General features: G+C 38.5%; 6 protein-coding genes, 1 long non-coding RNA gene and 2 other non-coding genes across 21 annotated transcripts in view; 3 read left to right on the top strand and 6 right to left on the bottom strand.

Annotated features, from left to right (window-relative positions):
* Positions 1–86571, bottom strand: part of MSH3 (mutS homolog 3) — a 138874-nt gene extending 52303 nt beyond the window's left edge. For 2 of the 3 annotated variants that reach the window (XM_036020474.1, XM_036020476.1), the window contains exons 1-15: positions 86247–86571; positions 84656–84788; positions 80695–80915; positions 77821–78036; positions 76118–76234; positions 75717–75834; positions 73488–73633; positions 69722–69888; positions 43042–43151; positions 40006–40120; positions 33213–33297; positions 29855–29964; positions 15984–16116; positions 3665–3852; positions 2819–2987 (exon numbers count right to left, since the gene is read on the bottom strand). In XM_036020474.1, the coding sequence (XP_035876367.1) occupies positions 2819–2987; positions 3665–3852; positions 15984–16116; positions 29855–29964; positions 33213–33297; positions 40006–40120; positions 43042–43151; positions 69722–69888; positions 73488–73633; positions 75717–75834; positions 76118–76234; positions 77821–78036; positions 80695–80915; positions 84656–84788; positions 86247–86450 (2232 nt within the window). In that variant the 5' untranslated portion in view covers positions 86451–86571. The remainder of the gene's footprint in view (positions 1–2818; positions 2988–3664; positions 3853–15983; positions 16117–29854; positions 29965–33212; positions 33298–40005; positions 40121–43041; positions 43152–69721; positions 69889–73487; positions 73634–75716; positions 75835–76117; positions 76235–77820; positions 78037–80694; positions 80916–84655; positions 84789–86246) is intronic. The other variant, XM_036020475.1, reaches the window with a different exon arrangement.
* Positions 86271–105427, top strand: DHFR (dihydrofolate reductase). Of its 3 annotated transcripts, none has more exons than XM_036020477.1 (6): positions 86271–86294; positions 87136–87185; positions 88856–88961; positions 96487–96613; positions 98597–98712; positions 105287–105427. In XM_036020477.1, exons 2-6 carry the CDS (start codon positions 87161–87163, stop codon positions 105363–105365), a joined length of 453 nt encoding a protein of 150 aa, XP_035876370.1. In that variant the 5' UTR covers positions 86271–86294; positions 87136–87160; the 3' UTR covers positions 105366–105427. The 3 variants fall into 3 exon arrangements, with proteins under 3 accessions (XP_035876370.1, XP_028369816.1, XP_035876371.1); XM_028514015.2 differs by lacking the exon at positions 86271–86294 and adding an exon at positions 86636–86784; XM_036020478.1 differs by lacking the exons at positions 86271–86294; positions 87136–87185 and adding an exon at positions 86645–86784.
* Positions 105428–128952: 23525 nt separating this feature from the next.
* On the bottom strand, positions 128953–130809 carry LOC118499475. Its single transcript, XR_004901962.1, has 2 exons — positions 129794–130809; positions 128953–129602 (listed from the first exon to the last, which is right to left on the bottom strand). It is a non-coding gene; the product is annotated as an uncharacterized LOC118499475 (long non-coding RNA).
* A 6327-nt stretch (positions 130810–137136) lies between these two features.
* On the top strand, positions 137137–151213 carry ANKRD34B (ankyrin repeat domain 34B). Of its 4 annotated transcripts, XM_036020469.1 has the most exons (4): positions 137137–137842; positions 138772–138907; positions 140703–140785; positions 148013–151213. In XM_036020469.1, exon 4 carries the CDS (start codon positions 148036–148038, stop codon positions 149566–149568), a length of 1533 nt encoding a protein of 510 aa, XP_035876362.1. In that variant the 5' UTR covers positions 137137–137842; positions 138772–138907; positions 140703–140785; positions 148013–148035; the 3' UTR covers positions 149569–151213. The 4 variants fall into 4 exon arrangements, with proteins under 4 accessions (XP_035876362.1, XP_028373510.1, XP_035876361.1 ...); XM_028517709.2 differs by lacking the exon at positions 140703–140785 and having other exon boundaries at positions 137138–137842; XM_036020468.1 differs by lacking the exon at positions 140703–140785 and having other exon boundaries at positions 137138–138325.
* FAM151B (family with sequence similarity 151 member B) lies at positions 147862–193455 on the bottom strand. Of its 4 annotated transcripts, none has more exons than XM_036020472.1 (6): positions 193288–193453; positions 186316–186441; positions 174749–174912; positions 170796–171015; positions 168528–168663; positions 147862–148136 (listed from the first exon to the last, which is right to left on the bottom strand). In XM_036020472.1, exons 1-6 carry the CDS (start codon positions 193310–193312, stop codon positions 148109–148111), a joined length of 699 nt encoding a protein of 232 aa, XP_035876365.1. In that variant the 5' UTR covers positions 193313–193453; the 3' UTR covers positions 147862–148108. The 4 variants fall into 4 exon arrangements, with proteins under 4 accessions (XP_035876365.1, XP_035876366.1, XP_028373516.1 ...); XM_036020473.1 differs by lacking the exon at positions 147862–148136 and adding an exon at positions 154480–155902; XM_028517715.2 differs by lacking the exon at positions 147862–148136 and adding an exon at positions 156529–156785 and having other exon boundaries at positions 193288–193451.
* LOC114513549 lies at positions 186906–187091 on the top strand. The gene has a single exon (XR_003685846.1). It is a non-coding gene; the product is annotated as a U2 spliceosomal RNA (small nuclear RNA).
* Positions 193456–201699: 8244 nt separating the features above from the next.
* ZFYVE16 (zinc finger FYVE-type containing 16) lies at positions 201700–249544 on the bottom strand. Of its 3 annotated transcripts, XM_028532341.2 has the most exons (19): positions 249344–249542; positions 246532–246639; positions 235397–235505; positions 232489–234758; positions 231119–231215; positions 228301–228462; positions 225919–226061; positions 223711–224089; positions 222361–222483; positions 221468–221623; positions 220708–220932; positions 217149–217231; positions 216304–216408; positions 215124–215271; positions 213003–213083; positions 208554–208716; positions 207586–207691; positions 206368–206535; positions 201700–204320 (listed from the first exon to the last, which is right to left on the bottom strand). In XM_028532341.2, exons 3-19 carry the CDS (start codon positions 235464–235466, stop codon positions 204159–204161), a joined length of 4641 nt encoding a protein of 1546 aa, XP_028388142.1. In that variant the 5' UTR covers positions 235467–235505; positions 246532–246639; positions 249344–249542; the 3' UTR covers positions 201700–204158. The 3 variants fall into 3 exon arrangements, with proteins under 3 accessions (XP_028388142.1, XP_028388150.1, XP_035876360.1); XM_028532349.2 differs by lacking the exon at positions 246532–246639 and having other exon boundaries at positions 202868–204320; positions 249344–249474; XM_036020467.1 differs by lacking the exons at positions 201700–204320; positions 206368–206535; positions 207586–207691; ... (10 more) ...; positions 228301–228462; positions 246532–246639 and having other exon boundaries at positions 231111–231215; positions 249344–249544.
* On the bottom strand, positions 206688–206807 carry LOC114514658. The gene has a single exon (XR_003686096.1). It is a non-coding gene; the product is annotated as a U6atac minor spliceosomal RNA (small nuclear RNA).
* A 15060-nt stretch (positions 249545–264604) lies between the features above and the next one.
* On the bottom strand, positions 264605–265605 carry LOC114492723 (small ubiquitin-related modifier 2-like). Its single transcript, XM_028507245.2, has 3 exons — positions 265552–265605; positions 264888–265097; positions 264605–264816 (listed from the first exon to the last, which is right to left on the bottom strand). Exons 1-3 carry the CDS (start codon positions 265603–265605, stop codon positions 264754–264756), a joined length of 327 nt encoding a protein of 108 aa, XP_028363046.1. The 3' UTR covers positions 264605–264753.
* Between the last annotated feature and the right edge of the window lie 22753 nt (positions 265606–288358).

The following is a 288358-nucleotide window of genomic DNA, read 5'->3' as shown; positions in this document are numbered from 1 at the left end:
ATATTTAATTCATTGGTAAGAGAGAATTCTCTATATACATAAAATATGACAAAGACTATCACAGAAGCAGTGAACTATGTAAAGCTATGTCAGTTTCTGCTTTCGTGATTTCCATATAAACAAATACTGTCAGAGTCAGACAATAAGGCACCACAGTCAATAAGGTTTGGTATCCTAATGAGTATATAAAAACTGAGAACAGCGGTGAAAAATGAATGTTGTCAAAAGTAATCCTGGCTTGACAGTTTGTCTACTTATCTATTTTAAGTGATAATAAGATCCATGTACCATGTGGGACTGCTATAAATAGGTTTATAAAAGTTATTAGAGAAGTTATGATATAGAAGTAAAACTTCAGACAGAAAAAAAAGGCATAAAATAGAAACACATGTCTATAAAATAGGGGCTTTCCTCCCTTCCCCCTTCACTTCTCAGAGGTAAACATATTTGATGAAGTTTGTATTTCAAAATCATCTGCTGATACTGTTAGTACAAATTTTTAACAGAATTTGATCATAACAATGCTGAATATTTAGAATTCATTTGGTATTCATTTAAATGAACAGAATCTCAAAAATGTTACAACAGTGCTTCTACATTAATTTGTACTATTAAAATTCTCAAGGTTTTTGAAAATCAACAGGGCTCCATCCTACTGTTAATAACTACGAAAATTCCTTACTTCAAATTCATCACTTTAACTTAGTAAATGTTAATTATAAGATAATTTACCTCCCTCCCTAAATTTTTGTAATCCAATCACTTCATCTCCATGCCTTTTCTTAAACTTCAGTGCTATGCTGATAAAGAATAACTAATTCAGTATCCTTTATGAATTCCTGATCATTTTTCCTTAAAAACTATCAACTGAATCAAGGCCTATCTTCTCAAAACTTAAGCTTTATTTTAGTTTAAATAGTATGAGCTCTAAAATATTTGTATTTTATCAAATAAAATCCATGACACTGATAACCACTTGAAGAAACATTTGTGAGCAGAGAGGAGTCATGACGTGGTAGAAACACTGGAGTCAGGCAGAACTGGGGTGGCCTGGGCTCCTGACCAGGGTAACATACCTACCCCAGTTTTCTTTCCAGCAAAACTGGAGTAGCCCCTCCTTGTGTTGTTGTGATGATTAAATTAGGTAATATATGCAAAGCACCCAGCACCATTCTAGACTTTAACAAGTGGTTGATAAATGGTAACTATATTACTATCATTATTATATGAGTAACATTTGTATAGTGCTTTGCGATTACAAAGCACATCCATGTACTTTGACACAACTGGCTTCCATGGCAGTCTCACATCAACGATGCCCTTCCACAGCCACACAGAATGTGGGTGCCAAACCTCAGCTTTCCCCACCATAATATCAGGCTATCACTTTTCTACTACATACCTCTTATTAATGTTACTAAGCAGTTTTGATCATCTCATTCCAATAAATAGGATAGTGGCACTAAGGTCACTTGTCACTCTGCAAGGTCATGATTGTATGGTGCAATCAAACCTACAATTAAATATTTGGTATTTGCCTACTAAGGGGGGAAAATGAAATATAAATACTGTCAAATAACTTCTCTGTTACACAGAGCTCCATGTGGAGCGCACTGTGAAATGTCTGCCTGAGCATAACATCTTAGTAAGTCCAGTCCAGAAGACAGGCTGACTTCATCAAAGGTCTATTAAATGGCATGAGATTAATAAATATAATTTACTACAGAGTTTCTTATTTCAAATAATCATATAAATCAATAATATGTTGGCTAAATATATAAGGTGACGTAAATGTCTAAAATTTGATTTGACAGCTGTTGCCCCCTAGACAAAAATCTATTTTTAAAATCTCAAATAAAATGTTCACTTTATAGAAATTATTCACAAATATCTTAATTTGCTATTTTAACAAAGAAGACTTTCTCAAATTCCTCCACTAGCACCTTTATCTTTCATTACACAAAGATCTGGAAGAGGCTTGCCTCAAGACTCAGAACAAGGCCAAAAGGAACAACTACACTTAAAAAGCATAGTTTTTTCATGGTTCTCATCCAGAATCAATACCAAACTTGAAACAGAGGTACAAATAACAAAAACATTCTAAACAGCACCACAATCTCATGAAGACTTACTAATGTAGGTTTTCACTATAGTTTTTGTTTTTGTTTTTTACTTTCTGTTTTTTGGCACCTAAACTCCTCACTGGAGAGGCTGCCTTGCCATTTAGTCACTGTGTGATATCATTTCATCATCTGCAATCAAGGGACCAAAGTAACTTCCCTCTCCTAGATTTGGGGTAAATTAATTCTATAAGTTACTATCGACAATAATCAAGCTTTCCTATAATATAATTTTTAAAATTGATTTGAGAGAGAGAGAAGGGGGAGTAGAGGAGTGGAGAGAGGTAGAAAGAGAGAGAGAGAGAGAGAAACTGATTTGTTGTTCCACTTATTTGTGCATTCATTGGTTGATTCTTGTACGTGCCCTGACCACAAATGAACACAACCAAACCTTGGCTTATTAAGACAATGCTCTAACCAACTGAGCTACCCAACCAGGGATCTAAAGTATAATGTCAACAGATAATATTAAAGGACATGTAATATTAAGTTGCATGACTTTACCAAGTTTATTTACCACAGTAAATAAACAAAATACTTATTAAAATAATTCTTATCGAAACAAGGTATTACAAATTTCTAAGGAATAAAACTGAAATATGAAAAAAAAAGTTTTCATCCTATCTTATTTTTATTTACATTTTAAAACAGCTTTTTTAACCAAGAAAAACTAGTGCAAATAAAAATTTTAGCATCACCTCCTGGCCTGATACTGTCACATATTGTGCAGAAGGATTTTTCAGTATTTTTCGTATTTCTTGCAGATGTATTTGGATCTTGTCAGTAACTCCTTGAATTTCATCCTTCCTCTTTTTTATTAAAGGAAAGTCAGAAAGGTCTTTAAATAACTCAGTTTTATCCCCAGTTCTAAAAAGAAAAAAAAATGAAATATATACATTGAAGTATGTAACTTATACCAGTTATTTTTCACAGCATAATGAAATTACAAAATGGAAAACTGCCACTAAATGTTTATGGATAAGTTTCTTAATTTCTTTGAAGACAGATATAATTACTCTAACGTTTTCATTTTGCAAGTTCATGATTCCAACGGTAAAATTAAAACTAAGGGATAAATTTAAATTTTTGTTGTTTGCCTATTCAGAAAATAAACTGAAACACAAATACTGTCAAATCCTCTTTTTTATATAGAGTTTTTTGGGGGATGAATTGTAAAATGACTACTTATTAAGGGAGAACTTTGCTTTTGCAGTTTCTAAATATAAGGCAGACCCTCCCTGGATTTCTAGCAAATGAGTACTGCTACTGCTTACTCTTTCTGGGCTTTGTATTTTCATCATCTGATACCTGAGCGAGTACTACATCGGCCCTAGGTGATGAACTGCCTAGATTTTAGACAGCGAAGTATCACTTCCAGCAGTAACACAGAGCCTTTAGTACCGAGGCACAACTCCAGTTCACATGCAACTCCTCCCACTAATTTCAGGGAAGCTTAAGAATCCACACATTAATGGCAAATGCATTAGACAAGCAAATTAAAACTTTCACTGCTAGAAAGAAAAAACTAAGAGTCTGCTACTTACTTGGCAGCTTGTTCATTAAGTATCTTAAAGTAATGCTCCACTGGACTAAGGAGCTCAGGAATTTCTAAAAGGAGTGTCTGGAGCAAGTCTGACTGCACATGGGAATTAACAGCAGGCATTAATGCTTGAAATTCTGACTTCAGGTGAGAAAGGGTTTTGACGATCAAGAAAAATTCTTTGGTGGAACACTGAAAATAGAAATATATTTTACCTAAATAGCATATAATACATGAAAATAAAAATCTAATTAGTGATCTATTTAAAGTTAAAATCAGAATAAAAGAAAATTTTAATTTACTCTATACATTAGTTAATTGAAATAAAGTATTATTTATACCTTCTAAAAGTTAAAGCAATAGTTTAACACTTTATAAAGTAGATTTTGAAGCTATAAAGAAAATAATTTGAGATGGGGATAGCAAAGCCAACACCTGTTCAGTATGTTTTCATTTTTAAATACATTGGCCACACAGCAAAAATGCAGAAACATGTCAAAGTATGAAGGATAATTCTGGGGAAAGATCTGCAAGATGTATGAGAGAATAAATGACAAAATTCCCCCAAGTATAATGAGTTCTTACAAATCTTACATGGAAAATATGAATAGTCCAAAAAATAATGGCTAACTGAATTGAATATGCATCTCATAAAAAAAGAATGTCCAACTAGCACATGATTAACCACACACATAATTAGGACAAGCACATTAAAACTAGGGGATAGCATTTTCACTTTTCAAAATGCCAAAAGTGTTAAAGCTTGATAATAACCAAGTCACACAGGGTGAAAAAAAAGACACTTTTATATACTATTCAGAGATAGCCTTTTTGAAAGACAACGTGGCATATCATCATGATAAAAAAAAGTACACATATTCCTTGACTAAGCAATTATACCTTTTTTTCATTTCACTGATTCTTTTTTTTAAAGATTTTATTTTATTTATTTTTAGAGAGGGAAGGGAGGGAGATAGAGAGAGGGAGAGAGAAACATCAATGTGCGGTTGCTGGGGGTTATGGCCTGTAACCCAGGCATGTACCCTGGCTGGGAATCGAACCTGCGACACTTTGGTTTGCAGCCCGCGCTCAATCCACTAAGCTACACCAGCCAGGGCAGCAATTATACTTTTAAGAATTAAACTAAAAATATACTAAAACAAGTAGTGAAAATATGTATATTTGAATATTTACAGTAAATTGTAATACAGTAATTTTACATTAATATTATATTAAAAAGATAAATAAGCCAGTATCCAGCATGAGATTTTAGAAAAAATACAATGTTTAAAACAGTTTTAAAAATTCAGACATGTACACAACTGATGTACAAATTGATATGGAACTCCATAATTTCAATATATATTAAATATACATAGTATATATATACCATATATGTTTACACAGTAAAATTCATTGTGATCTTTAAATAATATGCATTATTATAAAAATGTAAATAAAAACTTCCTGGAAGGCCACACCCGTGACTGCTCTGGGCAGTGGGTGTGCAGGGACAGCACAGGAAGAGCTCGCCCTGCTTCACACCCGTGTGCACTGCTGTGACCATCCACGTGAGCGTGAGCACTTTTTACACTGGAGCTGCTGAACAAGAGAGTGGGCTAAACATGTGCATCTCCTTTCACCCTATCTTGAAACTACAGTCAGACTGTTTAAAAAGGCATGGCACTATAAGAATAACTAGGAGAAAAGACAACAGCAACATCATCTGACAAGTTGTAAAGCAAAAAGGTAAGCGGTAACTGACTGAGAAGGCAACATATTTTAATCTTAAACTGGCCCTAAGGCAGGGGTGTGAAACTCATTTTCACTGGGGGCCACATCAGCTTTGTAGTTGCCTTCAAAGGGCCGAATATAATTTCAATTTCTTAACAGTTAAGAAGTAGTTACATTTATACAATGCTAAAATTATTTCACACCTTTGAAGGCAACCATGAGGCTGATGTGGCCCCCGGTGAAAACGAGTTTGACACCCCTGCCATAAGGGAAATTAGGACCCAACCTGAGTCACATCAAGAATCCTAAAATAGTCAGTAACTGGTGGCACAAATTACCTTTGGAAGTGAAAGTTGCGGGGAGGCAGGTAAAGACAAATTGGTTAAAGATGATTTAAGAAGCAATTAAATCCCTCCATCTCCTATCTCCCTCCATGCCCCTGAGCAACCACAACTCCCCCACCCCACAGAAGACTTGTTTTGTTTCTGGAGAAGGTAAAACACAGGCTATCCTGAATCAACCTCCAGCACCATGAAGGATGAGGGACGACCAATAGCAGAGGGTTAAAAGGAAGTTCGCAAACTGAATACTGAGATTCCCCGTTGTCCCCCTCTAGCTCCAGAAAACTGTTAGCTAGTCAGGAGGCTGACAGAGTCCCTGGGGAATCTCACAAACCTAAGAGGAAAATTCTAAAGATACCATCACAGTTCTCCCAATAAATGAGCCAGCTAGTTCACTCTATAGTCCACCGAATATTTTGCAAGTAACATTAAACTACAAAGGCCTTCCTACAGGCATTTTCATCCCCCACTCTTAAAAATGATCACACATCGGATGAAAAATTCTAATATGAAATACAAAGACCAAAACAATCAATCAATAAACCTGATGGGAGTAGAGCCTATGTAGATAAAACAAAGATTCTAAATAGTAATGATGATAGTAATAATACATTCAGTTAAACAGAATATTTCAAGCATGAAACAAAAACAGGATGCTGTGGGAAATAACAACATTAAGAGAAAAACAAGAAAAGATTCTGAAAAACTAAATTGTGACAGTAGAAATGAAAAACAACAAAAGAGACCGAAGATAAAGGTGATGAAATCTCCCTTAACCAAAGGTTAAATAAAAGTATAAAGAGAGGGAAAATACAGAAGAAAGGTAGATATTCAGTTCAGGAGATTTAATTAATTCAAATAATAGAACCCAGAAAGAAAGAAATAATCAATAAAATAATTCAGAAAAATTTCCCAGAACATCAGGATTTAAGTTGCCATATTGAAATGGCCCAATACAATGAATGAAAATACAGCCAAATCAAGACAAATCATCATGAACTTTTAGAACACTGGGAACAAAGAAAAAATCTTCCAATTTCCAGAGGGGTGGGAAAAAATAATAGAAAAAAAACTCACACAAAGAATCAAGAATCAGAATGACTTCATGCTGCGTAATGATAGTAGAAACTAGAAGACAATGGAGTAACAAACTTCAAAGGAAAACATTTGTTTAATTTTTATTGAATTTATCGGAGTGACATTGTTAATTATATAGGTTTCAGGTGTACAATTCTGTAACACATCATCTGTATACTGTATTGTGTGTTCACACCCCAAGTCAAGTCTCCTCCCATCAGCATTTATCCCTCCCATACCCTCTTCTACCTTCCCCACCTCCCTTTTCCTCTGCTAATCACCTGTTATCTAAGACGGGTTTTTGGTTTTTGCTTAATCACTTCACCTTTTTCACTCAGCCCCACAACCCCTTTCCCCTCTGACAACTAGCCATCTGTTCTCTATCTATAAGTCTGTTTCTATTCTGTTAGTTTATTTTATTAATAAGATTCCACATATGAGTGAGATCATATGGTATTTATCTTTCTCTGACTGGCTTATCTCACTTAGCATAATGTTCTCCAGATCCACCATGCTGTCACAAAGGGTAAGATTTTCTTCTTTTTTACAGCCAAGTAGTATTTCATTGTGTAAATGTACCATAGCTTAAAAAAAAAACAAAAAAAAATCACATCGATTTGTTGTTCCACTTTATTTATACATTCATTGGGTGATTCTTGTATGTACCCTGACCAGGGAATCAAACCTACAACCTTGACATATTGGGACCAAATGAGCTACCTGGCCAAAGCATAGTACAATTTTTCATCCACTCATCTACTGATGGGCACTTGGGCTGCTTCCAAATCTTGGCTATTGTAAATAACACTGCAATAAACAGAGGTGCTCATGTTCTTTCAAATCAGTGTTTTGGATTTCTTCAGATATGTCTCAATAAGCAGAATAGGTGGGTCATTAGGGCAGATCCATTTTTAACTTTTTGAGGTAACTCCATACTGTTTTCCACAATGGCTGCACCAGTCTGCATTCCCACCAACAGGGCACAAGGGTTCCCTATTCTCCACATCCTCACCAACACTTGTTTATTGATTTATTGATGATAACCATTCTGACAGGTGTGAGGTGGTATCTCCTTATGGTTTTAATTTGCATTTCTCTGAGGATGAGCAACACTGAGCATCTTTTCATTTGTCTATTGGCCATCTACATGTCCTCCTTGCAGTGGTGTCTATTCAGATCCTTTGACTGTTTTTTAATTGGATTTTTTTGTGTTGCATTTTATAAGTTCTTTATAAGTTTTGGATATTAACCCCTTATCAGATATATCATTGGCAATTACGTTTTCCCACTCACTGGACTGTCTTTTCATTTTGTTGATGGTTTCCTTTGCTGTGCAAAAGATTGGTTTTTTTAAAAAAGATTTTATTTATTTATTTTTAGAGAGGGGGAGGGAAGGAGAAAGAGGGAGAGAAACATCAGTGTGTGGTTGCCTCTCACGCACCCCCCACCAGGGACCTGGCCCACAACCCAGGCATGTACCCTGACTGGGAATCAAACTAATTAATGATCCTTTGACCTTTTTAGTTTGATGTAGTCCCATTCATTTTGTCATGTTGTGTCCCTTGCTAGAGGAGATATGAGAGAACAAATATTGCTGTGAGAAATGTGTGAGATTTTATTGCCTATGTTTTCTTCTAGGTTTTGAGTCTACATTTAAGTCTATAGTACATTTTGAGTTTATTCTTGTATATGGTGTAAGAAGGCAGTCTATTTTCTTTTTTTTTTTTGTGCATATATTTGTCCAATTTTCCCAACACCACTTGTTAAACAGACTGTCTTTACCCCATTATGTTTCTGACTCCAAAGGAAAATAATTTGTAGTCTAGAATATTATACCTAATCAAACTACCAAAAATGTGAAAATAGAAAATAAAAGACATTTCCAGATATAAATGTTTCAAAATATTTACTTTCAATACCCTTTCTCAGAATGCTTCCAGAGAACGTATTCCATCAAATAGAAGGAAGAAACCAAGAAGAAGACCTGAAATACAGAAAACTGAAGATTCGATTCAAGGGGAATAAAGGGAATCTAAGAAAGTAGTTGCATAACAGATAGGAAGGGCCACTGGTCCAGGCCGGGTCAGGTCAGAAGGCTCAAGAAAGTAAAATGAATAAAATATTTCATGAAAATAAGTATCTCCAGGTAAAAAAGATTTAGGGTTGAGTTAATGGTAAGTATACATAAGTAGTATATATGAAATGTTTTAATGCTAAGAACATACTTAGGAAAAGACAAGCATTAACTGTAAGGAATGAAGTAATTAATCAGAAGAATAAAGTTAGGATCAACTGGACTGGCTTTAACTAAACAAGGGTTTAAAGTGCATCACAAAGCACCTCTTCTCCAGAAAGGCCGCTGTGTGCTGGGGAAGAAGCATACAGGAAGCTGGACTGTTGGCATAAACGCTGAACCCAGATGCTTTTTGGTCAACAGTCATGCTTAATGATACATTCTAACAAAACAGAACTAAAAACAATTATTTTTGAATAATAATCTACATGAGATTATTGTAATTTAAAGCAAGAAGGGGGTGATTTTTCACGCTCAGATATGAAGTAAAGTTGAAGTTAGAAACAAAAGCAGATTGAAAACCAGCAGTGTTTTCCAATCCAGTCCTAAGTGCCCATGGAAGGTTGTGTTCAAGTTCCTTTCAATGGGTCTGCAAGAAGGGAGAGCATAAGGGTAAAGCAGCAGCTCCTGGAGCCTCTCCTGTTCAGCCCCATTTCCGGCAGCAAACTTACCCACGGAAGAGCCTCAGAATAGACCCACAAATGCACAAGCAGAGCGCTGCAGAGCCCAAGCTCCAAACTGAAAACCTGACTTCAGGCTTACATCAGTCTCGCTAAGAAACCAATCTCACCTACAAAAAAATCTGGAATCACTGTCCTTTCAACATTTACTAAGTGCTATTATTATCCTTTTAGTGTATTTGCCAACCTTAGCAGTTATGTGTCACTTTCTTACAAAAAAGTTTTTGAGTGAAGTTAATTGGTTCTTGCAACTAATGCTATTTTCTAAGATTTGAACTTTAAGTGCTATTAAAATAAGTGTTTATTTTATTTCAGGGTTAGCCCACTTGGGATCCTCTATTATTATCATCGTAAAAATACCTGTTTGTGCCTATTCCAAGGCACTTTCCACACAACCAGATGGCCCAGGCTTTCCACTTCCACAACATCCAAGCCGTGTTCCTTACCACTTTATGAATTTCACATAATTGGCACAGCCTGTACCCAGGATACCACTCACCATGTGGTGCATACAGCAGAAGATTATTTAGAGTAATCTAATGATAAAGAACAGACATGTGTTTGATGGTGGGTTCCAAGAACCAGTTAACTATCTAAAAAATTTGGCTTAAAGCTTTTAGACTTCCTAATGATTTAGTCTGTTGCCATATCAACTCTCATCTTCACTTTTCAAATCAATCTTTAGGCACACTAAACATTAAAACAGTAAACATTAAAACAGCAACAAGGAATAGCTTCTGAACAAGTCTTAAGTTCCTTTAATAAAGTGTGTTTTGAAACTCCAAAATGAATGTAGTCCCATTCATTTTGTCATGTTGTATCCCTTGCTAGAGGAGATATGAGAGAACAAATATATTGAGTCTGTCTCAATATGTTGGAAACTTTTAAAACGAATTAGATTCTATAGCATATGAGCTCACCTGTATTTGAAATCTAAAAACAATAAAACACAACTCACAGATACAGAGAAGAGACCGGTGGTTGTCAGTGGTGGGAGTGGGTGAAATAGGTGCAGGGGGTCAAAGGTAAACTTCTACTTGTAAAGTAAATAAGTCATGGGGTGTAATGTGCAGCATGGCACAACAGTCAATAGTACTGTATCATGCATTCAAAAGCTGCTGAGAGTAGATTTTAAAAGCTATCATAAAAGGGAACTCATGCACTGTTGGTAGGGCTATACATTGGTGAGGCACTATGGAAAAGAGTATGAACATTCCTCAAAAAAAATTAAAAAATACAACTACCCTATGACCCTGCAATTCTACATCTGGGTCTTTATCTTTAGAAAATGAAAACACTAATTCAAAAAGATTCCTGTACCCTTATGTTCATTGCAGCATTACTCACAACAGCCAAGATATGGAAGCAGCCTAGATGCCCATCGATACATGAATGGATAAAATAGATGTGACATGTATATACAATAGAATATTACTCAGCAATAAAAAAAGAATGAAATCTTGCATTTACAACAAAACGGATGGACCTACAGGGTTATTAGGCTAAATGAAATAAGTCAGAGAAAAACAAATACTATATGATTTCACTTATAGGTGGAACAAAACAAAAAGCAAATAACCCAACAAAACAAAATAAAAACAGACTCAGAAAAAGAGAGCAAAATGATAGCTGCCACAGAAGAGAGATGTGGGAAAATGGGTAAAAAGGGAAAAGGGGAAAATGAGTTACAAACTTGCAGTTATAAAATAAATAAGCTGTGGAGATGTAGAGCACAGCACAGGGAATACAGTCCATAATAACTACGTGGAGTGGCAGATGGTTACTAGACTTAAGTGTGCAGATCATATTGCAAGGTATATAGATATCCAATCACTCTACTGTATACAGACACTAATATACTACTGCATGTCAACCATACAATTTTAAGTTCTCACATAATGAAAAAAACTTAGTAACTGTGTGATGATGGATGTTAACTAGATTTATTATGGTAATCATTTCACAGTATATATTTATCAAATTATTATGCTGTACACCTTAAACTATTAATAATGTTATATGTTTAGATTAGATTAAAATTAGATTGTGACCTTTAACCAGAGTTTTTAAACTTTATAAATACATAAACCTTATGAAATATAAACATCTAACTTAGTTTAAAAAGAGACAACACTTCCAGTCAAGATGGCGGCATAGGTAAACATAGCTCGCCTCCTTGCACAACCTCGTCAAAATTACAACTAAACCATAGAACAACCATCATTCAGAACCATCACAAATCAAGCTGAATGGAAGTCCTACAACTACGGAATTAAAGAAGAAACCATATTAAGACTGGTAGGAGGTGTAGAGATGCGGAATGAGCTGGTTTTACACCCATCAGTGACAGATAAAAACCAGGAGGGATATCTCAGAAGCACGAAAGGGATCCCAGCTCCACACCAGGCCCACCAGCCCAGGCTTCAAGTGCCAGGAAGATAAGTCTCCATAATTTCTGGCTATACAAACCAGTGGGGGTTGAGGCTGTGGAAGACAGAGACTGCTGGAATCCCAGGCAATTCCTCTTAAAAGGCCCACATACACAAACTTACTTGGAATCACTCCCTCTGAGCTCCAGCGCAGGGGCAACAGATTGAAAGGCATCAAAGACATAGAGGAAGGAACTGAATTGTATGGCATCAGGGCAAGAGCTAGGGTACAGCTTTCTCCCAGACAGAAGTGCTGAAGAGTCCATTTTCCTTTTCTGGGCCCTCTCCCAACAGAGCCAGCAGACGGGCTCTGAGACTCTATCAACCTGGCTATCACTGTTTGCCCCTTCCTGGTGATTCCCTGAGGGCTGGCCCCACCCAATATTCAAGCCCACCCAAGCTGTTTCCAGTGGCTTTTCCATAGCAGTGGCTTGTCTTGGCCCATGCTTCAGATTTTCCTAAATTCTCTGAAATAAGCAGCATCTCTCATGAACTTGTCCCAGGCCTGGTACTAGCAGCAGCTTGGTCTCACCTGGGCACCTCCAAACCAAGCACAAGTAGCAGCTATCTGTAGATCACTTTGCAGCTTATGCTATGTGACCCTCAACCAAACTTAGGGGGTATCTGACCTTGGGCATCCATCAAGGCTCAATTAAACAGGAAGGTATACACAGCCCACATGGTGGGCGCATCTTGAGTAACCAGCTTGGGTGATACAGAAGGCTGTGCCACTGGATCCTACAAGACACCTACTATATTTGGCCACTCTACCAAGCCTGGGATATGTAGCTGTTCTACCTAGAACATAAAAATAAACACAAAGAGGTTGCCAAAAGAGGAGAAAAAGAAACATAATCCAAATAAAAGAACAGAACAAAACATCAGAAAAGGAACTAAAAATGGAGATAAGCAATCTATCAGATGCAGAGTTCAAAACACTGGTTAAAAGGATGCTCAAGGAACTTTATGACAACCTCAACAGCATAAAAAAGATCCAGTCAGAAACAAAGGATACACTAATTGAAATAAAGAACAATTTACAGGGAGTCAACAGTAGAGTGGATGAAGCCAAGAATCAAATCAGCAATTTGGAATATAAGGAAGCAAAAACTAACAATCAGAACAGCAAGAAGAAAAAAGAATCCAAAAAATTGAGGGTAGTGTGTGGAGCTCTGGGACAAGTCCACAATGTCCAACATTCGCCTCAAGGGGGTGCTGCAAAGAGAAGAGAGAGAACAAGAAAACCTATTTGAAAAAATAATGACAGAAAACTTTTCTAACTTGGTGAAGGAAATGGACATACAAGTCCAGAAAGTGCAGAAAGTCCCAAACAAGATGAACCCGAAGAGGCCTGCACCAAGGCACATCATAATTAAAATGCCAAAGGTTAGAGGAAAAAAGAAAATCTTAAAAGCAGTCAAAGCCATGCAGTGAGTGACCTACAAGGGAGCTCCCATAAGACTGTCAGCTGATTCAAAACACTCTGCAGGGTAGAAGGGACTGGCAAGAAATATTCAATGTGATGAAAAGCAAGGACTTACAACCAAGGCTACTTTATCCAGCAAAGCTATCATTTAGAATCAAAGGACAGATAAAGAGTTCCCTAGACATGAAAATGCTAATGGAGTTCATCATCACCAAACCAGTTTTATGTGAAATGTTAAAGGGCCTTCTTTGAGAAGATTAAAAATATAAACAATAAAATGGCAATAAATACATATCTATCAACAATGAAATCTAAAAAACAAAATAAATGAAAAAGCAGAACAGAAACAAAATCAGATACAGAATGTTTTGATGGTTGCAGCTGGGAGGGGGCTTGGGAGATGGGCAAAAGAGGTGAAGGGATTAGGCAGTAAAACGTGGTAGCTACCAAACGGTCCTGGGGATGTAAAGTGCAGCACAGGAAACAGAGCAGCCAAAGAACACATGTGCACGGTGCATGGGCACAGACAACGGTGTGGGGACGGCCTGAGGGAGTGGGGCGCAGGCTGCATGGAGGGGGCAAAGGGGAAAAATCTGAATAACTGTAATAGCATAAACAATAAAATATAATTTTTTAAGAAAGGGAGGCAACAAAGCATAACAGATCACAGCAGCATGGAATGATGCTGCCATGTTGATGCCACAGACACTTTAACTAGCTCTTTTGATCTGCAACTGATAATTTTTCCAGCTTGGCTCCTATTTTCTCTTGAGGAAAACAAACATCTCTGACATCAAGTAGTGAAGACAGGGTGCTTACAGATCTGTGGCTTGGTGAAGGGCAATATAACATGCACTGATTGTCAGGCACTGGACCAAGAATACAAAAAAACAAATGGTTTGACATCTCTGTAACGCCAAAAAAATCAATCATAAAACTAACTATCAGCAAAACAACAACCCAGTGCACCAAGTAATGGTACAACAGATGCCACTGACTGCACAACCAACTCACGCATTTTTTCCCTAAAGATTAGTATCCCCGATTCTGCCTTGTTCTTTGTTTTCAAATTTAGCTGGAACATACGAAACAGTTACATAAGTCCTCTTGGACATTCAAGTATCCTCAGAAGCATTACTTATGGTTCTAGTAAAACTTTGCAGGGAAAAAAGGCTTTAAAAAAATAAAGATGAATGAGAAATCAGTCACAATTAAAATTCCAGTATGTAAAAACCGCTCTACAGTGACATTATTAAATTGGCAAGGGTTTACACTGGGGCAAAAAATACAATTTTCTGATATAGGGACAACCAGGAAAAAATGTAAAGGCAATCAAACTACTACATCAAAAAATGACAGTGTCCAAAAGTGTAGCCACCAAAACCTCAGAGACCCTGGGTTAAATACCATATTTTGCTGTCAATAATGTGCATTTTTCTGCCCAAATTTCTGAGGGAAAAATAAGGATGTGCATTATTCATGGGTGGTACTAATTCCATATCTATCTAAATGTTTTTAATTCTTTTATTTATGCTTGTATGTTAACAGTATAACTCTAGAAGGCAATAATGATATTTGTTCAAAAATAAATGCTTAAATTCCTTTATAATGCAAAAGGTCTCTAAATATTAATTAATTAATTAATTAAAACAAGATTTTTATCCTGAAAGTATGGACCAAAAACATGGGTGTGCACTATACATAGGGGCACATTACACACGGCAAAATACGACACTAATTCTCTTACTAACAAGTTACTAAGCCTCCCCCAGCTGCAGTGCTTTAGCCAAAGTAATGCAAGCTGTTATGACTTATATACAAGCAGCAATATACATAATTTCTCATCAGTAAGAAAGTGATAAACATGGTATCTCCTCAATCTCTTCAAGTTCTTATAAGGAACAAAGGGTCCAATGTAGGTAACTGACTTCTCCAATAGGTATAACAAAAGTTTCTCAACAAATATAATGTAAATATAACTAATTAGTAATTCTTTTAAATTTGGGGATATTTTAAAATAAAGTAAATTATTTCCCCAAGTGTGAAAAACCTGCTCTGTCATATTCATGACTTAAACTGTAAAGTTTAAATGATGAAAATCAAAATAACTTTTAACTTACCTTCACTATTTAAAACTTGCTTGCATATTAAATCTACCACAAATATTATACAAAAAAGATTTTTCTTTTAAGTCAAATAAGAAGCTATTCTGAGGTCAAAATAATTGGTCATCTCTGGTCCAAAGAGACTAGTCTAAGTAAATTCCCTCTGTGGACGATGGTCTAAACATTAAGGTTGAAACATGACAATATTCTGACAGCAGGGCCTCTTGTGTTGCTGTAGTCAACCAAAGTTGGCAAGCTTTACATTTAGTAATGCAAAAATTGTAATAACCTTAATTTGTGCAATTAAAATTTCTGAGGATTCTCTCACGCTCTCTGCAACATTTTACAAAATACAACAATAATAAAGCTCTGAGATGCTTCCCTTTAATGTGTGGTGTCTTCACGGTGAGGAACATTACCAGTTTTAATAAATTTGATTTCTGTCCATCACACTTACCTTTTTGTGATAAATGCTACAGAGTCCTCTCTCTATGTCAGGCAATTTATGCAGATGATTTTCTATCTGACCAAACACACTGAATTCTGAATGCAGAACTTCAGATACAGCATCCAGCCGAGCATTTATTTCCCTATGGGAGCATGTAATAGCAATTATGAGATATGTTAGCAATTCAGAAAGTAGACACTTCCCACTTTAAAGCCCAGCACTGTGATGAACCACTTAGAAAAGCACAAAGAAAACTTCTCCTCCACACCTCTGGTCCTTTCCTGATCCTCATCACTGGAATAAAAAAGCAGGCACCACACAAGGAGAGTCATTAGGTGGGGCAGAGACTGGCTCATTGGGTTTTCCTCTTCTCCTGGGCAGACACAGAGACTACATTTCTCGGTCTCCCTGGAAGTTAGGTATGGCCAGGCACCCACGTTCTAGCCAATAAAATGTGGGTAGGAATGATTAAGCCACTGCTAGTCACGGCCTATGAAAACCTGTGTGTCCATGCTCTCCCCATCTGCCAGCTGGAGGTGGAGCCCAGGGCAATCTTGTTGACTCCATCAGCCTGGGCCCATGAATGGAGCAAAAAAAACCCTCCAATCCCACATCCACTGCCAACTGGACTTACATTAGAAACAAGTAAACATTTATTGTATTTAAACCCAATTGAGGATTTATGTGCTACAACTGCTTGTGTTACCTTAGCTACTGTGATAGGTCTATGATGGCAGCTAGATTTTCCTCTCTGACTGAAGTGACTGACCATCTCAGTCAAAAAACAATTCCTTCAGTTAACCAACTGCTTCGATAGAAGACTTGGTGGTGGTGGGTGAACCGATCAATTGCACCTGTGAAACGGGATCAGGCATGCAGAGCCTGAGCAAAGACTGGGAGCAACAACAGAAAATGCAGAGGACATGCATCAGGAGACACGGGACACCAGGCGTGCAGGATTTTATCAATGCCTACACGCTCAGTGATGGGTCGCCTGGGAAGAAATGGGGAGGCTCTGCCAACTTAAAATGGAAACCTGACTGGCCAACTGTGTCCTATATGCAATGCGGCCCACCTAGTTCCTACGAACACCAAAGGCCTACACTAGGTATGGCAGCCATATGTGGTATTGAAGGCCAGGGCAAGTACACCTCTCTAGTGGACAGCAGGCCATCAGGAAACGTTGTTTTGAATGAGTGAAGGAAGGAAGAAGCGAGCACATGAAAACGTGAACTTGACATGTGGGGGAAAGGGAGACATCAGCTCCTAAATACACATTTTTTTTTCAAAGTTCTGTTGATATCACACACATTCATGTGAAAGTGCAACACTTACATCAGAACCCTGCCTGGATGACCATGAAATTGAGTACTTTGCAATAACTGAGTACCTTTATCTTTATAACTATCCCATGAGGCCATGCCTGTTGATGATACAGAAACTAATTTTGGGTCTCACGTCTGCTCCATTTTTCTCTGGTTGTAAAGCAGGCATCTGGTTAGCATGACGCAGCAGAACATGCCAGAGCCGGTGGACACACAGACTGGCTCTTCCATTCTCACTGGGGTGGTCGGTTAAATCCATCCATCTCTATCCATCTCTCCTGCTATCACACCAAGTCTCAGTCAAAGATCACTTTTCAGAAAGACGACTGAAACAGCCTCCTAACTTTCCTCCCCCCATCCACAACTGTCCCTTTTTCCAATCCATTCTCCACACTGCACCCTGAGAGGCCTTCCTAGAGTCCAGCTCTGTTCATGTCATACTTCTGCTCTAAGCTCATCCATGACTTGCCAGTAATCTTAGGTCCGAATCCAGAATCCTTAACTGACCTACAGGAAAAATCGATCCCTGCCTATCATGTCTCACTTCAAAGCACCTGTCACTCTCTTCCTCTCATGCCCAGCTCCAGACAGACTGGGCTTCTTCCAATGTTTTGGTCACTCCAAATTCTCTAACCTCACAGCTTTCAAGTTTACTGCTCACTCGACTTTGAAGACTCTTCCTCTTTCCTGCAACCTCCAAGCTCCACTTTGTTTGGTTCGTCACCCTTCCTCTGAAAGGACCTTCAACTGCATTAACCCTCTGCCACCCCTTTTCATACCGCCCACTATTTGCTTTCCACAGTGAAAACCGTAATTGTGTCTGTTTCCTCACTGTCTTTTCCACTGGACTGGAAGTCAGTAAGAACAGGGACCGTATCTTCATCCCCACAGTTCTGGGATCACAACATGTGCCCAATAAAAAGCAGCTGAATTCAACTCAATTTGATTCAATTCCAAAGACTATATATAAAGTAAAGCATAATGAAGTAAAAAAAAATTAAATTTTCTTTGCATAGGATTGTTGTGATAAAATAAATCAATGTTTTACCCTAACTTTTAAGCAAAATGCTATACAAAGATAAAGTTTTATTTGAATAACTCCCGCATGAATAAATGAAAGATGACACCAAATGGAGAAGACTGGGATGATACTACAGATGGTATGAGGACCGTAAAACAATGCCATCTGGGAACGGATAGGAGAGTCTCCAAAGATAGCTGCTCTCTCAGAAATGATAAGGGTTGTCTGGGATATGAAAAGATAACAGCAAAAGAGGTTAATAAAAACCCAAATCATTTTTATGAAGTCCACCAGAACATTTTTTTTAATGGGCACACAACTATATTCTAGAAAGAGACTGAAAAGGTTGTGCTAAGTTGGTTTGCAATCTGGAAAAATACAAAGGTAGTGGCTTTTCTTTTAGCCTAGCGACACCACAGGCAAAAGCTTGTTCACTATGAATTATTTTGGATTTTACCCAGCCTTCATTTGTTACAGGGAGATAACAGCTCAGAGGTTAATAATTAAGGCTGAGAAGGCAGGTGACATCAGTTCAAATCCAGGCTATACCATTTACCAGTTGTTTAGCCTTGCTCTAGTTTCTCCATCTATAAATGAGAATGATAATGTCCCCTCATAGTATTGTTACAAGAATTCAATGAAATAATACATGTTAAGCACTTAGAACAGTGCCTACTACATGGTAACTATTTGAAACATGTTAACTGTTACCATTGCCATTTTTAAGGTGATCTTTATTGGCATACAAAATGTGTCTGGTAGATTCCACAACAAACAGCATGGGGGAGAGGAGAAATAGCACCCGAAATATAAGCCTAGAAATAAGTCCATGTGGACAAAACTTAAGACACTGATATACAGAAAGTTATTTTGTGTGAAGTGAACAACAAGGAAGGACTGTACAAGGAAAGCTAGAGCTGGGATCTCAAGTGCTAAACCTGACAGGGAGCAGGGACCTGAAGTACCACGCAGACACCGGTGAGTAGGCCACAGTGAGGGAGAGCGCCATGACCGTTGCAAGTGTCAAACTCGACAGGGAGAAGGTGGAAGGGTGTACGGCTCTATTTCCCACCACAGATCTCCCCTCACTGAGGCAGCCGTAATTCCACTTTCTCTCCTATGAGCAGACCAGAATGCAAAGAAATAAAAATGACTTCTAATCAAGTTTTTAAAATGAAACAGTCTGCATTAGTAGGAGTGAGAAGACTTTCCAAAGAGCTGTAAAACAGTATGTCAGACCACGAGAATAGAGAACGGTCACTTTGGTGCCATCGGTGAAAGAGATTTGGTGACAGTCAGCATAACAGGAAGTAGCACTGCAAGTGAGGAGATAGTCAAGATACTATTCTGAAGTGCCCTGTTCTACCATTGATCCTCAAACATGATACATTCCAAAGCTTCCTCAGTAAGTGGTGTTGGAAAACTGGGAGAGCCACATGAAAAAGAATGAAACGGGACTGCTATTTGACACCATACACAAAAAAAAACTCAAAATGGATTAAACACTTAAATATAAGAACCTAAAACAATAAAACACACAGAAGAAAACACAGGTACTAAACTTACAGGCTTTGGTCTCAGAGCAGGTTTTATTAATTTGACCCCAAAGGCAGGGAAGTAAAAGAAAAATAAGTGAATAGGACTGCATCATACCAAAAAGCTTTTGCACAGCAAGAGAAACCATCAACAAAACAAAGAGTCAACCAGCCAACTAGAAAAGATACCTGTAAATGATATTGCAATAAGGCACTAATATCCAAAATAAAAAGAAATCATAAAAGTCAACAAAAAATAAACAATACAATTTAAAAATGGGCAGAGGATACTTTTTCCAATAAGACATACAAATGGCCAATAGATATTTTAAAAGATGCTCAAATGCACTAGCTATAAAAGAAATGCAAATCAAAACCTCAATAAACTACCACCTCACACCTGTTAGAATGGCTATTATCAACAAGACAAGAAATAAGTGTTGGAGAGGCTGTGAAGAAAAAAGAACACTTGTACGCTGCTGGGGGGAATGTAACTGGTACAGCCAGTATGGAAAACAGTATAGAGGTTCCTCAAAAAATTAAGACTACAGTTACCATATGACCCAGCAATCCCTCCTCTGAGTATCTACTAGAAAAATTTGAAAACATGTATTCGTAATGATATATGCACCCCTATGTTCACTGCAGCATTGTTCATGGTGGCCAAGACATGGAAACAACCTAAGAGTCCTCCAGCGAATGACTGGAGAAAGGAGACATGGCACATACCTACAGTGGAATATGGTTCAAACATAAGAAAAGATTAAATATTGCCATTTGCAACATGGATGGATCTTGAGAATGTCATACATTATAAATGAATGAAAAGAAGACACCTGAGTCATTTCATTTCGCATGACAAGGACAATGAACTTAAGGTTCTGGGCATGACAAGGATTGTTTTTTACAACCAAAGCCCCAAGGACTGAATGTGGGCGTCCCTGGAGTCCTTCACATTTGAAGAAGCACTGGGTGATGACATTAGAATTTGTTGTGTGTGGCCGTCACTCAGAAACTCAGGGCATGACCTACAGCTATTGCCATTATCAAGACATGTGATGGAGTCTGTATCTGCTGGTTGCTATTCATAAAGATGTCTTTATAATTCTTATATAAGGTTTTGTAAGGGAAAAAAGTTAAAATACAAACTGCTGCCCTGAGTGGTGTAGCTCAGTGGATTCAGTGTGGGCTGCAAACCAAAGGGTCGCCAGTTCAATTCCCAGTCAGGACACATGCTTGGGTTGCAGGCCAGGTGCCCAGTGGGGCCCACGTGAGAGGCAACCACACATTGATATTTTTCCCCCTCTTTTTCTCCTTCTCTTCCCCTGTCTCTTAAAATAAAAACTGCTGAGGAAAGGTTGTTTTCTGTTGTTCTAATTTCTTCTGAAAGATTTTCTCATAAGACAACTTAAATAAAATGAATAAATTAAACTCAGATATTAACACACCAGTCATGCAACACGGCTAAACTAATGACCTAAACACATTTCTAGCAGAAATATGAACCATGAGCCCTCTCTTAGAGCCAGAGCATCATTACTCAGATCTACCTAGCTTCACCTTTCACATGCACGGTTCACTCAGTGAACAATCACTAAGTGAATACAAAGTACCAACTGCAGAAGCAGCTGAAGACGGAGGGTGAAGCGTGACAGCAGGAGCTAGAAAGGTGAGCAGGGACCTGGCCAGGTGAGTGCTGCAGACCACACAGGAGCTCTGGGTTCATCCTGAGGGCCACAGGAGCCAATGGCCAGCATTTGAAAGGACAAAATGCAGTGTTTGAAAGGACAAAGCAGCAGCAGGAAGACTGGTCAGATGGCTGTTTCTATAATCCAGGAGGATGATGTTAATAATCTGAACTTCAGTAGAGAATATAGGACTGAAAATAGCTCACAGTGTCAAGAGCTACTGAGAACACAGAATTATGAGGAGTGGTGTATGATAAGGGAAGCAGGGGGAGGAGTAACTTATGTGATGAGCTGCCCTCATAATAAGGATGAACCTACAGTGTGAATTGAGATCATCTGAATGCATTGAAACATGTCAAACACTGAACTTGAATTAGAATGGTCCCAGATGGGTAGTGCCACCAAGAATATGGCAGAAGCAAATAATCATCCTCTCTAGAAGAAAGCATCTTCATTCTAGCCCTCATATTATCCTTAAAAGTAAATTCCCAGTCCTCCCTGGTGTGGCTCAGCAGATTGAGCACCAGCCTGCGAACAAAAAGGTTGCCAGTTCAATTCCCAGACAGGGTACATGTCTCATGTGAAAGCCAGGTTCCCCGCTTGGGGGCATGCAAGAGGCAGCCAATCAATGTTTCTTTCACACAGCAATGTTTCTCTCCCTTTTTCTCCCTCTCGTCCCCTCTCTCTAAAAAAATAAATAAGTAAAATCGTTAAATGTATAGATATATAGGTATATATACATATCTATATGTATGTCCTACATAATATTATCAGTACACACAAAACATTAAGCATAATAAAAGAAACCAGACAGAATCAATAGAAAACAGGTAATAAAAACAGGCATACAAACTATCAAGTTTTGGTAATGGGGGTGGGTGCTGAATGATTAAAATTACTCAAGAAATAAAAGAGAATAAAACAAAAGGAAGCAAGTAAAGCACAGAACAGGTAGGGAAATTAGAAATAAACCAGTTATGTAATTTTCACTGCTTTACGGGTGATCTTTCTTTGCTCTCTGGTTCTTTGTAAGATTTTTTATCTCTGATTTAGTGTCATAGGATTTAGCAAAATGTGGATTTGTTTTCCATTGCATTTTGGGTTCACTGTGTTTCTAAACCTAAGGACTCATATCTCTCATGAACTATGAGAAATTCTCATCTTTTATTATTCTTTGAATATTATCTTTCTTCCTATTCTATTTTTTTTTTTTTACTGTAAAGCTGATGAGGATTATGTTAGGCCACCTAATTCTCGACTTGTCTTCCAATCTCATCTTTTAGCACAGTGTCTCTCTATGCCACACTCCAGGTAACTTAGAATATTCTCTCATGTTCCAGTTATTGCATCTATTCCTGTTTAACCCACTACTACTAAAAGCTGAATGTGGTTCTTTTTGAAAATTGAACTGACCTCTTTTGATCCAGTTTTGTTCTATGCTCATGTTTTTTTATTTTCTTTTGCATTTCTTTTAACATGGTGGTTTGATATTTATCTTTTAATTCCACTATCTGAAGGTCCTGCGATTCTAATGATTCTACTGGTCACAATTTCTGCTGACTCACACTCCTGGCCGCTCATTTCCCCTCCTCTTTTTGCAGCTAAGGTTTACAAGTTTATGGAAGCTTCTTCTTTAGGATTCCTCAGAGGCCTAGACTGAGCAAATCTGCATTTGCTTCCACCCTGAACCCTTAGGTACAATGGGACCATTTTAAGTAAATTTCACAACTTAGACCTTGCAAGACCACACAGATAATACATATTGAAATAGCAAACCTGAGTGAGGGTGGTTCTGAGATTAAGAATTTTTGGAAACTTTTCCCCTTCAAGACCTGACCAAGACAGACATATATCTCTTTGTTCCCTCTCTTTACTGAGATTATGATCCTTTGAGTGTCTCACATTACCATAGGCTCCCTAACTTAAACAGACACAAGACCTTGACTCCTGTTTCCCACAAGACTTTTAAAACCCAATCCTTTTGCCCTGGCTGGTGTGACTCAGTGAATTGAGTGCTGCCTGCAATACCAAAGGGTATTGGCTCGATTCCCAGTCAGGACACATGCCTTGGGTTGTGGGCCAGGTCCCAGAAGGAGGTGTGCCAGAGGCAACCACACAGTGATGTTTCTCTACTTCTTTTTCTCCCCTTCCCCTCTCTAAAAATAAATAAATAAAATCTTTAAAAATAAACAGTCCTTTTGAGTACCAACATCTTCAAAGGCCTAAGGGGTAACCGCAACACCAGCATCAACTCACTTACATTCACAGCTCCTTTTTCCATCTGTTCCCCGAGACTTTCTATCCATCCATCCATCCATCCATCCATCTATCTATCTATTTATTTATTTATTTATTTATTTATTTAAACAAGTTCAGCTATATGCTAAAAGGATGTTTGTTATGCTTTATGGAACATACCTAAGTATTTCATATATGGAAACATTTTTAAGACATTAAAGCCACAGAAAATGAAGTCCTCCGACAGCATTTTGAGTGGATACATTCTGAAAATCCCTACCCATAGGACATAAAGAGAGAAAGATAAAGCTGGAAGAGCCAAGAAGGAATATACATCTTCCTCCTTTTCTCCTGTATTTCTCCTCCTCAGTCCAAACAAAAGTTGCCATTTACTGCTGGCCATTCAAACCAGCCTAGACCTCACTGGAGGCCCTGATACTGTAGAACAAGCGAAGACCAGCTACAAGTTCCTGGACCTTGCAACCCAAGAGATGCTAGTTCACCCACATACAGTAACAGAGAAGACATCGGGGTGAGGGGCATTTAGGGGCACCTTTTTCTTGGCGGCAGCCGTTGCCTTCTGTTCTCACTCACGTTCACACAGCAAAGGCACAGGGTCAACATGAAGCAACCAGCTCTCAGCTATGTACCACCTACCACTCTTACTTCCCATTTAGGAGCAGCCCTGCGTCTCAGTGGACGGAGTAAACTCAGAGTCACCACAGGTGAGCACTGTGTTGACGGGCTCCTGGAGCATGGAAAACCACGGAGAATAATTAGGGCCTCCTAGCTAATTTCAAGAAGTTCCAGAGAGTTAAAAATGCTATTTAGTTTTCTTGTTATACATTAAATGTATAATGGAGGAAATACATGACTTTCTTTGTATCCTAGTCAGGGCTATGAATCAGAAATACAACCATTAATAGTATTCCAAACAGATGCTTACCAAAATAAAAGTTATTTAATTATTCAAGACAATTAACTATCATGAAAATGTACTTGGTGCTTTAGAAAATTACACAAGAGTATAGTCAATTGCCAAGGACGGATATCCTAACACCAACAATTTTCAGTTTCTTAATTTTAATTATTTAGGTGATTTAAATGCCAAGAATAAACTAAGTATCCTTAATTCTCTTAAGCTGTTTTCTAAAAATTTAATTTGAATTATAAAATATCTTTCATTTGCTCTAATTTTGGTCTTGAGTAACACAGTGAATAACAGGTTAAGTATTTCATTTTCGATACAAAAGTTTCCCATTTGCAACTTCACTTTACTAGGAGACTATGGTTTAACACAATTAGATTAGAAACTCCTTAAGAAAAGGTACATTCATTGTGTTGTCAATGAGGCTGAATGATACAAAATTTAAAATACCTATCTTATACTATTAAGGGAAAGAAACAAAGTCTAGAGCACTATGTATATTATGTCCCCTCTATGTAAAAGGAGAAGGAGGGGCCTATGTTGACATTTGCTCATTTGCTTTTTAAAACAAAAAGACTCTGGAAGGTTGCACAAGAAAATAATAACCATGATCATCCAGTGGGAACTCAGCAGATGTGGGAGAGGGCTAAAGAGGCAAACATTTCACTATGTATCTTTTCACATTTTTAAAATCTAGAATTATATGAACATAATACTGTGTGTTCAGAAGTTTCAAAATGTTAATATTTTAATGCTGAAAGGAAGTACAATGGAGATGGCAAGATATGCACACAGTCTGGAAATAGTTTGGAGGTAAAAGCTAAGGACCTGGTATTAGCCTGGATGTGGTTGTCAGAAAGGAAGTGTGCAGAACAAACACTAGGTTCCTGGCCTGTGCAAATTATTAGGTGGACCTGCTCATTCCTAGCACAGGGAAACCAAAAGGAAGAACAAGGTTGAATAGATTACATCTGAGATGTCTGTGATGCACTTATGTGCTTCTGAATCTAATTTGAATGTAGAAGCCTAGAGAGAAGAAGAGAGTAAGGACAAGAGCTACAAATTTGGGAATCCCTGACATTTTGATATTTACAGCCAGGGGAACAGATAAATTCATATGAGTAGGACAGGAGACAGTGAGAAGAAGAGAAAGGAGGATAAGGTAAGGAAGAAAGCTGAGCTGCTAAGGCTCAGGTCTCAAGACCTCCAACACTGAAAGGCTACATAGAGAATGAAAAGCTAGCAAAGGAAACTTAGAAGCAGCAGCCAGCAAACCAGGAAGGAAACAAAAATGAAGGTTCCACTTCAGAAAAACAAAAACAAAAAAGAACAGACTGTACAAAAGTCCAGGAATAAAGTACACCCCAGTGTGATGTAAAAGCTGTAAATAGTAAGCAGCAATACAACCAAATACACACGTTTAAAATAATCTGTGGGTAATGCAGAGTAGAAACAGAGAGGGGCAAGACCAGAGGCATGAAGATGCTTAGCTTCCTCAATTACAAAACCCTTTTCATGGAAAGACTTTGATCACACTGCCTTTCATAAAAGTGATTTTACAAAACTGCAAGATGACAGACTACTATAGCTTGCCAAAGATTCAAAATTGTCACTGTTAATCAAATGAACTCATCCATAAGAAGCGGAGAAACACCTCTCCGAGTCTGCTTCACGGTGAACACTCCACTGGTCCATGTGTGCCTGCAAACACGCGTGCACACACGCACCCACAGACAGCTGCATTTCCCAGAAACCCCGCTCTCTCGGAAGGAACTACTTCTGTCCGATCTGTTCTGCCCACTCAAACCGAACATTCCCTGAGGCAGAGACGCCCTAGCAAATGCAGGTCTGAAGCTTCTGAAAATAACAGTGACCAAGTCATCAGCAGCATGTGAGCTATAGCGGAAGCTGTGGCCACAGGCAGGATTCTAAGTAGTGCTAAAAGAAAGAGATGGACCCAGAACAGAACCCTGGTAACGTCAACATTTAAGGTGCAAGTAGAAGGGGTACCCATGAAAGAAACATACAACTACTTTTGTTTTGATAATTTAAAATACAGGGTCCGGCACAAATAACACCCCCGTTTTTTATTACAAAATCTTTTATTACAAAATCATCAACATGTAATTCTGTAACATAACATTATCACACTCAAGCAGGTTACATGACACTTTAGGTGAAATGTTCAAATTGATGTCCACCTCGTGCAAGACGTTCACACCTATACCCTATCCTACCAACCATACTCAAGCGAGCCTTACCTCTGCCAGGCCCTGCATAGAGCAAGTCGCTGCATCTTGAATACTTGTAGGATGACCAAATATGCCTTGGAAATTAATATTTGCCTAAAGTATCGTTTTAGAGACTCATCCCAGACTTTTCAAAGTTTCTTCCCCTTCCAATCAAGATTTATAAGCAGAATTTTTGTATTTTCAGGATTTTACCAAACTAATAAAATACGTATTGTGTGTATATAAAGGCTTGACAAGACCATATCAATCCAAACAAGCAGAAGAAATTCAAAGATGGAACCTCAAAAGAATGAATTCAATATAATTTATTTAATTGTAAAAGTCCTTAGGACTAATGGCTTTGCCAGTGTGGCAGTTATTTATGAGAACAAGATAGAGATGCCCTGGCCTGGTGGCTCAGTTGGTTGGAGCACAGTCTGTACATCAAAAGGCTGCAGGTTCGATGCCCAGTCAGGATGCACACCTAGATTATGGGTTCATTCCCTGGTCAAGGCGTGTACAGGAAGCAACCAATTGATACTTCTCTCTCACATCAATGTTTCTCTTTTTTTTCTCTTCCTTCCTCTCTCTCTAAGATCAATCAACATATTCTCAGGTCCCTTTTTAAAAAAAAAAGCAACAGCAGCAGCCAGAGAACTACACTGGAGAATCTTCTTACTTTCTTGCCTAAAATTAACAGAACTGATCAAAAGTGTTCATCACAACACATAAGAAAATGTAACCTATTTATAAAAACTTACGTGGCTTCAGTAAAGTAAAATCCAGTCTCAACAATCTATGTGAATTCTTGACTCAGTGAATAAGCATAGAGCAAAGCCATTTATACTTTCTAAAAGTCACTAGTAAATGCTGCACCAGGGAGGTCACTGTATAGAATAAAGGTGGTGGAAGTGAAAAAATCCTCTGAAACTTGAAACATTTGGTCCTGGATTTACAAATGGGATTGCCTGGGAGCTAAAATAGGCTAAAAATATAAAGAACTTAAGAACTTAAGGGTTTAAGAGAATTCACTGATGACTGACAAAAACTGGGCTCCTGGAGGACTGTGGAAGACCTGCTTTATATCGCTAAATTCCCTCGTCACCCATTATTCATTCTGTATTGTCACTCCAGGAGAATACCTGGCCCTACGCGAACATTTGGCCACCGAAGTCAGAGACAGGACATGAGCCTGCATGAATCAAACCACTGATGTGATCTGCATGGCACCTATGTTAGTTCAGTAGAATAAAAAGACATTAAATATAAAACTGATCCACTGACTAATCAGCTGAGAATTTTCTCAACTTCTCTGGAATAGGTTGCAAGTGTCGTTATGATTTAACTGGTATTCTTTTGAAGTCAATTTTAAAGGATTAGGAAGACAAAAGTTTTAAAACTATGACCCAAAATAAAAAAGGAATAGAAAGGGAAAGGTTTTGTGTTTGCTTTCAGCTACATAAGTGTTAGGCCAGTTTGAAGTTCACACTTGAAAGCATCGGTGTTCAATGTCTTCTCTCAGCCTTTCTGGTAAGGCAGGGTCCAAGGGCTATCAGGAGTGTCCAGCCTTTTGGTGTCTCTGCACCACACATTAATACATTGTGACATGTAATCACAAGAAAATCTCATAAGTTTTAGGTAAATTGATGATTTTGTGTTGGGCCACATTCACAGCCATCGTGGGCTGCATGTGCCTGAGGGCCGCAGGTTGGACACCCCCGGCATGATTCAGTCTCTCAAGAGCATACAACATGGTCTACTGAATTTATCTCAAATTAATCTTGGTTACAGAAAACAAATTTAACAATAGAAATAAAAATCTTTATTTACATGAGAACGTCTGCTCATGCATCTGTTTTTGATGACTATTTTAACCAAATAAATAAAATACTAAGAACTGCTGTGGACGCTTAGGTGGATGTCTTTCCATCCTCCAGAATGCAACCCCCCATAGGCTGCTGTGCCCACACTGTCTGCAGAAAGCCTTCTTGTCTGCTCATGCTCCACAAGGTGTCCTTATTTCATCTGAATACTGAACGAAAGTAGACACTTCCATTTTCAGAATTTCGTCTTTATCTAGTCAGCTTCCCCTGTTTGGAGGTCTTTATGGTCAAGAAGAAAAACCAAAATGACCCACTAAAAGCAGAAGTGATCTGGTAGTCGTCCTCATCAAAATAATTTCTTAAAGCTTATGACTACCATTAATAAGAATACATGCTATCCTTTTCTGATGACTATTTTCTAAGCGCAGCATAAAATGTGGCCAACAGTGAGGCTATTGTGCAGTTTAAAAGAGAAATGCACTAAAGCCCCTAGAATAGTGCTTGGTATGTAATAAAGTCACTCCTAGTTTACTCTTTCTACAGTCCTAAATGTCTTACTTACACCTGACCTCTCTTCCAGATTCCTACCAACAGTGATTTAGCTCAGGTCCTCAGAACCTCTCTGTAAACTTGGTAACTTGTCCCCCACCACCACTTTGTCCCCTCCTACACACAAGCCCAGCTCTGACCCCATCACTCCCATGCTCAGAATCACTGAATTATCGTCCTCTGCTGCCAACTCCTCAGCCGAGCCTTCACAGCCCTCTACCGAAGGCAGCAACCCATCTCTCCAGCCCCCTACCACCGTATAGTATTGATGACCCAAACTGTGTAACTCACTTTCCCCAACACACCCCCTGTCTTCCAATCTGCAAGCGTGCCCACTCATGGGAACAATGGAGAAATCCTCACAATATCAGATACAATATTGCCAGATAAAAATAAAATATTCCCCAATTTAAAATTATATTCTTTTAAGTCATGGTAACCTTGGTTTCAAGAAGGCCATATGCCTTTAATTTCATACCTTCATATAATTTCAGATTAAACACACACACACACACACACACACCCCCACAAGTTCCCTTTACCTTAATTTAAGGAGTGGCTGCGTCACCCATTTCTTTAACTTCCGTCTCCCAAATGAAGTTTTAGTATGGTCTAACACCCAAAATAAACTTCCTTTGGTTTTCATATCAGTCTAAGAAAGACCAGAAAACAAGTTTTAGTAACTAAACAATTATATTTGTACCAAAATTGCTAGTTGATCATGTGCCCCAATCATTCCATGTATCATACTTTTCAATGTTATTTATATACACCTAGCATAAAGTATGGCTCATAACAGGTGTTTATTTAATGTCTGATAAATGAATATGTGTGTATATTTATGTAACATGATACATACACACACACATATGAGGTCTGTCCGGAAAAAATCCAACCATTGTTAATAGAATGAGAACAGTTTGTGCTACATCGATATAACCTGGCAGCCAAGGAGAGTGGACTGGAATGCACAGGTGAACAATGATGACCTCACTGTACTAGTCAGTGGGGATGGCAGGTACCATTGAGTGAGCATGTGTGTCTGTCATATTCAAAATTAAATGAGCAAGGAGAGCAACGAATCCGCATCAAACTTTGTGTTAAGCTTGAACATTCCTCAACAGAAACTTTTCAGATGATTCAGAAGGCGACAGTTATGGGCAACTGGTGATTGGCAGCTTCATCACCAAAATGCATCTGCTTATGCATCATGTCCCATGCAGAGTTTTTCAACCAAACATCAAATCACCCCAGTGACTTAGCCCCGCTACAGCCCAGATTTGGCACCCTGCAACTTTTGGCTTTTCTCAAAACTAAGATCACTTCTGAAGGCAAAGAGGTTTCAAACAGTAGATGAGGTTCAGGAAAACAGAATGGGGCAGCTGATGGCAATTAGGAGAACTATGCAAGGTCCCAAGGTGCCTACTTTGAAGAGGACAGAGCCATCACTGTCCTATGTACAATGTTTCTTGTATCTTCTTCAATAAATGTCTCTACTTTTCATATTACATGGCTCAATACCTTCTAGACAGACCTCACATACATACATACACACACACACAAACATATATAAAGTATTGATGTTTTGCAAGGAAAGAGATAGTCTATGTGTCATTTTTGGTTAACTAAGAATAAATTATTCAGAAATCTCTTTTGAAATATACATTTGTCCTTAGCATCTTAAAAATATAGGCTTTTATGCCTTGGGAAATACAGTGAAGACAATCTAACTTTCCTTTGGCAATTCCATATCTCCCACTGCCTCAGAATCGCTGATCTAAAGACGGTGCTCTCGTGACCACACTGACCGAGCAGAAGGCACTGGAAACAGATGGGAACTTGCACCACCCTCAGGGAATTTACTCTGGGAGGGGCTTATTTTAGTCTACTTCATTAAATTCTTAGTAAAAGTATATTAAATCCTTAGTAAACGTTTATCTGTCTATACTTTGCTATTTGAAAGTTGAGTCATAAAAAAAATTACAATTAACTAGAGATGATGGTTTATTTTAACCAAGGTTTCATTGTATTACAAAAAGTCTATGAATAGATTAAATCTTGTTTGGAACATAAAATTGCAGTTTTCAACTGAGCAGTTTTTTAAAAACTTTTTCCCTTTCTTTCAAATCATCAAACAGGTACTTACAGAATACCTCCTCCTGTACTCAGCTGTATGGCTGGCAAAGGTATATTAAGACATGTTCCCACCCTGAGGGCACTTATATCCAAGTTCGGGAGAAGAGACTCATTATTAGGACACAATGCCACCTGGCAGAAATAAACTACAAAAGGTGTGACACAAGCTCCCCAGGCCTTAGGAGTTTAAACCAGAGCACACACGGCCTACAGTCACGGAGGCTCCCGAGGATGGAGCTGGACAGGCAGAGCCGATCAAAGAGGGTCCAGATCAGCAACAGCACCACCCTTTCTGAGACAAGAGCCAACTGGCCTGCCTGCAGGGAAGTCTTCCAGAAAGGGGACAGTGGAGGGAAATCGTGCTCCAATGATCTGGCATCACTGGAGAAGCAGGCTCAGGAAAGAGGGAGTGAGGGAGAGAGGGGGAGAGAGAGAGAGAGAAAGGGAGAGATACAGAAAGAGGCAGGGATAGGGAAAGAGACAGACATGAGATAGAGATGGAGACAGAGAGAGAAAGAGGAGGCAGACACAGGTCCTGTTACACCTCTGCTTTCCCTGACACCTCGTTACCTCTTTTCACTGCTTATCTGTAAGGGAGGCCAAAGCTGAGGTGCAAAGACACACAGATGTTCATTCTTAGCTTCTGTTTCGACAAGGGTCCAAGTCTTGGTACGGAAAGATTTTTAAGGGGTATTTTGATTACAGATGATTTTTGCCTTAGGAGTGTGATTTCAGAACTGACTGCACACAGTAGAGGGTGTGAACAGGGAGGATGTGGCGGAATCAGCAAAGCTTGGAATGACGGGGCTGCCTGCAAGCTCTGACTGAGCTCCTCTTCCTCCAAGAAGTGTCCCTTTCCTCCTGCCCCTTGTTTCCTATCGTGGAGGTGTGCACAGAACTGATGAGAAAGACTTGTGGGAAAGATTCTCACTTCTGGATAATGTCACTGAATAAAAGTAAGGTGGATTCTAGTGTACAGGGACAGCTTAAAAGAGGGAGAAACTAAGTAAGAGAAACTAATTCCAGGAGTCAGGAGAATAATGTCAGCATTTAATACAGTTCACGACAGTAATAAATATTTCTGAACAGCTTTAAACCATTTGACCCAGATGGTTCATTTTCTCTATTACTTACTCAAATGGCTTGAAACTGCTTTTTGTTTCTATGACTTTGTTATGATAACATGAATTTTATAATATAATATCACACATTACCAAGTGACAATTTAACAAGTGAAAGCAATAATTTCAATGACTCCATTATCTTCTTAATTCATTAATAAAGGGCAAATAAATAATGATGGAAGTTTGTAAAGGGAAATAACATGTATCTTACAATTGAATATCACAGTAACTTGCTTTATATGCTGTGTAATGAAATAAGACTGCAGACATTTCAAGAAAAAAGTATGTAGAAAAATATTACCAAGCAGACAAAAAAATCTACTTCATATTAATTTTCAAAGACGATGCTCTTCCAAAGAAATTTTTGACACAGAAATGACCTGGATGAGCATGTTACTTCAATCATTAAGAAGGGCAGCTCTACAGCTCCCCAAGTAACCCCACAGAAGCATTTCTTAAGTTGTGTTTCAATCTCCAAAAAGCAGGTACTACAATTATCAACTAACAGACAATAGGTAGAGTGGTCAGCTGAGGACACTATTGGTGTTTTCAACTGTACTCCTAAGAAGAAAGTGCTACCTTATTTCAAATTTTGTTTTCAAAACCATTTTGAATCAACTAGCCCTTATGTTTACCTGACCTGATTCTGTAGGATTTCAAGATTCCTTAACGTTGTCCCATTGATTGTCATAAATTCCATTTCACCTGACAATGGTTTAAAATTCCTGTAAAAGAACAAAACATGAGCCATGATGTAGGTGCATTAGAACTTTTAAAACCTAACTTAGGAACTAGAAATATTCCAGTAACACTGTGACAACAGTTAGCTCTTTGATAGAAACTCAACTGAAAAGGAGCAAAAAGAATATTCATTGGGACATTGTCTTCCACTGATTCTGGTGTCATTAAACAGACTGATGGCAAAACAAGGACAGATGCTCTCAAACCAAACACAAGAACAAGGAAAGAAAGTGTTACCAACAATGTTTTAACACATATTTCCAGAAACAGCACGAAACACAGTCTTTTATCATTGACAGAGCATGTGGTGGTGTGGTCTCTTCAGGAAACAATGATGCAATTGGTTAGAAAAAATATGTCAAGATGCTTAAAAATGTCCTTCTTATTCTTTAGCATGAGATCATCTTGATAAACCCTTTAACAGATTTTAATCAACATCCTGACATGTGCAACAAATGTTACTTACTCTATAATTAACAATGCATATTAATGAGGCTTTTTTAGTAGAGTAAAATGGAAAAAGCAGCAGAAATTATTTCCTTAAATTCAAAGAATTCACATTCTCCTTAAGTCCCCATAACTATCTCAAAGTAGACTGAAAGTGCAGTAAATTTCAAATAGACTTGAGCATTGAGTTGCAATATGATTAATAAATATATGCACAATGCCATGTTTGTACTTATTAGTCTTTCATGTTAAAAGCACACTAATTGTGCTTAAGCACGATTAAGCACAATTAATGCATTACTGACACAGGAATTCAATTTCCTTTATAAGCCAGTCAGTCCTTTGACTGTTCTATCAATAGCACTTATAAGCTTGATGCCTCAAAGGCAAGAAACGCAACATAATAGTCAGGTCACTAAACTATTTGGAGGGAAGCATGAGTGTCTCCATTATGAACCTAGCCACACTTTTCATGGATTTATTTAAATCATCTACTAAGATTTAAATAAAACCCAGTTTCCCAAACCAGTCATGGAAACAAGCCCTCATCCAGGAATCGAGAGCCTAAAATCAACATCAGAGCCTCCACTTCCAGGTGACTCCCCAGCTGAAGCTCCAGAGCCCTGAACAAGAAGTATCTTACTACACACTAGGAATGTTGCCTAGTAACTGAATACTGCCCTTTGGCAGTGTAATTTATCCATGACAAATCTGACCTAGCTTTCAAAGGATGATAACTTGTTAATGATTTTTAGAGGGAGGCAACTCCAACACTCATGGATACCAAGTGTATGCAGCCTTTTCTTTCCTGCTTATAGAAGTTAACTTAAGCCCTGGCTGGCGTAGCTCAGTGGATGGAGCGTGGGCTGGGAACCAAAGTGTCCCAAGTTCGATTCCCAGCCAGGGTACATGCCTGGGTTGCAGGCCATAACCCCCAGCAACCGCACATTGATGTTTCTTTCTCTCTCTATCTCTCTCCCTTCCCTCTCTAAAAATAATTAAATAAAATCTTAAAAAATAATAATAAAATAAATAAATATTTTTTTTAAAAAAAAGAAGTTAACTTAATTTGCCTTGCATTACAGCAATTAATGTCCTTGGACTGCCCTCATTAATAAACCTTCGCTCCGTAGAGGCAAGGGTTATTAATGTCATACATTCTGCAGCACCTGCAGGGCCTAGCAGAAAGTAGATGCTCAACAAATGCCTGTCATCTTCCTATAGGGAGCCCAGTGTGGGCTGCTTTTTTTTTTTTTTTTTTTGCTTAAAGATGTCTATTTTAAACACCCAAGTCAATACTAAAACATAAAACATTATATTCAGGAAGAAACAATTAGGCAGTGATTGGCTATGAAGCTGACAGGTATTCACACAGCCTCATGGTCAAACATCCAAACTGGAAGAGCTGAGAGTACAGACTCAGAGTTGGTGTCTAACCAGTTCCCCTGTGTTTGCATATAAGTCACTGACTTCCCCTGTTTCTGAAAGTTGAGTTCAACCTACACAAATAACACTTGAATACCTTAATCAGACAGGGACAATGGAGGGATGCTTAGCTGGCATGAGAGAAAGACTAATCCAGAACCCATAATCCAGCAGCCTTTCCTAAAAAACATCTTGGCAAGCTGCCTTTACCGCTCCTGAACATCAGAGGTATAAAATAAGTGTCATTTAAGATGTCTGGACTGTCCAGAAATACTCCTCAGGTGTCTTCACCCTCACAAGAACTTGTAAACCCAACAGCCCATACCCTGAAGAGTAGTGTTTTAGGCTTAGGATTCGAAAGCATTCCATTCCACCAATTATCTGAGGGTTTTGTCACCTAACACCCACTAAAAGTGAAATCTGGCTCCTATGCCTCCAATGAACCTGTGAAGTAAGGCACTGTCAGAAGATCAAGAAGACCCAGAATTAGAATTTCGAGATGCTTATAGAAGAGTTTTACATGACTGCTTTTGTGCCTGCTTGCTAAAAAGTGTCTGTCTTGGAGAATTTTGTTTGGACTAACATACAACCTGATAGAGGGAGGGTTGGAAAGGAGGCTTAGAGCTCTTACCTACATAAAAGTGCTGGGATTCCCAATACCTACAATATCAAAAAGAACCCTGTAAATGTGAACAACCAAACTGGCTTAAATTAGCTCTTTTTACTGAGCTCCATAGGTGTACATATACAGCACCACACACTGATAACAAGACACCTGTATCAGCAAAACGATCACGGCTCACTTTACGATAACACTCACTCTGCGGCAGTGGTCTGGAACCAGACCCACGACACGTGTGGGGTCTGCCCGGATAGGCTCTTTACCCATTTAGCAGCGTCAATGAGACGTGCGTATGATTTTTTGGTTTGTTTTACTTTGGTTTTTGTCATTACTGAACAAATCATCAAAACCTCAAAGTAGATGCTGGGGGAAGCAAAGAATTTCTTTAAACTAACATCTGCGTTGGTTTTAATGAAAGATCAACCACTGGACAATATTAAATTATACTGATCCCAATGGAACAATAATTACCAAGCAATTATAAGAACCAATTTTGCTGTTGGGTTTCCTAAATGATTAGTTGATATGTTCTGAAGTTGGGACTCTTCCATCCAAACAGAAAAAAATTTCCTTCTATCAGTCCTAGGTCCATTGGAAATCGTACACATTTTTGAAATCAGGGTTGAATTGGCCAGCATCCTTAGGTATTATGATCACTGATCTGAAATACTCACACAATTCTAAATTATTTATCCCTTTGGAAGAAGCAAAATTCATGTGCTTTAAAATGAACCTCATAAACAATGCCTGGCTGGAATTCACGCTGTGTGAACCTGAATAGAAATATTGTAAGTAACATGAGAAAATATTTAACTAATATTCAAGACAACAAAAATACAAAGGATGCTTTTGTTTCAAGTTTTAAAATGGGAGGAAATATACTTGCTACTAACTTGCCAGAGAAATTTATAATACTGTATCATTCCTAAACTACTTAAAAAAAAGAGAAAGAAAAACCATCTTTCTGAATTAGACAGAGACAGTAAAGGTACAGAACTTATCTGAAAGATCAACCCCTTTCAAAGACCCTATTTAAATTATTTAAAAATGGAAACAAAGACAAAAAAATCTATCATGTTGCACATAAAATCAACAGTGGAAAATATCTCTCTATGTAGTTTTCAGAGGTCCTATATTTACCATTTGCCTAATCTTTGGATGGTTAATTTAATTATTAATTTAATTTTACACAAGTATTATAAACTTTAATTATTATAAATTATATTATAAAAGTCCAGCTTTATTATAGATTCACTTTTACTTGAGTTATAATTAAACAAGGTGAATATCTTCCTAAACATTTCCAATATGCATATTACAGAGGAAAATAAAAAGAAAGATGTTTAACGGGTTCCAAAAAGCTCCCAGGTTCGGTGACTCCCTAGGAGGACACACAGAACTCAGCACACGTTCATGCAGCTCAGAGTTATTATGGTGATCGGGTATGAGGCAGAACCTGCCCTATCGAATGAAACCTCACATAATCCATCTTTAAGAACAATTCCTGAAATGGCATATTTTCCTGCAACAACCTTTGTAGGAGGAAAACTAGCACAAAGACCTTAAAAATATATGTCAAGATTTTTGTGAAATATGCAGCAACTTTTGTGAAATCATTTGCAAGACACAACTAATTTTTCTCCCAATCACACAGCTCCTGAATAAAATATAATCATACCTTTGTTGAACTTTTAAAGTAATACAACCAAATTTTAAAAACAGAAGGAGAGCATTCATGTTTCACAAAGTAATCACTTTGAGAGGCTACATTTTTTCCCCAAGATACAAGAACTGTGGAGTTGCACTTTAGGAATTATATTCAGAGTCAAATCACATGCTACCCATAAAACATCATCCCTCACATTTCATTTTTAAGCCCACAATAAATACATAAATAAATATAAATAAAGTACCAGTTTGATCACAATCTTCACTCATTAATCTTGGCTCCCAAGGACACTTTTGCAATTTCTAATCAAATTCATGCTCACAGGATAAATTCCTTCCTGTCCCCCCCGCCCCCCTCCACTCCTGGCCCCATTAACCCTACATGTACTGACTGCCTACTAGATGCTGGGCATGTGCTGGGTGATACCCAATGTGAGGGCCTAAAATCTGGACCTCTTTACACCTTTCTGCCTGGCTCTACAGAAGTGAGAGGAGGGGGTCGCCCAGCAGGCAGATTAGACACACACTAAGTCACCAGCAGGTCCCGTTCCCTGATCATTCTCCAACAATACCACCAAATATAAGTGCAGCCACACTCAATGTTTATTAAATCGGGTAATTTTAAAATAAGCTATTTTAATTTTGGTACAAATAAACATTTTATATTTTACTGTTTAGCATTACTTTTACTTTGAATTGCGTATGAGGACATAATAATGCTTTTAGATCCAAATTCATTTACTTCTAAACACATGAGAGCCTGATTTTAGAAAAAGTCAGTTTTCTCATTTCAATATGAGTACTTCATTCCTGGGTGGTGTAGGAATAGAAGCAAATATCCCCCCCAACGCCCCCCCCCAAAAAAAAAAACCCAAATCTCTTTTTTTGCTTTTACTTTTTAAAAATTTTTTAAATTACAGTTCACATTCAATATTACTTTTTATTAGTTTCAGGTGTACAGCATAGCGCTTAGATAATCATATACTTTACAAAGTGTCCCCCTGTGATATTTTCAGTACCCAAATGGTAATGGGCAAGCTACTAGCCACTAGGTCTACCTCACTCAGAGGCAGGACTATCATGAACAAGTTAAATGGTGGGTAGCTGGTCATCCTTCTTCTATGGGGATCCAACACAATCGACCATACAAGGCATCTCCCTCAACGCTTTCTATCATTGGATCTTAAAGTAGAATCAACGTTATGTGCGGTATAATGCCAGGCTGCTACCTTGTTTAATAAAACATTTCAGCCATACTAAAACAGATGCAAATTAATACAGTGCCCAGGTTAAAAAATAAACATCAAGCAGAACTTCTCTGTGTCATCTGCCCGACCCACCTTTATGGTTTCTCCTCCACCCCCATCTTCTAACTGGTTGTTGCTCATTGCCATGCATGTCTTTATACCTCCTCCATATACAGATGCATTCTTAGTAATATACACTACTGCCTCACGTGTTGCTACCTTCACATAATGATCTGTGCTCTGTGTCCTTGTGCAATTTGATTTTTGGATCAATATAATGCTAATGAAATTTTTTAATATTGACAAGTGTAATCCTAGTGCATTCATTTTCACTGCTGTATAACATGAATGTAACACAATGAACCCACTCTCCTGTTGATGGACATGTAGGCTGCTTTTAACCGGGACAAAACTACTTCCAGAGAAGTGATATTCTGTTTTATCCTTAATACCACATACTAGAACATACATCAAAAAAAAAAAAAAAGACATCACAAAAAGATTCCCAGTGGATCTTTCTTCCACTCTCTCCAACAACCTCCAACCAGCACCACCTCTTCGTTCCTCAGTTCACACTCAGCTGTTTTACTGAGGCAGCCCCCACCTGTCCACCCACCTGTGCAGAGCAGGAGTCACTTACTTATCCAGGATCAATATGAGGAGCTCATTCTTTACGGAGCCAAAGACAAGGGGTTGGTGAAGGTAGAATATATAGCAAAGCAAGAAAAATTATCTCCCTACCTCTTTTTATTCCACTGGTTTTTAAACTAGTATTTTCCTAGAATGTCACTTGCTAGCTTTTAATTCTCTGAGTCCGTAACGTTAATCACTCTTTTGAAAAGCTATCCATGTTAGAAACTGTCCACTTTGTCTCCAACGTTATGGACTAGAAAATAAGAACTCAAACCAAGAATCAGAAAGGCAGTGAAATTTTATGAATGCGTTTTAATACCACTTCTTAATTCTACTTCTTATTACTACTTGCCAATTAACTGTGCTTTAGAATAAATCATCATTTTGTAGTCAAAATTATACTATATTAAATAGCTGTCATAAATACAATGTGACAGAATTTTAAGGGTTCTAACAATATTTTTATATTAATTAATATTTTTAATATTCTACAGCAACAATACCACATAGTTCATACAATACTTGCTCTCGAATAGAGTATTCTATCAATAGCGAGTAAACCTCTCTGATTATACTACTTAACTAAATCCAAGAGATGTTGATAATATAAATAAGCCCACCCCTTTTCTTATTTTTGAGGAATCACTTACTTGGGTTTGGAAAGCACCTTTTCCAAGTTAAATTCTTTGAGGTATTTTATTATGGCAGCCAAAGAGCAAATCACAGGCTTCGCCAAGTTAATGATGCCGGAAAAACTTTGAGAACCTAAAAAACAGAATATATACCCTCATTAGAATTATTATTCATCATTATTAAGAACAAATGTTAAGTTAAATAAAATTTAGTTTATGGTTATTAAAACAACAGTTTAGACAGTATCTCCTAAAACTGCCTTCTGGAAAGATGCAGATGACTGTGAATACCCAGGGTGTGGGGAGAAGGACACTGTCTGGTGACGGAATCAGCCTTCGTATAAAGCGATAGAGCAACTTTTTCAAAATGTAAAAGGCTCATCTCCTTTGACCCAGACATACTTCAAAGTGCATGTCAAAGATGTATAAATAAGGAAGTGGGTTGAAAAACCTTTTGTAATACTAAAACACTGGAGAAAACCTAACTGAAGGGCAATAGAATAAGTTAAATAAACTGTGTTAAGTCCAGATTATTATTCACCTACTAATAAGAATGACTTTTTGCTATCTGTAGTGATACAAAAATTATCCACAATATATTGCCAAGTGAGGGAAAAGAAAGCTGTATCATTCTCAGCTCTCACCAGGGGTACTGCAACAGCTTTCCACTGGGTCTCTCAGCTTCATCCCTGTGCACTATAGGGTATTCTTAACAGAACAGCCCAAGGAATCCTTTAATCCTTTTTTAAAAGTACATCAAATCATTAGACTATGCTGCTTAGAAGTCCTCCAACATTCTCCAACTCACTGAGAGAAAAAGCACAAGTCCTTGCGTCTATAAGGCCCTACACGACTTGCCTTCCATCTCCTCTTTCCTGAGCTCCCCTCTTAATGTCCTCCCCCTTAGTTACTGTGTAACTAAGGCTCCTGAGTCACAGCACCCAGGCTCCTTGCTGCTCCTTAAACATCCGAGGCACTTAAGAAATGCAGTGCTTCCTGCTGTCTCTGCCCGCAGCCCTGCTCCTTCACATGGCCACCTGGCTTTCCCCCTCAACTCCTCAATCTTTGCTCACATCTCTGCTCTAGGGCCACCTTCTCAGGGAAGCTCCCTTCACCACCCTGTTTAAAAGCCCACCTCAGGGACTAAGGAGTACAAACTGGCACTTACAAAAGAGTCACAGGGATGTAAAGTACAGCTTAAAGAATACAGTCAATAAAACTGCAATAACTACACATATTGTCAGGAGAAGACTAGACTTATTGGAAGGATCGTGTCATAAGTTATATAAATGTCTAATCACTATGCTGTATACTCTCTTCCTTGCCTTACTTTCTTCATAGCACATATCAGCTTCAAACACACTAACTTATTTTATTGTACGATACGTCCCTCCACATTAAAATGTAAACTCCAAAGGGGCAGGAATTTTTGTCTGTTTTATTCCTTATTGCATGCACAATGCCTCACATAATTGGCATTCAATAAAAAGTAGTTGAAAGAATAAATTCAAGTTATATCCAACAAATATACACAATTATATATGTTTATGTACATATAAACACATGTTCATATATAGATAAACATGTGGAATTGTACATAAAAAAATTCATAAAGGTTTGAGGGGGGACTTTTACTTTTTTCTGTATACACAACTATGTTGTGACTTTTTTGCAATAGGCATTTATTACTTTTAGAAATAAAAAATATTATGAAATATCCTATACAAATCAGTAATGCAAAATATCTTATTAATTTCAACTATAACTTTGTATAAAAATAAGATGTAAATAAAGAGTTAAAACCCCTTCTTCTCTTGTGAGAATTTCGTCTTCTTTTAACTTTCCAGTCCCGTTTCCCAGGAAACCCGACGAAGATGAAATGTCAGTGAGTTATGAAGTAGCACAGCACATGGTACAAATGGCCTGAAACCAGTAAGTTGCACCTGAACTAGGAGAAACCATAAATACCTGATTCCAGAAATTTGGCCTTCCCTGATAGTGCACTCACTCTTTGAACTTGTCATGTCTTTTGTAGAAATTCCAGCAAGGAAAATGGGTTCCTCTGGAACATGGGGCTTCTGAACCAGACAGACCCTGCACCCGCCTACTGAGAGTCTCCTTTCTTTGCAGCTGAGCTGTCACTGGCAGAGGGGGACACTTGAGCACCAAGGGCTCTGTGAACTGCCACAAAAACCGCTAAGGACCACTCGCACTAAGAGGGGAACATGTGCCCTGACGGCAAGCCAGGTTGTCTGTCTGCTATCCTAAGTGACCTGACGCCAAGCATGGCTTATGGTAGTCTTATGACTCACTCTTGTCTTTCACGGAGCATAAGACGATGATGACCCCTCAGTGATAGTGTCACAGGCTGGTGTCATAAGTGGGTTACACGCTCAGACCCTCAATTCAATCTGGCCAACTCACCATGAGATTAAAAGGGAAGGGGAGAGAAATGCTAACAGGACACTGATGCCTGGGAGGGAGCTGCTCTGCCTGTGGTCCAATGGTGAAAGCTCTGCAGCCTGTGACAAGGGATAAAAATGGACCTGAACATCTGTGGGGCTGGCAGGCATGAGGGGTACAGACCAAAGCAAGCACTGATACCTGCTGGAAGAAATGAGAATTAGGCAAATAATGGTTACCTAACATATTAAGACCTTGTCTTTAATGTTCTGGTATTTAAATTCTGGTGATCAACCTTTTGAAATGCTACCCTTCATGAAGAGATATATCCAAATGTCCTATAAAATTACAAAGAAAATAATGGGTCATCTTTCAGGAGAAACAAGAAGAAAAGCTGGTCAGTCAGTATCTCCTTACACTCCGATGAATATGTCAAAAATATCAAATTACTAAGCGGTCATAACCACAAAGGAAGAACTATAGTGGTGTTTTTCATGAGTGCAAGAACAATAAACTCTTCCCTCTATTTCTTCCAGTTATGCATTGGTAACTATTTAATTTTTATTAAATTGAAAGTCAAGCTTGCACCTTTATCCAAACCTCCATTTGGTTAAATTTGAGGACTTACGCTAACACGTATATAATATTTACCATTGATGTCAACATCTTTTGCATAAAACTCTGTGACCACCTGGAAAGCATGGCTGTATTCAAAATACATGTTATCCATCCTTTCTACTCGAATTCTGTCATCCCGCACACTGAAAGAAAAAAAATGAAAATTTCAAAAATAATTCTCCATAATCTTGAACTGTCTGTATTTAGGCCTTGGCGTAACTGAAAAAAATAGTCATTCTTTATTCTCTCCGAAGTTAAAAAAAAATTTAGTTTCCCTATTGAAAAGTTCCATTTCACAAATTATAACTACTACTTTTACAAATGGTACTTTATACCACCTGGCACATTGTGAGTACTTTACATATATTATCATCAAGAAGTCACTAAAATTAAGGTCAATTATTTTAATAAATACAAAAGAGAGAAAAATGGGGAAGCATCACTGCAATTTAATTGCATCATTTGTTTAACTACTCCAGCACCAGGATCCGCCACCAGGGATTCTTTCCCGGAAGCAGGGGTGAAGTCCACGTCGGGTGCGCGTTTGCTCACTCCACTCACACCACGGCCGCCAGTCAAATACAGCCAATTCCCCTTAGGTCAGCTCTCACTCTTTATTTAAAATGGTTCAGTCATCTTTTTAAAATTTTACATAAATATATATAAAATGTGTTTTTTCTTGTGTATGAACATTCTCACGCACGTCATTGTTTTATAAAAATAGGATCACATTTTACAAACTTTTCTGCATCTTGTTTCCTTCACTAAGCAGTAACTCTTGGAAATCCCTCCACATAAAGTAACCTAACTACAGTTCATTTTTTAATAGCTGAAAAATACCTCTTCGTATGTAAAAGCCCTAACTTTTACATGCTATTACAACCATTTCTTTATTATCAGATAATCATTTCGTGTTAACATTCTGTCACATGTTGCTTTAAAACATATAAAAATAAAAATAAAACATTACAGATATATAACATCCCATTGTTAAGGAAAGCATAATTTATAAAGGACATATAGACAACAACAAGGAGGGGTGGAAATGGGGGAAGGAGGCAGGGAGGGCTGGGGTGCTGGGGAGGGGTGGAGGGAAAAGGCAGAAAATTGTACTTAACAATAAAAAAAGAAAACATGTTTTATTTATTAGTGTCTTTTATATCTAGCAATAATGTTCTATCACTTTTAACTGGTTGTACTCACTCTTAGATATACAAGGGTGGACAAAAGTAGGTTAATGATAATAATAGAACAATAATTAACAAATAAGTAATAATATAAGAATAAACTGTTTCATGTACTCACAGCTGTAAACCTGCTTTTTCCCATTCCTGTACCATAGATTAATACTACTGTAATGGAAACTTTTACTTATAGTTACTAAAGTATTACCATTGGTGTGTATGGGCCTATCAATTTTTATATGTAGCAACAGTGCTCAACACTAATTGAATTTTTGGCATCATTTGTTTAAAAAATTGTTTTGTCTCTCCTTTACAAATTCTATTCTTCATTTCTTTTCCCTTCCTCATTATACTGCTGGCTAGGACGTTCAGGGCTGTGTTGGACAAACGTAACACTAACAGGCATCCTTTGTCTTCTTACTGACACTAACAGGAATGCTTCTAAAGTTTCAACTCCTAAATACAATGTTTGCTGCAGGTTTTGGAATGACTTATTAGTCTAAGGTTTGGTAAGCTTCCCAGTTTTGGCAAAAAATAAAATTTTAGCATAAAGGATTACTGAATCTTACCTAATGTTCTGTCTACATGTGTTAAAATGATGATGTGGTTCCTCTCACTTAATTTCTTAACATATTCTTCATATTTTCTGATGCTGAACAATTCTTGCTTTCCCAGGATATAATATCCTTGTCATGATGTTCTGTGTTGCTCAAATAAAGTTATAAATTGATTTCTTCGTGTTTTAATTTTTTTCCAGGAAATCTGTGCTAGCATACTTAGCTCCAAAGGCTTTTTCTGTTCTACTACAAGACTAGGCAGACATAAGCAGATTCAAGAAGAAACCTAAGAGGGAGGATTTTCTCCCATCTGTGGTGCTGAGGAAGGATTTTTCCACCTTAATCCACTGGAGAGAGAGTGTGAGCCCAACTACTGCAAATCTCTTATCAATGTTTATCTTCCTGTAGACTCCCTTAATACCTGGATTTTACGAAGCCTACAGCAAAGTTATTATTTAGCAAACCAAGAAGCAATGAATGACCTTACATGTGCTCTACAGTGTTTTTGTACAAGTTCCAAGAGTGAACATAAGAGGCAGCTGGTAACTCAATTACTGTTCTAATTAACGTTTTGTTTGGTAAGTAGATAAGGATTTAGAAACCCATTAAATAAAAATGGATTTGTCAGTTATCCTTGAGGCTTTCGTGGCAGTATTACAATAGTGTTAAATTCATCATTCTGCAATTTGTACATTAAACATCCTCATGCAAAATTTTTTTCACAAACCAGCTGTAGTTAAAATCTCACATCTGTGTTTTCCTAGATTTCTCAAATTCAGTCAAGTTGGAACACTTGTATGCATAATGAGTCATATCCAACCAGATTTTTGTCAAACTAGATCTTAGTAAATTTCTACATTAAACACAGACTGTCCATGACTTGCGGCCAAGATGGAGGCTTAGGTAGATACACTTTGCCTCCTCACATAACCAAAAAAAAGACAACAACAAATTTAAAAACAAAATACAAACAGAACTGCCAAAAAATCAAACTGCATGGAAGGAAGTCCGACAACCAAGGAGTTAAAGAAGAAACATTCATCAAGGCTGATAGGAGGAGCAGAGATGGGCAGCCAGGGTGGAGAGGATACACATCAAGGCAGCTGCTGGAGGACCAGTGCTTCCACACTTGCATACGGACAAACTGGGAGGAACAACTGGGGAGCCAGGGACCCAGATTGACCATGCAACACAGGATTCCAGCTCAGGAAAAGAAAGCCTCAAAACCTCTGGCTATAAAAAGCTGTGGGGGTTGCAGGGACAAGAGAAACTCCCAGCCTTACAAGGAAGTTCATTGGAGAGACCCACAGGGTCCTAGAATGTACACAAACCCACCCACCAACCCAGGAATAAGCACCAGAAGGGCCCAATTTGCTTGTGGGTAGCAGGGGAAGTGACTGAAAGCCAGCAGAGACTTGAGCACGCAGCATTGTTCCCTCTTGGGCCCCTCCCCCACAGACAACACCTCAACACTGCGACGTAGGTTGCCCTACCCCAGCAAATACCTAAGGCTCCACTCCTTACTAAGCAAGAGGCATGATGAGACAAAGAAATACAGCCCAAAGGAAAGAACACATCAAAAGTCCAAAAAATAGAACCAAGCAATGAAGAAATAGCCAACCGATCAGATGCAGAGTTCAAAACACTGGTAATCAGGATGCTCACAGAAATGGCTGAGTATGGTCTCAAAATAGAGGACAAAGTGAAGGCTATGCAAAGTGAAATAAAGAATAATATATAGGAAACCAAGAGTGAAGGGAAGGAAACTAGAACTAAAATCAATAATTTGGAGAAGGAAGAAATAAAAATTCAATCAGAACAGAATGAAGAAACAAGAATTCAAAAAAATGAGGAGATGCTGAGGAACCTCTAGGACAACTTAAACATTCCAACATTCAAATCACAGGGGGGCCAGAAGGAGAACAACAGCAAGAAGTTGAAAATTTATTTGAAAAAATGAAGAAGAATTTCCCCAATCTGGCAAAGGAAATAGAATTCCAGGAAGTCCAGGAAGCTCAGAGATTCCCAAAGAAGTTGGACTCAAGGAAGCACACACCACAGCACATCCTAATTATACTACCCAAGATTAAAGATAAGGAGAGAAGTTTTAAAAGTAACAAAAGGAAAGTTATCTACAGAGGAGTTCCCATCAGACTATCAGCTGATTTCTCAAAAGAAACCTTGCAGACAAGAAGGTGCTGGAAAGAAGTACTCAAAGTCATGAAAGGCAAGGACCTACATCCAAGATGACTCTATCCAGCAAAGCTTTCATTTAGAATGGAAGGGCAGATAAAATGCTTCCCAGATAAGGTTAAGTTACAGGAGTTCATCATCACCAAGCCCTTATTACATGAAACATTAAAGGGACATTTCTTCTTTTTCTTAGATAAGAAAATGATCAAAAATATGAACAGTAAAACGACAACAAACTCACAACTATTAACAAATGACCTAAAAAACAAAAACAAAAACTAAGCAAACAACTAGAACAGATTCACAGAAATAGAGATCACAGGGAGAGTTAACAGCAGGAACAAGCAGGGAGAATGGGGTAAAAGGTACAGGGAATAAGAAGCATAAATGGTAGGTAAAAAATAGACAGGGGGAGGTTAAGAATAGTATAGGAAATGGAGAAGCTAAAGAACTTATATGCACAACCCACGAACATGTACTAAAGGGGGGGATTGTGGGAGGAGGAGGGGGTACATGGCGGAGGGGAATAAAGAGGAGGGAAAAACTGGGACATCTGTAATAGCACAATCAATAAAATATACTTAAAAAAACTAAAAAGCAAAAGTCAATTACAAAAAAAATATAACACAGAACTGTCCATTTGATTTCTTCAAACTGGAGTCTATAAAATATCCACATCAGAATCGTGCGCAACACACAATAAAAGCGCAGATTCCACGCTGCAAATGTGTTGAATCTGGACTCAGTAGGAAGCCAGGGGCTCGCAGGGGCGATTCCCAGGCGAACTGCGGACTGAAAACACTAGTCTACATCAACAATACTAGCAGCCACCCGAGGACAGAATACAAAGTAGAAATGTAAATCCTCTCCGATGATAGTGTATGTTTCGGCTGCTATATTACAGAGGCAGTAAATATGTTCTCATCAAAAAAAGATGACTTTTTAAAGTCATCTATGGATGCTCATGTACTGACCTGGTCTGCAATATTATGGACACACCTTCCGTTTCCCACCCTCTACAGAGGCTGTCTGCTCCTCCCTGCGCCACGGCGGCGACCCCTTTCTGGGACGGGGGGACTAATGTCAGGATGTGGGTTTCAGTCATTACATGAAGTATGCCAAGCCAGACTGTTTTAAAATAAGATTTCTAAGTTTTAAAAATTATTTTTATATGTAACATGCCTCTCTGTTGCCAAATAGATTGTTTTTGAAAATGAAATGGTGATAAAACTCTCAACACATGTGCAGCCCACACTAAAAAAATAAAGGTTGGGGGAAGGACTGCAGACCCAATAATATCTTTTAATGTCAACTTGATGGCTCTCTGGTGTTGAGTAACAGGCCACCTACAAAGATTGTGAACTAACATTCAACTGTGACCAAACAAATGGCAGCTTACCAATTTTATGATCTATGTCAACCTTAGAAATTGTAATTTTTATAGACAAAAAGAGCCTTGTTAAAGACTGACAATCTACTCTAGGAAAACTCACAAGGCCTCTTCTGACAGTATACTTACTGATAATAATAATACTGTTTGAGATCCAACCTTCCTGGATGAACGATTAATTCTCTCCTTTGAGGACGGACTGAAATAGAGGTTTAGATTGAATAAAAGAGACTATGTAACATAGTTCCAGTGTCTCTATTTTAGAATCAGTATGAAATTAGTCTTATCACTGATTATATTAGTGAACTCTCACTACTTTCTTAGAAGACTAAGGGCCTTATGTGAAATTATAATTATCGAAGACAACCATCAGAACAAAAGTATCAGAATAACACCATAAAAGTAGCAAGGAAAACAGACCACATAGTACAAGATTCTTTTTTCTTTTTTTAGATTTTATTTATGTATTTTTTTAGAGAGAGGGGAAGGGAGGGAGAAGGAGAGGGAGAGAAACATCAGTGTGGGGTTGTCTCTCATGCACCCCCTACTGGGGACCTGGCCCGCAACATAGGCATGTGCCCTGGCTAGGAATCAAACCATGACTGTTTGGTTCACAGTCCAGTGCTTAATCCACTGAGCCACACCAGCCAGGGCAGATTCTTCAAAAGATATGAAAATAGAAAATAAAATAAACTGATATGGGTATGCTAATATCAAATCTATCTGCCATATTGACAAATGTAAATTTGCTAAACTTGCCTATTAAAAGAAAATTAATCTCAGATTGGATTATAAAGGGGGGGGGACCTCTATACTGCAAATAGTAGCACTACTTAAATTCCTAAAGGTTAAAAATACAACAAAAGTTTGGCTGAAAAAGAACTGCTCAGGTGGATATAATAGGAAAAAGCAAATACATAAAAAGAAAACATGGGAAAAGATTTTATTATCAGGCAAGATAGAGTTGAGTACAAAAAGCATTGGCAAGACAAGGCCCCTTATGACAAACAGGGCACAATGGATGAAAAACTTTCACTGTCCTTTTAAAGTACTCTTAGATTTTTGAACCACTGGAATATAGTACTTAGTCAAAAATTAAAATCTTTCATTAAAAAGAGCAAGAGAAAGAAAAAGAAAGAATGGATTACAGGACTTGTGCAGGAGTTCTCAGGAGACACTGATCCACTTTCCTGTACTTGAACGCGGGAGGGAGGCTGAAGTCTGGGGAGGGAATGACTGGAGCCATCCTGCCACCTTGTGGAGCAAAAGAGGAAGACAAACCCAAGGAGGAGAGACAAAGAGCCCCGAAATCCAGCCATGCCTGCTACTAACCTACTTTCTAGCTTTTCACTTACCTGAGCCAGTATGTTCATCTTCACCTTTAAAACAGTCAACTAGAAACTATGGGGTTTTTAAAAAGAAAAAGGGGTCTTCTGATGCCCAAAGAAAGAAGTGGACATAATCACTTAGAGACATGGTAACCTCTACAGAAGTCCACGTGGCCAACAGTGAACTAAGGTGAGGAAAACCCAAAGTCGGATTTCAGAGAGTCAATCTGCTCCAAACCAAAGCAACAGGCAGTAAAAATACATGTCAGAGATTCTGGGGACCAGGAGGAAGCCCCTCCCAACCCTCTCCACTAAGCAGAGCTGAAAGGGGACCTTAGTCAAGTTACCACTACGGACGAGAAATTAAAAGCAAATTTAGGGCCAGGCCCCTGCAGAATTAAAATGAGCTGAGGTAAAGAAACACACCAGGACCTACCCCCAGAGGGCAGGCCTGTTGGGGAGCAACAGGAAAGACTGAGACTTTCTTCACTCAGTGAAGAATTCCTTCACTGTGTGAACTCCATGGGGCCTCGGGCAGGGCCCTAAAGCCCAGGAAGTAATCAAGAATAAATGACAATTGTGTTGTTCCAAAGCCTATGAGAGATGGGACCTATTATCTTAATATAAGAAGTCTGGCCTTGGCTGGGTAGCTCCACTGGTTAGAGTGTCTTCCCAATATGCCAAGGTTGTGGGTTTGATCCCAGGTCAGGGCACATACAAGAATCAACCAATGAAAGCATCAGCAAGTGGAACAACAAATCAATGTTTCTTTCTCTCCTTTGTTCTCTCTCCTTTCTACTCTCTCTCTTAGAGGGGGGAAAAAATCTGTACTAGGTAAATTCATGTCTTTCTAAACCTTTCTCCAGCTTTGATTTTCCACCTTTCTCCAGCTTTGATCCACCTTTCTAAAACTTTGATTTTACTTGTTTTTTCTACAGTAGTTATTACCCTTTTAAGGTTAAGCTCATCAAAAAAATTTCTAACCTGTCTTGCAAATCGGACAGAAAAATACTTCCATCTGCAAGGAGGTCAGGAATACTGAGAGCACTCAAACTTGGGAAACCAAAGGGAAAGCACAGAGGGCACAAAGCCCTAGGACCTGAACAGGACATCATGTCTGTCTGCAGCCATGGCCTGCCGGCTCTTCTTCCTTGACCCTGGAAATCTTCTCTAAGGTAGAGTTCCCTTGTGACAATATTTTAAAACTTCCATCTTCCATCCTTTTTAATGTTTCAGCCCATCACAATCCTGGTTCTTATTACCACCCATCTGCACATAACACACCCCTAGCTCTGTGTGCACATTCTTATTTAACAAGTGGGCCACGACTCACCTCCTCTAAGACACTTTCCCAGAAGAATGACCACATGCTGAGACAGCCTGTGCTTTCTGCTGGACATGTGGGACTGTGGTTTGTAAAGTAATACCTTCAGAATAAAGCTACTTTGTTTTAAGCACACATTTTTTTTGTCAGAAACCTTACTGCCAGAGACAGAAACACAAACTGTAATATGCATTATAAAGGAATGAAAATTTTATGAAATATTTACCAAACGTTAATGATGCTGTAAAACATTACTCCTTTTGATATCCAGAAGCAGAAGTGAGGGGAGGGAAGGGAGTTGTTGCTTCCTGTGTGTTTTTCCTGACAGACCGTGTAACGTAGTGGTTAACAGCATATGCTTCAGAGCCAGGAAGTTGGGCCAAATCCCAATTCTGCCACTTACTCGCTGTCTAACCCTAGACTCAGCTTCTCTGTACTTCAGTTTCCTCATCTATAAAGTCTGTGTCAAAAGAATAGCAGATCCCTCACAGGGCGTTGGTGAAGATTAAATTAGTCAATAATTACCAAAACCTCAGAACAGTGCCTAATATATATATATATAGCATTAGCTTTGCTGTTATTATTACTATTATTATTACTGCTACTGCAGAATGAGAGATGAGAGGAGTTGTGTGCTCAAAGGGCAAGAGACAAAGGGGCGAGAGCTTCAGAATGCAAGTAGCTGGGTGGGACGTGCACAGATAAAATGTCAGCAGTGATGAATCGTCTCAGCGGCCACCAAGGCACATCTCTAACAGCACCTTTTTTGCTCCAGGGTAACAGGACGAAGGTGGGGAAAAATCTAATGTGTGATTTCAGAAACCATAGTTCCTCCCCAAAATACCACCTCACCTACCTCTGATGCTTGAAATAACTTTAAATAGACACAAAGTATTTTCATTTCGTGAGCAGAAACAAAAGGAGTTACTCAATGATCACTTAATTAGTAGTCTTCAAAGATGAGAAAATATTTAGAAAAGCTAATACTACACAAAGGAAAAAAATGAACTTCAACCCCGACTCTCACACTTTGCCCCAAAATGAAATCAAAACATTTAACAGAGTTAAAAGTAAAAGCTCAAACTAATAAACTTCCAGAAGAAAACATGAAAGAAAATCTTCATGACCTTGAGGTAGGCAAAGATTTCTTAGAACATAAAAAAGCACTAACAGAAAAAGAAGAAACCAATAAATCTGACTTCCATCAAAACTAAAACCTTCTGTCCTTCCAAGGTCATCAAGAACATTAAAAGTCAAGCCACAGCGTGGAGGAAAATATTCACAATACATATATCTGACAGTGGATTTTTATTTAGAATCTAGAAGGAATTCTTACAGTTTAATAATCACATAAGCAACCCAATTTTTTTAAATGGGCAAAACAATATATAGGAACAACCAATAAGCACATGAAAATATCACTGGTTATCAGGAAAACCAAGTTAAAACCAAAACAACACACCACTTCACACTATAATGGCTAAATTTAAAAGACTGGCAATACCAAGAGTCAGCAAAGATGTGAGCAACTGCAACTCCCCTACCCTGCTGGTGGGAGCTTGTAATTGAGGCACTGCTTTTATCAAAGTTAGTTTGGCCCATTCTTACCCAGTTAAATATATACTTATCCATACAGCCCCCAAATTGACTCTTGTTTACCCAAAATAAAAACATATGTCCATAAAAAGACTAGTACACAAATGTTCTTAGCAACTTTACTGAAAATAGCCAAAAACCCAAATGTTCAGCAAGTGAATGGATGAACAAGTTTTGGTATACTCATAGAATGAGATTTTGCTGAACAACAGAAAGGAATAAAGTACAGATACACTCAGCAACAGGGATGAACTTCATAAGCACTACGCTGAAAGGAGCTGGCCCCTAAACAGTACCTACTATAATGATTCCATGTACATAAAATTCTAAAATAGTCAAAAATATCCTACAGTATGTCACCCTATAGTGAAAAACCAAATCACTATTTGCAAAGAGGCACAGGGAACTTTCTTGGAAGACAGACATGTTCTTCTTAATTGCAGGGGGGGGAGGGTTCATCAATGTATATATTTGTCAAAATTAATTAACTCATCCACAGATAATGTATAAATTTTACTGCATGTAAATCATACTTGATTAAAGTTTATAAAAAATAAAGCTTTGGATATTTGCCATATAATTTATACAATTACCCTAATACAAGGTAAATTTTTAAAAATAATTTATGCTTCCTGTAGATAATTTTTTTTTCAATTGTACAACCACAAAAGTATTACCTACCATTATATTTGCCTTTGAGGAAAAAAAAGAAAGAAACCCTAGTTTTCTGAGAATGCCAGAAACTTACATAATCCTGAAGACCCCAATCAGCATTAAAATATTCTCAGGTCAGTGGAAATGCATCTCAGACATTTTTCTCATGCATGATTAAAAGCATTTGCTTGGCAACAGACACAAAATCAAGACCATTTCACTCAAATCATGTGCCTTTTGAGTTCATTAACAAGCTCAGGCCTGCCTCAGACAACCTTAAAAAGACTACTTTTCCTAATGTTTTCTTCTGTGAATGCTAACTCTAATATTATCCTGAGAAAGAGCTGCTTCAAAAAAAAATCAACAAATTGACTAGCTTAAATTCACAGTACAATAAATTAAAAATAATACACCAGCTAACTGGTGTTTCCTCCACAATTCAAGTCAACAAATCTTCACTGTTCAAGTAGCATAAGGATGAATGAAAAAAAAAGAAGCTGAATGGTGTTGAAATGGGTTGAATTATGTCCTCCTAAAATTCATATGTGGAAGTCCCAACCCCCTGTATATTAGGATAAGGTCTTTAGAGAGGTAATCAAGTTAAAGTGGGGTGATTAGGGTGAGCCCTAGTCCAAGCTCACTGGTGTCCTTGAGGTGGAATTTGGACACATACACACAAAGAAGATGGTGGTTATCTATGAGTCAAGGAGAAAGGCCCTTCCCACACAGCCCACAGAAGGAACCAGCTTTGCTGACACCTTAACTTTGGACTTCTGGTGTCCACAACTATGAAACAATAAATACCTGTTTTTAAGCCACCCTATCTATGGTACTTTGTTACAGCAATCCTAGCAAACTAATGCACCATGTACTAAAACACTCAACAGCTATTTGGAGATGTTTATAAACAAATTACTAGAATATCAGGAGGATTGGGGAAAATGCTGAGATAGTATAATATCTGCCAATTTCAAGAGTGTAAACATTCTGATCATGGCTGATTTTATTTTTTGTCTTTTGTTTATTGTTATTCTGTTACAGTTGTCTCAGCTTTCCTTGTTTTGCCCTCCTCTGCCCAGCTCACACCCACTCCCACAGTCAATCCCCACACTATGTACATGTCCATGGGTCATTCACACTTGTTCTCTGACTAGTCCCTTCCCCTTCTTCCCACCATCATCCCCCTCAGCCCTCCCCTCTAATCACTGTCAGTCTGTTCCATGTTTCCATGCCTCTGGTTCTATTTTGCTCATTAGTTTACTTTGTTCATTCGATTCCTCTTATAAGTGAGATCATATGGTATTTGTCTTTCACCAACTGGCTTATTTAACTTGGCATAATATTCTCCAGTTCCATGTTGTGACAAAAGGTAGAAATTTCTTTATTCCTTTATTTACACAATGTAGTATTCCACTGTGTAAATGTACCACAATTTTTTGATCCATTCATTTGCTGACAGGCACTTAAGCTGTTTCCAGCACTTAGCTATTGTAAATAGCACTGCTATGAACCTCTAAGAACAAAAGCAGCAAGATCATACAGATTCCCTAAGCCACAAAGAGAATTCTGGAAGATGAAGATGCACTCACTAAGCACCTGGAGAACAGGCAGCACCAAACTTAAGTTTTCCACTTTCGAGGTTAGAAGAAAGACACCCAATAAACACCTCACATCACCACAGCCCCAGGGAACTATTAAATTTCAGCACTGTTTTCTACACTAAGCCAATATTTAACTTGGAATTGTAGTTTTCTAAAAGTCATTCTTCATATCTATGTGTTTGCAGAGCATTGTACTATATCAACACTTTGACAAAGGTAGTATTTTACTAAGATGATGGCAGGAGTGAATAAAGCACACATGTCCCTGAAGGAAAATCTATGCATTGTTAGTACAAAAGAAAAGATAAAGTGGAAGTAAACATGCAACCAGGAAGCAAGACAGCAGCTTCTCTCCTAGAAGCACGGGGGCTTAGAAATAATCTAAGGAAGCCCTTTTCTCTGCAGCACAGGGAAAGTGACAGCATGTGATGAGGCTAAGCTCTGTGTCTCTCTGTAGCAATAAGTAGGTGGGAAGGAGGCAGAATATGACAATCAACCTGCAGGCCAGGCTGTTCCCACTGTTCTCTGGCAAGTAGAAAAAATAGATTTTGTTCTGCATGGGTGGGCAATCTCTTGTCTTAATTTGATCACCCACAAGTAAACTTCACGATATGCGGGGGCTGACAGTTAAGAGTTACATAAAAGACTGTAAAGTATACTTACCTATATGGTAATTCATACATAAATGATACCCTGACTTACCAACTAGAAATTGCTCAGACTTAAAAGGGGCAATAACCACTTCATGAACTACTTTCAAATCTCCAACATTTCAGTCAAAACCAAAACTAGTATTTTAATTCCTATTTGCAACAAAAGTAATGTCTACTTACATAGTATTAAACACCTGTCAGTTTTCAGCTAGGGTAAAAAATGAGGCAGAAGAAACTGGACATCCAAGGAAGAGAGGCAGTGTCTGACCTAATTCCAGTAAATAGTCATTGATTAACAAAAAGTTCTTTAAAGCCACAATCCACCTTAAGAAAATTATTTTACATCATCACCCATACCAACACATATTGATAGTGCACTACTCTTCATTAACATCACAAATTACTATAAACTTAATGGTTTAAAACAACACACATGTATTATCTTACAGCTCTGTAGGTCAGAACTCCAACACGGGTCTCACCAGGCTAAACTCCAGGTGTCAGCCGGAGTGTGCTCCTTTCTACAGGCCCTCGGGGACAATCCGGTTCCCTGCCTTTCCCGCTGCTAGAGGCAGGCTATACTCCTCGGCTCGTGGCTCCTCTCTCCACTTTCAGAGGCAGTGTTGGTGGGTCTGACACCGCATCATTGCATCATTATGACCTCCTCTTCCTCCTTCTCATCTTTCATGTGTAAAAGACTCTTATGATTAATTAGACCCACCTGAATTAATCGGGGTACTCTCTTTATCTTAAAGTCACCTGAGTAGCAACTGTAATTCCTTTGCCATTTAACCTATTTACTTGCTCCAGGGACTAAGACATGGATATCTTTGGAGGGCCACCACTCTGCCTACTGGGCATATAGAGAGAAAGACAAATGATAGATTGACAGATACGCACACAAATACATGCTACTTGACCATCTGTGCCTGCTTCCTCATTTATAAAAATTTATAATTTATAAATTACATAGTAGTTGCTATATAATAATAGTAACCACTTCAAAGAGTTGATATGAAGACTACCTGAGTTAATATGTATAAACAGTCATAGACTATACCTGGTATATAGTAAGGGTTTCATTAACTATTTTTTTTTTTACAAATTCTCATTTCATCTTTGTTTAAATGTTTCCCTCATTATGGAATGTTTTCCCAACACCTGTCCAGTTACCTGTTACCTACCCCTCTAGGCTCTCCCTTAAACGAAGCGTCCCTACGTGGTATGAAAGCGCATTGTCTAACAGAATGGCTACAAATCTTGTGTGCCTACTGAGCATGTTGAACACAAGATGTCAGGCGGACTGAGTCCCCCAGTGGCCGGTTGTATTTCCACCTGTGTGTGATTCTGTGTGTGGAGGGGAGTGTCAGACAGAAAACAAGATATTACTCATTTATTTAAGTTTACATCTTAAAAACTCAAAGGAAACTGGAGACCTTGAAACTACTGACGCAAGAAAGTGAGCCAAGGGACCTACACTCTGTAGAAGCAAACAAAATCCAGAAAAATATGCCCCTTTTGAAGACTGCAGAGAAAAAATAATATTCAGGTGATAATTTTTCACAGGCCTCAGACACCTTGTTTATCAACTGGCAGTTTCAGATTTAAGTCCTTATGATCCATTTTGACCTTGCAGACCTTGAAGGAGTAGTTATCTTTTCAGCCCAGCAGGGGGATTCAGCCCTGTGGCAGTGGCTGCCTGTGAACCACAATGGGACCAGGCACCTTCAGGACTTCTAAGAGGAGCAGAGGTCACTGAACTCGGAAGAATTTATCTACAGATTTTATGTTGGAAACCACAGGGATCTCATCTGACTAGAGAAGGACATCTTCTTCCCCAAATTTTAAATCTACCATCTGGCACACCTCGTTGTTTACTTTGTGAATCGGGGAAACCTTGATCCATGTTCTCAGAAAATGCTCAGAGCGCTGCAGGGTTGTATAGAGACAACTCTGCTGGTAACTTTATTTTTCCGTATTTCACACCTTTCTCTAGCCGTTTCTGGGATGGCCTTGGTTCCCTGATAACCATGGAAATGGCCCTTAATTATTAACAGCCAGAATATGACCAATTCTTCATCTTTCCCTATGATTTTCTTATTGGATCATGAAAAGACATGGGTGAAGGACAAGTGACAAGAGTGTAGGTGAGTAAGGAAAATCCAGTGTGAAACCACTGCCTAATAAAGCCAAGTCTTTCAAATAACAGGAATCATACTTCACAGTGTTATTTGAGCAGTTGCCTGAGAGGCTCCAAGCACAATGGGAAAATCGAGTCCCTTTCGTAGGACCAACCAAAAGAGTTTACCTCTTCCTTTTACATCACTGCTTTCAGAGATAGCTTCTTTTAAATATTGAGTTACCCTTTGAACTCATAACTTTAAAAGATAGTTTTTAGCCCTGGTTGGGTGGCTCAATTGGTCAGAGTGCCATCCGTACACCAAAAATTGCAGGTTTGATTCCTGGTTAGGGCATATACCTAGGTGCAGGTTTTAACCCCAGTTGGGGAGTGTACGGGAGGCAACTGATCTCTCTCTCTCTCTCTCTCTCTCTCTCTCCCCCCCCCCCCCCCCAAAGCCAATAAGCATATCCTTGGGTGAAGATTTTTAAAAAAAGTTTCTATTAAATAGTGAGTAAATACAAAAGAAAATTTATGAACATATGTAATGTATGACAATTCATCATGTAACAAAAACCTGTGTACCACCTACCTATTTTAAGAATATGACTATTAATTTTAAAGATCCCTAGATATCTATAACCATTCTGTTTCCCTTTCTTTCTACCCACATGTAACAATTACGGTGAATTTTGTGTTTATAATTCTGTTGATTTTCTATAAGGTTTCAACTATTTAACTATGCATATTTTAGTTTTATATAAATATCTTATATATTCTATGACTTTTTGTCTACATATGATCCTGAGATTTAGCCATACAGTTATAATTGATTTTCTCTTCTGTGAGTTATTCCACTGCATGACTACATCCCAGTTTTTAATTCATTCTCTGCTGACAGAGTACAGATTGTTTGAAAGTTGATATCATAGTACTGTTATAAACAGTCTTATGTATTTTTACTGATGGTTATGCACAGGTTGCTCTAGGGCAAAGGCTAGAGGAAACAAGCTCCGAAGGCCGTATGATCTCTGTCACAACTACTCATCTCGGCCACCATAGCATGAAAGCCACTATGGACAATTGGTAAAACAATGGGCGAGGCTAGTTCCAGTGCAACTTTATTCACAAAGGCAGGGAATGGCAGGATTTAGCCAGGGTGCCCACTTCAGGCTACATATGAGGATTACGGTATCACTGAACATAAGGTATTGAGAGCATGCAAACATCTTCAACTTTACTAGACAATGTGCAATATTTCCCAAAGGTTTTCCTATTTATCCTCTTTACTAACATTTGAAATTGTCAGAATTTTAACTTTAGACCAATCTAGTAGATGAATATGAAATGGAATCTCATTTTGGTTTTAATTTATGTTTCCCTAATTAAGGTTGAGCTTTAAAAAAAAGTTCATTCCTCTTCTGTAAAATGCCTATTAAAGTCCTGTGCTGATTTTTTTAAACAATTAAGAGATGTTACAAGTGTTAAAAACACAATGAATTTTAAAAACTCAGTATACAAATTTTTTCATTTATATTTATTGATTTTTAGACAAGAAAGGGGGGAGGGAAGGAGGATGGGGAGAGGGAGAGGGGGAGAGGGAGACAGACAGACAGACAGACATTGATTTGTTGTTCCACTCACTGATGCATTCATTGGTTGCTTCTTGTATGTTCCCTGACCAGTAATCAAAGCCACAGCCTTGGTGTACTGGGACACTGTTCTATCCAACTGAGCTACCCAGCCAGGGCCAAAAACTCAGTATACAAAAAAATATGTATAAAAAATTTACATATAAAAGAGAATGTAAAATTACATGTTGAAATATTTTTGGTATGTTGAATTAAATAAAAAGTATTATTAAAATTAATTTCCTATCTTTTTATCTTTTTTAATCCTCATCTGAGGATATGTTTACTGATTTTAGACAAGAAAGGGGGGGGGGGAGAGAGAGAGGAAGGGAGGGGGAGAAAAACATTGATGTGAGAGAGAAACATCAATTGGTTGCCTCCAGTATGCTTCTAACCAGGGATCAAACCACAACCTAGGTATGTGCCCTGACCAAGGATGAAACCCACAACCCTTTGGTGTAAGACACGATGCTCCAACAAACTGAGCCACAAGACCAGGGCTCTTTTTACCTGTTTAATGTGGCCACCAGAAAATGTTAAATTACATACCTGACTCACAATTGTGGGTCACATTGCAGTTGTACTGAGTAGAGCTGCTCTAGACAGAATATTAATCTCTCCCTCTCCTGTACTCTCAGTATTTAGTTCACTTTTCTTTCACACATTATATCAATCTGCCTTGTATTGAAGTGATTTGTATATGTGCTGGCTCTCCAATAGATTGGTAGCCCTTAATGGGTAAAGCTCACAGATCTCTTCATCTCAACAAAATCCATGGTATTTGCACAATAAGTGCAATTACTCTGCTTGTGACGCTGAATGGAAAAGGAAACATTATTCAACTAATTTGTGACTTGTATACACCACTTGATTTATTATTAGCAGGAATGCCCAGAAGTCAATTTGTCACTCTTTAAAACAAGTTTTTCTTGGGTTAAAGATAGGATTAAGATGTAGAGCAAATGGAAAAACAAAGTTTCATAATACCTAGCTTATTAGATGCAATACACTCATCTATCTCAACTCCATACTATTCTATTCATTGTTTTAAAAGTGGTCCCTGCAACCCATAAAACTGTTTCATGATCCGCTAATGACTGGTGACCACATTTCAGAAAGCACTGCCTTGATGAGTCAGGTGCAGGCCCTCCTGGATAAACACAAAGCATCTTAAAGACGTCACGCAACAGCACTCCCCTGACCTCAATGGCTTCACCAGGTGAGGAGTTAATCCTGCGGCATGGCTGTGCTCCCACACAGCCAGCAGGGAAGGCATGCAGCTCCACTTACCATTACTTCTACCAGCCTTCCTATTAGTGCTGAGGGCAACAAATGGTGTGTTCAGGGTCCATTCCCCTAAGGTGAAGACTCCAGCTCAGCCTGGCCAAGAAGAGCTGGTCAGAGCTGAAGGTACAAAGCACAGGAAAGAGTACCAGGCAGTGAGGGAAAGAGTACCAGGAACTGGCCCAAGTTTTGAATTGCTCAGATGTGGGAAGCAAATGTGGAGAAATGTCGTTAACTCAGTACTATGTGTATTAAATCAAAAAAATATATTAAATCACATACTAGACAGGTATTTTTCTTAAAGAAAACAAGGGGAGAAGAAATAAGGGGAGGAGGAAGTATGAGAGGTGGGGGGGGGGGAAATAGCAGAGGGGAAAAACCATGCCAGGACTTCACACATTCTTATTGCTCTATGGATGAAGAGTGGGGCTAGTGGCTACAAAGAACCCACAAAAAAGGATGGGAGAGAGGAGAAATTCTTAGCCAGAAAACAAAAGGTAAGAGAATAATATCAGAGTAATCAAGAAAACTAATAGAAACTAGTAAGAAATCTCCCTTCAGCAGGACGTTTGACAAGAAGAAGTCGTTGAACAAAACTAATGCAGTAACACTGTAATAACAAAGTATGGTATCAGACAGGGACTAGGCTTCCTGGGGTGAGCATTTTATAAGTTATATAAATGTCTAATCACTATGTTGTACAGCTGAAATTAATATAACTATAATTTAAAAATTAAAAATATATTTAAAAAAAGAAAATATGAATGGATAAGCCTAAGTCCACAAATGTTCAGAGATAAGCAAGTTCAGAGGGGTTCTGAACCAAACTAGCCTCAAGTTTCTGATAGAAGGTGAACAGTGAAAGAAACTTCACTAGAAAGGAAGAAGAGTGAAAGGATTCTCTCTTTGAACTATGAAGAGGAAAAGGGAAAAAAATACATAATTGACAAGATCCTAAGGACAGAGGCTACCTATATTGAGATTTCAATTGAGGAAATTTTTTGTATTTTATTTTATTAGCTTATATCTTAATAATAGAAGGTAGACATACCAGCATCAGCTACGACTAGTGGGTTTTGGCACTTACTACCTCAGGATCTTTTAACTTTGGAATAAAAAGCTTTTTAACAGGACATTTCACACAATTCAATTTTCAACCCCAAATAAACAGGTATATTTACAAAAGTAGAAGTAGTAAAACAATTCTGGACTTCAGGCCAAGTTGGAAGCATAGGTAGATACACTTTGCCTCCTTATACAACTAAAAGGACAACAAATTTAAAAACAAAAATAATCAGAACTGTCAGAAAAATCAAACTGTATGGAAGTCTGACAACCAAGGAGTTAAAGAAGAAACATTCATCCACACTGGTAGGAGGGGTGGAGATGGGCAGCCAGGGTAGAGAGGATGATGAGCAGCAAGGCTGCATCTGGAAGACCAGTAGGGAGAGGCAGCAGCGGGTGGTCCCAATTTGTGCGTAGATAAACCAAGAGGAACAACTGGGGAGTGACACAGACCACGCAACCCAGGGTTCCAGCTTGGGGAAATAAAGCCTCAAAACTTCTGGCTATAAAAACCTGTGGAGATTGCAGTGGTGGGAGAAACTCCCAGCCTCACAGGAGAGTTCTCTGGAAAGACCCACCAGATCCTAGAATGTATACAAACCCACCCACCCAGGAATCAGCACCAGAAGGACCCAATTTGCTTGTGGATAGTGGAGGAAGTGACTGAAAGCTGGCCAAGAACCACGTAAGCAACATTGCTCCCTCTGGGATCTCTCCCCCACATACAGTGCCACAACACAGTGACTGGGTTGCCCCGCTCTGGCAAATACCTAAGGCTCCACACCTTACTATATAAGAAGTACACCAAAACAAAAAAACTATGGCCCAAACGGAAGAACACATTAAAATTCCAAAAACAGAACTAAGAAATGAAGAGATAGCCAACCTATTAGATGCAGACTTCAAAACACTGGTAATCAGGATGCTCACAGAAATGGCTAAGTATGGTCAGAAAACACAGGAAAAAGTGAAGGCTATGCAAAGTGAAATAAAGAAAAATATACAGGGAACCGAGAGTGAAGGGAAGGAAACTGGGACTTAAATCAACAATTTGGAGCATAAGGAAGAAACAAACACTCAACCAGAACAGAATGAAGAAACAAGATTTCAAAAAAATGAGACGAGGCTTCTGAACCTCAGGGACAACTTGAAATGTTCCAACATCCGAATCATACTGGTGCCAGAAGGAGAAGAGGAAGAGCAAAAAGTGGAAAACTTATTTCAAAACATAATGAAGGAGAACTTCCCCAATCTGGCAAAGGAAATAGACTTCCAGAAAGTCCAGGAAGCTCAGAGAGTCCTAAAGAAGATGGACCCAAGGAAGCACATACCAAGGCACATCATCATTACATTACCCAAGATTAAAGATAAGGAGAGAATCTTAAGGGCAGCAAGAAAAAAGGAGACAGTTACCTACAAAGGAGTTCCCATAAGACTCTCCCCTGGTTTCTCAAAAGAAACCTTGCAGGCAAGAAAGGGCTGGAAAGAAATATTCCAAGTCATGAAAGGCAAGGACCTACATCCAAGATTACTCTATCGAGCAGAGCTACCATTTAGAATGTGAGGGTAGATAAAGTACTTCCCAGATAAGGTCAAGCTAAAGGAGTTAATCATCACCAAGCCCTTATTATATGAAATGTTAAAGGGACTTATCTAAGAAAAAGAACATGATCAAAACTATGGAGAGTAAAATGACAACAAACAACAACTATCAACAACTGAACCTAAAAAAACAAAAACAGAAACAAGCTATGCAATCAACTAGAACAGGAACAAATTCACAGAAATGGAGATCAAATGGAGGGTTATCAGAGGGGAAGATGGAGGGGAGAATGGGGGAAAAGGTACAGAGAATAAGAAGTATAACTGGTAGGTACAAAATAGACAGAGGGAGGTTAAGCATAGTATAGGAAATGGAGAAACCAAAGAACTTATATGTACAACCCCTGGACATGAACTAAGGCCAGGGGGATGGTAGAGGAAGGGGGGGTGCAGGGCAGAGAGTGATAAAGGGAGAAAAAATGGGACAACTGTAATAGCATAATCAATAAAATATACTTAATAATAATAATAAAAACAATTCTGCACATCTTACACAACTGTTTCCCAATTTTCTGTTCAGGCTCGCCCTGCCTTGGGAGTGCTCTATAACAATCAGTAAGATCAGTCCTCCAGGCTCCTCAAATGCTGTTTCTTCCTGTTCCACTACTATCAATCAGCCATTGACGCTTTTCAAGGAGAGATCTTCCTGCAGAGTTACACTCAATGAAATGCACAAGGAGGCTCCTTATTTAGATAAGCCCTGTAGCAAATATTTTTGAAGAGTAACTATAAGCTATTAATTTATCATGTTTTAAAATCTGAATTTTCATATATACATTAGGATGCTTAAACAAACTAATTTAAAGTGGCATTATTTTTTTTAATTTTTGAAGAATAAAAACAATGAGGAAAATGAAAGCATATATAGTCTTCCCAAAAGAAGTGAGTCGGGTTAGCTAAGTTAGCTATGTCCGTACCATTTAAACATACACTTATCATCATATATATGTATGAATTTCCAGCTACTGAAATAATTTCTATGTTTATAAAACCCAAATCATTTTTCCTAAGAAAGACAAATAGAAAATAGCCATTATTCTCCCCATTCCAAAAGTCACTTGTTTAATCATTCTTTACCACGTAGTTATTAAGTACCTACTATACGCAGGCTACTACGATAGGTGCTGGGAACACAGAAGATCGTTGATACACCTCCTACCACCAGTCACCCCTTCTCAGTCTTTCTCACAGGACACGTTTTACCCAACCCTTCCTTAATATTGCTTTCTCTTCACTGCCTCACCTTTGATTCCCCTTCACTTTCACATTACATTACCTTTCTCTCCAATCCCCACATCTGTCCTGCCTCGGGCTACCACGCTCACTCTGGCAGAGCAGCCAACCAAACTAGTTTCTATTGGCCAAGAAAACCACCCTCTTGAGCACCTCCATCCACCTTGCTGTTATTCTTCAAGTCTCAGTTCTGGCATACTCTTTTAGGAAGTCTGGCCTGACTCCTCCAGGCAAAGGTTGATGTTCTAATGCTACCAGTTACTCCAGAAGACTTTAATAACCGGCACTTTCACTGTAATGATTTATTGCCATGACTACCACCCCCTCCTCCGTAAGAATCTGGGAGGTAGGGATCTTATTCATTTTTATATCTTCACCATGTAGTAATGATCTTGACGTATAGTATACACCCCATAAATGTTTTTAAGAATAAATGAATGAATGTATAATGATGGGGAACTCAGAAGATGTACCACTAACTTGAGAGTCTGCTGGAAACATCTATCAATACAGATATTTTTAGGGATAAAAAAATAATTAAAATTTACTGCTAGCTATTTAAATTAATAAAATAAATCTGAAGGAAGAATAAAATACCTTAATTCGAAAGGTGAGCTATTATGAAAAAAATGGAAAGTGACCCATCTTCAGGCCATTTCTCAGACTCAAATTCATCATTTGTATTTCTCTAAAACTCTGGTTTAGATTTATTTTTTCACTACAGCAATGGTCCCACTTATGCTGAATTTATCTCAAACACGCACACAGAATTGAAATGACAAGACAAAAGTGACATACGTTGCTCCTACAGCGTGTTCCAACCCATATCCCCAACTGAAGTCACTGCCCCCACCTTCAAAACGCTGCCACATCCATGAGCACATTATTACTACACCCTGTTGGTTTCTGTTAAATCAACCCACATTTGATCAACTTCATTCTTTCTACACCATACAAATTCACAAAATCACAGATCTGATTCACTAATTACATGTTTTTAGTACACCTTAAGTAACTATTTACATATGAAAGTAAAAAATGTTTATTTGTAAACTACTTAGAATTCTATCAGGTAAGTAAAACAGGTGTGACTCGGCTCTAGCGGTACGGCCCCCTGATGAACCGCCCTGCTCCAGGGCGTTCCTCTCTCAAACTGGGGCTCTGGACGTGACGTGCACCCTTCTGTGGGCTCGCTGCGTTCACCTGGTGTTGGTATTTCTTCAAGTGATTTTGACTTTTAACTTTAAAACAATTTTTTAAATAAGTCGGAAAGGAGAAACTTTATAAGAAGGTGGTATAACTTAATCAACATGAAAGCATTCTGATTAAACTGTAATAAAACTACTTACTACTAAATTCTAAAGCTACTTATTAAATTCCAAAACTACTTCTTAAAGTAGTTAAAAAGTTTTTACTTACAAAAATACTTCAACAGTAGTATTGGATATTTCAAAAAAGAAAACTAGAATTACCTGTAATATCACCTTAATGGTCTTTTTAAAGGGGGCCTTTGCTAGCATGGGTGGGGGGGCTGGACACCATTTTTTCTGTAATATTTCTCTATAAATATTCTCAAGACAAACAGAAAGGGTAACAATCAGGATAATAACACTGATTTCCTATGATTTAAGCTGAAATCTTATATACATATTTAAATAAATGAAGATAATTAACCTAAGAAAAATTGATAGCTTATCATTATTTAGAAATAAAGCATTTATCTTAGTACAATCTTTGAATAATAGTCATTCTAAATTACCATATGACACAAAGTAAATAAGTCTATACTTTGAGAAATAAAAATAAGTGAGAGCTTTCAGTAGCCTTTACACTGTAATGCACAGAATATACAAAATCCTTTAGAGACCTCTTGTGGTTGAAGTTAAGAATACCAGAGAAACCAAATACGTACTTTAAAATGTGTATTCTATAATCCCAAGCCATTCTTCTGCCTTTTCCCACACAGCTTTATTATTTCTTCAGTATTAGTAAGATATCAACCAATAACTGATAAAAAGTGCTATCTTTACATTCAAGTTTACAGTAAAAGAAAAATTGAAGATTTTAAGTCTGAGACATAAGAATCTACCTATCACTATTTAAAATGGACAAGAAAATACCAACAGAAACAAATTTTCTCCTAAAAAATTCAATGCTATCTTGTTTACTGATAGTAAAAATGGAACACAACTTTGGCAAGGGATGTTTTGCATACCTACTAATTAAAAACAACCCTATCCCAGCTGCTGATTTTCTTTTCTTTTTTTAATACGGCTGCAATTTTTATCTCAGGTTGATAAAAGCTAAATTTCATGGCTGCCAAAATGGACTCACTAGCATTTAGAGGGGAAATTAAAATAGGACCACACCTCGTACAGTAAAGCAAAATAAAGAAAAAGTGAATTAAAAGCTAAATGCTAAAATTAAATTAAATTTTTTTAAAAAATTAATTGACTAAAGTAAAATATAGATGATTATTAAAGTCTTTTCAGAATGCCAAGAGGTCTAAGCTTAAAAATAAAAGAATGCTACCATAAGCATGGAGGACTTAACTGGTCCAGTCTACTAAAAACACAAAGAAATAGTGAGTTAAAATAGAATCAAAAATCTTTCTTAAAGATAGTAAAAAAAAATAGAAGAAGAAAAAGAAATCCCCAAGAGCCAAACAATATGAGAACCAGCTGTAGATGGAAGAAGACACCATAAAGGCTATACACAGAGAGAACAGAAGGTCCAACATACTTGATTTCTTCTGATAAGAATTCCAGAAGAGAATTGGGGAGAGGTAATATTAAAAGAAATAATGGTGAAGGGGGAGTGAGAGAGGAGGGAAGGGGAACAAAAAAAGAACAGCTTCCACTATAGAGAGCTTTCTACACTATATTAATTTACTTAATCTTCACACAATCCTATAATGTAAGCACTCTTATTTCCCATATTTTAAAGAAAAGGATATCAAAGGACAACACAGTTGAGTAATTCAGCCAATATCACTAAGCGGAAGAGCCAATCCTCCAACCCAAAGCTCAGTGACAAGAACCCCCTACTGGACCACTGGACTGCAGAATCTCCACTACTCCATTCTGTGCATAAACAGATTAGTTTTAGACACTCCACAGAAATGGGACTTTTGACTTCGCTTAGTCTGATATGCAAACAAAACAAAAATTACATGTGGACACTAAACTCAGGAAAAATTACATACTCTCAATGATAATCAGAGAAACACAAATTAAAACAAGACAAAGGCAGAGGCAGCCATGGAATTTAGAAACCCTACACAGGGCACCCAAGCTGTCTTTGGTAGGCCAAATGGCTTTTACAACTCATGTAATGAATACACATTTAGGAATACCACCAGGCAATGCTGTCTGCCAGCCAAATAATTCAGTTTTGGCAATGTCTTTATGGAATGTTTAGATATTTTATTAAATTTTAACATTATTGTTTATAAAAATAAGTAGAAACCAGAAATGAAAGTGCTGATTCAAGTGATCGACTTTAGTCTCAATTACAGTTGACCCTGAACAACTAGGGTTTGAACTTCACAGGTCCCCTTATAAATAATTTCTTTTCAATAAATACAGTTGGCCTCCATATCTGTAGGTTTCACATTCACAGATTCAATCAACCGAGGGTCAAAAAGAGTATTTTCGATCCAAGGCTGAAATCTAAGGCCAAAGAGGGCCGACTATATGCATTATTCTGTACCATTTTATTTAAGGGGCTTGAGCATGTACAGTTCTTGGCAAATGCATGGGGTCCTGGAACCAACCATTTGCAGATACAAAAACTTAACCAACTTGTTAAGTTTTGGGGGAGTCAAAAGTAATACACAGATTTTCGACTGCACAGCAGGGGTCGGGGCATCAGTGCCCCCAGTCCCCTAGGTGTATTTCATGAGAACCCACTGAGATACTGGCAGATAAAACAATGTTCTCTAGGATTTGCTTCAAATAAATCATCCAAGGAAGAAAGGAGTAAGGGTGTGGATGAAGTGGGATTGGCTGAGTTGAGAAATGCTGAAGCTGCTAGTTTGATTCATGGAGGTTCACTACACTACTCTGCATAATTTTGTATATGTTTGAAATTTCCCATATATGGGAATTTTTAAGAAAAAAAAATAATAGGACAGAAAACTGATTTAAAACATAAACCCAAGTTCATAAACAAAAAAAAAGCGATGTACATACATGGAAATAATACATTAAAATATTTAACAGTAGCCCTGGCTGGAATAGCTCAGTGGATTGAGCTCGGGCTGCAAACCAAAGCATCGCAGGTTCGATTCCCAGTCAGGGCACATGCCTGGGTTGCAGGCCACGGCCCTCAGCAACCACACATTGATGTTTCTCTCTCTCTTTCTCCCTCCCTTCTCTCTCTAAAAAAATAAATAAAATAAAATCTTTAAAAAATATATTTAACAGTAATTATCTGTTGGGCTACAGTATTTTTATCTTAACTCCCAACTTTTCCTAAATAAACATGGATTAGTGTTATAATCAGAAAAATATATTATAAAGCATCTTTGAAAGACATTCAAGCCAAATAAAAAAGGCACATTCTTACCTCTAAGAACAAAGAAACATATGGAGCTTTACCTAATCAATTAGTCTGATTTTCTGACTGACTTGTCAACTGACTAACTGAAAATCTTTATGGGCTCTCCTGCTTAGTCTGAAGTCCAAATTCCTCAATATATGAAGCCCTGTGCACTGGAGCCCCAGCCAGCTCCAGGCTCTTCTCCCACCACACTCCTCCAGGTGGCAGTATAGAGTCTTCCCAAGCGGGCACCTTCACGCTGGTCACTGAACACGCCATGTTTTGTGAGTCTAGTTAGGTAGGTACACATCTGCCTCTCCTGTTTGACTATAAACTCTGCCAGGCATAGGCCCCAACCACATCTTCTTCCTCTGCAAGCCACAATGCCTAGCACGCTGCCTTATAAATAAAAGGTGTCGCCTTAGAGCTAATAAATAAAACTCATGGACAGAGTCACAAATTGAAACGTATAGCACAGATAATGTATTTTCAAAGTTATACAAACTTTCTAAGAAATGAACTCTAAGTTATCTCCAGAAACTGAAGATTAATGACCAAATAATATCATTAAACTCCTTTAACAATCAGTTTCTAAAGTCCTACTGATATTATAGGTAATTCTGTTTTTCTTTTTTTTTTTTTTTTTGACATTTCTACTACTACCACTGTTGAAATATTTTTAGAAGTAAAAAATTTTTAACAACTTTAAATCTGAGTTTCAGAATCTGCATTACTCTCCAGGGCTGTGCCAACATACCTGACAGCTGTGGCATGATGGATGAGCACCTCTGTTTGCTCTGACAGGCGTGCCGGAAGCAGCAGCTCCACCGGCTGCAGGCCCAGTATCCGAGTTTCTAGCTCCGAGCGCGAAGCAGAGTCCTGGAAACTATCAAACACGACCTCACCTGTGGCAGGCTGCACTCCCTGAAAACAATAAAATGTAATGTCACAGAAAACATATTTTTCCCAATTATAACCATGACACAGCATAAATAAGTATGGAAATACCAAAGATGACACACTTACTAGTATGTACTCCATTTCTAAAGAGTTTGAAATCTGCCTGCTTTCCAAGACTCTTAATGAGAAGTCAGATTCACCAATATGCAAACTATGCTAGATGGGATTGTACAGTAGTACCGAGTCCAAGTCCTCCTGATCTAACAAACCCAATGGAGTCACTGTGACAAGTTACCAAACCTCAGTTTCTTCCCCTCTAAATGGGACTAAAGCAGCCTACTTCCCTCTTACAGTTACTGAAAGGTTCAAGTCAGAAAACATAAATGCTTTGTAAACTATAAAGCACTGTACAAACAGTAGTTGTCATCACTAAAAATAATGAAGTGATACGTTCCTAGTAACCTGGCCAAAGTAGTAGTAAATTACTATTCAATTATATAAAATTAATAAATAAACAGTATAACATTTGGCCCTGGCCTATGTGGCTCAGTGGGTTGAATGTCATCCTGCAAACCAAAAGGTCACCAGTTCAATTCCCAGCCAGGGCACATGCTTGGGTTATGGGCCAGGTACCCAGTTGGCAGCATGCAAGAGGCAACCAATTGATATTTCTCTTGCACATCAATGTTTCTTTCCCTCTCTTTCTCCCTCCCTTCCCTTCGCTCTAAAAATAAATAAATAAAATCTTTTTTAAAGATTTAATCTTTTTTAAAAAGTATAACTTCTGAAAAGAAAATCAAATATAACCAACTCTGAATGCACCCCAGGTAGATTATCTATCCAGGGAATAACCATGATAACTAAAAGCCACCCCTTAACACCCCTAGCTAGTAACAGCAAAGATAAACTGGAAAAGATCATGGTTTAGAAGAGGTGAAAAAAGTTCTTAAGCAATTTACCCAAGGTCACAGGGCGATAAAGTAGCAGAGCCAAGAGTCATGTAGTCTGACTCCAAGGCCACACTCCTATCCACTACGAACACTTAATGCAGGGAACTAGTTACATACTGCATTAGCTCACAGCAGAAAATATAGCCAGTCCCTACACTCACATGTAGCTGAAGGAAAGTCAATTGATGCAGCCTCTTCTGAAAACAGTCTGGCATTTTCTAGGCAAGTTGAAAACATCCACACTCCATCACTCAGCAATTCCTGACCTAGGCATGTACTCTTGAGAAACTCAGATACATGTACAAAAAGGGTTTATAGCAGCATTATTTGTACCAAAACTGCAAAGAACCCACATGTACATCACCAAAATAATGAATAAACTGTAGAACATACAATGAAACACAACATAGTAACTGACAATGGAAGAACTACTACCGTAAAACAGGAAAATAAATCTTGTATACCACTAGTACTTTGTAAACAAAAGCAGCAAACCCCCCCCACAAATACATGCCATATGTTTACATTTGTTGATGGTTAAAGGTGGTAACGCTGAAACTAAAAGCAAGGAAATCACTGTCACACACACCTGGACCACGGCTGCCTCTGGAGCGAGGGGCCCTCCTGCAGGCAGGGTTGTAGTTCCGGACCTGGGAGCTCATCTCACATTACACTGTGATTATGCATTGTTTCATGCATTTTCCCCTCTTGAATATTTTATCATTTTTAAAAATTCTTCATTTTAGGTTTAAGCAACCTCCTGAATTCTAGCCCAAAGGGACTAAAGTACATGAGTATACATACGTAAGTTTATCTCCCAATCTACCAACCAAACATTTACAAAAGCCATTTATAGAAGTTCAAGTCACAAATGTGTCACACAAACACCCCTTTGCTTTTTTAAATCAGAGAAATGGTTTCTATTGCAACACCTGCAACGGTCTGTCACCCTGTGTGTGTGTGACCCTGAGAAACCCAAAGTCAGCCTGTATGCAACGGCACTGCCCAGACAGATGGCACAGGGCCTGACCACAGCGGCGCGACCACAGTAAAGCCTCTGACTTCAGATTGTCAACAACCGAGATGATGCCTAGGTGGTGACTGGGGAGCATGTGACACTCGTTACAACGAGAACAAATCCAGCAATGAGAGTACTGAGAATAAAGGCAGGAGAGTTCCACAGCAGCCGCACCGAGCTGCAGAAGCTGGGGCAAATTCTGAGTGCCTTGTCCAATAAAGAGTTGGATACAGGAGCCTGGAGCTCAGAAGACAGGTGCAGCCTGGGCCCAGAGCTCTGGATCTCATCGACCCAAATGGGGTTGCTGAGGTCAAGACCAAGTCCCAAGAAAACATCTGAGATGCAAACTACCGTTTCTCATTTTTCTCCCATCCCAGTTCATACACTAAGGTCAGCTTTGGCAGTGGGCCAGAGGGTGTTTCTAAAAGCACTCAGTTATCTACTATCAACTCTGTTCTTCAGTGTCAGGTAAATATAAAATAGCACATTACCAATGCTAACTCCTAAAAGCAAATAACCTTACTATTCATAAATAAATTCAACTGCCCACGGCTAGAAGAAAGTGGTTTTAAGGATAAAAAATCATTGAGAGCCACCAAATAGTAATGCTATTGGTTAGAAAGGCTTACTGGTTAAGCAAACGTCAAGTCAACAGAGTTAAACAGCCAGAAACAAAGTATTAAAAGGTCCTTTGGAGATACTTGGGCTATAAGAATTTTTGTTGATATTGCAGCTAATTTCAAAGAAAAAAACAGAGAAAAATAGTTATTACTTGGGCAAGGAGTCCTACTTTTGCTTGACCTTCCACAGATCAAAGGAGTCTAACAGTCCTGAGGGCCCTACAAAGGCCACAGCTTTGCACAGAGTCCAGTCGGCCTATGAACAGGCAAACTCACTCACAAACTGCCTGGAGACAAGATCGACAGAACTACTATTCACAAGTCACAGTTGTCTGGAAGACTGGTTGTAAATATTCATAATACTAATTAAATATGAAGTTTTATATTGTCCAACTATCATTTCCCCTTCCTTCTGTCCTTCCCTCCAAATCTATACACAGCAATCCCATAATCATGTGTTAAATTTCAAACCTGTAGAGCAGGGGTGTCAAACTCATTTTCACCAGGGGCCACAACAGCCTTGTGGTTGCCTTTGAAGGGCTGAGATAATTTTAGGACTGTATAAATGTAACTATTCCTTAACTGTTAAGAAGATGAAATCACATTCCGCCCTTTGAAGGCAACCTCGAGGCCAATGTGGCCCCTGGTGAAAATGAGTCTGACACCCCAGCTCTAGAGGAAATCTATAAAACTCTTTGCTCTCCGTGTATGTGTTGGTTTAGTGTTTTATTCTGCCTTCTGCCGTCTGTATATTGTTCTTATTCATGCCCACCACTGTGTCTGTCTTCAACCCCAAACTCCTAAAGCATCCAGACAGAAACTATCTAGATCTCTCATGGCATAGAGTGCCAAGTAGCCATATGAGAAAACTATAACTAGTGATTTAACATATAAAACTATGAGAAAAGCTTTTTTTAAAGTAAAATTACTTGAGAGAACACTTCATCAGACATCCTCATTATAAACCATATGTGACTGCTCACTTCAAGATACCATGAACATCTACCATTTGCTCTTCACCTACCAAGTACTTACCACGATTCCAATGAAAACGTTCCCCTTTTTTTTATGCTTAGCATTTTCCTCATTTTCACAGATGCACAGAAGATAGCTGGTTGAAGTATCCGTCATCATCTCATCAATATTTATAGCATCATCCAGCTGGACTAAAGGATTCACATGTAATAATTATTAAAGAAAAATATATGCTACTTTCCATTAATATTAACTATTTTCTCCTTTAAATTATAAGTTCATTTTTCCAGGCATTTTTACTCTGTACAAATCTTAAGGGAACAGAGGGGATAAATGGTGATGGGAAAATAACATTAAAAAATAAACAAACAAAAAAATCTTCCACACAGCATTCATTTTGCTGATCTACTCTGATCACAGTTCTAGGCCTTCTGTTCCCTAAGATATATGGATCATGAGGACAGACAACTATTATCTTCTGACTTCCAAAGGGCCTAGGAGAGCCCCTCAGACCTTGTAGAACCCCAAATGTTAACCCTCTTCTTTAGACTTGAATCCTTAACAGTTCCCTAATGTTTAATCCTATAAGTCAAAGCATGAACTCACTAAAATAGCATAAACTACCTTCCTCCTTTAAAGTGCCTAGTAACTCTCAGAAATAGAAAGACAATTTTTAAAGTCAGGAGAAAACCAAAACAGAAAACAGAAACACACACTTGTGTGTGTGCATGTGTGTGTTGAGTCCATTAATTAAATTCTCGGGGATAAATACTGATTTTAGAGGAGGTCAGTTTGGGAACATCCAATTTGGGCACCAGCTGATAAAAGCTATGGTAGTAGCAAAAGAGAAGCAGGAAGGGGTACTGTTTTAGGAGCAGGCTTCAATTAAGAGGCTCAAGTTCAAGAAAAAGGAACAATAAAATTACCAGAGTCTTATAGACTGATCAGCTTAGAACAACGCAGAGCTGTTGATGGTTTAGGGTCCATTTTTAAGTGACAGCCATTCCCTATTCATAATATTGATAGAACAAAACAGTCTTCCTAATTTGGGTAGCACCTAAGCAGGTCTCTAAATAAGCAGATATATGATAAGCTGAAACAGAAATATTACTTTCATACAGTATCATTAAGACCTTCCCCGTATTTCTATTCCTTAAGGTTTTTAGTTATTCCAGCTTTTCCTCCCTTTCCCCACCTCCACCAGCCCCGCCTTCTCCCTACCCCAAGCCCGTCCCCACATTGTTGTCTGTGTCCACAGGTTGTGCACGATGTTCTCTGGTTGATCCCTTCTCCGTCTTTCACCCCATCCTCCCCCTCGTATTCTTTTATTCTGAGACACCTGACTCCACCCCACAGCACAAACTTTAAAATACACCCTTATCTCATTTCATACATAATCATTTGGTTTTTAAAAATTAAAATAAATTGCCCTGGCTGGCGTAGCTCAGTGGATGGAGCTCGGGCTGGGAACCAAAGTGTCCCAGGTTCGATTCCCAGCCAGGGTACATGCCTGGGTTGCAGGCGATAACCCCCAGCAACCGCACATTGATGTTTCTCTCTCTCTCTCTCTCTCTCTCTCTCCCCCTCTCTCCCTCTCTCTCTCTCTCCCTCTCTCCCTTCCCTCTCTAAAAATAAATAAATAAAATCTTTAAAAAAAAAATTAAAATAAATTTATGACTCTGCTATGAAAATCACTGTGCTTCAAGTATCTCATTGAATTTATAAACGACCATAAATTTGGGTGTGATCATTCTGCAAATTAAGGGCTCTTACAAAGTGAGAAAGCTTCACCTATAATCTATTTTCAAAAATAATATAGTTTTTATAAAGCTAACAATTAATGAAGATGGCCTATGTTTTATAAGTAATTTACTGTGTGTTGACTTTTTAGTTTTCTTTTCTCATTTTGAAGTCAGTAACCTATTTTTCCGGTCTTGCCTCAGGAAGATGTGGAGGAGCTTATAAGCCTCGGCTCCTCACCACTGCCCACCCACACGGGTCTAGGAACGACGTGATTTCAAATCAGTTGCTAACCTGCCATTATCTATTATCAGGCTGTCCTTTCTCTTGCTTTTAAAGTATGATAAACTCTCCTTTTACTATGGCATTTGGGGAAAAAATGCTTGTTTCCTGCCATTACCAACCCACAGCCCTTCAGGAACACACTAATAAAAGGTCAAAGTAACCCATTTCATCAAAAACATACCCAAAGAACAGTTTTTTAAAAAATGCTACTTAAAACAAAGATTTCTGAAATTTAAGAGGAAATTTCCTATTCAAAAAGGATATCTTCTCCAATAAGTGTAGATTTTGTATACAGAGCAGTCAATTTCCGGGAAAAGAGTGAACTTTTGTTGTCCCCAATGGCCTTTAATGCTGCTGTTTCAGTTTGCTTCACAACTCCCACCTTCGACACAAACAAGAAATATTAAATATCAAATGTGATAAAAACTGTTTCAAAACATGTTTGGAGATATTAAAAGGTCAATTCTGAAACACCACAGTTTTTAAAAATTTTACCTAAATATCTATTATGTTAAAACTCATGAAGATATAATGCTAATAATTATGACATAATTTCATTTCCCCAAAATGCCAAACTCCAAAACCAATCCAAGCCACCACCTTACAAAATGTGTTTTCACTCTGGGTCAGATCCCCCAATCTCACAAGGTGAAGCCAAAGCTGACCTTATAGCCCTTTGCCACAAGGCGGCGTACGTGAACAAACAGTCTGTGAGTAGGTATGCTCGCTGTCATAAAGTTGTGATCTAAATGGCAATAAATATTGAGCTCCCGGGCTGCAATCTAAAAAAATGAAAAAGAGAATATCAATAAATTTCTATTTCACGATCCCCTGCGTGGTATTCGTTCACTTTGTTAAAAGCCCATCAAGGTATACACGTAGGATTTGTGCCCTTCTCTGTCCGTGTGGCATTTCAATAAAAAGTTTCAAAGTCGTTCCCTGTGTAGAAGCCTACAGTTTAAGCTAGTATTTTTGGCAGTTCCCATGGCCTAACCTCAGGGTCAACATCTGTATCTACAAATGACTCGGAAGAATGTGATAGGTCATCTTCTATGTTCTTAGCTCTATCCAAACTTTAATGTGCTGAGCTTTCCCTGTAATGGAGTTAGAATAAGAAACTGTAATGGAATAAGAATTTAATACCATAGCACATGGGAATAATTAAAAATTAGGAGATATTAAGGGTATGGATACATAAATTATAAACTACCGGGACAGAGGGTATCTTGAGGAAGTGAGGAGAGAACCCCCTGGTCTGGTTAGCTAATTAACGATGCATGCATGATAGAAATGCAGAAGCGGGCACCACCACCTGCCTCCCTGCTCTTCCAGACAGCACCATGGCCCCGAGACTGCCCACAAGAGCTACAGAACTCTCACTCCAACATCCTCACTCCCCTAACCCACCCATTTCTGAAGTGTATTAGTTCATCACTGCAGGACAGGGCAGGGAAACATCAGCCTTTACTGTAGTTAAGGCTAGATATGTCGTTTGATCTAGAAAGAAGGGGAGTGAACAGCATTTCCTTTTACCCCTTCAGGTACAGGATGCCAAGTACATATTTGTTCTTGTCTGCAGGAAATATGCCGACTCTGTTTCAAAGTCTAACTTCATAATGCAGAGCACAGCATAATGCCATCTGAACTTTCCTGCCATGGCAGGACTAGAAAACTGGAAGAAAAAAAGTTGGCCAAGTCTTCACTTCCCACCCATACAGCAGCAGAAGTGCCTCCTTGTCATTCTCTGAGGATAGACAACCCAACCAGCCTAAAACCATGGAATCATCAAAATCGCCCAGGACTGCAACAAAGCATTTCCCTAAGCTCGCCCTCAAATGCTCAAATTCACTTCTAACCTTCTTAACTTAGCCTACATCAAATAACCAAAATAAAATGCAAACCCAGCTTAGACGAATATAGCAAGATGACTAATATAGAGAGACCTGAATGACTTCAATCATCTGTTGGTGTCTGGCAGTTAATGGCTGTGAAAATTCATAAATTAAGGGTAAACAGAGGAACTTACATCTCAAAAACTTTTTCTTGCTTGAGTCTTCATTAGGAAACAGATACATGATTACAGTACACACATTAATTGATTCATCCAATCAACTTCTGATGGAGAAATGGCACCAAGCTAACGCCATGGAGAATAAGCACCAACATGCCAGTAGGAACCCCTCACTTCCTTCCCGACAAGTCTGGTGCTCACCAAGTTTGCATTTATTTTTAGTTTTTACTTTAAACCAGCATTTTTAAATTGATTATATTCACTTCTTCAAAAGGTCAGAAAACAAAACAAAAACACTCGAACATATTTAAGGCTGGACAAGAAAACCATGAACACAGGTTTGAAAAAACAACTTACCTCTGCATCTTCCCCAAAGAATCTGTACTTATATCCACATTCCACACACAAAATTGCATCCTTCTGCTGCTCCTTCAGTTCTATGTACTGTAATTCTAACGGTGTGTAGATGCTTTTGGTCCTTTTGTTAGACGGTTTAGAATCAGAAATTTTCTGTAAGTTTTCATAACTCCCATGTGATGATCCAAAAGGACTGAAATCAGAAAGTGTCTTGTCCTGACAACCAAGAGATTTTTATAGTTGAAAAGGTACTAACCATAACATTAGTTCCCAGAGACAGAGAGGCAAATTTGATACAAAGCTAACCATTAGTGAATCTGAGGAGTACAAGGCAAATTTTTTTGTAGGTCTACAATATTTTCAAAATGAAAGACAAAAATAAATGGGCCAAACTACTGTATAATTATTAAAGCACATTTTGGAAGTCTAAACATTTTAATGTTTTGTGTACTTTTTACATTTAATTTCTGTTTTTTTAAGATTTTATTTATTTATTTTTAGAGAGGGAAGGGAGGGAGAAAGAGAAAGAGAAACATCAATGTGTGGTTGCTGGGGGTCATGGCCTGCAACCCAGGCATGTACCCTGATTGGGAATTGAACCTGGGACACTTTGGTTCGCAGCCCGAGCTCAATCCACTGAGCTACGCCAGCCAGGGCTTCATTTAATTTCATTAAACCTATTGTAATTAACATTTTTCTTTTCATTATTCATTTTGGGTGTGTAAGGCACAGTCAGCAGGCATGAACCTTCTCTCACTAGTTGTGAAGCAGAACCACTTTCCACAAGCATGAGGACAGCTAAAGCTGCAATGTTTTATATCTCTAAGCACTGTCTAAAAGATAGTAAACCATATTTTGCCATGTATAATGCACTCCAGCGTATGATGTGCACCCATGTTTTTTACCCAAACTTTTAGGAAGAAAACCTTTCATTTTAATTCTTTAATTCAATTATGAATTTATTTATATTTAGGGGAAAAACAGATTATTGTATTCTAGGGTATTATTTTGCATGCAGACATCGTTATTGCTTTCTAGAGTTACACTTTTAACACATAAGCATAAATAAAAGAATTTATAAAAACATGTATATAAATAAGGAACTAGTCCTACCCATGTGTAATGTACCTCCTTATTTTTCCCTCAAAAATTTGGGCAAAAGAGTGTGTGCATTATACACAGCAAAATATGGTATTCCATAAATACTCTAAGAAAAACCATGATTAGAAGTTTTGGAAAAGTAGTGTTGTCATTTACAGATTTTATTTTTTTACTAAATTTATTGAGGTGACAGTAATTTAAAGATTTTAGTTCTTCTCCACATTTTTAATAAAAAACAGGCCCGCCCTGGCTGGTGCGGCTCAGTGGCCTGCGGACCAAAGGATCACCAGTTTGGTTCCCAGCTAAGCAAATCACATGCCTGGGGTGCAGGCCAGTCCACGGTTGGGGGCATCTGAGAGGCAACCAATCAGGTTTCTCACTCTCCTCTCCCCTCCCCCTAAAAATAAATAAATAAAATATTTAAAAAAAACAAAAGAGGTCCATGTGTAATTTAATGACTTATAGTTGATTTAATTACTAGTATACTTCATGGAATAAAAATAAAACAAAGAACTTTTGGAGAGCATAAACCACAAGATTACATTTTCAACATTAGTATTCCAGCTATCCTTATTTTTCCTGTATGAAAACAATAATTAATTCCAATTCACAGCTTAGAGCAAACTCCTTCCTTATAATTTATTTATATAAAAGATAAAATGAGACAAATTTGTAGGATAAACTTAATTTCTAATTAATTATCACTGTGTCACTGCTAGCCTGTAAAAAAATTTACCAGCTACCCCTGGAATTAAAAATATAGCCTAAAAAACTAGCGACCAACAGGGGAAGAAAAGAGAGAAAGAGAAATGTCCTCTATAAGCCAGAGAGGGGAACTCCAATCCAAGAGAAAACCAAGAAAACATGTGCTTTACATTTGCTGAATGTTTTAGAAATTCAGCTTGGCTGGGACAGCAGGTATAGATGCAATTTATCTGAAAGTGTAGCCCAGCGAACTTCTGAAGATGCGCAATAACACAACAGTTAGGTATGGAGAAGTGTGGCAAGAGAAAAGTGGGTCAACATATCACACTGGACAAAGTATTTGCTTTCAATACTGATGTGGATTTTCTTCTTCATTTCCATGACTTTTATGTAAACTCTAGAAATACTACATACTGAAAAACTTAATACTTCAACGAATATGTTTCCTAGGAGGAAAAAAAAGTTCTTACTATAAAGTCCTTACTCACATTTGGGATAAGAGTAGGCACCTAGGAAAAAGTTTTATGCATATATGCAAGTTCAGCCTGAATACTTGAGCATTAAGCAACATTTTTTTTTTTACCACTTGGGGAAAAATACTTCTTAGATATATTGTACTCTTTCATATTCCCACAGACGACACTCTGCACTCAATTTAACTTCGTCTTGACAACTCAGGGTAATCAGATTAATGGAAACTTCAGAATCTATCAAGACTTACAGGGTTGTTGAATCCACACTAATGGTCCAAGGCCACTGGGCATTTAAGTTTATTCAGTAGCTTTTTGCCATTTGTCTGTGTCCTTCTATGCCATCAAGTACTCAGCTATCGGCTCTAATGACATCCATCTACTACTTCTAAGTGGTTACTTCTAATTTTCTATGAATCAGAAATACCAATAAAATAAAAATTAAAATGAAACGCAATGAAATGTAAAAGCTCCCTTAACTAATTCAGATGATCAACTAGGTAAGGGAACCATGCCGAGTGGACCCACAAAAACTAACGGCACTTCACAACCTACTATTCGTGGTAGTTGGGTATTCATCCATATAACTGTTACATACCTTTTGACTACTTTGAGATTTGGAATCTTCGGAAGAAACTGCATTCTTTGCACGCAGAAGATCGATATCGTCAAAATCAGTACATTTTGGCAGAACTGCAAATCTCTCCTGAAGAGGTTCTCTCTGAACTCTACTTTGAGGAAGGGCGGAATCGCAGCAGAATTCTTTCAATTTTTCCAAAGACTTTAAAACAGTCCTGGTCTTCAGACATTTCCTTGGCTCTTAGCAAATCAGAAGAAAATAGAACAATAGTATTTTGTCTCATTATATCAATTCATAACCAGCATACAGTTTTTAAAGAAGGAGTTTTGGCCCTGGCTGGCGTAGCTCAGTGGATTGAGCGCGGGCTGGGAACCAAAGTGTCCCAGGTTCGATTCCCAGCCAGGGTACATGCCTGGGTTGCAGGCCATAACCCCCAGCAACCGCACATTGATGTTTCTCTCTCTTTCTCTGTCTATCTCCCTCCCCTTCCCCTCTAAAAATAAACAAATAAAATCTTTAAAAAAAAAAAAGAAGGAGTTTTGTACTAAAGCAATGTAATATAAGCTATAGTATAAGAAAATGAAGAAACTTGGGTTCAAGGTAAAGATGGCATGCTTGAAACACACATCTAATTTCTAATATCACTTGGTCATAAAACCCCCATTAGAAACTACATGGTTTTGCTTTTTTTTAAGCCATAAGCCTCTAAGTACAGAAAGAAAAGGAGAGATGAGACTTGCAGATGTAATATCTGAAGCTAGAAGGAAAAATGAATAAGCAACAACCAATGTAGCATACCTAAAAGCTAAATCCTAAATCAGTAGTGAAGTAAACCAAGAACCAATCCTATATTTACCACACAAAATGCTTAAAAGGCTCAGGAATTAGGGCACTAGTGGCACTGAAAGTGAAATAAAGGGAGGTTCTAAAATAAAGAGGATTGGTTCAAAGTAATCTGATCTCTAGACTGTCCTATTATACTCTAAGTCCAAGGGCAGCTGTCCTTTCTCACATGACCAGAGGTCTGGAGAGTTCTCTGGAAAAGGCAAACACAGGCACAGCTGAGATACTGAATACTTGAGCATTAAGCAACATTTTTGCCTATGCCAGTACTATGCCTAAACCAAAAGAATACTAATGGAATACAGTCTCACTGTATGCTGAGAAACACAGCCTCTTCTGAGAGTCTCTTCTCAGAAGAGAGCCCTCCACTAAGGCAGAAGCTGGGGAGAATCCAGACTGGGAAATCTCACCAGCTCAAGGGGAAAGACCTAAAGACACTGACACCAAGAGTGCACTGAGGCAACGAAACCACTACTGCAGACACACCTGCTGTCCTGCATCCACAGCTGTGCTTGTGCCGTTCTTTCTCCATGATATGGCCTTGCCAGTAACTTCCCTATGTCAAAATTACACTCATTCATCAAGAGCCATCACGAAGCTATCTTTCCCATGAAATGCTCTGCTAATTCCTCAACTTAATTAAAAATCATCTTTTCTTTCTCTGTGTTCCTGTGACAAGATCATCTTTCTCTACAGCAGGGTTCCCCAACCTCCAGGCTATGGACGGGTCAGTCCAGGCCTCCTAGGAATCAGGCCGCACAGCAGGAATTGAGTTTGAATATAATGAGCTTGAATCATCCCAAAACCATCCCCCTTCCCCACTTCCATCCATGAAAAAAATTGTCTTCCAACAACCCGTCCCTGGTGCCAAAAAGGTTGGAGACCGATGCTCTACGACATTTACCACAGCCTGCCAACTGGCAGTTATTCATATGCAATCTATTCATAAAAGGGAAATGATCACTGGTTATCTGCTGTACGCCAGAAACGATTATTTTACCCTTTAGAGCAATACTATTTAGGTAGCTACTATTATATATAAGGGAACTGGGACTGCACTCATCACCCATTTCTTACCTTCTCTTTTAAAGCAAAAACACCTTGAGGGCAAGAGCTATGTTTTGTTCATTTGTAAAAGTTTAAAACTTTTCTCATTTTTTTAAAGATTTTATTCATTTATTTTTAGAGAGGGGTTAGGGAAGAAGACAGAGAGGGAGAGAAACATCGTTGTATGAGAGAGAAACAGTTGCCTCTCATAGGCCCACAACCTAGGCATGTGCCCTGACTGGGAATTGAACTGTCAGCCTTTCCATTTGCAGGCCGGCATTCAATCCACTGAGCCATACCAGCCAAGGTAAAACTTTTCTTACTTCTATTTAAACCTCTTTTTAGCCCTGACTGGTATAGCTCAGTAGACTGGGTGCTAGCCTGCAAACCAGGAGATTGCTGGTTCAATTCCCAGTCAGGGCACATGCCTGGGTTGCAGGCCAGGTCCCCAGTTGGGGGTGTACAAGAGGTAACTGATCAATGTATCTCTTGTACATTGATGTTTCTCTCCCTGTTTTCTCCCTACCTTCCCTTGTCTCTAAAAATAAATAAATGAAATCTTAAAAAAGAGATAAATGTCTTGTAGAAGTATACTTTATCTTACCTCTTATTAATCTCATAGCTAGAAAAATGTCTATTTGAGTCTCTTCGATTTTATATATTCATCCTATTTACTATTACTCTCAAAATATGTACTTGAATCACTATTCAAAAGTATAACTATGTATATTATACAAGGGCTTCCTTCCTAAGAATACAAAAAAACTGTCTCAGGATGGGGGTGGGGTGCAAATCTTGCAAAAGAAAGAATATCTAAAACTAACCTGTTATAAAAACTTGAGGTGATGGGGATGTAAAGTATAGAGAATATAGTCAAGAATAATAATAATAATATGTATGTAATAATTATGTATGGTACCAGGTGTGTACTAGACTTATCAGGTGATCACTTTGTAAATTATATAATTGTCTAACCACTATACTGTACACATGAAACTAATATAAAATAATATTAAATGTCAACTGGGATTGAAAAAGAAAAACAAAATTTGAGGTGAACTGGCCAGCAACTCTCTGGCTGGTGGACACTTCTCTTTTCTGCCCATTATTTTTTTTTAAATAAACTGTCAAGTTCATATTTCAAAAACTTCCATGTCTATGGCCTTATTTCCACAATTTTCAGAGTTCACTTGGCTGGATCTGGATAATGTGGACATAAGGACAAAGACTTTGTGTGTTGTGAGACCCCTTAATGGCTTAATTTCATCCCCTCCTCCTTACCATCCTATCCTACCCTACCCCCACCACTGAAAAGGAAGGTTCCTCCACAAAGCTTCATTCTTGAGCTGTTGTCAGTTCAGAAAGGCTTATGTCGGCTCAGGTATGGGGATAATGAAGATAGAAGCATTTGCTGTCTTTCCCTACCACAAATTGAGGCCAAAAACCAGAGGAAAATCTGCTCAACCACCTATATATCCAACACAACCTATAGAAATCTGGGACCTAAGGAATGGTGGTTTTATCCATAACCTTTTCCCATAGAGAAAAAAGTAGCTTTACTCTAAATAACGACAGGGGAGATCTACATGTCTTGATATTGAAAATCATTCAAAATGTTCTGCTAAGGAAAAAAAGATAGTTGCAAATTAGCACATATAGTATAAAACAACTTATAAAATATTATTAACTAATTTGTGGGCCTATGTGTGTACACCTGTATAAGTAGAAAAACCTGAAAATCCAAAATTAGCAGTAGGCCTCACTGAAAGAAAGGGGTTATAGGGTCTTCCACTGTCTACCTTTCACATTTCTGCATTGCTTTTTTTAAACAAACATATTTTACTTTCATAATTAGGACAAAAATTAGCTAGAGGAAATTACAGCCAAAGTGCAGAACTCCAGCTCTTACCTCCACTTTCCCAACTTCCTACACACACCACTGCTGCTCACGAAGGAGCCACTCCATGGCACAACGGAGACCTTTCTCCACAAAAGAAAAGAAAATGGCACAACTCTGCAAATAGCCTCCTCTGCCCTCTGGCTAATGCAAAAATATCAGAGTATGACAGTGAGAATGAAAAATTATTACCACAGAACTCACCAGGGTTCTCAGACATTACTGAATCACTTTGTCCTTCCTTTTCTTTGACTCTCTTTGCTTTGTTTTTAACAGGCCCATCATTCTGTAGTGGTCTCTTTTTACTTCTGTCAATTTCTGCAACCTATACAGGAGAGTTAGAAAACGATGTGTTATCTCTAAACTCAAAACATGATATATTCAAACTAATTTAAGCCTTACCTCTGAATGACAGCAAGGTCCTTGCCATCCTCCTTCCTAGAATTATCTACTTTGAGCTCAGAAAAGACCTATCAGTCAATGGTTTTACCATCATCAAAGACAAGGTAGACACTGACAGGTCATGGGTCTCAGCATCTCAAGCCCTGCTACAATTAATTAGAACCAAGCTGCCACCTTACTTTGCTCAGTCAGCGTTCATTATCTCAAATTACATAACTTGGATTACTGTACCTACACATGTTAATAAAATACCTTCAAAAGAAAAATATTTATTTAGAGGTGAAATCAGATAGACAATGAAAGAACAGTATCATTTCTAAAATATTAATTGTAATTTACATTTTATGTTCATCACTGAAGATGCCACAAGATCATGAACATTTGTTGGTAGGCAGCCTGTCAAAAAAACTTACATCCTTCACCAAATGCCCTCCAAATCACAGGTGGCAAACACAAGGCCCACGAGCTAAATCTGGCCAGCACGGTGTTTCTGCCCAGTGGCAGCGCCGAGTTTTGGTTTAACTGTTAAGTAAAGAGTGGTTACATTTCTACAGTCCTAAAATCACTCTCGGCCCTTTGAAGGCAACCAGGAGGCTGATGTAGCTCCCCGCCCCTGCCCCCATGAAAATGAGTTTGACACCCCTGCTCTAAATGGTGAGTATACAATAAAAACCTGATGAATTCATAAAAATGTAAACTATCATTAAAACAAAAACAGGAAAGAACAAATCACTCTATAGAAAAGATATATAAATTAAGAAAACAAGATTTTAAAGTAGCCAAGCTGTCACCCTCATTAAAACTTAGAGAGTGGTGGAAAGCCAATCTGCAATCACCTTTGACATCCCCAGTTTGAGAAATACTGTACCAGGGACCCAGTGAGGGCTCATCCCTATGGCAGTGCCCAGTAAAAAAATAACAAAAACACAACTACTCATTTTACTCAGTTGAAGAGTGGCACCTAACAAAACCCATATAAATAAGATAAATAAAGCTTCTCTTCAACCTTCAATCCAGGTATAAAAAAAAAAAGAGGGAGGTTGGAGGGTAAAAGAAGTATCCTTTGCCCACACACCCCTTCCCTCATCGGAATGGAAGTCATTAGACCTGAGTTCCTGACTCTGGTCTGCCATTAAGAATCTGCGTGATTCTCAGCCTCAAGTCTATCACCCCAAAGGGAAACTTTAATTTTTGAGTGCACTTAGAATGGAGAATGGCCTAGCTTTCCACGCTTTCACCTGCCCGAATCCCGCCCCTTTCTCTTCCGGCACTGCCCCCTCCCTAATTCTCGCGCACGCGCCCCGTCTCCTCCGGCTCTAACTTAAAGCACCGCCCGGCCCCCTCTCCCCGAAGACCCCGCCCCGTCCTGGACCAAACCCACCACGTGCGGCAACTGAGGTTGAAAAGTGGACGCTGGAGGCGCTGCCGAGTCAAAGTCAGGTTCAGCGTTCACCGCTGCACACCTCGGGGAGGAAGTAGATTTCAGGCTTCCCGTGGACTGGAAGAATCTGCTCAAAACCGCTTGGCTTGCAGGGGATGAGCCAGAGGCAGCCGCGCCGCCAGAAGCTGGCTTTCGGCGCGACATCGTGGGTCAGGGAGTAAGAGCCCGAGGACTAGGCCGAGGAGCGCGAGCGCGCGACCCAGTACCCGGGCGTCAGCGGGGACGAGCACGTCAGGACCCAGCCTCGCGCCGGGGCGGAGGGAGGGGCGGGGGCGGGGGCGGGGTCTCGCGTGCACCAATGAAGCCGACGGGGCGGGGTGGCTACAATTTCGCGCCAAACTTTGTAGAGTACCGTTGTAGCTCGCCATTCAAAGGGTTTTTGTGCCGCCGTTATGGTTCGTTGCCTAAACTGCATCGTCGCTGTGTCCCAGAACATGGGCATTGGGAAGAACGGAGACCTACCTTGGCCTCGGATCAGGTGCCTCCCGGACCGCGGATGGGTTGGTGTGAGAGGGCAAAGGCTGGCGCAAGCTGCCCTTGATTGAGGCAGCTGGGCCTGGTGGCACTGGGCGGACAAGCCGCGGGAGATGGGGTTGAACTAAGCTGCTAGGAGCTGGGCCTGGTCTTCCTTCTGCATCAGGAGCCGGGAGGCCAAGTTACTGATTACCGTCCCGTTTCTGCTGCCCGGCGAGGCATTTTCTCCGCGGCGCCCTGTCCCTTTGCAAAGTCCCAGTCCTGGAGACCACCACCGTCCCGTTTGTTGGGCGCGTTAGAGCTGGAGTTCATGGGGTAAACGTTCTTAGTAACAGTGAGTTTCTCTAACTTGTAGGAATGAACTCAAATATTTCCAAAGAATGACCACAACCACTTCAGCAGAAGGTAATGGGGGATTTTTAAGTGATTGAGATTTCCGAAGAGTCTTGCTAAAGTAAGCTCACCAGTGCAGATTTTACTTAATTGTAAAGTTTTCCATGTTAAACTGGGACCTTTTGTCTTACGATTGATTTATCTTCATGAAGTTCCCGGTGTTTATTAAACTTTTAAGTTCTTTTCTGTGGGCACGAGTACGATTGAGGTATTGCGCAGAAGTGGCAGCTAGGTAAAAATTGGCTCTGGACACCAGAGGAGGCCTTTGGAATAGCAGCCAGAAGAGATGATGAAGCATAAAGAAAGGCAGTGGAAAGGATAAAAGTCCAAAGAACGGTTACATAATACCCGATTTGGAAACCAACAAGGTAAAGGTAATGCCAGGAAGGCATCAAGGATGAACTCTCATATTCTCAGTTTAAGAGTATGGGTGGTATGGAGAGTAGTGTGCAATCGTGATGATTTTGAGGTGCTTGTAGGGAATTCAGGCATACGGTACTAGGTCAATTGACACACTAAGAAGAAGAGGATAACCAAGGAAAAGAATGTGGGATTGGAGAATACCCATTTAAAACCTAAGATGTATATTTGGTCATAGGAGGAGGAGGAGCAGAACAACAGGGAAATAGTCAGAAAGGAGCAGGTGCAACATAACTTTAACAGAACAGGTACAAACTTGGCACTTAGGTCACTGATAGAGACGAGATGGCAAGAGCTTGAAGCTAAAGAATTGGCATGAACCACCCTCTAGTATCCTAAATAATCTGGTAATAGGAAACAAAGTATGGAAAAATACCTAGTCTTAGTACTTGTAGTTTGTAAATATTAGTGTTTTCTGTTTTTAAAAAATCAAGCTAATAATGATTCATTAAGAAAACAGAAAAATGCACTCCTTTTGGTAGTAGTCTGTCACAACATACCAAGAATCAGAACTGTTGCTTTGATCCAGATATCTGACTCACAAGCTTTTTTTCTCCTAAATAATTAAACCAAAAATGGAAGGCATCTGTATAAAGTTTTTAAGTAAAGAAGCCCAAATTGAAAGTATTTTAAGCAAATTGAGTGGACTATTAAGCAGGTATGACTGTAAATCTACAAAGTACACAAATGTGAATACTATTATATCAAACAGTTAAATAGTACTTTTTAGATGTCAGGCATTGCTCTAAGTCTTCAGTCCCCACCATACTAGACATAGAAACTACAGGGTGGGGCAAAAGTAGGTTCACAGTTGTGAGTACACAGAACATAGTTTATTCTTGTATTATTTATTAATTATTATTTTCCATATGAACAATTGTAAACCTACTTTTTCCCCACTCTGTATATTATCTCCATTTTACAGCTATGGGTAACACACAGAAGATTAACATGACTTGCTCAGTAGATAATACAATACATTCAATTTGAACACTGACTCAGAGTCATTGCTTTTCACTACTATATTATACATGACTACAGTTGATTAAAACTGTATTGCATATAAGTTAGATAAAGCCAAAAGGGGAAATAATTATTGTGTTTAGGTAATAAATAGTAAATTTTGGTAAAGCTGTTAAAAATTTTAATTTTTTTGAAGCCGATCCACTAGATGTCAACAGGACAATTATATGTATGCATATACACAAATATGTGAAATTCTATTTCTAAAATATATCTATTCTTTGTATATGACTTTATAGGTAAACAGAATTTGGTGATTATGGGTAGGAAGACCTGGTTCTCCATTCCTGAGAAGAATCGACCTTTACAGGACAGGATTAATGTAGTCCTCAGCAGAGAACTCAAGTAAGTACTGTAAAATAAATTCACCCCCCAAAAAATCGTGTTCCATTTCTTATGTTACAGGTCAGTAAATGTCAAAATAAAATACTATGAATGTAACTATTAATGAAGCTGCTTAATATCATGTAGGTGATTATAGAAAAGGAATAAATAGATATTTATGCCACATAATAACTTACTCTGCTATTTAAGTCACTGATTTTATCTCCTTAAATCTCATTGTAGTGACAGAATCGCAGGTTTCCTTGAACCATTATTCAATTCTCAGTAGGGTCAAATATCAGTTATATAATATAAATTAATAATTCTTTTTAGTTGCACGTAAAATCAAAATACATCTGTTTGGGGACTTGACAAAATTCAGTTGCTATCTCTGGACCCAGCCCTAAATGCAATAAGATATAAATTTTAAGATGGGCAAAAAAATTGGTCATAATCTTGTGCCATATTATTCCTAGTTTACCAAAATACCCAAATAGTATTTTGTACTTCTGTTCTTTACTTTGTGCCTGTAGATTAAAAATTTCAGCATATTGAAATGGTCCTAGAGATCCTAGAAGAAGGGAGTATGTCCATTGGTCTCTGCTAGGAATTTTTCTGCCCTCCAAGCTGACCTAGTTAGTTCCTGATACCTGGAAATGAACAGGAAAGTTGGAGGGTTGGGGGAAGACAATAACATTGAAACTACCCATGAGGCTCTGGCTGGTGTAGCTAGGTGGGCTGAGCGTGGGCCTGCAAACAAAAGGGTCACCAGTTTGATTCCCAGTCAGGGCACATACCTGGGTCACAGGCCATGTCCCCAGTAGGGGGTGTGCTAGATGCAACCATACACTGATGTTTCACTCCCCCTCTTCCTCCTTCCCCTCTCTCTAAAAATAAGTAAAATCTAAAAAGAAAAAAAAAACTACCCATGAAGTCAGCCCCAGTCCTTTTACCTTAACCATGGCTTCCATGTCATTTATTCCACATGTGACTTATGCTGATTTTCTATATTTTTTTGTTGTTTATATTGATCCTAACCCACTAAGATAATTTTCTGAACCTCATGTGTCTGTTTGTTTTGGGGGGTGGTTGGCCTCAATTAGATCTTAAGGAAAAGTTTGGAATTGGCATGGTAATCATTGTTTCTTAAACTACTAATGTAATCAATAAAAAGAATGCAGTCATAAGAAATATCTTATAAGGAATTGACTTACACAGTTGTGGGGGCTGGCTAGGAAGGCCCAAAATTTGTAGGGCAGGCCACTGGGAAGGGGAAGCTAGAACTCTTCAAAGGCTAGAGCTGATGTCTACAGGTAAAATTTCTTCAGAGAAGCCTCAGGCATGTTTTTAAGGCCTTTCAATGGATTGAATCTGGCTCACCTAGAGTAAGGTCATCCAAATAGCAACTTCATAGTGTCTGAATATCTGAGGACTATAGCCTAGCCAAGCGAACACATCAGAGACCATCACACCACAGGAAGAAAATAACATTGCGTAACTATAGGCTAAGGGGGTTCAGGCTTCTATAGATTTTTCTCCCAGATCCCTCTGAGAATGGCATAGGTAAAAACCTGGAAGAAAGTGTGCCAGAATACTTGCATTGATTGTCTCTCAGTGATGAGCAATATGTTGATGTGCATCTTACCATCTGCCTCAATCTTCATACTCTTCTCTTTCTCCCGGTTGCTAGGATATTCTGATTATCTTTTTACTTTGTAGAATCCAAATAACAGACTGTATTGCCATTTTCAGAGATTCTTTAATAACATATTCTTGAATACTACTCAAGTTTATTTATGGCTAGCTTGAGCTGAAACAAACATAAAGAAATCTCAGTGGGAGAGATGTTCGCTTAAGCCAGCAAATCTCCTCAAATGATGAGTCTCATTTCTTCTTTATGACCCTTCTGTGGTATGTGTAATTGGGTTTGGTTGTTTATTATACAAGGTCTATCCAGAAGGCATCCAGCCATGTAATATGAAAAATGGAGACATTTATTGAAGAAGATACAAGAGACATTGCACATAGGACAATAACGCCTCGGTCCCCTTCAAAATAGGCACCTTGGGACCTCACACAGTTCTCCCAATCACCATTGGCTGCCGAGTCGTGTTGTCCTGAATCTCACTGATGGTCTGAAACCTCTTCCCTTTCAAAGGTGATTTTAGTTTGGGGAAAAGCCAGAAGTCACAGGGCACCAGATCTGGGCTATAGGGTGACAGAGTCACCTGAGTGATTTGATATTTTTCAAAAAAACTCTGCTGGACACATGATGCTTGAGCAGGTGTGTTGTTGTGATGAAGCTGCCAATCACCAGTTCTGAATATTCCAATAGTTTCCATGGAGGAATGTTCAAGCTTAATGCAAAATTTGATGCAGATTTGTTGCTCTACTCACTCAGTCATTGCAGATGTGACAGCCACACAGCACACATGCTTGCTTACTCAATGGCATCTACCACCCCCACTGACTAGTACAGTGAAGTCCTTGTTGTTCACACATGTACATTCCAGCCCACTCTCCTTAGCTGCCAGGTTATACCAGTGTAGTACAAACCAGTCTCATATTAACCATGGCTGGACTGTTTCCGGACAGACCCTGTATATTTATATATAACATTTATTGGCGTATTTCACTTTTTATTTATACGCAGAGAGCAACTTTAAAGTCTTTATTATCCAGCATGGCAAGGAAAAGGGGATATCAGTTGGGGGAAAAAAATAGTTTATTTTTTATCCTTCCATCTGTTTCCCTGGTCAGTTGCCAGTGAGCTCCACACATATCCCCAGCACGTACTGTGTCCCAGACACAACTGGGTCTGGAACAAAAGGAGAGATTTGCACATATAAATCATTATTTTTCCTGTAAGTTTTTAGAGACAACCTCTCACCACCACCCTCACCCCCATGGAGGAAGAAACTAAATCCTCAAGAGAATCCCAAAATTTGCTGCCCCATCCTAGTTATTTTAGGTAACTATTTCCTTAATAAGTTCTAAGGGAAAAAAAGCTTTTCCAAGCCTTTCTACACTATCAAGTTATGGCTCTAAAAGAAACACTGTACAGCCACATTTGGAAAACAGATTGGCACTTTCTCAAAAGGTTAAGCACAGAGTTGTAGGTCCCAGCAATTCTCTGTGGTAGAGAAATGAAAACATTAATATAACCACACAAAAACTTGTACACAGATGTTCATAGTAGCATCATAAATAACATCCAAAAATTGGAAACATCCCAAATGTTCATCAGCTGATGAACAACAAACAAAATATGCTGTATCCATACAATGGAATATTTATTATTCAACAATAAAAAATGGTATCTGCTCCAACACAGATGAACCTTGAAAACGATATGCTAATTTAAAAAAGCCAGACACAACAGACCACATGATTCCATTCCTATGAAATATCCAGAATCGGCAAATCCATACAGACGGCGGGTGGGAGAGGAGAGTAACTGATTGTGGGTACAGGGTTTCTTTCCACGGTGATGGCGATGTTCTGAAAATGGACAGTGGTAATGGTTGCACAGCTCCATGAACACACGAAAACGTTAACTGAATCGTACACTTACAAGGTTAATTGTAGAGTATGTGATTTCTCTCTCAATAAAGCATTTCTCAAGGTCCTTGGAATCAAAAGTTAAATTAAGAAACTTTACTGCAATGCTGTAGCTTTGACAGCATCTTTAGGAAATCCAAAATTGTCTCCATGAAATAAGTTGTTATAAATTGTCTTCAATCCAAAAACTACCTAACATGAAATGTTAGATAACATTTTTTGTGGTCTCACTGTCGTATTTTCCAGTGATTAAAACTTTCCCCTCTTCTCAAAGCTGCAGTTCCCTCCCCACTGCTCACGTGCTTGGTACAGCAAAGACTTCCTGTGCTGGCTTCCGCCCTGGCACTATTAACTTTGGTTTTAGGCTTTATTAACTTCAAGCCTTGCTGAACCTCACTTTCCTTATCAGCTAAATGGTATTAATAATGACAGCGTCTTAGGGCAATTTTAAGGACTAATTGAAATTTTATGTTATAAATTTCTGGCACACAGAATTTACCCTACAGATGTCAGGTCCTACTCCCCTGACCTTTGCTGCTTCAGCAAAATAGCCTTGCTTTATAGCTTATAGAAAATATTAATGTTAATGAGAGCACAGTGAACAGCCTCATGACATCATCATTTTCACCTTAACATACCACTTTGTTCTTATGTCCCTTGGTCTTCAGACAAAAAAAAACCCCTTGTATTAAAATCAGCCCTCTCCTCACTCCCATTGCTTTATTCTAGATCCCATTTTTTTCTGTCTTTCAGACTTTGCTCTCTCATCTTACCCTTTACTATTTTAAACCTTACCACAGATTGTTTTTCTTCTACCCTCAACTTCCTTGGAGCTTTCTTGTGTTAAATAAGTTTAGTAACTTTAGTATAAGCCTCAATAATATCTTTGGTGGTCTGTCACTTCTGTGTTTTGCTCATGTTTTTATCTCCTTCGAGACTCAGCTAAGGGATCACACTCCAAGGAGTATTCTGTCTCATTAAGCCACCCAGATGCTGCACCATCTCTTCGCCCATCTAGCATCCTCCACACACCTCCATGACATGTTCTTTTCACTTAATGGCCACTGCTGAGACATTTCTGCACCTGCCATTGCCATCTTTTTGGCACAGGAAGTGCTTTTTTAAAAAAAAAATTATTATTTTTAGAGAGAGAGAAACACAGGGAGGGAAAAACCAATGTGTGGTCACCTCTTGCATGCCCCCTCCTAGGGACCTGGCCTACCACCCAGGCATGTGCTCTGACTGGGAATTGAACCAGCAACCCTTTTGGTTCACAGGCCAGCACTCAATCCACTGAGCCACAGGAGCCAGGGCTAATTTCTATAAATATTTTTAGTGGCCATAGTATTTAATTATGAGATAGAATGTACTTGAATGAATTTTAAATAGTTGAATATCACATTTCTAAAGACTGGGTATGAAAGATGTTAAACTAAACATTTAATCAGAATTTGCATTCTGATTAAATGTGATTGTAGCCTAGGGCTTTTTTTTTTTTTTTTAATGCTTTCCCAATAGTCCCCAGGGAAACTGGGCCAGGATTCCATCTGCCATATCATCTTCTTTGACATCAGACACAGAGGGAAAAAATGTTTATGTGGTACCTGGGGGATAATCAGGTGAGGCTGCTAAAGGCCATAAGACACAGGTGTGAGGGCTCTGCCTAAATGAGGCCATGCTGTCCTGAGATCTGAGGAAACCAGAAACTGGCATCCTTGTCCCCCATGACCACCAGCTGAGAACATATTGTCAGTGTGAGAAGTTGCAGCTCAGGCTCCAACATCAGACTGCTGGAATTCCAATGCCAGGATCACCATTTCCTAGCTCTGTGGCCATTGATTACCTAACCCATCTGCCTCAGTATCATCCTATGTAAAAATGCGCCTGTGTCCTGTGGACCTACACAGGGCTGCTAGTAACATGAGACGGTATGCGTGTAAAGTGCTGCCTGACCCCACTACTTGAGAGAGCAAATGGGCACTTCAATAAATGCTAGATGTTTTCTTCCTAATACAACTATCCATCAGGTAAAAAGCAGCCTCCCCTAAATAGTGCTTTTAAAGAAAGGTATGAAGAATAGTATGGGAGTGCCTGTTATGTGCGCTGTAACTTTTTATGCCACCCCTCTGAGGTAATTCAGGGCTCTACTTTCGAAACGATACCAAGCGTGTCCACACGCTTCTTGACACAGAATTTGTATGCTACTACATACCAACTCCCCATTGTCAGGGAATCCAATCTCTATTGATTTGAAATAATTGAAGGAAATTTAGCAATGAAATAAGTGACAATATTAAGTGCTTGCTCTGTTATTTACTGTGTTAGTTCCTAGGAATTGGGCTGTAAAGAAGCTCGTGAGCTCAGCTGTGCCTCTTCTTTTCTCTCCATCTGGGAGTCCAGTGTTTCCTGTGAAATTTATTTCTAAATACCTAAGTAGCAACATTTGCAGCATTTCCTCCTCCCGTGCCTTTGTTATATCTAAAATCTGCAATAAATCCCTTAACCTGTTCTTTGTTTTCCTTTTCCAGACTCACTACAAAAGAGCAAAGTAGTAGTCTTTAATCCCCTAACCATTTTGAAGCCATTGTTCCATCTTCTGCACAAAATGGTTGTCCTCTTTCTTTAAAGTCCACACCCTTTTATACCACCTTGTAACTCAGTCCACCATCTTTCTTTGTACTCTATCTCCTGTCATTAGTCCTGACTTCAACACCCTCAGTTACTGAAACCACCCCGATTCTGTTTCAGTTACTCTAGGCATTGTTTATTAACTGAACTCTCTTCTCCCCCAACTCCAGATCTGTTTCTTCTGGATTCAGTTCTCCCCCTGAGCAGCATGCTCCAACCTCATCACTGCAGCTGCCCTGGGACCTTAGAGCATCCCGTGGCTCATTTAACCTCTCCCTGGTGTCCATGTCTTTTTCCAACCTTTACTCAAAATGTACTCTTTGTGCCATTTTAACTCCTTTAGAGATGATAAAGAGGGAAATACACTATGTATCAAGGAGGTGAAGGAGCCAAAAGAATGAAAGCTTAATTCTGCATGTCTCTTATTTATAAAGCAAATTGCAATCGTCCACCCAAAAAAAACAGTTGTGGAGTTTGGGAGAGATAGAGCTACTCAGTGTACACCGTGAAATTAGCCTTTTCCTTTTTGGATTTTTAATTACAAAAGTAATGACATGCTCATTTTTTAGTACTTCAAACATTTCTGTATTATTTGAAACAAAATTTCTTTCCCCACTCATGCTGTATTAAGTTTGACCATTTGAAAGTAGTCATTCAATCATACTACTTTTTCCAACATTTTGTCATGAAACTTTCAAATGTAAAAACCTTGACAGTAAACACTTGTGTAGCCACCTCACAGATTCTACCATTAACATTTTACTGCATTTGTTTTGTCATTCATCCATCCCTTCAGTTAGACTTGTTCTTGTTATGCATTTCAAAGTAAATTGCAGGCATTGGTCTGTTTTCCCCTAAATACTTCAGCATATACATCAGTAACTAGAATCCAGTATTTCTTTTTAGTGTTTTCCTTTTGAGATAATTACTACATACAATGAACTATACAAGTATTCAGTGTACGTTTGCTAGGTTATGACAAACATCTGCACCTGTAGAACCCTGTATCAATGATATGAAACATTCCCATAACCCCTAGGACGCTTCCGTATGCCCCTTCCCAGTGATTCTTTGCTCCGTCCCTCCAGCGGTAACTACTATTCTAATTTCTTCCTACCATAAATATCTCAAGATATCAGAAATGTTTTGTTTTTTGATTGACGGTGGACCATACATATACAGATGTGGGTTAAATTATTTATTTGCCATAGGCCATACTGATGTTAACTTTTTTGTTGAAAGGATTCACATTTATGGTTATTTTTGTTTTACAACCATTGCATCCTATATACAAATTATCTGACTAGTACGAATGGCTTTTGTAGAAACTATGTATAATTCTTTTGGTTAACCTCAGGGAACTTCCAAAAGGAGCTCATTTTCTTGCCAGAAGTCTGGATGATGCCTTAAACCTTATTGAGGAACCAGAATTAACAAATAAAGTGGACATGGTTTGGATAATAGGAGGCAGTTCTGTGTATAAGGTAAGTCAAGTTATCTGTAAACATTGTACAAAGCAGTGTTCTACTCTACGGTCTTTCAGCTTCCCTGCCATCTGCACATTGTAAGTCATGAGGAAATATATTATCCCTACACTAAATCAAACGTATTGTCAATTAGAATTATTTGTTTTCTGACACTGTCAAAAATGATACTATGATACTATAAATAAAAATACTTAAATAAGTTTTTAAGTCTTTACCAGTTTATTTCCAATACGAAGTAATTTATGTGTCCAGTACATTCTAAACCCTTCCCTTAGAATCGTGCTTGGACTGTACTGCCTTCTCCCCCCGATGTGCCCTGATACACTGAGTTATCCCTTCTCTTCAGGGTTAGTGTGTCTCTTCCTGAGAAAGTGATGAGCTCTCGGTTGATACGTACTGGCCAGATGTGTCTGAGTTTGTTAAAAGCAGACAATAGTGCCTCGACAATTTTCACGTAATGTGAGGGGATGGGAAAAGTATTATTTTATATCATAAGGGAAAACAGTAGATAAAGGAGAAAATGTTCCTCATTCTTGACTTGTAGCTTTCAAAAATTTTGAGGATAATAAAAGGAATTTTCTTACTCTTTTAAAATACTCACGAGAGATTAACATTTACAGGGAGGGGAAAAATCAGTCTCTACCCTTTGTGGGCTTGTGGTAACGTAGGTACACTGAAATCATTTGAGAAAAAAGGCATACCAGGATCTTAGATGGGGTTACAAAAATACTGTTTTTTAGGTTCCTGTTTCTACAACCTTTTAAACAATAAAAATACTGAAATTCACTTATATAATTTGATATATCTATATGTCGTAAATGATAAGAAAGTAGAACCTCCAGGTTATAATTTTGCATTATCCGCCCACCTCACATCACAATAGCTTGTGGAGCTGCTCTTCTCACAGGCCGAACTGGGACTACTAGCCTGTTTTTGTAAACAAAGTTGCATTGGAACACAGCCATGCCATTGGTTTAGTATTGTCTGTGGCTGCTTTTGCCTAAAAGGTAAAAGAAACCATATGACCCACAAAGCCTAAAATATAGGGTGCTATAGTGATGCAAAGGGTACCATCTGACCTTTTGCATCACTAACTTTGACATAGACTTTCAGATGCTGCTGTGGTTAGTCGATTCAATTTTCCTAATTTTGGGTTCAGTGAGAATTGGTAGAACATTTATTTGTTTGGGGCAAGAGAATAAATAATATAATACTACAAGCCACAGAGTTGAAAATAAAAAGTCATTTATTTTATGCCCTTATTTGAAAATTTAAAGATAACAAACAACATTTGAAATTATATTTCTATGTGTGTATATATTGTTGCTTTTTCAGTCAAGAGTTACTGCTTCCTCGGAGCTGCACTTAGGACTCATGATTTTGTGTCGACAGTACTGCAGGCAGTAGTTAGAAAAGTCATTAACAATATGAAGCAAAACACAATCATTAGCAACAAGAGGCAGAATAAATTACCTACAAGCATTGTAACTATCTCCTGAGAAATGGAAGCATTATTAAATTTTGTGTAAATGTACTATGTATGCCCTTGGGATTTTCATTAGCCAGGGTCTCATGAAATTATACTATCTTACCCATATATGCATATGTAAATTTTTCTATAGCCAGTAACTAGATCATTCGGGTTCTTATTTCCTAAACCACCAGTGAGGAAAGACAAAACTGAATGCTTAAATGAAAAAAGAGTTCATGTAAGCAAACAGATGCCAGAATATAGTTTAACTCACTCTCATAGTTATCGATAACGATTAGTGCCATTCTCAACACAACTAGGGCATACTTTGCAGCGCTACAAAGTAAAGAAGAGGGTATTTAAATAGCATTCTTTGGGGGTATCAGGTTATGTAGCATGTATTTACACCCAGTACAAACTTGACTACATTATTAAACAAAAATCTTGCATTTCTATTTCTTTTGACACAGATAAATAAGGAAATTGATGACTTTTGTTTTATTTCAAAGGAAGCCATGAACAGGTCAGGCCATGTTAGACTGTTTGTGACGAGGATCATGGAGGAATTTGAAAGTGACACATTTTTGCCAGAAATTGATTTGGAGAGATACAAACTTCTCCCAGAGTAAGTATCTGAAGCACTTCTAGATTTCCAGCTTACAGACTATAGGAAAGAGTATGTCTACACATTGAATTTGGGGTAGCAATATATTTTACATACAAATACTATAGAAATTTTTGGAAATCTGCTTTAACAGACTTGGGAATGTTCAAGTTTTAATGATTTTACTGAAATCTAAAGTAGTACTTAGTTCATCCTGTGGGATCTGTGTTTAGCCTCAAACACTGAGCTGGGCATTGGGGAGAGTATTTACCCAAACAGATGCCGTTCACTCTTCTCCAGGAGGTCATATTTTGTAGCAGACAGGTAGAGTGGCAAATAATAGATAAACACCAAAAGAGTTGCCATGTGGAGAATTGAAATGCAGTGATACGATAAATAACTCCATAGTCTGAGAAGTTCTTTCTGAAGAGTGATGTCTCCACTAGTATCTAAATGACAAGAAGCCAGCCATGCAAAGAGTGGGGAAGAACATTCTCAGACACCAGAAATAGCCAGTGCAGAGACCCGATGGCAGGAACAAGCTTGGCATGTTGGGCATTGTGAGCAAGGGGAATGCCCAAAGGGATCAGACCAAATGCAGGTGTAGAGGGTCCTGAATTGAGTGATATTGTTGTAGCTATTTATGAAGAATGGACCGGGACAGGAGTGAGGCTAGGAAACCAGTTAGGTACAGTAGTTCAAGTGAAGGATGAAGGGACTTAGGTAGCAGTGGTAGAGATGGAAAGAAGACTTTACACTTGCTTTACTATGTAGTTGTGATTTTCGCATGAAACTGCCTGATTTTGAAAACAAATAGCATTTTTGCTAAAAACACTTTTCAGCTTTAAGATTAATTGTATCAACACTTTCAACTAGCTTTTAACATTCTTTTAAATATCTTCAGTTGAACTCAGCCATTATTCTTTGAGTGTGTTTTTATAAATACCTCCTAAAAACATTCAAAGCCAAGTATGAATAAATGAATGGCTTAGCTTTAAAATAATAGTTTATAGAGTAATAGGTAGTAGTTTTGAATCAAATGAAACATGTGACAGATTTTCTGGAGCTCTTAACTAGCTCTGAACAGCTCAAGTTCAGGCTTTTGCTTACAATTTCCAAAGATGACTGCTTAGAAAAGTCACTCTTACTAATTTCATATATACTTATGTAAAAGTGTGTGTGTTTCTTTGCCGCACTGTATATATTTCCTTTCTCTTTGCTAACTAACAAAAGAGTAGACGACTGTGTGAATCGGCTTCATACCAAATACCCTCCCAAACCCTATTCTCAATCAGACCTCTTCCAAAGCTCTGACCCTTTACATCCCTGATAACTTAAACACCATTCTGGCTTTCCGACTCTTAGAAATGAAATATTTAACATGTTTACTGAAAAGTGATTCACACATCACAAATTCACCATTGAAGGTATATAATTCAATGGTTTTAGTATACTCACAGGATTGTGCCATTATCACCACAATCTAAGTTTAGAACATTTTCATCATCCACCATAAAAAACATGTACCAGTTAGTGGTCATTCTCCATCCCCTACCCTCCTAGCCCCAGAAACTATTAGTCCATTTTCCATCTCTATAGAGACGCCTGGGGAATGGGCTTCTTTCACTTGCATACCACCTTTAAGTTCATCCATGCTGTAATACAGGGGTGGACAAAAGTAGGTTTACAGTTGTGAGTATATGAAACACAGTTTATTCCTGTATTATTCTTTATTATTGTGTTATTTTCCATATGAACAACTGTAAACCTACTTTTGCCCATCCCTGTATATATCAATATTTGCCTCAGATTTTCTCCCATTATATGCATTGTTATATACTTTCTTTATACTCCCATTACACTTTCTTTTTTTAAAACGTTTTTTTAATTTGTACTTTTTTCTTTTCACTTTCTTCATAATACCATTTGTAACAAAGGTTTTTAATTTTGACGTACATTATTTCTATTTTTTCTTTGGTCATTTGTCCTTTTGGTGTTACACCCAAGAAACCATGGCCTAATCCGAGCTCACAGGGATTTACACCTATGTTTTCTACTTAAATGTTTTATAGTTTTAACTCTTACGTTAAGTCTATCTATGGTCCATTATAGGTAATTTATGTATGACGTAAGGAATGAATCCAAGTTCATCCTTTTATAAGGGCTATCTAGTTGCCCTAGCACCATTTGCTGAAAAAAACTATACTTTCCCCCACTGAACTGTTTTGACACCCTCATCAAAAATCAGTAGACCGTAAATCTGAGGGTTCATATCTAAACTCTCAGTTCTCTTCCATTAAATGTCTGTCCTTATGCCAGTACCACACTGTCTTGATTAATGCCACTGTGTAATAACTTCTGAAATCAGAAACTGCCATCCTCCAGGTTTGTTCTTTTTCAAAATTGTTTTGGCTATTCTGGGTCCTTTGCATTTCCGTATGAATTGTATGACCAGCTTGTCAACTTCTTACAAAAAGCAAGCTAGGATTTTGATAGGGATTGTCCTGTATCTTTGCATCTCTTTGGAGGGTACTGCCAAACCATGAACACATGTCTTTCTGCTTGTTTAGGACTTCTTTAATTTATTTCAGAAATGTTTTGTAGCTTTCAGTGTACAATTATTTTATTTTCAAACTGTTCACATAAAAATACAGTTGGTTTTTGTGAAGGATTAGTCTTATATCCTGCAACCTTGCTCAACTAATTAGTTTGAACTGTTAGTAAATTCCTTAAGTTTCTGTATACAGGATATATTAATATCATTTGCAAGCAGAGATGGTTTTGCTTCTTCCATTCCAATCTGGATGTTTTTAATTTCTTTTTCTTGCCAAATTGCCTTGGCTAGGACCTCCAGCACAAAGCTGAGTAGAAATGGCAAGGGCAAGACATAGAGGGAAAGCATTCAGTTTTTTACTACTGAGTATGATGTTATCTGTGGGTTCTTCACTGATGCCCTTTATCGCATTGTAGATCTCTTCTACTTATACTTCATTGAGTGTTTTTTTAATCATGAAGTGGCATTGGACTTTATTAAATGCTTTTTTCCTGAGTCTATTAAGATTATTTGGTTTTTGTTTTTAATAAGACAAAATACACTAATACTTAATACACTATTACATTGCTTGGTTTTGTGTTACATTGCTGGAAGTAATGTGTAGTAGCCCTTTTTGTGTATTCCTAGATTCAGTTTGCTAGTATGTTGTTGAGGATTTTTTCATTTATATTCATAAGGGATATTGCACTTTAGTTTTTGTTGTTGTTTTGGGGTTTTGGTAATGTCTTCACCTGGTTTTGGTGTCAGGATAATACTGGCCTCATAGAGTGAGTTGAGAAATGCTCTCTCTCTCCTATTTTTTTTTCAAGGAATGGTGAAGAATTGGTATTAATTCTTATTTAGATGTCTTAGAAAAATGTACTGGTGTATAGATTCAGATAGGAGATTGCCGTATAAATCCAAAATCCAAAAAAAATGCATTCAAAATGGACCTTCTAAACAGAACTATTAAAAGAAAATGAAAAGTCCTTGTTTCCATTGCACAGTTTGACTGTCCTCTTGCTTTCAAGCCTGTGCCAACATGATAACGACAGCCTCTTTAACTCGGGGTGGAAAGAATCCCCTAAGCAGAGGTCTGGAGTAGGCTATCTTTCTCCAAGTAGAGAAGGAGGAAATCTCTGAAGACAAAAGGAATATACTTTATCCCTGGAAGTCTGTAACATTGCTCAATTCTTAAGATGTTTTCTCTCCAAATATCTGTACCTTTGAGAACTTAGAATTGCTCCCTACTGTCCAGAAATGAACTCTGCATTCTTTTTTGTTCCCCATAGCAATCACTTAATGTATACCCCCATTTGCCCAATCAGTAGGCTTCTCATGGATTCATAGGTTTCAGTTCAAACAGTCTTTTATTAACACCATACTTCCCGGTAATAAAAGCACTAGTATAATGAAATCAAGATGAAGAAGGAGGACATTTGTAAAGAATAAAGAGAATAAAATTAGAGTATAGATGAAGCCACAAATGGTGGAAACCCAAAAGCACAAGTTAATTTTTTTAAAGATTTTATTTATTTTTAGAGGCGGGGGGGGGGGGGGAGGGAAACAGAGAGGAATAGAAACATCAATGTGTGGTTGCCTCTCACATGCCCCCTATGGAGACCTGGCCTGCAACCCAGGCATGTGCCCTGACCGGGAATTGAACCAGTGACCCTTTGGTTTGCAGGCCTGCACTCAATCTACTGAGCCACACCAGCCAGAGCAGAAGAAGTTAATTTTAACAAAGTAACATGTGTTTACCTTGTATCTGCCTCACCACCACCACCACCGCCACTGGGGGCCATTGTCTGTGCAGTTGTTCTTTTGACAGCACCATGCCAGCCTGCCCTCTAAGCTCTGCCCTCATCCATCCTGCCAGAAGAAATCTGCCTGTATATCTCAGACTGTTTCACGCTAGGCTCCAACCGAACCACCAGACCCCAATATTTTATGCCAGCGGCCTTTTGTTTAATGAGTCTCAAAGAGGCCTCTTTTTCTAGTTACTCACCTTTCGTGTGACCATTCCATAAAAGAGGATAAAAGACCTAGGCCTTGGAGGCAGTAGTTGGCTCCAGAGTTGGGACAGATGCTCCTTATGGACAACCACAAGTAGGTTTCGGACAGGCTGATGTTTCCTCTTCTTACATTCTCTTTTTTTTTTTTTTTTTTTTTAAGATTTTACTTATTTATTTTTGGAGAGAAAGGAAGGGAAGGAGAAAGAGAAGGAAAGAAACATCGACATGTGGTTGCCTCTCAAGCACCCCCTACTGGGGCCTGGCCCACAACCCAGCGTGTGCCCTTGACCGGGAATGGAACCCATGACTGGTTCACAGGCTGGCACTCAATCCACTAAGCCACACCAGCCAGCACTGATGTTTCCTCTTCTGTCCTCATTACTTCCTGACTGTCCAACAGGACCCTGGCATATCTGTCCACTTGTTTGTACACCTCTCTCCTCCTGAGGCTATGGTTTCTATGGCATCTTCATTTTGTTTTAGTTATGCTTTGTCTCCTATAGATAACTGTTGCAAGAACTATATTCACCTATTTCTTAGACTTTCCATCAAATCACCTCTGTATTATTCTCACGATGCTTTGTCAGTTCAGATCTTATGTTTCTTTTATTCACTGGCTTCTGAAATGCTTGAAGATTCTAGAGGGGAATCTCTATCTTGGTGATTCATAACAAATAGGAGGTTTTTCCTTCAAATCCTGTTAGACTTAAACTCAGTTCAAATGTAGCTCTTAGGCAATTTGCTCTTCAGAAAAATTAAGAATTATGGTTATGAGGTGGTTATAATCATGAAAACAGACTGAATGTGTGAATATTATGGAAAGTAAAATTAATCTTAAGCAGAATTAAATTTTAGTTTTACAGAGAAGATTATCATTAAGACTATGACTAGTGACCCTGTCCAGCCAGTAGCTATTTCTAAATTCTTATTCGTGGTTTTAGAAATAACTTTGATACTTTACTTTTATCTTATTAACTGACAATCTAGACAGTCTTGATATACACACAAAAATATACATGTTGTTTTTGGTGACTTATTCCAGATATATTAAAATTATGGTTAAAAGTTGGCCTACTAAAATCATTTTTTTTCTTTTTTCTTTTAATTTTAAAATCATTTCTTTAGAAAATAAAAACTATCCTGTTACTAAAACAAACAGCTCAGAAAATGGTTAGTAAATAGAAACATAGCCTCTTCCTCTGAAATATAAATTATTCAAGAAAAAAATCTTTCTTTTCCTTATTATGCTGTTATTTCATGTATATAGTTGTTTTTATCAGAATGTCATAATTTAATTAGTCAACAAAAGTTTGATATCTCTTATTGGTCAGTATTGTGCTGGATGTCACAAGAGACTTAAATTTTTTCCTGTATTATCCCTGCTGGCAGTGACTTTAGGAAATAGGGGAACAAAACAAACTCCTAATATTAATAGATATCATGTGTAGAGCACTTAATGTAATGTGCTCACAATACTAAATTCTTTATAAGGATGAAGACTTTTTATTGACAGCCAAGTATCACACAGCAGAACCAGAGTCAAACGGAGTCAGTAAAGCAGGTTCCTGCCCCACCTGGACCGGAGTGGGACGAGCCCACACAGCACAAAGGAAGTGCGGCAGCATTCGTGTTGGAGACTAGAGGGGTCAGGACAGCCTTCAGTGAGAGACCTGGGTTTGGGTTCTTTTGTTGGTGGTTGTATTTTGTTTTTCTTTTCCTCACACAGGAAAGCTGATACCAAATCAAAGACTTAACAAAATGTTAAGAAATGTATTAACTGGGTGATAGAGCGGAAAGATAAAAGAGAAACAGCTAACATCAGTTAGTGTTTGGGAGAAGAATTAGGAATCAGAAGGAAAGGAGAAGAAATTACACTTTTTGTTTTTTAACTTTCTGTACAGTTTGAAATTTGTCTTCTGTTTATTTATGTAGTATATTTGCATAACCACCAAGCTTAACAGTGGATTTTATGCCTTTTGGCTGAGAATCAGGGAAGTTATCTTTTTAATTGATATATTATTTAATTATATATCTATTTCTTTAACAGGTACCCAGGTGTTTTTTCTGATGTCCAGGAGGAGAAAGGCATTAAATTCAAATTTGAAGTATATGAAAGGAATGATTAATATGAAGATGTTCTCTGATTCATTTCAAGTTGTTCCCCAACCCCTCCAAACAATTAATGTATTTAATATTAGAAAAAGACAGTTCTGTCCTGGCTGATGTGGCTGAGTGGGTAGAGCACCAGCCTGTGAACCAAAGGATCGCCGGTTCGATTCCCGGTCAGGGCGCATGCCTGGGTTGCAGGCCAGGTGCCCAGTAGGGTTTGCAACCATACATTGATGTTTCTCTCCCTCCTTGTCTCTTTCCCTTCCTCTCTCTTGAAAAATAAGTAAATAAATAAACCTTTTTAAAAAAAATAGAAAAACAGACTTTTGTTGACTCTAGATCTATGGATAATTATTTATAAGCAATGTGTTTTTATTAGTCAATCTTAACTAGATTTGGTTAAGATTAATCTTAACTGTGCTCTATATCAGATACCATTTGTGAAACATTTCTTGCTGTAACTGTCTGAATGTCCATCGAGGGCCAGCATTAGGTCCCTAGCACCTGCCCAGGGTAACATAGTACCCAGGCACCACAGTGGGAGAGTCTGCTGGTAGGGTGAGTTGAAACCCTGGCCTATAGAGATAGAACCTTGTCCAAATATCAGAAATGAATTATAAACAGATAGTTACAACTCAACTATTAAAAGAAAATTAGGTCAAAATGGGGACCATGAATTACTCTGTGCATATCACACTTCTAAAAAATGTTCTGTTCACTCGGAATCAGTAAGTTGAGAACTGCAGTATATTTCGTAGGGATAGTAAAGAGGCAAGTACAAGACTACCTTTGTGATGATTAAAAGAGGTGTGGAGACCTTTACAATCTCTGTTTCTGATCTTGAGTGAGATTCCATAGGATGACACAATGAAACAAGAATGGGCTGGTTTTCATGCAAAAAAGTAATCCAATAAGAAGCATATGGTTAAAATTAAATATTTAAAGAGAATGGATATTCCTAGAAACCAAAAATTAGTAAGTTAGAAAATAAACTTCATATAATTAAAAAATGAATATTAAAACCTGTTTTACCCATCATGTTTGCAAATACTTGAATTTTTTAGGTGTCCAAAGAAATAGCATTTTCTGCCTTGTAAATTGGTACAGCCTTTTTAGACAATATCAATTAAAATTCAAAACAACCTAGGCTTGGACCCAGAACTTCCAGAAATTAATCCTGAACAAAGAGATGGGCCCAAGAGTGTTTGTTGGACCATTTTCTTGATTTGGAATAGTAGTCAAAATTTTTAATGTAGGAAAAATTATACACTAAACTGCTGAGTATCACAATTGGATGTGTTATTTTATGTATTAGGTACGTCTATTGTGATTAGATTCTTTGAAATATGTGCTTATTTTCATGAAAAATTAAGCTGGTAAGTTGAGCCTTTTACATTCAGCAGTAAGATTAGATACAGAACATCAGAAGTAAAAAGGAATTTCCTAAATATCTTTCATAGAGGGGAAAAATATCACACAGAAGATTAGAAATCAATACTGCATAAGATTTACAAACCACAAAAAAAAAATGCGCTCTCTGCAAAGAACATAATCAGGAAACTATTAGTATCCAGAATTTTTAGAACTCAAGATATTAATAAGAAAAAGAAGTAAGCTGTTTGGAGAAGAGGAAACTCAAGTGCCATGAACACATGCACAGACATACATTCCCTTTAGTAACTGGGACATGCAAATTCAAACTGCAGTAAGGTACCATTCCAGGTGTGGCATTCTCACCAATACTTGACACTCAGCCTTTCTAAATGTTGACTATTAAGGATGAAGATGCACACACCTCTTGAGCCAGCAATTCCACCCACAGGTAAATACCAAGAGAAAACCTACATATACATACGAAGAGAACTGTAGAAATACGTTACAGTCTTGTCTTAGTTGAAAAACGAAAAACAACCTGGAAGGCCAGCAACAGGAAAATGCATACATTAGTGTCTTAGATTGGGTTTCCCCAAAAGCAGATCCCAAGACTCAAATTTAAATGAAGCACCAGTTGGTATGTAGAAAAGGGAAACTTGGAAGGCAAGCCAGTACAAGGTCCGTGAGCAGGTTCCTGTTGGGTAACAAGCTCAATACTACTGAGATACCTTCTGAGAAGTGGAGGGGAAGAAAACGAGTATTTATCCCCTACTGATCCTTGGGGGCTATTCCCAGGGTCACCGGCGCCCTGGCCTGTGGATGGACTGAACATACTTCAGCTGTTAGAGCTCCCCGGGTGTTTGATTGAGAAGGCGCTGGCCTGCAGAGGGCCGGTCAATGCTAGACATTTAAAGCAATTCCATGCTTATGATTATGTGTGTAAGATCTACATTCTTCTGTAGTAAAAAGGTTTGTTAAATTATTTTAGAATTTTAAAAACTACAGAAGCAGAAAGGCCAATTAGAAGTTCAGGTACAGGATGATGGTAACTTGGATCTGAGGGTTGAATATAGTAAAAAACTGACTCAGGATACATTTTGAAGTTAGAGGTAATACAATTTTCTGATGGAGTTTGGTTTTGGTTTTGGACCCACCAAATTTGAGATGCTTAGAAGGAAGGAGAGAGGGAATAAAAGAAAAAACAATAAGGTCATGCCTTAAATTCTGAGAAGAAAGTTATTTCCAACTGATAAAACAATACTTAGCCAAGTAATCAAGTACAGTTGAGGTTAGGGCAAGACAGAGCAGGGGACTTTTTAGTTTTTACTTAGATTTTTGGAACCATTTGATTTTATTTAACTTTTTAAATTTATTTAGTAAATACAGTTATTTCTTATTAAGTGGTACTTAGTTCATAAGTGGTAGCCTCCTGTTATTCTTTGGACACCTCACATGAAATTTCAAAGACTTATGGCAATTCATCTCCACAGTCAGCCTAAAAATGTAGAAAGAAAAACATTAAATCAGCTAAGGGTCCCACAAAATTCCAAAGACCAGTTACTGGGAAACCATCAGCCTTTCTCTCATGGTGCCTGGTTTGTTCATCTTTCAAGAGAGAGTCAAAGTCTTACTTTTTCCAGACTGATTTATGAAACAATAAGGTGATGATAATTTGAGGCAAAAATCTAAGTAAAACACGAACATGTGCTAAACATTCAGGTTAGCACAGTGGGATTGAAATTATGTAACAATGGCCACATCCAAACAGCCATATTTCTCAAAATGTCACCCCTGGTACCCGTGTAAGGCATTTGTAACAAACAGCCCTGATGATCCTGAAGACTGGGTTGAAAATCACTGAGTTAGAGTGCTGGTAAGGAAGAAAAACAACTGAAATTTTATTTGTGGGCTCTAGGGAATCTAAATAAAACAAAACAAAAACCAGCAAATTACAAGAAGTCAATCTGTTTGAAACTGGAGAAAATAAAATTACAAATATTAGATCTACATGTTGATCTATTTTAAGAACTGAAGGCTTATTAAATATGTAATAAAATACATATGAAAGTAATTATCAGTAGCTCAAGAAATACACAGTAAGCAAACTTGGTAACACATGTCCTATGACAAGATTTTTTTTATGTTAATAAAACTAAAAACTATACAGCAATGACCTAATTAAGCAACATAACTTGACAAGGGAAAGGTTGGCAGGCCAGCTCTTTTTCTGAAAGAGTTCAGAAGAATAATGATTTTTGGAAGACTGAACCATGTGATCAAGGATGTTCCATCTGGGAGATAAAAAGAAATCCATAATTAAATGAGTGCCCAGAATAGAATTAGAGACTCGATGAAAGATACCACTCATGAAGGGGATGGAACCTCTGGCCAAACAGAAAAGAAGCCCTAAAAATCAGCCTGATGCTGTGCTGTTCCTGTGACAAAGGTGAAATCACATCAGTGGCCACTTCTACTCATCTGCTCCTGCCCCTTCTGTTTCCCAGGACCAGCAGACACATGGCGCATGGACCAGAAAGTGTTTCTGTATTACATGTCATTTCTGTCAAACCTCTTTATTCTTGGAGAAAAAAAGAACAAATCACATTGTTGTGTGGTATTTCAAATAACTTTGCAGTCAATAAAGTAAATATGAAACTTATTTTGGGGGAGACAAATTTTAGGTCGTCTGTACTTCTTCACCCCTGGGCCATAGGGACATAGATAAGCCAAACCCTGAAGGAATAAAGGGCTAGTCTGCCAGGTGGAGGAGGCCGATGACTCTGGAACTCAGGAAGTGAGATTTTCTGCACCTCACTGGCACCCTGAATGAGACGGCCCCTTTTCTGGCCCCTGGTCATAGCCTCTTTCCAAGGGCCAGAGTCTGCCAGCAGGTGGGTGTTCCACTGCCAGCTCTCTTTGACCAGTGAATCAGCAAGCTTAAACTCAGATTCTGCCCCCAAACATTTTATTATGAACCATTTCAAACACAGAAAAGTTAAAAGAATTATACATTAAACACTCATTTACCCACCACTGAGCACATATTTATCCAGCCAGCCAGCCAGATACTTAATATTTTGATGCATTTCCAAGTTGTAAATATCAGTATGCTTCATTCTTATAAATATTAGTATGCTTCATCCCTAGATTCTTCTGCTTGCATATTATCAACTATAGTTCAATATTTGTTTACTTTTCTGGGTAAAGCTTACATAATGAAATGCAGGTCATAACTGTAACATTCTATAGGTTTTGATGAAAGTATATGCTTTCACAAAAGCATATACCTCTGTCCCTCTGTCCCAAACCTCTGTCCCTCATTCCAGAAAACTCCCTCATACTGCTTCCCGGTCAGTCCCCAACCCCCAAAGGCAACCACTATTCTGATTTTTTCTTCATTAGAGATTTTTGTTTTGCCCACTCCTAAACTTCATATGATTAGAATCACAGGATGCACTCTTAGTGTTGTTACAGAACACACAACAAGGGGGGCCTGGGATGATATACTATTATTGAAAGAAGGCCCCGGGTCCGTTATGTCCGCCGCCAGAGGAAAGACGTCTCTCAATGCCAGAGATTCGTGAAAAGGAAAGGAAACGTTTATTTAATGCTATACAAACTTAAAGTAGTGACCTAATGTCTTTACCAAAATCCCAAAGTCCCTAAAACACCCACAAACACACAGTCCTTCCTTCCTTCCCCCTTTGCCCAGTCCAGAGTACCGTATCTCAGGGAAGGAAATAGAAGTCCATGGCTTAGGCAGTCCTCTGGTTCTTCTCAGTTAGTCCTCCCTCTTGACTGGGAGACCTCCCTGGGTTCCCGGCACCCTCGGCTGAGTCACCGGGATCTCTGCTAAAACCAGGTGGTGGTTCCCCCTTCTAAAGCTGTGGGGGCCCCACTCTGCCAGGCCGAGTGGTTCTCTCCTCAGGGCTGCAGGAGTCTACACTCCGTCAAGTCCGCGTGCTTCTCCTTCTCCTCTCAGGGCCAAGGGAGTCTTCACTCTGCCAAAGCTGTGTGGTTCTCTCTTGCAGGGCTGCGCACGGCTCTCCGCCTCCAATGGCTGCTGCGTCTTGGTTTAAATCCCGGCGCCAATCTTCCTCTGAAGCCCCATTTCCAGCTCCTCTCACAATTGGCTACAGCTGCCAGATTCTGGGCAGGTGTGGCCCTGTGGTGTGGAGCCAATTATCTCCAGGCTCTTCTGGATCTTATTACAGATCCCTATTGGAGGCTACCCTCTTGGCTGCACCCTGTTACAGTCTGGCTTATTTTACTCAGTATAATTTATTTGCGATTCATCCATATTGTTGCATGTATCACTGCTTTGTTCTTTTCCATAAGTGGTATGTTGTTGTATGGCCAGCCATACCTCATTTTATCCATTCTCCTATGTGGGCTATTTAAAGTGGGATTTGAGCCTGGTTGTGAAGGATCTAGAGAGGTGCTGGCTGAGGGCCGAGAGGAGCATACATATATATGCTCCAGGAAAAGGAAAAGCCATGGAGAAACTTCCTCTCCAGGTGCCAAAACTCAGGACAAGGAAGGGTGGGTGTTGTCGGGCCCCACCTTGTTGAGTGCCAAGTGCCTACTCCACCTTTGAGGTGTTTCTCAGTTAGCTCTCTTTTTTTTCATAACCACATCTATGTCAGAACTTTATTTTCTCTCACTTGGACTACTGGAGTAACCTAAACGGGTACTTTTCCCATCTCCGATCTCCCTCCCCAATAGTCTATCATAAACATGGCCACCAAGACAATCTTTCTGAACTGCACCCCCAATTAGGTCACTGTCTCACCTCCTTAATGCTCTCATCCGGCTGAGGCCAAATTCCACCTTGGTCTTTAGGGTTCTCTACAGATGGCATTGACTGACCTCTCCAGAGTTACTGTCTACAATTTTACACTCTACATGATATATCCAAGCGACCCTCAGCTCCTCACAAATCCCCCAATGGACCTAAGCTTTGCCACGTGTGTTCCCCTTCGTAAACACTTCTGACTATAATTCCTCCCTCCCTCTATCCTACAGTCTAAACCACACCTTTTTTCAGAGCCCTGCCCAAATCCAAAATGTCCCCTCCTTCATGAAGAACCCTCCTCTGCATCGCCCAGCATCACCTACCCCTATCCCTGTTACAGCTCGGACATGCTGTCTGCCCACAACCTTCTCGTCTCTTCTCCTTTATCAGTTAGGAATGTTTTCAGCTGCCAGTGCCAGAAAATCCAATTGACAGTGGCAGATTGGGATTGCCTGACTCTAACTCAAGGTTTTTCCCTCAAGGCTGCTGGATGGCTACTACTGCTTCAGAAATCAAGTTCATGTTCACAGCAGGAAGAAGAGACAATGGGAGCAATGGCAGGCACAAGTTTCACTTTCATCAGAAAAGCAACGCTTGTCCCAAACACTCCTAGCACCGGAGTCTAATTCTAATTAATGCACATCAGAATTTACCACCACTGGCTTAAAACTAGCTGATCTTGATTTACTCTCTGGGGCTCATATATTCCTCCCACCCCAACAGAATCAGAGGTCTCTTGGCAAGGAGGATAGATATGAGAATACAAGTAAGTGTGTGCTACATGAACACCACTGGACTGCCAACTGTTTCAAGGCAGAAAAACTGTTGCACTTTCCTTTGTCTCCCTCCCTTCAAGATGTGCAGCATCTCAAGAATTTTGATGATAGGTGATAAATGAGCCGAACACCATGCACCAGTTGCCAAAACCTGGGGAGAAGGGGACTCCAACGACACGGAGGAGAGAGCAAAAATCACCACACTGCCAACCACCAGAATGGAAGTCTGAACACTCCTGCCCACTGCTTCTTGGCACCGGAGTTGCCAGGAAATACACAACACAAACAGTGGGCAGAACAACGCTGTGCCCACATAGAGGACAGAGCACTATCAGTTCCAAGTGGGTCCCCACCCCCTGCAGCCGACAAAGGATAATTGGCCTACACTCACCCCTCTTGTGTCACAGTGGAAGGACCCCAACCTCTCTCCAGTGGAGTCTGAAATACCAAAAGCTGGGGCATGCCTGAGACCACCGACGCACAGGTTCAAGCAGATCAAAAAAGCTCACATAGGCTGAGCCTGAGATGGAAAGGTATTTCCACAGACAGCAATGAGCCCAGTACAGGCTGTGTGGACTCCTTTACCTCTGGGGAAGGAAGGGTTCCAGACCCAACGCCCGTTCTCTGTGCCAGAGCTGGGGTTGAAATATGTGCCTGATAGCTGTTTGGGATCAAAGGGACATATGAGACTACCTTTCCCAACACTGAGAAAAAGAGAGATAACAAAATGAGTTAAAGAGAATTTTGCGTATGTATCATCTTTGGAACCTCTAAACCTGTGTAATTTAACATTCTTCAGGAAAATGAGCTTCAAGTTTTAACAACCAATTTACAAATGAACTATTAGCCAAAAAAATGCAAGTAGGAGACAATCAATACTCAGCTCTTTTAATGAAGTGTTCTTAGCTGGTTTTATTCTATGAAAACTGAGCAGAAACCATGCTAACTTATCTCTTATTCGCTGTGTGTCTCTGGTGGCTGTGTGCCCTACGTGAAAACCTGGGTAGGCAGAATACCTAGAGGAAATGATTAGCTTCCCGTGATCCCCAGGCACCCTCCATGCACTTCCTGCCCGGGTTTCTAGTGACCCCACTCTCTACAGCTGATAAAAAGTTTCAGACCATGTGACCCAGGAAGGCTCCTAATACACCACCACAGTGTTGGGGGAGAGGTTGTCAGACAGAAATCCTGCAATCTAGAATTCAAATGTCATATTTAATTTCTATCATATATTCAGTCTCATCATATGAAATTTTATGCGGCATCCACATTTGGGCTTGATTTGGCATTTTATTACATTCACCACATTGCTATAAATTACATTCCCAATCAATAGATTAAAACAAATTTAATATGAGTTTTCCCTGCAGTACATTAAAAGCAAAAAGCAATGCTCTTCACATACTGTGTTGCTGGAAGAGTCACTGCCTTAGCAGATAAACCCCAATCTCAATAACTTAACACAATAGATGTTTACTTCCTGCTAGAATGAAGTCCAACACAAGTCATTCTAATCCAAAGGCAGCTCTCCAGGTGGTGATGCAGAAATCCAGGCTCCTCTCCCCTTGTGGCTTCCATCCTCAACCAGGGATTTCCAAGGGTACTGCCAAAGGGAAAGAGCGTGGAGGATCAGGTGTGGGAGTGAAGTGGGGAGGGGAGAACAGGCTGGGAAGCGGCATGCACCACTTTTCCTACCTTTCCCTACTGGTCAAAATTTTGTCGAAAACCACACCCAAATGCCAGGAGACGGAAATGCAGTGTAGCTGTGGGCCAGAAGGAAGAGGAAACGGGTGTGAACAGCCAGCCAGGCTCTGCCTCACTCATCAAGGGCTTATAACTAGACTTTTGCTACGTTCCCCCCTACCCTTACTTTTCTGTTTTCTGAATCTTTGTTCTGGGATTGAGATTTGGGTGGATGGTTTGGAAATGCACCTTGCTTCTGGTGAGGGGATTTGAGGTATTTGAAACCAGAAGACTAAAAGGAACTAACGACAATTGTTCTTTAATGGTTGTGAGGAAATATAAGCAGAATTCACGTCTTAGAAAAGAGCTCCTTATTTTAGGAAAGTGACTCACTGACAGCCAGAGACTAGATCTCTCCTATATAGAATGTAACAAGTAACACCATTCTTTGCATGTGGTAATAATTGTATTATTTAGAGCCTTTATTAAAGTTACACATTAATTTTAGTTCTATGTTACTTATATTCTCATGGTCTATGTTATAATAATTGCTAAAAAGTGTTTTTCTGTTGTGAGATATGTTCCTGCTCGTCTTTTCCATCTAGACCAGGAGCCCTGCTGTTCCCCAGTATGCCATTGGCACAAAGACTTTTCTCCACATTCTGTCCTCAGAAGTTACTCCTGGAAGCTCTTCATTTCAAGCTGCACGTGGGAAGCAGGTCTGAACCCTGTAGCCCCTCAAGCAATGAATGCTCCCCGCTGGTCCTCTCCCCACCCAGAGTTCTCCTGTGAACGTCCCCAGGCAGCCTGACACCCACACACCTTATCCCTCCCCACCTCTACAGCACTGTGTGGCATTTGGGTTGAAGTTAAGAAAGTCATCGATCCACCTAGTACAAATTGGAGGGGCAGCAGCAGGCTCACCCAGGATGAACGGTTCTGAATTCCCATCTTAAGAACTTCAGCTATTACTTCGGTACACAAATGTGATGATATCCGTCAGGGTTTTCCATAGAAATAGAATCAACGGGTACACACCTACATATGTACATACATACCCTTACATATATGTATATCCTATTGTGTAGATATATTGATTTATGCTAAGGAATTGATTCATGCAATCATGAGGAGTGGCCAGTCTGCAATCTGCAGGGCAGACCAGCAGGCTGGAAATTTAGCTAAGAGCTGATGCTGCAATCTTGAGACAGAATTTCTTCTCTGGAAAAACCTGTTTTTGCTCTCAAGGCATTCAACTGATTAGATCAGGACCACCCTGGTTGTTGAGTATAATCTCTTCTACTTAAGGCCAACTAACTCTAGGTGTTACCTATATCTACAAAATACCTTCATAAAACCACCTATATTCATGTTTGATTAAGTCACCAAGAACTGCAGCCTGGCCAAGTTAATAGAAAACTAATCAAAGCAGTTGAAAATGTGACTGTGCTATATGCCTCCTTGGAGTTATTTCCTTTTCACATCAGAAAGGTTTTTGAAAAAAAGACAACACTCTCTTAACCACTAATGTCACATTTGTGGGTTCATTGGGATGTTTTTCCCTAAAGAGTTAGTGTGTGGGGGGGGGGGTAAAGATTTTATTTATTTACTTTTAGAGAGAGGGGAAGGGAAAGAGAGAAACATCAATCAGTTGTGTGACAGGTACATCAATTGGTTGCCTCTCACACGCCCCCAACTAGGGACCCAGCCCAGAATCCAGGCATGTGCCCTGACGGAGACTCGAACCAACGACCTTTCAGTTTGCAGGCTGGCACTCAATCCGCTGAGCCACACCAGCCAGGGCAAGAGCTTGTGGTTTGGTCTAAACAGAATGCTGACCACACTGGAAGTCTTTATGGTTGGATCTTAGTTGTTGTCTCCTCCATAGTTCAGTAATTTTTCATGCTTAGATTAAAAATTAAAAGTGAACTCTAACTTTTAAGACTGTCTCCCCTACATCCCTGAAAATCCAGTTCAGATAGGACACCTCACTCTTGCTGTTTATCAGTACCTTCAGGTATTTGCTGCTTCTAAAAGAATTCCTTTGGAAAATCAAATCTGAAATATTTTCAAAGGGCTGGCCTGCAGCTCTGCAAACTTTAGACAATAATATCCATGGGACACAGTGTGTTAAAATCTGTTTCTTTTCATAGCCTGTGGCTCTTGAGCAATTTCTGGGAAATGTTGATTATAAGATAAGCTCTTTCAGTCGGTTTCAAAAGGTGACCCCCAGATAGGTAATCGTCAAGTAGAGGCATCTTTTCAGAGAAATGAGGGGGCGAGCAAAACCCTCTGAGCAGCTATTGTCCCTGCCCATTCAGCACTTGAAAAACAGTGCTGAGCCCCCGCCAGGTACATCCGAGAGCCTGCTGCCCCCACAAACAGGTGCGTGGGGTGTGATCTGGGGAGCTTTGGCATTTTGTATTTTAACTTTTCAACACAAATTCTAAAGCCAGGGACAAGGGCAGAAAAACAGCAAGGCTTCAACATGAGTCGGCCCTCAGATCCATCCTTGAGTCACTGTTAAGTGGAACCGTGTAATTGTCTCGTTGGAGACCGGCAGAAAGAGCTGGTGGAAAAGAATGATTTGTACCTGAAATACATTCACTAGCTTGTGAATCAAAAGGCCACACATGGAAAGCAATCATGATCTTGGCATTCTTTGCACTCTGCAGCCTTGAGAGCTGAAGAGCAAGAAGACCACATGTCCAGGTTACCAGCCTGTACCCCTTTCCAAGCCTTGCCCACCTGGCAAGCTGGGGCAGCAGGTGGAGGGGGTGGGAGGAGGCAGCCGGAACTCCCCAGGATTTGGGTCAAAAGAAAGCAGAGAAGGTGGATGCTATGTACCAATAAGCACTCCGTTAAGGGCCTATTTTCAGCCTATTTTCTGTTTCTTGGGAACCTCCTACTGGCCTACCTCAAATTGAGAGGGGATTTGGTTTGCCTCACTGGCTGCTTCCTCCCACTCACATCACAATCACAACCTTGTTCATTGCCACAAAGCACATGTAATGTGCACCATGTTTATATGCTCCTCTGCCAAAATCTGCACAAGGATACTGTGCCTAGCCCTGAACTGCAGGAAAGAGCATTAGACGTGGGGAGAGAAGGCCTGGGTTTCAATCCTGGGTCCACCTGGGAATGTTCTTCAAAAACCTCAGTTGCAGAGAACAAACCCTCACTACGATCACCTCACAGGGAGTGGGGTGGGACAGGGCATTGACTGTAAAGACACACACACATAGAAACGGGAATGGGATGGGACTGGGAGCTGAGAGCTTGGCTGACTGTCAGCTATGGTTTCTTTCTGCTGCGTCTGATTCACCTCCTGTGTCTGATTCACTTCATGCACCTCTTCTAACTCCAGCCTACCTCCACCAAGATTCTTGTTTGGGATAACAACTACTAACTTCTTTTTTGTTTCTTAATTCAAATTCTCAACCTTAATATGATTTTTAAAGAGATTTTATTTATTTATTTTTAGAGAGGGGAAGGGAGGGAGAAAGAGAGGGAGAGAAACATCAATGTGTGGTTGCCTCTCATGCACCCCTACTGGGGAGCTGGCCTGCAATCCAGGCATGTGTCCTGACTGGAAATCGAACTGGTGACCCCTTGGTTCATAGGCCAGTACTCAGTCCACTGAGCCACACCAGCCAGGGCCCAGCTCATCTTTTAAAGTCAGACCCTGCAATAGCCCAGTAAGGGATAGCTGCTTGTAAAACAAGGTCGATCAACTCCCTGATCCAAAGAAGCCTGAGCAGCCTACTTCCTTCTCTCCAAGATGTGTGGCAGACCAGAAATTCTGAAACTTTGCTTGTCCGAAACACTTGGGCAGGTTTTTAATCTCTCTCAGACCCCATTCCTTTAACTGTATGATGACAGTGGCACTTGCCCCAGCCTACAGAGTTATATCACTCATGCACTCAAAATTCATTTATTGAGCTTCTGCGCAAAGCACCTCCTTTGGGAGCTTTCTGCGCACTGTGCTCAGCCACAGTGACACAGGGTGAACAAAACTGAAGCATATTCACCCTCAACAAGTTGACTGCCCAGTAGCAAACAAGATCACAGCTGTGAAAACACAGCCCCCATCTCCTTCATTCATTCTTTCATTCACGAATTTCTTGAGCATCTACTCTAAGTCGCACCAGCAGTAGGGATCCAAAGATAAATAATACATGGGTCCTGATCTCAAGATGCTCACTGTCTATTTTAGAAACAAACATGCAAGCAAACAGTGATGATGCCAAAGCACAAGTTAGCAGGTAGACTATGAGATATGGAAAAGGAAACCTCAGCTTAGCTAAACAAGTCAAAGAAGGCTTCCTGGAGGAGGCAACACCTGAGCTGAGATTTGAAGGATGGGGAGGAGTTTGTTAGGTGTTCAAGCAGAAGAGGGACATAGGGAAAGTAAGAGCTATAGACATTCCTAGCAAAGAAAATAACATACAAAGCATAGAAGTTGTAGATATTGTGGGGATTTCCAAGATATAGAAGTACTCTACCATTGCTGGAACTTAAAATTAAAGAAGTATGGCCAAAAAAAATGTGGCTATAAAAGTGATAGAGGCCAAATTATTATGTAGAACCTTAAATGCTCTGCTAAGCATTTTCAGTTTTTTCCCATGCTCCAAGGGAAGTCATGAAAGAATTCTGACTACTGGATTAGTCTCAGTAACTGACCTGAAAGAACCATCTCAGATTTATTTTTCACAACAAGCATTCTGGGGGATAGAGCAAGACTACATTGGAGTGAGGCAAGACCAGAGGCAGAGAGGAAGTAAAGAGACAACTGTGACAGTCCCAAGGAGAGATGATGAGGACCTGAACTGACAAAGCAGCAGTGGGTAGGAGAGGGGGTGAGCATCTCCAGAGAGCTTTAGAAGGTAGAATTTACGTAACGTGGTGATTGTTTGGAAGTAGGGAAGGAAAAAGACGAGAAGATGACTCTCGGGTTTCTAGCCGGGGAGATCAGGCAGGAGAGGGACCCTGGACCTGGAGAGGGAGTTCAGGAAGGCAGCGGACAGGGAGGCGCTAACTCCCACGTGGGCAGGTGGTGTGGGAAGGGCCTTGGGAACATGCGAAGATGTTGAGTGGCTCTGCAGCCGGGTTTGCAGGTCTGCTGCCAGACGCAGGGGGCCGGGATGAAGGTGTAGATGTGGTGGCATCAAAATGTGGAAGCATCTGAGACTAAGGGTCAAGACAGGGTGCGGTGTGAGAGTGAAGGGGTCCATGGTGGGGAGCGTGGATGGACACTCATCTGCAGGCTTGAGGCCAGCGAAGGGAGACTCGTGGTCACTGGAGAAAAACCCACCATCCCTAAAACTAGCTGCTCACTTCCATCCTGCCACTTAGGAGTGTGCTCTGGACAGACAAAGAACAAATCATTATTCCGTGACAAAGATTAGTGGTACTTGCCTTAACAAAGAATTTGATCTGGCCCAGGATAAGGATAAGCTGTAATATCAGGAAGGTGTACGTGGGGAGGGGGCGGGGTTTTAGGGGCTGATGTTCTCTGAAAGGCTCAGAAATGGGCAGTCTGTCTTATGCTCCACGAGGCTCAGGCCCAGTCCAGAACTCCTACTGCTCTGCCTACTGCTATGTTTCTCTATCCCAATTCTGAATACAAGAAACTGCAGTGGGAAATATTGGTTCTAGAGGAGATTTAGATGGAAAGAACATGTACCTTTAGGTTAGCTGAAAAGAAAAATGTTAATGAAGCAGAGACTGAAGATTAACAGAATCGAGAGGCATTAAGTGATGCAGATGCAGAACATCCGAGGGCTCCAGAGCAGAGGGGAAGGGCACTGGACTGGCCTTGGAGAGGAGGTAGCAAGAAGCAGGGAGTCAGGAGAGTGACCCAGCTCACCAGGTAAAGGAAGAGGAAGGAAGTCACATGTGAAAGGGGGCGGGGGCAGATTTCACATATGGAGCTGAAATCCCTGAGAGCATGGAGACACTTGGAGCAAGTCTTTCTGAGAAGAGGGAGCGTGTACGCACGCAATGTGGGCTTCAGAACAGGCAGCAAGGCACGATGGAGGTGGTGAGGGACCAGAGATGTATAAAGTACAAGCCAACATGTGTTTACAATATAGTGTACATAGTATCTGTCAAGGTTTTATGTATTTGGAGATGAAAGTAGACATCTCATATTTTCCAGTTTTTTAGTACAAAAGGACCCAGGGAAAGTCATCACATTTCCTTTGATATACCCAAACTAGTTTATAGGGAATACTAACAGAAAACACAGGGATTGAGGTTTAGGCAAGCAAGTACATAGCAAGGGACTGTCGTGGCCTCTAGAAGCTGAGAATGGCTTCCAGCTGACAGCCAGCAAAACACAGAAGCCCTCAAAGAGCTGAATTCTGCCAACATCTGAGTGAGCTTAGAAGCAGATCCTTCCCCAGTCATCCCCCAGAGGAGACCACACCCCAGGTGAGATCATGTGCTGGTTGACACATTGTGCAGCCTTGTGAGACTTGCAGAACAGAACCCAGCTAAGCCATGCTCAGGATGCTCACTCACAGAAACTGAAATTAAAAAATGTGTTGTCTTATGATGCTAAGTTTGTGATAATATTTTTGTGCAGCAATAGAAAACTAATAGAAGGTGTAATGTTTAATTTTACTTGTCAACTTAACTGGGCCACAGGGTGCTCAGATATTTGCTCAAACATCATTCTGGATACTTCAATAAGGGTGTTTTGGGTGAGATTAACGTTCAAATAGGTAGATCTGAGTAAAGCAGATTGTCCTCCCTAATGTGGGTGAGCCTCATCTAATCAGTTGAAGGCCTGAATACAAAAAAAGAAGGCTGACCTTTCCCAAAGTAAGAAAAAATTCTCCCTGCCTGCCTTCAAACTGGGATATCAACTGTATTCCCTGCCCTCAGACTTGAACTGAAACATCAGTTCTTCCTGGGTCTCAAGTCTACCAGCCTTTGAACAAAGGCTACACCATCAGTTCTCCTGGTTCTTAAGCCATCGGGGTACAAAAGGATAGACAGATGTCACTGCAATATTCTTTCAACTCCTCTACATGTTTGAAAATATTCAAAGTAAAAATTGGGGAAAACATTCTGAAGTCAGGGAGTGTCAGGAGACAATTCAAAGAAGGCTCCTATGAAGAGTCACTAAACTTTCTCTCTCCCTTATTCTCAACCTCTCTGCTTTCCCTTTGCTCCTCAGCAAACCTACTTTACTTAGCATGAGATTTTATGACACACAATAGACACTGTAGTTAAACATAAATAATAAATCTACCCATCTTTTGTGCAGATTTTGCTGTACAAACATTACACAGAGAAAGTCTGGCCTTAACCTTTGTTCTGCAAATGTTCCAGAATTTTTTCTACCACCTAGTTACAAGATAAATGTCAATGTAAATGAAAGCTTTTCTATAAAACTCAGCAGCTTCACAGATGGCCTTTAATTCATAGTCATAAAAGATAAGGCTACATTTTTTTCAATATGGATAATTCTTTTTTATTTTATTTTATTTTTGATTCTAGAAAGAAAAGGGAGAGAGAGAAACACTGATGCAAGAGACAAACATGGATCTCTGCCTTCCACACGTGCCCCAACCAGGGACTGAATCTGCAACCCAGGCTTGTAGCCCACCCGGGAACTGAACCTAGACTACATTTCTGGTTGAAAATAATTTCAAAAGCACTTCTTAAGTTCCTACAAGAATATAATGCTTCTCTTGATTCTACATGAGGTCAGTTTACTTAACTGACCTCCAGGAGTAATCAGCCAAACTGGAAAAGAATTTATACAAAAAGGTTTTACCTAGAATTATATAACCACTTTTATCAGAAACCTCCATAATAACACATGGCCACATAGCTGTTTTGCCCCTGGTTGCTCTCTCTGCTTTGGCCTGATGAATTGTCCCATACAGAAAGTGGACAAGGTTAGCCAGAGGCAAATGATGGAGATATGCCTCCAATTCACTTTTTGAAAAACATACCTTGAGGAAACGTATAATCATATTTTAAGGAAATCTGTCATGTAGTAGAGCAGTCATTCTCCACTCTGGCTGCACATCAAAATCACCTGGGAAGCTTAAAAAAAATACTGGTGCCAGAATTCTCAACCCCTCATCCCAGAGGGTCCAATTTTAATCTGGGCTATGGCCAAGTATTAGAATTTTTAAGCTTTCCTTGTGATTCTAATGTGTGACAAAGGTTTAGGAACTATGGTAACAGAAGCTCAATACATACCGAGTGAATAAATTAACACTACTTATTCCAAAATTAATGTGAATCTATTTGAAAGTACTAAACAATGGTACCCTGTAATCTAGGCTGCTTGTGCTATACCAAAATGCACAAACCAAGATGGAAAAAGAGAGGGTCTAAGACGGAGAAAGGATTCAAAATTCTATTAGATTAGAAATACCTACAGCAACAGGTGATACTGAGTCTGAAAAGAAAGATCTGGTAACATGAGAGCTGCCTTCACATACCTCCAGGGTACACTCAAGGGCAGGGCTGGGGTCATGGATGACTGGCTAAAGGAAGCCAGACTTTGGCATAAGACAAGACTTGCTTAAAAAGCAGTACTGTCTGGAGGCAGACTGGGTGGCCTGGAAATTGCAAGTAACTGGTCACCGCAGAAACTCAGCCATCTGCTTTGTGACCCCAGGCCAGGCTGCTTCAGGGGAAACCCCTGACCCAGGTGCTATGCTAAGTGTATTTGTTATTTTTTGGCACCCAATATCCCTTTGCTCTTTTCCTAGAGACAGACTCTTTTGTTTTCTTTTGTTTTGTTTTGTTTTTTTGAAGGCCCTCTCTTCTCCCACCCTCAGTTCTAGCTCTAGGGAAAGAACACCAATCTATTCCCAATCTATTCCACTGGAAAAGTGTGTTCTCCCCACAGCGGCCTGGTTCAAGAATGAACAAATATTGGAGTGCAGCCAGTCACAGCCTGTGAGATTACACTCTGGAATTTCTGCTTACATTTTTGAAGACTCTCTTCCACTAGATTTAACACTGTAAGCATGTGATGTGACAATATAAACTCAGAGACAATGAAAAGAAGAAAACTTCAAAATGATCTTCATAATAACCTCAGAGAGAATAAAGAAAACAATAAGTCTGTGTAATGAAAGAAGGCAGCTATAGAAAGAGAATGTTTAGATGCCAAAAAAGGAGTTCTTGGAAATTAAAAAATATGATGCTGGTTCTCACCGAAAACATTAAAAAAACAAATCAATTCTGGATGCACAGTGGCCACGCTCGGCGTCCTTAGCGGCGGGCTCCGCTCAGCGGGCTGCGGACGCACGGCCTTGCACACTGCCGGCGCCTGGATTCTGCGGACGGCTGTGTGTCTGAAGTCCCCGTGATATTTCTCGTAAGTCTCAGTTGTTAAACTAGGATGTTAGTATTGAAAAAAAGTCACTTACGAAGTTGAGAGATAAAGTTGAGAAAGTATTACCAGAGGTAGAACAAAAAGGCAAAAGAGATGAAAATAGAAATTACATATAGGATTAATCCAAGAGAATTAACATGCTAAAAACAGAAGACCCAGAAAAACAGAAGACAGGAAATAGAAACAAATAAATTATCAAAGAAATAATGAAAGAAAAGTTCCTAGAACTGAAGAACGGGAGCGTTCAGAGTAGAAGGTTCCACCACTAAAGGCCCGGCAAAAAAAACAAACGTAAAAACCCACCGCGAGGCACACCGTCATCGTCTCCGAGGGCAAACTCTTGCTGGCACAGGGCTTGGGAGAAAGCACAAACCAAAATGTAGCGTTAAAGAAAGGTATTTCCCAGATTCTGAAGTGCAAACCCAAACAATGCCCTATTATCATAAGACATATTTTTTAAAGGCTTTAAAAATCATAAAAATATATTTAAAACTTGTTATTTTAAGGAATTCTATAGTGACCTCTTTCGTAACTATGCCGCAGACCAGATCTCCCAATCGGAACAAGGCTAGACGACAAGGTGGCTGACTTGAGAAAGGGGAACCAAAAGAAATGCCTTCCTTTAGAACTCCGTCCAATGGGTGGGGAGGGCCTCTTGCTTATGATCCCAGAATGTCTCATGTGCGTAGCTAATGTCTCAAGATGACTTCTCAAAGCTCTCCAAAATTCCCTCAGTGAAGGATTAAATACAAAATTTTATGAATGCTACAACTGTTTTAAAATATTTCTATAATATGGCCCATCACAAAAAAATTAAAAATTAAAATAAGAAGTTTCGATGGTATGCTCTATGAATGGTGTTTTTATTCACTCATAATTTTCTTAATATTGTTATATTAGTTTGCAATTAAAATATTAAGTTCCTTTACTTTTTCCTTTAAAATATTGGCCCCCAGTACAAAATGATAACTTTAATTATTTGTGTTTACTCTCATGACATGTTTCAAAATAATTTTGTCAAGACCTAAGAGTTTCATTTAGTGTTAGAAGTAAAAAGTTAAGGGGTGCTTAAGCTCTATAAACTTGAATACAATATCATTTAAATAACAAGATATAATTACAGATCACTAAGAATATGGTTACAAAATATACCAATATTACCTCTTCATACTTAGCTGAGAACTGAATGATGTTTCAGTGAGATATGAGATTAATAAAATATCAAAAAATAAATAATTCTAAAAGAACCATATCATCCAGTTGGAGCTATCAGAGTTCAGAGAATAATTACTAAAGTTTAACAAAATCTATATTAACCATAATGGACTAGAATCTATACTATTTATACTTGTGGGTCATTTAATTAAAATTTGACTTTTAATTTCATTTTATTGTGTTTTAAGAATTCATGTGCAGCCCTGGCTAGTGTGGCTCAGTGGATTGAGCACCAGCCTGCAAACCAAAGCGTCGCTGGTTTGATTCCCACTTAGGTCACATGCCTGGGTTGCAGGCCAGGTCCCCAGAAGGAGAAGCATGAGAGGCAACCACACATTGATATTTTTCTCCCTCTCTCTCTCCCTTCCCCACTGCTAAAAAATAAATAAATAAAATATTTTTTTAAAAAGAATGCCATGTACAAATATTCTCTCTAAACTTATATGACACTTATGGGCAAATACCATATCCTGTGGATCTCTCTGTCTTAGTTCAAGCTCCTAGACAAGGTCTGGGAATGTAACCCAATGCAGGTCTGGCTGCCTGCCACCATGAAAGCCAAACTTGTGTGACAGGTGCTGATAACAAGAAAAGTGATTTATTTAGACACCAGTAATCCTTGAAGATGGGGGACTCATATCTCAAAGGCCATCTCTACATCTCAATGCAGGCAGAGGCTTTTATAGGGAGGGAGGGAAAGCAGACTAAAGAGATATAGGGGAGGGGGTTGGAAAGTTCTCTATGTGTAAAATCAGCACAATCCATTCTGATAAGAACCTGGAAACTGGTCAAGTCATGGTCCAGTGTGTGTCATCCTGGTTTTCATCATCCTGACTTTACATCATCCTAGTTTTACTGTTGAAGGTCAGCAAATCTCCTAGAGCTGGGATGACTGAGGGTCAGAGTCTGCATCTTCTTCAGTTTCTAGGACTCTTACATAAACATACTGTTTATCTACAAGCTACATCTTAGTCAGACTCAGTGCTGACAGAAACAATGTCAAAAGAATGGTGGGGTGGGTTACAATTCCCCACTGTTACAGAAACAATTTATTTCCGATGTGATCCTAGAAAGCAGAATTAGAAAATTAAAGGAAGAAAGGAGAAAAAGTCGTTAAAGGGTATGTTCTCAAGGTCACTCTCAGGTAATGGGGGCCTGGCTGAAATTAGAGGTGGTCCAAGAGGATGGGACATGAGACATCGAAAACATCTGTCATGTTCACACACCTAGAATCAAGCCCTACACTCATAAAGCTCTCAGTAAAAGCTTTCAGGCTCATTTAGTCCATTCCGGTGGCCCCTGAGGCTTCCTGTTTCAATTAGTTGATATCGTCCAAGATCATCTGAGAAGTTGCATGTTCTCTTTAACAACTATACTCCAGGATCTCATTTCATTTTGCCAGGCCCACGGGTCTTTGCATCAAGTAACAGAAGCATTCTCGTGTTAGCTGAAACTAAGGGGGTATTTATTATGAGGCTATGGGGTTACCTCAGAAATGCCAACATGAGCCTCAGACTGAGTCTGGACTTGGAAAATGATGGTGGCTTTATTCTCCACATGCTGGTTTCTTCTCGCTGCAGAGCTGAAAGTGAGCCATCATGCTGAGTAGGACTGGTGACTGGTCATCCAGCGTTCACTGCCTGTGCTGAGGTGGCGCTGCCAGCAATTCAGAGATCAGAGACCTGGACCTTAAAGAGTTTAGAATTGAGCTAAGAAGGCAGGGGAGAGTTTTTAAAAGTCCACATACAAATAAGGACCAAATGATTGCTTCCATGGATACATTTATAGAAACCCACAACAGAACAACGCCATAGTAGTTGGGATGGTCCACAAAGGCTCCGAGTGGAGGAAGTGAGCTGGGTTTCCAAGGAGGTGCAAGATTTAGAAAAGCAAAGAGGAGAGGATGGGGCAGGAAAGAACATTATGAGCGAGCAAGGGATCAGAGGAAGGAGTGTACCCAGTCCCCCTCCAAGAACTGCCTTGGCCAGGGGCAGCAGTGACTCCACCCACTCAGATGAACTCCCTCTGAATCCTGGTCAGGAAGGTAAACCAGGAAGAATCCATTAGGACGTTGAAAACGTCTTCCTGTTCTTTTCACACTACATTTCCTTTGCCGCTTTGCATGAGATTTTGAAAACTGTCTGCACAGAATGTGGCTTTGGTAATATCCTGGGTGAACTCTCTTACATGGTCAGGCGTACAGGATGGGTCTTATTAGACATCAAGGAACACTTAAAATTCAGCCACAAGAAAGGGTTTCTAAACAACACCCCCCAAAAAGTGGTTTTCTTTTCCAAGAAGCCTTGACACATAGGTATTTTTCCACAGAACTTAGAGATATGGATTTTATTATATTTAGTATGAAGGCCTCATAATCCATTTTAACATTTCATGCTTAAAATTATTTCCTTTGTATTGGAACCAAAACTGAAAGTGACATTAAGTCTTAGTTTTCCAGTTCTCAACCTTCCCATTTTTTAAGAAATAGAACATCCTCAACTTAAATCCATAAACCATATTATCCTATTATACAATGGTTAGTTATCACCTAAACATTACTTTAATATAGAACATAATAATTAGTTATTTTCATTATACTGCTATGTGAAAACACTCACTAAATATTTTCAAGTACTAAAAATATTTTTGCCCTAGCAAACTTGCTCAGTTGGTTAGAATGCCATCCCGATATACCAAGGTTGTGGGTTCAATCTCGGGTCAGGACACATATAAGAAACAACCATTGAATGTATAAATAAGTGGAATAACAAAGTGATGTTTCTCTCTCTCTCTCTCCCTCCCTCTCTCTAATCAATAAATTAAAATGCAAAAAATATATATATTTTTAATGTTATATCTTAACCAGGTGATCACTTCTTAGTTTTCTTTCTTTTTTCTACATATTTGTTATGTAGGAGCTACAACCTCAGCCTTTTTCTTATTTAAAAGCTCTTTTTTCCTGGAGTAACATATGCTGGACTTTTCTTGTCAAGGCTTATCTCAGTTTTGCCTGGGTTTTCTAGTCTTCTCCATGCTGGCACCCCACCCACCCATACCTGCATGGTCACCAGCCCAGTTTGGAGACAGGTTTTTGGAGGGTTTTTTTTTACTTGTTTTCTTTATTGTAGACCTTTTGCCCACCCAGCATCATAACTTTAAAAATACTAAGAAGATCTATATTGGGCATAAATCAAATGATAAAAGGCAACTCTAAATGGCAAAGGCGTGCAGGAGAGAGGAGTTATCCTGAAGCACATCAGTGCTTTTGACACATTCCATCTGTCAATAACGTAACCTTAAAGCATACTGCATAGTGGTGATGCCCAGGGAACAGTTTGAGTTTAAATACCTGCTTTCAAGCCTAAATGAGTCAAATTCCATCTTTCCAAATGACTTACTAGTTCTTTGGGTGTGAGGGGGCATATAACTAATACCTGACCAAAGTATAAAGCAAACACCTCAAACTGAAGGAATAATTTTACCTAATTACCAGACAACGCCACTGATGGGTAAGAAGTCCAATTGCCATTAGATTCTTTCAGGCATGTCAGTATTTACAACAAAGGAAGGGAGGACCAATATTCCAGAAGTTAAGCTTGAATTCATGAGAGTTTTAAAAAGGTGGCAAGTACGAAGAGGGTTTTTTAAAGGTGCTTAAACATGCAAGCTCCTTGTCCACAGATGCTGAGGACAAGAGGAGGAATTCAGGTCTGGCCCTGGCTCTCAGACTACCCTATTCTTAGCCAACCCTGCATTCCCGCAGCATCTCCACACCTGCTCAGACCTTCTTTGTGGCAATGCTTTGCCCTCATGACCTGATTGTGTGACTGCCTGGGCCTCATAACCAAACAGAGACTTTTTGATGTCAGTTCTGCAAACTAGATACCTCTCTGCGCCACTCCTTTCCCCACCCCACCTGTCTTTCCTGCCAAATAACACAATTCTCCAGGAGTGATGTCTGAGGACAATCCCTTCTCTTCCTCTAATTGGCTGTGCAATTTAGGGTAAGCCACTCAGCTAGCCTGCATTTAAATTTTCTCATTTGTAGAATGAGGGGTATGGATGAGATGGTTTCAAAGGTCTCTCTAAATTCTAACACACCACTGCCTTTCCGCCGGGCTCTCGGAGGCTGCGGCCTGTCCCCGACCAGCCCTATGTCCACAAAAGGGTGAGCAGCAGTCAGGTGCACTGAACAAACACGTCACAGCACAACGCTCTTCACGGAGTACATGCTTTCTTGTCAGCTGGACCCTTGAAGAAACTACAGTTTCTACATTAATTCTTCCTAGTCTAGAATTGAGCCAGGTACAGAATAATATCATGTATCTTTCTCTTACATAGACTATGAAACAGCCAGTGTTTTCATAAGTTGTAAAACCAAAACCAGGTAACTTTACAGAAAAAAATTATTGGGAGGATACCAGGTGTCTCAAAGAATTTCAGGAAGACTGGAGAGACAGCCTTGGATACAGGAACTCAGGGGCACATGCAAAGTCAAGATGGCACCAGAGGTTCAGCGAGCAGGTGTCGGCCCTGGCGTCATCAGCCCCGGACACTTGGCACCACCTGCTCGAGGCTCAATTCCGCCCAGCCATTCTGAACGACCGCTGGCCTGGTTGTCACTCCCTGCAGATCCAAACTCTCGGCAAAGGGCCTCTGACTGGCTGAGCCTTGGCGAAATGTCCACAGGCAGGTCCAAGGAATCCAGAGGGGGCTTGTCTCCTCCTCTTCAGCTTCTAGAGGGGGAAGCCAGATCTTGACCTCCACTCATCTTGGATTCACCAAAACAGAAATGGTGTTTGGATGCTAGACAACCAACAATGACAGCTACACAGTTCTCTCACTTATTACAAATTTAATGCATCCTAGAGACATGAGTAAGAAGTTAATCACATTATGGAGAGGTATCCACTATTCCAGCATTTTTTAATCTCTTCAGTGATGTACCTGAGTCAATAGTGGGTCCAGTTAATGAACACATACTCATCAGCGTACTGACTAATTTACTGGGCTGGTGTTTCATATTTACATGGCTCTGCTGCACAAAATGAGTATTTGGAAGGAAGAATGAATCACCGGAAGAAAAAAAAAACACATCATAGTTAGCACAGGCTGTCATTGATTTTTAAAGTGAAAATATGCCTGATATTTCATCCTGGTCTAAGTTCTTCATAGAGCTGATGTTAATTTCCCTAAGGTGTTGCATGGTCCTGGTTTTATCTGACTTACCTGGAATTTAGGTGACAGATGTCAGAAGACACATGACAGCTAAGTCTTCTCAGCCTCTTTCCAGAGCAAACTCACTAAACCTCAGAAATAATCCTTCACCCTGAAAACAAAAGTGGTAAAATGGCCCCCACGATTGCTGCTGTTAGGGGGAACGCTCCCAAAGATGAGGCACTAGAAGAGAGTTCTGTCAAGGAGCTCCAAGATCGAAACTGCCTTCCAGAATTAATGGTAAGCTCACAGAAAGGAACCTGTCTGAGAAACTGCAGGGGTATGAGCGTATGACAGGCCTTTTGTTTTTGTATGTTTTAAGATTTTCAGGGGCCACTCCCTCAAAAAAATAGCCTCCCTAAAGAGAAATAAACAGCCAGCAACCCAGAGCCCTTTATCCAGGAGCTCAAAGCTACTCCCAACACTTGCCTGTCCAGTAGCTCTGACTTCCAGCTCACAGGAGAGGCAGGTCATGCCAGCTACTTAATGAAGTAGCTACTCTGGTAAAAGAATGTATTCATTATGATACAGGTTTGTGTGTATGTTACATAAACGCTCAACTAGCAATGGCTTACAAAAGATAGAACTTTATGTTTCTCTTGTAGAAGTCTCCCCATTCTTCACTGATATACCTATTTGTCCTTTGTCATTGGAAATGCCACTTCCTCTGAGTAGCCTTCCCTGATGCCACCTAGATAAGCTAAGGTATTCTCACTATTTTCGGAGCACCTTCTTACTTCTCAATCAAAACAATTATCATACTTTGTGTCATAACTTGTTCAGTTTTTCCAAACACTGGAATTAACAACACAAGGGTAGGGACTGTTGATCTCGCTCATCACCACGTCTCCAGAGAACTCCTCCCACCCATCCATTACAGGTACTCATGAACTTAAAGTACCTCTGTCGAATGTTTTTGAGGATGGCAGGAATTGAATACGTCTAGCTTACCATACATAGGGCCATTGCTCAAGAAATTTCAAAATAGTAAATAGTGTAAAAACACAAATCAGTGAAGTAGTAACCATTATTTGAAAGACCTCAGTTTATACAGCATGGGTCAGCACACTTTTTCTGCAAAGTGTCAGTAAGTATTTTAGATCTGGGGGGGGCACGTGATCATTGTCGGGGCTACTGAGCTCTGCTGTGGGCGTGAGGGAGCTGCACCGTGTACACGCAGTATGTAAATAGTGGGGGTGGCTGGGCTCCAACAACACTCTCTGAACGCCAAAGTTTGAATTTGTATCACTTTTTTATGTCATGAAATATTATTCTTCTTTTGTTCTCAACCATTTAAAATGTGAAAGAATTCTTAGCTCATGGTGCTTTCCAAAACAAGCAGCAGCTGAACTTGGCTAACAGGCTGTAATTTACCAGCCCCTGTCAGAGAGATGTTTTTGACAGAGAAGAGTCTCCAGCTTTGGTTCGTTCCTTCAGCACCTCTGCATGCGCAGGCAACACACATTCACAAGCACCGGCTACGAGCCCAGCATTGGGCCAGAGGCTGCCAAGAGGCAAAGACAGTTAAGACATGCTCTCTGTCTCCAAAGCCGTGTGACATGGACCACACCTCTCCCCAAAAAATCAGGCTGGCTGTGTTGTGTCCTACAGAATCCACAAACTGAGGTTGCAGCCTTTGGTGGAGGGGAGCAAGTACTTCAGGACAACGTGGCATCTGAGAGGCGAGCCACAGGCAATGTGTACCCAGGGGCCAGCAGCACTCAGTCTGGCTGGGGCCCTGGATGAATCCCACCGGGAGTCCTGGGCACTAAGGCCAGGGGGAGAGGGCTGCACCAGACTGTGTGTGGGACCCTCGGGGGGCCAGCGTAAAGCTTAGTTTAGTGGGCACATGAGAACCAATGGGGATGATTAAACTGGTACCAACAATGCATCAGTCTGTTAATGTTCTAACTTTCAATCTATTAAAAGGTGGTTTCTGAAGCTCTTTGAATCCTCTGTCTCTTACTAATTTGCCAAGGATTCCACCTGACAAACTCTCCTGGGAAGACCTCGTGGAGTTCCAGGAAGCCCAGAGGGGAAAATGCCATCAGCATACTCCAGCAAAGAGGGTTAGTGCTTCCCCAGGGGCTGGAGTTTATAAAAAGAGTCACTGGATGAAAAAGAAAACATAAAGCAAAAATAAAATGATAATTTCAAATAGTCATTAGATTTTGGGAAAGCTGAACTATCAATCTCACAATGCCCTCCCTGGCTCCATGTTAAATAAGAAATCGCCATTTTGTCCCTAAGGAGAAAATTACTCAGTATTAAACCACCACTTTCCTTCTGGCTTTGAAATGAGAGTCTTGTTGGAAACCACGAATAAAAGAACAATAAATCCCCCTTTCACACCAACGTAAAATATAGGTGGCAGGAAAACTGAACTCAGTATACAAAAGGATAGAAACTGAATTCTCCTTCCGTTGGTTATAAAATGTCACATTGTTCATCCAGCCAAAAATTCAGGACAAGTCCTATTAAAAGATATCATCTTGAGACATAGCATGCTCGGGAAATGGAAGTGACAATAATCTGCGGGCACTGATCACCCACTTCGTGCTGACACAGCGTGAGGGAAGATGAGGGGTCCAACCGCTGGCGCCCGGGTGAGCTGGCTTGGCCGGAGGGTCAGGCAGGGCACTGCAGCTCTGTCTTCCATCCAGGATTTCACCCACTGCATTTTCTGCTGGGTTTCCCCCATCGCCTTCCTCTTTTCCCTGGTTGTGGGATTAGTGGGTAAGGGGCTCAAGTGCAGGCTGAGTAGCAATCAGTAATGAATTTCCACAAACTACAATGGTGCAACATTAACATTTCTAATTAAAAAATTAACTGTTTTAAATTTTCAAATAAGTATATATACATAGCTCAAAATTTCAACCATTATAAACAGATATTAAGTAAAAACAAAAGAAAATACCCTCCCACCACTCTACAGCTATGTTATTATAATTTCCTAAATATTCTTCCAGAAATATTTTATGCATACTATAAGCAAATTTGTTTTAATTTGAAAAGATACTATTTTAAAATTATCTGATTATGAAAGTAATTATATTAGTTGAGGTAAAAGGCTGGAATGACTTGTGGCCCATGATGCAACGGCTCAAACAAAGTAGAAATGCCTTTCTTTCTCATAAAACAGTCCACAGTAGAGTGCCAGGTCCGTGGGTGGCTCTGTACCATGCAGTCATTCAGGGATCCAGGCTTCCTGGGAGCCGTACCATCTTCACAAAGGAGCTCCAGTCATTCTCATTCCTGCCATGGGATGGGGAAGGAGCAAAAGGAAAAAGGCCAGAGGTTTTCCCTTATGCACACTTCACTTCTCTGACTCTCTGTTGGCAAAAGCATTGTGACGAAGTCACATTAGCTGCAAGGGAAGCCAGGAAACATTGCTATGTCCCAGCTAAAGCTCTGCTGCCACTCTTGTGGTTGGGCCTCATCATGTTAAGGAGCTTAGTTCCCCCCAGCTCACTCTCTACAGATCACCTTATAATGCTTTTCCAGGTAGCAGTCAAGTGCCCTTGCCAAGTGAGGGCAGCAGCCTTTCCATTAATGCCCTGAGTACAGCTAATATCAGGATGTAATGTTCAACAGACTATTACTGCAGAAGAGAATTACTACACAGGATAGCCATGCTTAATAATAGGACCTGCTAACTGCCCACCCAGTGACTACGTTCCCCTTTATTAATATATTTAACAGCACTTTTATAGTGCTGTGTTCTGTGTGCTTCACGTAAATTAACTCACTCAATCTTCATAATAACCCTCTGAGGAAAGCAGTGGTAGTCCAGTGCCCAGTCTGTCCAGGGTCACAGCAGAAACCTATGGTAAGCTCCCCTTTTTATCCACAGAACTCTGATTATATTTTAATTTCAGTGAACTCAGTAAAAACATTCTTGTTTCCCTTACAGGTAGAGGTAGCCATGTGACCCTGTTTAGGCCAGTGAATATAACTGGAAACTAGTGAGTCAGGTACCAAGGAAGACTATTGTTTTACTGAAAAAAAAAAGGAAAGGATACCAACGGCATATATCGTTTGCCCTTTGACACATTCTGTGATCATGAGATGAAAACTGAAGACGTTTGAACAGGAAGACAGAAAAGCCCAGCTGCACCCACCCTAGGCTTTTAGTATGTGGTGGCAGGGGGTAGAAATACGTATACATATATATTCCCATTTGGTTAATGCACTAGAGTTGGGCCCAAAGCCACCATCACTGATATTTAAATCTAGATCCTGGTCCTGACTCACCCAGAGTTCACATGTCAGTCATCCCTCTTTAGGGGCACCCCTGCTGGTCTCTCCTTCATGAGGCCCTGGGTCCTCTTCTCAGAGTCTAAAGTTCACTCTCTCTGCATCAGGTCCCAATGCCAACTCTACCCCCAGTGAAGTCACCCTTTCTTGTCAAAATGCACAGCTATCTAGATCTCATGGTCTTAGATTTCTGGATTCCAGAAGAGGATTTTGAATGGACCCACTTAGGTCCTGAGGAAGCACTCCTGAAACTGGGTAACCCCATTTCATTGCTGGCCTCTGGAGTTATATTTGTTAAGCCATTTACCCAAATAAAAAATAAAAATAAAATTTTTTAAAAGTCCTAAAAAAGAATCATAGGCATTTTCTAAATTTTGGAACACCTCAGCCTTTTCACAATGAATGGGAATCCAGTGTGCAGAGGGACTAACAAAACGGGCCCCTTGACTCTGGAGGACTCAGTCTTCGAACCCAAAAAGCCACAAGACATGTTCACCTGCTCAAACACAGAGCAGACAGAGGCCCAGCTCCCAACCTCAGGAAACAGATGGCTTAGCCTAAGGACCAAGCGTTGGGCATAAAACATATTCCATTGTTATCTGGTAATGTTCAAAGGCTATTTTGAAGCTCTTCTTTTTATTGCAACTTTTCAACTTTTCATTCCTCCCATCAGGAAGGTCGTAGTACAGGGTACCTATCTGAGGACAGCGGGGGTGTGGGAAAGACTGGGCACGTCCATGGATTTTAAAACTCATGGATTTTAAGCATATACTCTTAAATGGAGGTGTTTGCCCTCACTTCCAATCCTTCTAGCACATGAGAATATTTTTTCTTCCCAGAACAAGAAAGCAAGCTTCTCTCAAAGATGAATCAGAAAACTGCCGGCTGCTTGGAAAGAGCAACCCACTCCCACTAAGAAGTGAAGGTTTGGAAAATGTTGGGGGCAGGCTCAGCCGGGGGCTTCCCCTTACCAGGACAACATGGAGAAAGGAGGAGACATGAGAATGAGTAGAAAGGAGCCAGACAGAAGAAAACTATGAATATAAGAAGCAAATCACCTGTTTTGCTCAGTGTGACAAGAAGCTTAGTGTTCAATGTCTTCTGACAGCTTTTCCATTCCTAATGAGAACCTCTCCTCCAAAAGATAAGTCAGTGTATTTAAATCTTTTTTTTTTTAAATAAGAAAGGCCTTGAAAAATGTATTTGCATCTCAAGAGCTGACACTAAATGTTTTCCCATATTGACGAGAAGATCAAGGCCATGGACAGTCAAGGCAACAAGGAGAGAGCGCTGTGGTGTGGCCATATACCAGCAGCAGAGTGCCACCCCCAACCCCGCAACTCTAACCCCCAGGCTCCCTTCCTCACTTTGTCCTCTAAATGGAAGCCCCTGGCCCCAGATGCATCGTGGTGCCGGGATGGTGGTGGCCAGAGATGATTAGCAGAGGCACTAGTCTCCCTCTCCTGCCTACCAGCCCCTGTCCTCCAGGTGAATTGGATCTCAGAGCTTCATTGTCTTTTTTTTTTTTTTCAGTCCTGCCTATCTCCAACCACCCAACGTGTTCCAATACCCTGCTAACAGGTACAGTAGGCTAAATAGGCATCCTCCCCTACCTTGCAAAGAGCTTTATGACCTAATTCCTGGTATCTATGAATATGTTATCTTACATGGTAAAAGAAACTTTGCAAACGTGATTAAACTAAGAATCTTGAAATGGGAGATTATTCTGGATTATCTGAGTGGGAGCAGTATAATCACAATGGTTACTGGAAGAGTGACACAGGAGGGTCAGAGGGAGAGAAAGACATGCGACAACAGAAGCACAGTTGAGAGAGAAATTGAGATTTGAAGACAGTGTAAGAGGCCATGAGTCCAAAAATGCAGGCAGCCTGTGGGAAGTGGAAAGGGCCAGGGAATGGATTAGCCCCAAGAGACCCGAGAAGCCACTCAGCCTTGTCAACACTTACATTTTTATTTTAGTCTCGTAAAACCCAACGTGGACATCTGACCTTCAGAACTATGAGAATAAACTTAGGTTGTTTTAAGCCACTGAGTTTGTGGTAATTTGTACAATCAGCAATAGAACACTAATAAAATAGGAATAACAATTAGATCATTTGCTTTGAAAAAGTGGCAATATCTACAGCAGCTGGACATAAACCTATTTCATGACTCACAATTCAACTACCCAACTGAGGTGTGTACATATGTTCATCAAGGATGTCTACTATAATGCCCCTAAACAGCATTATTTGTAATGTCCCAAACCTGAGGATTAGTAAATGTCTATCAGTAATAAAATGAATAAACTGAGGTACATTCACACAGTGGAATACTGTGCAGCAACAAGAATGAGCCGACTGTGATCACAGACAGTATGCAGCTCTTAAACATGTCTAGTGAAAGCCAGGCAACAGAGGAATTCTGTATGATCCAACTGCTATAAAGTGCAAATTCAAGTAAAAGTAATATAGGCTGGTTAGAGCCACTACTCTGCCCCCTAACCCCCAAAGGAGGGATATGAGGGAGTCCTCTGGGAAGCTGGTAGTATTCTGTCTCTTGATTTTAATGATGTTTCAGTTGCACAAAATCATTGACCTTGTGAAGTGTGCATCTTTTAATATGTGCTATACATTAATAGAATTCTTTTTGTTTGTTTTAATGGGGGAAAGGACACCTGTACCCTCAGGCAGGTCTGCCCAGCCCCTCCTCGGGAACCTTCAGTCTCCCCAGTAAACGTGTGTGGGCACAGGGCACACATCCAGGATTCCAGTTCCCAAGAGCCCAACTCTGGGTTAAAATGTCCTGTGAACTTTACATATACTCACCGAAGGGCCTATTTCAGGGAGCTATTTTCCTAAGTAAAGGAAGCCTACTCAGAGACAAGGCTGCTTTCCCCCTTCGAGGACTCCAAATTACAAACTAATTTTGACTGGCATTTTCTGAACAACAAAAACTGGCCATGATCTTTTTTTCTCCACCAGCCTATCCCTGATAAATGGGATTTTAAAAGTGTTGTTTCTACTTGATTTCTTCTCTTTTTTCCCTCGGTGAAGTTTAACATAGAATGTACTTTGTGCAATTTTGTGAAAGTATTATACTAATGCTTTAATAAAGTTATAATAAGCTCATAAAAACAAGAACGTTTGCTCCCACCAACACCCCAACCTGCAACGAGGCTTTTGGCTTTACCTAAAGGGGTGCAAGGACAGGAAGTGGGAAGAGGGAGCGGTGGGGACAGACACGTGGATCAGCCCGGTGGATATGAACTGGAGGAGGGACGCACAGAAGAACACCAGGAATCAGGGGCTAGGATGTAGGGGTGGCCATCTCCTTGGAGGGGGAAAGACCGTGCGGTCTCCGCTTCGGACAAAGTCCCACAGGCCAAAGTGCGGGGACAGGCTTGGGTGAGGAGAGGGGTACTTCTGGGGTCAGAGGTGGAGCTTGGGAGCCCAGACTTTGGCCTTAGTGGCCCAAGCCAGCTTTGGCCCCGCGGCCCCCACCTGCAGCGCAGCCCGCGCGTCACTCTCAACGGAAGCGCCGCGCCGCTGGGGTGTCTGGCGAGGTGCGCGCCTCCCGGCCCCCGCTCCGACGCTTCCCGGCTCCTAGCCCGCCGCCAGCCTCTCTCAGACGAACGGGGGCGGGGACACGGTGGCACCTACCAGAATCTGCGACTCGAACCGCCGAAGAACCTCCAGAGACGACAATCCAGCCGGGACGGAGCCTTGGGGTCACTGGCGCGGAGGGTCATAGCAGAGCCTGGGAGGCAGGAGGCGCCGCCACAGTCTCGACAGCGCGTCCCAGGTCAGTGTGCGGCGCTGTCTCTGCAGGCTGCACTTGGGGAAACTTTGCTTTACTGTACCGGCCGCCAGGAAGAGGGCAACCAGGGCGCAGCTCCGGGTCCCCGCGGCCTCTGTGCACGGCGCCCGGTGCGTTCAGGCCCTGGGAGCCCGCACCACCCGCGCACCCTGACACTGCAGTGCCTCGAGCGGCGAGCGGGACTCGGCTCCAATCGAGGACCCGCAAGCTTCAGGGGCCTGTCCAGAGACTCAGCCCCGCCATCCTGGGCTTTGCGGCGGCTCCGGCTTGGACTCCACCGAGATGCGGGTTTCACCTCCTCCACCTCGCCGCGCTGAGGAAAGGATGAGGCCGCCCGTGGCCGCGGGAAGTCTGGGAGGAGGCGGGCAGGGGCCTTGCGGGCGAGGGTCGGCGCCACGGCTGGAGCGGTGCGCGCTCCTCTGCAGGAGCGCGCGGGTCCGAGGGTCGGACTGGGGCGCGTCTCCCCAGGTGCCTCGGGCGGCGGGGCGGTGGGAGGTGCAGGCTGAGTGCCGAGGGCCAGCTAGGGGCTACGGAGCGGTTTGCAGCCTCTGGCTCGAAATGGGAGCCCCACAGGGGCGGGTAGGTGGGACTCGTCGCCTCTCAGGAGCGCACAGCTTTGGCACCAAAACCCTGGAACTCATCAGACAGCTGGGGTCCATAGATGCGCCTATCACGGGATGGGGGCAATGGCTGCTCCCCTCGAGCGTGCCATTTCTTAAGAGAGGGCCGCATCCTCCGGGAGGGCGCCGTGGGGACCAAACCGCAGAGGCTCTGGGCTGAACCCCTTTTTGTGGATGGTGATCGCCTCAGCCTGCCTGCTTAGCTCAGAGACGAGGCGACGAAACGCGCACCCCGCCCCCATCGGTGCCCCGGCGCTGTCACCCCAGTCACCTTCCTTTGCCCTTCTCCAACAGCACCTCGGGCTCGCTCCCTCCGCGCTCCGGAAAAACTGAGGAAACGAGCTTGGTTCCCGGAGCCAGCGGGGACTGTGGAGACGCTGAGAAAACCCTCACCAGCTTGGAAATCGCCTTGGTTCCCTGAGAGTTGGAGGTATAGTTTTGCGTGTATGTGTCTGTTTTGGGATGGGGGTCTATGAAGGAGTGGAGGTGGAGCTGCCTCAGAGGCTTCAGGGACAGGGAAGTTACCAGAAGACACCAGCCCATTTCGGGTATGTGTGGGAAATATGGCAAACCTTATCCGTTACTCCTTCCCTTGAGCAATTTCGAAGTATTTCTTAACGAGCCCGTTCCAGGGAAGAGCACTTTTCCTGGCAAGTCACTACATTTCCTGGGACAGTCTCCGATGCATTTTTTGTTCTGGCACTGACGCTTGCCTTGCCTGGGGAGGAGACATATTTTCCGGGTGGCAGGCAGACTTGCCTCATTCCAAGTGCAGCTGGCCTCTGCATCCTGGGACTCCATGCTTTTTGCAGCTCTGTCTGGGAAGGGCAAGGCAGCACACCTCCAGTCCCTGGTCCATCTAACTCAAGGCTGTACTCTCCTCTGGGCCTGTGGGCTACCTCTACGCCTCTCTAGGCTGCGGCAGCCATCTCTGCCCTACACTCCTCCCGCAGGGGAGTTAAGCATCCGACCACCTGGAGATGATGAGAGAGACAGCCTGGGCAACCCTGAGCCAGGGGATAATAGCAAATAAGAAGTGAGTATTAAATGAGGATTGAAGAGTTTGCCACAGGTTTTCTCCAAGTGTGCATAGGAAGCACTTTGTATTAAATGTCAGGATGTAGAGCCTGGAATCTTATTTTTAACAAACTCTTCATATGAAGTTTATGTCCACAGAAGGTGAGAGCCTGTTGGTATAGGGACCCTGGCCCCTCCTTGTCAGACTCCACCAGCCCAGAAGATTCTCATTTAGTGATGATTGTTTAGAAATTGACATTTACTGAATCCTGAATAGGCAAGTATCTTAGGATTTTTTTACACCCTCCCAATCGTCAACTGTGAAATAGATTTTAGCCCCACTTTAGGGATGAGGACACTGAAGTTCAGAGGAATGGCTACGCAAAGGTTGGTAACCTTGGAAGAGGACAAAGCCCAGATCTTTGGTACACACACAACCTGCCGCCTCCTCTGAGCAAGCCGTGTCCTTTTGTGGGCAGCACAAAAGCAGGGAATGAGAATAAACAGGAGGGGCTGAATTTAGAGCCTAAAACCCATTTGTTAATTTCCACCCCCTTGATGCCCTCCTCCACCATGGCCAGACAGCTGACATTCTGAGAAGGAGCAGGGATCCTTTTAGGAGGTACAGTAAGAGGCTCACAGGAAAATTACATTTCTCTCAGAATGAAAGGAAAACTGGAGGTGGCATGGGGAGAAATCACCATAGGAAAGGCCAAACCTGTCATTCCCAAGATGGCTTTCAAAGCACTTCAGCCCATGTTGCACCACGGAGTTAGGTACCACATGTACCGGGTACGTACAACAGAACCCTCAGTGTTGGAAGCTGGCCATCCAAGAAGCAAGGAGATGTAAGGTAAAAGACACAGGAGCTTCTAAATAAGCCCTGGGGAACAGGCAAATAAGAGGAGGGACTTTGGGAGAGTTCTTTCACCTTTCCTTTAGCAGCCCCCTCATCTGTCTAGACTGGGGGCCTGGTCTGTGGGCAGAGTGCCTTCCAATGCCAGCAGTGCTTACAGGCTGCATCCACGCATAGGATCCACACCAGACACTTTTACAGACTCGTAATCAGCGAAATATGATTAACTGAACAAACATTGTAGGAAATGTCTTAACAAGAAATGAAAAAAACTAGACTCCAAATGGGAGAGATGTGTGCAACAAATTATTGGTATTTATGTAACTCTGAATAGTGTTGATTTCCTGCATAGGAACTGACAGCTGGCTGACAGAAAACATATCCAGGGAGGGAAAAGACATAAGTGGAGTATGAAATTTTGAGTAATATTTTCAGGTAACTTTCTATTTCCATTTAGAGTGGGTGTCTGGAGGGGTGAATATAGTTGCGGTTTGAATTGCTTCATTTATCTACAGATATTTTTAATAGGGCTTATAATTCTAAGATCCAGTGCTTTTTACTTTTCCCTGGCTTCCAGCATCCTGGCAGCAGGGCAGAGAGCTGGAGAGACTGGGGGCACCATTCAGCCTGTAGACTCTCACTTTATGCCCGTGTCCTCAGCATGCTGCCTCTAGGTTTGGAGTGTTTTTGATCGATCTGTTCAGAGAATACATATTTGTTTTCTTGCCTAAAAGAGTGGCTATCCACCACTTGGAGTCGGGTAAAGTACCGGGGGTCTAGTTGTTCTGTCCACAGACTTTGAGCCATCCTCTCACTTGCTGCCCTGTGCCTCATGGCCACTTGTGGTGTCACTGGGGGCCTCTTCACCCTAAAGTTCATGGGCCCTGTGGGTAAGCTGGCACCCTGCTCATCTCCCTGGTGACTTCTGTTGCAGCTCCCACTGTGTGAAGACAGCTTGCCACGCCACCATCCCTGCTCTGTCTCCAAAGCTTGTTTGAAATTGCTCCTCTGCTATCTCTCCTCCAGTTTTCTTTGTTCTTCAGAATATATGTCTTATTCATTTTTTAAGTAACTAAATTGTAATTTTAGTGGCATCTTGGGAGTAGAGAGAGGAACCAAATGAGTACAGTAATACGTCATGATGAATTGCAAGTGACGTTATAGACATTCGAATTTTAAAATAAAAAACAAATTTTCAGCTGCTTAATAATGGATATCTTATGATAATATTGAAATTACTGCAGTTGGAAATTATAAGGAAAATGTACCTAAAGGATATCTTTGTTCCATATTTCACTTAGTAGGCACCATTCATGTTTACAAAACATCCTTTGCAGATCATAAAAAACATTTAAAATATTGTATCTGTTACTTAAATAGGCTTTGGATTAGGGACGTGATAAAAATAAAAGAAGGCTAAATTCTGAGATAAAATTTTTAAAAAGGAGAATGTAGTGAGCAAGAAGGCAGAAGAAAGACTTTTTGTAGACTTGTCCGATTTCATTACCACTGACCAGGGCATGAATGTCACGTGATCATCCTTCCACAGATGAGGAATTCAAGACTCTTCAGAGGCTGAGAGACTTGATCAGGGCATTCAGCTAGTAAGTAGGAAGGTTGGGATAAAAATCTGGATCCGTCTGACCCCCAGATTCTCTCCAGTTGAACTGTAATCTATTTGGAAGTTGTGACTCAACTCTGGGATCATTTATAAGCTCAATTACAACAAAGGGTCTGACTGACTGGGAAGACGGTGTCCGTGCTGGATGCCCCACGAGGGTTTCACAGGAGGAGACACTACGGCCGCTGGCAGTTCTGAACTAAGATAGTTGTAGGTGAGAGAAGCGGTCTCATCACAGGTAGGGCTTACCTTGAGGCAGAATAAACAGGTCAAACTTCATTGCCAGCGTTTTTGCTGTGCAAATGGCTGAGGCAAAAGAACCAAGTGAAAGAGGATGAGGGCAAAAATGAGTCAAGGGGGTTATTCCAAAAATGTACTGATTACAGACGAGACACTAGGAAACCAACCGTGTACACATGTGGAGAATGAAGTATCTGATAACGTTTTTCTCTAAAAAACTTAATGTTTAAAGAATTTCAATGAAGGGATTAAGCAAAAACAGAACAAAAAAATAAACCTCATAGACAACAGTATGGTGATTACCAGAGGGAAAGGTGGGTGTGGGGAGGCAGAGGAGGGAAAAAGGGAGATAAATGGTGATGGAAGGAATCTTGACTTGGGGCGCTGAACACACAGTACAATATACAGATAATGCAGAAGTGCACACTTGAACCCTATATAATTTTATTAACCAATGTCACATCAATAAATTCAATTTAAAAAATTAAAGACAAAAGAATTTAGAACTGCTCTACTGAATGCGAACAGTTTAAATAGTGAGCAGTCCATGGGGTTTTATAATGAACAAAGGGTAAGCCTCAAGGAATTGTTTTTCTGGAGCATCTTCCAGTTCTTGGGGCAGGGGGTCTGCCTACGGCCGCTGGCAGCGATTCACTAGTTGCCTGGAGCTAGTGGTGCCACGGCTCAGCTTCTCTGAGGCCCCGGAGCCCACAGCACCCCCACCCACAGGACTGGCATGGTGCTGCTCCCCTCAGGCAGGGACCCCAGTGGGCAGCACATGGCCAGCCCCCCTTCATCACCCAGAACCTCCTGTTGCCAAACTTGAGGAAAGTTATAACAGAAAGTAGTCAGGTTTAGAGTAGTAGAGAAAGGCTTTTAATGAGAATAGGTGAAAAGGTTCGAAAGTCTCCTAAAGTTTCTTGTAAGACTTTATGAAAGGAAGGGACAGTGGGGCGGGGGGCGGGGGAAGAAGAATTATAGACTAGAATGTGATGTAAGCAAAAAAATTTTTTTAAACAAGATTGGCCCAAATATTAAAAACTAAGTGAGAGTACAATATTGAAATGTGGTATTTCAGAACTTACTCTCATTTGAATATGTTTCTAAAATGCTACTTTTGGTCAAAGGTGTTTTTACATTGATACTGTCCTCTTGTTGAACTGCAGTTACTAAGTCGTTTCTATACTTGATGTTGTGTTCCAGCTCATTTCTCTAATTCCCCGTTGCTTTACCAGACACATTTGTGTATGAAAAATGCTAAAAGAAGGTTTCTTTTGAACCACTGTCTCACGTGAGCTCTTTTCAGATGCTTTGCATTCAGAACAGACTTCTGAGTTGGGATCCACCAACCAACCCTAAAATTCCTAAGTTCCTGAGTTGTAGGTATGTCAGCCTCTGGAATAGCTTTTACATAACATAAAATCACAGCATTCACTTTCATCGTATTTATGTATGTGTATATGAGGCATTTTTACTTAGCATCAGGAATGACACTGACGTGGAAATGAGTAACGATATTCTTTTGAATACCGCTTTTCAGGAGCTTAGTATCTGAAGCTCCTCGAAAGCCTAGGCATACATACTATTGATAAAACCACAAAAACTGAGCTAAGTTGTAAAATCGAAGACCTAATATGACCATTTATAAAACTAAATTATGAAACATATCCTACAGAAACGCTACACTCTTTTCTGTATACATGTTCCGCTTTACAATAAATAGATGAGCAGTATCATACAAAAGAGTATATGAAATATGTACTGTTTAAAAAATTATAATAAAATGGACACCTATATCCATGCCACACAGTTGAGAAACAGAACATTACCTGAGCCTTAAAAGCCCCTGGTGTCTCCCTCCCAAATTGTGTTGTTCTTTCTACAACACCTGCCCCCAAGAGATGACATTCTCATAATTTTCATACTAATCATTCCCTTTGCTTTTTTCCTCTTTAGTGTCCCATTTATGTATGACTTTTAGGTAAATAAATTGTTTATTTTTGAAAAACTGAGTAGTGAGCACAAAATTGGATGAATAAAGGAAGGTCAATGTTGCTAATTCAGGGTGGGGCAAAAGTAGGTTTACAGCAGTGAGTACGCAAAACACAGTTTGTTCTTGTGTTATGAATTATCAGTCATTGTATTATTTTCCATGCGAACAACTATAAACCTACTTCTGTTCCACCCTGTATATGATGAAAGCTCAGGAAAAGATAAGGTGAAGAGTCCCTGGATCTTAGTTCACCTGAGCATACCTGAGGGTTTACAACAGCCCATTCTGGGCAAGGTCAAAAGCGAGTCTTGGGAAACCTGGGACTCGCCCTTGCAGGGCTACTGGCAGAGCTCTAGTGTAGTGCTGGGTATCCAAAGGGAATGGGTGTTTACTCTTTCTCCTCCGAAACTCACCATGGCTTATCCCCAGGTCGCAGAGCGGGTCAAAGCAGAACCATTGAGCAGGGCTGAGATGAGTTCCTTGGGTTGCCCCAGAAAGCAGGGCATCGAAGAGAGACCAGAGATGTGGTTGGGACAAAGCAAGTAACTTAAAGAGCTGAGGGCAGGCTCACCTGGGCATGGGGTCCTCAGTTAGCAAGATGGTGACGTGGCAGTGTGCTCTCGGAGGTGACGTCTGCATATCCGTCACCCTGACAGCTACTCTCACCAGCTTCCCGGGGATTTTCAGTGTCTCTCCTCTCTAATAATTTCTAGCCTCTGGTATCTCATTTCTTCTTTCTTGTTCTACTATTTCACCTTGGTAGATTACTTCCATCAGTAGATTCTAATTCCTGACGGTTTGGCTAGATACAGAATTCTAAGCTGGGAATCATTTTTCCTTCAGATTTTAAAAAACGGTCCTCCATTGTCTTTCATCACTCCCCATCTCCCACCCACAAGTTTCTGGAATCTTTTCTGTTTTCGGTGTTCTAGAAATGTATAACCATGTGTCATGCTCAGGGTCTTTTTCCATTCGGTATGCTATGTTCTAATTGGGTCCTTTCAATTTGGTGACTCATGCCCCTCAAACCTAGAAAATTTTCCTGACCTCATTGACCGTTTCCTCTCCTGCTCTCCTGCCCTCTCCACACCCACTATTTCCTCTTGCTGGGACTTCTGTTAGTTGGATGTTGGATGTCCTGATCTAGTCCTCTAATTCTCTTGTTTTTTCCCCTTCTGTTCCTTTTGCTGAACTCTGCTGGAGATTTTATCAATGTTATCATCCAACTGTTCTATTTAGTCTTATAGTTTGTATCATGTTTTTATCTTTTGAAGTTCTTTTTATAGTCTCTGAATAGTCTTTTTTGTTTCATGGAATCTTATTCTTGTTTCTTGGTTGCAACATCTTCTCCCTTTGAAAATAATGAGCTTTGGCAATTTTCATTTTCCTAATATCTGTCTCCCTGAGGTTGCTTTTTCTTTCTATTTGTTCTGTTTTTAACGTAAGAGGCTTTTTGGTTTGTTTTTTGTTTTGACTTGCTCACGATTAAAAGGCTTGCATTAAAAGCCAATGAGAAGTCTCAAGCCCATCAGTGAGACTTGTCACCTGGAAGCTTCACTGTAGGATGACTCGGGTGGCATGCTGGGGAGAACCCATAGTCAGTGCTCTTAAGCATCTGCTCTTCATCAGGTCGGATTCTTGAGATGAGACTATAGCAATTTTTGCCTGAAGGATAAGTGTATGGCTGCCAGTTTTCTTGGAGCCATGTTGTAGGCTCTGATCCAACAGATGTGGGGTGGAGCCTGAGATGCTGAGCATCTAACAAGCTTCAGGGGATGCTGCTGGTGCTGGTCCAGGATGGGATCACTCTTGGGGTAGCAAGGACCTAGGGATCTCACTGCTGTTCCAATAGCTTTTCACCTAGTCCTTCTTATTGTAGCTGTGCTCTCCACCCTCCCACCCCAGTTCTAGAGCTTTCTGCACTGCCTCTTTCAAGGATTCTGCAGTGTGCAGGGGCCTACTAGTTCACAGCTCTACCACCGATGACTTGAAGCGCAGCTTTTCAGGTTGGCTGAGTCAGTTACCACTGGCCCCTCTGCTTCTGGCTTCCAAAATGTCTTGTCTCCTTCTTCTTCTTTCCTCTCCCTGCTATCCTTGTTTGTCTTTTTAAAAAATTCTTTAGTTTTAGGGAGTTTCAGGAAGGGGCAAAATTAGACACGTGTGTGTTCTGCCATATTTACCCTAACTATAACCACCTGCTAAAATATTTTCCTAAAGTTCAGTTATATGAAGGTAAATAGAGCCTGATTTATGATAAATAACTGTGCTACTTTAAGCCTCTAGGATTTTTTTTTTACAAGGAGTATTCTTTACTTCTTTTTTACTTCTTTGTCTGCTTGTCAAACTCTTAACACAGTCCTCATGACCCATCTCAAATAACTGGGCTCTGTGCAGCCCCTCGAGTCCCCAAGCCACCCCAGCCTGTGTGTTCTCACAGCTTTGACTCATAACCATCTGCTTTTACAAGATCTCTTCCCAACAACTGTGTAAGGTCTTCAGGGCTGGGTTGCACTTCTGTAGCACAGTGCCCAGCACGTATGAGGAATGCATAGCTGTTTAACAAGTGAATTAATTTCTGTGTCATGTCTGTCTTTCTCCTTTGTCTTCATTTTCTTTCTGTTCTCTTCATCTCTTCTTCTGTCTGTCAAGAGGCCCTTATATTTTTTATCTGTTCTGTTATCCAGTAGAATTTCTTGTCCCATATTCTCAGTTTTAAAAGTATGTTAGTAGAATAATAATACTTCTCAATTTAAGAAACTACCTAATTAAATGAAATAGATTTAGATATTATATAAACTCTATTTGATTTTTTCTCCCTAATTCTAAGGACTGTTAAAAGACACACATTTCCTCAGCTCTAGATAAAGATATGATTTTTATCAACTAATAGAATTATCTGTTGAAGGAATTTGAACCTAAATTATCTAAATAAACAACTAAATAAATGAATGTTTTTCAGTTTGCCTGATAAAAAAGTAAAGTGTTTATAGTCTGTCTTCATTCATGTGTCCAGCCCAGAAAACTCCTTTTTCAGAGCAAATGTACTGCTGTCAAAATTTAACTCAGCAGTGTGTCGCTAACCCCGTAATATAGTCAGTGTCTGATTTTAATAATGGATTCAAGAAAAACAGTGAGTCACATTCTCGCCGTTTCTCTCTCAGTGTGAATTCCAGACATTGTGTCAGTTACTTCAACATCTCGTAGCCCAAGTAATTTTTCATCCTTTAAAAGAAACATTGAAAGAAATTGGGACAACTGTAATAGAATAACAATAATTAAAAAATCAATTAAAAATATTGAAATGTCCCTCAAATTTAAAATCTAGAAATAGTTGCATTATTTAACTAAAGAGCACATTTAAGTAGTAATTTAAAACTAGGACATTTTTATGGTATGCTACCATAAACATGCTGTACTCTATTTGACTCAGTTGAAATGACACAGAATCTTGGCTTTTTGCTTCAATTTGCATTTTAGTATTATTTTAAAAACATTTTTCACAACTGTAAAATAAGTAGATTACTGTTTAATTACTGTGGCATTTAGGGAAGTACAAGCCTGGTGTTAAAGCATAAATATTCAGTGAAGATTCTGAAAGTAAATTTTAGTTTATGATTTCCAAAAACTTGTTACTACTCTAAAATTTTTTATTCTTCAATTCACTATTTTGCCCTGTATTTATTAATAACTGTCTCATTTATTTCCTCTTTCTCTATACACATTTCAGACACTGCCAGTAACAGCATGAACGTAAATCGGGTTATTGATTCTGGCTAATCTTTTGGTCTTCATCTTCTTTGATAAACAGGTATTGATTTCTGACTTCTGAAGATGGAGGAAGGTGTAGAAATTTCAAGTGATGGGAATTCCCTGATCAAAGCAGTTCACCAGAGCCGGCTTCGCCTCACAAGACTCTTGCTAGAAGGTGGCGCCTACATCAATGAGAGCAATGACCGTGGGGAAACACCTTTAATGATTGCTTGTAAGACTAAACATGTTGATCATCAGAGCGTCAGTAAAGCCAAAATGGTTAAATACCTGTTAGAAAACAATGCTGATCCCAACATACAGGACAAATCTGGGAAAACTGCCTTGATGCATGCTTGCTTAGAAAAAGCTGGTCCTGAAGTTGTTTCCTTGCTCCTGGAGAGTGGGGCCGACCTCAGCCTGCAAGACCATTCGAGTTACTCAGCCCTTGTCTATGCTCTCAATTCGGAAGATAGGGAAACCCTGCAAGTTCTACTCAGTGCTTGCAAGGCAAAGGGAAAAGAGGTCATTATCATAACAACAGCAAAATCGCCCTCTGGCAGGCACACCACCCAACAGTACTTAAATATGCCTCCTTCTGACATAGATGGGTATCATTCCCCATCTACCTGTGCCACTCCTTCAGAAATAGACATAAAAACAGCCTCATCGCCACTTTCATATTCTTCTGAAACTGAAACGACACTTTTTGGCTTTAAAGATATGGAGCCTTCAGGAAGCCGTGATGATACCTGGGACCCAGGCTCCCCCGGGAGGAAGCCTGCTGTGGCCCTTAATGGGCCCAAGCCACCCCAGGCTCCACCCTGGGTCAAACCCCCACCCTTGTTAATGCACCAGAAGAGAGTAGCCTCTTTGCAAGAGGAGCTCCAGGATATTACTCCAGAGGAAGAATTATCCTACAAAACCAATGGGCTGGCACTTTCCAAGCGATTCATTACTAGGCATCAAAGTATTGACATAAAAGACACAGCACATTTGCTAAGAGCCTTTGATCAGGCCAGCTCAAGGAAGACATCATATGAAGAAATAAATTATCAGTCATTTTCTTCAGAAGGAAGTCAGCAATGTGTTGAAATCCCCATTGACCAGGACCCAGACTCTAACCAGACAATATTTGCTTCCACCTTAAAAAGTATAGTTCAGAAAAGAAACTCGGGAGCCAATCACTACAGCTCTGACTCCCAGCTCTCGGCTGGTCTGATCCCTACAACTTCAGAAGATGGCAAAGGTCTTACAGCAAAGAAAAAGATCCTCTCACCGTCTCCATCCCTGTTGTCAGGTTCCAAAGAATTGGTGGAGAATATCCCCCCAGGCCCCCTGAGCAGGAGAAACCATGCAGTTTTAGAAAGGCGCGGCTCAGGAGCTTTCCCTTTGGATCACAGCACCACCCAGACCAGACCAGGGTTTCTGCCACCCTTGAATGTGAATCCTCACCCTCCCATCTCAGATGTCAGTGTTAACAAGATCTCCAGCCTTCTTTCTTGTGGTCAGAAAGTGCTTATGCCAACAGTTCCTATTTTCCCTAAAAGTAAAAAAATGCTGTTAAGGAGACAGTCATTGCAAACAGAGCAAATTAAGCAATTAGTAAATTTTTAAGATATAGCTAGAAAACACATTTTGTTCAAATGTCGACATCAAAGAGACATGGAAATAGAAAAGGAATCTCAAATGTTCATTTTTTAAAATCTTGTAATTGGCTAAACAACAAAGGTTAGGGGGATTGACATGCACTGTGATTCCTAGTAGGCACTGTGGACACTAGTAATAATATAGTTTCTGGTAAGGGAATTCTCTCAAAATTAAAGCTGTTTTTCTCAAAACCTCCAAGTCCAAGTTTTTAATTTAAACAAAAATCAACAAAGAAAGAAGGTCACATGTGTTGGAGATGACTAATTTTTTTCAGATTTGCCAAATATTTTAGTAGGAAACAGTATCTTCAAGTCACTTGTTTTTAACATTTCAAGTCAGTAAATAAGATTGTAGTTTTCCATCATGCCAAAAGCATTTTAAAAAACCACTAACAGCTATAAAGTGTTCTATGATCTACAAGTTTAAGCTACAAAGAAAGAATGAACTAATTCTTTTAAAATGTTGACTGCAGGTAGATGAAAATATAATTAAAATTTCAATTGTCAACCATTATAGTAGACTGGAGTAGCTAATACTCCTGTTGTCAGCTTAATTCGTGTGCAACGGCAAGTTAGAGTTATACACGCTAGTGATGCTCTGTGCCCAGTGTGTGCTGTTTTTGCTCTGTTTTGTTTTTTAAACATTGAAACAAAAATGTTATCTTACGGAGCTCTTCTTTCTCCATATCTTTTAATTCCTGTTACTCTTTTTGCAGCCTATCCACAGGTTCCCAATAGGAAGACGTTTTACAGTTAAAAAGCATTCTTCTTGACTTACATCAAATTATCTTTGTCTTTCTAAAAACAACCAAAAGTTTGAGATTTACTCACAACTAGAAACTAAATGCCTGCTTCATTTTAGAAAAGAAAAGCTGATTATTAGATTAGCTTAGGTTAGCTAAAACTAAGAAAGCCAGTAGAAACTTAATTACAAAATGTACTAAATATTCAGCCAATATTAAACAGTATCTTTTTATTTCTGATACATAATTATTAGACATTTCTATAATGAGGATATATAAGGATAATTTCCTTAGTGTGATAATCCAATCATGTAGTATTTTAGGACCTGTGAATAATTTTTAACAAAATAAAAGAATACCATGCTGCTATTATAAAATATTATAAAATTACTTAGCTATACAATTTCAAAATATAGTGTTTATGCAAAGAATCCTTATTTCAACCTAGCAGTTTACAACAAAGAATAAATCAAACTACAAAACCTGAGTGTATGTGATGTCATATACAACTTCTTTGCTTCTGTCAGTAAGCGGAGATCTTAGCAATTGGGATGATGCTTTTCTTAGTAATTGGGTATAAGCAAGTTGTAATGTAGATAGTAATTATTTAATTTCTTGTGGCTTTTATTTGCAAAAAAACTGGAGGTGTTCCATTTAATGTTTTGAAGAACATGAATATTAATTATATTAGAAATATTTTTTGATTCAGAATTTAGAATTGCACCTGATGTTTATAGGTAATTAAACCCTTTTTGCAAGCTATAATATTGAGAAAAGTGCTTGGCTTTAAGTTGTAAGGATACAGGTTGGAAGAATATGTTAATAGATTAGTTCATAAAATGGTGTATCAATAAAGATTTAAAATTTCCATTTTGATTATCACTGGCTTTTATTTATCTCAAATACTAATGATAACTATCTCAGCATACCCTCAAGAGAAATTGTGCCACATATGTTACTTTGAGTAAACAGAAAACTAAGAATCTTTTGCTGCTATTCTCATACTAACATGAAAAAATAAATATAATAGGATTAAAACTTTATTGGAAGGAGAGGTTGCAGTCATCTATTAATCCTAAGAACACTGGGGGCTGAGGTGGTTTGAGCTGGTTGTGTTAAGTAGAATATATCACTGGCCTCCCCATGTTAAGTCACAGATGTTTGCAACAGGAATCAGATATGTACGCAGGTCCAGAGGTTGTTTTTTGTTGTTTTGTTTTTAGCTCTTAATTCACAAAGTAGCAACAGGCTCTGCTTCAACAGCCAATGTTTCAATTACATTTTTTGAACTCTTATTACATTCTTTCACCCCAAGGAAAGGATATAGAAGGGACAATGACCCGTCTTGATGAGCATGAACAGCACCAACCAAACCCAGAACAGCGCAGCCACCAGATTTAGCCAGGCTGGTCCCTCAAGCACACAGAAGCATAGAAACAAAAGAACCTCCTCATCAGACAGGAGGCTGGGTGAGCACCTTTCAAGACCTGGCTGTTTACTCTGATGGTGGGACTGGGGATTATTTAATTATTTAAAATTATTTAAAAATATGTAGTAAAGTATTAATAGCAATTATGTGAGAGAGCCCTTTAAGAAATGTAAAATTAAGCCCTGGCTGGCATAGCTCAGTGGATTGAGCACAGGCTAGGAACCAAAGTGTCCCAGGTTCGATTCCCAGCCAGGGTACATGCCTGGGTTGCAGGCCATAACCCCCAACAACCGCACATTGATGTTTCTCTCCCTCTCTCTCTCTCTCTCTCTCTCTCTCTCTCTCTCTCTCTCTCTCTCTCCCTCCCTCCCTCCTTTCCCTCTCTAAAAATAAGTAAATAAAATCTTTAAAAAAAAAGAAATGTAAAATTAAATAGGAAAGGAGCATCCTTCCTAAAGTTGGAATGGGAGGTGAGTGAGTTCAGGGACAGGCAGATGGGGTTTTCCCTTTTCTTTCCAAGTTGGTATAAATTAGCAATATCAACCTATCACTGGGAAATGAAGCTACACCTGGCTTTTGTCCTATGCTGTTTGGGTCAGTGGCACCACCTGACCTGTTACTCAAGCCAGAAATACATAGGTTATTCCTTCTCCCCCATCTTCTCCATCCAAGTATTTAAAAAAACTCTTAACAAGTTCTTTCTTCTTAACTTTCCTTCTGCCTCTGCAGCCTTCCCATCCACTTTTGCTACCACCTTAACTCAGGGCTTCATCTCCTTGCACTTCGATAATTCCAAGTTGCCTTCTCTTGCCATGATAACCACCTTTCCCACGCTTTCCCACTTAAACCGGTGTGAAGACTCCCATGGCCTAAGAGAAGGAGCATACTCCTTAACATGGAAAATGAATCTGGCCCCGGCCTAAATGTCCTGCCTCAGCGTGGTGCCTCCAAAAATTTATTTAAATTTTTATTTATTGATAGAGGAAGGGAGAGAGAAACATTGATTTCTTCTTCCACTTATTTATGCACTCATTGGTTGATTCTTGTATGTGCCCTGACCAGGGATTGAACCCGCAATCTTGATCTATCAATGCAATGTTCCAAACAACTGAGCTACCTGTCCAAGGCCACAGAGTTTTTTTTGTTTATTTTTTTTAACAGGTCAGATCAGGTTTTTTTCCCACGTAGAGTTCCTTTGCTTCTGTGCCTCTGCCTGAAAGACCCTTCCCTCCTTAAGTCTACCTGGTGGATATTCATCATTCAAGTCACATCTTAGGTGTTTCTATCAAGAACAGACTGCCGTCTCCACACCAAAGCCTGGTGTATAGTTCTATCATAGGAGTTATAGCAAATATACAACTTATTGTTACAGGTCTCTCTTTCTCTACTAGACTGTGGATCCTTGGGGCAGGAATCATTTCCGAATTATTGGCACAGCTATAGCACAAAAACATCAGTTAGGTAGAGGCCTGTCCCCCTCCTTCCCCACAGAGTTCCTACTGAGTCCTAAAGTCATGTGTCTCCGTCACAAAAGACACAAGTGACTAAACAAAATTATGGTCTTTGCACCAAAGGATGGTGGATACAAAGAAAACAAGCAGTCACAGTGAAGAGTAAAAGAGTGATGTGGAACACTACAGCAAAGGCCCGAGAGCTCCCGCTACTGAGGTCCCAAGAGCTCCTGGATCCTGCCCTGCTTCTTCCAAGACCTGGTTATCAGCTCTTCTTGGTTTTACTTATTCATTACATAATACTAACATTTTCTAGATAAAGAAGTTCTTAACACTCAACTATTTTCCTTGCATTGATTCATGAATGTAAGATTGTAAACACGTGGTATGCTCCAACAAGATAAGCTCACATCTTAAATTTCAAGGTGAAAGAGCATTGTTTTTCTGTATGTTCATTAGGTACTTAATTTTTTTCATTATAAGGAAAAAATCGAAGACCCTAGCTCCAACAAACAAGCAAATAAACTGTTCTAAATAACTTTTAGTAATTTCCCCTGGATAGATGAGCATATATCTCATTATTAGCAATTATATCACTCTTACAGAAACATAAACTACTGTCCTTTTAAAAGCTCTGATTTTTTTTTTAAACTATTGGATCTCAAACCAAAGTTGCTTTGGGGATAGGACTACTCTGCCAGGCTTCGGAAATAAGGCTCAAATGTTATGGGATCCCAAAGTCAATACATTAGAGTCAAGAACTTGAAGGGAGAAAATGGGTGGTACTTAAATCTTTTACTTACTTTGTGCGTGTAAACTTCTCAAATATTTCCTATATATAAATGCTGATAAAGACATAAAATTTTACATAAATAGTATAATATACATATTTTGCAGCTTTTACAAAATTAATTAGTAGGAGTTCTTCGCAAATTTGGAGTATAAGCCATTTGTCCGAATGTGTTAATGATGTCTTTTGATGAGCAATTTTAGATTTTGATAAAGCGCATTAATCATTTTCTTTCACGGTTATTATTGTGTTATAAAAAAACACTGCCTAAGCCCTGGCTGGCATAGCTCAGTGGATTGAGCTCGGGCTGCGAAAAAGTGTCGCAGGTTTGATTCCCAGCCAGGGCACATGCCTGGGTTGCAGGCCACGGCCCCCAGCAACCGCACATTGATATTTCTCTCTCTTTCTCCCTCCCTTCCCTCTCTAAAACTTAATAAATAAAATTAAAAAAAAAACCATTGCCTACTCCAAAGTAATGAAAAAATTCCCCCTTATTCTCTTCTAAATGCTTTGTAGTTTTAGTTTTCACATTTAGGCCCAGAATCCAACTGGAATTATTATTTGTGTATGGTGTGAAGTCAGGATCATATTTTTCCACATGAATAGCCATTAAAATTATTATTTTCAAATGAGTAGTTTTCTAATTCTTTTACATATTTTTGTTTCTGAGAACACTTTAAAACATACCTTTAGATCTTAATCTGACACTCAGTTGATATATTTCTCAATATAAAAGAATTTTACTTAAGACTAATATTTTTTAAAGTATTACCAAGGGTAAAATAATCAAGTAGTAAAAATAATCCTCTGGACAAAAGACTTTTATTTCAATCTTTATCAAAATGCAGTTCATTTATAAATTCAACTCCCTTTATAAAGGCATGGTCATTTAATAAAAATTATAAATTAAATATATTTACTGTCATTTTAAGAGCAATCCTCTCTTGCAGTTGTTAAATTTTATAATTATGAAATTGTGCCCTTTGCTTTTGGCAAAAAATGATAGAAAGTGAAGTTTTAGGTGTCATTTTACAAATAGTGCTAAATGTGGGAGCTAAAATTTAAAGTGGAAATATGACTTTTAAGTGTTTATATATCTACAGTGTTTCGTACTATATCTCTTACTGCTGCTGCCACCTGCAATGGATCCGAGCCTTGCTGTGTGGTAAGCACTGATCTAGACGCCTCCATCACACGAGTCTCCCTCGAACTTCACAACAACCTACAAGAGAATTCTCCTTCCCTCTACCCCCATTTCATCAATATGGAAACCAAGACTCAATGAAGTTAAATATTTTCCCAAATCTATGGCTAGTAAGGGATAGAGGGCAGCTATCTGTAAGAGAAGTCTGTCTGAATTCAAAACCCAAGCTCTTTTCTCTAAATAGAACCACTTTATTCTCTGGGAGAAAATGGTTGATAAACAAAAAGTCAAATTCTGTTATTGGTAAACTACTTTTCAGCAAATCAAAGAAGCAAGGTTTCTCCAAATACCTTGCTCAGGCCTATGCCAAGCACTGTGAAGGACAGGTAAGAGTGCTCCCTTACCATGCAGGACTTTATAATCTAATTGAGGAGAGAACTTGTACGACACGATTAGTGAACAATACTAAATAAAGTTAGCTGTTAAAGGAAGATCTAGAGACCAGTGATGTAGGCACTTCTGAAGTGAAGGACTGGGCTGGAGGACACTGTGTGACTCTTACAGTGACAGTACATTAGGGAGGGCCTTGAAAGAATAAAGTCCATACAGTTGAATTTAAGAAGCCTCTGGAGTTTTTTGGTTTGGCATAAACAAAGAGGTGTTTTAAAATTTTTTTTTCAGCAGAAATGTTCAGGGTATCTCTAAGTGTGAAGAATGAGGTCATGAAGAGCCGGTTTTTGAAATTCTAGGAGCAGAACATGGGCCTGAACTGAGGTGGTATTGGTGAGAAACTTGAAAATCCTATGATATATTACCATGGTTAAAATTCAGTGCTCTTCAGTGGTATTTTGATAACTATGCTTCTCACTATCGAGAAAATAAAATGACTGGAACAAAGAAAACAAAGACATACATAGCACTCAGCATGCTCCCAACAATATGGAAATTCTAGATCCATATGATTTAATTTACATTGTTTTCAGTAAGTGGATTTGATTCTGTTATGAAAAAGCTGTTCAACCCTGTGATAGTTAAAAACATTTTTGAAGCCTTCTTGCTCTTTTGTAGTCTTTGAAATGCCGGTTCTCCAGGAAAATGGGAAGAGGGTGCCACAGATTTTTGGAATCTCTGGAATGTAAATGCCCACAAAATGTGACTCATACCTATATTATGGCACATGGATTCTTTCAGTTATCTTCAGTATATTAAAATTATTTTTATAAAGGGTTTTAAAATATCATTTTCCTAAATTACTATTAGACTAGGCCCACTGAAATCTCTTCTTCCCAATCTTTTAGTTAAGTACAGTATTAAAAGGACATGTACCTAAATCATAGTAAGTACTCAATAAGTGTTTCTTGACTGGATGAATTGGAGCATAACTCAATCATCATAATTTATTGGTAATTAATTCAGACCAAAGCAGAGAAGGATTATGAAACCAAACCACGAATAATTTAGAAGAGTCTTCTTCTTAGACATTGATTCCAATGGCTTGTTTAAATTCATTATTTTGTGGTTCCAAGATATCATAGAAAACTCGTTTTTTATCAAAATGGTCTCTTATACAAAGCAAATCTTCAATGGAATAGTTATCATTTTTTCCAGTCCAAATAGTCAGGCTGTACCTGCATTAGAACACACACACACACACCAGAATTATATAGTTAAAAGTAAAAGATAAAAAACAATAATGAGGAATTCCAATAAGTCTAAAAATAGTTACTCTCATCTATCTCTAATCCAAATGCGCACATATAAAAAAATCAGTTAGCAATGGTGGAATTATACTTTCTTTTCATTCCTTCATCAATATTGAAGGAACTAGAGAGAAAAAAAAATCACCTTACTATTGCAAAATTAGCTACCTGCTGTATCTGAATTATAGGAATGTTAAATGGCTTTAGAAACCCAGACTGATAGCACTGAAAATGAGCCACGTTTTGGACAAAAGAACTGAGGAAGCTGTACTGTGCATGAAGGGATCGGTTGTCTCCATAAAAACTATAGCTCTACCCTGGGTTTCTTCAGTAGCCTGACCAGAGTCAAAAGCACCACTGGAAGGGACTGTGAAGAGACCCAAATGTCACTGATGACCCCAACATTCACATTCACTTATAAGTGGCCCCACTGTTCCTTCTGGGGGGTTTTGTATGAGACACAGAATGCCAAGAGATGTCTTTAAGAATACCAAATGGAGTATATTTAGATCCATTTCTGGAATTAAAAAACAATAACTATATATATATATGCATATATATACATATTTATATATCTGCAGATTTATTATGGCTATAAGACTATGCTCAGCATTTTAATGTTATTTAAATTGTAATATTTTCATTTCTTCCAGTGACATTACTATTACATTACCCTTATTGCACCAGAGTCTAGAGAAATGCAAAGCTGTTAAGTAGTTTCATATTTATTTTCCCCATAAACATGTCAGAATCCAGGGGAAATCTCCAAAGCATTTTTTCTGGTAATGATAAAAAATAGTCTAACCAAGGTATACATCCTTGTTATATTGACACATCTCTGTCCTTAATGGTGACAGCACTCTGGAAGTGTAACCGAGGAAAGTACTTTGGATTTTCTTCCACAGCAGTGTTATATGACAAATCAAAAAGAATTTTTAAACCATGGCTGAGAACACAGAAAAGAAAAAATGAGAATTACTCTGAAAACCTGTATTTTTGCTAAAATGACATCTTTACTACTGTTATATGAGCACCATTTGAGCACATGACAAAACTGGTAAGAAGGCACAGATATGAGCTGAGGTTCAATGAAAAGCTTTCCAAGTGATTTCGTGTCTTTTAATCTTCCCTCTGCTGTATTTAAACTGAAAGAGGAAAAATAAAATTGCCAAAGTGTATCTTAAATTGTATTTCTTCAAATTAATTCTCAGGTTTTATTTTTAAAGCCTTTTGCATTATGCACTATAGATATATAGAAAAATGCATAAAACATAAATGCACATTTTAACAATTACAAAATGGACTCCAGTATAACCAAAACAAATCAAGACCCAGAATATCACCCACACCTGGAGGGGCGTCTTTCTGTAGCCGCCCCATCACAAGCTTGCCTCTCCCCTGGGGTCCTCACAGCCATGGCTGTTGTGCAGCCACCTCCTTGCTCTTTTTAATTGACCAGCTATATGTCCATCCCTAAACAATATGTTTAATTTTTGCCTGTTAATGGACTTAATATAAATGGAATCATGTTATATAATATTGTTGGTCTTGCTTCTTTTGTTGAATATTGTTTGTGAAATTTATCCAAGTTGAAACATGTAGCTATAATTTATTCACTTTCTTTGGCAAACAGTTTAGCATTATCTACTAAAGCTGAAAACATCAATACCCTATGACGTAGGAATTCTGTTCCTAGAACTCCCTCCTGTAGGACCTTTCCAAACGCAGGCGCAAGTGTGTGTGTGTGTGTGTGTGTGTGTGAGTGTTCCTAGCAGCACTCTCTGTAACAGTCAAACCATGGGTCATTCAATATTAGAAGAAATAAATAAATTGTTATATACAAATAACAAAATGATAGTTCTTTATAAATGTCGTATTAGAGCCCTTCAGACTTACAGAAATCTTCCTGAATCTGTGCCTAACCTGTTCATGCTCTTCATGGTATCTTTGTTCTGATGCAAAGAATTTCTGAATTGTAATGTATTCAAATTATTCAAGCTACCCTTTATGGCTAGTGATTTTTGTATCTTGTTAAGAATTCTTTCCCATCCCCAATGTTATGAAGATATTCTCTAGTGATATATTCCATGAAAGCTTTGTTGTTTTACTTTTCATATTAAAAAAAATTTTGAAAGAGGTGGAGTTAAGAGAAACCCAAAGTTAAGAATAGAGGAAAACAAATCAACAACAACAACAACAACAAAGAAGAAGAACCAGGGAGAGACTAAAAGAACCCACTTAGTGCAATTCCACAGAGGGAAAAGACAAGGAAGTGTCACATGAAGGGGATGACCGCAGTACTTAAATAAATGTTGCAGAGGTTAAACATTTGGCTTGCACCAAGTGTGATCTTCAAATGAGAAATTTCAGAGAGTGACTGGCTACATAAGAAATGGAAGATAAGAAAACTGAGACAGAATATAGAGAAAGGGGACGGTGGGAACATCCTATTTGAACATGGCAGGCTAACATCAGCGCTGCCTCCTTTGTCTTCTGAGAATCATCCCAAAGCAGCAAAAAGAACAAAAGAATTAAAATAGAAACATGATATTCAATGAAATTAAGAAAGAGTTGAGATTGAAAATCACAAAACAGGTAAAATGTCGCCAGTAGCAATAGACTACGGATGGCCAGGTGGGTATAGAAGGAGGCGGAGTTTGCCCATGTACACAGTTTACAGAGGAAGCCCACAAAAGACACTTACAGATGAGGGGCATATTCCACCTAAATACTCTGCAGGGCTCCAAGTGGGACCTTCCCTGGATTACATTTGGTCCCATGAAGCAGTGGAGATAAGGAAAGAGTTTACACAGGAAGGGAATAAGACTACTCCCTGCAGCAATCCAAAACTTTATATTTAAGAGACAGATGAAAGATTTTATTTAAAGATGTCACAGCTGCCTATCTTCACTGGCTAGAAAGAAGTTAAAGGTTAAACAAACTCACACATAAGACTGTCTGGGTCATAAGAACCACAGTCCTGGTTCCCCTAGAATGTGAACTTCAAATAAGTTGCTGGTCCAGGGAAAAGTCACTTTATTTAAAACAGAGTAATCAAAATAAATTTGGCAGAAATCTAATACAAGAGAATAAAAAAATACAAGAAAAAAATGGCAGATGGAGTAATAGAAACCTCATCTTTAAACAATTACCAAATAGTTGACACAGATATAAAACAAACAAACAAAAAGAATGCCACAAAGCAGATGAAAACCACAACCAAATATTTTTTAAATGGTGCAATTGCCTCTTTGAAGAAAGAACATAAAGTACAGATATGACCACATGGAAGAGGTTTACAAGACAACAGACAAGAGATGGAATATTAATTGGCAGAACTTAGGAAAGAAGTGGAAAATTAATATTACAGAAACAAGGTGAAATCTGAAGGTATACGAGGAGAACAGACATTGTTGAAAATACTGTAAGGAAAAGAGAGACAAATTACAAAAGCAAGTAAAATAAAAATGCAAATAAGTTAAATGAAAAGAGAGACCAAAGAGAAAATGATGACAAAGATAAGCAAAGGAGATCTAAATATTCATAACTAGAGTCCCTAAAAGAGAAATCATAATGTTACAAATGCAATAGAACAAGTATATAAAAATGTAATTCACAGAAATATTACAGAAAAGAACATTTGAATCTACATATTGAAAAGGAAATCATATCCTGAAAAAACTGGTACAGAATGGTCCGTATCAATACACAGTCTAAAGAGCCCTTTCTACGTTCAGCCTCCCATACTTCCCCACCAAATCAAGTCACTTATAAGGGCAAAAAAATAATCAGGCTGGCTTCCACTTTTCCACATCAAGGTGGAAATAGCCTTATTCCCTGCACACTGGAAAGCAAAGGAGCAATCCTTTCAAAGTCCTCAAGGAAAAGCGCTGTGAGCCAAGAATTCTGCAGCCAGACAATCTATCATTAAGTATGAAGTACAAAGGTGGACATTAAGGAAAAGAGTGCAGTCAACTAAAATTAGGCAAGAGGCAGTGAAGAAATACACTAATTTTATTATTGCTCATAGAAATTAACAGGTATCTATAAAGAAGTAGACTAAGCATATTTTGTGAAGTAGCAGTAATACATAACCAATAGAAAAAAACTAACTTCCCAAATTATCAAAATTAAAAACAAAAAAGAAAATAATTATACTGAAAAGTTTTTAAAGCTATACATATAGCAAGTATACTAGTTTTAAAAATAACAGAAGCAAGACCAAACATCTGTATTACAAATAAGTAAGTTAAATTCTTAATTTGAAAGAAGACGACAGTAAGATTGGATGAATGGGAACCAGGTAGCTAAGCATATGATAAGGAATTTAACAACACAGAAAGGGAGGCTAGAAAGAGCCCCGAGGGGCTGGGTTGAAATTGGAATTGTCGGTGTGAACTCATGGGTTGTTCAAAACCATATTCACACACCGATGGGTACAGAAATGGATATATATATATATATATATACACACACACACACACACATATATATATATAGCCATGTGTGTAGGTGTGTGTATGGATGTATGTATGCATACATATATATTTCCCAGCTCTGTCTATTGAGAGGTCCTAGAAGCAATAACACCCTAGTAGCAATGACTATACTGAACTCTCAGATTTTGCTTTCTAAATACCATCTGCCACTATAATCAAGCAGGGATTCTTGAAGAAGTGGATGATTTGAGAATTGGGGCAAGGAAAGTACATGATGACACTACCAAGAATGCAAGAACTGAGATCTATCATGAGGAAATATTAGATTGACCCGAATTGAGAACATCTTTCATAACAAAAAGCCTGTAGTCTTTTAAGACTGTCAAGTATATGAGAGAGGGGAAAGTTGAGGACTATTCCAGATTGAAGATGACTGATGTGACATGACAACAATGTGCAATACATTTCCTTGGAGAGTTTCCTGGACTACAAAGAAGTAAGAAGCTTTGTTGGAGTGGCTGGTTGTAGAATACATAGCAGTGTTGCTTTAACACTGATTTCCTCATGGGGGGGTTCATAATAGTAACATAGAAGAGTGTCCTTGTTTTGGGTGGTACCCACTGGAGTACTAACAGCTAATGGGGATCATGCCAGAAAAAAATATAAAAAGAGAAAGAGGGAGAGGGGAAGGAAATGAAAGAAAGAGAGAATGGGTAAATATACAAAAATGTTAACAATTTTCTGGGGAAAGAAGATGTAGTTTTTTGCAACTTTTCTAAAAGTTTGCAACTTTTAGAAAAATAGTTTTCTAAAACTATTTTTAATGACTAAAACATCCTTTAAAAAGTCAATAAAAATAAAACTATAAATTTATTTTTCAAACAAAGGATAAGGCAAAGTTATTCAAGACGAACAAAAAAAGACTATAAATTTAGATTTTAAAAAATCATTAAGACCAAGAAAGAGACCTTTTAATGATAAAGGCATAATTCTTCATGAAGATAAAACAGGTCAAAGAAATTTCATTGTCTTGGTGCTCAGAAAGCAATGGAAACGTTGGAGTGTGCAAGGGGTGAGGTTTAAAGAGAGACTACCGGTCAAGATGGCAGCACAGGTAATCATAGCTTGCCTCCTATACAACCACATCAAAGTTACACAAAAATATAGAAGACAAATCACTCAGAAATCGATTTGAATGGAGGTCTGACAACCATGGAATTAAAGAAACCATATCCATCCAGGCTGGTAGGAAGGGCAGAGACATGGAATGGGCTGGTCCCACATCTATGTGTGGAGGATAAAAATTCAGGAGGGATAACTTGAGAGTGAGGAGTCCCAGACCCACACCATTCCCTTAGCCTAGGGTTCCAGTGCCAAGAAGATAAGTCACCATAATTTCTGGCTGCAAAATCAAGTGAGGATTGAGTCGGTAAAAAAAACTTCTGGAATCCCAAGCAGTCCCCTTAAAGAACCCACACATGGACTTACTCAGACTGGGGTAGCAGCTTGAAGGGCACCAGTGGCATACATGGAGGGACTGAAGTTTTCCAGCAATAAGATTAGAGCTGAGGGACAGTTTTTTTTCCAGAGATAAAAGTGGACAAAGGCCATTGACCATTTTCTGAGCCCTCCCCACACAGAGCCACAGAACCAGCAGGCAGGTGGTATATCTGAGTCTCTATTAACCTGGATAACACTGTTTGCCCTTCTCTGGAAATCCCTTGAGACTCTGTCCTACCCAGCTTCAGAATACCACCACCCATCTCTGCACAGATGATCCTCCATGGATGGTGGAGATTGGTGGTGAGTAGTCATAGCCAGTCCTTGCAGCTGACTGGCCTGGGTAAATCCCTCCCATTGATCTGCCAACAGCAATCAAGTTTCAACTACAAGAAGAGGGTGTACTCAGCTCACACGGAGGGCACACATCGAGAATTCAGCTTGGGGGTTAGGGAAGGCTATGCCACTGGACCCTACAGGACACGTACTACATTAGGCCAAGCTACCAAAAAAGGGAGTCATAGCAGCTCTACCTAATGCATGGAAAGAAAGACAGGGAGGCTGTCAAAATGAGGAGACAAGGAACCATATCCCAACTGAAAGAACTCCAGAAAAATGAAAGGTCAAAACTCCAGAAAAAGAGCTAAACAAAATGGACAGAAGCAATCTATTTGATGCAGAGTTCAAAACATTGGTTACAAGGATGCTCAAGGAACTTAGTGAGAACCTCAACAGCATAATAAAGATGCAGTCAGAAATGAAGGATACACTAATTGAAATAAAGAACAATTTATAGGGGAACAACAGTAGAGTAGATGAAGCAGAGCATGAAATCAATGATTTGGAACATAAAGAAGCAAAAAACAACCACTCAGAACAACAACAAGAAAAAAGAATCCAAAAAAACAAAAATAGTGTAAGCAGCCTCTGGGACAACTTCGAGAGGTCCAACATTCCCATCACAGGGGTGCCAGAGAAGAGACAAAGAGCAAGAAATTGGAAATCAATTTGAAAAAATAATGAAAGAAAGGTTTCCTAATTTGATGAAGAAAATAGACATGAAAGTCCAGGAAGCACAGAGAGTCCAAACAAGATGGATGCAAAGATGCCCACCCCAAGACACATCATGATCAAAATGCCAAAGGTAAAAGATAAAGGGAGAATCTTAAAAGCAGCAGGAGAAAAGCAGTTAGTTACCTATGAGGGAGTTCTCATAAGACTGTCAGCTGATTTCCCAAAAGAAACTTTGCAGGCTTGAAGGGACTGGCAAGAAATATTCAAAGCCATGAAGAGCAGGGACTTACAGTCAAGATTGCTCTACCCAGGACATACATCATTTAGAATTGAAGGGCAGATAAAGAGCTTCCCAGACAAGAAAAAACTAAAGGAGTTCCATCATCACCAGACCAATTATATGTTATCATATGAAATGTTAAAGGGACTTATTTAAGAAAAAGAAAATGAAAGCCATGACCAATAAAACAGCAAAATATACAAATCTATAAAAAAATTGAATCTAAAAAACAAACTAAGCAAATAAGAACAGAGACAGAATTATGGATATGGAGTACATTTTGATGGTTGCCAGATGGGAGGGGGTTTTGGGGGAATGGGTGAAGAGGTGAGGGGATTAAGAAGTACAAATAGGTAGTTACAGAATAGCCATGGGGATAAAAAGTACAATTTAGGAAATGGAGTAGTCAAAGAACCTACCCGTGATCCATGGACATGAACAATGGTGTGGGGATTGCCTGAGGGAATGGGGGTTGCTGCGTGGAGATGGGCATAGGAGGAAAAATTTGGACAACTGTAATAGCATAATCAATAACATATAATTAAAAGAAAAAAAGTCAATAAGCATGTCCTAGGGTGAGGCTAAACAAATAAATATATCAGGTTGCATTTCCACTTCTAAGCTGAAAACACAGATGAAAAGCTATGTGGAGAAATAAAGTAAAAAAAAAAAAAAAGAATTTTAGACATGGTTCATCTGATTCCAAAACAAAATCCTGTTTGTGTTTTTATTGTGATCTCATCAAATGTTTATCTTAATGATGCAGAGTCTTGCTAACCAAGAACAATCCTTATGTTTCTATTTACTCAAGTCTTTTTTGTATCCTTCTGTAGAGTTTAAATCTTTTCTTCACAGAAAAAGATAAAACTGATATGAATATGCACCAAGTGTTCATAGCATGATCATTTAATAAGAAAAAACTATAAATGTAGAAGAGAGAACAGGAAAAAACATTTTAGTAGTTGGCAACTTTAACTCTCTTAGTTGGTAAGAGAGCAAGTGGCCAAAATATTAAAGATGCCATATATTCGCACACATGCAAAATGACACATTCAAAAAGTCGTGCATTATTGCATTATCTGTAATATCTAAGATTAGAAACATCCTTTTTGCCCATTAGCATGAGGCTGGTTAAATTCTAGTACATAATACATAAACATGATGCACCTAGAAAGGAAAAACAAGGAACATTTAAAGAGATCCAAGACATACTGCTAAGTTAAAAAAAAACAAAACCTGAAGCAAGGTGTGTAATATGCTACCTTTTGTTTTTAAAAGGAAGGGAAAGTAAGACTCCTTCTTTGCATTCACTCATATGCATAAAAAAACTACTAACTGTGGTTGTATAAGAAACTAACAAATGTGGTTAGAGAGGTTGGGCAGAACTGGGTGAATGGGAAGAGGCTTTCCACAGTGTAACTCCATTCTTTGGGTTTTGAGCTTCATGAATGTATTACTTATTCAAAGGCCTAAATTAAAAATATTTTTTAAAGCAAACAAAAAGGTATAAAAGACTTATATAACATAACCAATAGTGTGTGCTAATGTGTCACCAAAGTTGTAGTTTACTCCTTTCTTTCTTACATAACAGTCCCGAGTCCTATCTAGATACAAGACTTGACAGAATAACAGCTACATCTCCCAGCTTCACCTACAGCTAGGTATAGGCACACGACTAAGTTACGGCTAATGAGTGTGTGCAATTTCTAAGTCATGTCCTTAAAGGAGAGTAACATGCCCTGAGCTTCTCTTTCTCCCCTCCTCCGTACCAACTGAACCTCAGATGTGGCAATAATCAATCTGACCAAGTATAAACGAGGTCAATGACCTAAGGATAAGAGGATTCTGGGCCCTATCACTGTAAAACAGACTTATTTAAGTTATTGTTAATTTAGGTTTCTGTTTGTAACAGCCATATAGTATCCTCATAAAATACATTAATTCATACAAATATCCATATATTAAGCCATTAAGAAAACATTAATAAAGTTTACAAAGTAAAAATAATATAGAAATTATCTGATTGCAATAAACCTAAAAAAGTATTAACAAAGCCAAAATAAAAAATAATTCTACAACCTAAATGCCTAAACAAATTTATCTTAAAACAACTTTTGAGTCAAAGGAAATAAGCCACAGCTGCAGAATATTTTTAACAGTGATGACAACCTACACATAAGAAACAATGAAATACAGCTAAAGCAGTGGTCACAGAAAAAAAGTTATTGTCTTAAATGCTTATATTAACATATATACTAATGTATATAAATGGGAAAAAATAATTTCAGTATCCAACTCAAGAAATTATAAAATACTACATAACATTGTTTTAAAAGATAAAAGGCAGAAATTAGTAAGTCATAAACTGGAAAAATAAATAAATCCAAGATCTAGCTCTTAAAAAAAAAGAGAGAAATCATTATCTAGTTCAATCAAGAAGCAAGAAGAAAAGCTCAAAAAACAACATAGAAAATTATTTTAAAGACACAGAAGAAACCAAAAGAATAAGAAACCATTTTAAGTATCTATGTATAAATAAATTTTAAAACCTGGATGAGATGAACAATTTTCTAGGAAAATACAATAAATATATCAAAACTCACTCCCAAAGAAACAGAAAATCCAAGTAGACCATTTACCATATAAAAAATAGGAAAGATTTTTATGACTTAAGCTTTCCCCAAAGCATAAGGTTTGGGGAACGGAAACCTTGGCTTCACAGTTGGGTTTACCAAGGTAAGTACAGGCCATTTCAACGTTACTTTTAACATCTCAGAACACATAAAAAGAATGAAATGTCGCTACCTAAAAACTGAAAAGAAACAAAAGCTACAGATCAATGTCACTTTCTTTCTTTCTTTTTTGATTTTAGAGAGAAAGAGAGAGAGAGAATATGGATCTGTTGTTCTACTTATTTAATGCATTCATTGATTGTTTCTTGTAAGTGCCCTGACCAGGGATTGAACCTGCAACCTTGGCACTAGGGACAAAGCTCTAACTAACTGAACTACCTGGCCAGGGAAATCTCCCTCCCTCCCTCCCTCCCTTCCTTTTCTTTCTCTTTTTAGTAGATTTTATTTATTTGTTCTTAGAGATGGGGGAAGGGAGGGAGAAAGAGAGGCAGAGAAACATCAAAACATGGATCAGCCGCCTCTCCCATGTGCCCCAATCAGGGATGGCAGACAACCCAGGCATGTGCCCTAACAGTTAATGGAGCCAGTGATCTTTTGCTTTGCTGGACAATGCCCAACCAACTGAGCTACACCAATCAGGGCTGGGCAATCTCATTTTCAAATGCAGAAATCCTAGGTAAAATATTAGCAATAAAAACGAAGCAGCACCTTAAAAGTGATAATTTGTGATCAGGCGGGATTTGTTCTGGGAATGTGAGGATGGTACTATAGACATTAATATGATTTATTTTATTAATAGATATAGGGAGAAAATACAGTTATTTTATTAAAAATTGACAAGGCATTTGGTAAAATTTTAATGTCCACAGGAATTTGGGTACTTCTTTAATATATGAGTGTCTGCTTCCCTTACTCTCTACAATTTGGTATAAATGATCAAACTGGGTCTTTTACTGGGTGATTTGTGCAAATTCATTATTTGTTAAAATTCTTTACATCTGACAAATGTATTGAGGATAGTTTTACCAGAATCTTTCCATTTTTATGTATTCAAATATATCCAACTTTCCTTTTATAGCACTAGGGTTTGTGCCATACTAAGAAAGGTCTTCATTATTCTAAAACTATATAAAAAATTATCTATTTTTTTCTTTATGCATTTAATATTTGATGTTTAAATCTTTAATTCTTCTGGAAATTATTTTGGAAGAAGTATTAAGGAAAGGTGCTTTGTTTTTCTTACATAGTTGGCCTGTTGACCCAACATGAGATATTAATTAAACTTTTGCACCAATGCCTTAAAATGCCAGCTATTTTCTATACTAAGTTCCATAATAGATTTGGGTTTATTTCTGGACTTTCCCTGCTCTTCTACTGATTAATCTATTGAAAATAATAGTATCAAAACTGTTTCAATATCTGTACCTTTATAATATATTTTAACATTTAATAGATGGTCCAACTAATTTTTATTACATAGTAAAATGACAAAAGTTTTTATGGAACAGACTTCTGAAATTATAATATGTAATTCAGAGGGAAACTATTTTATCCATTTTTACCTTTTTGTGAATGTATAACAATGAAAAAGTGACATTCACTGGCCACCTACTGTGTGAAAAAACAGAAATAGATGTTAAGGTTCATTAAGAAGCTTCCTTCGAATGGGGGCATCTGTGTGCTTACAGAGTCAGTGTTCATTCTCTCTCACACACACTGTCTTGACACAATCAGTTTTCATCCTCTGCCTCCGTCTCACATACACACTCACATACACACACAGTATGGTTAAACTTATACACACCTGTTTGATTTCTGTAACAGCCAGAGTAACTGAGAACAAGACTGCCTGACTAATGCTGCTCTGACAGGAAATGTTACAGGCTGATTGAGTTCACTACAGATGCATTCCATCTCCTTCACCATTGTCCAAGTGTAGCCTGAAATGAAAAGGAAGAAATTTAACTTTTCTAATTGTAATACTAAAGTCAATTAAATAAAAATTAAATTACATATGCAAATTCATGGGTAATTCATATAAATTTCCATTTGAATTCAAAGTGAATTAAAATACCACTTAATGCAAGAAAATATTTTGGGTGGAAAGTGTAGATAAAAATTAAATTTAATATTGTGCCACAAGTGATCTACAGCAAATTTAACTAAAAATTAAATATTAAAAAGAACTGATTAATATGACAAATGCAAAGAAAGCAAATTTTGACACAGTGGCCCCTTTAAAGATTGTAAGATTCTTAGGTACTTGCTCATCATTAATAGTCTCTATAAGCTAAGATTTTCCATTTGTGTTAATTAAGCTTTCTTTACCAAGAGAAGATGGGCACTATGTGTTTAATAGCTGTTTAAGTAATAATTAACTTCAATTTTTAAAAATTTATTTACGTATACTTTTTTATTGAATTTATTAAGTAACATTTAACTTCAATTTTTTAATTTCTGGCTAGTCTAGATTTCAAATACATTTTACCTAAAATAGAAATAGTGGTGAAATTGTCTTTTATATATGTGTGTTTTAAATTATTTTAGAACATTGTGGAAAACACTTAACTGTTTTATAAACAATTTCAGAAAAAAATTGTATTTTTAAAATAACCCTAAACTCTATTAAAAGCAGGTCGTAAAAGGTATTGGTCAGTGAGAGAACATTTTACAGAAAGCCTACATGAACATATTAGTTTAGCAGCTAAATTTCTTATGAAAGAAGAAGAATATCTGATTTCCTTTAAAATCTGAAAAATTATATATTATATTTAGAAAAAATTGCTAACAGAAGATAGATACATTACTATAAACTTATAAACTGTTTTTTTCTCAAATTTCTAGCCTAAGAAGTAAGAGAGGATAAAACACGTGCTGGTAACAACAAGCGCCACTGGGGAACAGCAGCCTTAAAACCCTCACCGCCAAGGTGACTTACAGAGCTGGTTTAACCCCGCCCAAGCCTGAGGGTAAAGCCTGAGTTCAACAGTGACTAAAAGGCGTTCAGGATCAGTAAGGAAGTTATTAAATCACTTCTAGTTTACCTTCTTTAAACGCCTTAAATTTTAATGCTACATTTTTAAATGAAACTAATAAAAACTTAAATGATTAGAACATTAAACTAGAATCAAGTTAAAACATTATTTTTTTCTCTCAATAGTATCAATTGTTGGTCCAGGGGGTTATAACCTAAACATCACTACTCACTAGATAGCAGTTATTCTAATACTATGTTAGACTTAAAAACTTTGTATCTAAAAACAATAACAGCAAATAAGTAACTTTAAAAATGCCCTGAACACAGGATAAAGGCTAACATCTCCACAGGTTCTGAATACCTTCTTAGTTTATAATTTTTACCATATGGACAGATGTCCCAGAGCGTCTGATTGCTCACTGGCTGTTTACCTGGAAATCACTACCTAGGGACATATGAAGAAATAGGAAGATGAATTAGTGTGATAAGTGTCAGCCAGGAAAATGAAGCTGAAAGTATCAGATGCATCTGTAGGTCTATGTGAAGAAGAGATCGAGCCCAGAGGAGAGTCACGTGGCCTCCTACTCCACTGTCAGGCCAGGGAGAGCGTGATGGCACCAAGGTCCCAGCACCTCAGCTGGAGCCCCCTCCAATGTCTAGGGAGCAAGTGCTCTTCAACCACACCCCCGCTACCTCCGGCCTCACACCACTGAAGAGCTCTTCTGACCACTTCTTTATCTTTCATCTGACACAGGGAGTTTGCTCCACAGTCCAAAGATAACAAAGACTGTAGAATATTTTACAAGTTCAAAGAAACCAAGTCAGGATTTGTTTAATGAGGCAGCTTTCATTACTCTAGACTTTGCAAATGAATATTTCTCTTGGGAGCTTGGTGACAGAATGTCACCAGTGAATGCAGTGTCTATCTGAAATAATAGAAAGAAGAACCATACACACATCTTTAGGACCAGACCTTTCTCTCCACTATACTCTTATATTTTATGGAATGTGTTTTTTGTTTTGTATTAAAGGTATTTTTATATTAGGAGTATATTTTAATTTGACCAAGAAGAAATACATTTTTGAAATTATTACCTTCATTGACTTTCTCAGGATGCCATCCTGTTGTCCAACCCAGGGAAAATGTCACGTCTGGAAAGAAGGATGTCACAGTGTCTATAAAAGGTTTTGCATCCACTACTCTGCTATTCCCATTCGGACCGGGAAGAATATCAGCATTAATCCACATAGGACGCCTCAGATGCCTCTTCACATTTTCCAAGAGCACCATGGACGGTTCTACAGCTGCCAGACTGAAAATACAGTTTGTTGTCAATGAGAGATATTCATAAAGTAAGAGTAAAAAAAAGTTCTTTTAGACTGGTGGTTTTAATGTTCTCAAATTCATAACAAAAGTATAATACAACAGTCCTGGCCAGAAGGCTCAGTTGGTTGAAACAGCATCCCGTGCACCAAGGGTTGCAGGTTTGATTCCCTGTCATGGCACAACCTGGGTTTCAGGTTTGATCCCCAGTCGGGGTGCAGTACAGGAGGTAACGGACCTCCCTCCCTCCCTTCCCTCCTCCCTGCCCTCCTTCCTTCCTTCCTCGTTCCCTTCCCTTCGCCTTCCCTTCCCTTCACCTTCCCTTGCCCTTCCCTTCCCTTCCCTTCCCGTCCCCGCACCTCCCTCCCTCCCTTCCTTCCCTCCTTCCTCTCTCTCCCTCTCTCCCCTTCCCATCTCTAAAAATTAATAAATATATCCTCAGGTGAGGATTTTCTTTTAAAAAGTTTAATACAACAACACCTGAATTTAAATAAAATCAAAGATCACATAGCACCAGAGAGGAAAGTTAACAATATGCCATTTGCAATATGTCCGACTTATTATTCATGAAGGCACCTTAAAGGTTCTATAAATGTATAAATAATGACAATTGTGGACAGATGGAGGTTTCAAAACTGCATATTAGGATAACCCAGTATAAAAACAATTTAAAAAAAGATACAGTCACTCATAAGAGAATATATAAATAAGGTTTTAAAATCAGAGAAACTCATAACCTACAAATTCACACTGATGAAAATACTCAAAGTGCACACAGGCACCACATCTCTAGTAGTGGCTCATGACCTTGGAGAAAGGAACCTTTTTTCCTTCATGTATTCTTGTGTGAATCTGGACAACAAACGCATTTCTGAAAATGATTGCCAAGTGCAAAATTATAAAATTTCCCTAAGGCTTTTATAAACTTCATTTTTCCCCTTTATTTTAAATACATTTTCTGGAAAGTAGGGACAAGTATATTTTAGTTACTTTTAAATAAAAAAGCAACTTCACTCTTTTTATTTCCCAACATCAATTCTGACAAATAGAGATTTGGAAACAATAAGATTTAGTTGTTTTTTAATTTTGTTTATACTCATACAAGGACATTTTTTCACTGCCTTAGAGAGAAAGGGAAGGAGAGAGGAAAGGAGAGAAACATGGATGGGTTGCCTTGTGCCCAGATCTGGGATTGAACCTGCAACCTAAGCATGTACTCAGACCAGGAATCAAACTCATGACCTTCCGGTTACAGGATTACACTTTAATGAAGTGAGCCACGCTGGCCAGGGCAACAATAATATTTTAGTCAGCTTACATAATTTTTCCTTTTAAAAAATATATACACAAACTTTATAGTTATGATTCTGAACTACTTCTAAACATTTAAGACCTATGTTGAGTTCAGGAAAATTAGCTTTTAATGAAAACTGCAATGGGAAGTGAAGAATTTTGGAGATGGGTGCTAGAGGGAAAAACATTCAGCACCCTCTTCTCACATTCCTGTCTTTCTACCTAAGGGACTGAAATCCTTTGGCCTATGCTTTCTACTGCTTTCACTCCATTGCTGTTGGGGCCCTCTACTTAATTAGAGAAACTGATAGCCCATGATTTCTTGGGTCTTGTTTATTCATGAGCAAGGATACTGTGCATAAAACCAGAGGGGAACCAGCCTGCAGCCTTTCACTCTGCCTCCTATTGTAGTAAGCTCTTTTTCTCCTTCTTCTGCCCCTGGAATGGAGGCCCTAGGTGTGTGTGGGGGGTGGGGGGATGTGTGTGTGTTTAAAAAATTTTTTCAATTACAGTTTACCTTCAATATTAGTTGGTATTGGTTTTAGGTATACAGCATAGAGTCAGACAATCATATACTTTACCCAGTGTCCCGCCGATATTTCCAGTACCAACTGGCACCATACATGTTGTTACAGTATCATTGACTATATTCCTATGCTGTACTTTGCATCCCCATGACTATTCTGTAACTACCAATCTGTACTTCTCATCCCTTCACCTTTTTCACCCAGTCCCCCAACCCTTCTCCTCTGGCAACCATCAGCCTGTTCTCTGCATCTATGAGTCTGTTTCCATTTTGTTGTCCATTTATATTGTTCTTTAGGTTCCACACATAAGTGAAATCATATTTTATTTGGTTTCTCTGACTGACTTATATCACTTAGCATAATACCCTCTAGGCCCATCCTTGTTGTCACAAATGGTAAGATTTCATTCTTTTTATTGGATGCCTTAGACTTTAGTGGAGTAATAAACTCGGATCTTGCAGACTCTAATTTAGATGCTGTCATTTCTCTGTCTCAAATGCTCTCTGCCTTGAAGGGTATCCATACCATGTTAAAAACCACAATTCTAAGAATCTGACATTGTACTCCCTACAAATTTTCCCATTTTTAGTAGCAAGTAACTTGTACTTGTAACTCCAAAGCTTACCTGTCTGCAAGTCCTACGGGGATGTGCTCTTCCTGGGTGCAGTAGGGGGAAACCCTGAAACTCTCTTCCAGAAAAGACTCTGATTTCTTAGGAAATCTGGTGTCTGTAGAGGTTGTGAGAACTTTTTAGGCTTTCTCAATTCAATAAGCTGACATGGGGCTATTTAACATTGGTTTTTCCATTTGACAATATCTAGTGTCAAATAGCATTTTCTCCCCCAACCTGAAATTCCACCAGCATGCATAAGTGTCTACCAAAATGTAAAGCCTGTGCTATAAGAAGCTATGACACAGAACATGATGAAGGAAGAATTTAATACACATATCCATTTTATATGTAAATATTTTATTACCACTATGTAGAATACAAATGCAAAAGTAATGCTGCTTTCCCTTAACCAGAACTTAAATAAGAACAAAAAAACCTATATTAAGAAAAACATAAGCCTTACTAAGAAAAAATTAAACTTTTGTTGTTATAGTTCTTAGTTTTCTAGAACTTGACAAAAATAATTCTAGAAGAGTAAATGTGGAGGAAAAACCTGGAAGATCAACATTGTAATATTGCAGAATGGCCTATCACTCACTAGATATTCTATAAATTCCATGTAACTCTGATTGAAAATACCAGTGGCCAACATTCTCACTTGTTCCCTGTATCAGTATTAGGTTTCCTGTGAAGAACTGCCGAAGGTTTTGCCGTGCTGATCACTCGAAGAGGGAAGTCTTGAGCAGAATACTGCCTAAAATTTCTCTTGCTTAGTACTTTCCTAAATCTTTAGAAAGAACCACAAACTTAGTTTTTATAGAATAGGTATTTTTCTAAATAGTTACTTGTATGTCAAACTTCTGAGTATCACATCCTATTTTCCTATTAATTTCATTTAGAAATGGGCGTAACAATAAAAAACATACTCAAAATTGTAATAAACCGTTTAAAAATACATTTAAAAGAAATAATTATCATCAGGGACAGTTTTGTTGTTGTTTAATTTATTGATTTGAGAGAGATGAGACACACACACACACAGATTTGTTGTTCTACTTGTTTATGCATTCATTGGTTGCCTCCATAAACCTTGACCAGATATCAGATATCGAACCCACAACCTTGGCACATTCAGATGATGCCCTAACGAACTAAGCTGCCTGGCCAGGGCCCCCATTTCAATTTAGATAAAGAGCAAAGTTAAGTTAGACATAAGAGGATATTAACTTTGTCCCACCACCGAAGTTATTCTGTAACAACCAGAAGATTGACATATTTGTACAAATACCATCTTGAAATCCAGCTTGATACCTTTATTGCTTTTCACAACTTCAGTCAGCCACTCCTGTAGAGTATTATCACTGCTTGATTCAGGAGGATGGGCCATGATTGGCTGGCCATGGTCTGACCCATTACTTGCAAGGAGGACATCAGCCTCTATCATGTGAGCAGTACCTGTCCAAATAAAAGAACTTAAGTTAATGCTAACAAAATAGGGGCTGCAGAAGATTCCATGTCTGGTAGTCTTCTGAGGAAGATAAAAAGAAGAATGGAAAACTACCATTTACTGAGTAACTACCAAGTACCAGGTACTATGCTAGGTCTTTACACATTGCTTTTGTTTTTTACAAATGAGCAGCCATTTGGTGAGGAGTTAAATATCATTCCCACACAGTGTTTAAGCTGTTTTCATATTATTTAATTTCTTCCCAGTATATACCAAAGTGAGTATACAAAGAAGGCTTAATAACTATTTATTTAGTTTCTGAGAATAAAAGTATTACTTTTATCTTCTTACTCAATTAGAAACTGCAAATATTTATTGCTTATGTTTCAGATTCTTTTCTTTGACTTAAAGCTTTAGCTACTGTTTAAAAGCTGTGGACAAAAAGGAGCCACTTTCTAAACCTGACAAGGTCAGGGAAGGCCCTTGAGGCAGGTATTAAAACTCAGAGACCAGAAGTAACCACATAGGGTGGTCTTGTGACAGGACATAGCTGAGCAGTAGCCATTCTTAGGTAGAGCTGACTAGCAGCCATTCCCAGATAGCAGCCATTCCCAGATAAGCAGTTATCTCAAAGTCGTACACTAACCCCCGTTTTAGCAGCTGCACTCCTTCCCCTCCTCCTTCTGCCTGTGTAACAAGCATATAAGGAAACTCCAGCTTGAGCTCAATGCCCAGAATTTGGATTTTTTATCTCCTCTGGGTCCGCATGTGTGAATAAACCCCACTTCACAAACTCCGAGGCCGTCTGAGTCGTCTTTTCCGTAACACTTTGGTTCCCTGACCGGGAAGCAACTCACACGAGCTGGCTGTTGCCTCCGGTGAAGGTGGCCGGGGGCGGCTGGTGGGGCCCAGTAGTGATATGGAGGCGCAAGCACCCCGGTGATTTTGGGTCCTGAACATCCCAGGCTTTGCAGGCTCAGCCCCCAGACCACTCTTTGACCCAGGCTGGCAGGGTACGAACTGGTGGTATCTGGGAAGGTGCCAATCTGGAATCTGGTAAGTGCCCCGAGGACCAGGAGCCCAAAAACCAGGCCCACTCTTGGAGTGGAAGGAGGGACCGATCACCCCTCAGGCTGGAAGGCCCAGGCAGGGCTCCCACAGTTCGGGCAGGTGGGAACATAATAAACTCGGTGTGTTGTGTGTGAAGGACTGTGTTGGTTGCCCCACGGGTGGAAGCCTACAGAGCGTGAGTGAGCCCAACCTGCAGTTCCTCCGTCTGTCATACGGCATAAGAGGGAGTTTAACCCGAATTCTACACAGGCAGCCTTAGCTAAGACAACCTAAGTGCCGCGAGAGGGGTGCGGCCAGGCGGGCGACCTGAGAGTCCCTTCCCTTGTCTGTCAGCGCCGATGGGAGAATTCATCATGGGGAGGGGGGAGTCCTGCCACAGTACTATATTGCATGTATGTTGGAGATCGGACAGCAAGCCATGTGAGTATGCCGCCATTTAGGGTAAAATGGAGGATGAGCCACGTGAGTGCCCCACCGTGGAGGGTGGAGCGTGCATGGTTGTCGTCATCTTGGATGATGAGTCACGTGAGAGCCCCTCCATCTTAGAACTGGGCAAGGTGCCAGGCTAAGGGCTCTCTTCAGATTATAGGCTGTATGCTGCTGCTGTGTTGGCATTGCATCAGTCTGGTTCTCTGTGTAACTGGTTCTGATAAGAATGGCTCTGGTTCTGAAGGACATGAACTGAGGTCCAAGGGTGAGCATCTAACCTATAGGGTGTTTGCAGGGTCTGAGCTTCAGAAAACTGCAGGATGTCCCTGCAAATCTAGGGAATTTTAGTGGAAGGTACCTGCAGTGCCAGGGACTTTGGGCTGCCACATGCTCAGTTTAAGTATAGTCCTTCCCAGAATGGGAAAGGAACCAGGATTAAAAGAGAATGATGGTTAAATCTGAATGAGTAAAATTATGTATAAAGAGTGTAAAGTTTTAAACCTGGAGTTCTGGGAAAAGGGCAAATTTCTAACATTAGTATTGTTTCTGATCAGAAACCCTCTATACTTAAGACCTGTTTAAGGTCACCTGTAAGACCTAAGAAAGGTCGCCTGTAACCGGTCGGGGAGAATGCCTTTGCCACTCGGGACCCAGGAAAGGTCATTTGGGGCTGATGAGTGTTTCAGCCAGAGGCAAAGCAGCATGTCTCTGCCAAAAGACCAGGCCTGAAGGAGCATGTCTCTGCGAGGCACCAATGGACGCATTGGTGCAAGAGAATGCCCCTACCTGTGTATTGTTCTAGAACTCTGTGTTATGGATTTTGCTCTGTATCTGCTCTAAAAAGGAAATTGAAGATTCTAAGGAAGGTTGAAACTTCACACTCTGTAGGAAAGTAAATAAAAATAATATATATTTATATATATATATAAAGTATAATGGGCCACAAGAGTTTTGGATAGGTGTAGCATGCCTTGTACACCTTCCTCCAGATAAGCCATTCTTTACTTAAGTTCCTGCCTTTGTCATTTAGTGTTTATGATTTAATTGGGCCTTCCAACTCTTTCCAAATCTGTCATCTCCAGAATATGACCAGGATGCCAACGATCTAGTAATGCCAGTCTTTGGACACCATGCCTGCAACTTTCTGGGGACAGCCAACTCACCAGGATTCTGAAAGGTCCTTCCCCTTACAGGAAAGACTCCCTCCGTGCTGCACCCCCCCCCCTTTCAGGGCACCCCTGACCCATGGATAGGTAGGACAACGTCCATTTCCAGCCAGAAGTAGTTACAAGACGATAAGACCTTCGTCCATTGTCCTTTAAAAGAATTTAAAGTGAGTGTATATCTGAAATGAGAGATTGTTACAGGGTGCAGCCAAAAGAGGGGACCCCAAATGGGCATTTAAAATGGGGTCCAGAACTCAAGGCATCCAGGAGATTTTAAGATGTCTTCACCGCTTCCCCCACAGGTGTGAGTTGGGGGAGGGACACAGAGCAAGAACATGCTGTTTTGTACAGCAACAGCTTTACAGCTAATCCATGGCATAGTCATTTGACATACCTATAGCCTTTGGCTGGTCACTTAGATATGCTGAATAGCTGTGGCCATACTCTGGGTCAAGGAAATAAAGAAAGATTCCCCCTGCTCAAGATGTGACTGGGAGGGAAGTCCCCTGAGTTACAGCACCTGCGTGGGAGCTCAGAGAAAATTAGCTCCATAACATGGGGCCACACCTGCCCAGACCTATGGATGGGAGTGGGTACCGGCCCGTCCAGGATCTGGGGGCTGTCAATGAAGCAGCAGTCACCCTCCACCCAGTCGTTCCAAATCCATACACCCTCCTAAGCCAGCTTCCCCCAACAGCAACATGGTTTACCTGCCTTGATCTGAAGGATGCCTTCTCCTGTATTCCTGTGGCACCTTCCAGCCAACCCATTTTTGCCTTCGAATGGAAAAATCCACACACAGGGGTCAAGACTCAATTAACTTGGACTAGACTGCCCCAGAGGTTTAAGAACTCCCCAACCTTATTTGGGAAAGCCCTAGCAGGAGACCTGAAGCCCCTCGCTAAGGGGGTCCAGACCTGATGATTCTGCAGTACATGGACGACCTCCTCCTGGCGGCCCCATCCCAGGAACGGTGCTGGGAGGGAACCCACACGCTGCTGAAGTGCCTGGCTGAATTAAAGAAAGAACACCAGAAGCACATCCTGAACACACTCCTACCCTTCACGTTGAGTTGCAGAGGGCACGCGCTGTGCTGTGTATCTGAAGTGCCCCCACAGCCATCTTCGCATCCCTGTCGTGGCCCTTCACAATGCCCTGTCGGGTTCACCTGCCCCAGCAGCCTACGAGCTCCCTCGGGGTTCTGGTGCGTCACCCAGTGCAGTGCTCAGCAACCAGGCTTGTCGGAAGTACTCACAGTATGATCAGAGACTCGCACAGAAAATGGAACCTTAGCTAAATTCTACAAGGAAACTAGACTGCCCTGGACAGACTTGCTGCCACTAGCATTGCCTAGGTTGCAGGAATCACCCCTTGGATCCACTACAGCCCAGCCAAAACAGCAGCAGATCCTGAGGACCTGAAAACTAGGCCTGCACCTAGAATACCCACACGGAGGCACCAGAGGATGCCAACCAGTAAAGAAGACAACAAGAAACGGATCATTGTTCTGCAGGGTACCTGACTCTAATTGACACCTTCGCAGAAGCATTGGAAATTGGACTAGCAACTGTGATCGCTGCAGAATGGAATCCTGAGGAGCAGATCACCCTAGGAATAGTTTATCTCTGTTTGGTCTCTGCATTTGGGTTTATTGTATGCTTCGCTTAACAAATGTGGCCCCTGTCTCAGTCCCAGCCTGCAAATATAATACCCCCAGGCACAGGATTATGCTCAGCGATAGAGTGGTCTCTTACTATCTCCCAGGGTCAGCTTTCAGCTCCTCCACTGTCATGTCATCGGGTTGTGTTCAGCCACAACAATCCCTCTGCACTTGGGGAGGGAAAGTATACCGGACTGGAGTGATATCCAGGACCATAGGATACCAGACCCGGAGATGTCAGCCATATGGGATCCTGCATCCTCCGGACCTTGGTCCAGCACCTGAGGCCACAGTGACTCGTAAGGCAGCCACCAAAGTGTTAGCCCTCCAGTGGTACCAACACCAATATCAGCAGTTGCAACCTTCCCAAGGACCTCAGCCATATAGCCATGCTATATAGTGATGCTAAAGGGATAAAAACACCTTATAGCATCAAAGGGAAGATTGTGACAGGACATAGCTGAGCAGTAGCCATTCTTAGGTAGGAGCTGACCAGCAGCCTTTCCCAGACAGCAGCCATTCCCAGATAAGCAGTTATCTCAAGGCCGTACACTAATGCCCGTTTTTAGCAGCTGCACTCCTTCCCCTCCTCCTTCTGCCTGTGTAACAAGCATATAAGGAAACTCCAGCTTGAGCTCAATGCCCAGAATTTGGATTTTTTATCTCCTCTGGGTCCGCATGTGTGAATAAACCCCACTTCACAAACTCCGAGGCCATCTGAGTCATCTTTTCCATACAGTCTGAACATAAAATTTCTAACTAAACGTGAGTCACTGCAGGTAGTCACATGCTAGGCCTTTAGCTTCCTTAACACAGGTCAATCTTTACCTTAACTGAGCCTGTCAACCATCTTTTTGCATCTAAGATAACATACCCTAAAATGTCAGAGCAAGTCCCTTTTTCTGGACCCCTCAGAGCACGAGACCACAGAACTCCTATTGTTATCTTGTTCCTCGAATACCATCTCTCTGTGCTGTAAATGTTATTAACTCTCCCTTACCAAAAATGTAAAAAACGTATGTGTATCTCCATTTAACTCTTTATCCAATCTCAGCGATTTCTCCACTTTGCTTTCTCCTGCCTCCCTAATCAATGCATTTCACCCCGCTTATATCTCCTTTGATTCTAATGTATACAATTAGAAAAACCTGCCATTCTCTGGAGCAGTTTCTCAGTCTGTTGAGATTTGCTTCCCAGCAATTGTTGTCAGTTTGGTTCACATAAACTCATAAAAATTCTGTACAGGTTTGGACATCTCTTACATCGACAAAGCACACATCCCTGGAATAGGTGATAAGCTTCATCAGTCGCTTAGCATGAATGTGTTTAGCAGGCTGTGGTGGACTGACTCCAAAGGTGGCTGACAATTCCTCCTACACATATATATACCCTCTTCTCTTTTTTCTCCCCTCGAGTGTGGGCTGACCTTGTGACTTGCTTAACCCAATGGAAGATAAGGGAAGAAAAACTGTCAGCTCTAGTCCTAGCCCTTAAAATGACCGGCAGCTCCTACTTTCATCCTCTTGTAAGGCAGCTGCCAGGCAAAGCGTTCAGGCAAGACTACTGAGGACAGCACCATGAGGGGCCCCAGCCTCCACCACACAGAACAGAAGAACCACCAGCTGACCCACAAAGTCATGAAGAATTATAAATGACTGTTATTTTAAGCCACTAATTTTGAGGTTAGTTTATTATACAGCAGTAGACAAAAAATAGTTATCTGGAAGTGGAACATCGCCATAAAAGCCTGAACATGGCACTGGCGTTGGGATCTGGTGGAATTCTAGTAGGGCGGGGAGTTAGATGAGCAATGAGGAAATTCTTATTGGAAGCTTGAGAACAGACCACCAGTTTTATATGGGAATGGAACTAACTGTTGGCAACATTGCCACTTGTAGCAACTGATGAAAGACAGAAAGGGTACCTAACAAATTTGCAGATTTGGCTAATGAGTTTTCCCCACAGAATATTGAACATGCCACTGGCTTCTGTTAGCTGCCTAGATAAAGAACGGGAAGAGAGAGTGAGTTAAATAATTAGCCACTCAGATTTTAGCATATAGAAATATTTCCAATTCAGGACTTGTGCTGAGTTAGAAAATGAAATCTATTCTCTTCAGCTGGCAAAAGATTCTCAAAGTGAGAGACAGCCTCAGGAAAAAGTCAAATTCAGAATGCTGCCTGTAAACTATGACCTCTGGGTTAAGATGAAGTGAAGGGTGAAATTATAAGACCATTTGTTAAGAGAAAGATGGTGCCTCATGTACCCATACAGCTGGACAAAAGAAATTCTGGATAATTGAAGGGCGTTGTCTCACAGCATCCTAAATAGCGGACTGAGGTAGAGAGAGGTCTACCTCCAAGAGGTTTGGAGCTAAGGTTTTTGATTAGAGGAATGGTTTATAACTTGATATACAGAAAGTGCATTACATTTTTAATTGTACTATACCCACTTGGACCCAAAGAGCAAAGGTAGTTCAGAAAGGGAAGGGTCTGTGGGCTCTCAAACTTCCACAAGCAGGAAACAGGCTGAAAGGCTACTCGGCTGCAAATCTAAGCTATTCTCCCATAAACATATAAAGGTGATCAGCAGCACTGGGCTTTAGGGAAATGCAAATATAAACAATAATGAGATAGTAATTCATACATACCAGGATGGCTATAATGAAAAAGACAGTAAAAGTTGCCAAGGATGTGGAGAAATCAGAATCCTCATTCACTCTGCTGGTAGGAATATAAAAAGGTGCAGCTGCTTTAGAACAGTTTGGTATTTTCTTAAAAACTTAAACACAGTGTTACCATGTGACCTAGCAATTGTACTCACAGGCACATAGACAAGAGAAGTAAAAACATGTCCACTCAAAATTTGTATACAAGTGTCCAGGTTCGATTCCCAGTCAGGGTACATGCCTGGGTTGCAGGCCATGACCCCCAGCAACCCCACACTGATGTTTCTCTCTCTCTCTCTTTCTCCCTCCCTTTTGTCTCAAAAATAAAAAAAATAAAATAAATCTTAAAAAATAAAGAATAAGAAAATAAAAAAATAAGTTTGTATACAATTGTTCATAGTAGCATTATTTATATTAGCTAAGAAATGGAAAAACACCTAAATAGGTCAGCAAGACATGATATAATATACAGTTAAATATTATTCAGCCACAAAAAGGAATGAAATACTGACACATTACAACATAGATGGATGTTGAAAGTATGCTAAGTGAAATCAGCCAGTCACAAAAAGGCCACATATGAAGTGAAGTACAAGCTGCTACCCTGAATTTTGATTCTGGGGTCAGAAGTCCTCTGAGGAAGTGGCAATTCATAGCTGATACCCAAGGATGCATAAGAGAGTAGCCAAGCAAAGGGGTGAGGAAAGAGCATTCCTGGAAAGCATGCTCATGACAGCCTGAGGAGGGAAGAGAGCTTAGCCATGTGAAAACTATAAGGACGCATGCTGGAATGTAAGAACCCTGTAACAGGTGCAGTTGGAGAAACAGGCCCAGTTTATGCGGGGCTTTACAGGTTATTGTAGTGTTTGAAGACTCCAATAAATAGCAACCCCTTCTCCATATGGATTCATGGAGAAATAAAACAACCAAGTTGGCTGATGGGGTTCATGGTATTACCTTTATCACCTACAAGCTAGGTCGAAGACACAGCTTAGTTGAGAGTTAAATGAGCTTGCCAACTCCTAAGTTCTATACCTCCCAGTTCAAACTTTGGAACAGCCTCTTTCAAGCCAAGTTCCAGCAAATATAATATGTAGACTGCTGCTTCCCATTGTCCAGGTGGAAGAGGAGAAAAGCACACTCCTTTGTCTAGAAGCTTTGATACATCAGCTCTATCCAGTCAAAAACCACACACGAAAAATTACCTTTACCTCTATGAGAATAATCAGTAAGGCAGACTCCAAAGGCACTTAGGGAAACAGCTCTCCTCCTGGTACAGAATGGTGTAGAACTAAATGAAGCCCCTTCCCACAGCTACAGTAAGGATTTTTAATGGAAAATCATTAAAGAGTTTTAAATTAAAAAGGCTTGATTCATGCTGAAAAAACACCACTTAGGATGCTAGGTAGAAAACGAATGGAACAAGAGCAAAAGTGGCAGCAGGAAAATTACTTACCAAATTAGGCTGACTCATTTAAAGTACTGGTTGTTTCTGGGGGCAAGGTCACAGAAATTCAGATTGGAGCTAATAAAGTAACTTATTACCTCACATAGATAGAAGTCCGAGGTAGGGCAGGCTCCAGGTGTGGTATAATCAGCAGTTGGATGATGTTACTAGGGTCTTCATGTCTCAATTCTTTGCTATCCTTGGTGTGTCTTCAGGCTGATTCTACTATGATGGTAAGATGGCTGACTATACCACTGGGGCCCATACTTCAGTGTTCATGTATTTCAGTGTTAAGGTGGGAAATCTCCTTTTGAGCCAGGTTAGATCACTTGCCCACCACGGGAACAATAATTGAAACAGCACACAAACCACACTGGCCAGCTTAACCAGTACTACTTCCTTAAAGCAGATCGATGATTAATACAGTCTTGAATTGTTTTATGGAGATAGCACTGCACATGTGTCCCCAGAACCAAAGGACTGGGATCTGACCAGAACTTGAACATTGGAACTCTTTCAGAAGCAAAAGGTCTGTTGTCCAGTAAGCTCCGATGCTAAGCCTCTTACCATAAATGGCCAAGTTCCAAACCTCCCCAAACTGCCCTGCCAGCTCTTCTGCATATCTCTTCCCAGTACCCTCCTTCAAACTCTCCAATTTTAAGCCATCAGGAACAGTTTTGAGCAACAGCATTCTGCTTCATCTTGAGGAATGCTAGCAGTAAAACAACCCTCATTTCTCTACTGCAGTTCTCAGTGTTCAGTGCTTGGTTCTGCTGGCGCTGGGTAGACAAACTTTCTGTTCCGAACAATATGAATCATCAAGGGAACTCCAAGCGCTGATTAATTTATTCTAATCCATCATCCACCCTGGGCCTAGGAATGGAATCAGAATCCATGTGGTTGTAAGGATTCCCCAAACTATAAAACTTGGGGCTCCAGTTGCCTAACGGGAAGAAAGGGGGACACTATCTGGATTAAGTAACCTATGAAACTTCCAAGATCAACACCAGACTGCCAGCAACTGGAGATGACTTACTGTTAGTAATTTTTTAAAACAAAGTTAAAAGGAAAGTATTCATATTTAACTAGATTATTTCTAGGTGTGAAATGTCTATATACCCTATTATGAAGCACACATTTTTAAGATTTTTTCCCAAATTTTTAGTTGTTGTTACATAGAAATACAATTTATTTTCCATTTTGACTTTGTCTTGACATTTCTAAATTTACCTATGAATTACAATAATTATTTGTAGAATATTTTTGATATTCTATATAACAAGAAATAAATTTATTTCTATAAGTTTTAATTTTTCTACCTTTTTCCAATTTTTTAAATGACATATAATTCACATACTATAAAAATCACTCTTTTAAAGTATACCATCCAGTGGTTTTCAGAATATTCAGAAGGTTGCGCAACCATCACCACTATCTAATTCCAAAAAATTTCATCATCCTGAAAAGAAACCCTGTGCCCATTAGCATTCATGCCCTATTCCCTATCCTGCCAGCTCCTGGCAACCATGAGTCAACATTTTTCCTGAAGCATTGCTTTTGCTAAAATCCATTTATTAATAATCACTCTGCCATTATTATGTGCCAGATACTCTTTTGGGTATTAGGGATTCATATTAAACAAGACAAAGCACCTCCCTTTGAGAAACAAAGAAAAACAATGTAAAACAATATCTTTACAATGCAAGAAATGCATAGTGAGATACATTATCTAGATACGTGATAGAGTAAAATGCAAAAAAAATGCATGCATTTTACAATAAAACATGAGATTCCAAGGAATTTTCCTTGCTGGACCAGGTCACTTCAAGCTATTCAAAAGCCATCTAGTGATAGACGTTTACTATCCTCTGCTGCTATAGCCAATGGGGGTACTTCATAGGAAAAGGCTGAGAGAATGTTACAGTGTTCATCTATATAATACAGGGAGATATACACAGACAGAGATTATAGACTATAGATAGATATAGATATAGATAGATATGATTATAGATGGAATTAGCAAGCCAGAAGTCTTGGTTTCTAGCTGAGGCACAAATACTGTCCACAGCAATGAATTATAAATTAGTATGCAATGGCTTCATCCATCCATTCAACAAAGAATTATTGAGCCTCTCCTTAGTACACCGTGAAACACAAAAATATGTAAAACACATGATCCTGGTCTTAAAGTTTTTGCTCAAATCACTACAGTATAATATAAGGAAGTACAATAATACAGAAGAGTTTCACATAAGACATATAAGAGGCAAATCACTTCTAGAAAATAAAAAAAAATCCTTCCACTATGGAAATTTGTTCATTTTGTAAACAAAATGAGATCCTTTTTTTTAAAGGAGCTGTTTATTTTTATTTATTTTATTTATTTATTTTTAGAGAGGGAAGGGAGGGAGAAAGAGAGAGAGAGAGAAACATTAATGTGCAGTTGCTGGGGGCCATGATCTGCAACCCAGGCATGTGCCCTGACTGGGAATAGAACCTGCAATGCTTTGGTTCACAGCCCAAGCTCAATCCACTGAGCTATGCCAGCCAGGCAAAATGAGATCCTTTATGAAAATGTTCATGTCACTTTATCACCCTGGTCAGTTGGTTGGAGCACTGTTCCATACACCAAAAGGTTGTAGGTTCCATTCCTGGTCAGGGCACATGTCTAGGCTGTGGGTTCGATTTCAGTCAGGGTGCATGTGCGAGGCAACCAATTGATGTTTCTCTCTCACATGGATGTTTCTCTCTCTCTCTCTCTCTCTCTCTGTTCCTCTCTCTCTAACACAAATAAAATCAATAAACACATCCTCAGGTGAGGATTAGAGGGAAAAATGTTTATATCAGCCTATAATTTATACTTGGATCATCTAAGTCTCTGGTACCTGTAAATATGCTCAGATGTCAAAAAAAAAGGGAGTTGAATTCATCTGTTATCCAGTGTGAATATGAGCAATCACACTGACTTACTTTTCAGCGCCTCCTTCAGCTGTGCCTTGTGGTTGGCTGCATGATACCAAGTGATCTGGGCACCGTCTTCTGTAGTGATCTGGTTATTTCTCAGAAAATACTGCAGTATATTTTCACTCCAAGATCCTAAAACAACAGCATTTACACAAAAAAGAACAGATTGTTTTACATGAAGTAAAAAAAATTTAATAAAAAAGCCACAGCCTATAATGAGAGAGAATAATAAACTAATTAAACTGAGAAAAACATGAGATGTTATAAAAAGATAGAGTATTATGCTGTGGCAGGTTAACATATATAAATATATAAACATGCTATATATGAGGTAAGTAATGATTAGTAAACAGAAGATAGTCTGGACCTCTGAAACATGAAAAAACTGGCAAGAAACATAAAAAAATGGTAAGAAACACATATTTTAAAGCAGAAATTTTCACATTTTGTCATCTCCAATCCTGAATAAGTAAAATATATATATAAAGCCATAGCTATAATAAAACTTCTAAATTTTGTACAATTTAATTGTTTTCTCCATCTGAAGCCCTGCTCTATATATATATTAACAATTTAGAATCTTAAATTACATATTTAATCACTCTCGGCCTTTTGGCTAAGATCAGGTGTAACATCTGTTCTTATCAGTTTAAATTACACATTTAAGCATTTTTACCTTCAGAGTATGAGTCTCAGCATCATTTATCTGAGTGACTAAGTAAATTCTTGAGTTAATATTCACAGATTTATCTATCTTGTACAAATATACATAATTCCCTTATTTATCAACTACTTTTTGGCACACATATTTCAATTAAACATTGAAATATGAGTTAACTGAGATTAACACACTTGAACCCAGATCTACTCCAAATGATGCTATATCCTATAATAACGATGAGAAAAAAGTAAAAAAATAAATAAAAAAAGGGTAAAAAACAATGCAAACAGGTCATCGGTAAATCTTACCTTACTAATTCTTGTTCATTTATTTAAACAATTTAAGTACCTACCAAGTGGCTGCAAATTCCCTATGCATGAGATTTTGTCTTATGTTAATTAGTTGTTACTTAGTTACACTCTGGCCTAACAACAGTTAAAAAACTAAAAATGGCCATCATGAGCTGCTGAGGCACTGAGAAAAGTAAAATTTGATTAGAGAATGGAGAAACATATAACTTCAAACTAACGTGCATGGACTTCACAACCACTCTGTATGTTGGGCTACAGAATGCAGGAGAAAATTAGCTACAGCATCCACTACCCTCCAGGCAGCTTCCTACCCTAAACACGTGGCCCTATGTAGCCTGATCTGAGATTTTAAGATGAAAATACTAGACCATCATTTATTAAATATTTAAGTTGTGCATTTTTAGAAGGTACATTATTTACAACAGACACGTATAACAATGCACAAATAATTAAATCTTAGTATAATTTCAAGATAAAGTATGTGATTAATGTAGATGTTAAGAATGAAGTTTTTGAGATACACCAGAAGATTCACAAAAAGGGTAATCATGCATGTCACCAGAAACAACTAAATATTAGTTAATGGTACGTACCAGATGTGTCCACAGCACCATTCAACTAAACACATTACAGTCAAAATTTTTATAAGGGCAACTTACAGATTAATGATAAAATACCATGACTCCAAAATTTAAAAATTTTAAGTAAAAAGTTCTCCTTGCTCTGTTAATGGATAAAACTGCCACCTGATACTTAGTCACAGCTGTATATATCATAGAATTTAAGAAGACTCCAATTATCTATGATCTAGGATATTTAGTACTATTTAAGTAGGCTGTAATTCTGAAAATTGGGCCAGGAGAAAGAAAAAATTAGTTGCAATTTTTATTTTTATTTTTGTGTGTGTGTTTCCTTTTTCTTTCCATCACCATTTAGTCACCTTATACCTCCCACCCCACCCACTGCAATCACCACACTGTTGTCCTGCAATTTTTAAAATTAAGACTTTTGGGCAAACAGTTTTAGCTCTACAGAAAAAAAACTGAGTGAAAGGTACAGTGAGTTCACATATGATCCTCCCCCTATTCTTACATCTTTTTGTGGTGATGAAAATTTGTAAAAATTGATTGTAGTGACAGTTACACAACTCTGAATACCCTAAAAAAGCCAATAAATTACATGCTTTGAATGAATAAATTGCAAGGTATGCAAATTATCTCAAAAAGAAGTAAAAAAGAAAAAAGTTCTTAATAAAGAAAAATACAACTTTGGCCCAAAAATTCCACTTTCATAAATTTATCCCATAAACAGATATGCTCACATGTGGGAAAATGACACATTTCATACAAAATATTTATTGCAGCATGTTTACAATGGCAAAAAAAGAGAAAATAACCTAATATCCACCACATAAATTCATAAAATAAATATGGTATATTCATGCAATAGAACATTATCAGCCATTGAAAAGAATGAAGCAAGCTATCATGTGCAGATATAGTGTACCTCAAGACACATTAAGCAAAAAAAAAAAAGGCAAGGTAGAGACTAATATATATATTATTCATTCATTCTAATAGGAAGAATAAGGATACCTGACCCCCAAAAGATATCTATGTCCCTAAGTCCCTGGAACCTGTGAATATGTTATATTACATAGCAAGAAGGAATTAAGGTTATAGGTGGAATTAATTTGTTATTCAGCTGACTTTGAGGTGAATATGAGGCAGGAGACAGCACAGGAGGAACTCTGAGACTGCATACTGTCACTGGCCAGCACCTAGCACCCTGGTTGCCAGGAAACGCCTTTTACCAATTAGGTGGATTCAATAGTAAACCCAGGCAGGGAGGAGGAAAGGAGACAGATCTCACACACTAACTCAGCAGTCCTGAGTCTGATCTGATAATATCACCAGGTGCTCCAACATCACAAGAAACACTAATGTTAGCAAGAAAGAAGGAAAGTTCCTTGAAATTCTATGTAGCATTTCCACTATCTGGGAAAGAAGGCCTTGAAACTGTGCTTTCATCCCAAGGCCTGAATGTGGGAGAGGGTCCCGGTGCCCAAAGAAAGAGCCCATAAAACAGCTTTGGTTAATTGCCTACCTCTGGTCACTACCTGTCTTAGGAGGGAGTCCCTGATGCTTACAGAAAGAGCCCATAACTTTGGAAAGTGCCCCAATTTTAATTAACTGCCTCCTGTCACGTATTTGCTTTACAAGATGAACAAATGGGGTCTGGAGCAAGATGAGGATTCGGGCTAACAGACCCCCACACATCCCTAAGTTTGGGTAGTCACATTCCCCCAGGAAAGCTGGTACCACATTTACCTGTTAATCAACATGTAACTTTTCCCCTCCTATCCCACCAACCACATAAGTCCTCAGAACAAAGGACTCTCTCTTTCTCTCTCAGGGGCTCAGGGCGCTCTTGATGTTCTTGGCTCTGGGGCCACAGGGCCTCTGGCCACCCAACCTCAGGCTGCCTGGGGACTTGACACCCTGGTCTTCAGCCGCTCTTTCTTTGTTGCCCTGCTTTGCCCTGAAACTTTGCCTTTCACCCCCTACTCTACCCAATCCTGCTCTCTTCTATGGGAACGGACCACTAATAAACTGATTACATGCTAATAGATTTGCTGATATGTAATTCTTTACATGTGTCAGCAAGAAGAACCAGGTCTTTCTGGTCAACAAAGATAGTAGTATAAATCACCCGGGTGGGCCCAATTTAATCACAAGGCCGTTATAAGTGCAAAAGGGAGGCACGAGAATCAGTGTCAGAGTACTGCAATGTGAAAAAGACTCAACCAGCCATTGCAGGCTTTGAAAATGCAGGAAGAGACAGTGAAGCAAGAACCCAAGCAATCGCTAGATTAGGGGTGTCAAACTCATTTTCACTGGGGGCCCACATCAGCCTCATGGTTGTCTTTGATGGGCCGAATGTAATATCAACTCCTTAACAGTTAAAAAGTAGTTACATTTATACAGTTCTAAAATTATTTTGGCCTTTTGAAAGCAACCACAGAGCTGATGTGGCCCCCTGGTGAAAATGAGTTTGACACCCTCCTCTACAGGATGAGAAAGGCAAGAAGGCCAATTCTCCCCCAGAGCCCTCCAGAGGGAGTTAATTCATACTGACACTTAGGTTTTAGCTTGGTGAGACCCATTTCAATTTCTGACCTCCAGAACTGTAATATATATCTGTGTTGTCCTAAGCCACTAAAAACTAATGCTGTTAAAAAAAGTTTACTTTTAGCCCTGCCTGGCATAGCTCAGTGGATTGAGTGCGGGCTGGGAACCAAAGTGTCCCAGGTTCGATTCCCAGCCAGGGTACATTCCTGGGTTGCAGGCCATAACCCCCAGCAACTGCACATTAATGTTTCTCTCTCTCTCTCTCTCCCCCTCCCTTCCCTCTCTAAAAATAAATAAATAAAATCTTTAAAAAAAGTTTGTTTTTTAAATAGTAAGAGAAAAGTTAAAAGGAGAGATATAGTGTATGATGGCAAGTATACTATGACCTTAACTATATTTTCTTAAAAGTTAGAATTGTTAGAAAATAGGAGCATACCATAAACTTACTACTGGTGCCTCTGAGTATTGTCATTATATGGATTTCTTTCCCACATGGTCTGCAATAAGCATGCATTGTGTTTACAGTCAGGAAAAAATTTAAACTGAGAAAAGGATGAAGGATACAATGTTAATACTCTGAACTCAATTCAGTTTCTATACATGAGTAATGAACAAGTGGAATTTAAAATGAAAAATAACACCATTTACATTAGCACCCCCAAAACTTGAAATATTTAGGTATAAATCTAACAAAATATGTACAAGATCTATATGAGAAAAACTGCAAATCTCTGATGAATGAAATCAAAGAACTACAAAGAGAGATGTTCCATGTTCATGAATAGAAAGACTCAATATTGTCAAGATGTCGATTCTTCCCAACTTGATCTAGACATTCAAGCAATCCTAACCAAAATTCCCCCCAAGTTATTTTCTGGCTACTGACAAACTGATTCCAAAGTTTATATGGAGGCCAAAAAAAACATAAGAGCCAACACAATATTGAAGAAGAACAAAGTAATGATACTACCCAACATTAAGACTTACTATAAAATTACAGTAATCAGGGAAGTGCAATATTAGTGAAAGAACAAAGAGATCAATGGAACAACTGGAGATCTCCCAAATAGACCTCCATAATAGAATCAAATGATTTTTGACAAAGGAACAAAGGCTATACAATGAAGCAAAGAAAGTCTTTCCCATACATGGTTCTCGAACTGGACATCCACATACAAAAAATAAATCTAGACACAGAACTTACACCTTTCACAAAAATTAACTCAAAATGGATCATAGACCTAATGTAGAATGCAAAACTATAACACTACTAGAATGTAGGAGAAAATATAGACGACCTTGAGTGTGTCAGTGATTTTTCACATATATACCAAAGGCACGGTTCATGAAATAACAGATTAGCTGGACTTAATTAAAAGAAAAACTTCTGCTCTGGGAAAGACAATGTCAAGAGAATAAGACAAGCCACAGACTGGGAGAAAATATTTGCAAAAGACACTGATTGTGGCCCCCTGGTGAAAATGAGTTTGACACCCCTGCTCTGGAGGATGAGAAAGGCAAGAAGGCTGATTTTCCCCTAGATCTGTTAAGGACTGTTACCCAAAAATATACAAAGAACTCTTAAAACTCAACAATAAGAAAGCAATCCAATTTAAAAAACGGGCCAAAGACCTTTGGTGAACAAACAATTCACCAAAGAAGATAAACATATGGCAATCATAAAACATATGGCAATCATATGCCTGGTGTTCCACAGGACGTATCCTAAGAAAAACACAAAACAAGCAAGTACAACTACATACCTATTGGAGTGGCCAAAACCCAGAACACCAATAACACCAAATGCTGGTGAGGATGCGAAGCAACAGGAACTCTCATTTATTGTGGGTGGGGATGCAAAATGACACAGGCACGTTGGAAGACAGTTTGGCAGTTTCTTATAAAACTAAGCATACTTTTACCATATGATCCAGTTAACTCCCTGCTATTTACCCAAAGGAGTTGAAAACTTCTGTCCACACAAAAACCTGCGCATGGATGTTTACAACAGCTTTTTTCATAATTACCAAAAATTGGAGGCAACCAAGCTGTCCTTCAGTGTGCGAACAGATAAACTGTGGCACATCCAAACAATGAAATATGGTTTGATGCTAAAAAGAAATGAACTATCTAGCAAAAAAAAAAAAAAAAAGGACATGAAGGAAACTTAAATGCATATTAACAAGTGAAAGTAGCCAATATGAAAAGGTGACATAACACATGATTCCAACTATATGACATTCTGGAAAAGGCAAAACTATGGAGACAGGAAAAAGATCAATGGCTGTCAGGGATTGGGTGAAATAAGGGATGAGTAGGTGGAGCACAGAGTATTTGGGTGCAGAGAAACCATTTTGTATGATACCATAATGATGAATACATGTCATTATACATTTCTTTAAAACCACAGAATGTACAGCACCAAGAGAAAACCCTGGTCAACTGTGGACTTAAGTGATTATGAGGTGATTATGATGTGTCAATGCAGGTTCACAATTGTCACTCCCCGAGGGAATGTTGATAATGTGGAGGCTACACATGTACCCAGTTAGGAGATATACGGAGAATCGGTTCCTCCCGTTCAATTTTCCTACGAACCTAAAACTTCTCTTAAAAAAAAATATTTTTAAAAAGGGCGTAATATTCTTGCCATTCAGGTCGCCCCAGACGCTTTATTCTCTTAACATCCACGGCGGAAACCAAGGTTCAGGCCGGTGGACTGTGGCTGCACGCTGAGAATACGGATCGCGAGGATCTAAAAAAGGGAGGGGTGCTGCCAGAGGAGTCTCTTAAAGCGCCCCTAACAACCCCCGCACGAGGCCAGGGGAAGTGCAGGTCGTGGAGCCAATTCTGCGGAGCGGAAACCGTCGCTTACCAGGGCCCCCAGCGGTCGTTGCCATGGTGACGGACGCCCGCAGTCCGCGCAGGCGCCAATCCGCGGGCGTCTGAGAGGAGCTGTCACAGGTGGTGAGGAAAACCGACACCACCACCGGCGAAGAAAGGCCTCCTTGGACCGCCTGGGAGGAAACTTGCGGAAGCGGAGGCGGAAGCGGCGTGGGGATGGGGATGGGGGTGGGGGTGCGCACGCTCAAAAGCTGTAGCTCGAGTTTCGCTAGCGCGCAGACTCTGTTTCGCGTCCTAGTGCCGCAAGAGTTGTTCTTTGGGAAGGTAGTCAAAACCGGTGGTTGTGAACGTCTCCGGCCGGGTCAGGGAACACATAGAAGCAGAGAATGAGACCCAAGATTGAAATCAATTACTGGTGTGGGGTACCAATTTCCAAAGTTGGTTATATTTTCTCTTTTTAGTTTTAGTAGCATCCTAAAATGACATGGAATCATTTCTTCATAAAAAAATTAGTGTTTCTGCCCAAGTACGGAGCTGATAACTTGAAAGTTTTCTGTCGCCTTCTCTCTTTACGAGTGTTCACTCAGAAAACACTCTAGCAACTAGATTCTCACACTCACTGCCTTCTTTTGCCCTCCTTAATTCCTTACTTTCTACAACCATTCTGGAGATGGAGAAAGAACACCGCGCCGAGTCCGATTTATCTGAATTAGCACAGACATTTTCTGGTTCTGTGACTGATACAATTTACTCTGTCAGTTGTAAATTTAGAATGACTACATCACCGATACATAACACAAAGACAGCCCTTCTCACCCAGCCCTTCGGATTTTAATATACTGAAGTCTTTCCAGACTTGAGTTGTAATTATTTGAATCTTCAGTCAAGATTCCGTTTTCTCTGCATACTCTCTAGCTTAATCAAAAGGATTTCTTGAATTTCTGGAAACACTAAATTTTAACAACTTCAGCTGCATTTTAAAAAATACTTTAAGATACAATCGATCGATTTGTATTTGATTTGCATTTCCCTTACAAATTAAAATGTATACATTTAAAGTGTACAATTCATTGTATTCGTAGTGTAGTCAGATTTATGCAGCCAGACCACAATCAACTTTAGAACATTTTCATCACCCCAAAGCAGTCGTTCCACATTCCACCCCCCGACCCCCACCCCCAGCCCCCCCCCCCGCCCCGCCCCGCCCAAGCCCTAAGCAACTACTACTAATCTACTTTCTGTCTCTGAAGATTGAACTATTCTGGACGTTGCATATAAATGGAACGATACAATACGTTAGGTCGGGGTCACTCAAGAAACCGACCACGCCAGTGAGCTAAGGAGCACAGTTTATTAGCGGGGAATAAGAGGGAAAGTGGAGCCAGCCAAGAGAGGTTAGGACTCATGGGGGAAAGTGAGGCCAACCAAGGGGGTTGGGAAGCCAACCAAGTGAGGTTAGGACTCGCTCGGTTGTTCTTAGGGCAGGGTTTTTAAGCTCAAAAACCTGCAAAGGGTAACTGGTTGGGGTGTCAGAGTCTGATTGGCTAGAGCTGGTTGCTGGGTGCCATTTCTGCTGACCATTGTTCTTGATACATCTTGTCAGCCTCAAGTTAAAGCTGCATCCTGTTATGCTGGATAGGCCGACCCCAGACCCCAATCTCAGCCAGGCATCTGTTTGTTTGGGGTAGGGTCAGCAGGCAGTTTCCCAGGCAGACATTTTTCCCAGGCTATGCAAAAAGTTTCCCACAGTACAGTTTTCCCACCTGGTGATTTCCCATTCCTGCTAGGCCTACCTAGGTCTGTCACAATATATATAGTCTTTTGTGACTGGCTTCTTTCACTTGAATTAATATTTTCAAGGTTCATCCATATTACAGCGTGTACCAGTACTTTATCCTATTTTATGGCCAAATAAAATTCCATTGTTTGCATATGGCACATTTTATTTATCCATTCATCAATTGATGGACGTTTGTGTTGTTTCCACTTTTTGTCTACTAATGAATAATGATGCTATGAACATTCATGGACAAGTTTTGAGTGGAAGTGTGAAGTATGTGGACATATTTCTCTTGGGTATATATACATAGGAGTGGAAATGTTTGTTCACAAAGTAGCTTTATATTTCACTTTTTGAGAAACTACCAGTTTTGCAAAACAGCTATACCATTTTATTTTATTTTGTGTGTGTGCAATAAAAAGTCTTTATTTCATGGGATTTTTTTCCCTTCTTGGGGAAAAAAAAAGAACTCTCACAGAATGGTCTTCGGATCAGGCGGTGTAGAATACAGAGGAAATGATGACAGCATTAGTGCACTTTGGCCTAAGATGCTACAAACACATAATGAATAGCTGGCGATTTCTGACACACAACTGTGTGACATAGAAAGCCAAATGGCTAGCCATCCTCAACCAAGGGCAGCTGCTGCTTGCATTTGCTTTTTGTAAAGGTCCAGCTATACATTTTACATTCCCACAGCAATGTATGAGAGTTCCAGTTTCTCCGCATCCTCACCAACACTTATTATCTGTTGTTTTTTTCAATGATTACAGCCATACAAGTTGATATGAATAATATCTCATTGTGTTTGTGATTTGCATTTCCCTAGTGAGTAATAATGTTGAGCATGTTTTCAAGTGCTTATTGACTATTCTTTTATTTTCCTTAGAGACATGTCTATTCAAATCATTTGGTCATTTTTACATTGGGTTATTTGTGGGGTTTTGTTGAATTGTAAAAATTCTTTTTTTAAATTATATTTTATTCATTATGCTATTACCATTGTCCTGATTTTTCCCTCTTACTCCCTCAGCATCCCTTACTCCCTCAGGCAATACCCCCACCATTGTTCATGTCCATGGGTCATGCAAATAAATTCTTTGGCTACTCCATTTCCTATACTGTACATCCCCATGTACTGTACAGTTACAGTATTCTGTAACTACCCATTTGTACTTCTTAATCCCCTCACCTCTTCACCCATTCTCCCCCTCATCCCTCTCAGCTGGCAACCTTCCGGTAATTAACTTGCTTTTGACAGTCTCTCTTTACTGTTAATCTTTGGCCTTTTAATAATGATGTGTCTTGGAGTGGGCCTCTTTGCATCCAGCACAAATGGGACTCTCTCTGCTTCCTGGACTTGCATGTCTATTTCCTTCACCAGATTAGGGAAGTTTTCTTTCACTATTTTTTCAGATAGAGTTCCAATTTCTTGCTCTCTCTCTTCTGCTTCTGGCACCCCATGATGTGAATGTTGGAATGCTTTTAGTTGTCCCACATGCTGTTTACACTATTCTCATTTTTTAAATTCTTTTTTCTTCTTGTTCTACGTGGTTGTTTTTTGCTTCCTTATGTTCCAAGCCATTGATATGATTCTCAGCTTCATCCACTCTACTGTTGTTTCCTTGTAAATTGTCCTTTATTTCTATTAGCATATCCTTTATTTTTGACTGGGTCTTTTTTATGTTACTGAGGTCCTCACTAAGTTCCTTGAGCATCCTTATAACCAGTGTTTTGAACTCTGCATCTGATAGATTGTTTCTCTCCATTTCATTTAGTTCTTTTTCTGGAGTTTTTATGTTCTTTTATTTGGGCCATGTTTGTGTCCTCGTTTTGGCAGCCTCCCTGTGTTTGTTTCTATGTACTAGGTAGAGCTGCTTTGACTCCTTGTCTCAGTAGTGTGGCCTAATATAGTAGGTGTCCTGTAGGATCCAGTGGCACAGCCTCCCCTATCACCCAAGCTGTGTACTCAAAGTGTGCCCTTTGTGTGGACTCAGTACATCCTCCTCTGTAGCCGAGTTGGTTGCTGTTGACATATCGATGGGAGGGATTTATCCAGGCCAGTCACCTGCAAGGACTGGCTGTGACCATTTACCACCACTCTCTGCCCCTGTGGAGGATCAGGTGTGCAGGGACAGGATGGTGGTGCTCCTATATTGTCTGTAGCTGTCCACTGGGTGGGTTGGCCCTGGGGTTTCCTGGGTGGGTGCAGACCAAGGTCAGCCCCCACCTGTATTTTGCCCAGGGCCACCCTGCCTGAGCTGTAAAGCAATCTGAGGTGGCTGATACTTGTACTGGGCTTGGAGATTCCCAGGCCCAAGCTGTGAATCTAATCTGGCTACTGCTAGGGCTCACAAAAGCCAGCTGCTGCTTTTTTGATAGGATTTAGGAGCCAAGACCAGCCATTCTTATGGAAAGGCAGTTTATGGTGGGCCCATAAATTGGGTGCGGTAGAGCCTCTGGTGGTCTCTAAAGTACGCTTCACAGTGTTAGCCAGGCTGATGGAGTCTCAGATATGGCACCAGCCTACCAGCTCCATGTGGGGAGATCTCAGCATAAGAACAATGGCCTTTACTTGCCTTGATGCCAGACACTTCAGTCTCTTCCTGTATACCACTGGTGCCCTTCAAGCTGCCACCTCGGTGCTGGAACTCAGAGGAGGCAAATCTGAGTAGGTGCGTCCATGTGTTGGTTCCCCAAGAGGGACTGTTTAGGGCTCCAGCAGCCTCCTCCAGCCACTCAATCCCTGTTGGTTTTCACAGCCAGAAGTTGTGGGGATTTATCTTCCTGGCACTGGAATCCTGGGCTGGGGGGCCTGGTGTGGGTCTGGCACTCCTTGCTTCTGAGATATCCCTCCTGAATTTTTATTCACATGGGTGTGGGGCTCTAATGGAGTACTAAGCTAGAGATCCCCCCACCCCAAGATGAAGAAAAGCCCCACAGCTATCATGTGGGGGATCTGCACTGGCTGATGTAGCTCCGTGGATTGAGGGAGGGCCTGCAAAGGGTTGCCAGTTCAATTCCCCATCAGGGCACATGCCTGGGTTTCAGGCCAGGTTCCTACTGGGGGGTACATGAGAGGCAACCACACATTGATGTTCCTCTCCCTTACCCTCTCTCTAAAAAGAAATTTTATAATAAAAAGGGGCATTTTTTTTTTGTGCCAGACCTGTATCTTCTACCATTTGGTTGACAGCCTTTCTGTTTTGTTGATGATCTCTCTTGAGTTTGATGTAGTCCAGAGACTTGAGAACTTAAATATTTTATTTTATGGCTACTTAACTTTTTTAACTTAACAAATCAGGCATTACCACTCAGCTGTGTTTGGTGTTGAATGAATCATGAAAACACAGGTTGATGGATTATAAATTAATCTTGCCCTGGCCAGGTAGCTCAGTTGTTTGGACCATGGTCCAATACACCAAAAAAGAACCCCCCAAAACTTTTGGGTTTGATCTCAGGTCAGGATGCTTACGGGAAACTGATAGTTTTGTCTCAGATCAATGTTTCTCTCCCTCTCTCCCTTTGCTAAATTCAATAAACATATCCTCAGATAAGGATTAAAAAAGAGAGAAAATCCTAGACATCTAGATACGAGTATTGGGTGTAGTGAGAAGAGCATTGGTCAGGAAACTTGGGTTCTAGTTTTAGTTGTGACCACTAGCTTTATAAGTAGTGTCTGTGCCTAGAAATAGGGCTGCATTTTTTTTAAGTGAAAGAAGGGGCCTTTATACTTCTGTCTGGCTCTGAAATTATAAGCAGAGCCATAAAAAATCTGCATGATTAATTTAATACAGCTTACTTCACTTTTGGAGAGTCCTAATTGCTAGAAAATTAGTCCTTAAATTTGAATTCAGTTAGTTCCTAGACATATGGCCAAGTTAATCTTATTACTCAGTCTATGAAAATGCAACAATAAACCATATGGTGATTTTCCTTTTACTAGTGTTTTATGAGGTATTAATACAGCAACTTCAGGGTTGTGTTTTTAGTATTAGCATGATATGCCTTTTTAACCTATACATACCATCATGTTTCAGGTGGTTTCCTGTACATTTGTGTATTTTTTTTTAATCTAACTTTTGCATTTTAATTGCCATATTAGATCACTTAAATTTTTTATATTGTTGGTTATCAGTAGTCTGCTGGTCTACCCTTTATCATTAATTTGCTATTTGTCCCCTCTGTTTGTTACTGTTTTCCTTTCTGGCCTTCTTAATTACTTGAAATTTTGGGGGGTTCCATTTTAATTCATATATTGGCTTTTTAAAATATACCGCTGTGGATAGTTGCTTTTTTAAAATGGTTGCTCTAGAGATTATTGCATACCCAATTTTTTGCAATCTATTTAGAATCTTTTATCCCTTCAAGTAAAATACAGAAACCATGCTATAATCATATAGGTCCCTTACTATCCCCCCATTAGGATGGAATTCTCATACGTATTATATCTATATACATTGAAATTCTTGTCAATGTTATGCTTTATTTCAGCGATTATACGTATTTTAACAAACCTAAAATATGAAAAAAAAATCTATTTACTCAGCTATTACTTCTGTTTCTCTTCCTTCCTTCCTGGCATTTCAGGGTTCCCTCTGCTATCATTTCCTTACCTGTGATTTTTCTTTAGTATTTCCTTTAAAGCAGGTCTACTGGCAATGAATTCTTAGTTTTCCTCCCTCTGAGATTATTTTTATTTTACTTTTCTTTTTTTTAAAAAATTATTTATTTAATTTTTTAGAGAGGGAAGGGAGGGAGAGAGAGAAACATCAATGTGCAGTTGCTAGGGGCCGTGGCCTGCAACCCAGGCATGTGCCCTGACCGGGAATTGAACCTGCGACACTTTGGTTCGCAGCCTGTGCTCAGTCCACTGAGCTACGCCAGCCAAGGGTATTTTACTTTTCTTCCTGAAGGATATAATTGTTTGTTAAAAGATTCTGGGTTGATAATTGACTGTTGTTTTTAAGCACTAAACACATGTTGTTCCACTGTCTCTGGCCTCCATGATTTTTTTTTAACTTTTTAACATTGTTCTTTAATTACAGTTGTCCCATTTTTCCATTACTCTCCCCAGCACCACCCCCCACCACGTTGTCTTTATCCATGGGTCCTTTATATATGTTCTTTGCCCCATTATCCCCCTTATCCCCCTCCCCTCTGGTTCCTGTTGGTTATTTCCATGTCTCTGGTTCTATTTTGCTCCCTTGTTTGTTGATTAGGTTCCACTTATAGGTGATATCATATGGTATTTGTCTTTTACTGCCTGGCTTATTTCACTTAGCAGAGTATTCTCTAGATCTTTCCATGCTGTCAAAAAGGGTAGGAGCTCCTTTCTTTCTGCTGCATATTATTCCATTATGTAAATATACCATAGTTTTTTGATCCACTCAATTTACTGATGGGCAGTTAGGCTGTTTCCAGAACTTGGCTTGGCCTCCATGATTTCTGATGAAAAGTTGTCCTTAATTAAAATCTTTGTTCTTCCACATGAACAGTGTCATTTTCTTCTGGCTGTTTTCAAGACCTTTTCCTTGTTTAGTTAGGATGTGCCTGGTTATGTTTTTTTTTTCCTTCCAATCTTTTGGGACTCACATGACTTTTTGATATTGTCCCATAGGTCCTTAAAGCTCTTTATTTTTTTCTACTTTTTTCTCTTTGTTATTTAGACTGGATATATTCAAATTCACTCACTCTCCCCTTAGTCATCTACATTCTACTATGAAGACTCTTCAGTAAATTTTTTGTTATTGCATTTTTCAATTCTAAAATTTCTAGAAGCCATATATATATGGCTTCTATTTCCTTGGCTGGGACTTCCATCTTTCCACTCATTTCAGTAGTGTTTACCCTTGCCCTGGCCAGTGTGGCTCAATTGGCTGAATTTTTTAGTTCTTCACTATAAATAGCATGCTACATTTGTATTTAAAAAATGGAGAAAAAAATATATGTATGTATATATTTGCCGCAACTGCACCTAAACCTTAGTAAGATACACAAAACTAATACAACTGATTACTTGTTCAGTTTGGAGAGTGGAAAGGACAGCGTATATGCATACAAGGTGGAAAGTGAAACTTACATTGGTTAAGTTTTTAATTTTTTTGATATTTGAATCACGTATATATAGGATTCAGCAGAAGTAATGCCTGCTTCAATGTGATTGGTAGGGTATTAATATGGGTATAATCATTTACAGTTTTTACTTATTTTTTGAGACAGAAATGGAAGGAGAAAGAGAGAGGGAAACATCCATGTGTGGTTGCTTCTCAAGTGTCCCCTACTGGGGACCCAGGCATGTGCCCTGACTGGGAATCGAACTGGTGACCCTTTGGTTTGCAGGCCAATGCTCAATCCACTCAGCCACACCAGCCAGGGCTAATAATTTATAGTTTTAACATGAACTTTCACCTAAAATGTCATATGGCGAGCTTAAGTGTGATATTGTTATGTTACTGAACTACATGCTTATGATTTTGCAATAAAAGGTTTTGTAATAAAAGAAGCGTTATTTGTGTTGGACCCTGTATATTACATATATGAAACAGTTTTTTTTTAAATCACAAAGAAGAATGAAAACCTAGGATGGTTTGGAGGTTTCTGATTTATTTCAAGATATTTTAAGATATGAGTCAAGTTATCAAAGTTATGTTTGCTATTTTAAAAAAGCTCTGTTATTTACTTATGAAACAGTATCTAAATCCAAGTTTATAAACTTAGGTGACTTGAGACACTCAGGCTACTACTTCTGTAATAATTAAATTATTAAGGTAAGATATTCACACAAACACAAAAAACTGTTTAAATTGCCTTAAAAGGGAAAGTTGGTCTTTTTATATATTACTTACTTTTGAGATTTTTAACTCTTGCATAGACAAGTTTAGTGACCACTCTCTAACAGGTTCTCAGGTTGCCTTCTTATTATTGGCATAGCTATCCTCCAGGGTTGTTTTCCAGCCACCTCTTGTAGATCCATATTTCTAACACAGCAATTACTTTAACTTTGTTAATGATCTGCTTCACACATTCAGCTCCAAAAGGAAAAGAACTACTTTATTCATCTTTCAACCAGTGAAGGCTATTAAAGTGCTCTGCATATAGCAAGTATATAGACACAAAGTTTGTTGGATGGCTGCCCAAGAGAGGCTAGATTTTACTTCATATTTCAAAATTCAGAGAAAGAGAGTAGTATTAAAAGGTATAAGACCAAAACCAGATCATTGCAGACTGAGTACAAGCAACCATTCTCTTTTTTCACCTTCAAAAAAATTAAAATTTCAAATTAAGTTCCAACATGAAGAACATGACCAAATAAGTAACAAATACATTCAGAATCATACATCTACAGAGAAATCTTTAAAAGGTGCCTCCAAATTCCATAATTCTAATTCTTATGAAATGTAGAAGTTTTTAAAAAATAAATCAAAAGCTATCCTATCATGGGAACTTCCCTCCACCATATAAGGGCCAGTATTCCTAGATTGTGCAGTTATTTATTGTAAAATGAATACACACTATGTAAAGAACACATAAACTGAGTTTGATATGTAATTGTTTTTACTTTATACCATTTCAATAAACTTCACAAGTTATTACATGTTACCATTTTATTTAATATCTGCAACATGTTACATTGTTTATGAAGTAGCTACTTCCAGAAGACTAATACTCTCCTCCATACTGTGTCTTTGGCTAGTACAACACAGGTGATTTAGTAGGAACCTATGGCCAATCTGATTAAAATTCTTAGTCTCTCCTAGCCTGAGACCTCAGTTCCTGAGTTAACCTTGACTTGGTCTTCAAGTTGAGATGCTTCCTAAATATTTTTTTAAAGCACAGCTATTTAGTGTAATTTCATTTTCTTGAGATACACAGTTGTTTTGATACAAAAACATATACAACATTCCACATAAGTAAAAAAGCATCAAAATATGATTATATTTTATATAACTTAAATGACAGTAGTAACTAAAATATACTGATTACTTTTTTTAACACAACATACTTCTCTTATTTTGCTGTCTGAAGTAAAGAAGAAAGCTCTGTAAGTTTTAAATACATAGAATTTAACTTATGTTAATATTCTGTTATAAAAAATAACTACCATATAAAGAATTTAAAATATGCAAAAGTAATTAGTTCATTAAAATTTATAATTAATACACTGGTGTCAATGAAAATATGTAGACTTGCCTAGAAACTTCTAAGGTTTAAAGGAGAGGTAAAAAAAAACAAACCTGTTTCAGGCCTCATTTATTGCTACATAATGACTACTTCAAGGGTCATCTGGCCTGTCGTCAATCACTATTACAAGTGGCAACTACAGTGGTATATTTTGGAAAGAAAGGAGGAAAAATAATATACTGCAATACAAAAATATTGCCTATTTATAAATTATTAAAGATTTATAAAACACATACTGAATCATGTTGTTATAAAAACAATATACTTAAATATATAAGCACAAATCCCAAAGCACCCACAATTATTTTAAGAATACCCATTTAATCAAGGAAAAAAACACGTAATAATTTGAGAAGAAAAAAGGCAAAATTCTGATTTTACTCCAGAGTTCATCTAGTCATGGAGGTAGGTCTCCACTCCAATTATACAAATAAGTTATCTGCCTTATTCAAAGAATTATCAAGTCTAATATGGAAACTGGTCTGTGCCATTTAAATACATTTTAACAGACTTTAGAAACTGGTAATCTAACTGGCATATACAGAAAACATTATTTCCCTCAATAAGGTTACATCTGAAAAGAGCCTTCATTAAAATTGATCTTGGCATCAAGAGGTGTTACCTAAGTGCAGATACTTTGGCGTAGCATTTAAATAACACAGTAATGCTACAAATTTCTTAAAAACAGAAGTAATCCTTGTCTTTTTAGTATTTTAAGTGTGAAGCTTCAAAAACTAGATCCCGTAAATTTATAGACTAAAATTGTGCTAATGATTTTAAAAAAGATTATTCCTGCCTATAAAGCAAAGCTTTTTAAGTGTTTCAAACATCAAACATATTTACTTTTAGTGTTTGTGGCCTTTCAGGTTTAGTGCTGGAATTAGTTTTAACACATCAGCTTGCAATATACAATAATATGATTTACTAACATCTTTTCACTAAAAAAGGTTTTCTATAATGAAAAACACTAATTCCATCTCTAATGGTAAATTAGCAGAGTTGGAGGTCCCACCATGGATCACAGGGATGAGAGCACTATCAAGGTCATTCAGATAATGCTGAGGAAGAAGTCGGCCTTCAGATCCTGCCTGAAATTCAACCTGGAAAAAAAAATCTTGATAAGTCAACCCCAGAAAGTAAGCAATCTTGAGTAGCCCTGCAGATAAACAGAAAATAAACTTTAAAAATCCAGTTTAAGCATCTTAAGTAAATGACTGACATTTTATTCACAATATACTCTCCTGTATTTTTATCCATCTATTACATAAATTATAACTGTTCCTCCCACAGATGGCATTAAAATTTTTAAAAACTGCCACAAATTCATACTTTAGGTTTCTTCTCAATGAACATGTAAACACATTGGAAGGGTAAGGTTTTGAATGATTACCAACATGACTTAAACAAAAACCCCATAGTATTAAAAAGTAATCTACTTTAAAATATTTTGAATTTGTTGCATAATATTTAATACTTGAATCTAATGTGGATGAAAATTACATTGTAATTTGACTAAAATATATTAACAGTGCTTACTCAAATAACAAATAATTACCAGATGTTCCCTGGAAAAAGGAACTTTTAACAGTGAGATGAAAATATAAGTTCTTTCCAATAAGAACTACAACACATCTTGGCTGACAAAGAGCAAAACTTCAGCACATGAACTCATTTGTGTTTAGAAACCACTCTAATGAAGAACCTGCTTTGACATCTATTATTTTGGATGTTGGAAATAGAAATGCACATTAAAATAATAGCTGGAGTTCCATTTTTTACCTATCAAACTCACAAAGTTCAAAAGTTTGATTACATACTGCTCTGATAAGGATGTGGAGGGAAAGAATGCTCTCACAAATTATGATAGAAATATAAATTGGCATAACCTCTACTTGAGACAGTGTGGTAATACCTATTGAGTATATTCTTGGACCTCATAATTCTACTTCTGGGAATGTTTCTGACATACACTTATGCAAAGACAAAATACTGTGGATAACCAAATGTCAATTAGTATATATCAAAGATGCACAAGAACCACTGAAATACATTATAGCACATTTATTTAATAAACTACTACTATGCAACTTAAAAACATACAGTAACATGAAATGTCCCTAAGATAAATGAAAGAAACTAAGTTAAAAAAAAATGTAAAGGAGGGGGTAAAAGGACACACACTTGTTTGCTTGTTCATTTATAAAATCACAAGGAATATGCAGAAACAGGTAACATTTGATTGCCTCACTAGGAAGGAAGAATGAGAGGGAGCATGGAAGCGGACTCAAGTTTGGAGTTAAGGGTAGGAAGGAGATCTTTTCAAGTCTATTACTGTACACAACTGCACTGGGCATCATCTATACTGTAGCAGGGAGTTAAGGGGCCAATTACAGAGACTACAGTGTGAATACTGCTCTCTGGAAATGTTCAATGAGGTTGTACTGTTACATATACAGTTTTAGTGTAATTTTAAATCATGTGCATATACAGTCTATTCAGAATAATAAATTTAAAAACCTACTTATCAAGCAGGACTGTTGTGGAGCAGGGGTCAACAAACTTAAGTTTCACTGGAATACAACCAGCTTGTTAGCTTACATACTGCAGAAGGCTGCTTTTGCACTATAATGGGAAGAGCTGAGTAGCTGTGAAAGAGACCCTTCAGCCCACAATGCCTAAAATATTTGTTGTCTAGACTTTTATAAAAATGTTTGCATAATGAACAAAACAAACAAGCAAAACAGAAACAGAAACATGGAAATAAGGAACAAGCTGACAGTGACCACAGAGGGGAGTGGGTAGAAGGATAACGAGGGAAAGAAGGGGAAGGATCTAGTCAAGAAGCATGTATAAAGAACCCATGGTAATAGACAACAGAGTGGGGACTAACTGAGGGAGGGGGAGTGGGACAGGGGAGAACAACAGGGGAAATATTGGGACAACTGTAACCAAAAACAATAAAAAAAAGTTTGCTGATCCACTGTGAAAAGTAAAGGAGATAATGTATATGAAGTGTATGCACATATTAATGCTCAACAAATATTTGTTGTTTTCATTCATCAAAAAATAAAAGGTAAAGAAAAACCTTTGGTCATTTTAATATATGATCCATTCATTTCAAAAATATATCACAAAAACATGCCTCACCATATCAGTGTCAATGGAAACTCTGAGGCCAATTTTATTCATCCCATTACTCTTTAGAGTTTTCAGATGAGGGCACAGTGCAGCACTACAAGCCATGGCTATTTCTTTTGCAAACTGATAACGAGTTGCTGAAATAGATAAATCCTGGTCCTTTGGAAAGTAGAACACCTGAAATGTATATAATTAGGAAACAAGTCATGATTTTAAAATACAACAATTATTCCTTTGGATTCAACTTTATTAAAATTCCAATGTTATTGTCATGAAATTCACTGGCTTAAGAGTAATACATATATGAACATCACATACACACACACACCATGATCTGTAAGTTGATTTCAGTAGGTGGCAATGCCTTAACTGTATGTGTGTTGTTAGGCCCAAGGGCCTCTTCCATCCTTGCAAGGGGAGTGCTAACCTTCTCTCTTTTCATACAACACTGTAAGTAGATTTAAAATCAAAGGTTATGGAATTTAGGACTGACTTAAAGTTAGTCCTATTTTTGCCTAAAGTTAATCAGTAGCAACGAAAGCCTTGTTAACTCAGTTTGGAAAAGGATCCTAGTAAGTCTTCCCTATAAAATCACCGTTCTATAAGGACATCTTAATGAAGTTAAGATGAAACGAAGAAATAATGTTCTATAATTTCTATATCCTCTGTAGTTTCTATCTTGTGCATGCAGAAAATCACAAAGAATATATACACAATGAGTAACACTGCCTGACCTGGGAGGGTGAGTATGGAGGTGGACTAAGGGTTGAGGAGTCTGTATTTTCATATTCTCTTCTTAAGGAAGAAAGGAAGGAAGGAAGGAAAAAACATTTAAAAATAACTTGCATATGTGATTATAAATAGATGTAAGATATTTTAATTTTTGTAAAATAGGATGAAAATGAAAATAATATGGTAAGCCCTGGCTGGATGGCTCAGGTGGTTGGAGCATTGTCCAGTACACCAAAAGGTTGTGGGCTCGATAACTCTGAGCTGGCGGGTAATACCATCATACAATAGTCTGAAATAATACTATAGAAATACAAATCTGATGTTATAAAAGGAAGTCTGGTAAGAAATATGTGTCTCAAGGTGTAATGTAAAAAGTGTATGTAATAAGCTGTACTTAAACATTCAGAGGTTGAGTATTGTAAAATCTCCCAGATAAAAAAACAAAAACCATATCCAAATGCAGCATGTAAGGGGAAGGGAATCTTTCTCAGTTACCTCAGTACACTTTACGATCTTCTCATCAGTTTCAAAATCTGTTTCCAGTTTTATTTTTTCACTTGGAAATCCTTGTAATGATATTCCATCCACAGAACTAGTAACACTACGGAATAAAATATAGTACAACAGAATTATTATTAGTAAGGTGCTTCTTATGAAATGAATTTTTACATTTGAACAAATGTAATAAGGGGAAAAATTGTGAAAGTTATAAATTTAAACCAGCAGTACTGTATCTATTTTTTCATATGTGTAATTCAGACCTGGGGTTTAAAATAAGTTAAACAGTCTCCTAACAAAAAAGTTGTTTCATGAATTTCAAAAATTCTATTTTAGTATCCTTCAGCATTAGTTTTCTTCTCCCTTCTTTGCTTCAGACCCCTTAGCCATTCTAGAGAGCGGGGAAAGAGGGAGGGAAGGAGGGAAGGAGGGAAGGAGGGAAGGAGGGAAGGAAGGAAGGGAGGAAGGGAGGAAGGGAGGAACGTAGGAAAAATGGATAACTGAAAAAAGGAAGGAATGGCAGTAATATTCTGTAAGGCCTCTAAAGTATATATTATTAAATTCAGTTGTTTGTATTTACAGTGAATCAATATAAAACAATAAACATCCAAAGGGGATCATTCACTTACTTGACAAAAATAGGTACCATACCACAGAGAAAGTGCCTTGCCTGTCTCAGCCCAGGCATTAAGCCTACACTGCTATACAATAGACATTTTGTCACCGGCCACCTCTCAATTGACCACCCTTCAATAATTTACAGCATCCTGGCCAAGGAAACACACGGGTCTGGTTAGGCACATGTCTGAAAAAATCAGACTGCATTCATTAATTGGAGTATAAGCACTGAACTCCATGGTATAATTCTGTATTTATTCATAAAATATTTCTTTTTATTAACAGAATGTTTTTCTCTCTCCCTCTCCCATCAAATCAGTCACATTTCAGCAACAAAAAGTTCCTACCCTTTGTTTCCTTTTTCTTCAGAATCCACCCAGCAGATATCCACATATTCTCTCAGGTCTACAGCATCAGCTTTCCCACATGTAATTTTAAAGTCTTTTTGTTCTCGTAGAGCTAGCCGCAAGCCATCCATGGTCTCTGGAGTTATTTGTACCATTAAGCCATCTAAAAATGAGAGTTATGTTTCACATTTATTTTACTAAATACCAGTGTATATGTCTAAGCCACATATATGCGTGATCCTTGCACATGGGGGTGAGATGGGTGGAGGAGGGCAAAGGAGGAAAAACTGGGACAACTAATAACAAAAACAAAAAAAAAATAAAAGAAGAAAAAGAAAAAATTTGTATGTCTAAGCCATAAAATTTGTATCAAAATACAAATGTATTTTGTTCTGTGCAAGATATGTTTTAAATCACCTGTTAAATCATCTTAATGGTTGTCTTCTATTAGAAAAATAAAACATTTCACAAAGTTAAGGATTCTTTCTTTAACGGTAAAAAAAAATTTTTTTTTTAAATTTCTGCCCTGGCAGGTGTGGCTTCGTGGGGCATTGTCCCACAAACGATAAGATCACACGTTTGATTCCTGGTGAAGGCCCATGCCTGGGTTCAGTCCCTGGTCAGGGAACAGATGAGAGGCAACCGATCCATGTTTCCCTCTCAAATCAATGTTTTTCTCCCTCTCTCCTTCCCTTCCCCCCTCTCTAGAATCAATAAAAGAAAAAACATTAATGGTAAAAAAAGAAAATTTAAAAGAAAGGTTAAAAAAAATTCCACTACTGGCTATGATACCAAACTAGCCTTATCAAAATAACCATAAAACTAGACAAAATGTATGTGGCAATTATTGCAGGTAGTAGACAGCAGGAAGTGCAATACCATAAGCCCACAATTGCCCAGGGTCTCTTCTTGGGACAATTTCTACATGGTGATCCATTAAGCCTGTAATGGCCCTTTAGGCCTAAAAAGCCAGAAATAAGAGTCTGGGGCATCCTGGAATCTGGGGTCAAGACAGTGAAGAGGGGGCACCAGAAGTAGTCACTTTGCATCCTTTGACTAGAACTGGGGAAAAGGGATGGAGATTGAGTTCAATTAGCAATGGCCAGTGATTTCATCAATCATGCCTACATAATGAAACTTCCATGAAAACCAGTAAAATCCAGGGTGTAGAGAGCTTCTGAGTTGGTGAACAGATCAAGGTACTAGAGGGTGATGTGATGGAAGGGTGGTACAGCTGGAGAGGGCATAGAATCTCCATGATGCCTTCCCCCATACCTTGCCCTATGCTTATCTCCCATTTGTCTGTCCCTAGTTATATCCTTTACAAATGTGTTATAATGAACCAGTAAACACAAAGTATTTCCTGAGTTCTATGAGCTATTCTAGCAAATTACTGAACCTGAGGAGGAGGTGGTAGGATCCTGTTATGTATAGCAGTTAGATAGACGTATTAAGAGGCCCCAGACTTCTAACTGGCATCTGAAATGGGGGGCAGTCTTGTGGGACTGAGCCCTTAACCTGTGGGGTCTGTGCTATACATAACTCTGGGTAGTTAATGTCGGAATTTAATTGAATTGTTGGATACCCAGTTAGTGTCAGAGAACTAGAAAATTAGTTGATGTGAGGAAAAACCACACATCTGGTATAAGAGGTGGTATGAGTAAAAACCTTTATCACTGAAAAAACTAAATCATTGATGCTGGATCAATTCCTATTCAAATGCAGAAAAATGTCTATGAATCCCTACCTTACACATACATAAAAATAAAGTTCACATACATTTAGGATTTATGTATTAAAGGTAGTACTTTAAATCTTTGGGGACAAAACAGGAGGACATCTTTTTAACCATAGGGTAGAAAGATTTCTTAAAAAGCATTAACCATAAAAGATTAATAAATTATATGTATTAAAATGAAGACCTATTAAAAAGACACTATAAAATGGTGGAAGAAATCTACAATATATAAAAAACTATTTAACTATAATTCAGTTAGAAAAATGGGCAAAAGATTGAACAGGCATTTCATAGTAAAAACTATATATATGTCCAGTAAATAGGTCATAAGATGCTCTTTATTATAGGCATGCTAAGTATGACAATATTCAGAGATACCTACCAGATTGACGCAAATTAAGTAGTCCAATAAAACTATGTTTGATTGAAAGATCTCCGAGATGGCAGCCTAGCTAAACATGCTTGCCTCCTCAGACAACCACATCAAAATTACAACTAAATAAGAGAACAACCATCACTCAGAACCAGCAAAAATCGAGTTGAATGGAGGTCCTGCATCCATAGAATTAAAGAAGAAACCACATCCATCCAGACTGGTAGGAGGGGCTGAGACATGGAGATGTGGAGATGTGGACTGGGCTGGTCCCACACCCAAGTGTGCTGGATAAAAATCAAGAGGGATATCTCAGGAGCCCCACACCAGGACCCCCAGCCTAGGGTTCTGGTGCTGGGAAGATAAGTCTCTGTGGTTACTGGCGGCAAAAACCAGTAGAGATGGAGTCAGTGGAAGAGACTGCTGGATTCCCAGGCAGTTCCTCTTAAATGGCCCACACACAGACTTACTCAGATTCACTCCCACTAAGCTCCAGCACAGGGGTAGCAGCTTGAAAGACGCCATGGCATACAGGGAGGAACTGAAGTGTCTGGCATCAGGGCGAGAGATGGGGGAAAGCTTTCTTTAAGAGAAAACTGCTGACAAGAGACCAGTGCTCCTCTTCTGAGTCTTCCCATAATATCGCTGAGTGTGGCAGGAACCATATCTGAGACTCCATCAACCTGGCTCCCACTGTTTGCCCCACACTGGTGATTCCCTAAGACTCAGCCCCACCCAAATTACTGGTCCACCCAAGCAGTTAATAGTGGATTTTCCATGTGAATAACTTGTCTTGTCTCATGCTTCTGATCTTCCTAAATCCTCTCAAACAAGCAGCACCTGGCATCCTCAAGGCCCTTGTACCTTGGTAAGTGGCCCCAGGCCCAGAACTAGTAGCAGCTAGCCTTGCTTCAAAGCCTGGCCTCACTAGGGCACCTCCAAGCCCAGCACAAGAAGCAGTCAGCTGAAGATCGTTTCATAGCTTATGCAAAGTGGTACCAGACAGAACACAAGTGGGCACCAGAGCCCTGCTGAAGTAAGCCCTGCCATGTGGAGTGGGCCTCTGCACAGCTGATCCTCCACTGAAGGTAGAGGGTGGTGGCCAGTGGTTAAAGCTAATCCTGGCAGCAAAGCTATCATTTAGAATTGAAGGGTGGATAAAAAGCTTCCCAGACAAGAAAAAGCTAAAGGAGTCCATTATCACCAAGCCATTATTATATGAAATGTTAAAGGGATTTATTTAAGAAGATCAAAACTATGAACAATAAAATGGCAGTAAACACATATCTATCAACAACAGAATCTAAAAACCTAAGCAAACAAGCAGAACAGAATAGATATGGAGACTGGTTTGAGGCTGCCAAATGGCAGGGGGTTTAGGGAATAGGTAAAAAGATGAAGGTATTGAGAAGCACAAATTAGTAGTTATACAATATTCATGGTGATGTACAGCATAGGGAATGGAGAAGCTAAAGAACTTACACAGGTGACCCATGCACATGAACAAGGGTGTGGGGACTGCCTGAGGGACTGGGAGGTGCTGGGTGGAGGGGGACAAAGGGAGAAAAATTGGGACAACAGTAATAGCATAATCAATAAAATATAATTTTAAAACTATGTTTGAAGAAAATATATCAATGGGAACTCATATATCCTGATGATAACAATTTAGCAATATCTTATAAAGTTGAACATTTTCTAATCTATTTGCCTAGAAATTCCACTCCTGGAGATATACTCTAGAGATACTCTTAGACCATGTGCCCAGTGTCAATGCACACCAGTAAGAATGCTATTAGCACCACTGTTCATAATAGCAAAAAAAGAGAACCAACCCAGATGTCCACGATTAAAAAATAAATTGTCATACATTCACGGAATAAAATATTTAATAGCACTGAAAATGAATAAGCTACAGTTGCTGGCAACAACATGCATAAATTTTAGAGACATAATGTTGCATGAAAATAGTAAGTTACATAAGACTATTTGAAGAATATCATTTTTATAAATCTCCCAAATAACCATAAATAAACAATATATTGCTTAAGCATATGTTTATACAGTGTGAAAAAAATAAGCAAGAGAATGAGAAACAGTATTCAGTCTAATAGTTAATTTTTGGAAAGAGGAAGAAAGTATAAAGAGACCCAAATATTGATTATGTTCTAGTTCTTGGGCTGCATAATGATTTCACAGAAGTTTGTGGTATTTATATACAGTCCTTTATGTAACCTTGTAACTTACATATATGCTTTTATATAACTATCAAATACAGTTTCAAAAAGAAGTGGAAAACACCTTTACACTAAAACAATGTTAAAGATGAAACTCCTACCTTCAACTATGCTGGACTTAGCAAGATATCCTGAAGATGCTTTTAGAGCTCCATTGAATACCACAAAACTTGCACCTGTCACTGATAAAAAAACAAGCAAACAACAATTGTATTTTAACCTGCCGTATTTATATTATATGATATTTGTTAAATGTATAATGTGGAGCATGGCACATTTTAAGAATCTGATGAATGTCATGCCCACACCAACTTATATTAGAGAGCTAATAAACAAAATGAAATTAAGGTAAATATTGCATAAAGGTAATTGAATGTTTGTAAAATGTGTGTGTCTGTCTCAGAGAGGGTGTGAGAAAATGAACATCCACTACTGGTGAGAGCATAATCAGAATACTCTCTGGGTGGACCACTTGATAATTATCTATGAAGATTACAAATACATGTATCCTCTGATACACCGATTCTATTTATAGAAATTAATGGCATGTGTACAAGGTTATTAACAGTATATTTTTATAAACAGCCAGCCAAGAATTGGTAAAAGTTATGTCCATCAATAAGGGACAATTAAATAATGTACACATAAAAGTGGAAAGTTATATGGAATGCAAATATTTTTATATAACATAGAGTACTATTCAAACTGTGTTAAGAAAAAGCCATGGGGCATCATAGAACAAATGTTATGACTTATTTTAAAAAGTGGAAGAGGTTGTAGCCTAGAAAATCTTTGTTTCCTTAGACTCAAACTTATATAAAACAAAAATCCTGAACCTCCCGTTAAAAATAAGCCAGGGAGCTATTTGGACGAGGGAGGTGAAAATAGGAAACACAGAAAGCACACACATACAGAAAACCTAAATATATCCCCAAACAATATATATCCATATTCCAGACAAATAGGGCAGTAAGGTTAAATAACTTGCCTATTTTCTCTCTTTCTAGGGATAAATATTTCATCAAGTGTATGTCTTCAATGTGTGTAGGACTACATTTTTAATTGTTAGGCAGAGAATGATAACTGAGGATTTGCCTTAAACTATTAAATCTTTCTTTTCAATAAAAAAAATAGTGGGAAAAAGGGATGTGTGTGTCTGCTTGCTTAAATATACATGCAAGCAAAAATGTCTCATACAGGATATACAAGAAACCAGTAACACTGGTTTGGTTGCCTGTAGGGAGGGGAAGACAGTAGCTGGAGGGTCAAGGGAGGAAAAGAGACTTGTACTATAAACATTTATACCTTTTGAACTTATACCATAAATATATACAAATTCAACAAATATTAAATAGTCATTAAATTTTAATGTCAAAAATATCGGTGACATGGTGAGGAAAGAACAATACAAAAAGTGTAAATGTTCAGTATAACATCATCTATTTAACATATATAAATATAAAAAGGAAATACAGTAGAAATGTCAACAATGGCCATATACTGACACTTAACTTTTCAAAACATATTTTCCAAGCCCACTACAAATGAGCTTATATACTTTTATAATCAGAAGAAAAAATTTTATTAGCAGACAGATGTCAGGCTATTTTAAATATGTAATTTTATAATATATTAACTTATGGAATACTTACTTCCACTTAACTTTCCATTTGTTAGGCCCTATACTGCAAGGGTTTGGTAATCACAGCAGTTGCTGAGGCCATTAGCTAGAACTGAGAATAAGGTCTTTCAACATGATATTTATTCCACCATCTTTACCATTTTCTATCCCTAGCCATTTACAGTTTTATAAATTACTCTACATTCTTATTTGCCCCGTGCCCCTGTAATTAAGAGGGTTAGGACAAAGAGTTAAAAAAGGTGAAAAAAAACTTCATTTCAAACAGAAATAACAGGAAAAAAAAAAGGCTCCCACCATATGGGACATACTATAAGCATGAAGGTATCTATCTATACAGTGTTCCAAATCTTAAATCTAAGGTAGCCCAAAAGAAAAACACACATTAGAAGCAATTTTACAATGTTGTGTAGATAAGATTTTAAAGCATACTGTTATCAGTATCAATTCAGCAAATAAGTTTTATATATATATATAAAACTTATATATATATAAGTTTTATATATATACACATACATATTTCTTCTTTGAAAGAACTCTATTTATTGAGGTAGTTTAATAGATCAACATTAGGAACCAATACCTTTTCTAGGGTGCCCAGTGGCACTGTTGGCCTGTGTTTGATAAACTCCATCATTCTGTATACAGACTAGATGAGAATCTGCTTCTGTACTAAAACTAGCTCCAATGCTAATGACATGCTCATTAGAAGAATTTATTACTTTCATTACCTGGAAAAAAAAACTCATTTAGAAACATTTTTAATATTTTATGCCTTAATCAGCTACACTAATTCAGAATCACATTACTGACCAGCTTCATAATTATCACATTTTAGTATGGACCACTTCCCAAAAATGTGATAGAAACAAATGTATTAAGATAAAATCACCTCAAGAGAAAACAGTACAAAAAAAAAGATGAAAAAATAGGATTAAACAAATGCCTGATTAGGAAGCAAATCTGAAATTTCAAAAACAACATTTTGTCATTATATGAGGCCTGTCCAGAAGATATCCAGCCATGTAATATGAAAAAGAGACACTGCTTGAAGAAGATACAAGATACAGGAAACATTGTACACAGGACAAAGATGCCTCAGTCCCCTTCGAGGTAGGCACCTGAGGACCTCACACAGTTCTCCCAATTACCATCAGCTGTACTGTCGTATTTTCCTGAATCTCACTGATGGTCTGAAATCTCTTCCCTTTCAAAGGTGATTTTAGTTTTGGGATAAGCCAGAAGTCAGATGTTGCCAAATCTGGACTGTAGGAGGGCTGTGTTACCTACCCATTTGATGTTTCGCCAAAAACTCTGCACTAGATGGGCTGTATAAGTGAGCACATTATTGTGATGAAGCTGCCTATTGCAGCCTTCTGAATCATTCAAATAGTTCCCGCAGAGGAATGTTCAAGCTTAATGCAAAATTTAATGCAGATTTGTTGCTCTGCTTGCTCAGTCATTTTGAATGTGATGACCACACAGTACACATGCTCACTCAACTGCGTCAACCACCCTACTGACTAGTACAGTGAAGTCATCACTGTTCATGCATGTGCATTCCAGTCCACTCTCCTTGGCTGCCAGGTTACATCAATGTTGTGCAAATGGTTCTCATTATAGTAACAATGGCTGGACTTTTTCCAAACAGACCTCGTATATTAGAATAGTCTGATACAAAACAAATATACTCTGACACACTTCTAAGGAAATCTAATGTTCAATAGTTATCTTCAAACTATGAATAAAGCAGTTATACTTACATCATTATATTTTTTCCGAGGTATTTTTATGCAGCTTTTTCCCATTTCCATATGAATCAACAGCTGATCTATATTATGCAAGGTATACTGGTAATTTCGGAGGTCCTACATAAAAAAATGACATTTCCATAAACTTTAAAAGCTACTATCTATGCACATTTGCCCATTCATTAAATCCTTTAACAGTATCCATCATTTTGAGACTTGTGATACATTACTGTGAAAATGCCATGTAAAAAGCAGTACCAACTTAAAAAACCAACTAATCCATTTGGCTACTCCACAACAGTAATAAAGAATTTTATTCTCAGGAAGGATTACTCTTTGTAGTTAGAGATCTTCCAACTAGGTCTTCAAACTGAATATTATAAATAAAATCAAGTCCACTGAAATACTTTTCTCTGGTAACAGTTAAACACAAAATTATAGAAATCAGAGGTGTGAAGACATCACCTATACCAATCCTTCCTAAAGCAAATGAGGAAACAGACCACACTTGGCTCACAATCACCAAACTTAATGACTTTACTAACACTTTTTTTACTAAATCTTCAAAAGCTTCAACATCTATGTAGATCTCATATTACCTAAATATGTAAGCACTGCAGCAGGATGAACTGAAAGGCAACTAGAATCAGTTAACACAGAAATTAGGAAATGTGTTCATCTAAAAAGCAGTTCTTTAAAAACAGTCCATTTATGTTAAATGAATTAGGATTTATTATAAATTTTCATTATACCTAATACACCAAATTACAATAGGAAACATAAGTGTATAAAATTTTTTCTAAATACATTTTTAAAGTAACAATATAAAAACACAATAAAATAGTTCAATTACTTACAACAAGTAAGTTCATAATAGTGTGTCCTATCTCTCCAAAAAGAGGTTTTCGGCCTCTGATACTTGTTAGAGGAGCAGGGTATGCTATAGATAAGAAAGGAAAACTGGTTACAGTAAAAAAAAAAAAATCTTGAATTTATTACCTTTAATTCTTTTTATTTTTTTAAATCATCACCTGAGGACATGCTTATTGATTTTAGAGAGAGGGGAAGAGAGGGAGGGAAGGAGAGAAATAGTTTTTGTTTAATTTTTTTTTTTTTTTTTAGAGAGGGAAGGAAAGGAGAGAGAGAGAGAAACATCAATGTGCGGTTGCTGGGGTTATGGCCTGCAACCCAGGCATGTACCCTGACTGGGAATCGAACCTGGGACACTTTGGTTCGCAGTCCGTGCTCCATCCACTGAGCTATGCCAGCCAGGGCGGAAGGAGAGAAATATTGATGTGAGAGAGAAACGTCACTCAGTTGCCTCTTGTACTCACCCTGACCAAGGACTAAACATGCAACCCAGGCATGTGCCCAGATCAGGAATTGAACCCACGACCCTTCAGTTTACAGGACAATGCTCCAACCAACTGAGCCACACTGGCCAGGGCAATTACCTTTAATTCTATTTTTTAAACAGTATGGATACCCCCCATCATTTCTTTGGGGAAAATAACAGATGACATTAACCCATACGGAGTATCTACTAGGTGCCACATTGAACTGGGAACTTTACAGACATTATCTTATTTAAACTCTGTAACAACTTGATGAGGCAAGTACGTCTAGCCCTATTATGCAAATGAGAAAGTAAAGACACAGAGATGAATACATTTGCCTGTGGTGACTAAGTTAATAACTGGTGAAACATTTGAAACCAGGCTTGCCTGATTCCAAAGCATTTAACTTCTTACCACGTGCTTCTACAAAATTATGACAGTTGGCAAATTCCAAATAGCTAGTTCCCCCACCCCAATAAAGTTCTTATAATTTCAAGAGAAATATGAAGAATTAAAAAGATTTTAAAGGCATGGCCTGGCTGGGTAGCTCAGTTGGTTAGAGCGTTGTTCTGAAATGTATGTCAGGGTTGTGGGTTTGATCTCTGGCCAGGCACATACAAGACTCAGCCAATGAATGCATGTGGAACAACAAATCAATGTTTCTCTCTTTTAAATCAAGTCTTTAAAAAAAGAAGACTTTAAAGGCAAGTAATTAATATTCAATTGTGCTAATTTATGACTTTATATAGTAAATTTGTATCGTTCTTGGGTCAACATGATAAAAGGAGCACACAGAATCAGAGAAATCAATGCACAGAAGGAGAAGGGACATGAAGTCTGTCACCTAACTCTACCTTTCTCTTTCTTTAGAGCGCTACAAATATTGCACACCAAAAAGGAAAAAAAAAATACTTTGCTGCCAATGCAGCAGAACCTCTGGAAAAAAAGAAAGGTGAAAAAAGGAAGGTAAGACTATTTTTATGATGATAAAAAGCAGGTACATTTTTAACCTTCAGCTTACATGATGAATAAACAAACCTCTCTAATACCTAGTATGCAAATATACTTCCTTAAAATTCTAAAACACCTGACATTATGTTTTAAAAACTTAAGTCAGGATAACACACCTTTGCCATTACAAACACATTGTGGAGTTTTTAAAAAGGATAACTAAGTTATCTGGAGGACAGAATGTATAGATTGGAAAAAACATAAGACATGATGGTAAAAGACATTAAAGTGATAAATAATATGGCTAAGGCAAATGCTGACTTTTTACTTCATCTCTGATGAATGAGGGAGTATCTTTGTAACGTGACAGAGGTAATTTTATTTAAAACACTGTTTTCAAAAGGCTATGGTTTAGAATGACATCCATCAGAGTTACAAAGGGACCTCATAAATCATCTAAACCAACATTTAATGATATTCCAGACAAATGGTCTCAACATAAAAGCATAAATAATGCTATGTGAAAATTACTAATTTCAGAGTTACTTTCAGTTTTTAGTCATGGGTCTCTAATTTCTGTCACTAAGTTTTCTATATGTACATTTTCTCTACACAAAATAAACACATACACCACACCACACTTCCAAGTTCATGTCGCATGGGCACCAATAACACCAAAATACCAGAATCCAGCAGAACATAAAGAACTCAGAAAACAGCTGAGACCATTAATTTCTATGTATAACTGCTGGTTTGCCCTCATCACCACTAAAGAGCTACTGCAGCTTTACAGCTCCAACCCCTGTGTATCTTCTGAGAGGCCCTTCATATTGTTCCATGATTTTCCTTTCAGTGTGTGAAAAACAAACTTAGTATCTAGAAATTATACAGGCCCAAAACTGGAAAACTTATGGAATGTATGTTCCATAATTACTCAAGAATAGCTGGTTTACTGATCTAGCCTTCCATAAAAATAGCATTCAAATACTAGTTATCAGAGACAAAATATTATGTTGAATGGATGTAACACTGGGCTCAGAACGAAAATTCTTAACTTCTTTGGTTCACACAGTACAAAACCTAAGATAAAATTAAATTTTGTTACTTTTTACACAATTTTATAGCATCACATATTTTAATCCTAAATGATAAGGATCCCCCCCAAATCAGTATAATAAAAATTTGCCAAATGAAGAAATTTAAATAAATTTCTTTCCTCATTTTTGTCCATTTTGAAATAGTAATGATCACTTTATAACTTCCCTACATTTAATTTTTCTCCAAAAAAATACTTATGAAATTACATTAGAATCAAATGCACAAAATTTCACTAGATGTGGTGTACTTCACATGCAATAAATAAATAATTTCTTGAAAAGAAGAATAAAAAGGGTGGGAATTCAAAAGTTTAACTTTGGAAATAATTTCAACTTAGATATAATCATACATATAAACCTAGACCATTATTTCCTAACAGCTTTAGAATCTCCAGTTGTGTCAACAGTAGATGTATTTTAAAGATACACACAAACTCACACTCCAAAATATACACATATACAAATATTATACATAAATGATACAGTCTGCATCACTTCTGGATGATAAGCTAAATGTCAGGAATACAAAAATAAGAAAAAGGAACCTCAAGCTTAGTAAAGATGGCAACCACTATTTATAAGTATTTCTTTCTCTAAAAACAGTCAACTCTTGATTATAGTCAGTAGCACCGATAATCCAAAAATCCTTTATATTTGGCTCTATAATGTACACAAATTGAAGGGGGCAATAAATTACCTTCTTAACATGTAGGCCACATAAAATGAACTCCCTACAATACATGCTTTTAAGAAAACTTTTCAATGTTTTGTATGTTTTGTTCTGAAATTTAAAAAATATTTTTAAGATAAGTTAATATAATAATTATGAACATGTATAAACTTCATGATATACCAAGGTTTTGTAGACTAATTTGGTAGTAGAGGAAGGTTGTTTTGGAATTTTATAAGCACAGTGAAACAAAAGTGGTCTCATTAATCCATTAAAAATTTGACTTTAATGATATCCCTGAAATTCTTACTTCATATTCTATTTGAACCTATGAAATTTAACTTATTAATCTAAAACTTACCTTTATATTCTGCACCCAATCTCAACATTAAACGCATAGGGAAAACCTTTGCCCAGGGAATCTCTAGCTTCTGGATAAGAATTCCACAGAGAAAAGGGTTACTTGGTAATGGGAGATCATCAAGATTTTGAAAAGTAGGTGTAATAAACAGGAATCCTCCATGGTCCTTGCTACTGAGAAAACTCTCAGTAAAGGTAATATTGTCCAAATTTTCTATGTATTTTCCTGGAAATAAAATCATTTAAAAAAGATTTTAATTGTTTTAAATAGGCATCCTAAGTTTGAATGTCCCAATATAAAATTTCTTAAATAAAGGTGATGTAGAATATTTTTTTTATTTCCACTCTTGAAGAAGCATCTATTAAATACCTCGTGTGCACAAAGTTCAGTTATTCCTGGAGCTAGGGAATTATGAACAAAAATTTGAAAATGTTTCTAACCATAAGCTACATTTAAATTTTTTTTCCCTTATTGCATGGTCAAGTGAAAAATCAACATGTGCTCCCAATCTTATACAAACAGTATGTAAAATATACAGACACATAAAAAATCAAGAAGGCAAATATATTTTCACTTAAAAAATCTGTGTAAAGACACTAATTACATAAAATGCTAGAGTTAAGAAGACTGAAAATGATGACTAAGATCTAAGAAAACAATAATTGCTTCACAAAATATTTAGTACAGTTAGCACAGCTAAAAGCATAAGTGCCTTTAATTAATTTATCCATCCCCTAGCAAAATAAAAAGCTGTATATACCTTTTAGAGCATCCTTATATATGGAGATAAATAGTCTGAAGATGTCCTTAGGAATAGTATCTTCATTTGGCAAACATAACAATAGAATAATAATTTCTGCCTGCCCCAAGCCATGCAATCCATTGGTTGAGAAGTACCAATATCTGTCTGAGGAATCTTAAATGATAAAAGCATACAACTATAAATGTCAACTTCTATTAACCAAAAAAAAAAAGAAATATAATTGTCCTTTGCATGAAGCACAATTTTCAAATTCCTTATGTTCCCAGACTTCTCTCAAAAACTTTAAATTGAATTGTCTAAGGTTAATGTAAAAAAGAGAAAAGATGACAGATTATCTTATGGAGTCAATTAATAAATAACACTAAAATAAAAGATGCACTGATATGCTGAAATGTAGTGGGTAAGAATCAGGTTAGTTTCAAAGAGAATGAAAAAAGCTGAGAGATGTATTGTTGAATAGTGAGGATTATTCATTACTGAAGATTATTTGCTGCCTTACTTTTAATTAGGCCACAAGTCATTGACTTTAAACTGTCCTTAGTGCTACTAAATCAGGATTCTTGCTTATCTCAATTACCAAATTTCAATTTATTTAAAAGCTATATGAAATATAGTTAGTTGTATCATGAGCATCAAAATACAGCTCAGCTGTGAGCCCATAAGCTAAACAGAGGACTTGCTGAGAGACAATAGCAAAAATCTGTAAGCTTGTATTTCAAGTCCCACTGAATATAAATTTGCAAAATTTATTTATATTCATATTTGGCTAAAAAAACAATATCCAGTGCTGCTTACTTTCCATGACTGACAGTCAAAATCTAACCTGAAGATGTAATTAACTCAGAAATCCTGCTTACCAATTAGGCAAAGAAAGATGAATCATTACTTACAAAATACTAACTTGACATTCACGAGTAGATTAGCATTTAGGATAAATGTAACAGGGTGAAAATCTTTGTCTTCAAGAAGCAAAGTGATCTGCTCATGAGATGGGTGTTCTTCTATTACAGGCACTAAATCATGAAAATTACATAATTAGAACAAATGACTTCTTGTTAAATATACTTGCAGTGGAAAAAGACAACAGATTTTAAATCTACCAATGGCTTAATGAAATTTAAACAAAAGCAACCACATTCCATAAAATCAATCAATACCCTGGACAATTGTTATATACTCATTTTTTAATTTCCTACTTATGTAAAGATATCGATTTGTAATACATATAAATCCTGATATGTATACGCAACAAATTTTGACTAAACAGCGTACTTATATAATTTCAACACCTTTAAAATTTTAAAACAAACAGTTTTATAAAGTGGATTCCAGTCTGCCAGCCACTCTGATGATAAATTCTGAAATTTACAATGCTAGGAAAGTAATCTAGACCCAAGTTGCACTTGCTGCTTGCTGAGCACATGCCCTATGTCAAACAACAAGTGGCAAAAAACAAACAAACAAAAAAACAACTTGACAATCAACAGAAAAATATTCATGGCCTGCAAAGAACAGGGATCAAGGTATTTTTGCCACTACAGCCAGGTTCATGAAATAGCTCCTACTGACACAAAGAGATCCTAAGCTCCATTCACACACATTATCATGCACAGAACATAATCACTTAATGTTCTAGGGTGCAGCATAATGCCTGGGGTGATAAGGATGTATGTATCCTAGATAACTATATGGGGTAGAAGCTAGCCATATCATCTCCACCTTGAAAAAGGCCTTACAGATTATCTAAATTCTCTTTTTTAAAAAAGAAACTGAGGCCCAAAGAGATTACATAACATGCTTCAAGTCATACACATATTAAGTAGCCAATGAGAAACTAAAATTGCTAGCTTTGTTAGGAATCCAATACTCTCCAATGTAATACTCTCTTCTTTAGGCACTATGCTTCCTTAAAAAAAATTATGTGGAATCAAAACTCTAATACAATGGAAATATTTTCCAGTCTAAAAGCCTGTGAGCTTCCTTGCTGTACTAGACTTTTGTTTCACTTTAAGTTAGGGAGTCAGATGTGATAAATGTATCATATTAAACTTAAAACTTCATATTTTTAAGAATTTTTTATATAAGACTTTTTGTAAAGTTACCAAGCCATGTTTCAACCAAATTGTCTAAGTTTAAAAAATGTATTTCACACAACACATAACAAAATTCATCATTACATTCTCAAAAAAACCCCAAACAAAACAAAACCTTTTTAAAATTTAAATAACTGCTACTCCTACCTGATCCCTTTTCTCCAGAGGCAACCAGAAGAGGCGGCAAGCTGTCCTCATCGTCAGGCAGAAGACTAACCTTATTGTACACATTCCTGTCAATACCACACAGTGACCTATAATCTGAAGTACTAGCCACAGCTAAACTGCTGTTAACTGTGACACCAGTAGGACTAGGTAGTTCTTCAGTTCCCACAAAAACATCATCATCTAGTGTAAAAGAACCAGAAGTAGGTAACCCTTCAGTTCCTGTGCTTATGGGCAGCTTTTCCATAGATGAAACCTGAGAAATAGGACTCTGAATTATCTCATTTCTTGCAATATCTCCTATCTCATTGTTTGGTTTTTCCACTGCAGTAGAATGGGCGTGATCCACTGTGTTTACTGTCTGTAAAATATGGAATAAAAAAAATCAGTTTATATTCTTTGTTCAGCTGTGAAATGTTCATCTCTATAGCCAAACATATTTTTAATAAGAATAAATAAAACCAAAATGGGCTCAGAAATTCTTTAGAAGCTCAATCTCCCAAGAAAAAGTACCAATTTTTTTTCTTTAACTTCAGAACCATAAAGTTTAGCTTTACTGTATGTTCAGGTAAGGTACCAATGACTAATTACAGACTGGAAAAAGAAGGAAAGGAGAACTTCAGGATTCTATACCACATCACACAGTGAGCAAGCTCAGTTCAACCCAAGGCTCTCATTCCCATGACAGCCAAAAAAGTCTTGGGTAAGCAAGGGAGAGGAAAAGGGGAAAAGATGGGGAGGAAGCAGAGTGGTAAATACAGTCCACAATAGTAACCACCAGTAATAAACTATACCTCAAGTATGCTTAAATAAAACCTCTTTCTTTTTAGACTGGCCAAACTTGAGTCAATATTAAAACAAGACCATTTATGAACTCAAATCATACTTACTAGCTTATTTAGCATTCTCATTTTGTTAAAATATTGATTGAGTGTAGGTACTAGCTCAGAAACACTTTTGGTAATAATGGCTATTTGTAAAATCTAGCTCCTGAACTCTTACTGGCAAACAGTATACGTTTATATGGTATGCAAACTTGAACAGAGCACAATATATATTCATCTTGTCCAATTTATGTAACGAGAATAAACCAGGTAACTGACACAGAGTAAATGCTCAATAAATATTTGTTTAATGAATAAAAGCATTCCTACTTCATGTATTAATGCCTGCTTCTATGGGCATTTTGCTACTTCATAATGAGAGTTCTTAGTGGACCGGGAGTCTATATTATATATCTTCTATTTAACACTTAACATATTTGTATAAATGCAAACAGAAATACCACCATCAGATACTTTGCTAAATCTTAGAAAATCATTAAACAAATAGTAGTCTAAATGTCAGTTCTAGCCCCGGGTGATGTGTTTCAGCGGGCTGAGTGCCAGACTGGGATCTGACAGGTTGCCAGTTCAATTCCTGGTCAGGACACAAGCCTGGGTTGCAGGTTCTGTCCCTGGTTGGGGGTGTGTAAGAGGTAACTGATCAATGTTTCTCTCACACATTGATGTTTCTCTCCCTTTCTTTCTCCCTTCCTTCCCCTAACTCTAAAACTAAATAAAAAATCTTATCTCTAAAAACAAATAAAAACCTTTTAAAAAAAGTAAATCTCAGCTCCATTTCCCTGTAACAGTGTTTCTCAAAACGTGGTCCAGGGATCGCTGGGGTCTCCAAAACCCTTTCAGAGAGTCAGTGAGGTCCTAGGATTTTCTTCATATAATTTAACCAAGACAATATATCACTATAGACTGAATATATAAGCAGTTAGGAGAATGTGTCTTCTATTAAGCCAGACATTAAGCTGAAAATGTAAAATGTTATCCCCATGACTAAACTTTTGTCTTAAAATTTTTCTCATACAAATGTTATTTCTATTACTGACTTTAGTTTCTAATTAATGAATTTCTTCTAAATTTTAATATTAATACAGCAATTATCCATCCATAGGTGTAACCCACATAACTCACAGCTGTTGGGCACTATCAACAACTTTTAAGAACATAATGCGGTATTGAGACCAAAAAGTTTAACAGTGAAAAAGGTGACATCTAAAATATATTCGTTACATCATATACTTCTCAATTTAGGCACCTCACAGCATTAAAGAAGAAAGTACTTTAATAATCTCATAAGTAGTTATCTATAAAATAAAATTTTATTAAATTAGCAAGTCTTCTTTAGATTCCTTACCATGGGCAGATCTGGTAAGACAGGACTAAAATCTTCAGAATATCTTTTATTTCCAGATGAGAATTTTGTTGTATCTGCAACTTCACCATTGGGCAATATACCATCTGCAAACCACACTCGCTTCTGTTCTTTGGAACATAATCCTAGATTCAGTTTAAAAAGTAAAGCATTTTAATTTAGCAACATTGCAATGATTTAATATAAAAATTAGTCAGGAAATGTTTTCAAAAGCTTTTGCTATCTCTTGTCAAGCCCTGCATTCTCAGGGTTGCAAAGGCCTAGAGAAATGGCCATATGTACAGGGTGGAAGTCTTTTTCTTATTCATACAAAGGCAGCATGACCCTGGGCATCTCGTACTCAGAAAAGGAGCAGACAGGAGAGGTTATATCTTAAAGACACAGGGGAGGCAGGTTTAAAGCCCTTATTAAAACTAAGTTTATGAGTGTGGAATGGAGACTGAATAAAATTTAGGGACTAAGACACAGGAAGGAAAAATGGACTAGGTCAGAGCAGGGCAGATAAGCAAAGAAAAACATACAAGGAAAAGGAACAGGCATAAAATGTCTAAAACAGGATCACTTGTACATCAGAGGTCATTTCTTTTAATTCATTTAACGAGAGAAACAATATATTTTGTTCTTATATTAAACTTTATTAATATTTATTAGTATTTTCTCCCATATTTGGAGGAAATAATTAGATATCAGCATAAATATTTGTTCTGTTATTATAAAGCATCTATAGAGGAAGGTTATGGAAGTTTCTGCCAAATGACTTTTGAACAATATAAAACTCAGCCCTGGTGATGTAGCTCAGTTGGTTAGAGCATTGTCCAAATACATATGCCAAGGTTGTAGGATTCATCTCCAGTCAGGACACACAGAGGAAGCAACCAATGAATGCATGAATGGCTGAAACAACAAACTGATGTTTCTTTCTCTTTCTTTCTCTTTCTCCCCCCCCCCCCCCCCCCCACACACACCTCCCTCTCTCTCTCTCAAATCAATATATAAAAATTTAAAAAAATATATATAAACTTTAAAAATCAATATATCTACCTTCTAAAACATAATAAAGATAACACTGGAAAAAATGGAATCATATATACTTTTTGAAATACAGGTGTATTATTAAATAAGGTATCTTTCTTATATTTGCAATACTTTTATAATTTAATAATTTAGGATGTCACTACAAAAGAATATATAAATATTTCTAAAAACAAATTTATTCATCTTTACAACTATAACATATAACCATACAGAGGTTGGCAAAGTAGGTTTACAGTTGTTCATATAGAAAAAGCCATGCAGGTTATGATTATTACAATAGCTTTGTTAATTATATTTCATGTACTCACAACTGTAAACCTACTTTTGCCCATTCCTATATTTGAATAAACTGAATCTCCTTATTTAAGTTATAATGAAAAATGGAAAATAACTATTAAGTGACAGATAAACTAAAGTCCAAAATAGTCACAGTATCTGAATTTGTCTTTAATGGACCGTTCAAGTTATTGTCTAGCATGTTACAGACTAATAGTTTATGTTTAAAAATGTACAGACTTGACTCAAGATCCTAAACCACAACAGGTCATAAAAAAGAACAGAGTCCAAAAATTTAAAAAACATTTTTATCATGGTAAAATATACACTTAAAAACAAATTTTTTAAGAAACAGAGATATGCCAGTTCTTTACCTATTGTCTCTCAAACCCAAGCCTACCCTTCTTCACCATGCTCTTGGATGCCAGGGTAGAAGTCTAGAAAGTGCAACTCCCAGACCCGCATGATAGTTGCCTCTAGTCTGGTTCCACCAATGGCAGGCACTGGTGGAAGATTAGAAGGCAAGAAAAGAAGGAATTCTTTGTTTCCAGTTCCTGCCAGGCTTCCAGAAGCTGCAGCACCCCCAGATACAGCTGCATGTCCTGTGATCTTCAGCCCTCCTTTCATCAACCCCAGAACTCTTCTCCAATCATCTGAGCACTAACCCTATTAGGCTCCCTGATGGTTCTAGCATTGGCCTGTTGGTGTTCCCCCAGAGGTCACAGCACCAGCCATGCGGTACCCCAACCCCTGAATCCCAGGTCTGAGAGCCAAGTACCTTCTTGTGCTCCTGCACTGCGCTCCAGTAATATTGCCTCTCACTTTTTGTTCCCCCAGCCGTAGAGGTGGTAGTTGCTTCCTGTTATTACTAATTTTCTGAGTCACTTGAGTATGCCCATTTTGCTTTCTGACTTCTTATATACGTGTATAACCAGTATCCTGTATAAAATTCCTTCCAATATCTATCTCTTTCCTCACTAGACCTTGTCGTCACTAGAAATTTTCTACCTTAATTTATCTTTAGTCTTAGACACAGTATTTTCTTCTAGTTACCTTCAACATTTGGTTGTTTAAGGGCTGAGGTTGGTAAAGTTGTAGGGGAAGGTACACTGGATGTTTGGGTCTCCTGTAGAGGCTGGATGGTGGCACCTTCTTCATAATGATTAGATTTGAGATTAGAACCAGTTGGGCTCATCATCCTTTCAAATGCCTGAGCTATAAAGGGGGGAAAATAACATTAAAATCTCAGATTTTTGAATTTCAAAGTAAAGTATGATACTCTATTTTTCAAGTTGTAGAGAAAGAAATCAATGGTTTAACAAGAAAACTAAATGGCACTGAACAAAGATAATGCCCTTACTTTGGCAGCACTCTACTTCAATGTAGGCAACCAATTAGTTATTTCAATATTACTTTTAGCTTACGTTTGATACCTACTAAAGAAATTATTATTTGACTGTTTTTGCCCTGGGCCCCTCAAGTCTGTTTTCTAACATACTTCAGAGTGATTCTTTTAAAGCATAAATCGTATTACACCATTCCTCTGTTTAAAATCCTTTAAATATCACAAGTGAAGTGAACATTTCAATTGTTACATTGGCTCACAAAACCCTACCTAGCCTGCATCTCAACCTCCTCTGCTTTCCCAGTTACTATCTAACCTCATCTCTCACTGCAATTCCACTTGCACATTATGATCCATCCACCCAGGACTCATTGTTTTTCAAGAAGTCAGGAAGTGCTCTGCTAGATTGGGGTGTTTGCTTTCATTGTTCTCTCTGCCTAGAATATTCTTCCCATAAACACATAGCTTTATTCTCTTACTTCCTTCAAGTATCTGCTCATAAGTCATATTATCATATTACCTTACTTTGACCACTGTAGGAAAAAAATACAGCCTCTTGTCACTAATCTGTTACTATCTTATACTCTTATAACCCTCTATACTCTTTGATTTTCATTTAGGATACTGTCATCATCTGCTATTCTTTTTGCCTACTGTCCGTCCATTTCTCCCACATTCGTAAGCTCCATGAGAAAAAGGAGTCTATTTTGTTCTCAGCTGGAGCTCCAAAATGCTGAATAGTACCTGAATACTGCTGAATGTTTTTTCACCCAAATAACACAGAATACCACTGGTAGCTCTCACTTCAGCATGTCTCCAAACTGATCTGCTGTAAATGCTGCCACTACTGAAACTGCCTTCCTGAAGTGACAGTAAATGATGGCAATCTCATGAAATGGCTTCCATTAACCAAGTGAAATCCAAACATCTTACTCTGGGTTTCAAAGTAATTTCCATTTTGCCCTAAGTCAACTTAATGTGACTGACATGCATGCTACCTTGAAACTTACAGTCTCAGTACAACTTCCTCATTATCCACAATTTCTATCTCAACTATTTTTTCTTCTACTTCTTCATGAAATGTCTTACAACCACTGAACCATCTTTCTTTTCTTATTTAATAACATTACTTTAAATGATCACTTATACCATTTTCAACCCTAAAGGCGATATTAAAATAAGTTATTTATGTTTTCTTATGGTGTATAAAGATAAAGAGAACCATAAATGAAATTACATGCTATAAGATATCAAAACAGAATAAGTAAAAGATAACTAAATACAGAAACCCATTTCAAAATATTTTCTTCAATAAACCAAAGCTTGAGCTCAATACCCTACTGAGAGTCTTTTACAACTCTATCTTCTTCCCTTCTGGGTTCTTACAGTTAGAATGTGTTTTAATGTTCACTAAGAATCTGACCTGTTGACTCAAATGTTTGAAACCTTCATAGCTAACAGCATAAGTAGTTGTCTTCTAGGCTACTGAAACAGTGTAAGAAAACATAAAACTAAAAGCACTTAAGCTAACTTCTTTATAAACAATGGTGATAATACGGAAATATAAAAAGAGTTATGCTCTATTATCTTCCAGAACACAGGTCAACAGCAGGGAGTAAAGCAGCTTACCTCAAGCTAACATCTCACATCAGAGCTTTTTGGAGAATTGCTGAAAAAATTAATCTTCATTCAAAAGAGAAAAACAAATAATTATCAGGTAGTTATTCTCCTGGCTAACAGGAAGCACTGCCTAAGCTAGTACATGGTCCTGGTCTTTAAAAAGTCCCAAGTAATATTTGCTGGGAATTAAGCTGTCAACAAATCTTAGAAAATGCCAAGAAGTACTCAAAAGAACAAATGCATATTTGAGGAAAAAAACACAAAATACACATACACAACTGTGAGAACTCAAGACCACAAAGGTTATTGCTGATAATGGTAGGTAGCTAGGGAGCCAGAGAAACATTAGGAAACACATACAAACAAAATTCTAAAATTGAGAAGGGAAAAAAATATGAGACACAAATGTACAAATATTGTGGCAGTCTTATTAATTTTATCTATGAAATCATAGATATTACTACCTTATCTTTTATTGCCATTTTAGGTTGTAATTTTCTAAAGGGTGCAAACTATTATCTTGCTTTGTGCTATTAATATATAAGATTAAACACTACTTATTGGTAGGTATTGGTATTCAATAAATGTTTAGATTAAGATGATGACGACAATGATGATGGCAAAAACAATAGGCAGATGAAATGCAGCATTTAGGGACTTGGTACCTGTTAAAAGTTAATGAACTGCCACTCCAGAAATTGAATGCTTCCTTTCCAGACTGGTAGTATTAATTGTGACAGTGGAACAAAAAGAAGAGAAACCAAGCTTGGGATGTCCCACCTAAGCCAGATAAGTCAACACTAGGTCCTCGCCTTAAGGAAATAAAGAAGTTTATCTTTGTCACAATCCAATTGTTTTTAGAACATATTCAATTACTTAAAGAAAATATGTCAGGTTACTACTCACCTTTACTAATGGTTTCATAGCAGACCACACATACTCTGGCTTCCTTTTCTAAGTACTGCAGCTTACACTTCCTATTACAACAGACACCACAAAATACCTATAAAGAATAAGATATCATATTTGATTCTGTCTCAAGCATACTTATACCTACTGGAGGCAGGCAGAGAGGAAGCCCAAACTCTAACCAAAAACCATTTTTCTGATTATATAATTTTTCTAATCACTATAATGATAGGCAGTTATTAAAATGTTTTTATCTTTTACATAAATGAGGTTTCCCGAATTTAAAATTGTATCTCTAACAAGGGGAATTCCTTTAACTCAATTCTGTTCATTGGAAGGCAACAAAAATTTTCTTTAATGAATGAGTTTATAATTTAAAACACTATGATTCATTCAAAACCTTTAAAAGTAGACAATTGTTATTTTTCTGAAAGAGAGTAGAGTCGATCTCACAGCAACATATTGATGACAAATGCTGAATAACCTGACCTGACACCAGGCTAGAATCACACAATGATACTTCATTGTGGAATGAACTTAATTAACTCTCAGAAGTCCCCCAACATCCCTAGCTCCCCAATGAAATGGGAAAAATCAGACATAGCTTGTTTTTGCCATTTAGAAGCAATTAGGTGTATTTCTTCTCTCTGTCTTTTCTCCCCTAAAAAATCTTAAACATTCCTATGGACACTAAAGCAATATTGTTCTCATGATTAACTGCTGGAACAATGGTCTAGTCCCTTTTCATGTGTTTCAGGCAATTCAACAATCTTCATATCATTTTTCTATGATTTGCCATATGAAATATCTACTTGGAAGACTAAGAATAAAACTGCATTTGCCCCCCAAAAATAAAAAAGAAAAATGCTGAATAAAAAATGCAATGTTATTTCTATAGCCAGCTCTCAGAAGTTTATAGACAATTAAGGGTGTCATAACACAAATGAGGTCAGCTTCACTGTTCTGATCCTTGTGTAAGCCAATTTGCTTTTTCTTTCAGTGTTTACCTGACCACAACACTAACTGCAGAATAGTCTTAAAATTAAGTATTCAAAGACAAACAGGAACTGGCTGAATTTGGGATATCTGATGTGTTAGACAGATAAGGGCATGTATTCTTAGATTTCACAAAAATTAGTAACCACTGTTCCTCATTTTCCAGTACGTAATACCCACGACGATGTGACATTTATTCAACTCTCAAGTAATCTATAAAATGACTGCTTTCTATATTTCCATGTAGGTGAAAAACAATGATTTTAAATTAATGGAATCTTTTAATCATCTATTAATGAGCTTTTTGTCACATAAAATTTCATGTAAAATGTCTCAAAAGAATAAACAACTTAAAGATTTGTATAACTTACTTTCCCACATGCTCGGCAGTGGTGCCGCCGTTTTGTAAAAGTAAACTTGACTTGGCAGTTCATACAGTTTGGAGCTTCTGAATCAGGAACCCAAGTAGGTTGTTTCTGGCCTAAAACCAGGCCTTCTTTGCAAGTGTTTACAGGTAGAGATTCTTCATTTGCAGTTACAAGATTGGATCCACCATCAAAATTACTTTCTATATCAATGTAATTCGAGTTGAAGCTAACCTGAGGATCAGTTGTAGAATCTGTTGTACAAGAGGTTAGAGCAGTGGTATTTGTTATGCTAGGTTCGCCTTCAGGCATATTTGGAGTATCTGGCTTATTTGGTTCTTTTGAGCTCCTTGTTCTTGATGAAATGTTAAACAACTGCTTAGGTCTGGCCCCTCCAACATGAACAGATTGACTGTTAAAATCAGAGACTGACAATTCATTTGTAATCTCAGACTTACTGGTAGATAATCCTTGTTCAATTGGAATTGTACTTTTTTCCCTTAAAGAAAGGCTACCATTTTCTGCCGTATGTTGTTTATCAATTGTTTCACAAATCATATTACTACCAGGACTTTCCCCAGTAGCTCCTGCTTCAGCATTGAAGTATTTATTACTGATGTTTGTATTATCTAGTCCTTCCATATTTATCTGATTCATCTGAAATTTTGAGTCATTTACATTTTCTTCAAATGACTTTATGTCGCTGGTCTGAAGATACTGTTCAGTCAGAAAAGCATCAAGTTCAGCATCACTAACTAGTGTGCCACTTTTCATGCCTTCATCAATATTAAAGTAATCTAGGTCTTGTCCATTGATATCATTGCTTAAAAAAGTGAGACTTTCACAATAATCAGGAGACTCTGGAGCATTAGCACCAGAAAGCTCCATTTGAGATTCTGCCACTATAGAAGAACTAGTGTTATCAGAATAATCCAAAGAATCAACTCTGACTACCTTCTGGTCAGGATCTATCTTTCTGTCTCCCACCTTTTCAATTAATGGCTGATGAAGTATGTTTTTACATTCTTCCTGTTTCAAAACATCAGTCTCCTTCAATGGTTCCCCACCTAGAATAATACTCTTCTGTATGTCTTCATGCACAGTCACTATTTCTTGTATGTTATCTTTATGCTCACACTGATGTAAACAATCATCATGCATTTTACTTTCAATTAATGATCCACACAAAGACCCTCTGTGTACTGGAAGACAGGACAATGAGGAGTATATATCTTCATTTGAAACATGTAAAGTTGGAGAGGAATCTTGGATTACATCTTTATTATCTTTAAGATCTAAATTTGAGTCTTCTTTTGAAGACTGTTTTATAAATAGAGCAGTCCTATCTTCTTGAAAGGAGTCAGGTAATTTGAAATTTTCATCTCTTGAATTTGACTCATTTAAGCATAAACCTTCATTTTTTGGAAGACTGCAAGGCAAAGCAACAGGGCTGTCTCCTTCTTTTAAACATTCTGTGGCAGCTATGACTGCTCCATGTACCTTGTCTTTTCCCACACAGCCATCAGCTTTTACTAATTCACATGGCTGGGTCTTGTCTTGTAGGTTGTCTTTGGCATCAAACATTTCGGAACTTTGTTGAGTCAAGGCAGATGGCAAGTTCAAATCAACAACAGGTTCTAACTGGTTAGAGTTCTTTATATCCTTTAAATTTTCTTTTCCACTGTAATTACACGAATCCGAAAGTATTGTATTTACATTTATATTCAATTCTTTAGTTCTACTGATTTCTCTGTTTTGTAATTCACAGTTGACATCATTTTGTTCCTCTCTGACAGCATTATTACCATGGTCTGTTGATGAAACACAAAGAGTTTCTGACACTGAAGATAAATCCAATCCAGTCAAAGAATCGACACTAGACTTAAAATCATCTGGCAATAATTTTTTAATATATTCTTCATTATTAGTTACATGAACTAAGTTACCCATGTCACTTATCAGATCACAGACTGGTTTACTACATCGTCCCACATATAAAGGCAGGGTTTCATCTGAAGTGCCACCATCCACAGAAGAAAGAAGATCAAGTCCTGTTACATTTTTTTCGTTTTGTATGGAAGTTAGTCCCTCATGTGTTTTTTCATTCAATGAAATCTGATTTGTTTCATAGCATGTTTCTGATGAAACACAACAATTAATGCATTGTTGATCTTTTGGCAGTGGTAAAGTTAACTGTGAGGAAGCCAACTCTGAAGAAACTGAACAGTGGTTATAATCATATGCATTTTGTGCATCTTGGAGATAATCTTGTTCATCTAATTGAAATAAAGATACAATGTTATTTAGGAGAATCAAATCAAAATTATTACAAAGATGTTATGTTTTCTAAGACTCCCAAACTAACTAAACTTTTTTTAGAGATAGATTACTCTCTTGCAAAATGGTAAAAACTCCAAAATTACTTTTATTTGGATTAAAAGTACTTGGGGTTTTCACTTTTGGCTGTAGATATTACAAAGTGATACAAATTCACTCAAAATAACTGATAAAAACCAAACTAAGGAACAGCTGAAAAACAATTTAACTTCTTTGTTCCACCCTCTAGTTTCCTAGTCTTCATTCTAAGATCAGGAAAATACCATCTCTCATAGTAATGAAATACCAGTTATGTAAAGCTTTCAAGTTCATATGTTGGTTTCAAAGGTGTTTCTTTTAGCTGTATTAGTATCTGGAGAGAAACTTCTAGTTATTTTACTTTGATTTTTGCCTATTGGTTACATTCAGTATAAGAATAAATGAATATATTTTAATGAAATAAGTGAACTTTTATGGAAGATAAACCATGCTACCCAAAATTGAAACCAAATTTTGCTAAGATTACTCTATATCTGAGATAACCAAATTAAAGCTATTTGTAAATTTCATTACTGACAAAAATGAAAAACCAACAAACCTGGATTCTGTTCAAAATCATCAAGTAGTTTGTCCAAGTCATTGACTGCTGCTTTAAAATAACTGTCCATCCTACTTGTAGACTTACTCAGAATTTAATTCTTGTATACCTAGAAAATAAAAAGTATGATAGTTCATTAAATTCTCAAATATGCAAGTATTATACCATCTACTATATGCCAAGAAACACAGTCAGGATATAGACACAAAATTCATGAATATTGATTTGAGGATCTATAATTTAGTTGGGGAATTTGCCTCTATATACACACAAAAAAATGACACGAAAACCAACTCTAACAACATACTATGCAAACATAAACTATTACAAATTTTAAAACACATAACTCACAGATCAAAAAAATTCTTAACTGAAAGCTAAAAATAGTTATAGTACCATATATCAAATAATATAAGTATACTACATTCAGATAAAAATAGTGCATATTAAAAGCCTGTGAGACTCGGCAAAAGTGGTACTTCAACAGATGCTTAGGACCTTAGATGCTTATACTATTATAGAAAAGAAGACTGAAAACTTATGAACTAGGAGCAGAAATTAAAGAAATAGAAAACAACCATACAGAGAGAGATACAAGAAAACCAAAATTTAGTTTTATGAATAAGGTAAATGAACCTCTGATCTGTGACAGGAACTCCACCAAGTGAACCTGAGACACCATGAAAGAATCTATCACTGACTAATGGGATAACACCAAAAGAACACAGGAGACAAGTTGAAGGGCTCCCACTGGCTTAAATGAAACAGCTGGACATCAGATAAACGAAGATTGCGAATGGCTGAAATCAAATCAAATCAAATAGGTAAAAAAAAAAGAGGTCTCACTGATACTAAAAGCATAAACAAATCAACCCACCCATTGGAGGGATTCTAGGGCACTAACTCATTACTCTGACATTGATTCATTAAGGGAGAAAGAGCCAAGAATTTACCCTGCCCTTTCTTTACAAAATATCCTTTAGGATAACAGAATAGTTGCTGAGGGAAAGTTCATTAGATAAGAATGCCAGCTAATAAATATAGAAAGATCATTAAAAATCATCTGCTTGCATTCCCTAATAAATGGACTAGGCAATGGCTTTCATCAATGGATTAAATTTAGATGAAAGGTTGGAGGGTAATCATAATGGTGGGGCCAGTCCAACACGTCTGACTCCAGTGATCAATTTCACCATCAACAAATGTGGACAAACCAAACACGTGCCTCATATGGAAGATAAAGCATCATGTAAAAAGTATTCCTGCTTAAAAAAAATTGAACCTGAATCTAATCAAGCTTTTAGAACTAAATACATGTTTATTGGAAATTCAAGAATAGAGGGACAAGTTAAATTACATCAAAGGAAACCAATCAGCTAAATCCAGAAGGCAGAACACTCTACAGGAGTGTTCCTCAAACTGTCTATGGTGAATGGCCTTTTCTTTTTTCACTTCCAGTCTGTTACAAATTGTTAGTTTTGTAAAACACAGTAAAGCAATACAAATTTTGTAATAATACATCTAAGCAAAAAATATACACTATTAAGTACACCTGAATGGTTGCCTAGAGTGAGGAATGGAGTAAGAAATGAGGGATAGGCAATAAACATGGAAGAAAACCTGACTTGGGGTGCTGAACACAATACAATAGACAGATGACGTATTATAGAATTGTATACCTGAAACCTATATAATTTTATTAACCAATGTCACCCCAATAAATTTAATAAGAAAGAAAAAAAGGCAACAAATGAGAGGGCTTTACAAAGAGCACTTAATGATAGTTGCCATAAACTAAGGACACTTGAGGTCTAGAAAAAATAAAAGATACTTTAAAGATGGGTTAAAAAGATTAGACAGAGCTTAAGAGAGAACTAAATGTATTAAAAGATCTATCTGAAGAAATTACCAATAATGCAACCCAGAGAGATGAGAAAGAGAAAAATATGAGAAAGAGGTAAAGAGACATGGATGACAGAATGAGAATGGGGTCCCATAAGGGGAAAGAAGAGAGTGCACAGATCAAGTATATTTGAAAACATAATGCTAGGAGTTTTTCCAAAATCGATGAATAACACAACAGATACAGACATCTCACTATATTAAGCAAAATAATTAAAGAGAAATCCACAGTTAGACACTCTATAGTGAAACTTTTGAACTCCAAAGACCCAGCAGCCAGAGAGAAAAGAACAGTAATTACACTGGCAACAGATAACTTCAGAACAGTTTTCAATAACAATGATATGTCATTCTAACTCAATACAGCATATTACTCTCTTTACTTTCATTTTTAAGCTGTAGTTATACCATACATATACAAGAGTGCACAAAACATAAAGATATCAAAACAAACAAAAAGGAATTTGAAGGGAGACAATGCAGGAAGCAGAAGAAAATGTCAAAGAAATATTCTCAGAAAAAAAGTAATGCAACTATGAAACAGGAAGGGGAAGCCATAAATAAGGAACATATACAAAAAAAAGATCATAAAAATTGATAGCAGAAATGTGAGGTTTTAGGATGCAGTGAAAGGAGTGCTTAGAGTTATAGCATTAAGTACACATATTTTTTTTAAGAAAGATCTAAAAATCAATAATATAAGCTTCCACCTTGGGAAACTAGGGGAAAAAGGGCAATTTAAACCCAAAGCAAGTAGAAGATAATAAAGATTAGAGCAGAAATCAATGGAATTAAAAACAGGGAAACAATATAGAAATCACTGAAACCAAAAAAGCTTTCTTTGAAAAGATGAATAAAAGTGATAAACTAGGCTAATCAGAAATGAAAGAAAGGTCATAACTACTGATGCCATAGATACTTAAAGGAAAAGTGAGGAGTATTATAAACTCTGCCCACAAACTTGAAAATTGAGATGAAATGGATCAACTCCTTGACACAAACTACCAAAATTCACACAAGGAGAAACAGATAACCTGAACAGTCTTATATCTATTAGCAAAAATTGAAACAATAATTAATAACCTCCCACAAAATAAATCACCAAATCCAGATGGCTTCACTGGTAAATTGTATTGAACATCTGAGGAAGAAATGATAGCAATTCTCCATAGTCTCTTCTAGGAAAAAGAAGTAAACACTTCCTAGCTCATTTCATAAGACCAGTATTACTCTAATACCAAAACCAGATAAAGACATTACAATAAAGAAAACTATAGACCAATTTTGCTTGTGAACACAGACCTAAAAAGTACTCAGTAAAATATCTGCATATTGATTCCAACAATGTATAAAAAGAATTCTATACAATAGCCAAGTGTGACTGATGCAGCTATGCAAGCCTGATTCAACAACTGAAAGTTAATCAATGTAATTCATACAGACTAAAGAATTATCACATAATTTTATTAACTGATGCAAAAAAATCTGACAAAACCATGTACCTACTCATGATAAAAACTCAGCAAACTATGAGTATAAGCAGAACTTCAATCTGATGATGAATATCTACATAATACCTACACCTAACATTATACTTAATTATGAGAAACTATATCCCTTCCCTCCAAAGACTGGGATGAAAGAAGGATGTCTTCTCTCACCACTCCTATACAACATAGTACTGAAAACCTTGCTAGTGCAATAAGGCAAAAGGAAATAAAAGGTACAATTTTTGGAAAGGAAAAAAAAACTGTCTCTATTTGCAATAAGTTTCAATGTAGAATATCCCCCAACATTGACCCCCCCAAAATGGAAAGTGAGTATAGCAAGGATGCAGGATACATGGATAATATATAAAAACCAAATTCATTCCTTTATATGAGCAAGGAATAACTGGAATTTGAAATTTAAAAAAATAACATTTATAGTAGCACCTCAAAAACATGAAATACTTAGGTATAAATCTAACATAATATATATAAGACCAATATGTGAAAAATTACAAATGCTGATGGAAAAAAAACAAAGAAGATCTAAATAAATGTGATATATTCCATGATCATGGATAGGAAAACTCAATATTAAGATGTCAATTCTTCCCAACTTAATCTCTAGGTTAAAAGCAATCTCAATCAAAAGTCCAGCAACTCTGTAGGGCTCAGGAAATTGATTCTTGAGTGTATATGGAATGGCAAAAGACCTTGAGTAGCCAATATAATACTTAAAAAGAAGAATAAAGTTGAAGGACTCATACTTGGTTTTAAGACTTAAAACCTGGCTGCGTATATCAATGGAACACAATAGAGAGCCCAGAAACAGATCCAAACAAGTACAGTCAATATATCTTTGACAAAGGAGCAAATGCCTTTCAAATGCCTTTCAAAGAAGAAAGAGCAGTCTTTCAACAAGTGGTGCTGAGAAAACTGGACATCCCTATGCAAAAATATGAACCTAGATACAGACATTATACTTTACATAAAAAGTATTTAAAATAGATAGTAGGCCTAAATGTAAAATGCAGTATTATAAAACTTCTTGAAGAAAAGGTAAGAGAAAATCTACATAACTTTGGGTTTGGTGATGAGTTTTTAAATACGTCAATGCCACGATCCATGAAAGAAAAATATTGGTAAATTCTATTATTAAAATTAAAATTTTATTTCATCTGCTCTGAAAAAGACACTGTTTAAAAGAATGAGAAGACAAGCCAGAGTCTGGGAGATACTATATTTTGCTGTATATAATGCATACTTTTTTGCCCAAATTTCTGAGGGAAAAATAAGGATGCTCATTATATGTGGGTAGTACCTGAAATACCTTCTATTTGTTCTTGGGTTTTGTAATTATTTGTTGCATAAAATTTCTTGTACCATAATATGTTCAAAAATAAATGCTAAAATTCCTTTATAATACAAAAAACAAGTATCTAAATACAAATAAATAATGGGTTGAATTAAAAAATTAACATGAAAGATTCTTTTCCTGAAAGTTTGGGCCCAAAATATGGATGTGCTTTATACACAGCAAGATATGGTAATATTTGCAAAATACTTGTCTGATGAAGAACTTGTATCTAAAATCTACAAAGAACTCTTAAAATTTAATTAATTAGAAAATAAACAATCTAATTAAGAAATGAGTAAAAGTTCTGAACAAACACCTCACCAAAGAAGATACACAGATAACAAATATTTGTCTTTAGGAGACTGCAGACTAAACAATGAGATACTATTTCACATCTATTACAATGGCTAAAATCCAAAAATCTGACAACACCAAATGCTGCAAGGATGCTGAACAGCAGGAACTCTCATTTGTTGCTGATGGGAAAGCAAAATGGTACAGCCACTTTAGAAGACAAATTTGGCAGAATCTTACAAAACTAAACGAAGTCTTACTATATGACCCAGCAATCATACTACTAGTTGGGTAAGTATTTACCCAACTGACTTAAAGATTTCTGTTCACACAAGAACTTGAAATGTTTACAGCAGCTCTATTCATAACTGCTAAAATTTGGAATCATCCAAGATGCCCTTCAGTAAGTTAATAGATAACTAAACTGTGGTACAGCCATGTAATGGAATATTACTCAGTGATATAAATAAATGAGTTATCAAAGCCACAAAAAGACATAGATAAACCCTAAATCCTTATTGCCAAGTGAAAGAAGCCAGTCTAAAAAAATCTACATGTTGTACAATTCTAATTGTATGACATTCTGGAAAAGGTAAAACTACAGAGACAGTAATCACAGTGACTGCCAATATTTTGGGGCAGGGGAGGATTAAACAGGTAAAGCACAGTGAATTTTTTAGGGTAGAGAAACTATACTGTATGATACTATAATAGTGAATACAAGGCATTAAGCCTTTTTAAATACCTATAGAACTTTAAAGCAAAAAGAATAAACCTCAATGCATGCAAACTTTAAAAAATTATTTAGAAGGTCAGGGGATCTCCCAATGGAATGCGAATGTGACAAAAGAGTCTAAATGCATTACAAATGCAAAAAACAACCTTACAGAAGCAAGTGGAGGAATCAAGTGCGGCCTTTGGAAATGAGCGGAGCATGCAAGACTAAAGGCAAAAGGAACACAAGCATTGCAATCTAGCTGATAAAGCGATTTCCTATGAGGGTACAGGTTAACAATTCTGAAACCAGTACACATGTATACTGGAACTGAAATTAAGTAATTGGATGGCTGATGGTGGAAGCCTGGTTTCTCTCTGTGGAGGGAAAGGTTATAGATAATCAAGGAAAGGAAGCTAGAATAATCCATATAGTAATGGATTTAAGTTTGAGACATCAGTGTAAATAAGCCCATGTTTAGCTTAATATGGCACAGATGATTACACATGGAAATATATATAGATACTAGTGTGTATATATGAGACATGTATATAGATACTAATTATATATAGTATCTATGCTATATATTAGTATATATGTATACTAATATCAAATACATACATTAGTATTTGTATATGTGTATATACTAATATATGTATACAAATATCAAATACATAGATCATATACATATACTAGCATATATGTATACTAATATCTAAATATACACATATATGTATACAGATATATGTATCTATATATGTGTATATACAAACACACACATATATATCTTGCTCTGTCAGCTGAGAGGGCCTAGAAGCAAGACATCTCAATGATAACAAGCATTTAGGGCCCTGATCCTGGTTTCTCCAACAAAGGAACCAATGTTCCTCGGAGAAATGACTAATCCTAGGACTGGGGCAGCACATATATACAAGATGAGCATGGGACATCTTGTAAGAAAGTGCACATGTGTGTGTGCCCCACACATACAAAAAAAGTAGGAATATGTCAAAGGGATGCAGGAGCCAACTGAAAGAGCTCCCAAGGGCCAAAGGTGAGATGAACTGAATAAAATAAAGCAGTACTGGATTATAACCCAAAGCATTAAAAAATCTATGAGATAAATGGTTAAATAAATAAATGGGGGAACAAGACATATCTCCCATACAAAAAGATGCCAAATAACATGTAGATATTTTGCACTTAAGGAAGCGGACCATAACTCACCACTCAAACATGTGCTGCACACAGTAACTTTCTAGAGAGCATAGTATGAAAAATATCTTCACAGTGGTGAAATCTGACAAACACTACCTCAAGCTTAGGATCAAGGTTAAGATCAGTGGTGTTAAGTCATGTTGATAATATGCACACTCAATATGATATGATAAGAATGGCACTTTATCTCTGTTGTCTTCTTCCCAAAACATATTACTGCAATCTAATCATGAAAAAAACATCAGACAAATCCCAACTGACATTCTACAGAGTGAATGACTAGTAATCCTCAACACTGTCAAGGGGATCAATAACAAATTATGTTTGAGAAACTGTCACAAGCATGAGTAGCCTAAGGAAACAATAATCAGTGTGATGTAGTATCCTGGAACATGAAAAAGTCTATTAGGAGAAAATTGAAGAAATGCGAATAATGTATGGACTTTAGATAATACTGTATAACACTGGTTCACTGATTATGACAAATATACTATGTTAATGTAAGATATAATAATAGAGAAAATGGGTATGTGATATATGGGAACTCTGTACTATACTCCTGCAAATCTAAAACTGTTCTAAATTAAAAAATTATTTTAAAAAATGAAATCAAAGCATTGGAAAATATAGTTGAAAAAATATTCTAGGAAATAAAACAAATGAAAGGGAAGTAGAACAGGAGAAAAGATTAGAAATTACAGAATCAATCTAATAAGGTCTATTATTCAAATTACAAGAAGTCCAGAAAGAAAGTGGAGGGGGGGAAAAAGGAAGAAAGAGTCAAATGAAATAAATACCCCAGAAATGAAGGATATGATTCCTAGGTGGAAAGGGCCCATTTGGGGCTAGACCCAATGAGTGAAAAACCTTTACCAAGGCACATCATTATGAAGTTCAGAATACCTAAGTGGTTTAAGGGAAGATCACACCATTTCATACCACAATCTGCATCCCCCACCTTCCCTTCCCCCAACACTACTGACACCCTGTCCCACCCTGCTCTCTTTTATCTCTTTTCTAAAGCACTTACTTACTTTACAACTTTCTAACATTTTGTATAGTGTATTTAATATATTTGTTGTTTACCATCTGGAACAACTCCCTATGTGAATTTAAGTTCCATGAGGGAAGGGATCTTGTATTTTTGTTCACCCATATATTCAAAGCATCTTCAAGAGTGCCTGCCACAAAAAAATGCTTAATAAATAATTAATGAATAAATATAAAAACTTTCAGAGAGAAGTAACAAGCCACATAAAAAGGGTTATCACTTTGGAAGTAGACTTCTTGATAGCAACACTAGAAGCTAGAAAACAATGGAACCATGCCTCCAAAATTCTATAAGTAAATAATTTACAAACTAGAATTCTATACTCAGCTAAGCTATCAATCAAGTGTGAGGGTAGAATAAATAAACATGTGTAGACTTGTGAGAATCCACCCCAAAATTTGCCTACCATTCAATCTTTCTCAAGAAGCTACTAGAAGATGTACTCTACTAACATGAGGGAGACACCAAGAAAGCAGAAGACCTGATATCCTAGAAACAGACTACGTGACACAAAGAAAAACAAATGGAATTCACTGAAGGATATATAAGGACACTCCAGGAAGAAAGCTGTGCAATTGGCCTAGAGAGTAACCCATCATGACAAACACATGATGACAATTACAGGGAAGAAGTAAAAAAACAAACAAATGATCTGATGTGTTTGAATCTACAAAAAGGAGATTTATCTATCTTGCCTGAAGGGTTATTAATACATTAAACAGAAGATATAAAAGATATATTAAAAAGACATAAAACACATTATGACATACATGGAAAGATAGATGTATAAAAAAGCTAGTAATTATTAACTCTAGGAGAAAAAAAAAATCATATAAGGAAATACCATCACAATATACTATCAGACTCAATATTTACATAATTTTTACATAATATTTACATGATCACACAATATTAACATAATTAAATTATGTCAACACTAAATGATGATTTAAATAAAATTAACACAACTAATTTGTGAATATAAAGAAGAGGGATGGAATAGTGCCATGCAGTGTTTAAAGGTGGAGGTTGATATAACAAAACTAGACTCCGATTTTCTATAATAGGAAATTGGCAAATAACATCTAAAACTATGGTAAAATGGGGATAGAGAGGGGAGAAAGCTGTATAAGCAAGCATGTTATTTTTAAAAATTAGAGGTAAAAAAACAGTTGAATAGCCATTGACTTCAGGAGAAGCCTTTCTCAATAAGGTTTCTGTGAGAGAATTAAGCCCTACTGCCCTAAGGCATTCACTTTATGTGATAAGTTCATTTCTCTTCTATACATCTAAATTGTTATTAGTTATATACCATCCTTGGGGGAATTGAGAAAATAGTTACTCAAATCATTTTCTGTATTTTGTGATTCTGATAAGGAACACTGATTGAGAAAGGATACTTCTGGAGAACGGGATGCAGGGGAGAGAAGGACTAGAACAGAAAGCTATTATTTTTCATTAAGTCATAGTATTACTTAATTCTTTAGATTATGTACAGGTATCCCTTTGATAAACATAAATATTACATTAAAAATAAATATAACAGTAAAAATAGTAAAGGAACTTTGAATATAGAACGTATAAAAAAAATAAAGCACAGGAATTGAAAGGTCTAGAAATAATTTCTCATTAGAAAAAGCCAAAGAATTTTTCTAAAAAATTGTGGAGTTCAATAAATATTCACAAAATATCTGTCTATATAGCAATGTACTACTCATTATATTATTTGATGCTTTCAAAGATATTAAAAAGGTAAAATAATCACAAAATAATAATGTATTCTGCCCTGGCTGTTGTGGCTCAGTAGACTGAGCACTGGCCTGCAAACCAAAGGGTCATTGTTTAGATTCCCAGTTAGGGCACATGCCTGGGCTGCAGGCCACATCCCCAGTAGGGGGTGCTTGAGAGGCAACCACACATTGATGTTTCTCTCCCTTTCTTTCTCCCTCCCTTCCTCTCTCTCTAAAAATAAATAAATAAAATATTTTTTAAAAAATAACAAATTCCAAAAATTTGTAGGTTTGATAAAGCAATAATGTACACTGAAACCTACACATGAAATCTTAAGCTTGCACATACTTCCCATTTCAGTCCACCAAAATGTATTAATACACACTGTGCCAGTAATCTACCATGGACAGAAGATACAAAAGAAATATAAGCCCTGCCCTGACTGGGGCAGTTCCATGGGCTGGGCGCTGTCCCGGGAACCAAAAGGTCACAAGTTAGATTCCCAGTCAGGACATGCCTGCGTTGAAGGCAAAGTCCCCAAAAGGGGACATGCAAGCGGCAACCAATCAAAACTTCTCTTGCACACTGATGTTTTTCTCCCTTTCTCCCTCCCTTCCCCTCTGTTGAAAAATAAATAAAATCTTTAAAAAAAGAAAGGGAGGAAGAAAGGGAGGGAGGAAGAGTCCTGACTGATGTGGCTCTGCTGGGCGTCATCCCACAAGGTGAAAGGTCACCGGTTCCCTTGGGGTTGAGATATGTGCCTGGATTGTGGCTCCAATGGGAGGCAACCAACTGATGCACATCTTGCACAGCTCTCTTGCACATCTATATTTCTCTCCCTCTCTTTCTCCCATCCTTCTCCTCTCTCTGAAAAGAAATAAAATCTTTAAAATATTTTTTTAAAAAAGAAATATAAGATATGCTCCCTGTTCTAAACAAGTTTCTCATACTTACATATGGTAACCTGTTTTAGGTAATATGCTTACTCAATTGACCATTTATGTACTATCAGATTTACAAACAAATATTTACAATATTTACAAAATGGCTTTTAAAAATCTCTTCATGATTTAAAAAACTGGCAGCAACATAGAAGATTAATCAGAAAATCAACAAGAGTAGTAAGGAGACACCTAAAATGGTTAAGGTGACAAATGATGAGGGCCTGAACTGAGATAGTACAGTACAGATGGAAAAGAGTTAGATATAAAAGTGGGTAAAGAATAAGAACTATTGGAGAGTGAAAATAAGGGAGAACACTGAGGTTGCTGCCAGGTTTCCACTGTGGGTGACTATGTAGATAGTGCCACTGACCAGTACAGGCAATAAATACAAAGAGGGGCAGGACTGAGGGAAAACATGAGTTCACGTTTGATGTACCTTGAGAACATCCTGGGGGAGATGTCCAATAGGCAGTTGGATATAAGGATCTGGACTGCAGGAGAGAAGTCTGAGATAAAGAATTGGGAACTGGCAGCAAGAGATCACCTAGGAAGAGAATATAGAAGAGGACAGGAGCCTGACATCAGATAACTAAATATCATACATAATTAGTGTTCCTAAACCCATGCTAGATAAAAGTTTGCCCAGCATTAGATGTATTTCTACAGAAAAATATTCAATATGTAATGTTAAATGATAAAAAAGCAACAACTGCAAAGCTACATGCTTAGTACAAACTGATTATTACAAGTATGTTGTAAAAAAAAACAGCACTATCATAGGCACAGGAAAAAAACAATAGAAGAGTTAAATGCCAAACTGTTAATAATGGTATCTATTTGAGATTATATAAACCTTTTACATCTATATGTCTCTATAGTATTTCACTCAAAAATGTACTATTTTTGTAAACAAGAAAAAAGATAATCGTTCTTTTCTAAAAAAGTTATAGCATGTATCCTTGCAATATAAAAATGTAATAAAATCTGTTAGAAAAACACCTGGACACTGACTATTAAAGGGCAAATAACATGAACATACAACTTTTAAGATTATGAAAAAAATGTTCAATACACAATTTGTACTATCAAACTAATGCAAATTAAAACATATTTGTTGCCTACTAAATCAGAACATAATTTTTTAATAATAAAACTACTCAATGTTGGTAAGGGTATATAAAAAGAGCATCTCAGACACACTGGTAGAAATAAACTGGTACACTCAGTGAAACAATGTGACAATATCTATCAATAGCCTCAAAAAGATTAATGAACATTTGATCTAAATACTCTTTAGAAATTTAAGAAAATAGTCCAAAACAACTAAAAATATGCAAAAATATTTCACCAAATCATTATTTCAAACAATCTAAATGTCAGCACTGGAACACAGCATAAAATTATGCAGGCATCAAAAGTAATGTTCATCAAAACTTTTTAAAAAGTACATACTCTATGACCTAGCAATTCTACTACTATAGAAACGATAGCACTTGTGCACAAGAACACATCACAAAGAACTTTTGTCGTGCAATATTTGTACTAGAGTAATTTCGAAAAACCTTTCAAAAAGCTCATCAATACATGGGTGATTAAATCAGCTTTCTCAGACTAAGGTCTGAGGACCCCGGGAAGTCCCCAAGATCTTTTTAGGAGTTCTGCAAAGTCCTTCCTTTTCCAAGTATACATCATTGTCAGGCTGGGGTTTCTTAATATGCTTCAGCCTAAATAAGATAGTAGACCAGATTGAAGAGAAGCAGATACAAGAACCCAGCTATCTTCTGGTAAACCAGACATTAAAATGATGTGCAAAGAATGTAAAGCAATGTCACCTTTCTCGCTAAATTTTCCAAGAAAATATTTTTCAACAATATTATTTAATATATAATGGTTTATTATTTTAATGAACAAATATTCAAAATTTTTAAATATTCTGAGTTTCCATTTCTAAAATGGTAAATACACTGCATTAGAAAACAAAACTTTTAGTCTTTAATAATTTTTAAGTGTGTAAAGAGATCCTTAGACCCATCTGGTTAAATAAACTATGATACCATCATATTATGTAACATTATGATTGGGAATGATAACCTTTATTTATAATGTAACTATTTAAAAAAATATTTGTAATAAAAAAACGTTACATTTACAAAGATTTTTTAACACATGGGAAAAATGTTTAAAATATAATTTTAAGCAAAAAAGCAGCCAATCCAATTGCATATAAAAATCTCATTTTAATGAAGAAAATAGCATGGAAAAAAGACTCGAACATAAAAAGCCAAAATATTAACTGTGGTTGATTACCTTTAAATAAAGGACTTAGAGTTGACTTTTTTCCTTATTCATTATTATATTTAGAATTTTTTTTACACTAAGCATACAGTTTATCATCCAGGGGAGAAAATAATGGAAGAAATTTGGTGCAAATTTATATAATATTTCTACTGGATCAAACCATTCAACTTCTGCCAATTCAAAGACTCCAAGTTCAAAATAATAAATGAAGGAACCAAACTCAACCAACAAATCGCCTATTTTGTTAAATTAAGCCATTAATGTATCAAATTTATGGGCTGGTTTCCATAAGAGTCTAATAAGAACACCCTTAATCTGGAATACAATTTGCAATGACGGTAATACAAGTTACTAGTTTAAAAGTTAGATCATCTTTTAGCCTTTTTCTAAGGTACCAGGGTAAAGATAATGGAGAAGGAACACTAACTCATCGTTCCTGTCTAAAATGATGAGGGAAATGGATCTGTGCGGGAATGGGTTTAAAGAGAGAGTACCCGCAGCAATGACATTTTTCAGGCAGGGGTCGACTCCTTTCAGTGAAGAAACTACCACTCGGCAGGAACGAGTCCCCTCCGTCCTGCGCAGCCCCTCCCCTGGCGCGACAGACCCCTGGGGGCGCTCCTGCTGCCGCCCGCTGCGGCCTGGGGGGCACTCCCAGAGACCTGAGTAGGTAGCCCCCGGTCAACAGCCAACAGACACCGAGATTACCCTCCAGGCCTGACCTGGTCTTCCAGGTTTCATAGCGGGGACGCGAGGTTTGAGGGTCTTGATTCTCTGGCCCGCGGAAGGGGATCGGAAAAGGAACCGGTCCGGTGACCAGGTCGGCCCCCGGAAGAAAAGGAGGGCCAGACCGAGACCCTAGGGCAGAGCGGCCAGTGGCCACCCCGCCCCCTCCGTGAGGGCAGCAGGAGTGAAGAGAAGCCGAGACGCCTGTCATCGGAGGCTCTTACCTCCTCCCCACACCCCTATCTGCCGAGCTCTCAGGAGACTCGCTGCGACTCTGCGTCGAGGAGCGCTGAGCAGGTTCGGACCGGAGTCCCGAGAGTCTGCGACGTCGGCTCCAGGTTAGTTCCCCTGATCTGGGAATGAGCAAACTGCGCAGGCGCAGAACCTTTCCTTCGTCTCACACGCCCCCTCCCTTGGCGACCGGGCCTCTCCGGTCCCGAGGCGCCTGCGCGCTGAGAAATGGAGCCTGAGCTTGGGCTCTGGGCTTCTTAGCGGAAGTGCCTGAGGAGATTCATCCGTGGCTGGGATTGCGGAAGGTTGGCCTTAGATCTGGCCTCGGTTTCCGACTAGATGATTCAGAACCGAGATGTGGAGGCTACCCACGCCACTGTTTGGCCTCCTTTGCCCTTCGCTGACCTAGAAGCAGCTTCCTTCGCCTTCAGCCTCAAGCATCCTCAGCCGGCTCAGTTATCCGGCCTGCACCGGACACACCCGCCTGCCTGATGGCTAACCCGGCCAGCTCGCCGCGCTTCTGTCCTCGAAAACCTGTTCAGATTTGTTTTGCAAACCCCCTGCGCTCCCCTGGCCGCAATGAAAACGCTCCTGACCCTCCCAGAGCTTCAGGCCCTCCAGCTGACTGGCCGTTTCCGTCGGTGGCCTAGTCCTTCCCTCTCCTTGCTTTAGTTCTGCTTTTCTAACAGTAGCCACAAGGACAGCTGCCTCCCTCTCTAACAACAAAACTAATCTGATGGAGAGGAAAAAAAAATGGCATGCATGCGATGCATATTTGTGCTTGTTGAGCTTTACTATTTTTACCACAAGTTTCTTAAAAATTTAAATGAGGGAAGAAGAGACATCTCTGTGTGGGGGGGATTAAGGTATTACTGGGTGGGGGATGGGGGGGAGAACTCAACAACTGAGAAAAGGTTTTACCAGTTCAGGTTTCATAACTAGCCCTTCAAAACTTTCACTAGTCACAGCATCTCAGGAGTATTTCAGTCAGATGTGATTATGGGGAAAAATTTAAGAATCAGTGCTCAAATCCTAAATCTGCAATTGACAAGTTTGTTATCTACTCAGTGTTAATTTCCTTTCTCTAATCTTGATTTCCCTGAAGTCTGAAATGGAAGCCTGTGGTTTTAGTTCAACAGCGAAGCTTTTATTGGTTCCTTAAAATAATCTATCGAACATCTGCTGTGTGACAGGCACTGCATTAAACACTTTCCTTATTATCTCATTTTATCCTAAGTAAGAATAATTTTGGAAAACACAGTGTTTATTTTCTTTGTGTTAGGTGTTGTTCACACATAAATAAAAATAAGATAACTGTCTTTATGGAACCACAGTTAAATAGTATACAGGGTCCAGCAGAAGTAATGTGTGCTTGAGTGTGGTTGGTAGGGTAATAATATGGGTGTAATAACTTATAGTTTTAATTTGAACATTTCACCTAAAATGCCATATGGTGCTTGAGTGTGATATTGTTATGTTACAGAGTTATAGGCTTATGATTTTGTAATGAAAAAGGGGTGTTATTTGTGCCAGACCCTGTGTGTGTGTGTGTGTGTGTGCATATACATATATATGTATTTGGGATAAAAGTATATAGTACAGTATGAGGGACAAATAATAGAAATAAGAAACACTAAGGACTTAAATAGACAAATGGGAAATGTATATACATGAATAGTCAATTCACAAAACAGGAAATGTAAGTGCCTACTATGTATTTTGCTAATGTTCAACTAAATAATGAAGACCAAAAAGATATTATTTCCCAGGGATCTAATCAGTCAGCTTGTTTAAAATATGAATGAACTCCATTGGTGAGAACAGAATGAAATAAGCACTCATATTTTGTTTGGGATCTAATTTAGGACAAATATTTTCTAAAGTCATTTGTCAAATTCTAAGAAATGTTCAGGTGAACTAATTCAGTAATTTTCCTTCTGCAAATTGTAAGGAAATACTCCAGAATACAGAGATTTATATGAAATAACAATAAGGAAAGTAAACAAGTTATCCAAACAAATGTCTCATATACAAGTGGAACTGTACTTTTTTATCACATTTATATGTTGATTAGTGTTTCCTCTGTGCAGTAAAGTATGCTAGGAGTTGTGTTATAAAGAGGGATAATTCATGATTTTTGCCTTGAAGTTCACAAGCTACTCTATTGTTCTTTCATTTACTACCATATATAGTTGAGAGATTGCTGTAATATAATAAGATTATGGGATCTTTGTATAGATTCTGGGTCAATTAAATTTTTTGTGATTTCCTTTATTGAGTAGAATGAAGAAATCTGTACATCAAATGCAGGGTCAAAAAAGAGTCCTCAGAAAAGTTTGAGTAAGAATTTCTGAAAAATTGCATGTATCATCTTTAACTTCTGAAGATCCAATTTATAAGCAAATGGCTTCTGGGCTCAAAGAAATCATCCCAATTGTAACATATTTGGCCAATTTACTTCTTAGACTAACTAGTCATTGCCTGAATCATCAGTAGTTTATTTTGAAAGGTAATTAGAATCTTAATTTTAAGAGGCTTAAATTCCACAGTAATATGAACTTTTAAAGCATTCCCTTTTCATAAATAATATGGGTGGAGAAAATACCAGATGCAAGTGAAAATAACTATTAGAATTATTTATTTGTTTCATGACTGGTCTTACACTGACAAGCAATTTTAGTACTAGGGATTCATTTCTCTAAAATACATAATGTAACCTGGAACTGTTAGTTAACCATTAGTATTTAAGTACTGCATAATCATGTTTTGACACTCAGGTTATAAGAAAAGGGGCTAAAACATCTTATAAATAATTATCTGTTGTTTCAGGGCCAATTAAACCAGCTATTGAAGCAATGTCACTAATAAGGAAATAGTTACAGCATGAAAGCTAGTTTTGTTTTTTTAATGATAGAAAACTTTGGAAAAAATCCACCAAAATATTAACTGGATTATATTTTGAAGGTGATATTATTAGTGATTTCTCTCTTTTTAGTTGTCCGTATTTTCCAGGTTGTCTCTAATAACATTACTTTAATAATCCAAGGGGGGGAATGGAACATTTTCGTCTAAAAAGTATTGATGAGTATTACATAACTGAATCAACCAATTACCTTGCATTTATTTTTGCAGTATCTGCATGCAACATACTGCATGACTGTGAGTCAAAGGAGAGAAATAACCAAAAAAGATATATGAACACTTGTGTCTAGATGCTGTCTGAGAGGTGGCAACAAGGTACAATCATCCACAGGTCTAAAGTGTGATACAGCTTCAACATCATGACACAAGTTCTTTTAACAATAAAGTCATTGCAATTCTTTGCCAAATATTTCCAGTTCTCTCTTCTGGGCATGTGATGGCAATGCACTCCCAGGCCCCCTTGTGGTTGAATACAGTCATGTGACTGATTCAAGCATATGAATTATGAGAAGTGACATGTGTCATTTTTAGACTGGACGCTTTACTCACCAATGTGAGATACTCCAGAGCTTGCTTCCCCTCAGGCACAGCAATAGGCAAGACTTGATATTATGGCTGCTCCATCAGTTTGAGTCAATGAGAGATTCCAATGAACAAAGCACTTCTGGGGAGGTTGGGGGTGGGAGGAATACAACAAACCTTGTTATATGCCACTGAGATTTTTTGGTGGCTTTTTACTGCAATAAAACTTAGCCTGTCATGGCAGATAAAATGTTTTGTGCCCCTGAGATTTATGGGTAGCTATTTTGTGCTATATAATACACTGAGGCAAAGCTTCAAAGAGGCTATCTGCAACAGCATTGTTTCCTAATGTGTTTTTCCTTCACAGGTGAAGTGCTCTATACTCATAATTGTTATGATTTGCCAGGTAAATAAGTACATTTCTTATAAGAGCAATAGTGAATTTTCTATTTTAATTTTTATTGTGGAAAATATCAATCACATATAAAAGTAGAAAGGATATTGTAATAAACCATGTACCTACCTCTCAGCTTCAGTGTCAACGACTGATAGTCACAGATCTTACTGCATCTATAGAGACTCACTCGCTCAACCCATCTGCCCATAGCTGGATAATTTTGAGGCAAATCTCATGTACCTTTTCATCTCTAAGTTTTTCTATGGCATATTTAGAAGATAAGCCCTTTACAAAATAAAAATAATAATGCAATGAACTCTCTTGTACCCATTACCATAACCTAGCTTCAATATGGACAATCTTGTTTTATCCATATCTTTACCCACCCATATATTTTGAAGTAAATTCCATGCTTTGTGTCATTTCATTCATAAGTATTTCTATATATATAATGTGTACACATGTATCTCTAAAGAAAATAGCTCTTGGGACTTCCGGCCAAGATGGAGGTGTAGGTAGACACACTGTGCCTCCTCTGCACAACCAAAATAAGGACAGCAACAATTTAGAAACAAGATAACAACCAGAACTGATAGAAAATTAAACTGTATGGAAGTCAGACAATCAAGGAGTTAAAATAGACACATTCATCCAAACCAGTAGGAAGGGTGGAGTCGGGCAGCCAGGCAGAGAGGGGTCACGGCACAAAAAGCAGTGGCAGGGGGTGCATAATGCATCTGGGTCACGCAAGACCGCAGGGCAGACCTTGGGGCGCAGGCAGTGGCTGACAGACCCTGGGCCCGGAGTGAAAACAGGCAGACCCAGCGAGGTGGTGATTGTGAAGTCAGGCACTGCACTCAAGGCAGCTGGCTGGCCGGGCAGTCCCAGGGTCCCAGCGCCACCAGGAAATAGAGCCTTGGGGCACTGATTAAAAACACCAGTGGGGGTTGAGGTGCAGGGAGAGACTCCCAGCCTCACAGGATAGTTTGTTGGAGAGATCCACAGGGTCCTAGAATGTGCACAAGCCCACCCACACCGGAATTAGCACCAGAAAGTCCCAGTTTGCTTGAGGGAAGCAGTGGAAGGGACTGAAATCCTGCAGAGAGTGGAGCAAGCTCCATTATTCCCTCTCAGACCCCACCCCCACATACAACTTCACAAACCAGCGACTGGGTTGACCCGCCCTGGTGAACACCTAAGGCTCCACCCCTCATATATGTATGGAGTGACAAGAAAAAAATGGCGCAAATGGAAGAACTGGTCAAAGCTCCACAGCAAATACAACTAAGCGACCAAGAGATAGCCAACCTATTAGATGCACAGTTCAAAGTACTGGTGATCAGGATGCTCACAGAACTGGTTGACTTTGGTCATAAATTAGATGAACAAATGTAGGCTACGCTAAGAGAAATGAAGGAAAATGCACAGGGAACCAATAGTGATGGGAAGAAAACTGGGACTCAAATCAATGGAGTGGACCAGAAGGAAGAAAGAAACAACCAAACAGAAAAGAATGAAGAAACAAGAATCCAAAAAAGTGAGGAGAGGCTTAGGAACCTCCAGGACATCTTTAAATGTTCCAACATCTGAATTATAGGGGTACCAGAAGGGGAAGAGGAAGAGTAACAATTGGAAAAGTTATCTGAACAAATAATAAAGGAGTACTTCCCCAATCTGGCAAAGGAAATAGACTTCCAGGAAGTCCAAGAAGTTCAGAGAGCCCCAAAGAAGTTGGGCCCAAGGAAGAATACACCAAGGCACATCAGAATTACAGTACACAAGATTAAAATGAAGGAGAGAATTCTAGAAGCAGCAAGAGATAAGGGGACAGTCACCTACAAAGGAGTTCCCATCAGACTGTCAGCTGATGTCTCCAAGGAGACCTTGCAGGGAAGAAGGGGCTGGAAAGAAGTATTCCAAGTCATGAAAGGCAAGGACCTACATCCAAGATTGCTCTATCCAGCAAAGCTTTCATTTAGAATGGAAGGGCAGAGAAAGTGCTTCTCAGATAAGGTCAAGTTAAAGGAGTTCATCATCACCAAGCCTTTATTATATGAAATGTTAAAGGGACTTATCTAAGGAAAAGAAGATAAAAGATATGAACAGTAAAAAAAAGACATCACACTCATAGTTAGTAACAACCATACCTAAAACAAAAGCAAACTATGCAAACAAATAGAACAGGAACAGAACCACAGAAATGGAGATCATATGGAGGGGTAACAACAGGGAAGTGGGAGGAGGAGAGAGGGAAAAAGGTACAGAGAATAAGTAGCATAGATAGTAGGTAGAAAATAGACACGGGGAGGGCAAGAATAGTATGTAATATGGGAAATGTAGAAGCTAAAGAACTTATGACACATGGACATGAACTAAAGGGGGGAATGGTTTGGGAGAGGGTGGGCAGGGTGGAGGGGAATGAAGGGGGGAAAATGGGACAACTGTAATAGCATAATCAATAAAATACATTAAAAACAGAAAAAAAAGAATGGAAGGGCAGATGAAGTGCTTCTTAGATAAGATCAAGTTAAAGGAGTTCATCATCACCAAGCCCTTATTTTCTGAAATGTTAAAGGGATTTATCTAAGAAAAAGAAGATAAAAAACATGTATAGTAAAATGACAGCAAATTCACAATTATTAACCACACCTAAAACAAAAACAAAAACTAACTAAGCAATCAACTAGAACAGGAACAGAACCACAGAAATGGAGATCACATGGAGGGTTAGCAACAGGGGAGTGAGAGGAAGAGAGATGGGGGAAAGGTACAGAGAATAAGTAGCATAGATGGTAGGTAGAAAATAGGGGGAGGGCAAGAATAGTATGTAATATGGGAAATGTAGAAGCTAAAGAACTTATGACACATGGACATGAACTAAAGGGGGGAATGGTGGGAGGGGATGGGCAGGGTGGAGGGGAATGAAGGGGGGAAAATGGGACAACTGTAATAGCATAACCAATAAAATATATTTAAAAAAATAGCTCTTTACAAAAACATAATACCATGTCACGCCTGAAACATTTAACAATTCCTCAATATTGCTAAATATTTAGGCACTTGTTTTTAATTTTCCAATTGTTTAAAACATGTTATAATTGAAATAGTTTGTGGAAATCCAAATAAGGTCAACATATTGAGATTGGCTGCTATTTTTTAATATTCCCTCTTTCTTTTTCATTCCTTGCAATTTAATTTTTGAAAAAAATCACATGGTTTGTTTTGACCTGCAGAATTTTCAGTACTTCGATTTTTCTGCACCTACCTCCCCATGGTATCTTTTAACGTGTCTTTCTTCCCCCATGTTTCCTATAAATTTTCAGCTAGATTTAGATGCTTACTTTATACAGGTTCAGTTTTTTGGCAAGGCTACTTCATAAGTGGCACAGTAGTCCCCCTTCCTTATCCATATTTTGCCACAGTCAACTGTAGTCTAAAAATAGTAAATGGAAAATTCCAGAAGTAAACAATTTATAAGTTTTAAGTTGTCCATTATTCTAAATACCATGGTGAAAACTCAGCCATCCTGCTCCGTCCAGCCCAAGATTTTGATTCAGTTAACATTTATTTCACTTATTAATGGCCACAAAGCACAAGGGTAGTGATGTTGGCAACTCAGATATGCCAAAGAGAATATGTGAAGTACTTCATTTAAGTGAAAAGGTGAAAGCTCTCAATAAGGAAAGAAAAAAACTGTGCTGAGGTTGCTCAGATCTACAATAAGAACAAATCTATCCATGAAATTGTGAAGAAGGAAAAAGAAATTTGTGCTAGTTTTGCTGTTGCACCTCAAACTGCAAACGATGCTGCCACAGTGAGTAATAAGGGTTTAGTTAAGATGAGAAAGACACTAAATTTGCAGGTGAAAGACATGAATACATAATGTTCCAAGGACGATAATGCGTTGCCCCAGAAAACACTGAGCCTATTTGAACACTTCAGCAAGGGACCTCCGGAAATGAGCGGCACCAGGCCATTTACTGCAAGTAAGGGATGGTTAAACAGGTTCAGGAAAAGGGTTGGACTGAAAATTATAAGTTACTAGAGAGGCTGTGTCTGCCTAGGAAGAAGCTTCTGCTACATTTCTTGCAGAGTTGAAGGAGTTGATTAAGGAGAAAGGATGAAACCAGGCTGTTTTCAAAAAAGACGCCCAATAGAACCCATATTCATAAAAGTGCAAAGGAGGCATCAGGGCATAAAACATGGAAGGATAGATTAACTCTGGTACAGTGTGGCAATGCTAGAGGGTATATAATAAAGCCATGAGTAGTAAACAGAGCAAAAAACCCACGTGCTCTCAAAAACAAAAATTATCTGCCTGTGTTCTGGCAACATAATTAGAAAATGTGGGTGACAGCCATCTTGTTTTTGAAGTGGCTCCACCAACCCATCACAAGAAGAAGGGCAAATATAGCACTATAAGATATTTTGAGAGAGACCACATTCACATAATTTTTGTTACAATTGTTCTATTTTGTTATCAGTTATTATTGTCAATCTCTTGCTGTACCCAATTTATAAATTAAATTTTATCATAGGTAGGTATGTGTTGAATAAAACAGTATATATAGAGTTCTCTACTCTGCATGGTTTCAGGCGAGGGGTCTTGAAATGCATCCTCCGTGGATAAAAGAGGACTATTGTATTGTGAGATACATAATATTTTGTTGGCTCTCCTTTGATAATGTTAGCAACCATAGATAATCACTGCTTGGGTTCATTCTTTGATTTGGGGTTTGCAAAATGGTGATATTCTCATCTTTCTTTTTCCATTGGCTGGAATTCCTTTACGAAGAAAAATTTCCTCAACAACTATTTAGTTTTCCTGAAATATAGTTCATACAAGAAAGGGAGATTAAATCTCTGACCTTTTACTTTACTGACAGTTTTCAGAAGAATGAGCTGGTTCCCTTGTATCCTCTAAATGAGACTAGTGGTGGTGGGGGCAGGTGTTAATATATATAAATTAAATATATGTATATGTATGTATATAGGTATGTATAATACTAAACCAGTTCTTTAGATTCTTTCTTTTGTAAACAAATTTAAGCATTTCACCATTGTTAATCCCAATTTTTAATACCATAATACTCCCATGTAATATCTATTGCCATAATCATAATACTAAAAATATTATTAAAATTGTCAAAGGGATTGTACTTAAATTTAAATCTGATTAGGATTTACTTATAATTCTAATGTCAGATTTATACTTTTTTCTTTCAAATCATAAAACAGGTTAATATAAGTTTTCAAAACTATTTTTATATATCTAAGGATAATCACAACTGAATTTATCTATAAAAATTCAAAGATATAGGCAGATCATATTAGTACACAGTTATGCTAATTTTATGTTTGGAGCTGGCATAAGGAAACTCACCAGAACTCAAATGTGTTAAAATGGAATTGACAATATCAGTCAATTTATAGAGAGAAGAACCAACTGTCAGTGATCTAATTCCACTGCCAGTTAGCATATAAACTGGAGCTAGAAAGAGAACTGAAATTCAAACCAGAGAAGTGAAATTAATTATTCTGCTTGTCACTTGAATAATGATATTTTGTGAGAACAAGCTCAAAACAAATGTTAATATCCTTTCTGAGATACATAAGTTTAATATTGTGCATAATTAGGAGAAAAAATGAATTGTGGTTGTCATCTCTTTTCCTTGTATATATTCAAGAAAAGGTATCATGTTTTCAAACATTGGAAAAGAGTTTTACCTTTCTTCAGCTGGAGAGACAAAATGGAATACAACACTGGGTGGCAGAAACCAAACCCTGCAGACATGCAGTAACCCTCTCCGGATCTGGGCAACGAGAGGCACAATCCAAAATCTTTGGGAAGATCCCCTGTGAGATATATCTCTGAGCCTGCCTGATCTTCAGCGGGCAAGAGGCTGGCTGCAGGGCCCTGCAGCAGCATCCTGCAGTCAACAGAACATTGGCAAAACGGCAATCATAGAGAAGAGAGGATAGCCCAACCTCCTGGTTTTAACATTACTGAAGCCCAGATTGTTGCAGGACTCCACAGAGGAAGAGAAAGGAGCCCCAAAAATGATTGGCTGAATTTTTCCTCCAACCTTAGAACAGATTACACCTGATTTAGAAAATAAGAGTATATAATAGTTATTGTACAATGGCATTGTAGAATCAAATTCATTCCCATTATATATAGTTATATAGTGGTGATCTCTCAGTGAAAAGCATGCAAATAGAATAGAAACACTGCCCTGGCTGGTGTGGCTCAATGGATTGAGTGCTGCCCTAAGAACCAAAGGGTTGCCAGTTTGATTCCCAATCAGGGCACATGCCTGGGTTTCAGGCCAGGCCCCCCAGTAAGAGGCATGTGAGAGGCAACCACACATTAATACTTCCCTCTCTCTCTTTCTCCCTCCCTTCCCCTGTCTAAAAATAAATACATAAAATCTTTTAAAAAAAGAAAAAGAAATCCTATTCTCTATTATGTTACATGATGACTTTTTTAAAAGTGTATTTTATTGATTATGCTATTACAGTTGTCCCATTTTCCCCCCTTTATCCCCCTCCACCATGTACCCCCTTCCTTCCAGCATTCCCCCACCCCCTTAGTTCATGTCCATGGGTCATACATATAAATTCTTTAGCTTCTCCATTTCCTATACTATTCTTAACCTCCCCTTGCCTATTTTGTACCTACCAATTATGCTTCGTATTTCCTGTAACTTTTCTCCTATTCTCCCCCAACCCCGTCCCCATTGATATCTCTCCATGTGGTCTCCATTTCTGTGATTCTGTTCCTGGTCTAGTTGATTGATTAGTTTCTTTTTGTTCTTTTTATTTTTTTTAGGTTCAGTTGTTGATAGTTGTGAGTTTGTTATCATTTTACTATTCATACTTTTGATCTCCTTTTCTTTAGATAAGTCCCTTTAACATTTCATATAAGGGCTTGGTGATGATGAACTCAACTTTAACTTGACCTTATCTGGGCAGCACTTTCTCTGCCCTTCCATTCTAAATGATAGCTCTGCTCTATAGAGTAATCTTGGATGTAGGTCCTTGCCTTTCATGACTTTGAATACTTCTTTCCAGCCCTTTCTTGCCTGCAAGATTTCTTTTGAGAAATCAGGGGAGAGTCTTATGGGAACTCTTTTGTAGGTAACTGTCTCCTTTTCTCATGCTGCTTTTAAGATTCTCTCCTTCATTTTGGGTAATGTAATTCTGATGTGCTTTGGTGTGTTTTTCTTTGGATCCGGCTTCTTTGGGACTCTCTAAGCTTCCTGGACTTCCTGGAAGTCTATTTCCTTTCCCAGATTGGGGAAGTTCTCCTTCATTATTTTTTCAAATAAGTTTTCAATTTCTTGTTCTTCCTCTTCTCCTTCTGGCACCCCTGTGATTCAGATGTTGGTATGTTTAAAGTTGTCCCAGAGGTTCCAAAGCCTCCCCTCATTTTTCTGAGTTCTAGTTTCTTCATTCGGTTCCAGCTTCATATTTATGTCTTCCTTTTGTTCCAAATCATTGATTTGAGTCCTGGTTTCCTTCCCTTTTGTTGGCTCCCTGTATAATTTTCTTTATCTCACTTTATGTAGGCTTCACTTCTTTCTTTATTTTGTGGCCAACTCAACCATTTCTGTGAGCATCCTGATTACCAGTGTTTTGAACTCTGCATCTGATAGGTTGGCTATCTCTTCATCACTTAGTTCTTTTTCAGGAGTTTTGATCTGTTCTTTCATTTGGGCCATATTTCTTTGTTGCAGCGCACCTGTTACGTAGTAAGGAGCAGAGCCTTAGGTGTTCACCAATGGGGGTGGGGGGAGACAACCCACTTCACTCTGCTGTGATGCTGTATTTGGGGGAGGGGTATGAGAGGGAACAATGCACTTGCTTGGCTCTTGCTCTGCTTTCAGTCACTTCCCCTGCTACTCACAAGTGAATAGCACCCTTCTGGTGCTGGTTCCTGGGTGGGTGGGCTTGTGCACACTCTAGGACCCCATGGGTCCCTCCAGTGGACTCTCCTGTGAGACTGGGAGTTTCTCCCACCGCTACAATTCCCACAGGTTTTTATAGCCAGAAGTTTTGAAGCTTTCTTTTCCCGCACCGGAACGCTGGGTCTTCCAATCTATCTCGCTCCCCAGTTGTTCCTCCCAGTTTATCTGCATGCAAAGGGGGGCCATCTTGTCTGCCAGCTGCTGCCTCCATGACCTGGTCTACCAGCCACCACCTTGCTGCATGTCCTCTCCACCCTGGCTGCCTGTCTCCGCCCCTCCTACCAGTCTGGATGAATATTTCTTCTTTAACTCCTTGGTTGTCAAACTTTCATATAGTTCGATTTTTCTGGCAGTTGTGGTTATTTCTGTTTTTAAATTGGTTGTTGTCCTTCTTTAGGTTTTGTGGGGAAGTGAAGCATATCTACCAATGCCTCCATCTTGGCCAGAAGCTCAAGATGATGACTTTTCATTAGCTTTTTTGTAATATATTTGGTAGTCAGCTCAAAAGTATATTTTCTCTTTATTAAATTTCATTGAGTTGCTCCTTCAAATAAAGAAATAGAAATGGTTACCAGAAGAAGCATTTCTATATACTGTTAAGGTGGTCGGTGATGCTGGCTATGAAAGAATTCTCAAAGAGAAGAAAATGTAGAGAATAAAGTTTTTATGCACTCTCCAAGAAAGGATAGGGGTATAGTATGAAGAGATACACCAGCCTTGAGGGGTGGGGCTTTGGATTAAAAAAGGATGGCGGGTGGGGGGGTTGCTGTTGTGTGGCCCTGGGCTATTGGGGAATTGTAACAGAGACTGCAGTTTATCCAATGTTAACTTCAGCAAGCTGTTAGTTCTGTTCTTGCTTCTAGTAATTTCCAGTCCTGGGGACAAGCTCCAAAGAATAAAATGACAGTCATATTTAACAAGGTCACAGGTCTGCTTGGCAAATGGTGGCACAATAGCAAATGGGGCTGGCTTTGTCTTTTCACATACTTTACCATTTTCTTAATTATTAAAAAAACAATACAATCATATGGACTCTGTTATATGTATATATTGAGTTAAGCAGGTTAAAGATGTTTTAAACAGGTTAAAGGAAAATATAAAAGTATGCACTGAACAGGAGGTGCCTCATTTGAAGGAAGACTTTACAAGAGCATCTGCTGTGTTTGACCAGTGATAAACAAGGAGGCTGGATAATATGGGACCACGTTTCCTCATGTGGCATTTTCCCCCTATTATGGTCATTTATTTCCCTGACCATTTCCTTCCTAACATCAAATACTGCTGGACAGAATCCCTGGTCTTAAGGTTATCATTTTTTCTAAATGGAATTTTCTTCACTGACTTTTAATTTGTTTTCATTTCAATGATGGCTTATCATTTCTGTTACCCACTGGGTTTTCTTGCTGTCTTTTATATATTCGGTAGATTTAGGTTTGTCTAAGAGTATTAAGAGCCCCTAAAACATCAGAGGCTTAAACTAAATGCTTATTTTTCTTTTGCACCAATATCCAGATATTGATGGACTAAGGCTTCCATGGAACTCTATTTTATGACATCAACATGGACTTTGGAATTCTTTTAGTCTTTTGCTGTGTCATCTGTGGCCTCTATTCTCAAGGTCACCTCATCGCCCAAGAAGGTTACTTCAGATGCAAGGATCAAGTCCATTTTTCAACCAGCAGGAAGGAGGAAAGAGGCATAGGGGATCAAAGGGTTCATGTGAACTCTTTCTTCAAGAGGGGTCTCTGAAGCGGCTCCAGTATGTACTCTTCCTTATATTCACTGGTCAGAACTTATTCTCCCATCCACAGGGAGGACTGGGGAATTGTCTTTATTTGGGGAACTCCTGTGCCCACTTGAAAGTCTAATGGTAAAGTGGATATTAGGAGGAAATAGCAGTTTCTGTCACACTCTATTTGAACCATGGTGCCTTTGGGAGCACCCTAGTTGCAAGAATATAATAATAAATATTTCACCAAATAACATAGATCTGAGCAGTCCTTACATGATTATTGGAACTACACAATAAAAACTGACTTTTCAGTCACACCAGAATACCCTCTCAATAATTACATTGTCAGTGTATAATCTCCATCTTCATAGTCGAATACAAAAACCTTCCTTCCACTCCTCTTTTTCTTGCCTTCCCTAATCATGTTTTTAAGAAGAGTGTTTGCTATCACTGACTCCCTTCCTCACCTCCTTTACTTGTTTTTGACCTTCTCCAGAATGGCTTTTCCCTGATCATTCTACTACTCTTGCTAAGGCCAACAGTGACTCTCATGAAACTAATCACGTGTTTTTCTGTTCTTTTCCTTAGCTTTTCAGCAGTTGGCAAGAAACTTCCTTTTCTTGAAACTTCCTCTATTCTGTCAAAATCTGTGACATTCTTCCAGAAGTTCCTTGTAAATATTTTGTGAGCTTCTCTTCCATCTGAACACAAAAGATGGATTCCCTAAGAGCTCAGTCCTAAGTTCTTCTCTTCTCCACCATGATATCTAGATGAATTCCAGTGCTGCAGATTTCAATTATCACCATGTGCTGAGAATTCCCAAAATTACTTCTATAATTTGATTTTTAATCTGTTTTATACTATTTTTTCAGTGCCTGAGCAAGCGACTACCTTGTCTCTGATTAGCCAAAGCTGCTTTTTTTACCTGAATAAACAGAAAAAATTTTAAATGTGTGTGCTTGTTAGTAAGTTACCAGTTGTATAGCTATATTAAGAGAAAAATATTATAATTTATCATCATAACGTTTAGTCTTTTTATTCCTTTTTTTAAAACAAGGAGTTTATTTAAACAGCAAGATGCTTGACTTGAAGGGAAAACTATCTAGGATTCATGTCTTCTAGAGTTATTTATCCTTACTTAAAGATAGATTTTCCTACATGTAACAGCTGTGCACAAAAAAGTTATAAAATTGTCCTTGGTCTTACAATAATAAATAAAAAACATTAAAATTCTCCAATCAAACAAGGTATGCAAGGATTTTTACGCCATTCCTTTTTTTGTTAAACAGTGAGAGCAAAATAACTTACTGGAATATAAAGATAGGAGCTGAATAATCATGCCACTAATGGAGAAATGAGGTATTTTCACAGAACCAGTATTTTCTCCCATCCCATCTCCATTTGATGTTGAGTAAAACATACCATTAGCACCCTGACCAGTGTGACTCAATGGGTTGGACATTGTCCCACAAAGCAAAAGTTTGCCTGCTGACTCTCTGTCTGGGCACATGCCTGTATTGTGGGCCCTTCCCCGGCTAGGGCATGTGCAAGGGGCAGCCAGCCTATGTTTCTCTCCTTCTCTTTCTCCCTCCCTTCCCCTTTTTCTAAAAATAAATAAGTAAAATCTTTAAATGAAATAACATAACATACCATTGGCCATTTAGTTAAAAAAATGCAAATGCTTGTGCACATACATTAGTTACTTTATGTTCAACAAAGGAATGGGGGAGGGAGAAATGAAAGAATAAAGAAAACTACTGTAGTAGTCAGGATGTGATAGAACCAAAGTGCAGTTTTCTAACTGAGAATGTCTTCTTGGTCTGGAAGAACAGTTATGGAGTAAAGCAGCAGGTTTCCTTTTTAGTAGACATCTCCTGTCTGTTGCTCGAACACATCAATTGTATCTTCATCCTCCATCTTCAACTCTGCAGGTGTGCCTGTTTCATTGATTGGCTGCCAGTCAAATCAGAATCTGATCTGCCTCATTGACAAGCCCTGTCATTCAAATAGGCTTCCATTAGTTTACTAAGTAGCGTATGCCTCTTAATTTTAAACTGGACCACGGAGCCATCCTGCCCCACCACCTTCAAATTGGCATGATCCTTGTCCTCAGTCTTGACTCCTTCCTTGGGTTTTTCGATGGCCACAGTGATCAAAGGTGTCTCCTCAGGGGCCCCTTCACAAAAGAGGTACCAGATCTGCACCTAAGGAGCACAAAACCAGCACCGGGAGTGGCAGAAGGAGGTAGGCGGTGATGGTGGTGGTGGAGGTAGAAGAGTCTGTTCATTCTTTAAACTGTCATCTTACATAAATAATTAGATGTCTTCTGTTTCTCAGACACATTACTTAATATTATTGAGGATTAAAGAAAAGAAACTAAAGACAATGTCTCTTTTATTAACTTTAAAATGTACTTGAGAATGAATTTATGCATTATATGTATAAATATACACATTTACATAATTATATGTGCACAAACAGGAACTTCAAATCCTTCTAGGGATAAGTATAAGTTGATATAATGAGTCTTTCTGTGCCTTAGTTTAGTCATTTATAAAATAAGGACAACAATGCCTACATCACAAGATTGTTGTAAAGGTAAGTGAGCAATGTACATGGAAGTGTCTCATAAGCTTTAAGAAGAAGGTTTATTTATACCTTAATAAATGTGAAATATTTTCGAGCTATCCCTGTCAGAATTTTATTCTCCATGGGATATTACTGAAGTTTGTCTACATTAGCCTTGAATTTTCTTTTCAGACTAAATGATCAGTTGTGAGTGTTCTGGCGTGAAACACTGAGAGAGCAAGTAAATATTAGAGGAAATCCAAATCTACTTGTATGGAAAACGTCTTGCTTTGCCTATAGATACCTATTCATATGGCCTACTTATATTCAGATGTGTGTCTTCTACTCTGCCATGCCCATTCCCAATCAGAAGCCATCTGTTTTTCAAAATTTATGGCTGTCTGCCTCTACCAGCTATACAGAATACCAGAATTCCTGAGTCCTCCTCAGAGGTTATTTTTTAATTTTCTGCTGTTCAACTCATATCAAAACCTTAGCTGAAAGAAGTAGTTCTAAGCAATCATCCAAAATAAGGTTTTTTTCCCTTGGATTAAATTAGATTCTAAGAAGGCATGCTTGACTACATTATTGGTGATTGCAATATCACCAATACTGAATTGAATTTTAACATTATACTTGCAGATTTTATCAAAGTTATTATAAGAAAAAGTTATATAAAATTTGGTCTGATTTATTGTTGTTAAGCAAAATGAGGTCATTTTTTTGCCCAGTGGCTTCTCTGGGTCTCTTGTCAGGGGTTGCTATTAAATTTAAAGCCTGAAAGAATGATGTATAGATACACTTCTTTATCTTCTGAAGGCTATGAAGTCTGTCTTGATTTTGTCCTGTTTTAGTTTGGTCCTGACTGCCAGGCAATCAAATGATCAACCACACTAAGTGCACAGGTGTTATGGTCACTTTTTACCTTCTTTCATGGTTGATTCTCTATTTCCATTTTGTTGTACATAGACATATAGATGATAGATGATAGATAGACAGATAGATAGAAAGAAGACAGATGGATGAATCTCCTCTACAATAAGCCACAAAAATCTTTTAAAGAAATATTTTCTTCTCTGTTATTATTATTTTTGCACATTGTGAGAGTTTTGTTTTATTCACCACAAAGGAAATAATGTATTTTTTGGTTCGCAGGCCAGCACTCAATCCACTGGAAATAACGTATTTTCTTTTTTTAAATTTTTCCCCACCCCCCAAAATAATGTATTTTTTAATGTTAAAGGAAATTTAACATTTAGAGAGTCATTGTAAATACATAAGAAATATTGGAATCAGGGTTAAAGAAATATAATAAGGTATTTATAGTTATCTTCTCAGAAATTGAATACTGCAATAATATTTAAATATATTTCAAGTTTCAGTTTAATCTTTCTTGACAATGATCAATGAATAGATTTCAATTGTGATTTGATTTGCATTACTAATTTACACATGAATTCTATTGATAACATAAGCTAGAATTGATTTTATATATTGAAGATAGCAAAAACACAATCTCAAAAGAATATGACCTGATTTGTTTACACTGTAAGACCTCTTAAACTGTGGTTTTATTCTCCTGTGTTTTATATTTTCCTCAGGAAATGCAATGCAAAAAGGCTTTGCCATAAAATTTACTCGCCCCCCCCCCCAGCAAAAAAAGTCCATAAAATTTTGGTGGGTTTATAAAGCTAAATGTACTTTTTAAAGGGCTATTTCATCAAAATGTTTTTAACTGAATTAGACTTTATGTTTTAAAGCAGTTTTAAATTTACAGAAAAAGTGAGCAAAAAAGTACAGAGAGTTCCTAACCGTGGTACGAAATTTTATTATAAAATAAAATTTTATTTTTAATGAGAATGATTTAAGAAATTTTTAAGCCAAGATTATTTTCTCTCCCCTTTAACTATTCCCTCCAGAATCTCATAAATTTAGTATTGGTTAAATTAGATAAGTAAATTCAACTGTACGTTGAATTTCATGAGCATTATCAATATTATTTTATTCTGGAGAATTTAAAGAATTCTCTTTAAATCATCTGCATCTTTTGTTACTCCCCCCCCCCCCACTAAACCTGGTATTGTTTATATGAGGCAGTAGAGTATAAAGCAGTGATTTTGCTGTTAATTCAAAGAGATGATTTCATTATTACAATAGGTCATTGATAGCTGTGACCTCCAGTGAACTCCATTGTCCTATTCATAGACATTACATGGTTAAATGGATCACAATTTTAAGTGAAACATTATAATCATAGCATTGCTTAAACTGAACATGACTGAAATAAATATACCTACACATATATTAATGATGAAAATATAAAAAATATATTTAATAGTTATTACTAGAATAATATTTTAACATTGCCTTTAGGATGCCTCTAATTCCTCTGTTCTGATATTCTTTCTATACATTTCATCCATTTGTGCCAATTTAGTAGTGCCTGGTTCCTTTTTTTGATCAATTGTTGCTCAGAGGCAATTTTGAGAATATCTGATGTATTATAAACTCTTCTTTACTCTTCTTCATAAGTTCCAAGTGTTTTCTTTTCCTAACTAATTTTTTTTACCATCTTAACCATTTTTAAATGTAGAGTTCACTGATACTAAATACATTCTATTGTGCAATCATCACCACATCCATTTTCAAAACTTTGTTTTTTCACCTTCAAGTTTTTTTATTAGCATTTTATTCTCAGTCTCTGTTACCTTCCTATAAGAAAGGGTATTTCCAGAATTTTATCACTCCAAATCTGACTCCAGGCCTATGCAAAGGGCTACATATTTACCATCAGATACTGAGTCTATTTTCCTGCACAGGACCTCATAACTCTTTTCGTTTTGTAAAACCAAAACTCTATACCCATTAAACACTAACTCCCCATTCTCCCCACCTTCCAGTTCCTGGCAACCACCATTATACTTTCTGTCTTTATGATTTTTGATTATTACAATTACCTCACCTAAGTGAAATCATGCAGAATTTGTCTTTTTTGTGACTGACTTATTCACTTAACATAATGTCATTAAGATTCATCCAGCCTTGGCTGGTGTGGCTCAGTGGGTTGAGTGCCGGCCTGTATATCAAAGGGTTGCTCATTTGATTCTCAGTCAGGGCACATGCTTGGGTTGCAGGCCAGGTCTCCAAATAGGGGTATGTGAGCAGCAACCACACACTGAGGTTTTGCTCCCTCTTTCTCCCTCCCTTCCCCACTTTGTAACAATAAATGGGAAGGTGGGGAGCACTGGAGTGGTAGGGAGGGATAGGGGGAAAAGGCAGAAAACTGTACTTAATAAAATTCAAAAGTATTTAATAAAGAAATTAAAAAATAAAACCTTTAAAAAATAAACCTTTTTTTCCTTTTTTAATATATTTTATTGATTATGCTATTACAGTTGTCCCATTTCCCCCTTCACTCCCCTCCACCCTGTACACCCTCTCCCACCCACTTCCCTCCCCTTTAGTTCATGTCCATGTGTCATACTTATAAGTTCTTTAGCTTCCACATTTCTCATACTATTCTTACCCTCCCCCTGTCTATTTTCTACCTACAAACTATGCTACTTATTCTCTGTACCTTTTCCCCCTCTCTCCTCCTCCCACTCCCCTGTTGCTAACCCTCCATGTGATCTCCATTTCTGTGGTTCTGTTCCTGTTCTAGTTGTTCGCTTAGTTTCTTTTGGTTTTGCTTTAGGTGTGGTTGTTAATAATTGTGAGTTTGCTGTTCTTTTACTATACGTGTTTTTTCTGTATCTTCTTTTCTTAGATAAGTCCCTTTAACATTTCATAAAATAAGGGCTTGGTGATGATGAACTCCTTTAACTTGACCTTATCTGAAAAGCACTTTATCTGCCTTCCCATTCTAAATGAAAGCTTTGCTGGATAGAGTAATCTAGGATATAGGTCCTTGCCTTTCATGACTTGGAATACTTCTTTCCAGCCCCTTCTTGCCTGTAAGGTCTCTTTTGAGAAATCAGCTGACAGTCTGATGGGAACTCCTTTGTAGGTGACTGTCCCCTTATCTCTTGCTGCTCCTAGGATTCTCTCCTTCATTTTAATCTTGTGTAATGTAATTCTGATGTGCTTTGGTGTGTTTCTTCTTGGGTCCAACTTCTTTGGGACTCTCTGAACTTCCTGGACTTCCTGGAAGTGTATTTCCTTTGCCAGAATGGGGAAGTTCTCCTTTATTATTTGTTCAAATACACTTTCAACCTGTTGCTCTTCCTCTTCCCCTTCTGGTACCCCTATAATTCAAATGTTGGAACATTTAAAGATGTCCTGGAGGTTCCTAGGCTTCTCCTCATTTTTTTGAATTCTTATTTCTTCTTTCTTTCCTGTTTGGTTGTTTCTTTCTTCTTTCTGTTCCACTCTATTGTTTTGAGTCCCAGTTTCCTTTCCATCACTATTGGTTTCCTGTGCATTTTCCTTCATTTCTTTTATAGTAATCTGCATTTGTTCATCTAATTTGCAACCAATATCAACCAATTCTGTGAGCTTCCTGATCACCAGTATTTTGAACTGTGCATCTGATAGGTTAGCTATCTCTTGGTCGCTCAAACGGATGAGTTCTGAGGCACTGATTTGTTCTTCTGTTTGAGCCATCTCTCTCTCTCGCTCTCTTTTTTGTTTTTTTTTTTTTTTTTTTTTTGGTCTGGTCGCTCCTGTTACATTGAGGGGTAGAGCCTTAGGTGTTCACCAGGGCTGGGCACCCCAGTCACTAAACAGTGACGTTGTATGTGAGGGTGGGGTCAAGAGGGAACAATGGCGGTAGCTCCATTCTCCGTGGGACCTCATTCCCTTCCCTGGGATCCTGGGTTGCGTGCTCTGCCCTGCTCCACAATTGCTGCCTCACTGGGTCTGCCAACTGCCACTTGCATACTCAGGGTCCACCCACTGCGATCTTGCGCCCCAGATGCCTTATGCACCCAGTTGTCCCTGCTTTCCATGCTGCGACCTGCGCCCGGCTGCCCATCTCCGCCCCTCATACTGGTCTGGATGAATGGGTCTATTTCAACTTCTTGGCTGTCCAACTTCCATTCAGATAAATTTTCTGTCAGTTGTGGGTGTTATTCTGCCTGTAAATTGTTGTTGTTCCAATCTTGGTTGTGCATGGAGGTACAGTGTATCCACCTATGCCTCCATCTTGGCTGGACTAAAAAATAAACCTTTTTAAAAAAGGAAGGAAATGCTGACACTTGGATGATTTTTTTTTCCTGTGGACTCAGATATTCCTATGGAAAATCCCTAGTTATTTGTATCTGCAGAGATTTTCTCTTGAGCTGGTCAGTTTCCCCTGAGAGTAGTATACTAATGTCTTAGTGTTGGGGAAAGGGTTGGGATCAGGAAATGGGTAAATCTCTGCTGCCATCTTTCTCAGAATCAAAGGCAGGAAGAAATATCAGGTTTCACCATTAGAAGTGATGCCTATCAGTAAATGAATGGATCAAAAAACTATGGTACATTTACACAATGGAATTCTATGCAGCAGAAAGAAAGAAGGAGCTCCTACCCTTTGCAACAGCATGGGTGGAGCTGGAAAGCATTATGCTAAGCGAAATAAGCCAGGCAGCGAAAGACAAATACCATATGATCTCACCTTTAATAGGAATCTAAACAACAAAACAAAGAAACCAGCAAAATACAGTCAAAGACACTGAAATAGAGGACAGGCTGACAATGACCAGAGGGGAAAGAAGAGGGAATTTCAGGGGAGAATGGGAAGGGTTTACAGGAACAAATTTAAAGGACACATGGACAAAAACTAGGGGGAGGGTGGTAATGGGAGGGAAGTGGGGAGGGTTGGGTGGGCAGGCTGGAATGGGAGTAAAGGCAGAAAACTGTACTTGAACAATGATTAAAATAAAATTTAAAAAAAGAAGTGTAGGCTTTCACTTACTAATTATCCTGATTTTAGTTCTGAGCTTTCTGCACTATGTAAAAAATAAACCAAATGGAAGTTTTAAAAAGGACTTTTTGAAAACAAACCATTCTAAAATTCAACATATCAAAAACCAAACTATTGCTATCCTCTCCAAATCTTCTCTTTTCACAGTTTGCTTATCTTGATAAACGATGACTTTATCCTTCTGGTTGCTCAGGATAAACTTGGGCATCATTCTTCACTGTTTTTTTTTTCCTCACACATTTATCAATCAGGAAATCCTCTTAGCTCTACCCTCAAATTATTTCCACTTCTCACCATCTGTTGCAAAGCATCATTATCTCTAGTCTATTGCAGACCATTCCACCAACATTAATTTTTGATCTGTTACCAACAAAAAAAGTCTATTTTATCTATTTTTGGCCATAGGTTTCTGTTCTGGACCTGACCACGTGTACTCTGACTTGTGGTAGCTCTGAGCCTCCTCCCAGTCTAATCGCAGGTTTGGATCTTATCACACTTGACTTGCCCTGCACCAAATCCAGGAAGGCCAGGGCGCTGATGGCAAAGAAAGGAAAAAAGCAAAAGCAACAAACTATTCACCTCACAATTATCTCTCAGGTTATGCAAACCATTTCTCAGAAAATAACTGAATGCCACTATGCTGGTTATTTGTCCATTTGTCCTCAGATTCATGCCCTGCTCTTCTCCTGTTCTGTTCTATATTGCAGGGCCCTGGCACCGGCAGACTGCTGTCTCGGGCTCTTTGATAACTGGTTTCTGGTTAGGATGGACCACTGAGGAGACAATGACTAGAGATTGGAGAGTCAGAAGTGGGAAAATCAGGGTATTTCTCCTTTCTCTCTTGGCATTGTGTGACATGTTAGGTAAGGCTCTGTCTGCATCATGGTTCCATCTCTCTCTTAGGCCCCTAAGCTCTGGCTGTGGGAGCGATAGCAGTTCCCTGCAATAAAGGGAAGCTCTGTGTTGCTTCACTGACTTCTGATCTTCTCAGCTCTACTATCACCTTTGTGACAAGTTCCCCACATGAAATGTTCTCTATTAAAAGATCTCAGTTCTGTTTTCCTGCCTGGACCCAGATGGATACTGCTGCCTTCCAAATTCCCACCATATGCTGCTAATACTAGCTCTAGTTTTATCTTCTAACCAGACTTCTGTCCCTGAGGCATTGCTAATATTTGTTTGCTTTCATATCTTCTCTAAAGGTTTGAAATAAAACTGTCCGCCTTCTATAAAACAGAAGTACTATAAAACAGAAGTATTTCTAAAAACAGAAATACTTTTGGAATCATAGTCTAAGTGTTTATTTCTCAAGATCAGAGACAGTAGCTTCTGATTTGGCCATTCTCTAAGAAATACAGGATTCTGAGCTAGGCATTTCACAACTAGTTTTTTGAATCTTTGCAATAACCTATAAGGTAGTTACTGCTTCCTCTTTATCAAATGAGAAAACTGAAGCATGGAGAAGTGAAGTAACATGATCAACATTTTGTAGCTTGTGAGTGATGAGACTTGGATTAGACTTGATTGAGACAAAGATTTATATCTTTGTGATAAGAGCATTCTCCAATACCCCACTCCACATTCTAAGACACTGGATGCCTACCTTCACATTAATCAGTGTTTGCTAATCCTTGTGGTTTTAATAAGCACAAATAGACATGTACATAGTAATTTTAGGGCCACATGAAAGACATGAATTTAGGATTTATTAGGTACAAGCGTAGGGAACTGATTATGTCTCGCTTAGGTCAACAATTGTACATAGCTTCAAATGTCATTCCAAGTGCTATTTGTACACTGGAACCATGGAAACAAAATTTAATTACCATGTTAATTCTATCATGTAAAACCAACAATATATTTCAATATCCTTTGAGCTCCACAATGAAGTTAATACAGAACAGGACAGGTACTTCCATTTGTTCTTTTGGGTTTGCCAAAAAGTCCATTTAGTTTTTTTCCATAAAATAAAAAACACTTTTTAAATTTTTTACCAATAACGTTATCAATTTGGATATTTTGAGTATGTCAGCTGTCTCCCGCTATTGGCTTCTAGTTGGCAGATGTCAGGGGTGCTGCTAAACATCTTCCAATGCCTAAGACAGTCCCACAGCAAAGGATTATTTGGCCAAAATGTCAATAGTGCCAAAAAACTTCACAAACCACATTTGACACCTTCAATCGGTCACAGTGCCTTCTCCATACACTGCACAAATCTTTTCTTTTTGCATTTCAGTGGTATTTTTACCTTTCTTGAAATAATAAAGCATAATATGCTGAAAATATGTTGCATGTTTTCTTCCATCTTCAATATTAAAATGACTGCAGAAAAATTAACCAATTTTGATGTTTTTTAGTATACAGATATGACAGCTGTCACAATCTAAAAAAATTGTTTCAAATGAATTTAATGACAATTAAGCACTACTGGAGCCACTATACAGAAAAAAACATAAAGGACTTTCTGGCCAACCCAATACAAAAAAATGGAGAAACAAAAACAAAGCAGTTGTTTTGCCTAATGACTGAATTTCTGTTTTCAATGGAGGAATCTGCTTTTTAAGAGAAGCTGCCACAGTTAGCAAAGGAACAGGGACTGTAATAAAGGCAGGTCCCACTGCACTGTGAGATTTAAATCCAAAATGCATCTTAGTGCCTTATTGCTCACAAAATTGAGACTGTGCACACACAAGTTTGTATGTATTTTTCAAGCACCATGTCCAAAGAAAGTAGTGTGGAAAGCATGAACTAAAGAAGTACTGAGGCTAGGATTTCAAGTGGGATTTAAAAACAAATGAGGAAAGTACAGATTTCACTTGAAATAAAAAATGAAACATGACTCTACCTTCCTCCTTTTTGCTGTTAAACCCTTGAACCCTGGCATTGGTCTTTAGTAGTTATAAATCCTCAGAAGGCATTTGGCCTAATTTCACAGATAACACTTGGGTATATGCACATGTAGGTCTGTGCTTTGTGGCTTTTTCTGTGACTAATTAACATTCTATACTGGTTTCTCACTGCTGCTTGTCATTCACTGTTGCCAATTCCTTCCAGGATTGGCTGCCATATGTTAAGAAATGACAAATGAATTATAATACATAATAGTATAAAAAACAAGCACCCTGTGATTTCATATCCCCTTTGTGAGGCTGGGGGAACACTTCACAATCTATAATCTTATACTTTTTCAAGACAGAAAAGATTTCTTGGATCATCTACTATTCTAAAAATACCTGTGTCCCTCATCCTTTATATTAGCACAGATGATTGGAAATTAATTCTATTGTTTAACCCAATGTAAAGTAAAGGTCCTTGAAGTTTAGTTCTGATTAACTCACCAAAAAAATGTGATAAAAATAAAGAACCCTTCACTTGATACTCATTGTAACAACCAATAATAAATGTTTACTTTCCAAGAAAAATCTGATTTCTACCATGTAATGGGACATTTTGTTAACCTCATTAGGCCATGCCTTTTAAAGTTTCAAATGCTTTCATGTGGAACTTATTATAAAATTATTTTCTAGACTTCCATTGGCTATAAAATATGTTCATTACAAAACATATGGGCTTATTTATATCTTATTTTTGGAGACTTCTGGGGAAGACTTTTCCATAACCTCTTATGATTGAGGGCTGCCTTGAAGAGAAGATCAGATCCTGTTTTATTTACCCCAGGACCATTTTTTGCTGAGATTTACTTTCTTTTCAGAAACACCATGGTGCTAAATAGCATCCCAGAGAGGAATTAACAATGCATCCTCTAAAGATCAAGCATTTAGTCAGAGTCAGAAGATCTAGGTTTAAGACCCTACTGTAACACTAACTGATTCATGTCTTTTTGGGAAAGGGTTTTAACTGTTCTGAGCCAAAGTGTCAGATCTGTACAATGAATAATAATTACAACCACATGTCATTCACAGGGTGCATGTGAAGGAATGAAGTGTATGTGAGAGTACTTAGGGAATCTCCCCATTCTCTAATGTTGGAAAACTTCATGCATGGCTGACATGGTGCCAGGAAAGTAGGAAGTACTCACCAATCCCAAACTTCCAAGGTTTTCTAAACTTCAACAATTTGGCAAAAGAATCAAAGGGGGGAGGACAAGAAAACAAAAAAAAAAGTTCTTGTATCTAACTTTCAGATACTTTAATATCTCTTACTTCTGCAAAGCCAATCTTACAAACAGTGTAAGTTTCCTGAGCAACAATCTTCTTTTTCTCCTTTTTTTCTTTTAATCCAACATTGGAAGGGACTCCAAATGCTCTTAATTCAAAACCAAGAAGTAAAGATTAGAAAGAATTAGTTAAGACATTTCAACTGGTATTAACCTAGATTAGTTGCTCCAACAAAAAAATGATGATTTATGAGCAACGTGTACAGCATTCATCATCAAGATTTAGCACTCCCAGAATTCTAACTTAAAAGTTGTAGCAAATGAGATCATGTGAAGTGCTAGGTAATACATTATTTTGTCTTGCTATGTGAAAATATCCTAACTACTCATAATCCTATTATTTTTCCTTAATGACAGTTCACAGAATTTTAAAGTAAAAGTGGAAACATTTAAAGGCAATTTAACTCAGTTTCAAGATGGTGAATCCTAGTAACTATGGAATTTTACAAGGTTTTTCAAACCAAACATTTAAACCTTCAGGCATATTGCTACCTTTTGGAAAACAAAAAGAGCCTTCCCCAACTCCCCCAGCACCATCCCTTTTATGGAGAGTGAGAAAGGAGAGAGGGTCAGTGCTCAAATCGTCTAGATGGAAACAGGGTGAAGATTTACTCTCCCAGCTGAAATAAATAAAAAATCAAGCAAAAAAGTACGACAAAACAGTTTTCGAGAAATTGGACATCAGGCGATGAAAGCCAAAGATCTCTGAGATACGGGAAAAGACAAGACAAGCCCCGTGTTATCCCAGTTCACTGCTTTGAAAGAGTTTCCAGGCTACAGTGTAGAGACAGAGCACCCAGGTGGAGGTCTGGTGAACTCCCCAGGTTGAGGAGACAGAGCTGAGAGAGAAACCAGGGTACAAGGGAGCCAGAGTTTGTACCAAAGAAGAAAGGGCTACACAGAAAGAGAACCCCAGAGATCTCTAGAGGGTCCCCCTAGAAGACTCAGGTTAGTATGGATAAGAGCACACATGATAAAATTACCTGCAACTGGCAGATACTTAGGATTAGACTGAATAGAAACCTGAGGTGACACAGGGCCAGGAATAGTGCCTATTACTGGCAAGAAGAATGAAAAACTTCATAATTTACTGAGCATTGGGAAGAGTACACAGAAGGGACTTGCTTTAGTAGTGGGGCATAATTAGCCCTAAAATAATGCTGCTTTGGTTCATATGCATCTCAAACATCACTTCCTCTGCCATTTAGCTTTACATTTCATACAAAACTAAATGATACATTTTTATCTTCTATTATTTCACATTTCCACAAAATTTTTCTACATGTTCTCAACATCTAAAAGATGTACCTAATTCATTGTGACACTGAATATACAACCAATTTTTAAAAATACCCCTACCCTGGCTGCGTAGCTCAGTTGGTTGGAGCACTGTCCTGATACACCAAGGCTGAGGGTTTATTTCCTTGTCAGGGCACATAGAAGAATCAACCAATGCATGAATAAATAAGTGGAACAACAAATCAATGTTTCTCTCTCTCTTTCTCCCTTCCTCTATCTCTAAAAAATCAATAAATAAAGTTTTAAAATGAAACACTGTAAAAATATTCTTATTTTTGCCATCCTATGTACCACATAAATATACTCTCATTTCTTTCAGGAATGGTAACATACTATATACACATTGTATCATGCTTTTTTTTTACTTTATAATTTATTTTGAAGGTTTTTTTTATTTCAGCATACAAAAAGCTTCTTCATTCATTTTTACATTTGAAGAGCATTCCATTTATGGGTTTAGAACCCATAATTTATTTAATCACTTCCCTGCTACTGTATATTTGGACTGTTTCCAATATTTTTCCTGTAAAAAAATCCATAATATAAAACTTCACACATGATTCATTTCTTACATGTACAGATAAATATGTAGTATAAATTCTCAGACATGAAATTACTGGGTCAAAGGGTAAAATTCATTGGTGATTTTGCCTTTCATAGGTGTTACACTGATTTGCACTTCTACCAATATGTATATGAGAGCCTGTTCCTCACAGACTTGCCAATAGAGTGTATTCATTATATATTTTAGGTTTTTGAAATTATATTTTATTGATTATGCCATTACAGTTATCCCAGTTTTCCCCCTTTGCTCCCCTCCACCCAGTACCCACACTCTCTCAGACAACCTCCACACCTTTGTTCATGCCCATTGTTTGTGCATATAAGTTCTAGAGCTACTCTGTTTCCTATACTATATCTTACATGCCCATGGCTATTCTCTTACTACCTATTTGTACTTCTTAATCTCCTCGCCTCTTCACCAGTTCACCCCAAACACCCTTCCATCCTACAACCATCAAAATGCTCTCTGTATCCATGGTTCTGTCTCTGTTCTTATTTGCTTAGTTTTTTAGAATCAGTTGTTGATAGATATGTATTTTTGCCCTTTTATTGTTCATAGTTTTGATTTTCTTTTTCTTAAGTCCCTTTAACATTTCATACAATAATGGCTTGGTGATGATGGACTCCTTTAGCTTTTTCTTGTGTGGGAAGCTCTTTATGTGCCCTTCAAGTCTAAATGATAGCTTTGCGGGGTAGAAAAGTCTTGACTGTAGGTCCACACTTTTAATAGCTTTGAATATTTCTTGCCAATCCCTTCTAGCCTGCAAAATTTCTTTTGAGAAATCAGATGACAGCCTTATGGGAACTCCCCTGCAGGTAACTAACTGTTTTTATCTTGCCGCTTTTAAGATTCTCTCTTTACCTTTAATTTTTGGCATTTTGATCATGATGTGTCTTGGAGTGGGCTTCTTTGCATCCATCTTGTTTGGACACTCTGTGTTTCCTGGACTTGAATGTCTATTTCCTTCAACAGATTAGGGAAGTTTTCTTTCATTATTTTTTCTAATAGATTACCAATTTCTTGTTCTTTCTTTTCTCCTTTTGGTACCCCTATGATGTGACTGTTTGAATGCTTGAAGTTGTCTCAGATGCTCCTTACGCTATCCTTGCTTTTTTGGACTGCTTTTTTCTTCTTGTTGTTTTGACTGGTTGTTTTCTGCTTCTTTATGCTGTGAATCATTGATTTGATTCTTTCCTTCATCCTCTACTCTTCTTTCCCTGTAAATTGTTCTTTATTTTAGTTAGTGTATCCTTTGTTTCTGAATGGGTCTTTTTTATGCTGCTGAGGTCCTCACTAAGTTCCTTGAATATCCTTGTAACCATGCATCTCATATTGAACTATGCATCTCATAGATTGCTTATCTCCATTTTGTTTAGCTCTTTTTTCTGGAGTTTTTACCTGTTCTTTCATTTGGGCCATGTTTTCTGGTCTCTTCATGTTGGCAACTTCCCTGTGTTTGTTTCTATGTATTAGGTAGAGCTGCTTTGACTCTGTGTCTTGGTAGTATGGCCTGATATGGAAGGTATTCTGTAGGGTCCAGTGGCACAGCCTCTGCTATCACCCAAGCTCTGTAATCGAGGTGTGCCATCCATGTGGGCTGAACACTCTACTCTTGTAGTTGAGCCTTGGTTGCTGTTGGCAGGTCAATGGGGATTTATCCAGGCCAGTCAGCTGTAAAGACTGGCTGTGACCACTGACCCCAACCTCAGCCCTCCGTGGAGGATTAGCTGTGCAGGGGCAGGGTAGTGGTGCTCCAACATGGTCTGTAGCTGTCCATTGGATGTGCAGTCCTTGGGGTTTATGAATGGTATAGGCCAAATTCAGCCCCAACTTGTACTCTGCATAGGGCCACCCTGTATGAGCTAGAAAGAAGTCTGCAGCTAGCTACTACTTGTGCTGAGCTTGTAGGTCCCCAGGTATAGCTAAGCTGGGAACCTAGGCTGGCCACTGCTAGTGCCAGGCCTGGGCCACTTAGCCAGAAGTACAGGGGCTGGAGGATCACTGAGGCTGGCTGTTGCTTATTTGAGAGGATTTAGGAAGTTGTGAAGCATGAGCCAACACCAGCTACTCATGGAAAAGACACTGTTAAAGCTTGGGTGGGCCCATAAATTGTGTGAGGCAGAGCCTCAGGGAATAACCAGGGTAACACAAACAGTGTTAGCCAGGGTGATGGAGTCTCAGATATGGCATCTGCCTGTTGGCTCTGTAGTCTATTGGGGAGAAGGCTCAGAAAAGGAACAATGGCCTCTGCCCACTGTTTTGTCTGGGAGAAAGCTGTGACCCAGCTCTTGCCTTGATGTCAGTCACTTCAGTTCCTCCCCATATGCCACTGATACCTTTTAGGCTGCTATACCCTGGTGCTGGAGGTGAGATGGAGTGAGTCTGATGAAATCCATTTGCAGTTTCTTTAAGAGGAACTGTTTGGGCTCTGGCTGGTGCGTTTCAGTGGATTGAGCACTAGCCAGTAAACTGAAAGTTTGCTGGTTTGATTCCCAGTCAAGACACGTGCCTCCGTGGCATGCGAGGTCCCTGATTGGGGGGTGTATGAGAGACCACCAACTACAGTTTCTCTCTCACATCGATATTTTTCTCCTTCTCTTCCTCCCTTGCTTCCCCTGTCTCTGAAAATAAATAAGTAAAATTTTTAAAAAGTTATAAGAGGAACTGCTTGGGAATCTAACAGTTTCTTCCATCAGCTCAATTGTGACTGGTTTTTGCAGCCAGAAGTTATGGGGACTTATCTTCCTGGCACTGGAACCCTGGACTGGGAGGCCTGGTGTGGGGCTCGGACCCCTTGCTCCTGAGATATCCCTCCCGAATTTTTATCCACCACATGTGAGTGTGGGATCAGCCCATTCCACGTCTCCAGGTCTCCGCCCTTCTTGCCAGTCTGGATGCATGTGGTTTCTTTAATTCCATAGTTGTCAGATTTTCATTTAATTCGAATTCTGATGGTTCTGAGTGATGGTGGTTCTATAATTTAGTTGTAATTTTTATGTGACTTTTTGAGGAGGAGAGCCCTGTTTACCTATGCCTCCATCTTGACCATAAGTCTCCAGTGTATATTTTATAGATAGTAAATTCCCTATTGTTCTAATACTCTAATACATTCTGATTGAATATTTTCACTTCTGTTATAAGAGCAATTTCTCATATTTTTAAATATTTTTAGATACAATAAGATACTAAAATTTAAAAATTTAGAGTGTTTAAAATACATTTATACTATCATAAATACTTATTTACTCTCTTTAAGAAAAAAATATAGTACCAGAAATGAGGCTTGTGAATATCTCACATGCCTAGTCTCTTTAATGATATTTTAATTCAGGGAATAATTATTGATATATATTAGTTCAAGCTTGAAAAGCATACATAAAGTCCATATTTTAAAATATTTAGCTATGTTATAAGAAATATTATTTCAAATAAAAATTAGTATGAATCCCAGAACTTCTCAGTTGTTTAGCATTTATGGATTTTAAAAATATGTAAAAATAAAAACAGAAGAGAAAGTAGCAATCACTAGCTCATCACTTAACTGTTCAGTTTAAGTAGAAATGCCTAAGTAATTATGAAGTGCATAGTTGTGGAAAGAATTGCATTCAGCAATCAGGACTGGTTCTGGACCATCAAAGTAATTGTTGTTAAATACCATCATTTAGTAATGTGACCCTTTTCTCTTCAAGGTGCTATGTAAATGTAAGACATCAATCTTCTACTTAAAAAAAAAAACATACCCAAATCAGACATGAGACAAACCTTGCTGATGAAACTTAACAGGCCCCAGCAACAAGTATAGATTCTTTGACCAATGTTCTGAGTATTCTAGGTTGTGTGGTCCTCAGCCTGCCTTCTGTAGAATCTAAAGAGGTGAAGGGATTAAGAACTACAGATTGGTAAGTACAAAACAGTCATGGGGGTGTAAAGTAAAGCATAGTGAATGTAATATTGTGATAACTCTATATGGTACCAAGTGGGTACTGGAAATATTGAGAGGAACACTAAATAAAGTATATAATTGTCTAACCACTAAGCTGTCCACCTGAAACCAAAATAAAGTAATATTGAAAGTAAACTGTAATTGAAAAATAAAAAATAAATAAACCAGTATGGCAGTTCCTCAAAAAATTAGAAATAGAATTACTATATGATTCAGTAATTCCATCCCTGGGTATACATCCAAAAAAATTGAAACAAGGGTCAGAAGTATTTCCATGTTCACAGAAGTATTATGCACAGTAGCCGAAAAATAGAAGCAACTCAAGTGTCTATTGAGGAATGAGCAGATTAACAAAAAGGTATATATACATGCAATCAAGTATTCTTCAGCCTAAAAAAAGGAAAATTCTAACAAATGCTACAATACGGACAAATCTTGAAGATGTTAAGTGAAGATGCTAAGTGAAACAAGCTAGTCACAAGGAGACAAACACTGTACCTAAAGTAGTCAAAACCACAGATCTTGAAAATAAAAGGATGGTCAACTGGCTGGTGGGAGAGGAAAAAGGAGAGTTGTTTCATGAGTACAGAGTTTCAGTTTTGTAAGATGAGAAGAGTTCTGGAGATTGGTTGCACAGCATTGTGAATACACTTAACATTTCTAAAACTGTATACTTAAAACGGCTAAGATAGTAAGTTTATGTTACATGTATTTTACTATGATGTTTTAAAAACCTGAACTCTCACTCTGGGTAGTGTGGCTCAGTGGATTGAGCACTGGCCTGCAAACCAAAAGGTTGTCTGTTCGATTTGTGGTCAGGGCACATGCCTGGGTTGCAGGCTGCCCCGGTTGGAGGTGTGCAAGAGGCAGACAATTGATGTTTCTCTTGCACAAAATCAACGTTTCTCTCCTTCTCTCTCTCTCACACTTTCCCTCCCTCTAAAAGTAAATATATAAAATCTTTAAAAAGCAAAAATAAAAGGAATATCTGGAGGTCATTAACACATTGATACTTGCATTGCCAGATAATTCATTTTTGTACTGATTCCTGAATAAATCTTCCTCTGCCATTTGTTTAATTTAAGAGTACCCAGACAGTTGAGCTATTAAATACCTGTCAGGATGTGGGTGAATCAGGAGGTTCTCCACACTTTATAGCTCAAACAAATCCAGACATAAATTATATGCTAAGGCCATCAACAAACCTTGAGTTCATACTGGGCTGATTAAAACAACCTCCTTGTTCTTGCTGATTGATTGCTAAAAATAAATGCTGTAGATCTGAAGTTATTAATTCACATTATAAAACAGCTCATCATAAAATTTTGTTTGGGGAAAACGGAAACAGTCCCATGGCTAAAAGTAAATGGGAAGTGCTTCTTTTAGATGAACTATGAGAATGTGTTTAAGATAGAAAAAAAAGGAAAGTGCATTCTGTAGGTATCAATTTTTCATTGAGAAATAAAAGCATGAAAATGAATACTAACAGGAAAACATGAGTTGATAGACTGGATAGAAATAAGAATTTAATAAAGCTTACAGACCATGTAGGACAAATATCTACAGATACAGCTGAAAAACTAGACTCCTCTGTTTTTTAATCTATTCTGTTCAAATTCTATTTCCCACTGCAAGACACTTATGTACTATATGGAGAAAATATAGCCCTATAGAAAATAAGTATTGATTAGCTAATCCAGTATGTATGACTAGCTGAGGGAAAAAAATGAACTATCAGAGAGATATGATTTAGAGAAAAAATACATTTGCTAATACAAATTATTCTATCACATTAGAGATAAAACATAAAACATCTCTTGAAGCCTCAATAAAGACATTCGTCAATGTCTATAATTTAATATCAGACTAAAAATTTAACATGTTTAAGTAAAAAAGTTTTCAGAATTGAACCAAGAAAATACAACATGATATATTCATTCTTCACTGCTACAATATCTTTCTAAAAAGTCTGTGGGCTAGGTTGATGATTTCCCCAGTGGCATGGAAAATTAAAAGTTTAAGATTATTCTTTACTTATTTGTGGTCACGAGGCAGTGTTTTTTAAGAGCTAGGCAAGCAGAGGGGGCAGGGAAATGAACCAGAATTCCTGGACCATGAAGCAAAACAACTTTATGATGTGGTCTGAGCACACTAAGACCTGCCTGTTTTATTTATCCTAAGAATAGAAATGGACTACAGTCAGAACAGTAGAAGAAGAAGTACACAGTTTTAAATAAGAATTGTAGTTATTTTTCCTTACCTACAGAGAGGGAACCTGAGATTGGTCTGGGGACCAAAATTTTAGACTTGAAATTAAAACATCAAATACACCACCACCAGAAAAAGAGTTGTTTGAGTGTCTTGAGATGGAAGAGACTATATCAAAATTTTTTCCCATTAAAATTAATGGAAATGAATGAAAGTTATTAATTGAGGCCTAAGTATTATTTTATTTGTATATTTTATAAAAGTGGAAAATCCATTTTGTATCCTTCCCCTATCATGGGCAATATATCTTAAACATCTTTCTATAACTTACCACTCATAAATATAAAAGGTACTAGGCTCTTTGAGGAAAATTCTACGATCAACTGGAATCAAGTCATATGCTACCAGGCTCTGCATATTCTGCAAGTCACAAATTAGGAAATAAAACCAGAAGCCTAGGATTATATTAATTTGAAAAGTCCCTAGAAGAAAAGCATGAACAACAGGATAAATTAATACTAAAAAGAAAGACTTTGAGAAGAAATATTTAAAGCTTAGCTGCATTAACAGGACTATATACAAAAATGTTATCTTTATATATAGAATTATATATACTACAATTTGTACTACTTAATCCTGTCCCCTTTTCTACCCATTCCTCCATCCTCTCCCATCAGGCAATGATCAAAATGTTCTCTATAAGTTTATTACTGTTTTGTTTATTTTTTTTGTTTTTTAGATTTCACTTAATACTAAAATCATATGGTATTTGTTTTTTCTATCTGACTTACTTCACTTAGCATATTACCCTCTAGGTCCATCAATGTTGTTGTCACAAATAGGAATATTTCATCATTTTTATGGCTGATTAATGTTTCACTGTATATGTATACCACATTTTCTGTATTCACTCATCCATCTGCGGACACTTATGTTGTTCCATATCTTGGCTATTGTAAATAATGTCACAATGAACATGGGAAATGGGTATTGCAAGAGCATGGGAGGTGATAGTAGCGCAGATGCAACAACTCTTGGGAATGAGAGTTAGGAGTAAGGGGGGAAGGGACAGAGACAGCAATGGAGAGAGAAGTGGGGAGAGTTAGGAGGCTCCTGGAAGAAGAGGGCAGACAGAGGTTAGCTAGTCCAGTGTTTTTTCCAAATGAGTGGTATCACCTATAGGCTCTAGTGAAGGTCTCATGAAGTAATTCATGTCATGTGTTTTCCATTGTAGGCAATAATTATTACTACTGTTGCTGGTTATTTTTAATTGAGTTTATAAAACTAAGGACAAGACACTTGGACATATTGATATAATCACTGGATTGCCACCTTATGCAGATCAAAATTTTTTAAAATGAAAAATAAAAAATTAGCAATTACAAAATTGATACTCTTTGGCTCTCAAATTTATTGCCAAAGAACTTAATAAGGATTTAATTCTAAAGTTGCCCCAAAAATGCAATAGTTTAGTAGATCTTTAGAAGTGTAATGATGTCTGTTTCATATTTTGAGTAGTTATTATATTTAAACTTTATTAAACATGTGTAATAATGAAGTAGAATCTTCAAAATCTGTGATTACTACATTAGCCAATTAGTGAGCTAATTAGTATTTGAAGGAAAAGAAAAGCAGACCTTGACATATGGGAGCTGGTCTGGCATGCATAATTAGACCATGATATCTTCTTGAACATAAAACATTTCACAGAATATAAACATCATATAAGGCCACTCTGTGATTGGGATGGATGAAGACAAAAATGAGACTGCCCTGTAATCATGTCTGAACATGGACAAAACATAAAATTATCTAATACCGAACATTTCTCTATCCTAGCTAATATGAGTGACTATTTATTTATTTATTTATTTATTTATTTATTTATTTATTTTTAGCCAATTAAAGCTTTAGTGTGGGTCTAGTCTTCCCTTCTCCTAGATTAGATTTGTTAAGCCTGGCTGGGTGGCTTGGTTGGCTGGAGCATTCAACCATACACCAAAATGTGGTGGGTTCTAGCAACTGATCAATGTCTCTGTCTGTCTGTCTGTCTCCCTCCCTCCACTGCCCTACCTCCTCTTCCTGCTCCTCCTCTTTCTTCTTTTCTTCATAAAATCAATAGAGACTTCCAGTCAAGATGGAGGCATAGGCAAACATGGCTTGTCTCTTTGCACAACCACACCAAAATTACAACTAAAATATAGACAACCATCACTCAAGAATGTCAGAAATTGAGCTGAATGGAAGCCTGAAAACTATGATATCAAGTTGAATGGAAGTCTAACAACTACAGAAGTAAAGAAACCACATCCATTGAGACTGGATGCAGAATAGGCTGGTCCAACACCCATGTGGATAAAAATTCAGGAGGGATCTCTTAGGAGTGAGGAGTCCCAGCCCCATACCAGTCCCCCCAGCCCAGGCTTCCAGTGCCAGAAAGATAAGTCCCCACAACTTCTGGCTGCAAAAAACATCAAGGATTGAGTTGGTGGAAGAAACTTCTGGAGTCCCAAGCAGTTCCTCTTAAGGAACCCACATACATACTCACCTACTCAGACTCACTCTCCCTGAGCTCTAGCACTGGGGTAGCAGCTTGAAAGGCACCAGTGGTATACAGGAAGAAATTGAAGTGCCTGGCATCTAGGCAAGCAGAGGCCATTGTCCCTTTGCTAAACCCTCCCCCCACAGAGCCAGTCAGCTGGTGCCATATCTGAGACCCCATCAGTCTGGCTAAGACTGTGTGACTAGCTTTGAGGATCACTAGAGGCTCTGCCCCACCCAATTTAAGGGCTCACCCAAGCTGCTTTTCCATAAGGATGGCTGGTCTTGTCTTGTAAATCCTATCAAATAAGCAATAGCTGGCTTCAGTGAGCCCTAGCAGTAGCCAGGTTAGATTCACAGCTTGGCTATGCCTGGGAATCTCTAAGCCTAGTACAAGTGGCAGCCACCTCAGATTGCTTTACAGTTCAGGCAGGGTGTCCCAGGCAAAACAAAGGTAAAGGCTGACTCTGGCCTGCACCACCTGGGAACCCCAGGGCCAACTCACCCAGTGGACAGCTACAGACTACATCGGAGCACTACCACCCTGCCCCTGAAGCTAATGCTCCAGGGAGGGCTGAGATTGGTGGTCAGTGGTCACAGCCAGTCTTTACAGCTGACTGGCCTGGATAAATCCCTCCCATTGACCTGAAACTAAGGCTCAGATACAAGTGGAGAGTGTACACAGCCCACATGGATGGCACACCTTGAGTACCCAGCTTGAATGATAGAGGAGGCTGTGCCTCTGGACCCTATAGGATAGCTACTACATTAGGCCACACTACCAAGACACAGAGTCAAAGCAGCTCTACTTAATACAGAGAAACAAACACAGAGAAGTTGCCAAAATGAGCATACCAAGAAACAAGGCCCAAATGGAAGAACAGGTAAAAATTCCAGAAAAAGAGCTAAATAAAATGGAGGTAAGCAATCTATGAGATGCAGAGTTCAAAACACTAGATATAAGGATGCTCAGGGAACTTAGTGAGGACCTCAGCAGCATAAAAAAGACCTTTTCAGAAAAAAAGGATATATTAATTGAAATAAAAAACAATTTACAGGGAAACAACAGTAGAGTGGATGAAGCCAAGAATGAAATCAATGATTTAGAACATAAGGAAGCAAAAAACCAAGTTATTATAACAACAAGAGGGAAGAAAAGAATCAAAAAACAATGAGGATTGTATAAACAGGCTCTGGGAGAACTTCAGGAGCTCCAACATTTGCATCAAAAGGGTGCCAGAAGGAGAAGAGAAAGAGCAAGAAATTGGACATCGATTTGAAAAAATAGTGAGAGAAAACTTCCTTAATCTGGTGAAGGAAATAGACATGCAAGCCCAGGAAACACATAGAGACCCAATTATGATAGATGCAAAGAGGCCCACTCTAAGACACATCATAATTAAAAGGCCAAGGGTAAAAGATAGAGAGAGACTCTTAAAAGCAGTAAGAGAAAAGAAGTTAGTTAACAGATAGTTGCCAGATGGGAGAGGGGAGAGAGAAAATGGTGAAGATTTGAGTGAATTAAGAAGTATGAGCCCTGGCTGGCATAGCTTAGTGGATTGAGCTTGGGCTGTGAACCAAAGTGTCACAGTTTCGATTCCCAGCAGGGATACATGCCTGGGTTGCAGGCCATAACCCCCAGCAACCGCACATTGATGTTTCTCTCTCTCTGTCTCTCTCTCTAAAAATAAATAAATAAAATCTTTTAAAAAAGAAGTATGAATTGGTAGTTACAGAATAGCCACAGTGATGTAAAGTACAGTATAGGAAATGGAGTAGCCAAGCAACTTATACCCATGACCCATGGACATGAACAATGGTGGGGAGATTGCCTGAAGGAGGAGGAGGTGTGGGTAGAGTGGGGCAAAGGGGGGAAATCAGGACAACTCTAATAGCTTAATCAATAAAATATAATTAAAAATAAAAATAAAAGGCAAAAAATAAAATAAATAATATTAATAAAGTTATCCTTGAGTGAGGGTTAAAAAAAAGATTTGTCAAGATACCTAATTATATATTATCCCCTCATTTCATAATAGTTTCCATTCTAGACCAAATTCCTGCTTCCTTAACTGCCCCTCCCCCCAAAAAAGTCACCTACCATAAGCCCAATCCATAAATTTTTTCTATCATCCTATTCCTGTGACGTCCCACCGTTCTTTGGCGGTGTCCACTCTCCCTTACTGCAATGAGTAATCAACCCAACTATAAAAGTATTCCTGGTGGTTTTAGGTGAAGGGCATTTATATTTGACATATA

This window comes from Phyllostomus discolor, chromosome 3 (assembly GCF_004126475.2).
Source record: "Phyllostomus discolor isolate MPI-MPIP mPhyDis1 chromosome 3, mPhyDis1.pri.v3, whole genome shotgun sequence".
Taxonomy (NCBI): Eukaryota; Metazoa; Chordata; class Mammalia; order Chiroptera; family Phyllostomidae; genus Phyllostomus; species Phyllostomus discolor.
The sequence above is the reverse complement of the archived record's forward strand: the minus strand, read 5'-3'. Positions and strand labels throughout refer to the sequence as shown.

Excerpts from the sequence above, each read along its gene's own strand:
- DHFR (XM_028514015.2), top strand. The coding sequence starts at position 86,699 with ATGGTTCGTTGCCTAAACTGCATCGTCGCTGTGTCCCAGAACATGGGC. Across the intron at positions 88,962-96,486 it reads GTCCTCAGCAGAGAACTCAA|GGAACTTCCAAAAGGAGCTC; the intron begins GTAAGTACTGTA and ends GGTTAACCTCAG. Across the intron at positions 98,713-105,286 it reads AGATACAAACTTCTCCCAGA|GTACCCAGGTGTTTTTTCTG; the intron begins GTAAGTATCTGA and ends TTTCTTTAACAG.
- ANKRD34B (XM_036020469.1), top strand. The coding sequence starts at position 148,036 with ATGGAGGAAGGTGTAGAAATTTCAAGTGATGGGAATTCCCTGATCAAA.
- FAM151B (XM_028517715.2), bottom strand. The coding sequence starts at position 193,312 with ATGGCAACGACCGCTGGGGGCCCTG. Across the intron at positions 168,664-170,795 it reads TCCTGAGAAAGTCAATGAAG|GCTACACTTGGACAATGGTG; the intron begins GTAATAATTTCA and ends TTTTCATTTCAG. Across the intron at positions 156,786-168,527 it reads CTGTTACAGAAATCAAACAG|GTACAGCCTGACTATTTGGA; the intron begins GTGTGTATAAGT and ends GTTCTAATGCAG.
- ZFYVE16 (XM_028532341.2), bottom strand. The coding sequence starts at position 235,466 with ATGGACAGTTATTTTAAAGCAGCAGTCAATGACTTGGACAAACTACTT. Across the intron at positions 231,216-232,488 it reads ACTGCCGAGCATGTGGGAAA|GTATTTTGTGGTGTCTGTTG; the intron begins GTAAGTTATACA and ends TATTCTTTATAG. Across the intron at positions 216,409-217,148 it reads CTATTATGAACTTACTTGTT|GACCTCCGAAATTACCAGTA; the intron begins GTAAGTAATTGA and ends TTTTTTATGTAG.
- LOC114492723 (XM_028507245.2), bottom strand. The coding sequence starts at position 265,605 with ATGGAGAATAAAATTCTGACAGGGATAGCTCGAAAATATTTCACATTT. Across the intron at positions 265,098-265,551 it reads AATATTTCACATTTATTAAG|GTGCAGATCTGGTACCTCTT; the intron begins GTATAAATAAAC and ends TGTGCTCCTTAG. Across the intron at positions 264,817-264,887 it reads AAGCCTATTTGAATGACAGG|TTGAAGATGGAGGATGAAGA; the intron begins GCTTGTCAATGA and ends ACACCTGCAGAG.